General features: G+C 38.6%; 16 protein-coding genes and 1 non-coding gene across 22 annotated transcripts; 8 read left to right on the forward strand and 9 right to left on the reverse strand.

Moving 5' to 3' along the window:
* Nucleotides 1-5,236: 5,236 nt before the first annotated feature.
* LOC134651018 (lysophospholipid acyltransferase 6) lies at nt 5,237-22,106 on the reverse strand. Of its 2 annotated transcripts, XM_063505986.1 has the most exons (11): nt 21,940-22,104; nt 21,676-21,803; nt 19,903-20,042; nt 18,814-18,891; nt 17,286-17,377; nt 15,214-15,455; nt 14,338-14,464; nt 10,180-10,400; nt 8,366-8,566; nt 7,667-7,818; nt 5,238-5,695 (listed from the first exon to the last, which is right to left on the reverse strand). In XM_063505986.1, the coding sequence occupies exons 2-11, from the start codon at nt 21,757-21,759 to the stop codon at nt 5,527-5,529; spliced, it is 1,506 nt and encodes a 501-aa protein (XP_063362056.1). In that variant the 5' UTR covers nt 21,760-21,803; nt 21,940-22,104; the 3' UTR covers nt 5,238-5,526. The 2 variants fall into 2 exon arrangements, with proteins under 2 accessions (XP_063362057.1, XP_063362056.1); XM_063505987.1 differs by lacking the exon at nt 19,903-20,042 and having other exon boundaries at nt 5,237-5,695; nt 21,940-22,106.
* A 328-nt stretch (nt 22,107-22,434) lies between these two features.
* Nucleotides 22,435-23,774, forward strand: LOC134650681 (26S proteasome non-ATPase regulatory subunit 10-like). Its single transcript, XM_063505613.1, has 4 exons — nt 22,435-22,602; nt 22,699-22,944; nt 23,184-23,353; nt 23,615-23,774. Exons 1-4 carry the CDS (start codon nt 22,501-22,503, stop codon nt 23,763-23,765), a joined length of 669 nt encoding a protein of 222 aa, XP_063361683.1. The 5' UTR covers nt 22,435-22,500; the 3' UTR covers nt 23,766-23,774.
* A 1,682-nt stretch (nt 23,775-25,456) lies between these two features.
* On the forward strand, nt 25,457-35,848 carry LOC134650827 (diacylglycerol kinase epsilon). Its single transcript, XM_063505759.1, has 12 exons — nt 25,457-25,744; nt 25,834-25,996; nt 26,412-26,527; nt 27,166-27,289; nt 27,602-27,675; nt 31,017-31,151; nt 31,915-32,054; nt 32,691-32,862; nt 33,775-33,943; nt 34,525-34,580; nt 34,693-34,782; nt 35,726-35,848. Exons 1-12 carry the CDS (start codon nt 25,547-25,549, stop codon nt 35,846-35,848), a joined length of 1,560 nt encoding a protein of 519 aa, XP_063361829.1. The 5' UTR covers nt 25,457-25,546.
* A 4,676-nt stretch (nt 35,849-40,524) lies between these two features.
* Nucleotides 40,525-61,061, reverse strand: LOC134651023 (mitochondrial dicarboxylate carrier). Of its 3 annotated transcripts, none has more exons than XM_063505997.1 (6): nt 60,951-61,061; nt 43,350-43,522; nt 42,678-42,790; nt 41,860-41,999; nt 41,200-41,407; nt 40,525-40,859 (listed from the first exon to the last, which is right to left on the reverse strand). In XM_063505997.1, exons 1-6 carry the CDS (start codon nt 61,052-61,054, stop codon nt 40,620-40,622), a joined length of 978 nt encoding a protein of 325 aa, XP_063362067.1. In that variant the 5' UTR covers nt 61,055-61,061; the 3' UTR covers nt 40,525-40,619. The 3 variants fall into 3 exon arrangements, with proteins under 3 accessions (XP_063362067.1, XP_063362069.1, XP_063362068.1); XM_063505999.1 differs by lacking the exon at nt 60,951-61,061 and adding an exon at nt 46,847-46,980 and having other exon boundaries at nt 40,526-40,859; XM_063505998.1 differs by lacking the exon at nt 60,951-61,061 and adding an exon at nt 43,930-44,076 and having other exon boundaries at nt 40,527-40,859.
* LOC134651024 (uncharacterized) lies at nt 46,681-48,290 on the forward strand. The gene is made up of 2 exons (XM_063506000.1): nt 46,681-46,834; nt 47,391-48,290. The coding sequence occupies exon 2, from the start codon at nt 47,396-47,398 to the stop codon at nt 48,137-48,139; it is 744 nt and encodes a 247-aa protein (XP_063362070.1). The 5' UTR covers nt 46,681-46,834; nt 47,391-47,395; the 3' UTR covers nt 48,140-48,290.
* LOC134651025 (kinesin-like protein KIF19) lies at nt 49,444-88,058 on the forward strand. Its single transcript, XM_063506001.1, has 14 exons — nt 49,444-49,895; nt 54,760-54,828; nt 57,968-58,078; nt 58,415-58,600; nt 77,579-77,820; nt 78,236-78,409; nt 78,648-78,813; nt 81,016-81,131; nt 81,589-81,876; nt 83,638-83,824; nt 84,330-84,543; nt 86,113-86,242; nt 86,930-87,049; nt 87,959-88,058. The coding sequence occupies exons 1-14, from the start codon at nt 49,824-49,826 to the stop codon at nt 88,044-88,046; spliced, it is 2,163 nt and encodes a 720-aa protein (XP_063362071.1). The 5' UTR covers nt 49,444-49,823; the 3' UTR covers nt 88,047-88,058.
* A 4,562-nt stretch (nt 88,059-92,620) lies between these two features.
* Nucleotides 92,621-118,727, reverse strand: LOC134651026 (pH-sensitive chloride channel 2-like). Of its 2 annotated transcripts, none has more exons than XM_063506003.1 (8): nt 118,514-118,727; nt 98,778-98,976; nt 97,864-98,176; nt 97,453-97,608; nt 96,963-97,118; nt 96,234-96,399; nt 95,569-95,767; nt 92,621-92,854 (listed from the first exon to the last, which is right to left on the reverse strand). In XM_063506003.1, exons 1-8 carry the CDS (start codon nt 118,591-118,593, stop codon nt 92,630-92,632), a joined length of 1,494 nt encoding a protein of 497 aa, XP_063362073.1. In that variant the 5' UTR covers nt 118,594-118,727; the 3' UTR covers nt 92,621-92,629. The 2 variants fall into 2 exon arrangements, with proteins under 2 accessions (XP_063362073.1, XP_063362072.1); XM_063506002.1 differs by having other exon boundaries at nt 97,447-97,608.
* Nucleotides 118,728-119,525: 798 nt separating this feature from the next.
* LOC134651028 (transducin beta-like protein 3) lies at nt 119,526-122,147 on the reverse strand. The gene is made up of 2 exons (XM_063506004.1): nt 122,059-122,147; nt 119,526-121,898 (listed from the first exon to the last, which is right to left on the reverse strand). Exons 1-2 carry the CDS (start codon nt 122,079-122,081, stop codon nt 119,540-119,542), a joined length of 2,382 nt encoding a protein of 793 aa, XP_063362074.1. The 5' UTR covers nt 122,082-122,147; the 3' UTR covers nt 119,526-119,539.
* A 631-nt stretch (nt 122,148-122,778) lies between these two features.
* LOC134651029 (transmembrane protein 186) lies at nt 122,779-123,507 on the forward strand. Its single transcript, XM_063506005.1, has 2 exons — nt 122,779-123,085; nt 123,166-123,507. The coding sequence occupies exons 1-2, from the start codon at nt 122,779-122,781 to the stop codon at nt 123,459-123,461; spliced, it is 603 nt and encodes a 200-aa protein (XP_063362075.1). The 3' UTR covers nt 123,462-123,507.
* A 786-nt stretch (nt 123,508-124,293) lies between these two features.
* LOC134651030 (dual specificity mitogen-activated protein kinase kinase 4-like) lies at nt 124,294-136,995 on the reverse strand. Its single transcript, XM_063506006.1, has 8 exons — nt 136,746-136,995; nt 136,447-136,639; nt 135,261-135,413; nt 134,608-134,752; nt 134,225-134,394; nt 127,685-127,814; nt 125,677-125,897; nt 124,294-125,108 (listed from the first exon to the last, which is right to left on the reverse strand). The coding sequence occupies exons 1-8, from the start codon at nt 136,777-136,779 to the stop codon at nt 124,925-124,927; spliced, it is 1,230 nt and encodes a 409-aa protein (XP_063362076.1). The 5' UTR covers nt 136,780-136,995; the 3' UTR covers nt 124,294-124,924.
* A 1,082-nt stretch (nt 136,996-138,077) lies between these two features.
* On the reverse strand, nt 138,078-139,616 carry LOC134651031 (DNA-directed RNA polymerase I subunit RPA43). The gene is made up of 4 exons (XM_063506008.1): nt 139,305-139,616; nt 139,022-139,213; nt 138,558-138,710; nt 138,078-138,476 (listed from the first exon to the last, which is right to left on the reverse strand). Exons 1-4 carry the CDS (start codon nt 139,481-139,483, stop codon nt 138,140-138,142), a joined length of 861 nt encoding a protein of 286 aa, XP_063362078.1. The 5' UTR covers nt 139,484-139,616; the 3' UTR covers nt 138,078-138,139.
* A 359-nt stretch (nt 139,617-139,975) lies between these two features.
* On the forward strand, nt 139,976-141,691 carry LOC134650682 (small ribosomal subunit protein uS7m). The gene is made up of 4 exons (XM_063505615.1): nt 139,976-140,134; nt 140,225-140,419; nt 140,834-141,068; nt 141,419-141,691. The coding sequence occupies exons 1-4, from the start codon at nt 140,067-140,069 to the stop codon at nt 141,635-141,637; spliced, it is 717 nt and encodes a 238-aa protein (XP_063361685.1). The 5' UTR covers nt 139,976-140,066; the 3' UTR covers nt 141,638-141,691.
* A 6,070-nt stretch (nt 141,692-147,761) lies between these two features.
* On the forward strand, nt 147,762-168,073 carry LOC134651053 (phospholipid-transporting ATPase ABCA3-like). 2 transcript variants are annotated; one of them, XM_063506036.1, is made up of 32 exons: nt 147,766-148,097; nt 148,481-148,833; nt 148,948-149,121; nt 149,290-149,537; nt 151,858-151,968; nt 152,912-153,056; nt 153,433-153,606; nt 154,109-154,324; nt 154,409-154,494; nt 154,583-154,712; nt 155,222-155,451; nt 156,190-156,355; nt 156,506-156,739; nt 157,764-157,905; nt 158,185-158,291; nt 158,881-158,996; nt 159,172-159,275; nt 160,010-160,175; nt 160,736-160,951; nt 161,292-161,396; nt 161,802-161,973; nt 162,212-162,337; nt 162,507-162,630; nt 163,283-163,410; nt 163,683-163,807; nt 163,885-164,065; nt 164,186-164,347; nt 164,741-164,898; nt 165,425-165,547; nt 166,274-166,439; nt 167,244-167,364; nt 167,843-168,073. In XM_063506036.1, exons 1-32 carry the CDS (start codon nt 147,859-147,861, stop codon nt 168,030-168,032), a joined length of 5,238 nt encoding a protein of 1,745 aa, XP_063362106.1. In that variant the 5' UTR covers nt 147,766-147,858; the 3' UTR covers nt 168,033-168,073. The 2 variants fall into 2 exon arrangements, with proteins under 2 accessions (XP_063362105.1, XP_063362106.1); XM_063506035.1 differs by having other exon boundaries at nt 147,762-148,097; nt 154,109-154,494.
* An 8,211-nt stretch (nt 168,074-176,284) lies between these two features.
* Nucleotides 176,285-221,508, reverse strand: LOC134651054 (phospholipid-transporting ATPase ABCA1-like). The gene is made up of 31 exons (XM_063506037.1): nt 221,268-221,508; nt 220,737-220,966; nt 219,045-219,304; nt 217,850-218,023; nt 213,524-213,768; nt 212,091-212,201; nt 211,373-211,514; nt 203,165-203,344; nt 200,274-200,486; nt 199,516-199,610; nt 198,905-199,037; nt 193,483-193,712; nt 192,924-193,089; nt 192,158-192,391; nt 191,668-191,809; nt 191,038-191,135; nt 190,156-190,547; nt 189,811-190,020; nt 189,501-189,605; nt 189,182-189,357; nt 187,321-187,442; nt 186,429-186,552; nt 184,681-184,802; nt 183,928-184,052; nt 181,886-182,057; nt 180,827-180,988; nt 179,942-180,099; nt 178,581-178,677; nt 177,689-177,880; nt 177,139-177,241; nt 176,285-176,496 (listed from the first exon to the last, which is right to left on the reverse strand). Exons 2-31 carry the CDS (start codon nt 220,946-220,948, stop codon nt 176,304-176,306), a joined length of 5,088 nt encoding a protein of 1,695 aa, XP_063362107.1. The 5' UTR covers nt 220,949-220,966; nt 221,268-221,508; the 3' UTR covers nt 176,285-176,303.
* Nucleotides 221,509-227,769: 6,261 nt separating this feature from the next.
* Nucleotides 227,770-227,873, reverse strand: LOC134651274 (U6 spliceosomal RNA). Its single transcript, XR_010097094.1, has one exon. It is a non-coding gene; the product is annotated as a U6 spliceosomal RNA (small nuclear RNA).
* Nucleotides 227,874-228,823: 950 nt separating this feature from the next.
* Nucleotides 228,824-243,791, forward strand: LOC134651032 (ubiquitin carboxyl-terminal hydrolase 31). Its single transcript, XM_063506009.1, has 14 exons — nt 228,824-229,278; nt 229,359-229,550; nt 229,873-230,007; nt 231,178-231,312; nt 232,534-232,637; nt 233,385-233,505; nt 234,951-235,098; nt 236,319-236,465; nt 237,494-237,678; nt 239,597-239,703; nt 240,655-240,786; nt 241,265-241,360; nt 241,522-242,603; nt 243,562-243,791. Exons 1-14 carry the CDS (start codon nt 228,943-228,945, stop codon nt 243,600-243,602), a joined length of 2,961 nt encoding a protein of 986 aa, XP_063362079.1. The 5' UTR covers nt 228,824-228,942; the 3' UTR covers nt 243,603-243,791.
* Nucleotides 243,792-246,173: 2,382 nt separating this feature from the next.
* Nucleotides 246,174-253,727, reverse strand: LOC134650683 (uncharacterized). Its single transcript, XM_063505616.1, has 5 exons — nt 253,498-253,727; nt 251,762-251,909; nt 250,824-251,017; nt 247,713-247,936; nt 246,174-246,457 (listed from the first exon to the last, which is right to left on the reverse strand). The coding sequence occupies exons 1-5, from the start codon at nt 253,698-253,700 to the stop codon at nt 246,174-246,176; spliced, it is 1,053 nt and encodes a 350-aa protein (XP_063361686.1). The 5' UTR covers nt 253,701-253,727.
* Between the last annotated feature and the right edge of the window lie 6,140 nt (nt 253,728-259,867).

The following is a 259,867-nucleotide window of genomic DNA, read 5'->3' on the forward strand; positions in this document are numbered from 1 at the left end:
AAAGATGCACCTCGCCCTGGAGTCCCGAAAACAGCACTTTTACCCGAAATCATCGATAAAATCCATGATTTAGTTTTAGCCGACCGAAGATTGAAAATACGCGAATTAGCTGAAGCCACAAACATCTCTTCTGAGCGGGTGCATTTTATTTTACACAACAATTTGTACAAGAAAAAGCTTTGTGTAAGGTAAGTGCCGCGATTACTGACTCCAGAAGAAATGCGTATTCGCATGTGAACATCTGATGAAGATTTGCAGGTGTTTAAAAAAAATCCAACAGATTTTATTCGCCGTTTTGTTACTATGGATGGAACCTGGATCCATCACTACATCCCGGAGACGAAACATTCGTCGAAACAACGGGCTGGTCATGGTGAGCCAACTCCAAAGAAAGCCATATGCATTCCGTCTGCTGGAAAGGTGATGGCGTCTGTGTTTTGGGACGCAAAGGGATACTTTTAATTGCCTACCTGGCCAAGGGAAAAACTATAACTGGAGCATACTACGCATCACTTTTGGATCAGTTACAGGCGGCAATAGCTGAAAAAGTCCAGGTATGGCAAAAAATAATGTGATTTTTCACCATGACTACGCTCCGGTGCATTCAAGTCTTGTCGCTGCACAAAAATTGTCGGAGTTACGATTGGAACTTCTTCCACACCCTACTAATTCACCAGATTTGGCTTCGTCGGACTATCACCTCTTCCCGAAACTGAAAACATTTCTCTTAGGGCGAAATTTTAAGTCCGATGAGGAGGTTATATGGGAGGTCAATGCGTATTTCGAGGCCCTTGAAGAAACGCACTTCCGTGAAGGCATAGAGAAGTTGCAGACTCGTTGGGACAAGTGCGTAGAACTTCGGAGGGATTACGTAGAGAAATAAAATAAATACATTTGCAATATTATTATTTTTTGATATGAAACCAAGTTACTTCTCAAACAACCCTCGTAATTGAAAAATATTACTTTGTCATCTTTTCCACTCTAAGATATTCTGACTTGTAAATGGGCTTTTTCTAAAATAAATATCGAAAACCCGATTCTTTCAAATCTGGACATTTTTGGACTCATTCTACTCGAATCGACAGCACTCTCCATTCTACCATTAAAAAAAGATGTCCCAAAATGTCCATTACATTACGTCACGTTTTTAGTAGGAGAAAAATTTTCACTTGTATGCATCATTACGTAGTGGAATGTACAATTTTCATACAAAATTTTGAGACAATTTTTTTTATCATCAGGATTGAATATGCTAGTATTGCTAGTGATTCTGAGTTGAAAGAACCCAAAAACACCAGGATCTGGGAGAATCGGGTTTTCAATATTTATTTTAGAAAACGCCCAAATATGACTTATTAGCAGCAAATATTCACTTCTGTCCTTAGATTCAAGAAGTGTATAATGTATTATATCTATCTCTTGCCTAGACGACAACAGGTATAATTTGAAAATAATGCAAATAAGTTTATAAATTGAAAAATATTTATTTATTAGGTATCAACAAACATGAAGGGATAAAATAAATAATGATTCATATTTTTTAACTCAATTAGCTGCTGCTTGCTTTGTAACAGGGATGTTGCGGATGCCGATTTTTTGACATCCGCGGATGCGGATGCGGATGCGGATTTTTAAAGGCTCACATCCGCGGATGCGGATGCGGATGCGGATGTCAAGATAGTACCATAAAAAACGTCAAATATTACATTTTAGTAATTTCTATTTTAAAAAACCGGCCAAGTGCGAGTCGGTCTCTCGTTCCAAGGGTTCCGTACATTAAGTCCCACTCACGCTTGACTGCTCATTTCTAATAGGTTTTTTTGGTTAATGACTAAATTACCTAGCAGTCTAGCACTTACGCCGATGCTAAGACGTTCCTGTACCGACCTGTTCCACATCCGCATTAAATCCGCATCGATTTTATGCGGATGCGGATGCGGATGCGGATGTTGAAAATAGTGCGGAAGTTCCGCGGTTGCGGATGCGGATGCGGATATTCGCAACATCCCTGCTTTGTAACATTGTATGATATAATTAATATTCACTATTAATTCCTTAGATATAAGTGGAGTTTAAAAATAATAAGAGGGCACACTCCATGGAACCCCTCATGAAAGACAATACATCTTTGTTTTGCGACATGACATGAACTTGTGTGTTCAGTTTAAGCTATGGCACAGATACTATATTGTAATTCTTTAGCTATATTTTGTAAATAAATGAATACTTGCATATGAATATGTTTTACTTTTTTAACATTGAGATTTTTCCAACTGAAGTAGTATAAACATCTGAAAACATTTCAAGTCAAAGAATTTAAAATATTATTTCATATGGGTAACAATATTTGGCTCACATTTTAATTGCTAATTTGTGTCATCATATATGTGCCTTATTTACCATTCGACAGATAATCTGTTTAAATTAAGCCTTAGATCTAATATACTAAGCCCTAAGGCACTAAGCTATGAAAAATAATGAATATTGATTTAAACTGATAAATAAATACTGAGAGTGAAACCAGTTATACCGACATTTACGTTAATCATGTTTAAAAGCAAGTAGATGGGGATAATCTCATAATAAATACGTTTAATGGAATTATAATTACAGTTGGCCCCTATACAATACTGGTATAACAATGTATTTATAAGAAATTTGCACGATATAAATCTTTTAAAATTAAACCAAACGTATAATGGTCAAATAAATACTTTCGACCTAATACATCACCAGAATTTGCAAAACTTACATACACTCGAAACATTACCGTCTCTGTTAGTCAAATAAAAAAATATATATCTAATCTCTAATCTATGCAGTTTCAAATGACAACCCTCTGTACGTATTGATATTGACAAAACAAATAAACTTTCTTTACATATTCATGACACAACATACACACAAGACGATTCACATATGTAGTTTTATTTATATAAAAAGCTTTTTTAACTAACATAAATAGTGATTAATAAATTATTCTAGAATTTAGTCAAATTAACTAAGAGCTTACCTTACTAGTAACACCATGGTTAACTTTATGAAAAATCTAACCTGTCAGGCGGAATATAATGATGTGATGTGATTAGTTCAATGAATCACTTCATTTATAATGTATTCTTATTTCTACTAGATACAAAACAAGTTATCATTATCACAGGTAGTCAAGTCAATGAATTGGATTTGTTTTTGTAAAATTTTGTAGGTATTTTGAATTCAGAAATGATTAATTAAACATTGAGTTCAAATTAATATGCAAACAATATTTGAATTTCCTTTGTTGTATGTATATTATATTAACCTATGTCCATTGACTTATATTTTATTTTGTAAAGACGGGACTTACGAGCACTAAGAATGGTGTCACTGACAGTACAGCAGTGTCACGCACACGAATTCGAGCCAATCGTCTAACGCCACAACGCGATTGGTTGATGAGTTCGCATTACGCACGCGATTGGTCGCAACTAATAGGGATGATGACACATGTTGAATTTTATAACAAAATCTAGTAAATAAAATAGATAGCAAACGAGCAATTTATCACAATAATGTGGATATTAAAATAAAATATTGAAAAATTACAAAATTACAGAACCTGAAAGTTTCAAAATTTAAGTTTTTTTTAACTTCCAAAAACGATAAAAGTAAGGGTACCATTCGATTCCTTACATTTCATCCAAAACAATATTGTATAGCAACTATATACATAAACGCAATATTTCACCGACAAAAACGCAATTTTGACTACAATTTCTGACTTTTGTGTTACTTTAATGCAATGGGTCCCATATAGACATTTGATCCTAAAAACAAACCCGATCGATTGATACCATAAAAAAAATTAGTCATGTAGCCTATTGCGTTAGACTGCACGTTTGGCTCGAATTCGTGAGTGACACCGCTGACCTAGCACCATTCTTATGCTCTGGTTTCCTAGGACAGCGGTGCCGTCATATAGCGGCCGTCTTCATACAAATAATACGACTTCATATTTAGTCGTATTATTTAGAATGGAGACGGCCGCTATATGACGGCACCGCTATCCTAGGAAAACCGATCTTTAGTGCCCGTATCTTCTTTATGCCTATATCCCCTGACAGGTATAAATCGTATTTACGATCGTCATAAATATGAATAAAATATAGGTAGTAGAAAAAAATTCTAGACATACATTAGTACATTACTAGTTATTAAAACTTAATTACAATAAATGTTGTATAAAATATCAACGCGCATATTTTTAACAATGTAGCAACCTTTTGTTTGTTTTTATTACTACTTACTAGGAATGCAGTCTAAATAATGCTATTTTGTATTTAATTGAATCATTTGAACATAATACTGTTTAACCGGTTGAATGTTAATAATATCAAAAGCATAGCCAACAAGATCCGACATAATAACAAAGTCAAATAATAAAATAAAAGACATTAGTTTATCTCAGAGTAATTAGAAACTCACGCTCTAAGTTCAAAATAGTTCAAGTATAGGATGTATAATAATTAGTACTACATGTGATGCGAAATATAAATTATGTAAGTAACAAGAAAAAAAGTGATGTTGTGTGGTGGACTTAATAAAAAGAGTTTTATGAGAAACAATATTAACAGCAATTAAGTGTGCTTGATATTAATTATCAAACATAACATAACGTATTGAGGCTTGAATACTTTTGTGAAGAAGAGGGTACAGTACAAATAGTGTTTGGCGCTGTCAGGAGTAAAGGCCAACAATAAACCATAGCGCGTAGCCAAACAGAGTACAAAATATATTAAGCTTAGAATAAATTTAAAAGTGAAAACATTACTCTCTTGAGTTCAAGTCTCACCCAAGACAGTAATTTTTCCACTTTTAAATTTATTCTAAGCTTAATAGCATCGATCGCAGACGTTTCTGCTTGTTAAAAATTAAACAAAATATATCTCAACTTGCTGGCTGTACTTTAGTACTACTCGTAAAACAATATGTAAGTACCTATTTTTTTCCATATTTTGAGACGGTACAATATAATGGAAGCAAAACCATACTTTTGATGATAAAAATAATAAATGCAATATTTGAGTCAGAATGAACGTCTTATTAGTTAATACTTCAAATAAATATATAATTTAATGATACAAAAATAGGCAGAAGAAAAATGTCCTGTCATCATAAAGTTATACACAACAAACATAAACTTTTATCCTGCCAGCGTTCAAAATGACTATATATTATCAAAAATATATTTAACAGAATATTACCGGCTAAAAATTTCGGAGCTATCGCCTTATATAACTTTTATAAACAAATAGGTTCAGGTTAGGTAAGTGAAACAAGTGCCACATGATTATAATGTAAAACTGTCTCCCCAACTTCAGGCAATGTAAGTGGATGTTTCGCTTACCTGACCTTAAAAATAAAATATGTCATTAATAAGAGCAACTTTCATAAACTGGAAGCTATATTGTCAGTCAAAATATTGGGAGACTCTTTACAATTTTTAATTTTACCTTTATAAAAATAGACACCATTATTGTACGTTTAATTTATTTTCAGTTTACCATTAGTATCTCCATTAGGTTCGTGCGATTCTTTACTGGTGTTGGAACATTTTTGTGAAAGCTCGGAGTTGACAGGAGAGGCGCGTGATCGTCGTTCAGGGATAAGCAGTGCGCCAAGGGCAATGAAATGCAGGGAATAATACAGTTTCCTGAAACAAACAATATAAGAAGTGTAAGTACATACCAATCTTATAAAACACTATCAATTTTTCTCAAACTTGCAAGGAAATCATTAAATTATGCGTCTAGTCTACTTTTTATACTTTAAGGCATTGTAGGAAAAGTCGTATTGAAAATTTAAGAAGTTAGGTTATTTTGTTTTTTTTTTTTCAAAGGAATCAGATAGAAAGCTATAATTTTTTTCAACAATGGCCTTTAGTTCAATTAATATTTGAGCAAAATTGGGGATCGGTCCGTCTCATAGATTTGGAGGAAAAAAATAAAATAGTTTTCGGGTTTATCGGGTATTGTGGACCCCCAGGGGACCGGAGGGGGTTCAAATGTTGTGCAGAGTATTATCTTCTTAAAAGACATCGTTTAGTTATAGTTTCGAACCAAAAGCTCTGGGGGCAATTTTTCAAAGGCTATCCTGCTACACCCTTTTGGAGCGATAAATGTAACTAGTTATAGGCACGCGTGTCGGTTACGAACATTTACTAGTCGTAGAATATTTGGTAAATAGGTACCCGTAAAAAGCAATGTTCGGCACCAGATGCAGCAGCACAACTGGTACGGTTGCGTACGTCATCGCTACACGCGTTGTCGAACGTCAGCAAGTCGTAGAACTTGTACAGGTACATACCCATAGAAAGCCAAACTCGGCGCCAGGTTGTCGCGTTATTACTTAGAATAACGGATTAATTAAAACAACATAAACTTTAAACACTAGGTTTATTACCAATAAAATAAAATAAAAATTAACTACGGGTCGTGGGTTATGAACATCCTAATTTATAAACTTGGGAATCCGCTAATCGACACTTCCCTTAATGATCCGTTCGGCCGGCGGTGGCTGCTCTGAGCGCAGGTAGCGGCGCGGCGTAGACACGGAGATACAGATAAGCGTCGAAATGTCGTAGTCACTTCCCGTTGATCGGGAATTTGGCGAGATGTCCAATTGCTGGGAACGCCAGCCTCGGCCCGTACGGTGTTCCCAAAAGTGGGGAATTACACAAGCACGACAGTTACACAGTATTGCACCGATTTCTAAGCTAGGTATATATAACATCTGCATAAAAGAATGATCGGAATTCAATTTGTGGTGCGTGTTCGTACACAAGACACCGCGCAAAAGCGACGCGGGCAGAGGTCTATGCATAACATCGCAGAATGGCTGCTAGCGGTCGACGGAGGTCGCCCGACGAGTAACGGGCCTTTTTGCAGCCGCCAATCATGAACGTTTGCCTACAATATTACCATATATGGTGCGCGAGTCCGACTAATACCGGTTGCTAAGCGCTTCGGCCCTCGCGTTATTACTCGTGGACGAAGTTGGATGCCATTGCTAAAATTAATCATCATATATTATTAACAACAACGTTATTAGTGAATAAATAACGTTACAAGGTGCAGCAGCACGAACGGCACGGTCGCGTACGTCATCGCTACACGCGTTGTCGAACGTCAGCAAGTCGCAGAACTTGTTCAGGTACATACCCATAGAAAGCCAAACTCGGCGCCAGGTGCAGCAGCTCGAACGGCACGGTCGCCTACGTCATCGCTACATGCGTTGTCGAACGTCAGCAAGTCGCAGAACTTGTTCAGGTACATACCCATAGAAAGCCAAACTCGGCGCCAGGTGCAGCAGCACGAACGGCACGGTCGCGTACGTCATCGCTACACGCGTTGTCGAACGTCAGCAAGTCGCAGAACTTGTTCAGGTACATACCCATAGAAAGCCAAACTCGGCGCCAGGTGCAGCAGCTCGAACGGCACGGTCGCCTACGTCATCGCTACATGCGTTGTCGAACGTCAGCAAGTCGCAGAACTTGTTCAGGTACATACCCATAGAAAGCCAAACTCGGCGCCAGGTGCAGCAGCACGAACGGCACGGTTGCGTACGTCATCGCTACATGCGTTGTCGAACGTCAGCAAGTCGTAGAACTTGTACAGGTACATACCCATAGAAAGCCAAACTCGGCGCCAGGTGCAGCAGCACGAACGGCACGGTTGCGTACGTCATCGCTACACGCGTTGTAACGAACGTCAGCAAGTCGTAGAATAGTTTCTTCGGCCGGCTATCTATGAACAACGGACGCGCCACTGATCGAATCTGAAAGCACAAAAATATGAGTCTATGTATTAGGACGAGGCAAGTTTGTTTAGTACATGCAATAATATGTTACCCTTCGAAGGCCGCAAAAATATGTGACACGCTCTTATGGCTCTACGAATAAAATCGTGTCAGATATTTCTGCGGCCTTCGTTGTGTAACATGTTATTACTCTGTACATCCCTATATTGTATGTATTACGACTGGAGTTATAGTAACTTTAATGGGCAAGTATATGTTAAAGTCCTTTAAGACCTTGTTGGACCCTAATGTACAGCGTACATTTCTAATGTTACCTACATTACGCAGCTTACGATGTCAACCGTAGACAAATACCTAACCCGACGGAATACACGCTCGACGCTGAAGTCGGCAGTTTTACATTTGTTTTAACCAATGTATGGCGGTCGGCGTTCGTTGTGCTGCTACTTGCTAGAATCGTAGCATTTCATAAGTAAAATTGAACCTATGTGTAGTGACCTCGTGCTCTTTGTAAACACTTCATAATGCGGCGTCTGCGTAGTATGTGCCTTCGGGTAAGGCTTACCTTCCTAGCGGCCACGGTGAACAGGCCTCCCGCGAGGAAGGTGAGGTAGTAGCCGGGGTGGTAGCCGTGCCACACGGCCGACAGCGCGTACACGCGCGCCGTGCGCCACGCCGCGCCGCCGCGCGAGTACGCCACGCAGCGCAGCCACGCGTTCGTGTTCTTGTTCCAGCTTGCGATGGCGGTGCGGAAGTTTTGGGCGAACTAGAATAATTCAATATTGTTATTATTTTAACATCTTTCATTTGACGCGTTACGCAGGTTGGAGATGTCGTCTATTAACAATGCGATAATCCCATCTCTATCTCATATACATATAATATTGAAAGTAATAAAAGATCATGACAAAGGTTCCTACGACATGGAAAATTAATTCGTAACGACAGTCGGTAGAAGTCATCAATCATCATCATCATCTTTCTAGCGTTGTCCCGACCAACACTAAGGTATATCAACACCTTACACAAACAACAACCAATATCATACTCAGTTTCCCTTGGACGACGCATAAGTACCTAAGTAAATCTATTATATAAATATGGTTTTTTTCTGATTTTAAACTCAGGTGTATATACTTGAAGGGATGTTTACAAAAACAACATAACTGACTACACTGGTTGACACCTGAAACGATTAACAATAATGTTCTTAAAAAAGAGTCAACCGCTCTAAGCAGTTCTGTTGTTTTTGTAAACATCCCTTCATTTGTACAATAATAGAAACTATATTGAAATTTGAGGTTGTTAACTTCAGCATTCTTATGAGAATCGTCGTCCTTGGCGTCCAGTTAGAAATTTAAGAGGCAACAGGAGTGGTCATTTCTCCATACAAACGTACTCGACTGTTTCCTTCGTTGGTTTTGAAGCTAGAGCAATGATTTTTTCAACACAGATTAATATTGTCAATATCTGTGTCGGACCGTTTTGCTTATTATGATATTTTTGTTTTTTAAGGCGCTAGAGCCCTTCAAAAATGGCCTAATTGACTATGCCGCAATGAGAGGCGTGGTATTCAAAACTGATATCAATTAGCCAAAAACAGCAAAACGGTCCGACACAGATAATTTCATAATCATTTAGATTTCCAAATTTGGTTATGATTGGTTAAGTTTTGGAGGAGGAAACAGTCGAGTACGAAACCTCGATTTTTGAGATTTTTACGCAGGATTTTTCAGCTTGTCCTTATCGCACTAGTTTTAGGAGCCGCTTCCGTTAGCGAGACGGGTATATTTACATAAAATATTTAAATCTCAGCTCCTGTTTCGTCTTTAAAATGTCTGTAGATTGTTATTGTGTTATTTATACTTTAATGTAAACCTTTGACACCGCTGGTTTACGTACAGCATGATTTGCATTCATAAATACCTATGTATACATATTAAACATTTGAAGATATAAGTACCTTTTACATTATTACCATCAGTTTATTTGAGCATTATGTATTTATATAGAATTTGTTAAAATCTCCAATGTAAAGGCTAGGTGACCATTGCTGCCAATAAAAGTGACTGAAAAACTATTACTTATTATGTAAGTAGATTGTTTTCTTCAATATATACATACTTAAAAATAGACTCATGCGGCTCATGCCTAATTTGTGAACCGTATAACAACCAACTCGTAAATAGTCTTGTAATACTGAATTACACAAACTATTGTTTGATAATGAAACCCATTGATGCGTGCCGTCACTCCCATTGAAGCCTATCCCGCAATCATTACAGACGGAATTGGAGATGGTGATATTGGTGATACAATAAGCTTGTAAACCTTACTCCACTGTAATAAGGTCTATTATAAGCTAGAAACAAAGCTTACCTCAAATCCAAACACGTCTATGTTAGACATCTTGTCCCATTTAGGCGTGCCGTCGCTCTCGTAGCCATTGAAGCCCATTCCGCAATTATTGCAGATGGCCTCAGAGAGCAGCCACGCGTGGTAGTACTTGCAGCGGACCACGAGGGTCGAGAGGTACGCGTACCAGAGCAGGTACAGCGCCGACCAGGAGCGGGACACCTCGGATGTGGGGTCGGTGAGCTCTGATATAAAGATGCTTTAATGAGGTATGCGCTGGCGAGTGAAATGTGGCAGGTGTTGTATTTGACACGACGGTCCTGGTATAAGGAAAAAGCGGCCAAGTGCGAGTCGGACTCGCCCATGAAGGGTTCATTTTTGAAGACCTATCCCCACACGTATGGGTTTGATGAAAAATTTTTTTTTTAGTTTCAGTTCTAAGTATGGGGAACCCCCAAAATGTATTGTTTTTTTCTATTTTTGATCTTAATGCGGTTCACAGAATACATCTACTTACCAAGTTTCAACAGTATAGTTCTTATAGTTTCGGAAAAAAGTGGCTGTGACATACGGACGGACAGACAGACATGACCAATCCATAAGGGTTCCGTTTTTTGCCATTTGGCTACGGAACCCTAAAAATGCCAATAGGAACACTAATACAAACGTACGCACGAGTGGTATCTTATTCTAGCACAGCACACAGCCTCGCACAATTCTGGAGGATAGGTTAAAGTGCTATAGCTACCAAGGCTATCTTACTAAACCTTGCTAAGCTTTAGTGATTTCAGAAGAGGAAAATGAGCAGTAATCAAATTAATGGAATGACACTAAGGTAAAATAGTATGAATGAAGATAAAATCGATATTTAAAATGGTGCCGTTTGTTGCGGTAGTGTGACGTGTTGTATGCGTGTCTTCTTCTCACGGTGCGATATCTACACCACTGGCAACAAATTGTCGGGAATAATCGGGAAGCCGTATTATTCTTTAGCCGCCGTGTCCTAAAAAGGCCTTCAATTCCACTATATTTAGAGTTTTTTTAGGTAAATCAGAACTGCATTTATTCTGGTAAATTTTAATTTGTGGACAACGATATTATATAACCATAGATAGGTTATACTCATACTTGAGCACAAAAAATACTTCCATATTTATTTCTGTGCCTACGGAGAAATCTGGTATTTTTGATTAATTTTCTCATTCCATCCATCTTTGTCACACTCGTTGTTAGACATAAGGTCGTCTCTTTCTCTTTCGGTGTGCAGGAGCTCCTGTGAGATACGTAGTATAAAAACAAAGATCACACTTACATTATCACGAAATAGTCCACTTTTGCTAAGCTAATACGTATATCGAAATAATAAGTTAGAACTGCTGTTTAATTACACAACTACCCTCCATGTATATTTCTTGACCATAACTGTCAGAACATTAGTAACGTAAATAAAGTATCTTATAATAATAAGCCATGATATTAAATTCGTATTAATTTGCGATTAATTATTCTATAATAAATTAAATTAAAATGTAGCAAATACATTTGTTAAATTGAATTATTATGATAACCGGATGTACAGGAAACATCTTACTTGTTATTCCTACCAAGAAGTGGTGGAAGGGGTGAAGTCTGATCGAATATAAGCGGGTGTCTGACAGTTGTGGCTCACTTCTCAGTTGGAGAGCTAACAATGACAAACGAAGCTAAGTATCTATTTTATTGTGTTTTTATGACTTTTATGTTTTCTTTGTGTTATAGTCTGATGGTATGTACGTTACAACCTTTGATGACCTTTTGACAATTGCTATGTAACGTATATTCCAACTGATTACGGTGTAATACATCATGTAGCTTATTGCTAGATCTTTATTACTGTTTTAAATTATGTCAAGTGTGTACGGTAAGGTAGCCAGTACTAACTATAAGCCACCGATATCTATTACGCAGCGTACCTACTTGACTAATTAATTTAGCAATACAATTATTAAGATTTTTGTGAATTATGTGGTAATAAAGCCGATTAATTGTTCAGTAAATTTACAATATACTTTTACTTACAATTTGCTTATATAAATATATTACTTAAATAATGTTTGCCATTTTTATATTCTAAACCTTGTAGTTGTCCCTATAATAAATACATTACTTGAGCAATAACTAACTGATCTTAATTAAATACTGCATTACATCCTGATTTCCTATGTTATTAATGATTTTACTGGTGGTAAATCTGACATCAGAAGTGGGATAGTATTCAGCTACACTACATATATACTTATATGATTTCAGACGAATTTGGAAGCTGTGGATAGCCTTCTGATAGCGGTTACGAAAACCGTCTACGGTGCTCGCGGAAGAGACAAGGACATCGCTTTGCCCACCTTTGACCCCGCTACAAGCGACAGTGGAGCAGAGTCCTGGTGTACCATGAAGCTATCGTCACGTAATTAATATGTTGAAATGTGCAATGATTCGTCAGATTGGCCGAACGATATTTGGAAAGGTATTTTTTTTTTGTATTTTATACAAGATAATATCTGCTGTAGATTCGATATGTGATCGCTATGTCTGTGTATGATTTGGCATTTATGATACATGCTGCCGAGGCTGACGTGATGTGATAAGTGAAACAGTAGCATGGTGATTGTAACCAGGATTATTGCTGCCGAGCCAACGAGCTCTCGCTTGATGTAAGTGAAAAAGTAGCAATATAGGGACCTGCTGCAGAGCCTGTGTGCCCCACTTGATGTTATAAGTGGACCAGTAGCCAACTCAGGGCGATACATGCTACCGAGGCTGACTTGATGTGATAAGTGCCCGTAGCATGGTGATTGTAAGTAGGATAATTGCTGCCGAGCCTGCGAGCTCTCGCTTGATGTAAGTGAAAAAGTAGCAATATAGGGACTTGCTGCCGAGCCTGCGAGCTCTCATTTGATTAATGTGATATGTGATATAGTATCTGACTAATAAAAAATAGTAATTCATACACTAAGTTTAATATGATTGCGAAATAAGGTACTTCGAGAACGAAGCACCTGTCAGTATGGCCGTGTGAGATACGTAGTATAAAAACAAAGATCACACTTACATTATCACGAAATAGTCCACTTTTGCTAAACTAATAGGTATATCGAAATAATAAGTTAGAACTGCTGTTTAATTACACAACTACCCTCCATGTATATTTCTTGACCATAACTGTCAGAACATTAGTAACGTAAATAAAGTATCTTATAATAATAAGCCATGATATTAAATTCGTATTAATTTGCGATTAATTATTCTATAATAAATTAAATTAAAATGTAGCAAATACATTTGTTAAATTGAATTATTATGATAACCGGATGTACAGGAAACATCTTACTTGTTATTCCTACCAAGAAGTGGTGGAAGGGGTGAAGTCTGATCGAATATAAGCGGGTGTCTGACAGTTGTGGCTCACTTCTCAGTTGGAGAGCTAACAATGACAAACGAAGCTAAGTATCTATTTTATTGTGTTTTTATGACTTTTATGTTTTCTTTGTGTTATAGTCTGATGGTATGTACGTTACAACCTTTGATGACCTTTTGACAATTGCTATGTAACGTATATTCCAACTGATTACGGTGTAATACATCATGTAGCTTATTGCTAGATCTTTATTACTGTTTTAAATTATGTCAAGTGTGTACGGTAAGGTAGCCAGTACTAACTATAAGCCACCGATATCTATTACGCAGCGTACCTACTTGACTAATTAATTTAGCAATACAATTATTAAGATTTTTGTGAATTATGTGGTAATAAAGCCGATTAATTGTTCAGTAAATTTACAATATACTTTTACTTACAATTTGCTTATATAAATATATTACTTAAATAATGTTTGCCATTTTTATATTCTAAACCTTGTAGTTGTCCCTATAATAAATACATTACTTGAGCAATAACTAACTGATCTTAATTAAATACTGCATTACATCCTGATTTCCTATGTTATTAATGATTTTACTGGTGGTAAATCTGACAAGCTCGTTAGCACATGCACATTTCTCGCTTGTCCAGCCGCGACTAAAGGCAACTTGTCCAATTTGTCACAAGGTAAGCGCTTCAATTTTGGAACGCCTATAACCTATCTTGAGTTATAAATCATTGCTTGTGGGCTGTTAGTTTTTTTAATAATTTATCGTGGAACTAACCTTCGAGCACGGCTAATGGGTATTTCTTCGCCAAAGTCAAGTATAAGATCGCAGCCGCAATGGAGCCCATCAGCTTGTACATCACCGCTCTCCTAGGGGACGGTTCGCTTGCAGACGTGCTTTGTTTCTGAAAATTAATATGTAAAAACACATGTTACATTTAGTTCAATCTTGTGGCCAATTTACAAAAACCATTTTAGCTTATCAAATCAGAGGCATTTAATTTTTTATGCAATGTAGAAAGTACAAGCAAAATGCATTAAAATTTCTTTACAATATTGTGGGGCCAAAGACAAAGTGCAGGTTAAGTCGTAAAACTTATTTTTTCGCACTACCTGCATGTTGATTTTGGCCCTATAATATTCTTTTTTTTTTTTTTTTATACCACATAGTTGGCAAACAAGCATACGGGCCGCCTGATGGTAAGCAGTCACCGTAGCCTATGGACGCCTGCAACTCCAGAGGTGTTACATGCGCGTTGCCGACCTTTCTTTAAAAACCTGTACACTCCTTTTTTGAAGAACCCCATATCGTAGACCCTCGGGAAAACCTCGGAAGGGAGCTCATTCCACAGACGGAGCGTCCGCGGGAGGAAATTCCTCTTAAACCGCACAGTACGCGACCATTTAGGTTCTAGGGTGTGTGGATGAACACCCTGCCGATGGCGAGCGGTGCGGTGATAGAAAGCTGCCGTTGGCATCATGTCAAACAATTCTTCAGAGCACAGCCCATTGTACAAGCGGTAGAACACACATAAGGATATATAGGATTCTATAGGTAGATGACTCAAAAGTCGGAAAGTGACGTTTTTGACAGCTCCCGATTTGACTTCTAAACGGTGGGCATTTGGGCAACAACAATTAAAGTACCAAATACCTCGTCAATTCGAGCGCCTTCTATGAAGTTGATGTAATCGGTATAGAACACTACTGGCCCACACATCAGTGTCTGGAAGGCGAGTGTAAATGCGAAGTACTCGAGAGGAGACGGAGTTTTGTCGATTTTCTGTGCGAGTGAAAACTCGGGACTCGTGTTCGAGTTGATTTCCTTCTGGGTTAGGTTGTCTTGTAGCGAGTAGGCAAGGGAAGTAACTCTCTGTGTGATCACCATTAAAGGCCCTGTAAAAAATGTTTGCATTAAAATTTAGTTTTTGAAGATATTCAGCATAAAATAAATTGTGACAGCAGTAAAAGTGAACAGAAATAATGCAAGACACCTTTGTAACCATAGGAATAATAATGTGCTGCGAGTCTTTGCAATATAGGTACTTGACCCCAGAGTGTAACGAAATAATTCATACGAAAATAATGTATAATTTCATGTGTTCAGAATATTTTAACTAGATGCGTTTTCAACGTAAACCCTGAAAGCTAATATCCGACACCTACAGTCAGCAGCAATAGCTGCTAAGCGGGCCAGGTGTTCAAAATGATCTTGACGCGACTTTATTGTTAAGAGAATAAGAGCGCGTCAAGGTAATTTTGAACACCTCGCCCGCTTAGCAACTTCTGCTGCTGACTGTACCAACTATAACAAAGCAAAGCGACTTGGTTGAATTGATATCTAAATATAGCTGGACAACCAAATCTTGTCAGTAAAAAAAGGCGCGAAATTTAAATTTTCTATGGGACGATATCCCTTCGTGCCTACATTTTTCAAATTTGCCGCCTTTTTCTACTGTCAAGATCTGGTTGACCAAGTATAGGTATCATAAACTTTAGCATAACTTTAATAATATAATCATGAGAAATTATTTAGAAATGAGTAAAAAATGTATTTGATGTATTTTGTCTTGTGGAGTCAAAGGAGGAAGAGAACATATTTTTTATGAATCGATCCATATTTCTAATAAACAGAGCGCAGTTTATAAACTCTGTCATTAGTGACATCTTGCATTCTTCGCCCGCTTATCGTGCATTAATAGGTCTTTGTGTTATGTTTAACGGCGAGGGCCATAAGCGAGTTCAATGTCATTACAAGTCGTTGACAGGATACTCACGTTGTATATTAGTGGAGATTTGTGATACATGTCCAACTATACCAAGGTACCTATATGATAGATAGCTGTGTCTGCACCTATTATAGTCTGTTACTTGTAGACGCAGCCGAAGTGATACTGCAGATTAGTTATGATTAATAGTATTGTTGGGATGTCCATTTCCCTACTTAAGAGTAACTCGCTGCCAAAAAGTCGTTCCCATAAGGCACAGGGTAGGGGTACACCTCAACTCTAAATTGAAGCGTTCATACATGTATACAGTTCTGCTTCTGGTTAGAAGGCTAAATGGCATAGAAATTTGGATTGCAGGGGGAGTGGCAGGTCAGCTATCTTTGCAGCTGACTAGTGATCCAAAAGACTCGAGCCCTGTGAGCCTTTTTTTAGGGCTCGCCTCATTTCTTGACGCCTAAAAGGCTAAAAGCCTCTTTTATTTCATTAGTAAAATAGGCTTTTAGGGTAGGGAGATTATAACCTAACCTATGTTAGATTATAAACTAACGGGATCACAATCTTACGGTGACATATACAAGTATTACAAGAGCATGCAAATCAGACGACTGTACATGACTCCACTATCGTTTATAAAAAACATTCATACAACGCATACAAAAGAACAATGAAATTAATTATCTTCTTAGCCTCCTGTAGTAAGTACACTAAGTAGGTACCTATTTTAGGTATTTAATAAATATGATAGACCACTACTAGGTGATAGATTAAGTTATTGCTGTCTGTGTATGTTGTAAATCGCTTTCTGTTTTTGTTCCACTAACACTTAGTTTTTAATCTTAATTGTTACTAACCATTATGGGCCATTGTTGTCTTTTAAATAAATAAATTGAATTGATAGACATAAGACATAAATTGTCCTTTAACTAAATACGGAACTTTATTAATTTATCGAGGTGCGTTATTATATCATGGTATATATATGCGGCGTATTACTTACCTGTTATGTCCAGTGTGTAATCAGCCGAATGGTAAATCTGTCGATGTAAGTGTATACATGACAGATAAAATATCGACGCTGCCAGAATAGCACTGAAACAAAATTGTATTATGAAATATACTGAATAGCTGAATAGTAGTCATTTCATTCATCAATGTGCCGAAAAAGAACCTACATATCTGCCTATTATTTGTGACGTTATCTATGAAAAGGGACCTTATTGTCGATGGCGGTTTCGCCATTATTAACGATGCTCCGATATAAATGCAATGCCGCGCGACGCTGTGCGGCGTAAGCGCCATCGACAACAAGGTCCCTTTTCATAGATAATGCCCCATTTTATTCACCAATAGAACATCAAAAAAATATGGGTGCACTCATCAATCTCATCATACTCAAAAAAATGTCCTAATAGCTCGTATGTCAGTGACTTAAGGACTATAATGTGACATGTTTTTGAATAAGTGCACCCATATTTTAACACTTGACTGTACAGTCAGCATCAAACAAATATATAGGGACGGCCAAAGTGGCACACTGAACACGCCTCTATTGTCAAGGCATTAGAGTGCGTTTTCAGATATTTTTGAGCACCTTGGCTTAACTCTCCGGTAGGTATATATCTATATATCTGATGGCGACTGTACATAAGTACATACATTGGTGTGAGCGAGACGTGTTATGTAATTTGAAAAGTTGCAGTGCCTCTAGACAGTATAGCTGCTAATTGCGAAGTTGCATCGACGAGTGGGTGAATAACGTACCTAATGTACCTACCTAGGTATTAGTCATCGCTAGCCTCATCTTGTTTGTGTCTGGCGCAAGTACTTTATTGCCTGAGCTGATTACAGAGCGGTTTAGTTAGCAGTTCAGATTGTGCAAACCGTTCACAAGTCGACGGTATGCGATAACTTAAAGAAAGGGAAACTAATCTTGTTTTAGATAGTTTAGTTTCGTAGTTTGATGCGCCTCGTAACGAAATAAGATCTTACTTAGTTGGTTGATTTTTTTTTCATGCCACTCGTTGCCATGGTTACGCTCGACTGGGTCACTCTTTAAGTATTGGTTTTATAGCATTTAAATGAACCCATCCATTTTTGTGGTATTTATGCCTAAGGCCTTTCCACAACGGGTCATCTACCAAATACGAAAATATAACGCGGTACAAGAATTCTTCTATCAAATGTAGATATGTATTATATTACTGTTGTCGCTTGGCTGCCGGGACACAATAACAACAAAAAATTGTTGATTCACCCAGTTATTAAATAGACGGCCGGCATTTTCTATTCTGAATATAATAATAGTAATACATAGAAACATGACAAACCATGTAAATGGCGACGAATATGTTAGTAGGTATCTAAATCGTATATTTTTATTTCTGTACATTTGTACATTAATAATATAAATAATATGTTATTAAATAATATTTTTATTTCTGTACATTTGTACAGAAATAAAAATATTTGTTTAATGTTTTTTTTTGTTTTTTTTTTAATGTAAACATGTATAGGTAGGCACTTACTTTCCAACGAGACGATGTGGCATTGTCTTCAACAATGAGTAACTTAGCATCGCCAGAACCGATAAATGTATTGATTGCCTGAAAACATGTTCACCTATTATTTTCTAAAATTATACCAGACATGACTCAAAAGCTTTTAGAAATTACGGGAACAATTTGAAGCGTTATCTATAACTTTACTAGATAATCTAGTACTATAGTGATATTAAGCATACTTAGATAAGGGGCTCTTACAGTAAATAATAGACGCACAGACTCTAAATTACGAAGAAGCCAAACTCTCTTTCTTTTTTTCTAAATACTGGCAGATACGCCAGACACTCATATAAGGTAAATGCTCTATTACTTGACCCTGACCTATTAGTAAACATCTTATCTTAATTCACAGCAGTGAAGGTGAAAAACGGTTGGCAAAGTAAATAAAAATCGTAACATAAAACAAGTAAAGCGGAAATTATTTAAACCGGGTGAAACTAATGTAGCAGGCAAATTATTATCTCCTCGTCTTCAGGCAACCTACCTAAAAACTGACCAAGCCATGTGTGGAAATTGCTTTAACTGTCCCTAATACTACATTGTTTACAGCAGCGCTAAAGACCCGCTTGACCCGTCATTATACAACCAGTTACTTGCAAGCAACACGGGCCAGATACGGAGTTTCGCTTCTTTGTAATGAAGGCTCGCGGTTATGCAAGGACTTTTCAGTCAAAACAATAGTGTATGTTATGGCTATAATAGTTATAATAGGATGTAGTCTTTCAGATATTATACTAACATAAGTTGACTAATTATAAAACTATATTTACGTAAATTGTCTGTATTTTTCTAAAAGAAGAGCGATTAAGGTAAACCCTGAAAACTACGAGTGTAATTTTCCCATATTTTTTTTTAATAAAAGAAAAATGTGACCAAACCATTAAATATTGGAATAGATTATTAAAGGGTAAAGGGTGTTTGTGGAGCATGTGTGTGTGACCATTTTTCAGAATTTACCTTAATGTGGTTAAGTCAGGCAATGAAGATTGAAAAGCAAATAAGATGACTAATAACGTTATATTATTATCGTAGATCAAAAAATATGAAACTTACTTCCCAAAGCAAAAATATCCCATTATCAGACCTATAGTAAGGCACACAGAATGACGAAATTCTGGCGAAGCAAGCTTCAATGGTTTCCGAAACAGTCTGGCCAGGCATAGTGCAGCTATTTGTGCGATCAAAAAATTAACCTAATGGAAGGAAAATATGATGTTACTGAATATATGACGAAACTAATAAAGTGCTATTGTGAAATAATAAATAAAAGCTTAATATGGCTGTCACCTAAGGAGATGCGGAAAAAAACTCAACTCAATAGATCTATTCAAGCACCATAATATGATAAATTAAGTGTAGTATAATAGGCGTCTTGGCCGTACCAGAGTGCAAAACGTATTGTACACCAATTAGAGTTAATATAACCTTTGGCTGCAGCAAGAATGAAGTAGGATACAATAGCGCAACGCGGCATAGATATAAAACATAAGTACCTATTCTTTAGTAAAATTTATTGGCAAAAATAAAATCAGAGATGTGCTTCCATAACGCCAGTCACACGAATCAGTAATGTGTAAACATAAATGTACGAGATTGTATGCAATACTTCGATATTACCGTGGACGTGAAGGTCCCAGATTTTATGTGTACAAGAAATCAGAAACGATTAAGCAAAATTTAACCCCAAAAGGGGGTGGGTCATCATCATCATCTCCTAGCCGATTTCGGCCACAGTGACTGCATTCTAGTGATTCTACCGCTGAAAGGGTTGCTAGTGCGAAATTTCAGGTTTTTTGAAAACAAAATTCGCGTGAGGGGAATAAACAAAACGGGGTCGAAAGCTTGTACCAAGAACGATTTTTTTTAGGGAGGGACTTGAAACTTCGTAGAAAGACAATACTGGAATACAAGAATATTAATTTCTGGGTATTCTCCGTTAAAGAGGTTTAAAAACGGCCTATCAAGAGCATGTCAGGCCAAGCTGAATTTAGGATTCCATAGTTATCCATCCGTCACAATAGGCTGCCTTGAACGGGGGTTTTTAGTAAGTATTATGGACATAACAAGAAATAAACATAAGCAAAAAAATGGCTTCATTGAAAATCTTTATTGAGCTCTACTTTCACAATTGTTTTCTTATTTTTTGAACTTGTAAGTAGGTCAAAAGGTTTTTGAGCAATTATTTCCGCGCGAATTTTTCAAGACCCCTATTTGTTTTGAAATACCTATCCAGCAACACCTACCATGGGGAAAAAGTGATTCACCCCACCCATAGACTAGAAATCCTCTAGACGGAGTTTAGAGCAACTATTTCATGAAACCGATGCTGGCAAAAATACTGGGGTGCGGGTGTGGGGGACGAGGTGAGCGAGTCCCGTGTCGTGATTGGTCCGTTCAAAGACACGGACGTCACACAAAGACACGGACGTCACACAAAGACACTTGACTCGAAAATGGAGTAAAACTACCGTATATTTGTGGCAGAGGGGGTAGCTACTATGCTCAGTCTGGAGGATGTCTTGTCTGTGACCCCACCATAGGGATAAGATGCAATTTGGCATGAAAATATGCCAAATACCACTGTAATAGCATAGGGGGCTTTTTAAATTACTTGTGGTTTGTGGGTATATTGTGGCGATTGTGGGTAATATTGTAGGTTTTGCGAACTTTTATTATTAAAATTATTGGTGTATGGTGTTCCATGGATGTAGGCAATTATGCAAACAAAACACGGGTCAATGAATGAAACTTACTCTAATCTACCATTAAAAAATCAAGACGAATATCACTACATAACTGAACGTTTTACTATAACTTTATACTTACAAGATCCAACGGCAAGCCGATTTTACTAGCAAATCCCGTAAATAGTTTACTGCCGTCATAATAATCGAGATACAGCGAAGTCATCTTTGTAAACAGCTAAAATAAAACTATTACTTTCACTGTTGTACCTGAAATCAAACAAAACAATGATTCATTTATAGTGAAAACTGTGTCATCTACACCAAAATAATGCATTAATAATTTAGACAAACCTAACACAATATTTCTAAGCAATTGTTTTAAGACATTAAAAAGTATCCGTACCAGATTAACTTAAACGATATTACATATATAAAGTATATTCTTCAGCATTCACTTTTCATAACATTTCACATTCACAATAGTCGTCGATCGATCTCGACGACTATTACTAAACTCGGCCAAATATAAATTTAATAATGAAATACAACTTGAATTACGTCTATCTCGTCTTGCTCGATGCTTGTGTTGCTGTAGTGTTGACCGTCAAATTTTTTTTTTCTAATTTTGAGTGACAAAATACCATCAAAATACGGTCTTCAGCCAAGTACAAGCATATTTTGAACGTAATTCTCAGCTTCTAAATGAATAACTTAAACAGTTTCGTTTAATTTTGACACATAGAAGGTAGGATTCATGTTTTGACAACTTGACAATCATGACATGACTCACTTGACCTTACATGACTATCATTTATTTTAATTGAATAGAATAAACAAAACGATACTGTTACGAATAAACTATAACCATTAGTAATTATAATATCTATGCGAATAAGTAATTAAGTATTACTCAAAACCACCACCACTTTGTACACAACACTTGGGTAATACTAATATTGATACAATGTCGATTGGATCAGTGTACGAAACCGCTTACAAAGGAGACTTTAATCAAGTTAAAGTTAAAATTGATCAAGATGCAACCTTAATAACAACTGCGGATTCGGTAATTATAAAATAACTTTCAAATAAGTTACGTTAAATACCAATTTTGGTTATTGGATTAACTAAATGAGATTTCTGATAAGTATTTGTTTTATAGAATAATCGCCTCATCATTCATTGGGCAGCTCTGGGTGGAAATGAGAATTTGGTTGATTTTATAATCCGCTCAGGAAGTCCTATTGATCCAGTGGATGACACTAGTTCTACGCCTCTGATACTAGCAGCGTCGGCTGGAAAATTTGAGGTTGTTCAACTACTTATTGGTAAAAAAGCCAATGTCAATCATAAGACAGTCCGGGGTCAGACTTCATTGCACTATGCTTGTTCTAAGGGCCATAAAGATGTAAGTATATGATCTTAAGTAGCTTTAGAATATAAAAAACAATTAAATTGACACAAGGAAAAATTGAAAAAAACTTGACTGAAATAATATGATATGATCATCAATTCAGATTAAATGATAGAACCCAATAAAATCTATACAATAATAAATAATGTAGTACTAGCTAGCAAGTACCCACTGAAATATCAGGGGTTAGATTGACTTAGCTAAAGTGCTTAATTAAAGCATTATTTTTCCAGATAGCAAAGTTGCTGTTAGAGGCGGGAGCCAATGTAAATGAGGCAGATGTGTTGCATGCTACTCCCCTACATAGAGCAGCATCTCTGGGCAGAAACAACATAGTTGAGCTGCTGTTAATCCAACCAGAAATAAAAGTAGATCTTGAAGATTCTACAGGCTGCACACCTTTGTAAGTACTTTAATCAAAACAATACTGGCAAACTGAGAAACTTGCTTTTTGGAAGTTATTAAAAATGAATAATGCCTAAATTTTAATTTTAAAGTAACCAACATTTCGGTACACGGCGGGAAGAAGTTGATAACTCGAGATATTTTATTCAAGAAATTTGAACTTAAAATCAAATTGAATAAGGTTCAAATTCCTTCCATTTTTTCCCGCGAGTTATCAACTTCTTCCCGCCGTGTACAGATTTATTTTATCTTTTTTCAGACATTTAGCATGTGAAGAAGACAGAGAATCAGCTGCAATAATGTTGGTTAAGGCAGGAGCTGCTTTAGATATCATGAATAAGGAAAAGAAAACCCCACTTGATCTTTGTTCAATTAAGCTCAGACATAATTTAATGTCTCTTGTGGAATAATACTTTTTTTAAGATTCTTGTTTTTTTTCTGGACTATAAAAGCATTTACCCATCCACAATATTGATGACATATTACTAATTAATTATTGCATTCATTGCATTTGCAAATTACAAATACTTATACTAGTGGAAGTGAAAAACCCTACATCTTGAATTACTATGTATTCAAAATGGATTATTCATGTATTTTAAACCGATTATCATTCAACATGTTTCAATCCATTTCTAGGACTGTAAACGGAAACAACACCTGCAGTCAATACCTGGGTTGTAAATTGAATATGCAATGACATGGCGATTTTAAATATTTTTTCACCACACCAGCTGGTAAAGTCCCTTTTGATTGTTCAAAAACGAATGAGAAAGTTGCGTTTTATCCACAAGTTTAGGTTAATTAATGCAAATTTTGTGTAGTTTCCTTATGCTAGAGCTAGCATAAGGAAATGGAACTAGCAGCTAGCTGGTAGAATTCACTTTTAATGATCATTTTGAATGAAAAATATTTAATAAAATTCATGTATGTATAATTTGGTTTGATATTTTACAGTACCTAAGTATTTTCCTCGGGTTGGTGTGGTGAAAAACTTTGCGTTTCACTCGCTGGCATAATTTGTTTAACCCTCATGCCTTGATTCTTAACGCTCCAGATTACAATTTTAGAATCCCTCGCTACGCTCTTGATTCAATTTTGAAATCTTTCGTTTGCTCGGGTATCAATCACGAGCAGTTAAACAACTTTGTCCCCTTGTAAAACAAATAAGTAACTATTTATTTTAAGGTTTTTATTATTTGTTTTATTACCATTAGAATTTAATAAAATACATTTTTTTATCTTTGAATCTCAATTTATGCAAAATAATAAATTTAACACTTTAATTACAAACCCCTTACCTCGTGAGTTGATGACTGATGAGCTTATTTGACTACCACCTAGAATTTCATAACGCTCAAATATAAGACGTAAAACATCTATATGGTCACGCTTTAGACTCTTTAGAGCATCAATATCATAGTAGGTATCAATTATTTTAGTTTGATTCATTTTATTTTAATCGTTTTGTTAGAAAATTGACAAGCCACGTTCAACTTTCAAACTACGCGCCACCGTGGCGCCACCCAATAATCATCCAAAACTATTATCTAATATGACGGGAGTTTAAAAGCATATTTGGAACAGCGTTGCAGCTGTCAAGTTGAGATACGATCAGTAGCATGTAGTAACGTTATAATTTTTATACTTATGACTCATGAATTAATGAACACTGTCACGTAACTCAACTGCATAAGGTTTATATTCTAATACTTAAGTTTGTTAAAAACTAGCTAAAGCCCTTGCTACACGGTCGCCGACAAGCCTTCTAACCGTCTGACCTTGGTCAGTTTTGGTCAAATTTTGTTGGAAACAACTGTCTACACGGTCCGTCCAGACCAAGGCCACGCGGTCTGAGGGGCTTGTCGGCGACCGTGTAGCAAGGGCTTAAAGCCCTTGCTACACGGTCGCCGACAAGCCTTCTAACCGTCTGTCCTTGGTCTGACCTTGGTCAGTTTTGGTCAAATTTTGTTGGAAACAACTGTCTACACGGTCCGTCCAGACCAAGGCCACGCGGTCTGAGGGGCTTGTCGGCGACCGTGTAGCAAGGGCTTTAATGTGCAACGCGCAGCGACAAGAAACAATATTTTCATGTCGTTACTTTTGTGATTGATTGATTATCGGGCTTTCTCTCCCAAAATTTAATTATAAATATTTATTTATGTTCGTGTAAAAGTTAAAAAACGTTGTTATGGAAACGTTTCACATTTTAAATGACGTTATATTCAATCATTATTTTTTAATTGGCGGTTTATTCTTGACTTATTTGGTTTACCGAATACTTCACGCACTTTTCGGTGATAATAATTACTTACAAAGCAAATACAGGTCTCGAGGTCATACGTGGAGAAGCATACAATGTAACAAGTCCATTCCTTATAACATTTATGTAAGCGACATCTATTTCATACAATATTTTCGGCATGTTTTTTTGTTGAAGGCTCAAGTCTTACTTCACTTTATGTTTCGATGTTTTAGTGTACGGTATGTGGTAAGTTGATGCTGCCTCTAGTAGGACTGTTTTGCGAGTGCTGCGGCGTGAGCGCGTGCAAGAGATGTCGCCGCGTTGTTGATAAAAAGTTTAGGTGTAAACAATTTACTTGGCCAGTTGACAAACAGTTCCACCATCATTGGGTTCACAGTAAGTAATCCTACTTAAATAGTTCAAAATAGTTTTAGAGCATAAGTAACATAATATTATTGTGTTTAGTTTGGTATTGTAGTGGTAAGTAAATAATAATCTTTAAAACAAACAAATATCTTTAAAACTTAATTTTTTTTCCATTTGAAAAAAATGAAAAAATGAAAATGAAAATATTTATTTCAGACACCAGGTATCCATATTTTTGTCTACAAAACTATATTAGTAGGTAACAAAGAAAAGAAAAGAAAAATAAAATAAAACTAAAACTATAAACTATAAAAATAAACGTTAATGTTAGTAAAATATATAATGCTCATTCATTCATTTGGCATTGATTCCTTTATTTAAACATGAAATTATGTCAACAGTTCAAAACTCATTGACCTTTATTGAACATAAAGTTTTTTTGCAGTTGGTAATAGCAGAGCAGAACATTCCGACAACAATGATGACACCATCCGAAAATATTATTGCTGCTGGTGCCAAAGGACAAAGCTATGCCATGATAGTGCTTTCAACGACTCTGAGGTTTGAATGGTTTTATGCAATATATCCATAAATATTTTTGCCACATTCTCATGTAAGTTAGTTTACATCTGTAGGCCTAGGACAGGAGAGGCGCGACAGTATCTCGCCCAAGAGATAGACTACCTGCGTTTTTCTAACTGTATTAATTAAAAGGTCATGGGTAGTCTATATTACGGACAAGATACTGTTACGCCACTCCTGTTCGAGCACGGCTAGGCATGTCTATTAAAATCTACTCATTCTTGATGTGTGTAAGCTTGATAGATACTAATAGGCAGTATTACTGCAATGTTTTGCCACCAGTACAGCACCAGTGACTTAAGTATACCATAGACTTAGAATAACTTATACATACTGTACCTTAAACTGTTTTTTGACAAGTTTTCACAGACAATCAAATATGACATTGATACATCAAGGCGGTTTGTTTACAAATGGCCTACTGGGAAATGCAAAATCGAAACTCAGCTATCTGCCTCTTTATCGCTCGAATATGCAAGAGTGATAGAGAGGTTAGATAACAAAATTTCGACTCTTGTTTGCGGTAGACTCTTAGATTGTCACTTATTGTGGGAGTGGCGCCCCCTACGCAGACTTTCGCGTAATATTCCCTATTAACAAGATTTTATATGTTTCAGCAATGTGATTTCCAGAAGTATCGTAACATAATGATTCCACCAGCTTGTGTGCAAGTTGAGAACGGAGTAGTAACAGGCATAAAGCCGCCTACATTTCCAGATTGGGAGCCGCTCTTCATTTTTGGTACCTACTTTTTATTATCCTGTTATGTATCCTAGTTGAACGAATTACCCCCTGCCTAAATATTTTTCATATTTTAACTTAGGTGTTAAACTTTCTTTTCATTACATTTCTTATATGCTGACCTCAAATATTTTTTTGTTTTTCTATGTAAATAAAACAAATTCTATGGATTTAGAACTGTTTTTAAAGAGATTGTTACTTTCTCTGATTTACTATTCCTTTATTTCAGGAAGTTTATTGACCACATAATTATGTTCAAGGCAATACATATTTTTAATAGTGTGATTAAAACTGACTCTCAATTAATTACAGCTAATCGTAAATCTGGCAGCAATAGAAGTGATGAAGTGCTGTCACTTTTTAGAGGGCTGTTAAATCCCATTCAGGTAATTTTAAAGGGTATAGCCGGGTAAGCATGGCCAAACTGCCCTTAGCGAAAAAAACAATTTCCTTTTACTGGATTATTAACCTATGTATATGTAGTGCTTTCACCAAATATTAAGCCTGAAATGCTTCAGATTTAAAAAAAAAATGCAAAAAAAGAAAAATCATTTTTATTTTATTACAGCCAAAGTAATAATCCGATTTCTTTGTAATTTGGGTATGTTGTATATACAATTAAGGTCGCTTTCTGAAAAAAATAATATTGAATTATCTCTTAAAATAATAGTAAAAAGTTGAGATGAAAATTTTTAGAAAAATAAAAAAAATACGTGCGAGATAGCGACAGTTACCAAATTTACATATTTTATGTAGAATTTAATAATGTTTAACATAAATTTTTTTCAAAAATTAAAATCGGGATTAACAGTGTGAAAAACTCGAATTTGTAACATCCCATAATACTCTCTCTTCATACAAGCAAAGCTAAGTAGTCATAAACGAATGAAGTATATTGTGAACGCAGTCTTTACGAATTTGAATTTAGAATGTGACGTATTTTATTCATCAAAGGAACAGACATTTATCAATCGTTAACGCTCTGTATAAAATTCGTGCCTATTTTCCTGTTCCCGCGCTTTTTTTAGGGTTCCGTAGCCAAATGGCAAAAAACGGAACCCTTATAGATTCATCATGTCTGTCTGTCTGTCCGTCTGTCCGTCTGTCTGTCCGTCCGTATGTCACAGCCACTTTTCTCCGAAACTATAAGAACTATACTGTTGAAACTTGGTAAGTAGATGTATTCTGTGAACCGCATTAAGATTTTCACACAAAAATAGAAAAAAAACAATAAATTTTTGGGGTTCCCCATACTTCGAACTGAAACTCAAAAATTTTTTTTTTCATCAAACCCATACGTGTGGGGTATCTATGGATAGGTCCTCAAAAATGATATTGAGGTTTCTAATATCATTTTTTTCTAAACTGAATAGTTTGCGCGAGAGACACTTCCAAAGTGGTAAAATGTGTGTCCCCCCCCCCCTGTAACTTCTAAAATAAGAGAATGATAAAACTAAAAAAAATATATGATGTACATTACCATGTAAACTTCCACCGAAAATTGGTTTGAACGAGATCTAGTAAGTAGTTTTTTTTTATACGTCATAAATCGCCTAAATACGGAACCCTTCATGGGCGAGTCCGACTGGCACTTGGCCGCTTTTTAAATCTCTGAATGCCGTTCGCCCTAGCCGCATACAGCCACGGAGTTTGAGGTCCGCGCTCAGCGAAATAAGTCGCGTTCTAAATTCAAATTGCGTTGGGAATATAACTTTCTAGTATACCGTACAAGTTATTTTGTATGAAGAGAAGGGTATTATGGGATGTTACAAATTCGAGTTTTTAACACTGTTAATCCCGATTTTAATTTTTGAAAAAAATATATGTTAAACATTATTAAATTCTACATGAAATATGTAAATTTGATAACTGTCGCTATCTCGCATGTATTTTTTTTATTTTTCTGAAAATTTTCATCTAAATTTTTTACTATTATTTTAAGAGATAATTCAATATTATTTTTTTCAGAAAGCGACCTTAATTGTATATACAACATACCCAAATTACAAAGAAATCGGATTAGTACTTTGGCTGTAATAAAATAAAAATGATTTTTCTTTTTTTGCATTTTTTTTTTAAATCTGAAGCATTTGAGGCTTAATATTTGGTGAAAGCACTACATATACATAGGTTAATAATCCAGTAAAAGGAAATTATTTTTTTCGCTAAGGGCAGTTTGGCCATGCTTACCCGGCTATACCCTTTACATCAAAATGATGAATAGACATTTCACAACATTGAGGGCCTGTGATTGAAAAGTATTTTGATTTCAAATTAAAATACATGGAAGCATTTGTATAATGCAGATAAAGGAATGCAAATCATCTATTGTTCGAGTAGGTGAACTGATAGACAGGTATTGTACAGACCAAATAAACTGAGTTTGGCAAAGTCAAAGTCTTTATGGCATTAACACTGGGTTCAATTTTGCTTGGCCTATATGAGCAGTTTATTAAACTTACAGTATTTGTTACACCTATAGTATGACGTATGACTCGAGTACGCTAGATTATAACGGCTATTACTATCTTTAAAGGACACTAAGTACCTACAGCTTTAAGTCTATTAAGAGTCAACAATGGTGGCACCATCACTGTGCACATGCACTCTTGTGACGCTTGGTTGTAGGTACTGGATGCAGCTATGGCTCTCACCCCTTGATCGTCACTATCTGCTATAATAGAGTTACATACCTAGTATAGTAATCGTATGTGACGTCCCACGGGTAAAGGTACATTATGGCCGTTGGCGCTTACGCTATTATTAACGCCGCTCCGCCGCCGCGCGCTATTATTATTGCGGCGCTATGCGACGTAAGCGCCAAGTGCCATAAGGTACCTTTTGCCGTGGAACGTCACGTATTTCTAAATTTTCTAATAAAGTGTAGATACTATTCCGAGTTTTACAGGGTGTTTCGTCAAAATAGGGATCACTCTTACCAAAGAGAATATCAAAAACTATAAAAGCTTGCCAACCTCAGACCAGACCTCTGTCTGTCTGTTACCTCTTCACGCTCAAACCGCAGAACTGGCGTGGACAATATTTGAATTGGAGATAGTTTGGGCCCCGAGAAAGGATATAGGGTAGTTTCGATCAATCATCATCATCTAGTTAAGACGAAACAGGAGCTTAGATTTAAATATTTTAGGTAAATATACCCGTCTCGCTAACGGAAGCGGCTCCTAAAACTCGTGCGATAAGGACAAGGCGAAAAATCCTGCGTAAAAATCTCAAAAATCGAGGTTTCGTACTCGACTGTTTCCTCCTCCAAAACTTAACCAATCGTAACCAAATTTGGAAATCTAAATTATTATGAAATTATCTGAGGGCCTACCGCGAACCACGTTCGACGTGTTACCGCCCTGTCACACTTACGTATGAATTTACAAGTGCGACAGAGAGGCAACACGTCGAACGTGGTTCGCGGTAGGCGCTCTGTGTCGGACCGTTTTGCTTTTTTGGCTAATTGATATCAGTTTTGAATACCACGCCTCTCATTGTGGCATAGTCAATTAGGCCATTTTCGCCATTTTTTGAAGGGCTCTAGCGCCTTAATAAACAAAAAAAAAAAAAAAGCAAAACGGTCCGACACAGATATTGACAATATTAATCTGTGTTGAAAAAATCGTTCCTCTAGCTTCAAAACCCACGGAGGAGACAGTCGAGTACGTTTGTATGGAGAAATTAGCACTCCTGTTGCCTCTTAATAATGAATGTACCTAATCAGGTAGTGGACATGGCCGACACCGCGCCGGAGAGCGTGGTGCGGTGGATGCCGCCGCGGGCGCGAGTCCTCGTGGCCGGCGGCGACGGCACCGTCGCCTGGGCGCTCAACGTGCTACATGCGGCGCCGCATGTCAAGGTGAGTGAGTGAGATGTCAGTATCAGGGATGTTGCGAACATCCGCAACCGCGGAACTTCCGCATTATTTTCAACATCCGCATCCGCATAAAATCGATGCGGAGCTTATGCGGATGCGGATGTCGAACAAGTCGGTACAGAAACGTCTTAGCGGCGGCGTAAGTGCTAGGTAATTACGTCATTACCTATAACGAAATCGTCTAGATCCAGAAAAGTCGGCGAAGTTACTGTTTATTAAATATAACGCACCTATATTCTTGCTCAAATACTAAATACTATGTTTTTTTAAATAAAAAAATACTAAAAATGTAATATTTGACGTTTTCTAAGTACCTAATATTGACATCCGCATCCGCGGATGTGAGCCTTTAAATATCCGCATCCGCATCCGCGGATGTCAAAAAATCTGCATCCGCAACATCCCTGGTCAGTATAGCCGAACTAGTAGAAAATCAGACATGGCTGAGATGGCGGTGGAGGACTATTAGGCGCGGAAGAGGCAGAGGCCGACCCTTTTGTATTTATGTACTAATCTTGTTAGAGCCAAAGGAATATGATACTTCCAAACTCAAATTTTATTCCGAATGGGTGCGAGCACTCTTGAGCGCCCCACGACTGGGCGTACCACAATAGAAGGGGAGGTGGTCCAGACGGGATCAGTCCGGTGGTTGCCGGATTGCTCAGGCTCGCGTATTTTCGTGATTCTATAAACTTTGTGTTGTTCCTTCACCAATGTGTAAGTTTTTATAGTAATTTCCTTTCAGGCATCAGTGGCTATATTGCCAATGGGCACCGGTAATGACCTCTCCCGGGTGCTGGGTTGGGGCGCCGGGCTCGCCTCGCATTTAGACGCGCAGGCCATCATCAACGACGTACAACACGCTGAAGAACAGCTCTTAGACAGGTAACATTTGGAATAATTATATAGGTATGATATTAGCAAAGTTACTGTGACAATGCCGAAAATCCATCTGGTTAGATAAAATTTGCAAACATCAATTTATGGACCAACTTTGTTCAAAACATCAACATTACGGCCACTCTTGGACCGTCAGATGCCAATTGAACAATTGGGCGTTTTTTTTTTGTTGCCCCATACACTTTTTTTTCAAATTTGGGATTTTTTATGTTATTTCTACTCAGAATCACGAGCTCTTTCTATCCTAATAGGAGAAAAAAAGTGTCCTAAGGTTTTTATTTCCATTACGTCACCATTTTTCATAGACTTTGTATGGCGGTCGCGGAATGGAAAGATCGAAAAATGTATGGAAATTTAGGGACACTTTTTTTCTCCTATTAGGATAGAAAGAGCTCGTGATTCTGAGTAGAAATAACATAAAAAATTCCTAATTTGAAAAAAAAAGTGGAGGGACAGCAAAAAAAAAACGCCCAATTAGCCAGTAACAGAAAAAAAAACGCTTATGATTTTTTTATTTTGTTAATTATTCTATAATGTGATTTAGCTTTAAAAATGTGATTAGTAAAAATAAATAATATAAAATAGTGAAAGGAAAGCCAAATAAGTATTTTTCCTGCGCAGGTGGAAGATCACAATAAAACCCACACTCGGACGCTTACGCGGTCGAGGCCGCGAGCGCGTCATGTACGCATACAACTACGCGAGCATCGGTGTGGACGCGCAGGTCGCGCTGGACTTCCACCGCGCTCGCTCGCAGTTCCTCTACAGATACGGCAGCCGGATGCTCAACTACGTGAGTATTTCACACGATACCAAACATCAAACATCAACATTTATTCAGCAAATAGGCCACAAGCCACAAGGGCACTTTTACACGTCAACATGGAATTAACATACAGCAAAAAAAAAACATCAACAATTATAAAATACAACTAAGCCGCAAATATCAAATCAAACTAAAGTATTACATAGATATGTATAAAGTCTCTAAATGTCGAATTACAAAAACGCTATAACAATCGTATTAAAAAAAAACAAAGATACAAAAACTATAATCTATACCTGCGAACACGTTTCCTCCTTTATCCTTCATTCAAGCTTCAAGGATTAGCTCGTAGTGCTCGTACAAATCATTTTGAGCATTTCTTCCACATAGAAACTTCTGCTCCCAACTGCTTATGGCAGGGCCGCCATGTGATGTGGGAGTGTTCATAAAACGAGACAGCCATTTGGTTACGTACCTGTAGGCACGATTATCACGATACAAGGATGCGTCGCATATGTATCAGGGATGTTGCGGATGCCGATTTTTTGACATCCGCGGATGCGGATGCGGATGCGGATTTTTAAAGGCTCACATCCGCGGATGCGGATGCGGATGTCAAGATAGGTACATAAAAAACGTCAAATATTACATTTTAGTAATTTTTATTTCAAAAAAACCGGCCAAGTGCGAGTCGGACTCGCGTTCCAAGGGTTCCGTACATTAAGTCCTACTCACGCTTGACTGCTCATTTCTAATAGGTCTTTTTGGTTAATGACTAAATTACCTAGCAGTCTAGCACTTACGCCGATGCTAAGACGTTCCTGTACCGACCTGTTCCACATCCGCATCCGCATTAAATCCGCATCGATTTTATGCGAATGCGGATGCGGATATTCGCAACATCCCTGATATGTATCGCACGATGCTGTTGTTTTCCAGATGGCGTACGTGTTAATGGGCGCCGGGCGCGCGATAGACAGCAGATGCGACGGGCTGGAGCGGCGCCTGCGCGTGCGCGCGGACGCGCTTGAGCCGATCCCGCTGCCGCCCATACAGGCGCTCGTGCTGCTCAACATCCCCTCCTGGGGCGCCGGCGTGCAGCTCTGGAGTGAGACTAACAGACACATTAGCATTCGCTGGTTGCACCCTGGTTCACTCGAAACGATGAAGTACACGACTATCTCAATATGCCCACCATAAAGGAAGAGATCAAAAGATTCACTAAATTTACATTGAGCGCCTGGAAAGGCATCCTAATCCACTGGCAATGGCATCAAAATTACTGGACAAGACAGAAAGTAATAAAAAGACTTAGGAAGCACATTGTGCCATAAGAAAGCAGTGGTTAAGAGAGACGATGGTCTCCAAAACCCAAATTGTTTAATAACTATATACAGCAAAACTGATTATAGTCGTTACCGACTAATGGCAGTTCAAACCAGAAAAAAAAAGCATTCGCTTAGCTGTAACTTTATAAAACAACTCTTTCGAGAACTACGAATGAACAAAAACTTGACAAAATTGATTGAAGTATTGCTATTTTCACCGTATTCCGTTCCATTTACAGTAGCCAGCGATAAATAATTCTTTAGAAAGACACAATTGGCTACGACGATTATCGAACACTGAAGAGCTGTTTTTATTCTATATTCTGCTTCGGAATGTAATATTTTATAATTTTGTTTGCAGATATGGGAAATGAAGGAGATGTGGAAGAACAAAGTATTAGCGATGGAAAAATTGAGGTAAGTTTTTGGATTATATTTACACACAATAGCAGTTTTCATGATTTATTGCGAAATAAAATTCAAACTAAAATTCAAACTGAAATTAAAATTTAATCATGTACTTTCACAGGTTGTTGGCATATCGTCGTCATTCCACATAGCGAGGCTGCAGTGCGGGCTAGCGGAGCCCTATCGCTTTGCACAAGCTTCGCAAATAAAGGTAAGTAGACCATAGACAATTTCTTGTAAATAAGTAGGTAGGTACCCTGGCACATTCACAATAGGCTTACAGTTGGTAGCTTATAGTATACATTTGACAAATGTCACATAGTATGAAACTTTGAGCCCGTGTTAGTTTCCATTTTCGCCACGTCGAACGCGATCAGTTTCCCCTTAAGTTTGCACACATGCCTCCAGGCACAGAATAAGTAATAGTATTATCATACAGAACGGCCACGCACCGCCCCGCCCCGACTCGCATTACCTCGCCCCGCGACTGGCCGCGACATGAATCTGGCGGACTTCTGGCGTCCTCTCAGTACAGCGACTTACCCACACATACACAATGACGCGTGTACAGACGTGCCGCGCACACATATAAACGCAATAGTTATTTGTACAACAAGAGATCAAAGTTTGATATTTCTTCGAGTGCTTATTTTGAGTCCCGTGCAAGCGAAAGATTCTATAATAGATTCACGAGCGTAGCGAATGAATCTAATTTAGAATCTTGAGCGTAGTAAGGGACTCAAAAGCGCACGAGATGTAAATAACTTTGATCTCGTGTAGTACACAACATTTTTCACCTCAGCAGTGAGAACATATTAGAGAACCCGAAAAATGTATTCCTTCTTCATCACTTACCTCTATTCACTCATGTTTTCTTAAGATATACCAACAATTAAATTTTCACCTCAGCAGCTCGAACAAGGGTACTTTGCTACTTAAAAACAGTGAGTAAAATCGCATTTTGCTCATTTTGTCTCACTCAGTGAGCAAAATGCGATTTTGCTCACTGTTTTTAAGTAGCAAAGTACCCTTGTTCGAGCTCCTGAGGTGAAAATGATTTTTGATGTATGGCGTGTCCGCCCTGTGCTCCAGGAAACTTATTCGCGTTTGACCTATTTGGGCATGGCAATATGTATAATGAGGCATTGTTGCAGATCGAGTTGGAGGGGTGTTGCGCGATGCAGGTGGACGGGGAGCCCTGGGTGCAGCGCTCCGCCACCGTGCTCGTGGAGCCGGCCGGCCAGGGCCGCGTGCTGCGCAAGAACCAGCCCGAGTAGACAGCCCTATAGAGCTCGGCGAGAGGTAGAACCTCACTAGTTTCTCAAAACTTGACATGTAAACTATTTTTCTCAAAAATGGACGGCAAAGTCGACGTTGCCGGTTAAAAAATAGGTCGCGAAGTGCGTAGTTTATGGTCAGTCAAAAAATTAAAAAGTTAAAAACATTGCAGTCTCGATTTCGGGACTGCAATGTTGCATACAAATTCCATTATTTGTCGAGTTCCAAACTTTTTAAAATTTGAAATGGCCATATCAAATGAAGCCAAACAGATGATTAGTACTTATTATTATAATGTTGGTACCGCGACTATTTAGGTGTCTCAAAGAGGTTGGCGTATTTTCAGCAGAAAAATACACCTCTATTTTTTTTTAAAGGCGGCAAAGCAAATCTTTTTAATGGTTTTACTTTTTTCAGTGAAAATTAGAACGTTGCTTCCGTAAAATATTTCGATTTCTTGCACCATTTTTGAGAAAAGCACTATATATGACTCGGCTGGAAGGCTACTTGCTGGCTTCGGATTCAATTAAACGGACTCCCAAGGTCGTCCGTTTAAAACGAATCCTCAGCCAGCAAGTAGCTACTTCCGAACCTCGACAATAATGTACTATTAGACAGGTCATAGTCTAATAAAACATGGTCTTCTCTTCCCAGAGTGACACAAGCCTACGTCACAATAACATTGCCACTTTATATAGCGCTATTGCATATTATCATATAGCACTGTCGCATGATGACGTAGGCTTGTGTCAGTCACGTGGTCGGAAGAGAGTATCAGGCGGAGTACATATATTATTATACCATGACACAGGTCAAATTTTATGGCTCTTTGCTATTCCTGAAACGGGGTTTTACTGCGGCTGGCGCTTTATTTTTAAAGTGTTGCCGACCCCCGGTTGAGACGGTGGGTCACGGTCTGAGACTTGAAATTTCTCTTAAAAGTAAACTTAATGTCAAACAGTACCTAACTAATGATACTTTCAATATGTAAATTTAACTTATGATAAACGTAGCGAGTGTTAAGTGCTGGCAGCCAAATTATATAGGGTTCCACGGCAAAAATGGAAAAACTGAACCCTTTAAATGTCGTAATGTGCTCTCTGTCTATATGCTATAGGCATTTAATAACATTTATTTATACATATTTTATTGATAGATAACCAAAGGTTAGGAATTTTAAAACACTAGGTCGTTGATGTTAATTAGGTAAGGTGCCTTCGGAAAAAAAAGAGTGATCTTATTTTCGTGTACCTTAAGTACCAATGTAGATGCAGTCATTATACAGATACGCTTGAGGCTACCTGGGACTTATTATATAACAACTGGTCCCAATTTTTCAATGGTGTACTTATATATTTGGAATTGAAGCTTTTCACTCCTATAATTCCAAATACCCCACTCGACTGTATTACTATATTCTAAATGCACAACATATTTTATAGATAACTTAAACGTTTGATCTATTTATAGCATTAAAATTTAAGCAGCGCCTTGTAGTTAACATTCTGTTTCCATGGGATACATATGCAAGTGATTTGAACTTTTTATGTGATATGGTTTACTCACAAAACAGAGACGTAAGCTGACTTAATAAAGAGTATTACGGTAGTTGATTAGTGGTAATGGGCTACCAACGTGTGTTGGCTTTTTTACTATGTTATTATGTCTACTCACATTAGGTATATAATATTCTACATTGATGAATGATTGTTGTTAAAATATATTTCTAGAATATGAGTCTCGTTTTAAATATAATGTGATGTGTATAAAAAGGCTGTTTTATTGACATCAGCATTTCTACTGGTAATATCTCCATTTTTGAATAGTTTTACCAAAGCTTTGAGTAGTTTTGTAGGGCGCGCCATATCATGACGATGCAAAACGAAATTCAACCTTTATACCAATGCAGGTAGAAACATTGTTTTTATACTAAATTTTGCTGTTGACATAGCTGGGATTCTTCGGAAGCGTTGAAATGACTGTTGAAGAAATGAAATACTTTTATAATCATTACACATATATTTCAACATATATCAGCTAAACTTTTTAAGTTTTCGGTAACATCAACCATTAACAGACAATGGAATCAAAATATTCTTAGACTATATATATAAGTGTTTTTATAAAACAACTTCAAAGTAAATGTATAACATGTGACCAACATGATAACAAAAATAAATTAAAAACATTTGACATAAACATGATTAATAAAAATAAAAATATTTACTTAAAAGTATGAAATGACCTGCAGGAATGAACTTTAATTTATCACCATAACCCATATGTTTTGCGACAATTTGTTTATTATCTGATAAGATTGTAAGCCTGGGTCATTCGGTGCTGGTACATTATGTACCTATGTAACTTACTGCGTCACGTGGTGTTTAGTTTACCTACACTATACATATAAGATAATAATAAAAATTACGCAAATCATTTGAGTCTGTGCGGGAAGAGAAGAGTCGAGAAATATATGGGATCAAATACATTATACGACTCTTCTCTTTCCAAACAGTCTCTATGTGGTAACATGAGTATGAGTAAAGCTTTGGTTTCCTCCGAGAGCGGTGCCGTCATATAGCGGCCGTCTCCATACAAATACTACGACATCCATATTTAGCCGTATTATTTAGTATGGAGACGGCCGCTATATGACGGCACCGCTATCCTAGGAAAACCGATCTTAACTCAAAACTAACGTCAAACTAATAAAATGCCTAAGTGCATGTGCACGAAAATTAATCAAAATATATTAGTCACTGTGCACATAATTACATACCGTGACGATTGATTCTATAGATTATTTCCTTTTGCGACTACACACATTTTAATAAACTACCTAAATAAATAAAACACATAGTCGTTAGCACTAGTCTCTCACGCAAAATACCAAGGTGCAATCGTAGAGTTTCAGAAACCTGTCCGTGTTAACAATTGTCGTTAGCAAAGCAACTCTCATTATTTCATTTGTGGAAATTAGCCAAACGATAAACCCATACCCTAATCTAGAATCTAGGTACCTTATATTGGTAACGGAATTGAAGAAACGAGTCTATTCCTGAATTGTAATCCAACACAATATGTACGGTTAAACTGGCAGCAAGTCGTTATGCAACACAGACAGTGTATACTTACAATAGAAAATAAAAATATGGTTGTCTGTTTACGGGCGATAATTTTGCGTGATAACGTCATAAGAAAACATTGATGAAAAATTGCATACTTTTATACGTTACCATGGGGATCTGTCCACAACGTTACCATGGTCAGATCTGTCCACAACGTGACACTTTCGTGCATGCTACCGGTGTTCATCGATGACGTTATCACGTCAAAATTATCGTGTTCACGAGGGCCACTGTTAGAAAAGTGAATATGACATTCACAAGGCTTGGGGCAAATTGCAAATAAACGGTGTATACTGTAGTTTTTACCCCGTTTGACAGAGCTGTAGGTAACTCCGTGCGTTAGGTATAATTGGAACTAAGTAATACCCTAGTAAAGTGACGTTCTTAATTACCTATTATTTTTCACAAGGGCTTCCGTAAGTAATTTTATAACTGCTAACTAACATAATTAGGCAGGATATTTGCGACATAGATAGGCAGGTACAAATTGTTAACTGACAGTTAGCCTTATTCCAAAGACATAAGGTCTACTTATGGTCAGTTAACAGCACTGTTGTTGTTTGTTTATACATAATAAATATCTGGGAGACGCTCGGAAAACATCTAATGAGCGTTTACCCAGAGATAAGACCTAGCTAGATCGATTTTTCGCCCCCGAAAATTTTCATCGAAATCGTTAGAGCCGTTTCCGAGATCATTGAAATATATATATAAATAAATAAATATGCAAGAACTGCGTTTAAAGGTATTAGATTAATATAATTAGAGTTTGTATGGCTACTGGCAGGGTATATTAAACACTTGTATGTCTAATATAAAATAATAGATACAAAGTATCTGATCTAAATATTATATTATATGGAAGAAAGTAAACACGCGGGCATAACTCGTCCGTGTCTATTTAATGTAGTATGATTAAGTGTAGATATGCTCAAATAAAAAAAATAGAAACATTTGAATTATCCTTAAAGTACCTAATTGTACATTAGATTTATAGGTAAGTATGTTGTTACTTGGTACCTAAGCGTTATCATAAAGATAGAGTATTTGGTTCGATTTTGAGCAAATATGCGGACATCAGGAAGACTAGCCAAAGTTGTAAGGAAAAAACTAGGTAGGTTAGGTAATAAATAAATATGGATAAATTAATTAACTGGAAACAATAAACTGGCTACTTATTTTAGTTTGAACTTTAAAATACTATTTTCTCGATTCGTTCGTTCATAGTTACTGTTCCTATTTGCTATTGAAATTCGGATACAATGGTTTATCCTTACCCATGAATACTAAGTCTGTTATTTTATAATGTTCATATCACTAAATGCTTCTAAAATGTATCTACTAGATCTACGATTAACAGCCTGTAGTCTTAGAAGTTTTCGCGGTTTTCAGAAGAATAAAGACAACTGTAAATATTTTGAAATGCAGTTATCTTCGCCGTAATATTTCTAATTTTCAGTTCATATGTGCATTCGTACGTTCGGCAGCTGCCACACATACAATGTTTCATTGAAAATTCCGTAGCCTACCAAAATACCAATGCATTTCAACATATTCATCCACAGTCGATTCCATCAAAACCATAAGGATCTCCCGGACCAGACTGCAAAATTGTCTACGTCTCAGCATTGACTAATTAAGCCTAATTCCCTTTGACAAATCCAAAGTTTATTCTAAGCTGTTCTAAGAACACGAATGTGAGAATGGTGTGAGGTGCGAGTCGCGCAAACGCTGGAATGTACCCTTTATAGAACGCTATGGGTCCCTCCTTAGCCGTGCTGGCCACGAGGCTTAACAGACCTTTCACTTCTCCGTGTTTCGCGTTCATCGCCCTTGTTTTGAGCACGTCCACCGGCTGTGTTAGCGTCGTTGCTATACCACCCTGAAATGTAAACATCACACTTATGTAAGTTATGTAACTTGTTTATTTCAGATTGCAAGATTACGTTATCGTTTCTTATCTAAAATGTTTGCAAATGTAGGAGAGTATTGAAGAATATTACATTTGATGATGATTTAGAGTTTATAAAGACAATTTTTCATACAAGTTTAGACTATTAAAAAATCTCTTTCAGATACACTGCAAAATAAAAAAAGTAGCAGCGTTATTATAAATTAAATGTTAAAGTAGATCTACTTTGCGTGATCGAGTTGAATGACCACGAAGATTATGTAACTAGGTAGGTACGTATTATATAACGGAATAACGCGAATGTACTTACAGCGCAAAGACTGGACGTGACATGCGTGACGACATTGTCCCCGAAGTACGGGGTGGACAGAAGCAATTGTTTGATCTGATCGTAGAAGGAGAGCTGGCCGATGGTCATCAGAATTGCTCGGCTGCAGTTCATGCTAGCCCCGGCCCACAGCTGCATCACTCCCTCTTTCCGGACCACCGAATACATCCCGTGGAACACGTTTTTGTAACTGTAACAAAATTTATTGGATTGTAAAGGCCATACTACTGGTATCCAAACCGATGGTGCTTGCATACTGTTACAGACGATTTCTCGCGCAAGTTATATTAAAAGGGTCAGGTTATTGTACTTGCACACGGCGTCATATCGTACTCGTCACGGGGTTGCAATGAATTTGCCCTAGTTATTTGCACATGTATAAGCGACACTGGTCTATCAACATTAAGCCCACTGCTCAACAAATGGTCTATCACTATTACTTGCTCCAGCTACATGCGTCATGTGCAAATACAAAGAGTGCAAGTCATCTTAGCGCTTTTCCGGTGACTATTTAACTCTATTTAAAGAGGTTTGGGGTGTATAATATACCCGCGGTTATTTATTTCGAAGAATTGGCGTAGGCATTAATTATTGTGATAATTTAGAAGACAAACATATTATGTAAAAACTTTGATTAATTACTTTCGTCTATTGTCCTTAGGCAGTTTGACGTCATTTTGCATGCGTACATTGACTAAATCCGCGGGATTTCCTACAAGTCCTCCTGCCAATCCTCCCAGCCCAGCTAGGAATGCAGACATGTAGAAAGGTAATGCACTGCCCTGAAACATAAGCGTCATTCAATAATTATCAATTAAATACTACTTGCAAGCAATGACACACAGGAGGTGATCCTACAGGACTATTATTACGAGATATATTATAAGGTTTACAAATTCGGTAGGTAGTCATCTGCAATAATATATTTTACTATGAAGCGCGCATAAATATATGACACGCTTTTATGGCTCTACAAAAAAGTAGATGTCAGATATTTTGGAAAAATTTGACTGTCTTTTTTTATAAAAGAAAATTGTCTAGAATTTTCCAATAATAAATAACTTTGAGTAACAGTTAGGCAACTTTTTGACTTTAATTTTATGGACATAACTAAATTACTAAAACTATACTGTTTCTTCAATATCTTGTGATTACAGACCACTTATTGGTGGCTAAGCTGGTTTTACTTTTCATTCCTTTTATGTTTTATAATTCTTTTGGCAACAAAGGTATGGCAATATAGGTATTATTTCGAGAAAAAAAAAACAATATGTTACATTTCATTACTCAAAATCTTAGCATAAATACATATACATAATACCCTTTATGAATATTAATTATATATAGCTTTGTAATCATCATCTTCCTCATGTTGTTCTGGCATTTTGTTTTCTTGGCTAGTTTTTACGATTTTTTTAGCTTTTTTTAATAATCATTCATCAGATAATAAAATAACTTACATCTTTTGGTGCAAAGTACTGTTTAGAAACTTCATAGATTCCAAAACGGGCTGAGGAGTAACTAAGCTGGCGCGTGATTGAGGCTGATATGCCGGAGTATAGACCCATAATACCTGTTAAAAATTGAAATGGATTTGCAGCACAATTAATCAATTGATGCTTATTGATGTTTATGTCTCTGTGGTCAACATAAAGAATACTATCTACATTCAACATAGCTATAAAGACAGGCAAAGATTATGGGTATTTTACTGACATAAGTTAAAAGCCAAATTCACATGTCTGAATCTTCTAGTGCTTGAAAGTTTATCAGATACCTACCCATAGCTTGTTATAATTTTATCTTTGCTTTAATTAAAAAAATATATTATAGTACATATTACTACTTGCTACTCCGCACTAGTGCGTAAAATAGCACTTTTCGTGCGTATGTCGAAACTTAAGTGCCATATTTACTGTAAAACGTTGTTCGATACACGTGCGAATAGGTAATTCGCAACTCATGTCGATTTAAAGCACTCCCTTCGGTCGTGTTTTAATTTATAGTTTAGAATTTCCTCTTTTTCACACTTGTATCGAAAATAGCTATTTTGACATATTCAAAAGATTATTTTTTGGCTGATCTGATATCAAGCCATGGGATTAGTGGTTAAATAGACTAAAGCAACTTACCTTGTTTTTTTAAAACATTTCCAGTGAGTTTGAGTAAAGAATCCGATTTCCCTTTTTGTGTTTGCATCTGCACTTTGAGCAAGTCCAGCGGGTGAGTGATGCTGGCTGCCCCCGCGGAAGCCAAACCTCCGAAATACCATCGTGAAACTTTAACTGGGTCTGAAGACATTATTCTAAAAAATAATTATACGGTATCATGTTTAATATTCTCCGAGGTTATTATTAGGACAATAACTAAAAAAAATTGTGCACTTGCTAAGTTTACTATACTCGGTCAACCAGATCTAGACAATAGAAAAAGGCGGCAAATTTGAAAAATGTAGGCGCAAAGGGATATCGTCCCATAGAAAATTTGAATTTCGCGCCTTTTTTTACTGACAAGATTTGGTTGACCAGCTATATCTAAGGAATTAAATATTTGGGCCGCCGGCCGCTTGCTGGAGAATACGTGTTCGTGGCCTATGCTTCCTGGGCCGTGCTCATTCATCTCGGTGTATATTCAATTAAACCAAGTTAATTACCAACATAATTATTTAATTCAGGGCAAAACTGAAAGCGGCAAACGTGCTATTACACTTACATTTTAATTTCTTATCAGGAAAATAAATGCACGAGTATCATACGGATTTATGGCTGATGTTCCGATTCAGGGCAGTCTTGATGATGAGTTGTGTAATGTTATTTTTCTCACTTCCATATCTCTAGCACATAATAATTCAATAAAACCTATAACATGCTATAACTAAAATGCAGGAAAGCGAAAGCGTGCAGAGCGCTGAGTGGACAATCACATTATCAACTGACCTGACATTGACTTGACATTGACAGTGACATTTTGACAGTCACATGTCATGCGCACAGCTGTTCAAGGGTAGTAGGATGTCTACTTTCGTACTGTTCACGCTTACGTGATTGTCAGTAGTGCGATAGAGATACCACAGATCATGTGACCTTCATTGACCTAGGCTATGGCAATGGCTCGGCCAAAGGGCTCCATATACAGTACAATTTGTTCCAACAATTAAACTATAGCGGGTCAACCAAATCTTGTCAGTAAATAGGAACCAAAAAAACTATACTCATCCTTTTCTTTTGGGTGCTAGTACTAGTGTAAGACAAAGATAGTATGAATCTCTCTGTCTATGTTTGAAATGGAACAGTCCTTTGACACACTATAGCTGTACTTGAATAAATGCCAGTCCAGACGGGCGTCAATCTCAAATTCAAGATTTATACTTGGTCAACCAGATCTTGACAGTAGAAAAAAGCGGCAAATTTGAAAAATGTAGGCGCGAAGGGATAACTTCCCATAGAAAATTTGAATTTCGCGCCTTTTTCTACTGACAAGATTTGCTTGACCATCTATATGTTGATATTTGGCCGGTAGCGTCAAAAATTGGTATTCTTGCGTTCCATAGAAGGTAGGATCCTATAGAAGTGGTATACGCGTGCCTCCGTGAGGGACAAAACATACGCAATGCGACACTATGATTGGTCGAATTTATTTGTTGCCCACCATAATCCATACTAATTTATGGTGGGGAATAAATAAAATGTGATACTGTGACGAGGACAAACAATAATAGCGCTTTCGCTGCTACTCCTACTGAAAGATATAGATGAACCAGGATCTATTGAGGGTGCGCCATGTTGCGGAATTTCACTGGAACTAATTTTTTCATACTACACTGAATTGTCACCCGATACATGAGAATAACAGCGCCCTCTTGACAATTATCATATATTACTGGTCAGGCTATTCCCTTGTCTCTGGGCTATACATAAGACTATCCGGTCGGTCATTTCCCCCCACCCCTCATGCCTGGTCCAGTTAAAATACTAGGTTCATGTTGCGTTCGCACCTCAATAACCAATTACCTACCAAAAAGTAATATCGTTCGAAATTGGCGTTTGAGTCCACGCCACCTGATTTAATCAGATTGGCGAAAAATTTTTTTCGTCTAGACTGACCTTAATGAAATCGGCAATATGTCCCAAGCAAATCGCTGTAATTATCGGGTTGTTTGTAAAGCCCAAAGGTACGAGATACTCTTTGGAGTGAATCAAGCCATTTTTAGGGTTCCGTACCCTGGGTAAAAACGGGACCCTATTACTAAGACTCCGCTGTCCGTCCGTCCGTCCGTCTGTCACCAGGCTGTATCTCACGAACCGTGATAGCTAGACAGTTGAAATTTTCACAGATGATGTATTTCTGTTGCCGCTATACTATAACAACAAATACTAAAAACAGAATAAAATAAAGATTTAAGTGGGGCTCCCATATAACAAACGTGATTTTTGACCGAAGTTTAGCAACGTCGGGCGGGGTCAGTACTTGGATGGGTGACCGTTTTTTTGCTTGTTTTACTCTATTTTTTGTTGATGGTGCGGAACCCTCCGTGCTCGAGTCCGACTCGCACTTGGCCGGTTTTTAGGGTTCCGTAGCCAAATGGCAAAATTCGTCATGTCTGTCTGTCTGTCCGTCTGTCTGTCCGTCTGTCTGTCCGTCTGTCTGTCCGTCTGTCTGTCCGTCTGTCTGTCCGTCTGTCTGTCCGTCCGTATGTCACAGCCACTTTTCTCCGAAACTATAAGAACTATACTGTTGAAACTTGGTAAGTAGATGTATTCTGTGAACCGCATTAAGATTTTCACACAAAAATAGAAAAAAAAACAATACATTTTTGGGGTTCCCCATACTTCGAACTGAAACTCAAAAAATTTTTTTTCATCTAACCCATACGTGTGGGGTATCTATGGATAGGTCTTCAAAAATGATATAGAGGTTCCTAATATCATTTTTTTCTAAACTGAATAGTTTGCGCGAGAGACACTTCCAAAGTGGTAAAATGTGTGTCCCCCCCCCCTAACTTCTAAAATAAGAGAATGATAAAACTAAAAAATAATATATGATGTACATTACCATGTAAACTTCCACCGAAAATTGGTTTGAACGAGATCTAGCAAGTAGTTTTTTTTTAATACGTCATAAATCGTCTAAATACGGAACCCTTCATGGGCGAGTCCGACTCGCACTTGGCCGCTTTTTTTTTACGATATCTGTGGACCCACATCACATGACAGCATCATGACAGTACTGACTGACAGTTTATTTTCTAGTAATTTTGTTCAGAAACCATAAAATAAACATGTAAAAACGTATTTAAAAATAACATAGCCGGCGTTTCTATTTACAATTGTCTACGTGAAGTTCGATTAAACTTTTTTCAATTTAATTTGAATTAGTAATTATAACAAACAATTCATTTTAAACCTTTTTTTATAATACTTTCAATTACTATCATATTACCTTTGTTCTGAGTTTAACTTTTGAACATACCTAACCTAAAATATATTGACTAATATCAAAATAAGAGATTTAATTAGTTATTGTAGATTTTAGCTGAAAAGTAGAGCTTTATTAAGTTCTTTTATACATACCTAAAATTGCGACAGGCTCTTATTACTTATTTCCTGTTTTAATCATAGTAAGTACTCACAAGTGAAGTTAAACATCCAGTTTACGATTCCCAATTCAACACTATTCACATGCTATTGATATATACAATAATCCAATATCACAATTAATTATAAGTCACACTATTCACCTTATTTATCAATGTACGTTTATATATTTCCCGCAAGAAATCCCAGAATTTAGTTCTGTACTCTATGTCCAATTGGTAATTACTGAAATCTAATTAGGAGTCCAAACGCATATTTTCATGCACGTTTCCCTGGCATTTTAAATCATGAAACTAATGTTTACTATATCCCAATCGTCCGATATAAATGTATCGCAAACAATACACGTAGGAAACGAAACTTCAATTTCGCGACATTATGTTCCAGTACAAATTTAGAGACTGGTGTACACCGAGGTCGCGAGCGCGAGTAACGAATGAAATGAATAACATCCGCAGGCGCGTAGCTTATCGTCAATAGTAATAATTATGTGAAATATCTCTCTCTTTATTTATAAGAGTATCTCTATATTATATTATATACTCTTTATTTAATATTTTATTTGTATAATTGTTGCAGAAAGAATGGCATCAGATGTAATATCAAGCCTCCATCTGGATAATAATACGACCAGCAGAGTGATTGTTGCTAAGGAAATCAATGGGTGTGATAGTTCATTTATTACTAGCTGTATACTTGGTCACTGCATTAAAAGTAAGCAAGCTGTTCTGTTCATAGCTACTCATAATTCTCTTCTCCACTATCAAAATGTGGGTCTAAAAATGAATTATAATTTACAAAGGCATGTAGATGCTGGCCTTGTACATTTTTTTAAACTAGATGAAGAACTTGTTAACCTTTTGATGGCCAATGAAGAAAAATCACTAGAAAATATATTTTCTTCTATAATTAAAATTGTACAAACTTTGAAGTTGAATAACAATGTAGTTCATATTATTTTGGATGGTATTTCTCATTTGTTTGACATGCAGTACAGTCTCAGAGATGTCAATAAGTTTTGCAATAAATTAATTCAGTTAAATAGAGGCAACATAGGTTCATTTGTGTTATTTCACTGTAATGTAGCACATGAAGATGACGTGACTCATGTCATGGCAAACCTCCTTTGCCACACAGCTCATACAATTCTGGAAGTCAGGAACCTTTTGTCAGGCTTGAGTGCTGACGTGTCTGGACACTTAACCATTAAGTATCCAGGACATAAGTTTGAAGATGAACACATGAACACCATTGACATGAAACCTTCTCGGTATCTCTTCAAACTATTTGATAGAGGTGTTAAACTGTTCGCCCCGGGCACTGTATAACAAGTTGGTTAACCTCAAGTCTACCGCCCAAGGGAAAACAGGACAGAAGGTAATTGCTATCAATTATTATGTTAATCATCAGTAGATTGCTGGTTAATTAAGCTCAGACCATTCCAAAATAAATGTGTGGAAATTGTTTATGTCATGTTTATAAATAAATTCTGTATTATGTGATATATGTTTTTAATTCTAAACCACACACTGTTACGTAACCTGTCCTAAAAATCCTGTTAATATATAGATCCTTAGTATTCGAAATTATGAAGATATATGTTGGTTGGTAATAAAAGTAGCATATTCCGAAATAACATTATAATTTATTTGCTTTTAGTCAAATACAATATACAATGTTTCCAGTGCGTATGCAGCGTATGACCACGTATGACGCATGCTGAGCGCACGTAGCAGTAGGTTCCCCTACATGCGGCATTCACTTGCTACGGGTTACGGCGTAGCATTTCGTAGCGTAGCTGTCAGTGTCGTGGTGATTTCTAGCAATGGAGGGCATGGTTAAGCCATTCAGCGCATATTGCCGTTACGCCTCTACGATACATTTAAATACCGGAAAAATGTTCCATCAGGATACGTACGACACACTCGTAGCGTCATCGTCACCAGTGGAGCTTTTCAGTTGACGAGAAAATAATAAATTTGGTTAAAATTAAAACAAAAGACCTTTTATGATACGCTTAATCCTATTTTAGTTCTAGAACTACATATTAGTAGAATGAAACGTACATATAGGTAGTTATTTGGTCCGTAGACAAGAAAGGCCGACCCCAAGTTAATCGGAAAAGGTCAAGAAGGAAGAAGAAGAATAGTTATTTGGTCCGTATTTTTTACTATTTTCAAAACACGCCTACGAGATGTTTGTAATTGGTTTCTATTCTTATTTTATAACAGCTATAGTTACTTATTTGTCTGCTCCGCCCCCTACTTAAGACCTAAGGTCGAAGTGTGATTCATTATGGAACTTCTTGACTATGAAGTTTCTTCATCAGATCAATCCGCAACGTTCAAAAAAGGAACAAGGCATATGGTAATGGTAAACCATCTGGCCGTTCATATATGAGGAGTGAGCAAATGTTTGCTGGTATTCCCAGCGAAAGCGAGCTTTTCTCTCAAAAGAACCAGTATAAGTGTGTCTTCGCTTATGCATAGTTGTTTCGACTATATAGAGTTCATCGTATACTTGTTCAACGTAATACAAGCGTACCTATGCTGGCCACGGAACTGACAGTCCAAATTGGGGGTAGATAGACGAAATGTTCAGAAGCTGATAGTCAAGTCAGTAGTGGCGGAGATGAAGAAACCTACTGAAGCTAAACGCAGGATCAAAATCGGGAGGCAAAAAAAGAGGGCCATGGTGCGCATGAAATTTTTATTTGTGGTGTTAGCTGTTGCCCAGCGACCGCCCCAAACGAAGGCTATATTTTGAAGCACCGCCAGTCCACGTGAGGTCGCGGGGCGCAGACCGCGCGCCACAATTATCATGTCAAATTGTTTGATGCATTCAAATTTAATTCGTTACGTGTCAACGTAATTCGTTACCTTTGAATGATGATTGATGATGTCTTAATAAAATATTTTGAAAGGGTCATTAAGTGTGTGTAACTGTTAGTAGGAGAGTGCGAGTGTAGTGCAGTGGCTGGGAGTGACCAGGAGTGGAACAACAGGTGATGCCATGACGCAGACCAACGTGACGACGCCGGAGACCCGCGGCGGGGTGCCCACCGCCACTGAGGAGAAGCTGATGGTGAGACCAGTTTTAATCACTAAGGGTCGGTTGCACCAAACTGTTTGTCATTGTTAAAGAGTTCGCTTTTTATTGTATGGAAAGTTTCATAGTAAATGGCCGCGGCGCGCCGGGTGACGATGATCAGTCTGTCAAATAAGGATGGTGCAACTGGCTCTAAAACTACTTTTTGCATAAACAAATGCTAAGCCTACTTTACGCTGCCGAACGTCAAGCAGGTAAACAACAGCAATATTAAAATAAAAGGTAATACGCTGGAATTCGAAGATCGAACGGTTTTCCTTGGAGTCACTTTAGACGCAAAACTGCAGTGGCATGCACATATAGCCACTCTAGCCGGCAAACTTAGTTCTGCTGCCTATGCAGTGAGGCGAATCAGACAGCTGACAAACGTAGAGACGGCCAGGCTGGTATACTTTAGCTACTTCCACAGTGTTATGTCGTATGGAATCCTGTTGTGGGGAAAAGCGGCAGACATTCAGACAATATTTGTGCTGCAAAAACGAGCTGTACGTTCTATCTATGGACTGGGCGCTCGAGCATCCCTGAGAGAGAAATTCAAAGAAGTGAACATTCTTACCCTTGCATCTCAATACATACTTGAGAATATTATGTATGTTCGGAAAAACGTCCACGAATTTAAGCTTAACAGTGATATCCATAACTATAACACTAGAAACAAACATAAACTTTCTGTGCCCGCCCACCGCCTCCGTAAGGTTAGTACGTCTTTCGTCGGGAACTGTACACGTTTTTATAACAAAGTTCCCACTGATATAGCGAATTTACCACTTAACAAATTTAAGTCACACATTAAGCGCTCCTTGTTGAGTAAGGCGTACTACACTGTAAATGATTTTATAGATGATAGAGATGCCTTTAAGCCGGCAGCTTGATTTCGATAGTATAATAAGAGTTAATATGTATTGTTTTTCTTTTCTTTTTTTTTCTTTTCATTGTGAATTAATCATGCTAGTCTCCAGTAGAATTGACACATGAGACCATCATGTTCTCGATTAATTAGGTATATTGTTTATATTGCTTAATTTAATTTTAGTTTTTGACACTTGGAGACCTTATACATCTCTAAGTTTTAATTTTATTTTTAATTTGTTTGTACATATTTATATTTTTAATGATTCTGACACTTGAGAGACCTATACATCTCTTAGTCAATATAGGGCATTTTGCTTAGTAATTATGTGAAGATATACCGTTTTTCATGTAACATACAAGAACAAAATGTTGTGTCTCACAGCTATACATTATTACAATTTAAATATTAATATGGCCCGGCAGCTTGAATATGTCATGCTCGCTTAAAAGTCTTTGCTTACGGTGGCGTTGTTGATCGGGTCGCCACTTTCCCGAATGAAGGTTGAGAGAGGCGATGGCTGAGATACGCGTCATACTCGTGAACGGGTGCTGTTTGTGGAGACTGGTCTATTTAAGCTAACACGAGCTATTATATTTAGTAACTTTATTTTTGAGTATAATTACATGGACACACCTCATTCGGTTCTCGTATGCTATTTTATTTTTACTATCATTTTCTTTAATTTAATGAATGTTTTAATTAGGTATACAGGATTTTGACTCTTGGAGACCCTATACATCTCTAAGGATAATTTGATTAACTACTATATATTTTAATCTTTTAGTTATGATGACACTTAGAGACATTTACATCTCTAAATAATTTTAGATTATAGTTTTTGTATCTTTGTGTTTTTTTTTTTTTCAATACTATTGTTATTGCGTTTTCTGTAATTCGACATTTAGAGGCTTTATACATCTCTATGTTAGTTTGATTTGATATTTACGGCTTAGTTGTATTTTATAATTATTGATGTGTTTTTTTTTTTGCTGTATGTAAATTCCATATTGACGTGTAAAAGTGCCCTTGTGGCCTATTTGCTGAATAAATGTTGATATTTGATATTTGATATTTGCCTCGGGTGTTAGATTCCCGTAGAGCATCTACTAGGTTTATTGCTATGCCTACCTATTTGTTTAGGGTGGGCTAGGTTGGTATTTAAGTAGGTACTTACCTACCTACCTACACACTTAAGTTTACAAGTGATGCCAAGATTATCTGGATATCTGTTTAGAAAACATCTACTATGAAAATGTCCAAATATAATATAAATTAAGTACAAGCAAAAAATTATACTAGCTTACAACCGAATTAAGTGCTATTATATACCACAATATGTATATACATACAGGTAGAGTCTGTGCGGAAAGAGAAGAGTCGTGGAATGTATTGGGCCCCATACACGACTGTCCTCTTTCCGCACAGACTCTACCAGCCTAGTTTGCTTTAGCTTTCGCATTCTCGCTCGACTTCGCGTTTGCAGACCTCAGCAGCTCCAGGCTTAAGCGAAGTCCAATAGCCCAGTCGATGTGCCAGTCCCATCGGAATCCGGTCAAAGTCGGAGTCATTTTGTGTCACGCTCGCAGCAAAATCAAAATTTGCTTAATGTCTTTAGGTATCAAAGCACCCTTGTTCGAGCTGCTGTGAAATAGCATTTATTGTGGGGTAAAGTACCAAATGATTGGCACTGAAAAATGCCAGCCATTAGCAACTAATATTTTTTGTAGGAATGTCTACCGTGCCTTAAAATAAGGTTTAAGGCTACTCTATTAACAATGTGTGTACCTATACGATATTATATTATAATATCTATGCAAACACAGCTGTCATCGTTCCACGGGGTGACCGATCAACTCAATTGCACTGTTTAATAAAGACCTATATACCTAAATTAAAAGGCTCCGCAGATGGGCAGCTTGGAACGGTCAGAATGTGGTCCATTCATAGTGGTTTGAGTACCTACTTACATCTACCTAACATGTTTTTATGTAGACCGGTATAGCATGTTGACGGTAAAGATGTTAAAGCGGACACCATGTCGCGTAGACTACGCTCGACTAAAACTCAAAAGTTATCCATCTGCCCTAGCCCTAGGAAAAAATTGAAGCTGCCGATGTGCTATGCTAGTGGCAAGTCAATACCAATTTTTCACCTAAGTAATGTACACAACTGTAGAAAATTTAAGAATAGGTGCCTCTAATCTCTAATGATTTGAGTGAACAAGTTGCATCTATGTTCATATATGTAGAAGGGATGCTCTACTTATATTCTAGTAAGACAGAATGTTCGGTTAGGTTAGGCGGACGTTTTAAGTTAGTTAAAATGTCCGCCTTATTAGCTAGCTCTGGACAAATTTTGATGTGACAAAGTGTGGGTTGCCTCTATTGACGCTCAGGGTGGCACTGCCACACTCTGTCACCGCAAGTTCTGTGAACAATTAGACTGGTTAATATACTCTAGAAGTATAGAGTTAGAGTAGATTACTCAGTAGGTAGGTAGGAATATGCTTACCGTCATTTAACATACACCTGTGGCGCACCACAATACTGGCTGCCCACAACCCGTCTACAAGTCTACGTCAACGTGTCAGTCATGTCACTTCGACACAACTAAATTTTCCTTCTGCGATACGGAAGCCTAAATCTTATTTAATCCTATTGTAATATATTCGCTGTAAATATTCTCTCATTATATGTAAATATTCATCATCTCTATCTCCGCGTATTATTTCACATATAAATAGTGCTCTAGGCAAGGGCACCACCACCACCCACTGAAGCCTCAATAAACCCTTGGATATTCTGGTAAACATTCTATATTGGGAATATGTTTGATAAAAGCGGCAAAAGAGGTGATAAGTAAGTGATAACAGATAAAAATGAAATGAGCCAAATGACCTCATCATTAGCAAGTGTTGCAAAAGCAAGAGGTATTTTTCTATTATGAATTAAGTATAGGCTAGGTACCTAATACCTACTCTTTATACTTAATTCATGTACTTACCTATTTCAAATAAACGGGTAAAACCTACTCTCAAAGACGATGTGTGGGTGTTTAATACCTACTTCTTAGGTATACACCCATTCTTTATTTTCTGAACTAATTAATTGTCTATTCTAGATACATACTCGTACACATTACACAGACACATAATGTATGACTTCACTGTCAAGCTATCACGATAAGTATGGCCATGTTGTTTGATGTTACATAATAATAAAATAACATGAACATAACAATTATCAAGTATGAATACGTGGATATGAATATTATATACATATATATATGCCTATATATCTGCATGGTTTTGATGTAAATGATGTAAATAACGTCAACCGGGGTGAATAAAGGTGGCGGGGTGACTAGGTATAAAACCGGGAATAATATATTTACCTACTATTTTTTTTAACTACACTAGGCAGGCATAAGAAAATAATAGGTATGATACAATTTGTGTGAGTAGCTTTTCGTGGGTAGTTTTCACCTAGGTATAATTTATTATTAGCTCTGACCTTCCCGTTGCACTAAAACTTTGAGTGCCGCTACGCTACGCAAACACATTTTGCTGTTACAGTCCTCGACAAAGTTCGGTACCTACATTCAATAATACACAAACAACGGCAGCCGAACAGATGATCGTATACTGAAAACACTTATCAAACTTACAATCATTCCTGTCACTACGGATTAATATCTACCTACCATTGACGATACTGTACAGTCGCCATCATATATATATCGGAGCGGCCAAGGTGTTCACAATATCTGAACACGCACTCTAACGCCCTGACAATAGAGGCGTGTCCAGATATTTGTGAGCGCCTTAGCCACTCCCATATATCTGATGGCGACTGTACACTGAACATTTTTAATCCTTAATGCAACGACATAAGGTCTGCCAAAGATCTGTTTTTATCAATATCACTGCATTCTTGTAAGATTAAGTTCCGCCCTAGTTATCAGATAACTATCGACCTTGACCTGCAGGTGGCGGTACGCGTGCGACCGCTGCGCCCAGATGAAGGTCCCCGCATCGTTCACGTGGTCAGCGATAAGGTAACCTTAGTTCCTTTTATATTGACTTTGAACCTTACTATTACGGAGTTAAGACCCTTTTAGTAAATATTCGGTGGGCCATGACATTGTCAAGTGCTCGAAAATGCATTCATTTTACACCAAGACGAATGGAAATAATGTTGTACCTTTCCCGACCCCCGACCATGTCACTAATTCTATAATGTCGCATTAAACCCCATTAATAATAAAAACAAAAAACGAATGCATTCTGAAACATGCATCTATGTTTGTCTGTTTGACCATAAAGTAAGTATAGTAAAGTAAAGTAAAGTAAGTATATATGTAGTCTGTGGTTTGACTGATACTGATAGTTTACGGTATATAGCTCACGTCACGGCTTAACGTTATGTAAGAGGAGTTTCAAAGTCAAAACTATTTCGTATATATTATACCATTTACTGAATACATGTTTGAGCAAGCTAAATCTTTATAAAGTATGTACCTACCTATATCTACTAAAGAAAATGTACGCCAAGGCACTGCACTGAGTGCACTGGCAGCCAGCGTCACGCTCGCGCCATTAAAGGTAAATACCTAGCTACAGGTTTGGCCACAAGTAGTAGAATTAATGGCAATTACCTACTTATAAGCTATGAGTAACTAATAAGTGAGTACTTAGGTAGCATCTTATTTGTAAGAGCAATATAGGTGTAAGCCTTTATTTTCGCGTGCTAATTAGCATTGGCGTGTAGCTAATTGGCATGGTGGAAAAAGTAAATTGTGATTTTTAATAGTACCGTAAAATGGGGTGAGTAGGCGCAAAACTGACATTCAAACCTCGATAACATTATATTTTTACATATGCAAACTGAATGATGTATAATAAGTATTCCGGACGTTTGTATTTTAGTTTTTATTTTATTTTGGGTAGTTCCATTTCATAACTTTGACGATAAACAGGAAAACCCACCTCACCCCGTAGTCCTTCGTATTTGGGGTGAGTTGGGTTTTCATACAAAGGTGATTTTGGAAGATTGTTGGATCGCTTTTTTTTTATTATGAGTATTACTATAGCTCCATTTTAAATTGGAATACATTATTTTTGTAGCAGTAGCCTTAAAAATCCATCTCACCCCACTTTTAACCCTTCTCTCCCCATTCATAACCCAACTCTCCCCGCGAACCCTACTCACCCCATTTTACGGTACCTATAAAAAAGTATGACCAAGTAATTATTGTTTTTAGTAATAAGAGAAAACTCTATAAATAATAATTATAGGTACCACCTAACCTAATACTTAAACGTTAGGTAATTTATGTCTTAAAATTTACAGTAATCTACTTACTATAGATCACTGTTAAAATACGGACGGTATCTTTCTTTAAATTATCTCCAGAACAGATTGCCCGTGATTTTCTGGAAACGATCTGTGATACATTAACGATGGGTCTTAGATAGATTTTAACTTTACGCGTTAAATACGTCGCTAACAATTATAGTTTGACCCAATCCCGTAATTAATGTTGATAGTCAGAGACCAAGGCCGCATTTTTAACGCTAAAAGATATAATTTAGCTGTTCTTGGCCACAGAACATATTAAAGAGGTTATTACCTACTTGTTCTGTGTTCTTGACTCTCTTTCGAACAAATTTGGACCTTGTTGGGTTAGGTTAGTATATGATATAGTGATAGTAGTCAATGAAAGTACTGCAATATAAAAAAAAAACATGCACTAGGTATGTAACCTACCTACGTAAATAAATAACGAACCAAGACTTAATTTATTTAACTATATTTACATGAACATTTACATACAAAGACCCCTTGTTTGGAATTTCACGCTGATGACACTTTGTCTCTTGTCCACTTTCTGTTTTAAATTACTTATTATCATTTAATAAAGTCTTGTGGCATATTCATAATTCAAACAAAAAACGCTTTGAGATTGAAACGAATTTGTTTTAAAACCTATCAGTCAGACACCTTTTGCTCTAGCGTTTGAAATATCTATATGTATATAACCTGCCTACAAAAAGTAGTATTAAACATCATAAAACCTCTAGTTATTTAAGCCAACCGCCCGATACAGCAGAATTCCAATTAAACCTCAAATGGCATTTACTATTCTAGGACTGTATTCGATTTTTTACAACATTGTAACATGACGATCTCTTGGGGCCTATGCGATTAATTGTGGTGACAGTTTGTGACGTGGTCATCATATTTAGATAACGGCCAGTTCTTAATACTTTAACACGTGGGAATGTAGCCTGGTACGTGTAACTTAAACATGATTAAACGTTTCCGAACAAAAGTCACGGGATGTTCAGAAACGATAATTCGAGATCAATATAATATCAATTCGATATCTGTGACTTATTGTTTATGCTTCCACGTACGTTACTTAGAGCTGCTCGTAGCAATGCGTTTTAAATATAATTTTGGTACATCGAATTCTAGAATAAGGCCGCTGTAATGACTGCGGAATGGTAGAACATTAAAATTCCATTTGATTTAATCGCACCTACTGCACTGCACTGCGTGGTTCAATTTTACTTGAATGATGCTCGGGCCAACTGTTTATCTAGATCCCGATCAAGGGTGAATGTTGAATGTTAGAATATCAATGGCCATAACTAACAATTAGGTAGTTCAACAAATCAATACCTATTGATTATTTCATTTCCCATAAAAATGCCTAAGTATTTCCTTTTGTTTATCTTTTTTTCCTTTTCTATGGGGGCGGCTGGTTCTTGTTCCGAAACGTATAATTTATATAGAAATAAATAAATATTCGGGGACATTGTTAACATATAACCTAGCCTAGCCCAAAACTAAGCAAAGCTTGTTCCTACTATGGCGACGGCCGACGATATACATACGTATATAGATAATACATACTTAGTTATGTATACGTAGAAAACACCTATGACTCAGAAACAAATATCTGTGATCATCACACAAATAAATGCCCTTACCGGGTTTCGAACCCGGGACCATCGGCTTCATAGGCAGGGTCACTTATACCCACACATACCCACTAGGCCAGACTGGTCGTCAATCACAGTTTTGTTTTGTACCTATTAGTGACGTTATGTCCATCCATGTGTCTCTTAGGTCAATCCGCACCTATAGGTACCTATAGCATAAGTTAATCTTGGTCGTAATATGAACAGATGTTGGTGTTGGAAGAGGAGTCGGACAGCCGGCGAGATGTCCTCCGCCAACGACGAGTCAACGACAAGCATTACGTCTACGACAGGGTTTTCAGTGAAGACAGCACACAAGTAAGTCTCATAACTAATACAACATATAATAACTGAATTGTTAAACGTTAACTTTTGTCATTGATAATATACGCATAATGTACGGGGTATCGTACAGTGACATCTACTTCAGCTGTCAAATTATTCAGCACTACTTCGGCAGCAGGTACGTCAGTATATATCTACCGATGTATAAAGTACTCGTATAACTTGATAAATAATACGTATTGTATTTATCAAGTTATATATTTATTAAGTTATGAATAATCTGACAAATGGATTCATTTGTCAGATTATTCATCTAACTTCAAGTATTTGGATGGTTGTAAGTGGATTCTTACACATGGTTGCTTTCAGGAGGAAGTGTACGAGGCAGTATGCGCGCCCCTAGTAGGCGGCGCGTTGCAGGGTTTCGCGGGTGCAGTGTTCGCGTACGGCGCGACTGGCGCTGGCAAGACGCACACCATGACCGGGCTCATGTCGCGCGCGCTCTCGCACCTCTTCACCAGCATCGCGGAGAGCGACCAGCCCTCGGCCTACGAGGTTCGTACACTAGTTCACGAGCAGTGCTCGCGTACGGCGCGACCGGCGCTGGCAAGACGCACACCATGACCGGGCTCATGTCGCGCGCGCTCTCTCACCTCTTCACCAGCATCGCGGAGAGCGACCAGCCCTCGGCCTACGAGGTTCGTACACTAGTTCACGAGCAGTGCTCGCGTACGGCGCGACCGGTGCGGGCAAGACGCACACCATGACCGGGCTCATGTCGCGCGCGCTCTCTCACCTCTTCACCAGCATCGCGGAGAGCGACCAGCCCTCGGCCTACGAGGTTCGTACACTAGTTCACGAGCAGTGCTCGCGTACGGCGCGACCGGTGCGGGCAAGACGCACACCATGACCGGGCTCATGTCGCGCGCGCTCTCTCACCTCTTCACCAGCATCGCGGAGAGCGACCAGCCCTCGGCCTACGAGGTTCGTACACTAGTTCACGAGCGGTGCTCGCGTACGGCGCGACCGGTGCGGGCAAGACGCACACCATGACCGGGCTCATGTCGCGCGCGCTCTCTCACCTCTTCACCAGCATCGCGGAGAGCGACCAGCCCTCGGCCTACGAGGTTCGTACACTAGTTCACGAGCAGTGCTCGCGTACGGCGCGACCAGTGCGGGCAAGACGCACACCATGACCGGGCTCATGTCGCGCGCGCTCTCTCACCTCTTCACCAGCATCGCGGAGAGCGACCAGCCCTCGGCCTACGAGGTTCGTACACTAGTTCACGAGCAGTGCTCGCGTACGGCGCGACCGGTGCGGGCAAGACGCACACCATGACCGGGCTCATGTCGCGCGCGCTCTCTCACCTCTTCACCAGCATCGCGGAGAGCGACCAGCCCTCGGCCTACGAGGTTCGTACACTAGTTCACGAGCGGTGCTCGCGTACGGCGCGACCGGTGCGGGCAAGACGCACACCATGACCGGGCTCATGTCGCGCGCGCTCTCGCACCTCTTCACCAGCATCGCGGAGAGCGACCAGCCCTCGGCCTACGAGGTTCGTACACTAGTTCACGAGCGGTGCTCGCGTACGGCGCGACCGGTGCGGGCAAGACGCACACCATGACCGGGCTCATGTCGCGCGCGCTCTCGCACCTCTTCACCAGCATCGCGGAGAGCGACCAGCCCTCGGCCTACGAGGTTCGTACACTAGTTCACGAGCGGTGCTCGCGTACGGCGCGACCGGTGCGGGCAAGACGCACACCATGACCGGGCTCATGTCGCGCGCGCTCTCGCACCTCTTCACCAGCATCGCGGAGAGCGACCAGCCCTCGGCCTACGAGGTTCGTACACTAGTTCACGAGCAGTGCTCGCGTACGGCGCGACCGGTGCGGGCAAGACGCACACCATGACCGGGCTCATGTCGCGCGCGCTCTCTCACCTCTTCACCAGCATCGCGGAGAGCGACCAGCCCTCGGCCTACGAGGTTCGTACACTAGTTCACGAGCGGTGCTCGCGTACGGCGCGACCGGTGCGGGCAAGACGCACACCATGACCGGGCTCATGTCGCGCGCGCTCTCGCACCTCTTCACCAGCATCGCGGAGAGCGACCAGCCCTCGGCCTACGAGGTTCGTACACTAGTTCACGAGCGGTGCTCGCGTACGGCGCGACCGGTGCGGGCAAGACGCACACCATGACCGGGCTCATGTCGCGCGCGCTCTCGCACCTCTTCACCAGCATCGCGGAGAGCGACCAGCCCTCGGCCTACGAGGTTCGTACACTAGTTCACGAGCGGTGCTCGCGTACGGCGCGACCGGTGCGGGCAAGACGCACACCATGACCGGGCTCATGTCGCGCGCGCTCTCGCACCTCTTCACCAGCATCGCGGAGAGCGACCAGCCCTCGGCCTACGAGGTTCGTACACTAGTCCACGAGCGGTGCTCGCGTACGGCGCGACCAACGGCGCGGGCAAGACGCACACCATGAACACCGAACCAGCTTCGCGGAAAGCGACCAGCCCTCGGCCTATGAGGTGTTTATTCGTATTCGTACAGTACGGTAGTTCTCGGGGCTAGATTGTCTTTTTCTTCTATATAAAAAGCATTTCTATTGTATAGACATACAGGACCAAAAACGTATAAGTTTTAATATCTTTGTTGCAATTTGTAAATAGCTAATGCATCCTCTTTTTGCTATCCGCCTAAAATTGCAAATCAGCCTTTCGTTAAAAAAAAACCTTACCTTAACCTTAGTAGGTCATCACTCATCAGTTAAAACTATTAAAACCAATGATCAAAAGTTTCCGAGCATCTACAAATATTGTATATAATAGTTAGTAATGATTGCTAAGCATGCAATGGTGAATGTTGTTAATTATAGTGACATGCAAAATTGCAAGCACTTACCGGTCTTTCACATTGGCTGCATTAAACGTACCGACTTTGTTACACGATTTACCCAGGTACATGTTCGCATGTGACAATACATTACGCGACCGAACAATTTGCATTACTCATTTAGTCAGACCATAATTACTAAAACACACCACTGAAATACAGGGACAGCATTCCCATTGGTAACCGAGGTATACATATATTGCTCCGATTGGGCATTGGGCACATAGTTGTTACGAAACTCGAAGTCATAGTTAGACTGGTTCATTCTATAGGACACGTTGTGTACAGTGTGCATTGGAAATAGCATAAATCTGGTGTGACAAATAAAAAAGGACGTTAATGCTTAGGAAAGTGTGAATACATGTTCCTTTTCTACACAACGGCTTACCATAATAGTAATAATTAATAGTGTCTTATACCTACCAAACGCAGCGTTTGCCTCAAGTGTACCATTTTAAGTTTGAGCTCTGATAACGAATTGTTGTTATAGAACTGGAAGGTACTCTTATACTGGTTTCCTCGACGAACAGTGGCAGTGGCTGTTAAGCCAAGGTCTGCGTGACGGTGTCCTAATAATAGCGAGTTACCGCGTGCCGTGTCGTGCATAATGTATGATGATTTAGTGCGGTGTATATGATGCATCATTTTTACGATGCGAGCGAATGCAGTTGCAGTCACGATACTTTGTTATAATGGATATTTCGGGATTGAAAAATAATTTTAGCCGACTGTCGAGGAAAGAGCATTCTTTTTTGCTTTTTTTAAGGAAGTTTGGTTACACGTGTCGTCATGCATATTTTTATATATTTGGCACGCTGTGTAGCCAAAATGGCATGACGGATTTTCAGAAATGAGCTTCCGGGAGTTTATACGTTAGGTATCTTATACAGGGAGGAACGTCACGAAAGACCTTCCCGGAAATATTGCGTCGTTTAAGTGACATAGAATATATTAGTAAGGGCCAGAATCATGAATTAAATTATTAATTGTTATATATGTAACATATGTATGTGTTGTTTTCTGTAATGAGGTGTGCAATAAAGAGTATTTGTATTGTATTGTATATGTATAATCTACCCACCCACTTTGGAAATTACTTAAAATTTTCTTATTAGGTAAATACTAAATATAAATAGTTTTGTAGCATTTCGCTAACAATGAATTTGTAAAGTATCTTTGAGAGCCAAGCTCCAACACGACATAAACCATGTGAGTCAAACGCTCTGACAATGTAACTAATAACGAAGTTATCGTTATAAGGTGTATTCGGGTAATTTCGGGAATCGGGCAATCCCGAAAATCATGTAAAAATCACTCATATTCCGTTGTAATAAGAGTCCGTTTTCGAAATTATCTGCCACTATTTGTTTTCATTCGGAAATACCCGAATACACCTTAAATGTATAAAACCCGTTAAATTGAAAACCTTATTTTTAGGCTGTCGGATAAAGAACAAACAGCTATGTTAAATCAATATTAATTTGGTGCAAGGTGAATTAACCGTTAATGATGCGCCTCAGCCACAATCATAGTGGAACGACCTTGTATAAAAACGCCTATTCGCTCAAGAAGCTCCCATTGTACTGCTTTAATCCAACAATGTGTTCTTTAACAGGATATTAGATTAATATAAAAGGTTTTCTGCCGCCTTTCATTCTTGCGAACGGGATACTTCGCCGAGGCCGTTCACTGACAAGTGAAAAGCGAGGTTCTTTTATTCGCCTCGTAGGAACGTTATTACAATGGAATAAGCCCAAGTGACAAAGTCAAAACGTCGAATGTACTGTTTGCAAGAAAATTGTTGCTTTACCATTCATACTGAAATTGAATGTTAATTCATTTTAACAATTCGCCACTTAGGTACTGAAGTGGTAATGTAATGATAATAAATAAAATTCATAGCTTGGCGAGTGTATGGGCAAGTTTATTCAAAGATTAATAGGTACTGCTACTTTGACGGTTAGCTGTGCTTTATAAAACGGTTTGGCTTACTGTTGATAATATTTTGTAGGTACTTATCGACAGTTTTAATTTAGGAGAAAATAAGCGGCTAAATATGTAGGTATTTATTGTAATAATGAACCCATAAACCCATTAGTTAAATTAAGAAAAGTCGATATTTATATTTCGAATTACTCAATGTATTATTAGGTAACATCAAAACGCGAGTTTAGTGACCGCGCACATAATCTCATACTAGAGATTTTGCACACAGATGTATGTAGATTTAAGTACTTTTTTAGCGAAATAAATAGATTTTTTTTTAATAAGAGGTATATTAAAAGTTACAAGTTTAGTGTACCTAAACAAATTAAGTGATCTTAATTCGCTCAGGTTTTCGTTGTAAATTTATTTTTTTGATTATATTTAATAAAATACAATGATATTATAATTATAAGATATAATAAATATTTCCTATTAAGTAACTATAAAAGGCAAGAGTTTCTATTCAGTGATAGTCTCGTAAAAGTTTTGATTTAATAAACGTTTTATGTAAGAACGGTAGGTACTTGTACAAAAACAGGTCGGTTTACTTACACCTTGGAATCGTTGCCGTAAATTTTAGTGTATTAACACTGTGATATAATAAATTATTCGAAAACTAAGCGTGGCTTATGCTAATACAACGACGGACCTTGACCGACCGGATGTTATGCTAATACGCAATTTCTAGCATAAACGGGCCCAATACAGGCCGGTAATGAAAAATGCAGGCCAAATAAGGTGTTGCGATTATTTTATAGATATACGTATAATTTGCTTGTTTTTACTCCCGTTTAGCCTCACGGGCGCTCATTATAACTTTTCCACGTCAATTTAAGTCCACTTATGCAGTAATCATTTGTTACGGTGTAATGTTCTTGTAGGAATGTAAAAATGTTTTTGTTTGGTTTCGTGTTGTTTATGAGTCCCTACTTATATTATATATCATCTAACGGAATAGCTGTTTTTTAACTATACCTAAGAACTCTCAATATTAATGAAACAACAGATATTTTTTGGATCGACACTCTATATAGTTTTATACATAGGTAATGCTTCAATAGTATCGAGATCGCTTATCTAAAACTACGTAAATAGGAAGTGAGCTTTTAAAATGACGTCATTAAACTCAAACTATCCACACACAGCAACGCATTTAATTTTAAACGTGTCGTCGAGTCCTTATAATTTGGTGAGAGTGGCGTTAGAACGTATATGTAGATGGTTAAAAGGTGTCTGTGGTTTCGTGGGGGTGGTACTACCATTAGTGCCGGCATGCCATGCCCCCCCGCAAGGTCATTGCCGACGGCCCGGCTGATTGACATTGGGATAGCCATCAAACCCGTCTGAGGATTGCTGACGGTTTATAAACAAAAATGTCGATGTGGAAATATTATTTCAGAGGGGTTTCGTTTTGGTTAGCTGTTATTTTAATGAAATTTTCATGTAAGGAAAGGCCAATGTCAACATAGTGGAAGTGTGGCATTTACCTAAGGTAAAATAAGTAATCTTGGAGCAGTAGGTACCTACAAATTATGCGTAGGTGAGACAAACATTATTATTATTATTATTATTTGGAGCCCGTCGTGTCCCACTGCTGGCCAAAGGCCTCCCCCAAATTCTCCACAAATCTCTGTCTAGTGCTATGTCTGGCCACTCCAAACAAAATGCAAACATGACACAAAACAACATGATGGAGACAAACAAAATGGTGGAATTTCTTTTGTAATATGTACTTTCATTGACATGTTTCACGTGGTCGAGCAACTGTCGCGGCCGGTCGTCAACCCTGGTCAAAAACTTGCCGTCGGTGGGACCTCATCTACTTGTCCTCATCTGATTTGATTCTATATTCAGGGCACTTAAGATTAGAATGATAGTAGGTATTTGGAAAGCCTCTACCACTTAAGTAATTGACCTTATCGATGATTGAATAATATAAAAAGTAAACATAATGGTTTTGTTTTGTCATTTTCTTAATAGACTATCGCCTAATAGAATTTTAATCACCAGCCATACACTCTGCGTAGTTAGACAGGTGGAAATCGGCCTGTTTTGAGAAAAGTCGTCGACATCTCTTCTAAATACCTAAAACTGGTATGGATGTGTTCCTCGTGATCTCTAGAATACGAAATGACCGGTTTTAGTTTATGGAGTGGGGGACGGGTCGAAAAAAAGGGGGGCAAAGATGGCGGCCGACCATTATTGATATTTGTTCACATCTTGAGTCCTATGGGACCGATCGGTTCGTGTGAGGTGTCGTTTGAAAGAGTATTAAACGTGCTATTATTGTTTCATAATAACCGTAGTCATAACTGTAGTCGTTTACAAAATATTTTAAAATATTTGATTTTATACAGTGCATGGATGGCATAAGTACTGATTAAATATGCGCCTAACTCAATAAATTACAACAATACCGCAATTATTTTATTGCAAAATATACGAGACATTTCATTAGCTTACCAAAAACATAAGTTTTATTGGCGTATGATATTATATAACCAATTAATAACGAATTTTGTTCAGCATGGGTCACTACGCACCGTCACGTAAATGGCGGGCGACCGACGTAAACTTTTCATTATTTCTCGGGTTCTATTTTATTGATCAATTGCTGATAGGTACCATTTGAAAGGTTATTAAACGTACAATAAATGGTTTCTAATAGCCGTAGTCATAACTTTAGTAATTTACAAAATATTTTAAAATATTTGATTTTTTTACCGTGCATGGATGGCATAAGTACTGATAAAATATGCGTCTAACTCAATAAATTATAACTTTACTCCAATAATATTCTTACAAAATGTACGTGAAATTTCATTAGCTTTCCAAAAATATAAGTTTTATTGGTGTATGATATTATATAACCAAGTAATTACGAATTTTGTTCAGCATGGGTCACTAAGCGCCGTCACGTAAATGGCAGGCGATCGGCGTCAACTTTTCATTATTTCTCGGGTTTTATTTTATTGATCAGTTCGTGATAGATACCATTTGAAAGAATATTAAACGTACTATAATTGGTTTTCAATAACTGTAGTCATAACTTTAGTCATTTTCAAAATAATTGAAAACATGATTTTTTACCGTGCATGCACATAAGTACTGCTAAAACATGGTTCTAACTTAATAAATTATAACTTTATCGCAATTAATGTATTTACAAAATATACGAGACATTTCATTAGCTTTCCAAAAACATAAGATTTATTGGTGTAAGATATTATATAACCAAGTAATAATGAATTTTGTTCAGCATGGGTCACTGCGCACCGTCATATAAATCCCAACAAACAATTAGGCGACACTTAGCACCTATTTTCTTACCTAAAGACAGCCTGGCTCTAGAATAGCTACATCTATAGTCTTAGTTTACAGTTTACAGGCTCTGGTGAGATAAAAGTGTTTAAAAGGTTCATCTAAAGATTTAAGATCTACAGTAGCTGTTTTGGGAGCTATATTGCATGTTAAGCTGCTAGTATTATAGCTTATAGCTCAAAGTGAATTGAACAACCTTAACATCTATATGAGTAATAATCTGCAATTTGCACTTAAGGTTCTAAACGTGTGATAAAGTCTTCTACTTATAGCTTTTTATATCGCAATCGCTACTTAACTCTCTTGTATGACTTACAGTCGAACAGAGAAGTTATGAGTCGCTATTATAGATCTAAGATCATGTAGTTACAGACGAGCGTTATTTAAATACCGTAGTACATCTTATAACTGTCAATAGAGTCATACTTACAAGCTAAAACTACAATGCCAAACGCCAATGAATCAATAGGTAAGCAAAAACTATAAATTAGACCGTAAAATAAAATAGTAAATAAATATAATATAGATAGTTTACTCAATATTGACCTTATCTTACTATTACTATACTTAAAACCGGACTTCACGGATAGTTATTATGTGGACATACGCTGCTACTCAAATAGTAGTCACTTATTTTGCATCCTGGAGCGTGCGGCGACAAATATCTCTTTAACGCCACAAGCCTCAGATTTCACTAAAAAGGTGATTTTAAATTATTAACTACGGAGTGGGTTTGAAAACGTTTTACGTGTAGACGAGTGAGTCAAATAACAACACAGATATTAAGTACTTCATATGCAGTGGTTTTGCAATCATGAAAGCTACGAACTTAACGATGTTATGAACCTAGAACTGGGCTTTTGTCAAAAGAGTCAAAATATACTTAAGTTTCCTGTGATAAAAAAACAAAACAAACAAACCATCATTTATATCGATATTTTATCATTTTGGATACCTACATTATAAAATGTACTGTCAAACAATAATAGAATGCTGCTGGTCTACCAGGCGCTCGCCGCGCCGTGTGTTTGCTTGCTTGGCGAAATTGGTCCTGGCATACCTACATATATGTTTATAGTTGTACGGTAACTAAACAATATTTTTGGAAAGTTAATAAATAGTTTGCTGATTTTACTCTAAAAATTTCACGCTATATTTACTACATTATCTCTTTCTCAAATTATTTCAGTCACTAAGCAAACTTCTAAGGTAAAAATTAAACATTTTCTTTAATATTTTTAAAATGGTTATTTTGGGCCTCAGATTTCAAACAATCGAGTATTCACAGAAAATTTAATATGCTTGCAAATGGTATCCACCATGTATCAGAAAAATAGAACCCGAAATATAATGAAAACTCAACGATGGCCGGGCTCCATTTAAGTGACGGTGCACAGTACCCATGCTGAACAAAATTCATGATTACTTAGTTATACAACATTATAAAGCAATAAAACTTATATTTTTGGATAGCTCATAAAATTTCCCGTATATTTTGAAAATATTTATTGCGGTAATGTTATAATCTATTGAGTTAGAAGCATGTTTTACCAGTACTTATGTCCATGCACGGTAAAAATCATATATTTTCAATTATTTTGTAAATGACTACAGTTATGACTACGGTTATTAGAAACCAATTATTGTACATTTAACACTCTTTCTAATGGTATCCATCACCAATTGATCAGTAAAATAGAACCCGAGAAACAATGAACAGTTGAGGTCGGTCGCCCGCCATTTACGTGACGGTGCGTAGTGACCCATGCTGAACAAAATTCATCATTACATGGTTATATAATACCATACACCAATAAACCTTATGTTTTTAGAAAGCTAATGAAATTTCTCGTTTATTTTGTAATAACATTAATTGCGGTAAAGTTATAATTTATTGAGTTAGACGCATGTTTTGTCAGTACTTATGCCATCCATGCACGGTAAAAAATCATATATTTTAAAATATTTTCTAAACGACTACAGTTATGACTACAGTTATTATGAAGCAATAATAGCACGTTTAATACTCTTTCAAACGACACCTGAAAGGGCCCGGCCACATGTACGCGGTGCGGCGCCGCCGCCGCCGCGCGGCGCGGCACCGCAGAAATCTGCGGCGCCGCAAACCGCTCTGCGGCGACGCCCGCCGCAACGCAAAATTTTGCGGTGCCGCGCTGCGGCGCCGCAAAGCGGTGCGCGGCGCCGCGCGCGGTGCCGCAAAGCGGTGAGTTTCGCCGCGCGCGGTGCCGCCGAGCGGCGTGCGGCGCCGCAGATTTCTGCGGTGCCGCGCCCGTATTTTCTTTTGAAATGATTTGCATCTTCATTCATTATACGAAGATATGGGTTCAGCCAAAATTTTCTTTTCAATTGTTTTTTTATTTCTGCGCCTTCTTAATAGCGCTGGCAGTACACCGAGAAATTCAGTAAAATGCTGCAAATGATGTTAAAGGTATGAAAATCGGTACGATTGATCTTTAGGATATTTGAAACAATTTGACCCGAAGCACCATTAAAAAAAAATGAGATGAGTTATCTTTTTCGGATTCCGTAGCCAAATGGCAAAAAACGGAACCCTTATAGATTCGTCATGTCTGTCTGTCTGTCTGTCCGTCTGTCCGTCTGTCCGTCCGTATGTCACAGCCACTTTTCTCCGAAACTGTAAGAACTATACCTACTGTTGAAACTTGGTAAGTAGATGTATTCTGTGAACCGCATTAAGATTTTCACACAAAAATAGAAAAAAAAACAATAAATTTTTGGGGTTCCCCATACTTCGAAGGGAAACTCAAAATTTTTTTTTTCATCAAACCCATACGTGTGGGGTATATGGATAGGTCTTCAAAAATGATATTGAGGTTTCTAATATCATTTTTTTCTAAACTGAATAGTTTGCGCGAGAGACACTTCCAAAGTGGTAAAATGTGTGTCCCCCCCCCCCTGTAACTTCTAAAATAAGAGAATGATAAAACTAAAAAAAATAGATGATGCACATTACCATGTAAACTTCCACCGAAAATTGGTTTGAACGAGATCTAGTAAGTAGTTTTTTTTAATACGCCATAAATCGCCTAAATACGGAACCCTTCATGGGCGAGTCCGACTCGCACTTGGCCGCTTTTTTTTGTATGGAATTTAAAAAAAAGTGTTTTGAAACCTATCGTGTGTGGTATTAAACGAAAGGGCTTTCTGAGCCGATTCCAAAAATATCATATCATTACATTTCAGTCATTTTTTTTAGGGTTCCGTACCTCAAAAGGAAAAAACGGAACCCTTATAGGATCACTCGTGCGTCTGTCTGTCCGTCCGTCTGTCACAGCCTATTTTCTCCGAAACTACTGGACCAATAAAGTTGAAATTTGGCACACATATGTAAGTTTGTGACCCAAAGACGAACATGTAACGTAAATAAATGAATTTTAAATATGAAGGCCACTTTTGGGGGGTAAAAGAGAAATTTAAAAATAAAGTTTTTCAAACTATATCGTGTTACATATTAAATGAAAGAGCTCATTTTGAGAATCTCAAATATATATTTTTTTATAATTTTAAGATAAATAGCAGTTATTCAAGAAAATAGGCAAAAAATGGCCATTCCCCCCCCTTTATCTCTGAAACTACTAGGTCTAAAATAATGAAAAAAATACACTAAATAGTTCTTAACCTATAGATGACAGGAAAACCTATTAGAAATGTGCAGTCAAGCGTGAGTCGGACTTAAGTACTAGTTTTTGATCCGACCCCTACGGGTTTTTTAAAGACATTTTACTCACTTTTCAATAAGTTGAAATTTGGCACACATATGTAAGTTTGTGATCCAAAGACGGACATGTAACGTACACAAATGAATTTTAAATATGGAGGCCACTTTTGGGGGGTAAAATAGCAAATAAAAAAATAAAGTTATTCAAAATATATCGTGTTACATATCAAATGAAAGATCTCATTTTGAGAATCTCAAATATATTTTTTTTATAATTTTAAGGTAAATAGTTTAGCAGTTATTCAAGAAAATAGGCAAAAAATTACCATTCCTCCCCTTTATCTCTGAAACTACTGGACTAAAATTTTGAAAAAATTACACTAAATAGTTCTTTACCTATAGATGACAGGAAAACCTATTAGAAATGTGCAGTCAAGTGTGAGTCGGACTTAAGTACTTAGATTTTGATCCGACCCCTACGGGATTTTTAAAGACATTTTACTCACTTTTAATGAAGTTAAAATTTGGCACACATATGTAAGTTTGTGACCCAAAGACGGACATATATGTAACGTAAACAAATGAATTTTAAATATGTAGGCCACTTTTGGGGGGTAAAAAAGCAAATTAAAAAATAAAGTTTTTCAAACTAAGATATCGTGTTACATATCAAATGAAAGAGCTCATTTTGAGAAAAGTTTGTAAATTTCTGTACCTAAAAGTGTTTCAAAGTAAAGTTTATTAATTTAATTATTAATTAAAATTTGGAATGATCATTTTAAGATAAATAGTTTAGCAGTTATTCAAGAAAATAGAAAAAAAAATGACCCTTTCCCCCTCTTTATCTCTGAAACTAGGTACTGGGTCTAAAATATTGAAAAAATACACTAAATAGTTCTTTACCTATAAATGACAGGAAAACCTATTAGAAATATGCAGTCAAGCGTGAGTCGGACTTAAGTACTTAGTTTTTGATCCGACCCCTACGGGTTTTTTAAAGACATTTTACTGACTTTTCATTAAAAAAAACATATTGTTAAAAATTGTGTATTGTGTTGAACCCTTGGAACGCGAGTCCGACTCGCACTTGGCCGGTTTTTTTTAATTATAATAAAAATAATTTTCAAAACATACCAAGTTTGGGCTTCTCCAGATACAATACCGTTCAATATTTTTTTGTAAAATATACCTCAAATTATACCTAATATCCTATTATTCCTATTATCCTATTAGGATATTAGGTATCTAACCCTAAGAAAGCAATTTTGAAAATAATTTCATCAAGTACTTTTTTTTAAATTTTTCAATTTTACAAAGTGTGATCTATGAATCTCTCAATTAAATATTTAAATAGAAAGCATAAAATTAATATAAGTATAACGGTTTTTCCAGAAAGTCGCTTATATCTCGGAATCTATAAGTCGTAGTAAAAATTATTTATGTAAGAATTAACTGAAAAATCTCACCTTTAACCCCCCCCCCCCTTTCCCCGAGTTCTCCACCCCCCACTTATGAGAACTTTTTCTTACTTAAAGCTTAGATATTACCAAAGGAACATGTAAACCAAGTTTCAATACTCTTATTTTACCCGAATGACATTATGAGTATAATTCGGCAGGGGTATTATTACACTTTGTAAAATTGAAATAGTATTTTATGCAACCGTTGTTTAAGAGGGGTCAAAAAAGACGAGTGGCGTGAGTAACAATTTGAGGCGAAGCCGAAAATTGTTAATAAAGACGCCACGAGTATTTTTTGACTCAGTTAAACAACGTTGCATACAATACTTTTTCTACGACCAAGCACTTACTTACTTTGAAAAAAAAATTGTAAATTTAACAAATATTTTTCATTCAAAAAAAATAATACTTTAAACAAGTGGAAATTATATAGGACATATATGTAGGTAAACAAACCAAAAGTATACCTACAGCTAAGATACGCGACTCGGCCACCGCGCCCCGCGCCCCACGGCCGGATGGTCAGCGACACCTTCTAGTAACTCATGAGGCCCTGGTACTTGCTCTTAGTTAAATTACAATTTTGGATAGTTTTTTTTTCTCGATTTTGGCCACAGTAGCCTATGGAGACTAACAAGCAACGCTAAGCGGTGTTCGTAGTCTATGGATCTTGCTATATTACGGGTGTCACATGCGCGTTTCTGACTTCTGAAGGAATTTTATTGTTTCTACTATAGAACCTAACGAATATTTTGTAAATTGGCAGCAATGCACTTAGTACTCATCAGTCAATTAAAATTAGGTTTGCAACAATGTATTTCATACAATATTTTTTAAGTGGTGATTACACGAAGTATCGTAAAAGTACCAAAAAGATACTGCGTGTATGCACAAATACTTTTTTGGGGAATAGACTAAAGACTTGTCTTGACAACTATAACATAGGGGTTTAAAGGTGTGTGTATGATGACCTTTTAAATGACAAATAAAGATACGGGAGTAGAAAAAATTAAAACAAATATACTAAATGTAAATATTTTCAAAATTGCTTTATTAGAATTAGATATGAGGATATTAGGTATAATTTGAGGTATATTTAACAAAAAAAAAAATTTAACGGTATTGTATCTGGAGAAACCCAAACTTGGTATGTTTTGAAAAATATTTTTATTATAATTAAAAAAAAATGACTCAAATGTAATGATGTGATATATTTTTGGAATCGGCTCAGAAAGCCCTTTCGTTTAATACTACACACGATAGGTTTCTAAACAATTTTTTTTTAAATTTCATACAAAAAAAAAGATGACGTCATAACTCCTCTCGTTTTTTTTATTTGTTGGTGCTTCGGGTCAAATTGTTTCAAATGTCCTAAAGCTCAATCGTACCGATTTTCATACCTTTAACACCATTTGCAGCGTTTTTTGGCGAACCGCTATCGCTATAACAACAGCAAGAGCAGAACACGTGTGAAGGGATCCATGTCTGATTAAACAACTGGTAGTCGAATTTTATTCTTTACTATGCAGCTTGACATCGCACGCGGCGCCGCACGCCGCTTGGCGGCACCGCGCGCGGCGAAACTCACCGCTTTGCGGCACCGCGCGCGGCGAAACTCACCGCTTTGCGGCACCGCGCGCGGCGCCGCGCACCGCTTTGCGGCGCCGCAGCGCGGCACCGCAAAATTTTGCGTTGCGGCGGGCGTCGCCGCAGATTTCTGCGGTGCCGCGCCGCGCGGCGGCGGCGGCGCCGCACCGCTGACATGTGGCCGGGCCCAAACGAACCGATCGGTCCCATAGGACTCAAGATGTGAACAAATATCAATGCTGGTCGGCCGCCCACATTCCCCCCCTTTTTATCGACACGTCCCCCTCTCCATAAACTAAAACCGGTCAATTCGTATTCTAGAGACCACGAGGAACACATCCATACCAGTTTTAGGTATTTAGAAGAGATGTCTACGAAAATCGTGAAGGAGACGACTTGTATTTAATTTAACTCCAGACTAAGTGACTTTATAGGTCATACTGAACAACTTTGAATATGGGACCAATGCCGTAATCGCGATATTAAATTTGCCAGTCTCATATAGAAATCCAGCCACATCAGCCGAAATGTATGAAACAGCCAACATTTTTTTCGCGATTTCGGCATTGGTCCCGTTAATAAAAGTTGTTCAGTATGACCTTTATAGTCACTATTAGCGACCCGCCCTGGCTTCTCACGGGTTAAAAAATTATACATAAACCTTATTCCTCTTGAATCACTGTTTAAAAAAACCGCATCAAAATCCGTTGCGTAGTTTTAAAGATCTAAGCATACATACAGACAGACAGACAGCGGCAAGCGACTTTGTTTTATACTATGTAGTGATAGTGATATATAAGTATCACGCAGAGTATGGCTGGTGATTAAAATTTCATCCTGTATGTTGCGTCTAGGTAATTACCTCAATCTTTTCTAACGTTTTACAAGGAGTTGTTGTAGTTAGATTTTCAATGTGTAGGAATGACACACAAGCGGTGTCATGCGTCTACGTAGTAATAATAGTTCAAAATGATCTACGCACAATATTCACTCGGGGGAAAACAATGCTACGGGCTACGTCGTAGCACTATGGCACACGGAAAAATAGGTATCAAGTGATCCCATAATTTGTATTCTCAAAAAGCGGCCAAGTGCGAGTCGGACTCGCCCATGAAGGGTTCCGTATTTAGGCGATTTATGACGTATAAAAAAAAAACTACTTACTAGATCTCATTCAAACCAATTTTCGGTGGAAGTTTACATGGTAATGTACATCATATATTTTTTTTAGTTTTATCATTCTCTTATTTTAGAAGTTACAGGGGGGGGGGGACACACATTTTACCACTTTGGAAGTGTCTCTCGCGCAAACTATTCAGTTTAGAAAAAAATGATATTAGAAACCTCAATATCATTTTTGAAGACCTATCCATAGATACCCCACACGTATGGGTTTGATGAAAAAAAAATTTTTGAGTTTCAGTTCGAAGTATGGGGAACCCCAAAAATTTATTGTTTTTTTTTCTATTTTTGTGTGAAAATCTTAATGCGGTTCACAGAATACATCTACTTACCAAGTTTCAACAGTATAGTTCTTATAGTTTCGGAGAAAAGTGGCTGTGACATACGGACGGACAGACAGACGGACAGACAGACAGACAGACATGACGAATCTATAAGGGTTCCGTTTTTTGCCATTTGGCTACGGAACCCTAAAAACCGTAACTTACTTAGGTCGATTTGGATTTATTCATGTCAAATTATTTTAAACTAATTTATATAGTTTTTGGTATAGGCGCAAAGCTTTAAAGGAGTGGTAGCTGAGGAATTTTTTTACATTTTAGCCATAAATATCTTAGAAGAAATTTATATAGGTACACATTATAAAAATGTTCAAACATCAGCTAATAGCTGAGTAACTAAGTAAATAACTAAATAAATTGAGTTGTAATTAGTTGGTATCTCTTATTCACCCTGTTTATTGTACTGTTATGGTGTAAAGTAGCTTCGATAGCAGTTTATTTGCTGACGTCACGCCGTTGAAAGCTGAAAGCATGTTGTATAAAATATTCAGCGTTATCGCTGTAAGACGACGGCATTTATTAACCTTTAGCTCGCCTGACACGCCAACAGCACGAAGACATAATCACTGGCGCAGCTCAATTGGTTTCAAATTAGTAACATAGATAAAGTACCCGCCACGCCAATACGTTTTAAACACCATATAGCTGTTGGATCGATTTTTGTGTACCTAATCTCCTAAACCCCCTTTATCAAAGATGTAAGTCTTGGCAAAATATTTGGAGCTCGGTTGACATAAGTAACTATAAGTAAAAACTTATAGTAAAGCCTTGCGTGTAGTTGTTAACAGTTTACAAAATATAGGTACACATTAAATAAATTACTTGACATTGACAAATATCTTTGTTTAATCTTCATGAAAAATTAATTATTCGTGAACAGGGTTAAAATTTCTTAGCTCTCAGTAAATAATGAGTCTGTGAACCTTATATATGGGTCCCAAAAATGTAGGCGTAGACTCATCTGCTACGTCGTAGCCCTACTGTGCGTAGAGGACTCGTGTCTAGATGCTAAAATATTGCCAACATATTTAAACTACAAGGGTTTTTATATTATTTGATATTAGTTCCTTGGCCATTACTACCATCGGGGTCCATTTCTTTCCCATAAAGTTTTAAGTCATAATGTATTGTTTGTTATATTATCATTAGTCATAAAACTGAATCCGTTAACTTTTCAGGATTTTCGTCAAGTTATCCTATAGATGGTTTAGGTTAGGTTAGGTAGGTTTGTTTTATGGCAATCCTGAAAAGTGACGCGTTTCTGAACCAAATGAATTATGAATAACGAAAATGCGGGCAAACAATACATTGTGACTTAAAACTATTTGGGAAACAATAGAGACCCGTTACCATAATATCATGATTTATTAAAAACATAATATTGATGACTTTATCCATTAAAACTTCAAAATGGCTATGTAGAACTACAAAAACATGAGAATAAGTATAATACTTCCTGAATACTAACTAGATGACTTTATTTACCCATCGATTGTTTTGTTCCATTACTTCCATTTTAACTGAATATGAATGTGTCAAGCTAATTTATTAACGTAAGGAAAGGTCGAAGGTTCATTTACTTCTGTGTTTAAAACCGGAAGTAGGTGTAGGAGTAGAACTATAAAACCGATTTAATATTTACAAGAAAATACTCGTGGTAACAAGGTCAACGTACTCAATTTTGTTTCAACAAATACCAATAACGAGGACGTAATAAGGAAGAAAGTTCTACTTACGTTGACATGTTTTACTTAAAAGTTCATGTTTGGATTATTAAATTTATTAAATACTAGAAGTGCGTTTTAAACCGCCTATTATCGGAGTGCCCCTTTCAGCTCTCCTGACGTAGATATCTTTTTAATTAATGCCTGATTGGGCACTATAGATAGGAGATAGCGGAGGCAGTATGTTGTTTACGTGGCCCGTGGGTAGACTTTGTTATTGCCGTGTGCAAGCATTCCAGTTTAGTTTGAACTCCAAACCCGTAACAACTGTGCCCTAGTGAGCCCTCACTTATATTGGTTCCCTAAGACGAAAGCTCGGTAAAAAATGCTATTAGCAGCACAGGTACTTGCGGTGCGATAAGGCGACCTCGCGGTCCATCTGATTACAAATCGCTGCGCTGCACTATCAGCCGTCTTTTAGTATATATGTATTTACCTATTTAAAATTATGCCCTGCTGGTAAACTACTTTAAATTGTAAATTTTCTACACTAATAGGCTAAAATCACGATAGGTTTACTTTACTGGTTGGTTAATTTTAGGCTTAACGTTAGTTACGTTAACTGAGACCGCTAGAAACATTACAACTACGCACAATTAATCCAGTGTGATTCGACATGTCTGTGATTAGAATGACACCCAACCATAATAACGTTAATAACAACCTACGTCACAATCGCGTCAATTGTAGTCTAGTTACCTACCTATTCAGAATTTAGATATCGCCTAACTACTTATGACCTATGCCAAATTACGAATGACTCACGAATCTTGAATGCTAGGTCAACACCTACAAACACCTATGAGACTTTGAAGTAATAGTCAAAACAAACTGTAGAAAGTTCTTTCGCGAATATAAGGACGGTGAGTCATAGACGTCATAGTAAGTAATGGCTGTTTTTCGTTACCGATGGAACTCATTGAATATTCATGGATTCTGTTAACGTGTTTCAAATGGATGTGTACTTTGAGCTAAAAGCCGAATCAATATAGGGTGGCTGCTATGTACCTACACGTGTACTAAATTGCCGAGTAATGAATAATGGCCAGTTAATGACTTACCTATCGTTTTCAAATTAATCTTCTGGCCTTAACGAGTGTTTGCGGCAGTTCTTTAGCTTTCTATTGTTTGAAGTTCTTTTGAACCGCTTTGAGTTTCGAATTATCGAGTCATCCGTACTTTTTATTACTCTATGTATTTTCCCTATAGCTACTATGATTGCGTTTTTAGCCGGAAGCAATCCTAAGCAGGTGTAGTGTTCCTACGAACTTGATTCATTACGTGATGCAATTTTGCAGCTCGCTATGCCAGTTCCAACTGTATGAATCAATTACAGGTAAAGATGTCGTACATCGAGATTTACAACGAGAACATTCGTGACCTGCTGAACCCCGGGGCGGGGCCGCTCGAACTGCGCGACGAGGGCGGCAGTGGCGCGCCCGTAGTGGCGGGGCTGAGCGAGGTCCGCGCCACCAGCGCCGGACACGTCGCCGAGCTCCTGGCGCGCGGCGACCGGGCACGCACGGCTGAGGCCACGCATGCCAATGAACATTCTTCCCGAGGACACGCGCTCCTTAGGTAACTTTACATATTTTCTCATTGGATATCGTGGCGAAGGCAGCGGCGCGCCCGTCGTGGCGCTCTTTCATACTTCATTGGTACTGTTTACAGTGTTTACGTCATATTTAGAGCCCTTTCTAAAACGTAGCGCACATGACAGAAGCGTTTATTGTGGAATTTTGGTGACCAGATTTTACGACGATCTACAATACGTTTTCATTCAAGGTCTACAGGGTTTTAATCATAAACGTTACCCAACTAAAAAGCCAACAAAATTAGTGTTAGTTAACCCCTCGTATGCTTAGACACGGATCCGTGCGTGGGAATTTTAATCTATTGTTGTAAATGTCAAGGTCACTTTTTCAATGATCAAATTTGACAGGCCGCATACGAGGGGCTAAGAAAATTATTGATTTTATTTTTAATTTTCCAGTGTTACAGTCAGTAGTCCCGTGTCAGGCGGCGTGCAGCGCGGCCGCCTGTTCCTGATCGACCTGGCGGGCTCCGAGCGCGCTGGGTTGCGAGCGCGGCGTCTCGAAGGCGCGCATATCAACCGGTCGCTGCTGGCGCTTGCCAACTGTATCATGGCGCTATCGGGTGGAGCTAGGTACGTTTGAGGGTCTACCGATTGCCAACGCGAGTGCAATTATAAAACATACACCAAAGCTTTCCAGGGCGATCACTGTATCGTACATATGTGGTATGCAAATCTATATCAATCTCTATCTCTCTCGAAGGACCTCAAACTAAATATCGCGCCCGAAAAGTCTGAGGTACTTAGATAAAAATATACCCAAGTGTGTAAAGATACCACGTCGTTATGACCTTCACCGTTTTGTTTACAGATACGTGAACTACCGTGACTCGAAGCTGACGCGGCTGTTGCGCGAGGTGCTGGGCGGGCGTTGCCGCACCGCCATGGTGGCGCATGTTGCCCCCGGCGGCGCGCACCGCGAGACCACGCGATCAACACTGCACTACGCGCAGCGCGCCTCCTGCATCACCAACAGGGTACGTGTGAAGTACTGCCAGGTCACGCCAGGTGGCGCATGTCGCCCCCGGCGGCGCGCACCGCGAGACCACGCGATCAACACTACACTACGCGCAGCGCGCCTCCTGCATCACCAACAGGGTACGTGTGAAGTACTGCCAGGTCACGCCAGGTGGCGCATGTCGCCCCCGGCGGCGCGCACCGCGAGACCACGCGCTCAACACTACACTACGCGCAGCGCGCCTCCTGCATCACCAACAGGGTACGTGTGAAGTACTGCCAGGCCACGCCAGGTGGCGCATGTCACCCCCGGCGGCGCGCACCGCGAGACCACGCGCTTAATTAAAAATTAAAACCCTACCTTATAGTTGTCAAGATAAGTCTAGTCTATGCCCCAAAATAGTTATTTTCGATACAAGTGCGAAAATGAGGAAATTCGAAACGAGTGGCGATAAATTAAAACACGACCGAAGGGAGTGTTTTAAATCGACACGAGTTGCGAATTACCTATTCGCACGTGTATCGAACAACGTTTTACAGTAGGTACATATGGCACTTTAAAGTTTCGACATACGCACGAAAAGTGCTATTTTACGCACTAGTGCGGAAAAGTAGCCCCATATGTACTGTAAAATAATTTGTGCATACACGCAGTATCTTTTTGGCGATTTTACGATACTTCGTGTAATGACCACTTAAAAAATATTGAATGATAACAGTGTTGCCAACCTTATTTTAAATGTCATCCCTGACATATAAGTGAACCATAGACATGTTTTTTTTTATGATATAGGAGGCAAACGAGCAGACGGATCACCTGATGGTAAGCGATTACCGCCGCCCATGGACACCCGCAACACCAGAAGGGTTGCAAGCGCGTTGCCGGCCTTTAAGATGAGAGTACGCTCTTTTCTTGAAGGTTTGAAGGTCGTATCGGTCCGGAAATACCGCAGGCGACAGTTCATTCCACAGTTTGGCTGTGCGAGGCAGGAAGTTTCTGGAGAAACGCACAGTTGAGTACTGCCAACCATCTAAGTGGTGAAGATGGTAATGTTGTCGCGTAGGGCGATGGCGAAAAGAAGCGGCAGGGATTAATCCGAACAATTATGTTGTTTTTTTATTTCATTCATTCATTTATTCTTTTCCCGCCCGTACCCTGCATTTTTGCTATTTCTTGAATTAAAAATATTTTTTAAATTTACAATTTTATTTGAAAGTAAGTGCTTGGTCGTAGAAAAAGTATTGTGTGCAACGTTGTTTAACTGAGTCAAAAAATACTCGTGGCGTCTTTATTAACAATTTTCGGCTTCGCCTCAAATTGTTACTCACGCCACTCGACTTTTTTTGCCTCTCTTAAACAACGGTTGCATAAAATACTATTTTAAGCATTTTCTATCCTTCGCCAATTCCTTACCAGTATAATACGACTCGACACGAACCCTACGACTTAATACGTAGGTATCTTACCATTCTCTTATATTTTACTTTTAAATTGACATAATAATATATTGGTCTTGAAAATAGCACTTTACCAGTCACCCCCATTTCTGTTTTGTACTTTGATCCATTTTTGTGTCAATTTAAGTATCTATAGTTGTTTCAAGGTTTGTTAACCTTGTAAAATCCGAGTATACTATACCTATTCTATTGTGCCTGTACCACCGTATCCGTACTACAAGTGACTAAGTAAAAGCGACGTCGTGATAGTTATGCTGTTATAGGTAGTTATACCTACATGCAATTGAATAAGGCTATTGACCGCTCAGTTTTGGTAGGAAAGTACCTGTTTGGGCACTATATAGTCTAGTCAGAAGGAAGTCTTGGAGTTATTTAGTCTTGTGGTTAGCATTAGCATAACTTAATAGAGGATATTGCAGATATATAGATGTATCGCGGTCGTTAAATAGAATAGAAGGAAAATTTAACGGTGGCGTTGAATCAAGTTCAAATGTTGTGTTAAATTATCAAGGCAAAAAAAATACCTATTGAAAATCAATTATTGCATTCGTGCGTGTTAAAATTATTTTGTTTACGAATGTAAGTACAGTCTGCAGCAATAGTTGCTAAGCGGGCCAGGTGTGTATGAGAAAAAGAGCGCGTCAAGGTAATTTTGAACACCTCGCCCGCTTAGCAACTTCTGCTGCTGACTGTACAGAGACTGGTTGGTTTCTTTACGTGTTTTGAAATTTTCATGTGATTTTGAAGTTTAGTTTGTTTTGCAGGTTGAAAGAGAGTTGATAGCGACGCCGATGCACCTGTCCCAGTACCGGTCCGTCATCAACGACCTGCGCGATGAGATCGCCAGGCTGAAGCTCAAGATGAAAGATGACCGCTCAAGGTAAGTGCCACGGAATGGAACTACGTAACAATTATCTTATTTGCTACCTACTTGGAAAGTAAGGTTTACTTTTCCTGCCTAGGTTGGAATAGGCAGGCTAGGCAGGCTAGACAGGCAAAACAATTCGTCGGTTTATAAGGAGTTGCAGCAATTAGTGCAGTATCCCTGTGCTATACGTATTGTTTGTTTTATCAACGCCTGTAACAAATTAAATAGAAAGGATACAAAAGTCAAATCTCTATGAAAATATGTCGTTTATAAAAACATGTTGTTGAAGTCGGTGCAAAGTTGTCTTAAGGGGCCCACTGATTAACATTCCGCCGGACGATATCGGCCTGTCAGTTGTTCGGAACTGTCAACTTTTTGTTCTAACTGACAGGCCGATATCGTCCGGCAGACTGGTAATCAGTGGGCCTCTTTAGACGGACTCTATGCAATTGAATTTTCATTTAACCAGCACAAGAACAATAGAAGAGCAGCAGCAGATCGCAGCAGAAGTGTCGCAGCAGGAGACTGTAGAGAGCGCCGCCCACCTGAAGTCCCTCCGCGAAGCCATCGTCTCCACATTCAAGCAGCAGATGCGGCTGCGGCGGCGGCTCATGGAGCTGGACAGCCATCTGCTAGGGCTAGCGCTGGACGCGGAGAGACAGCATGCCGCGATATCGCACTGGGAGGCGCGGTTCAACCGACTCTACAAGCCCATCAACATGCCCACCTCAAGGCTCAGCACACATCAGAGCTACAGGTACATATCTAAGATTGTATACTGTCTAGTTCATATTCAAGCAGCAGATGCGGCTGCGGCGGCGGCTCATGGAGCTGGACAGCCATCTGCTAGGGCTAGCGCTGGATGCGGAGAGACAGCATGCCGCGATATCGCACTGGGAGGCGCGGTTCAACCGCCTCTACAAGCCCATCAACATGCCCACCTCGAGGCTCAGCACACATCAGAGCTACAGGTACATATCTAAGATTGTATACTGTCTAGTTCATATTCAAGCAGCAGATGCGGCTGCGGCGGCGGCTCATGGAGCTGGACAGCCATCTGCTAGGGCTAGCGCTGGATGCGGAGAGACAGCATGCCGCGATATCGCACTGGGAGGCGCGGTTCAACCGCCTCTACAAGCCCATCAACATGCCCACCTCGAGGCTCAGCACACATCAGAGCTACAGGTACATGTCTAAGATTGTATACTGTCTAGTTCATATTCTAGCAGCAGATGCGGCTGCGGCGGCGACTCATGGAGCTGGACAGCCATCTGCTAGGGCTAGCGCTGGACGCGGAGAGACAGCATGCCGCGATATCGCACTGGGAGGCGCGGTTCAACCGCCTCTACAAGCCCATCAACATGCCCACCTCGAGGCTCAGCACACATCAGAGCTACAGGTACATATCTAAGATTGTATACTGTCTAGTTCATATTCTAGCAGCAGATGCGGCTGCGGCGGCGGCTCATGGAGTTGGACAGTCATCTACGGAGGCTAGCGTTAAGTAGATGCAGTTTAACCGCCTCTATAAACCCATCATTATAGTATTGTACATTTTGAGGTTTTATGCAATGTAACCTTGAAACAATATTTCAATTACTTAAAGTATCTAAATTGACATGAAGCTGTATTGAAAGCCTGCATAAAGTTGTCAGGTAATTTTACGACCCCACATTTCCTATCCAGCCTAATGATAACCGAGGTATTTAATGTCTAACAAACCGGGGCAATAGGGTTGTTGACACAAGTTGAATTCTATAACTAAATCTAGTTAGATAGAAAATGAGCAATTTATCACAATACAATGGAAACTTGCGGTTTTGCGCGTTTTGTTAGAAGCGTTTCGTCAGTAAAGTGCGGGTGCCAGACATTAACCATCATTTGTGACTTTTGTATTGCTTTAAGACAATGGATCCCATACAGACATTTGATCCTCAAAATAAACCTGATCGACTGATACCATTCATAAAAAACCGGCCAAGTGCGAGTCGGACTCGCGCACGGAGGGTTCCGCACCATCAACAAAAAATAGAGCAAAACAAGCAAAAAAACGGTCACCCATCTAAGTACTGACCCCGCCCGACGTTGCTTATCTTCGGTCAAAAATCACGTTTGTTGTATGGGAGCCCCACTTAAATCTTTATTTTATTCTGTTTTTAGTATTTGCTGTTATAGCGGCAACAGAAATACATCATCTGTGAAAATTTCAACTGTCTAGCTATCACGGTTCGTGAGATACAGCCTGGTGACAGACGGACGGACGGACGGACGGACGGAAAGCGGAGTCTTAGTAATAGGGTCCTGTTTTTACCCTTTGGGTACGGAACCCTAAAACAATGTCAAATTCCCTATTATTTGTATATGTCACCGTAAAATTGTAAACACTCGTCATATTATAATCTCGCTAGTTACATTATAAACTGACGGTAGGGAGATTATAATCTAACCTAACCTAACCTACGTTAGATTATAAACTAACGGGTTCACAATCTTACGGTGTCATATATATCGTGTTCAGAGGCGGCACGGGGTCCAGTAGCAGCAGTACGTCGGGCAACGAGCGCGCGGAGGCCGAGGTGGCGGTGGAGCAGGCGTGGGCCGAGCTGGCCGCCGTGGAGCGCGAGCAGGAGACGGCGCGCACCGAGCGCGCGCGCGTCGAGCGCCAGCTGGAGCAGGTGCGCCTGCGCGGCGCGCAACTCGAACAGGTACACACTGTGTAGACTCGCTGTATGAACTGTGGAGAAGGCATGGAGGAATGGAGCGCGCACTAGGCGTGTGCGAGTCGGGCCTCATCGTCAGCTGGAATAAAGCGCCAATGCGCATGTGAGTTGCAGGAGCTGTAGTGGTTGGAGTAACGGGTTGTACGTTGGTTTGCCTCCGACGCGCCTCGTACGACCTACCATACAAAGTTTTCCTATTTTTAATTTGAACCTTGTTGTATAGTGAAGTATGATAAAATTTTGATTGTTTGAAAAAACATGAAACAAAAGAAATGCTTCTTTATTTGGCCGCAACTAGCGTGCAAAGGTGTGATGATTGTGATATATAGCCGGTCAAGTAAAAAAGGCGCGAAATTCCTTCCCTTCGATGATATCCCTTCGCGCCTACATTTTTCAAATTTGCCGCCTTTTTCTACTGACAAGATCTGCTTGACCAAGTATACCTACTTAAAGTGTCTTAAAATAATATACCTAAGCCTCTGTTTACCAGGAGCTGCCCGCGCGCATCAGCAGCGGGCCGGAGCGCGAGGTCCTGGCCCTGGTGTGCCGCGTGCACGAGCTGGAGGCCGACAAGCTGGCGCTGCAGGGCGAGCGCGCCGCCCGCGCGCACGAGCTCAGGAGGAGGGACCTCGCGCTGCAGCGGAGAGACGCGCAGCGGAGACTCTCCGACGAGATCATCACGCGCCAGCGACGGGCGCTTGAAGGTATCGTGTGATAGACAACCTCATGTTACAGCTGCAGGGCGAGCGCGCCGCCCGCGCGCACGAGCTCAGGAGGAGGGACCTCGCGCTGCAGCGGAGAGACGCGCAGCGGAGACTCTCCGACGAGATCATCACGCGCCAGCGACGGGCGCTTGAAGGTATCGTGTGATAGACAACCTCATGTTACAGCTGCAGGGCGAGCGCGCCGCCCGCGCGCACGAGCTCAGGAGGAGGGACCTCGCGCTGCAGCGGAGAGACGCGCAGCGGAGACTCTCCGACGAGATCATCACGCGCCAGCGACGGGCGCTTGAAGGTATCGTGTGATAGACAACCTCATGTTACAGCTGCAGGGCGAGCGCGCCGCCCGCGCGCACGAGCTCAGGAGGAGGGACCTCGCGCTGCAGCGGAGAGACGCGCAGCGGAGACTCTCCGACGAGATCATCACGCGCCAGCGACGGGCGCTTGAAGGTATCGTGTGATAGACAACATCATGTTACAGCTGCAGGGCGAGCGCGCCGCCCGGGCGCACGAGCTCAGGAGGAGGGACCTCGCGCTGCAGCGGAGAGACGCGCAGCGGAGACTCTCCGACGAGATCATCACGCGCCAGCGACGGGCGCTTGAAGGTATCGTGTGATAGACAACATCATGTTACAGCTGCAGGGCGAGCGCGCCGCCCGGGCGCACGAGCTCAGGAGGAGGGACCTCGCGCTGCAGCGGAGAGACGCGCAGCGGAGACTCTCCGACGAGATCATCACGCGCCAGCGACGGGCGCTTGAAGGTATCGTGTGATAGACAACATCATGTTACAGCTGCAGGGCGAGCGCGCCGCCCGGGCGCACGAGCTCAGGAGGAGGGACCTCGCGCTGCAGCGGAGACTCTCCGACGAGATCATCACGCGCCAGCGACGGGCGCTTGAAGGTATCGTGTGATAGACAACATCATGTTACAGCTGCAGGGCGAGCGCGCCGCCCGGGCGCACGAGCTCAGGAGGAGGGACCTGGCGCTGCAGCGGAGAGACGCGCAGCGGAGACTCTCCGACGAGATCATCACGCGCCAGCGACGAGCGCTTGAAGGTATCATGTGATAGACAACTTTGTTTTACAGGGCGAGCGAGCCGCACGTTCACAATAATTGAGGAGTGAGGAAGAGAGATCATTTGCTGCAGAGGAGATACGTGCCACGGAGACTGTCCGATGTCCGATCACACACCAGAGTTAAGCATTTAAATTACAGTGTGACCGGTAGGCATCTTGGGCTGCACGTGCCCATAGGTTGAGGAGGCGATAACTCACGTTACATCAACCAACAAGGACACGCAGCATCGGCGAGATCCACACGCACTATTAAATCATATTTGATTTATCTATAAATATTGAGCAGCGTGGTTTCCGTAAATCCTTAAACAGTAATTAAGATGAGAGATGACCACTTTTACTTTGTCCACCTAAGTACCTAAAGTAAACAAAAGTTACTAGTAAATTGACATTCAGTGTCAATTTTAGTATGGCGGTTTGTTTAGTTAGCAAGTTCTATTGAATGACAGTTTACACTTACCCTTCATATAATTTACAGAGATGAGTATAGCGGTCCCACCAGAGTTGGGGCAATTGTACGAGCTGTATCAGCAAGAAATCCACGCCTCCACCTACACGGAGAGCAACGATGTCTACGCGCAGCACCGGTTGCCGCCTATCTCTACTAGGTGAGTACTTTGTTCTGTAGTGGTTCAAACTGTACAGAGATGGATAAAGCAAGCCTCATACGGACCGTTGTCTGAGCTTTACCAGCTTCACCGATAGGCAGAGGGCTATTATTATTATTTTTTTTTTTTTATTTATCAAGAAATTAACAGTCTTAATAAACATATGAGTAACTTAGGTAATAGCTACAAATTGATTCCTTTATAGACCTATAGTTTCCTAATTTACAAATTGTATCGAGGTACAATCGAAAAATAATAAAATTGTAAATTTATAGTACCTACTAATATACATAACAAATGCTTAAGCAAGAGAAAATACTTAAATAACAAGTGCCTATTATCGGGTTGCTTGCAAGTCTTGCAACATTACACCCTCATTTTAATAGCGAATATATACAGTCCTCTTAAAGAGACTTAATGAACTGCCAAACAAATCTGCGTCCATACGTACATTTTTCATTGTACTGTTTACATGCGCGCCTAATACTTATATGAATGCTGTGCGTGTTTCGTTCTGCTGTTAGGAATGCTAAATAATGCCTTACTGCGACAACTACGTTCATTCTTACGGGGGACTCGGAAGCCAATTTTATGTAATAAGTCAGGGGCATCTACAACATTATTAATAATTTTGAATATTATTTTTTTATGTATGTATCTTGCTAGTAACCTGGTGTTTGTTTACAGCATGTCGGAGCTGGCGTGGTCGGAGAGCTCGTCGGGCTCGAGCTCGGGCTCGGGCGCGCCGGCGGCCGAGCCGCGCCTGCCGCGCCTGGTGCCCACGCCGCGCCCCAGGACCAGGTACAGGTACGTTGTGGCCCTTAGCCTGATCAAGTGATCATGCACATAGCTAGTTTAACTGTTAGTTTTTCCGAATGTCAAAGCTTTTTCCGAAGCTCAAGTCCGATCGTGTATGGAGTATTGCAGCCACCTGTGGGACGGCTCAGCTAAATACCAACTCGCCGCTTTAGACTCAGTGGAGCGCAGAGCCAGGAGGATGATTGGTGACAAGAAGCTAACGGGTAAGCTTCAGTCTTTGGCCCATCGGCGGAAAGTCGCCAGTCTGTCGGTGTTCTACAGATTGCACTTCGGGGAGTGTGCTCAAGAGCTACACGAGCTTATTCCACCGTCCCCATTCTACCATCGGACTTTTAGACGCACGGCCGGTTTCCATCCTTACTTGGTAGATATTCCACGAATCCGCACGAAGCGCTTTGCTTCCTCTTTCCTTATGCGCACTGCCAAGGAATGGAATTCCTTGCCGGCGTCTATATTTCCGAGCTCATATAACCCGGCAACCTTCAAATCAAGGGTGAACAGGCACCTTCTGGGCAGACTCGCTCCATCGTAGGCCACGTCTTCGCCCCGGCTAGTCTGTGGCCATGAGTAAGCCCATTTTTAATAAAAAAAAAATGTGTAACTTATATCGCCTTGTCGTTCTACTTTAAGCTACTCAAAAAAAAACCGGAAGATCCCTTTAAAGGGCTTATCCCTCGCTTCGCCTTCGGCTTCGCCTTTGCACTAGCTATATCCTCAAGATAATTGGATTTACACATGAATGCAATAAATAAATGATTACGATTATGTTGTGTACCCACAATAAAGTGTAAGTTTACACTGCTTACCTACTACATACAATTTTACTATATCGTGTATAGACACGATTTCTTTTGACTAGTGCCCCCACATGACCTGATTATGAGTGTGTGTCCGCAGCCAAGCGAGTGCGGCGACCATGAAGCGGTACTCTAGCGACGACAGTCTCGTGATGGTGGCTCCCCGCGCCGGAGACGCCGCGCCCTGACTCTTCGAGTAAGGGCTCATTTAGACGATGCGAGTACTCGCATGCGAGTTTCATTACATTGCGCATTTGATCGGTCGGTTGAATTGGACGTAACCAACAGTCCGCAATGTAACTAAAATCGCATGCGAGTTCGAACGCCGTCTAAATCAGCCCTAACTGCTGCGGATTTCAAACGGTGTTCGAGTTCCGAGCACCTTGCATGTGGTATGTCAAATAGTTCGATTGTATCGATCATTAATCGATTTTATCGATACCAATTGATTTTAGAAATCATTACGCCTCAACAAAAATATTAGGCGATTTTGGAAATGGTATTTTTTGAGATATGAATAAGTGAGCGAACGTGAATACCTATTGTATTTTTGGGCGATATCTGCCATTTGTAATGAGGGTTTTCCGACGGGATTTCTTGAACTAGGTGGCAAATGTCCGGTTATGAACCGACAGAGATCGTAATAATTTAGGCAGGCGGTTAAGTCCAGGGTTAAAACAACTGTAAAATCCGAAATTTAAAATTCGTTTAGGTACTTATGACTACCTGTTAATAAACGTATGTGCTTTATTAAGCTGGAAATATTGGAAATAAATAGATTTCGATACCTATCAAAGCTCCTGAAACCCTCGTTGTTTTCGATGTTTAGATCGAATTGTATTTTCCGTCCAGGTGTATCGTGAATGTGATATAAAGATTGACAGCATTCTTAAGTAAAGGCGTTAGTTAATGTTCTGTACGGATAAGATGATCGAACTTGTCTGAGTGACAGCGTGATCAGGGATCGGATACCGGTATTTTTTGTATGGGAACGGAAACGGTATTTTTTCGTTCTTTGCTAATTACTTCATTTCTAATTGGGCAATCTAATATTACGAAGTCGTAACCTAAAAACACAACTGAGTCCTACATTTTGAGTATAAAATAATTCGAAAAATATGGTTATTTCTAAGTTTTTGCAAAAAACCGGTTCCGATCCCTGAGCGTGATAGTGACAGTCAGTGTCTTGTCTTTCAATCACATGGGGTAAAAAGTCACGTTTATTTTATCACGTGGACAACGTCGTTTTAACTCATTTATCATACGCCTGCTGGTCGTATTACACTGTTAAATAATTTAAAATGATGTAAATATTTGATTACTACTTAACTTTGCAAACAGTCGTGCTGCTTGTTGGCAAATATTTAACTGCGTCAGCCGAAATGTGTCACTTAGTTAAATATTTTATTTTCTTAATCTGGATTCATTTCGTGGGAATTAATTTATATTTGTTGTATATGAGGCTAGTCATGCTATGAATCACTGTCTTCTTATTAAAAACATTTACGTCACCCTAGGCCCGTGACATTTTTTCCCCACTACGCTCACTTCCTGGCCAAGGCAAGACGTAAAACTTTAGACAAACCATACCGGTACCAAACCGGTAATTCGTAAAGCCCCAGATCGCATATTTATGGCCCTCACCTTCGGTTCGGTCTACAAACACCTGCGATCTGGAGCATTCACGAATTCACCTCCTTGAATGTAATATTACCTACTTAACCTGTCAGATCCCAAGGGCTCAAATTTGAGCCAGAACGCTTATGGTGACGTCACACACGTGGGAATTGATGGGTTTACCCTTGTTACACGTAATGAGTATAGAGTGGGACTTAAACTCGAGAGACCCCCACTTACTTAAAGGTTTTTACCTCCACCTTCCTTCCATGCATTACACATAAGCTGTAGTAGATATTTACGTTACAAAGTTATTCCTATTTATATGTTGAGTACGTAGGTAACAGTGTTTTGCAGGGTTTATTTAAATAAATGTGGTTTAAATGTATTTTGTAGTGTTTGTTTTTTATGTACTGATTAAACAACGACACATCCCGTAAGTAGATTAATTACTAAGACCTGGGACTAGGACTTGCGTCAACGCTGTAGGATTAATATTTTGTTACGTGTTTGATATAAATGATAATTTAGTTTTAGTATTTAGGCTGCTTGTTTTAAACAGATGCTATCAATATGATTAGGTATAAATGATAATAGCGAAGGCAACTGACACTCTCCATTGGATTTCTCGTGTTAAGTAATTATATTTTGTTTTTATGTCAGCGCTACATCTAGTTAGGTCTTACCACAGAATAACTAATAGTACTACCGTACAGAAAATTCACTCCTTCACAAAAGTCAGATTTAGGTATAAAATTACACCTATATCACCGCCTGCAAGCAAAATTTAAACATAAAACCGCGCACGAACCGTGAATCTCCTTTGCGCGCCGCAGTTTTATGACCGAGCTGTGAGTGTCGGCGCGGGGTTATCACTTGACAAGTTTTCATACCTAGTCTATATTCGTTAGACTAAAATTACATTTCATAGTATGAACATCATGTGTCATTTCATGATTTCATACTATGAAATGTCATTTTAGTCTACCGAATAAAAAAATAGACTTTATACTCACTGATTTATTATTTTTAAGATAAATATGTAGGAATTACAAACGTTGATTATGTAAACATACATTTTTTATCCGGAGATAGTATGTCTGATTCTCACGGAAGTAAGTTTCGAAGCCATTGTGTATTTTCAATTTTGCGCGAGCGCCACGACTATCGTGCGCGCCGAGCGGCAGCCCACTGCCATACGCCTGTCCGATGGGCGCGCCGGCCAAATGTACCTAAACTGCGGAGTGACACCCCCCTGGTCTTACTAAAATCACCTGGCGGTCCTACAATAATGAATAAACAAACCTGCGAGCCTATGAGGGTCGCGCTATAATCGTCTGAAACAAGTATTAATTGTAAAATGAGATAGCGACCCGTGACACGAAAGACGGTAAGCTAAACCATCATATCCCTTTATTGTTTTATAATAGGTCATAGGCCATGCAGGGTGTAATCGGTAGCAGTTCAAATATAATGAATAGTGTAATATATTAATAATTACTTTTATTAAAATAGCTTACGTCAACTATATTACAAATGACAAAATATTTTTGCTATAAATGACTATCTAAAGATCACAATATTAACAACTACTTACGCCTACGCCATTGACTGGGTTTTAAACAATAATCTCAATTAAATTTATAAATCGAACTTAGAACACCGTATACTATTAATAAATAACGTAGTAATATATTTAATGTCAGGGGACAGAGAAACGCTCTAAATATAAACGTGTAAATAGACACTGACAGTTACAAATACAGACAGGTAAGTGTTTATAGACTAGTCATTTCCATTTCTATTAAAATGCATTTTGTCCTCTGCTTAACTTGCCGGATATACCAGGGCAAGAGCACAATTGTAGGTAATGATTTCTGTGAACATTAATTAAAATGAAAATGTTAATGCAGTGACAAAAATTAGAAACTACGCTAGTGTTTCTCTTACCCCAGATAAATAAACTATGCTGCTCTTTGTTACCTTGACATTAAAATCACATTCAACTTTGTTTTATGTTAGGTACGTTAATGTGAGAACGTTTAAAATGTTACCGTTTTCGCAATATAATACAATCACAAATACCTGTTAGGTACGTTGTTAAATATAATTAACCTAATCTACTGGGCAAGGGTTCTAAATTTGTGAAACATAAGGAACAACAAATCTTTGGGTATACATTATATGGCCATAACATTATCATTTAACTCCTTTGATACTTTTTTCTTGTAGTATCTTTATTAAAATATATTCTATGATAAACAACCTCATAGTTAATAGCAGTGAATACAAAGTTGTAACTCTAATAACAGAGTCATAAGCCAATAGAATCGTTATAAGTAAGAATTTGCTTCACGACTTTGTTTATTTTATACAACAACTTAGGAACCAGTACAAAACTCTGCGTTTTGGGTGAAATGTTCTTGTTACATTTTAGGCTTATTAAGTTTACGTATTGATTATATTTACGAATAAATGATGCTTGTTTATATCACGATATCATATATCATGAACACAAAATATTCTTCCCGAAAATATTGATTACCTACGATTTACGTTAATTTAATTACCTATTAAACGGTACCGGGCTATTCCTGCGTTCATTCATAAATAGCTCTTTTGGGGTACTGCTGTGTGTCAAGACTAGATATAGATAGAACTATCGCGAGATAGCACTCATCGGTAGATATTTTGTCGTGTCTGGGCGTTTTCTAAAATAAATATCGAAAACCTGATTCTCGCAGATCCTGGTGTTTTTGGATTCTTTCAACTCGGAATCACTAGCATATTCAATTCTGATGATAAAATAAAATGTCCCAAAAATTTGTATGAAAAATGTACGTTCCACTACGTCACGCACATACAAGTGAAAAATTTTTTCATACTAAAACGTGACTGGAATGGACATTTTGGGACATCTTTTTTTAATGGCGGGATGGAGAATGCTGTCGATTCTGAGTAGAATGAGCTCAAGAACGTCCAGTTTTGAAAGAATCAGGTTTTCAATATTTATTTTAGAAAACGCCCGTCTATATTCGAGTTCTAACCCGTTTCTTATCTATTAAAAAACTGTGTCACCATCGTGTGACTCTCACATTAAATCTGTAAAGGCGAAAATCGCTTGTGCCAATAACAGGGCCCAAAATTACCAAATTCAAAGGCAATACACGAACGTCCAATAAAGAATATTGAACGCCAAGAAGAGCAAGGGGAAGAGGACCCTAGATCGCTTGTCGATCCACGTGGCGATCTGCTGCGGGGTCATGGTGGTCCAGGTGTGCTTGGGCTCGTCGGACCCGTCGCTCGGCGGCGCGCCGCCCGTCAGCTCGTCGTAGCTCTGCGTCGTGATCGTCGGCAAGTTCAGGGCGGAGGGGAAACTCTGGAAACGAGGGAAATGTTGAGTTAGATGTGCACACAGTTGGTACACCTAACCACAGTACAGGGTATTTGACTACTAATCAGATCAGTTTCTTTTTTCGAACTATCAAAACGATTTTGCTAGTATGAAATTTATATGAAACACTAGCATGTGACGTCACAATCAAATTACCTACACTTTATAGTTTTGTACGGGTTTTAAAATAGAAATTGTGTCTGAAAATAATTGCTGTCTACATTTCTCTATTAATCTTTTGGTTCTTTATTTCTTGCATGGTGTAATATATTTTTTTAACATAGGTATTTTATCGGGTCGATGTCGATGCGGTTATTTTTTAAGAGCACATTAACATTCTACGCTTTCTCTAAAAACCCTTTAACATAATCTGCCACCCAAAGGTTGTCTGGGAGAGATCGCGTTTTAGCGATAAGACTCCCTGTTGTCTGCCTCTATTCTATATTTATAGTCAATTGTGTTTCTCTGCAACCGTTTCTGTTTTGAAGAGTCCAATAAAGAGTAGGTATTCTATTTATCTATCTATATATTATCCAATAAGACATCGCCCATCAGCATCGTAGTTGATCATGGGAAAGATGTGCCGATACCTACACAAGTAGGCATATATCCTTTCCACTTTGTCTCATTTGACCATCCGATATCCAAATCAATAAAATCAGAAGCTCGTAAAATTCTTATTAATGCTGATGGGATTCGGGGTGTCGGGCCGGATATCGATAAAATGTTAGCTTAATCGTCTGTGGACAATTATCGGTACTTTGTATACTCCTTTAGACGCATATAACCACAAACGCGAAATACCAATCCCAGGTTTTTTGGTATTTTGCGGACTTCTAAAAAATATTACGCAAAACGCCAACTACGCATAATACCACAAACGCGAAATACCAACCTGACGTGTTGTGGTGTTTGGCGATTTTATTTATTACGCAATATACCAAACACTTACAATACCACAAACGCGAAATACCAACTGGAACTTGTAAAATATAATATTTACAATCGAAGTATAATACCTTTCATCAACAACAGCCATTCGTTATCTAAAGAGGTTTCATTTTATAAGGACCTACTTGTCTATAGTTTTAATACATAAGATTTCGAACCTATGGTTTCCAAAACGGCCGACTTATTTTGAAACTGTAGTCTACAGACGGCAAGGCGGACATGCATCTAGTTGGTATTTCGCGTATCGTGTTAGTTGGCATTTCGCGTACTGTGATAGGTGGTATTCCGCATACATGGTATTTAGCGTGATTTGTGTTTTGCGTAATTTCATGTTGGCGTTATGCGTAGTTGGTGTTTTGCGTAGTTGGTGTTTCGCTTAAGTGGTTTTTTGCGTAGAGTTGGTGATTCGCGTTTGTGGTTTTATGCGTCTAAAGGTGTATACTTACTGATTAGGTCTAAACGGCTTAAGCTATGCAGAGAAACATAAAGTTGCATATGTCCATTAACCCCCCCCCCCCCCCCCCCTGACCTTACGACTCTTACGAGTATGTTATTAAATTGTAGCTATTAGAACTTTCCTGTTCGGTTTTACCTATTGTAAAAAACGCCAAAAGGTGGAAACCTTGAACCACTACAACATTTACAATCAAGTACTTAGCCAAACTAATTAACGAAACTAAATCCATTTCTTTAAAAACTATTGCGTTTTTTATCTATCGTACTCGTTTTGTATGTATGGAATTGAAAAAGATGCAAATGTCTCAAGGACGAATTTCTTTGTGCATGCGACCAAATCTGCCATCGTATAAAGTATAGGGTACTTATGTTCTTACTTTAAGAGCGATTACTGGGTCAAACTAAATCTACAAATCTGAATGAAATGTACTTCACCTTGCTTAATCTTAACTCCAGTGACGCGTGAAAATGAACAAAAAATATGATTAGACTCAATTGATTCCGTACAATCAGTCAGCATTTATATATTTTAACTGATTATTTTCAAACAAATTTACCAAATTACTATTTCATCCCTAAGGTAAAATGGAGCCAGTGCACCCAAAGGAGTAGCTGCATCAACTCTAGATACAGTCGCCATAAGATATATCGGAGCGGCCAAGGTGCTCACAAATATCTGAGCACGTTTCTATTGTCAAGACGTTAGAGTGCTTGTTCAGATATTGTGTTGTGTACATGATGGCCGCTGTACGTATATCGATACGAGTATCTCGCCTCTATTATCAAAACGTTAGAGTGCTTGTTCAGATAGACGTTGTTGTTGTGAACATGATGGCCGCTCCGATATATCTGATGGCGACTGTACAATCGCAGGTAAATAAAAGGTTAGAGGTATTTCCACCGTGACCGCCCTTTTCCTTTGCTTACTGGGAAAACTGCGGTCACTGCGGAAAGACTAACATGAACAGTGACGTAGTTATTATATAGCTCGCAGGGTCGGCGCTGGTTTCCCCTGCTGCAGCGACAAATAAGAGCGTGACTTGATAATATGCTAATTGACTACAGGTAACATACACGCACACAGGTACAGGTACAGGTACGTACCTACAGGTATAGTGTCATTCTATGGAACTTGCTTACTATGTAAACAAAAGTCACTAGTAAATTGACATTCAGAGACAATTTTAATATGGCGGTTTGTTTACATAGTTAGCAATTAAGTCCCATAGAATGACACTTTTATAGGTCGATATCTGATGTAGATACATCTTATAATAGGTGTAGGTACTTACATGTACTGTGAGGTAGTTATTGAATCCAGGGCCGGCGGGGTCGGCGCTGGTCTCCCGCTGCAGCGACGACAAGGAGCGCGACTTGGTGAGCTGCGGCGAGCACTGCAGCTCCTTCTGGAGCTCCTTGCGAGCTAGGCGGGGCGTTAGCGTGCTCTTCAGAATGTATTTACTATTCACTTTCTTCAGGTTTACTACTTTCCTGTTAGACGAATATGATATTAAATAAAGGTAGGTAAGATTTACATAATTTACAAGCCTGACTAGATTCGTTTTGGCCCTGAGATACCTACTGTCGATACAAACGGCTAGTCAAATAAAATCCCGTAGAAAACATTACGTATATAATGTAAAAACTGTAAAAAGATGAAAGTCTCGCAACGCAGATCTTCTACTACAAAAAAGTTTTGAGATGTAATATTAAACCAAGTCGTTTATTTTAGGTAGCTCCGGAGGGTGTCCATATAGAAGTCGATACCTACCGACTTGCCTATTTTAAAACTATATCAATAACTATTAGATATCTTTATTTTTGTTGTAATTTTAAAAAGTTGAAAAACTAACAAAAAGCTGGTAAAAGCTTCATGTGCACAAGAGTGTTAACCTTCCAAAACAATAAGAAAATTGAAAATTTATTTAAAATTGTGTGGATTTTTAAGGCAACTTACTTTCTTCGCCAAATAGTGTTAACAAATGCAAACTCCACTAGGGCGGAGAATATGAAACCGATGCAGCCCAGGAACCAAATTTCACTGGCCTTGATGTAGGACACCTTTGGCAGCGTTTTGGCCTGCGAGGAGGCCAACGTGATGAACGACAGCATCGTGCTGGTGCCTGGAAATTATATAACAAAACCATTTTAACACATTCAGTGCCGAAAACCCGACTATCGGGTATTTTACGATTACGTTCCCAGGCCGGACGACCCGATAGTCGAGAGCGTGCTACTACAGCTTTATATGACGAAATTTTTGTGGCCTGGCGCGGATGTCTTGTTTGGCTGGGTGGCAATGAATGTGTTAAAGTTAAATGTACCTGAAGAGTTTATAAGAGAGACAAAAGAAAGACAAGATGAGTAATTAATTGTGTGTCTAGTGTAAGTGTAAATATGATTGGATAATAGGGTTTCCTTCGATCGGTGTGCGTCTGGATTAAAAGTACCTAGTCCGAGTTGTAAAAAGTTTCAGAGATGGTTGAGAGAAGTCAGATTTGTCCCCTGTCCAGGGGGATTGAGAAGCCGGGGGTTTAATGTAGTACACATAAGCTCATTCGCTGAAGGGACATGTTATTAACAGCAATGCTTTCATTGCAGCCTTAATTAGGTTTTCAATCACACTATTTATTTTATAATAATTCGAAAAGTTGTGCACCTATTTTTGAATTTTATGATACTTTACCTAATGTTATCCTAGGAGCCGAGGCGTCAGCCTGCAACCAGAAGGTGACCCATGACATAGCGACGATCATCATGGAGGGAATGAAATAGTCCATCAGGTAATAGCCCACTTCTCGACCCAGTTTAAACGTGAACTTCAGGGCACTGTAGTTTCCAGCTAAAATTGAAAAGACTGTTAGGAACAAGTTAAAGTATCAGGAGTAGGTATATTTATCATAAATAAGTTTATAAAATGCATATATATGTTAGTCTGTAAGGTATTTGTAATATGGGCCTTGTTGGCCGATTTAAAATTTTAAATAAAATAAATAAAAAGCTGAAGGTGTCGTTCATAACCTGTACGATTGATGATTATTCTGCCTACATTACACACTCCTGGGAAGGTACTCAAAACCCAACTACTCGTCATGGCATGTGTAGGCAGGTATCATCTAGGCGTAACAACACCCTGTAAAGACGCCACAAACGTAAATAAAGGACATTACATCTACCTCCCCCCAGCCGCATATTTACAATATCGCCTCGGACGACCGATTCATTGGTCCAGTAGTCAATGAGCGAGTACTCCGTGAGATGCAGTTCAGACGAGAGGTGCACGGGGTTGTCTCTTTCCCACATGATGCGCAAACTTGAGGCGTTGTATTTCCCTGAAAATATAATGGCAAGCATAATGCAAGTCACTACGTCCCTGCTACGTACTACGTAGGTACTTATACAGGTATACACCTACATAAAAAAATCAATCAAAAGTGGTCATTAAATACAAGTAAGATGTTACCTACGACTATACTGTATAGGGCCATACAAAAATGTTAAGTTTTATAATTAATTATTTATCTTTCCCGTAATTGAAGGACATCAACATGGACAAAGCATGAACTGTATAGGTACTCGATACTCACAGCTTTCGAGATTCATCGAACAAGTTTGGTCGTCAAACGGGAACTTCTGCAGGTTCATCCAGCAATAGAGTACGGCTTGCATGCGTCTGCTGAACAGCACCTCCCCATCAGGTGCTATGGAGATCAGCACATCCTTGCTGTCCGTCCCCATGAGGCTGGATGACTGCTCGTTGGACATGTACAGGTGGGGGACCCATATACGCTGCCGCAGGTCGTTTTCGCCGATGATTCTAGTGCGCTCAGGGGAGTAAAGAGCGTAGGCAAGCCGAGCATCGGTCCATCTTAGTTGCAGGAGGAAATGCAACTTGAAGTTCTGAAAAAAGATGTTTCGCTATTATATGTATACTAGCGATCCGCCCGTCTTCGCACGGGTTAACAAATTATACATAAACCTTCATTTTGAATCACTCTATTCATTTAAAAAAAACCGCATCAAAATCCGTTGCGTTAGTTTTAAAGATCTAAGCATACATAGGGACACTATGTATATTTTTTTATTCGGTAGACTAAAATGACATTTCATAGTATGAAATGACACATGATCTTCATACTATGAAATGTCATTTCAGTCTACCGAATAAAAAAATAGACTTTAGTGATAGTGATTAATAGGTAGGTATATGCATAGCTGGGCATTAACTCGATTATCAGTTAATCGTTAATTAACGTATATAGTATTTATTAACATTTCCATTAACGGATTCACTTTTAAGTTAACTTCAAAAAGTCTTAACGGACTCATTAACTTCCGTTAAATTTCCCTAAGTCCGTTAATAGGCGGTCGTAGCGGCACTCGTGCTCTTGCCGCAACTGGCATCACTAAAACTGCGAGTAACTTGTAGGTAGGCAGGAAATAATGGAAGGAACGGTTGTAAGGCTAAGTGTACGCTTAGCCTGACTCTGGCGCTACATACCAAATCATGCGCCTCCGCGGGCTGGATGAAGTAGACGTAGGCGCTGGCGTGCACGTACACCACGTCGGTAGGCGTCTGGTAAGTGGGCAGCAGCAGGCGGTCGTAGCGGCACTCGTGCGCTAGCCGTGACAGGAACTCTGACTGCGTGTAACTGTCGCCGTTCTCCAGCGATGGGCATTCCACCGGCGCCGGCGCCGGGCTGCTATAAGAAATATCAAGTTTTTAGTAAATAGTTTGGGTTGCCACCGAGTGAAACACAACATTTTTCACCACACCCAATACAAGGAAAATACTAACTGTAAAATATCAAACTAAGTCAAAGCAAATGGATTCAAAATGGAACTATTTATCATTCAAAATCATCATTTAAAAGTCAATTCTACCAGCAAACATAAAAAAAAAACAACTCAAACTGTGCATTTGATTCCTTTGCCTCACATGTGAATAAAATGCAACTTTGGTGTGGTGAAAAAAGATTTTCCATAATGTCAATATCCATGGAGGAAGATGGGGACTAGTTTGAATTTAGAAACGGTCGTTCACTTCTTAAGCAGCGTTTAATGTAACATGCATCATCTTTACCGCTTAGAATTGTGACTATGACTAAGGAAGACCCAGACCGCAGATAAGTACGGTGAAGCACTGTCTGAGAGACACAAAAAGGTAGGTACTTAGGTCTAAGTTTCCAGTTACCCAGTCGTAAGTCATTAATAAAATAAGCACTAAAAGCAAGTCATACATTATTAATTGTCTTGGGGGGTTAAATTTTCCACTGGACAATTATGACGAGTCATTGTAGGACCTACGAACAGCTGGAAGATTTCGTAATATTACTTAATTCTGTACTGAGATTGGCTGAAATAGCCTACATAATACCTTCGTGCGTTTCCGTGAACATACGATGATCCCTAAAGGATTCTATTCTATTTCTATTCTATACATAGATTTACCGCTCATGAGGTACCTAATAAAATAATATTTTCTACATGTGTAGAAATGAAATTAAGAAAATTCAAATTTAGGTAAACTCTCCCTGCAACTGTAATAACTGCATAATATACCTATGTAAAAGCTGGCCAAGTGCGAGTCGGACTCGCCCCTCAAGGGTTCTGTAATCAGGTAATAACACATTTTTGTTATTTTTCCTTAATAACGTACCTAAATGTCTCATCAGTGCATAAACTTTCCCAATAGTTGCCATCTTGAATATTATTTCCAAACAAAGAACTCGACAAACTAATATGCACTGGAATGAGGCAGTCAAACACTAAGACGTTTACCTTATACCGTTTACAGGTTAAAATAACATTGTGTTTGAATTAAGTAGTTGGTAGAGCGATTCGGATTTACACAGAAATCCCTGCGTGCATTATCATACTTGGTGTTACTCATATTTATTTATCTAAGTACGAGTATGCTTTATCACGAATGTACACGGTTGCAGAGATTTGACTAACAAATAGATACTTAGCATTTATAATATTACAGTAAGGTTTGCATGAACACGTTTTTCGCGCCTTAAACTTTAGTGTGATCATTTTAGTGTATCGCAATATTGCATTTTAAAGGATTAATATTCCCATACTCTTTCCATGTACCTAAGCTTAATTTACAGGTGTACCGAAAACTATCTAGACTATTAGATATGGATATACAGGTTATGGGGCCATAATTTTTCTTAACAATTTATTACCTATCACTAAGTTAAACAATTATTTAATTGCCATAAAGTTCTCAAATCGTGAGTGTTCCAGTGGGAGTTTGTCCCAATAGTTGCCAACTTCAAACATAATCCAAAGCTGTAGAGGTGACAACGGCCTGTCAACTATTGGAACTACGCTGTAAAACGCTAGGACATTTACCTTGAGAGGATAGGAGATTTTGACATTATAATAGGTAGTTTTACTAATGTAGTTCTATAAGTGTCTTGTTCTATGGATCTACGGAATCCGAAAATAAATAATTTAAATTTTTCATATTTGTTATGGGATTATTGGGAAATATTCTTACACTCTTTATTAAATATTAACCATAGCTATGCCCCTTAGTTACACTATCTCGATTTTTTTAAATTTTATAAGAGTTGGGAGCGAGGAACAATTTCCATAAAAAAATCGAAAAAAAAAACAACGAGCGGGCATGGTTCATATTGCGTTAAAATCTTTCAAGAGTGAGGAAGACCGTTTGTATGGAGAAGCGGTCGTCGAATCCCCTTTCATCTTAAAGTGAGGCCCCTTGAGCGAATATTGCAAATAGGTAGGTAGGTATCGGTGCTTCGCTATTGTGGTTAATAGGTATATGGATTCGTGGTACCCAAGGTCGCGGTGGGAGCCGCTGACGACAAAAATGCTAATATTTACTGTGGCTGATAATATTATGAACCAATTCGCTAAGATTTGTTTTAAGATTAAGCCTAAGCGGCCCGCTACGTACACATTAGAGAGGTGAAGTGTGCTGTACTTACACCATTGTACAAACTTACCTTCCCTGCTCTTACAAGCTCATATTTAATTTGTATTGCAATCAAGTAGGTCGCATGCTGGACACTTTACCAAGTGTAGTGGTTGAATTAAGTATAGCCACAGAATAAATAATAGTACTAAGTACAGAAGACTCACTCTCTAACAAAACGCGTCTGTTACGATCAGCACAGACTATATGGCCGCTAGGTGGCGACAGCGCCACGCGCGGCTTTCCCCAAAATTGGGGCCGAACGGATGTACTTTTAGCTACCTGTTGCAAAGCGACGAGATCGCGGATTATAGCCTGGTATAGCGAAGATAATATAAAGGATGTCCTTGTACAACACATAATTCTTTCAAATATCCCGTTCAAGCTCCAGAGTCCAGATGAATATAACAAATTCTTAAGGCGACCCAAATACTTACCTACTGAAAAAAACCGGCCAAGTGCGAGTCGGACTCGCGCACGGAGGGTTCCGCACCATCATCAAAAAATAGAGAAAACAAGCAAAAAAACGGTCACCCATCCAAGTACTGACTCCGCCCGACGTTGCTTAACTTCGGTCAAAAATCGCGTTTGTTGTATGGGAGCCCCACTTAAATCTTTATTTTATTCTGTTTTTAGTATTTGTTGTTATAGCGGCAACAGAAATACGTCATCTGTGAAAATTTCAACTGTCTAGCTATCACGGTTCGTGAGATACAGCCTGGTGACAGACGGACGGACGGACGGACGAACAGCGGAGTCTTAGTAATAGGGTCCCGTTTTTACCCTTTGGGTACGGAACCCTAAAAAGTAATATTATTTTTCTTCATTTGGTCAGAAAATTAAATTATTACCGATTAAAGTATCACATGACGTGTATTATAGCAAAAGCCATTTCAAATAAATACTATAATTAAGTTTATCGATAAGAGACGAGATTCAAAGAAAATAATAGTTGTGGTACCTACACGGTAGGTACAGGGCCGGATTAAGCATGTCGGGGCCCCTAGGCAGTGCAATGCTCGGGCCCCCTTACATTACAGTAAATTCTACATACATAATGTTCAGTTGTACAAGGATGTAAGTTTGCGATTTTAATTTCAACCTTCAGGTGTCAGTTGAGGCATCCGAACATGACGAGCGATGTCGTTTTCGCTCTTGCGTGGACATAAAGCTTTTTTCTATCAGTTTTTGCCAATTCCTTTTTGCGTCAAGTGTGGGGTGAGCCCTTTTTTTCTCAATCGGTAAATTAAATAATTAAATATTTTGCCAGGCTGAACAGCGATTGTCCGACCATAAGACCATACGCCGAGCCACATGATTAAAATTAACCTAATAATATAGACTTTCCATTTTTACATGACACTTCATTCACCAGTCAAACTAGCATGTAGGTTTTTGTGAAAGCGTGTTAAAAAGGCCGGTCCGGGCCTGAAAATCCGAAGTTCCCCAGTGAAGCGTGGCTTCATGCGAGGTCAAAGCCGTGTTTCAGGATAAGCTCAGCTAGAGCACAGACGCCAACCAATATCCATTGTATTAGAAAGCGAGGCCACAGGCCGAGCTTGGCGCAGCGAGGCCAAAGACTAAACTGAAGAAGAGGAAATTTGGAAGACAAACCAAAAATTGAGGTAAAAAGTGAGGCTGAAGGTCGAGCTCAGCAATCTCCACATTACTGACTTTCCATTGGTGAGGTTTTAGGCCCTCGAGAACCTGAAATTCGAGCTCGATCGACATTACAGACTTTAAAAGCTATAAAATAACATAATTTAGTTTCATAATCATGTAATATTTCTGTGTCTGAGAAACTGATATTGGACATTAGGTATGAGTAGGTATATACCTACCATATTTTTTTTAATGAATTTTGGCTATTTGGAACAAATATTTTTTTTACGAGCTCGGGGCCGCCGGGGCCTCCTACCCGAGGCGGGGCCCATAGGCAGTTGCCTACTCTGCCTTAGGGTTAATCCGGCCCTGGGTAGGTATACTTATTGCGTCATTATAATAACTCTGTCTTATTTAATGTCAACGAGTTGTATTATTTAATGAAGAAAACTGACGCATAGTTAATTTTATCTGCATCATGAATGATCACAAACCACTAATTACATATGTCTAATGAATCACTACATAGTATAAAACAAAGTCGCTTCCCGCTGGCTGTCTGTCTGTATGTATGCTTAGATCTTTAAAACTACGCAACGGATTTCGATGCGGTTTTTTTTAATAGATGAGTGATTCAAGAGGAATGTTTGTGTATAATTTGTTAACCCGTGCGAAGCCGGGGCGGGTCGCTAGTTTTATATTAAGCAATAATATTTGGCTACTTTCATAATCAATTAAAATACCATAGATCACAGATCCTCAATTTAAATTAAACCGATGTATTAAATTCGGATTAATAAACCTTTCTTAGCAATTCTCGTCACTTAACGAACGCAAAGCAAAGAAAAGATAAGGCTCGTGCTGAAAGTTTTAAGTTCAGTTTAAAGAACACCATTGTTTGCGGTCGCGTCGGCAAATACCACCACAAAGAGGTTTTATCATATCTGGGTAGACGATTAAACTCATACATAATATATTAGAAACAGTGTTTGGATTGGGATTGCTAAACCAGGGTTTATGCGAGGTTATCTAGCTTGTTTAGCTCCAGCTACTTACAGTGGAGGTAGATGGGGACAAAGGCCATTAGGTATCTAGGTAAAGTAACGCGAGTGTCACGGAGAAACAACCAAATTAACGGGAAACATCTTATTATTTGTTAAAAGTAATTCAGTAGGTTATAACTGTCCGTAACCATATAGACACGACTGATAAGAGTTTTAGGGTTTAAGCTGGTCAGAAACAAAAATAAAAACTTATGTAGCCGCGGTAATGCAGGGGGCTACTGTAAATGACAAATGGTTTCAAATCAACAAGTACGTAAAAAAAGTACCACGTTATTACAGATAATTGCCAAAATGTACAATGTTTACATGTTTGTGTAAACAATTCCGAAAACATAATGTGACACGATGTCACGTGCTTTTGTTGGTCAGGTAGGTAGGTAAGTTTCAGTAACTATTAATTACCTTCTCGCTAAGACCTCCAATCCAATACATAATTACTGATATAATGGGGAGCATTCCGGAAAACAATTTATATTTTTATTAAATTATTACCAATGCTAAATTAAAAACCTTGGAATATGTTTGGTAAGTGGGGAATGGACTTTAGTTATGGGTATTCACGTGATATACCTAAGTAGCTTTCTCTTCATGCACTTCCCTTGAAATTTATGTGAAAAATTTCAACCTCGCGCTTATTAGACAGCCATATAATTAAAAAATTATAAATATATATAAATATTCGAAAATGGAGCAGAAATACTTTGGTAAAAGTTCCGACTGAAAAGGAGCGGTGGACAGTGACAGGTGACAGTTCATACTCGTATATAATATGTGGTGTTGCTACGTATACATAATTAAAAATATATTCTGATTCTATCATGGTTTGTACACTTTGAATAACACGTACAGTCAAGTGTAAAAATATGGGTACACACATCATACTTAACCCTTAAATGCATGATTTTTTCTTTTTGCCCGAAATTAATATATGTATCACATAATTCATTCACACCGTGACAGTTCATATATATGTGGTGTTGCTACGTATACATAATTAAAAATATATTCTGATTCTATCATGGTTTGTACACTTTGAATAACACGTACAGTCAAGTGTAAAAATATGGGTGCACACATCTTACTTAAAAATATGTCCCATGGCCATAGCTCTTATGTCAGCGAATTAAGAACTATGGGACATAATTTTTGAGTAAGTTTTGCACTTGACTGTACAAGTTTGAAGCTGAATGCATGTTCTCTACGACGCTCCGGATTAACATAGGTAAACGACAGAAAATTCGGTGTGCCCTTCCTTCAATAAATCAACCACGGATAAGAGCGTGGTGCCTATATAACTACCTCCATCATCATTGTTTGGCAGAGATAGCTAGATTATCTTACTTACCGCTCCTACAAACCATGGTTATCATAAATATTGGTACTGTCGGCACGATTAATCACCTGCGCAGCCTCCGTGTCAGCACCTTGACACTATTCAATATCGTAGAGTGTGTCGTAGAGCCACACATTGAACGTGTTTAGTCCTGAAGATTTTGCATATCGATTCTGAGATCGGTTTATGAATGCAAAGACAAAGCCTGTCACGCCAAAACTGTCCTACAAAATCTTGTATAAGTAGGCACATTTTCTCCTGAGTTGTGCGCCCCGAGTATCTATTCTAGTATAGTACGGCTCTTCTGAGGTGAACTTTTCGCTTCGAACCTTAATCTTTCAAACAAAGGCCATTGTCTCTATTATCGCAAAACCGCTTGCTCCCGACTTAGCACGTGCCAGTACAACATTCATATTGAAAAACAACCGGTATCGTCATAGTATTAAGGTTCAAATTTAATGTCACTGATATTCTAGATATTACGTTTTGGTAGTGTAGGACGATAAACCGCCCGAAGCTATACGGCGCTCATATTATTTTGATACTTAGTGTGGTGTTAAAAATGAAACGTGGTTATTTATTATATTGTTTTATTTAAATTATTAGCTTGCGGTGGTAAATGTAATAATTTACAAAGGTGCAGCTGCAAGCATTGCTATTTTTTCTTATCTTTAAAATAACGATACTGTGAAATTAGCACCTCTGATGTGATGCCGACGCATAGTGACAATAAAAACACTGATAAGGCAAACGTGGAGCTTTGAAGCGTACAGCTTTTCTAACAAAACGTCACGTGTCAACGGTCAGAAGAAAGGTCGGTTATAATATAAGAAAGAAATTGATTATATCTGATTTTTAATGACACGATTTTATCTAGTAGTACGTATAACTGTTTATATACCTACACGAAAAAATGTTGATTATACCTAAAATTTACATTGTTACCTTAGATTTTGTTATATAACAAATATACAACGCTTTATCATAAATAACCGGGTTTCATTTTTAACACCACACTAAGTATCAAAATAATATGAGTGCCGTATCGCTTCGGGGCGGTCTATCGTCCTACACTACCAAAACGTAATATCTAGAATATCAGTGACATTAAATTTGAACCTTAATACTATGACGATACCGGTTGTTTTTCAATATGAATGTTGTACTGGCACGTGCTAAGTCGGGAGCAAGCGGTTTTGCGATAATAGAGACAATGGCCTTTGTTTGAAAGATTAAGGTTCGAAGCGAAAAGTTCACCTCAGAAGAGCCATACTATAAGTAGGTATTAACTTTTTGTCATACCTATTCGATATTCATAATTGGTCGTGTACAGTTAGAGTTAAATTTAGCCAGGAATATCACAACTTAAATCAAGTTTACTTATCGCTAATAAGCGATAATATAGATGATCCACAACACAACCAACACCGCAACGACAGTCACGCACGACTAGGTACACGCAGACAAACTCATTAACAGTCGCGAGTCGCTATTATAAATAAGTTTCAGGACATGTCTATTAAGTAATTATCGGTAACTAAACAGAGTTCTAATTCAGTATCCACGATAATCGTGAGATTCTTACAAGAACTCTGATACGATACACATAGGTAATTAAGTACCTATGCGACTGAAATAAATAGGTATAGGTGCGGTACCTAAATCCGTCGACTCCTCGTAGATCCCATCAAATCTTCACCAAATTGACCACGGCCAAGCCAAGGCACAGGCACAACACATTAGGCAAAGTAAGGCAGATCAAGGCAGACAAACAAAAATATTTTAGTAAATTGCATCTCGTACTACGAGTACTACGACCCTCAATACACAATACTAAAATCGCTTAAAAAAAGCTGAATATCGGTCTTGCAATACGTCAACTGCACCTAACATTAAAACAAAACAAAAGTTACATAAATACCGGTGTGCAGCGACAATTTCGCATATTTTATTTATTTACCTCCTCTGCAAGGTCTTGAGGATGTATGGTGAGGAAATCGGTTTGGAAATGAAGTGTTACTCGTAAGTTAGTTAAACATTCATGTAAATCATATGTATCCAGCCAGGGAAACGACTGTATAATAATTGAGCGTTGACGAACATAAATGGACTTTATTAAAAAAACATAAAGTGCGAGATAGATTGAGATTTGATATAGGTACTTAAAGGTCGATAAAACGGTGGTTCTTTCTCCTCATTGATAGAGTGCATCGTATGAGCTAGCCAGTATAATGAGGCCCGTGACGTAGTTAACAACATGTATTTAACCATTTTATTCACCATATAACAAGGTTACATTCGGATTGCGACTGCCGCAGGTATCTTGGGCGATGACGAGGCAGCTTTGTTATTGCCTATTGGAATGAGAGAGGTTTCATTTCAACTAAAGCATTATCTCTGGGGGTTGTGATAAATTGTTAGATGTTTAGATGTAGAACGCTTTAGTCTCAGATTAGGGTCACCACGTTAAAGTAGGTAGGTAATAGGGATACCTATATCCTTCCTATATTTGGAGCAGCCCTACTGGGGTGGCGTAGAGTTTACCTTACAAAAGCTGCAGCTATAATACTTAGCACTTCTATTTAATTAGGTGGTCAATTTGCGCTTATAGTTGCCATAAGAATATGTAGTGTCGTAACGTATTCTCATACTCCACAACCACTTTCATGCTGGAGTTGCTAGAACCCATAGGGTACGTCGTACGCTCAACACAAGACCAGCTAAAGGTTAGGTGCCAGTGAAAACGGTTAATTCTTAAATGGCCAGTTACTGCTAACATTTACCTACTATTTTTTAGGGTTCCGTAGCCAAATGGCAAAAAACGGAACCCTTATAGATTCGTCATGTCTGTCTGTCTGTCTGTCTGTCCGTCCGTATGTCACAGCCACTTTTCTCCGAAACTATAAGAACTATACTGTTGAAACTTGGTAAGTAGATGTATTCTGTGAACCGCATTAAGATTTTCACACAAAAATAGAAAAAAAAACAATAAATTTTTGGGGTTCCCCATACTTAGAACTGAAATTTTTTTTTTTCATCAAACCCATACGTGTGGGGTATCTATGGATAGGTCTTCAAAAATGATATTGAGGTTTCTAATATCATTTTTTTCTAAACTGAATAGTTTGCGCGAGAGACACTTTCAAAGTGGTAAAATGTGTCCCCCCCCCCTGTAACTTCTAAAATAAGAGAATGATAAAACTAAAAAAAATATATGATGTACATTACCATGCAAACTTCCACCGAAAATTGGTTTGAACGAGATCTAGTAAGTAGTTTTTTTTTAATACGTCATAAATCGCCTAAATACGGAACCCTTCATGGGCGAGTCCGACTCGCACTTGGCCGCTTTTTTTACTTATAAATCTGGGCAAAAATGAATACTTTTAAATCATACCTATGCGTCATTTAAAAGTAAAAACTAACGGATCCTGAGGACAAGTTATACTGAAAGACGTATAATAAGCTCGTAGTTAAGACATAAAACGTTTTGTGAATTGCACAGCTCGGCATAGTGCGCGCATCTATCTGCATCAGAATGGCCGCCACGACCGCCTGTCAATATTGCCACAATATTGTCTTCCGATCGACAAGCCTAATGATGCAGTTACTTCATAGTCATCACAACAATATCTAATAACCGTCAGCCACTATCATTGAAATTACATAGTTAAGTTTAGTGTTGAATATTCATACTTACTAATACCTAGTTATTTTTCCGTCCTCGTGGTAATATTTGCGAATTTTTGTTTCTAAGATTTAGCTTTTAATGGGCTTTTAAAATGACTTTGCTAAACATGCAATGCATAAACATTTCTATTTTTTTTTGGTTGAGTTAGATTGCAAAGCAAACTGTATGTATAGGTAATTAGGTACATAAGGTGTATACAGGGTGGTCCAAACCTCGACGTCCAAAAATTTTTTTTTTATTCCTCAGATCGTGGGCTATCAGAATATACCCCATGTATGTTACCCGAATTTTCGTAGTTTTCGAGCTATGAATTTTTAAACTTTTAAATTTGTTAAGAAATTCCGGGATGAACCAATTTATTTATTAAAAAAAAAACTATTTAAAGGATTATGTTACAAAAAGAAAAATTCAAAAAAGTTAAAATTTAAAAGTTCAAACATTCATAACTCGAAAACTACGAAAAATCGGCTAACATATATGGGGGTATATTCTGATAGCCCACGATGTAAGGAATCTAAAAAAAAATTTTTGGACGTCGAGGTTTGGACCACCCTGTATACCGAACCGGATACCGGATGACTTCAAATAGATAGTATGTAGATACATAGATTATTTAAAACAACTGTGTTTAGGTATACTAAAAGTGATAATTTCCTCTAAAACGCAATGGGGTCATGTTCTAAAAGGTGACTATGTAGCTAGGTAGGTACCTATTTTAAATTTTTTGCGTCTAATTAACTGAGCAAGATTAATGTGATTACCAAAGTGGCATTTGAACAAATTACTCGCTCATTGCGCAATTAAGTACTTACTCTGCCGATTTTATGGGAAACTTTCGAAACAAACATGTGCTCTGCAGCAATTGCAGCTGTTAGTTGACTTCATTAACAACTGATTTTATTGTCAATCTCAATGTCAATTACCTAACTAATCTATTCATTTCATAAACTTGTAGGTAATTGATTCGAGCGCTTTAAACCGGAGGCATTTTTGTAAGAACTTAAGATAGCGACACGAGATTATAAAATTAGTTAAGTAGGTAGTAAATGTAGCAAATTCTACTAAACACAGAACGTTCTGTCGCTATTTGATTTTTTGTATATATTTTTTAATATACTTACCTACTTTATTATTAAGGACATAAAGAGCAATTTTATAGAACCTTACAGGTAGATGGTGGTTAGGGAAGTAATGAATAGATTTCGTGGCATTAATTGCGATGCTGCAGCCTTCGGCGCGGTCGGTGTGATGTCATGTGACTTTGGCGCATGCGCCCGAGGGCTCGCGTCGCGGGTGTTGCAAGTGATATTAGCACGAGTCGCGCGTAGAACCATCATGCACCGTTTATACTCGAATTTAGCCCTCATCTCTTTTGATTCATACTATGTATTTCATGAATTTACTTCCAACAATATAATAAGGAGAATGTCCAAAAACAGATTTTGTTTTCATGTAATTTCAGTGGCCGCGTCAGTAGGTATGAAGAGTCGAATAGGCTCTCTGTCAGTTCAATCACTTGTGTTGGTACCATCAAATATAAAATGAATCCTGCGAGCATGTTCAGCGTCATCAATCACATTAGGTAGTTACATAAAATGTACAAATGGCGGACTTAATACCAAATAAGACTCCGTACCAGTCAACCAAAGGGCAACTTAACGTAAATATATGGTGCTAAGAAATAAGTGTAAAATATCCGTTTAGAACTTTAGAACATTAATTAGGTACATTGATATTTGAAAGAACGACACTATAGCGTTTGGCATTAGCGAGTCACATGCACCTTACGTGACCGTGCTCCGACCTACCACCTGTGTGATTTGGTTAAGGCTAGGTGGTATAATAGCCCATAATTACTGCTATTATAAAACGTATCGGCATTGCGTTAACGGGTAAGCTTACTTGGTAGGGGAGTTACAACAAAGTGTGCCTACACTGCCTAGGTTATATACGCATAAAAACAGAGAAAACGGGTAAATTTGTACGGACATTTCAATATAAAGTGTCCCATATTTATTACTCTTGTATGTACTAGATAATTACATAAGGCATTAACCATTTATATATTCTATATATTATTATTTTGTGCTTGCTAATAAGCAGGCGATGGTAAAATTATTGTTAGGCACGTAATAAACTAATATAATGGCGCTGTAGAGCTATAAGAGCAGCGTCAGGTATTTTCAATTTGTACCTAAATACTAAAAGCTAGTACGATGGTCAAACCGGATTGGCCGAAGGAACTTGAAGCGGTAAAAGACCGCTGCCAAATCTAGTTTGAGCTCACTTGAACCATCCCTAAAACTTTTAAACCATATATAAAGGAAGGAGCAGTCGGCAACAAGAACGTGTATTTTGTTAAAAATACTTGTTATAAGTGTATTGGGGAAGGCAACTGTCAAATTATTTGTCTGTAATATATAGGTATAGGTACGAGTACATGGACATAACATAATTGTAGAATTCCCTAAATAATAAATGAAACATTGTCGAGAGCGCCGGCTACAAGCTACAATAAGGTTTTACGGGACTCCCCCATTATGACCTACATACATTTTGTTGATTCAAGTAACTCACCGCTTCTATTATTTTTCTCAAATTATCCTCTAGTTGACCAAAGGCCTAAATAGGACCTTCCATTCCATAACATTGTATTTTAAATCTTTTTCAGACAATTCAAAATTGTATTTGTATTGGTATGTAGGAAGTACTTAAACAGAGTCAATAATATAGGTGTTGTAGTAGTCAGTGAGCTGTCTTCTTATCGCCGCTTTAGTTAGTTCCGATAAGGAAATACAGGGAAGTTCCTAGCACTAATCACCCCGTTAGGTAGATCACAAAACTCATGCACAGTACAGTATAACTTGACCACGCGATCCGTAACAACCGTGTGTAACCAGAGATCAAGTTTAAACTCACAGACTGAGTAGGTAACTGAATTCAGAGTTTGGAACACCCCAAGCATTTATCTTGAAGCATTGAAGAGCATGTCCGGAACTTGCGGCGGTCGCTAATATGCGGTCACGGCGAATTAGCAGACCGTGTCGTACCACACAAGCGGGGGGTTTTATCAGGACGGGTAATTGCTGAAAACTCGGATCATGACTTTACTTACGTAAAAATTACGTAAGCTGCGGCTAGACCACATGAAAGGCTCACTTGGGCTTTTTACTACTTGGTGAATCAAAATTACCCAAGCTAAGTCCCGATTCCCGTTTGCTACAAATAGCATAAACTTTTTTTTTTAATTATTGGACTAAATAGGTATAATGCAGGCCTGAAATACATTGGGGCACCACATTTAACAATGTAAAGAGTCAAAAACGACTCAGCCCTAATACCTATAAGTATATATGTGTTAGGCACAGTCCCAAGGTTTCGTATTGTAGCAACTTTTAGAAAATGATTGTTATATGTGACATTTTCAACCAAAACGTACCACATTGTCAGTTGTCAATAAAGTTGATTTCAAATTGAAGCTATAAGGAAATACTTAGTGCATTATTGACAACCGATAATAAGTGCCATTTTGGTTGAAAATGGCACATATTTATGATCTACAGACAACATCTAACTAACTTATCAGAATTCACATACTACATATAATCTCTAGCTTGATTAAATCCACTAGAAGCCGATGAAGCACAACGAAGAGCGGTTTATATTTATGTGTTAGTTTAAGGAAACCATGTCCAGCAGCCGACGTCACCGTATTGATAGGTAAGGTATAATCATTATGATATGAAAGTTCACGGCGATAACGACCACATTTTTGACATCGCCCATAGACACCACGACGCTTAAAACGTAATTAAGAGATTAGCTGACCTGACAAAAGATAATCTGTTGAGTCGGGTACGACTAGTACGAGTGTACGAATTAATCCTAGGATAAGATGCCTCAAATTGTACGTATGCATTACGTACTAGTGCTTGTGTTATATTTATCTTCGTGAGAGAGATGAAATGTTTTTTATATACATATTATAAAATAGCAAAATCTACGCAAATTCAGCAATGGTACCTTGAAACAAAAAAGTGGAGGTTTTTAATAAACGGACGTAAATTAATTAAAGTTAATAAGCTAGGGAAGTTAAGAGGTTTTTACGTGGACACACACGACATAAAACCCAAGATGTAAAAACGAACTATCTCGTAGAGTATTTAGGTATTGGTTTGGTATGATAGGTACTCATTTTGTTTTAGCGAAATACAAATTATATCTTACGGCGGTTGTTGCGAGTGGCTACTACAGAATAACGCGTTCAGTATGTACTTACCGATCAAACGAAGACCAGTGATAGAGGACCCTAACAGCTGCCGGTGCCAATTTGAATTGACCCACATGTTCAGCGAAATGGTTTCGGAGAAATCATCATCAAAGTTTGGCTCATACATTGATAACCATCAGAACAGAGTTTAGTCAAAGTCAGATCTGGTTAATATTTAATACAGGTAGATTTTAGTCTTCTGAACATTATTTTTTATAAAGGCATATTCGACTTACACTCGTACTTTATGTAATAATCATGCTGCAAAAGTTAGCACGTTTCAGTAAGAACATTTATCGATGATTTCTCTGAAACTATTAAATATTCGCTGAATATACATGAGGGTCAAATCACTCAAATCGGTAGCTCTAAAGGTCCTCTGTCATTGGCTTTCGTTTGTTTCAAACTGAAAGCGACACCGTGTATAATTAAGACGATGATATTGTAAACAGTGGATAATAAAGTGACGTTATGTTATCAATGATAATGAAATTGACGGTATCATACCTACATTGTACTTTATTACAAAATCTGGTGGTTTGATGGCCAAAATAACGTAGGTAAAACAAAACAAAACAAAATTGGTTTATTAAATATTTTGATTTGTGTTATTGGCTGTTGACTATTTGTCCCCATTGGCCTCGGACTGTCGTTTCCCATGACGCTTAATAGAATTTGGTTGAAAGGTAGCTTTAGTCAGAGCATCTGGTAAGCGGAGGTTCTCTTCTTATGCACTTCACATTGCAAGCCACGACCAATTTTTCTATCTAAAAGTCAATTTCATGAAATAAACCAACCGATGTCGACAGAAGGTAGACATATTGGAGGTTACATAAACTTGTGTTTTGACTATCAAACTCCAGTACCTACCTAACCCCCAAGTTCATCTAATAGGACAAACGTGTATTAAATGCCTAGCTGTAAAAGTATCGGCACATGCATGCTTCTTGGCCTTTAAGGTTAGCGTAATTTCAAAGGATTAAGACCCTTCCAGCGTCAAACTTGTCTGCACTCTTGTCTCTGTCTGGCAAATATTATCTACTTACATTAAAACTACGTATACTAGGGATGTACCGACTAGTCGGGAAAGCCGACTATCCGGCATCCGGCCACATTTGTAGTCGGCGATTAGTCGGCGACTAGTCGGCAAAAAAGGCCGATTAGTCGGTCTATTATTAATTACAGAAACCAGGACATAAATGAAATAAAAAGGCAATATTAATCAAATGTTACATGACCGTTCTATTCAAATACGTATTTAGGGTACAAAATGTGCTTGTGTTCATATTAAATTCATGTAAGTATAGGTAATTATGTAGGTGTATCGTCGCAGTAACAGGGAACATCTTTTAGTTGATATTGAAAGCGCGACGACGCAAGGAGCAAAAAAATTGTTTTAGTAATGCATCCGAACTTGATTAAAGCTACTACAGTTGCCATACGAATGTAATCTTTATCGTGAAGTAACGATCATGAACTTGGCCGACTAACCGACTAGTCGGCCGACTAATCGGCCACCCGAGCGCCAGCTAGTCGGCTAGTCGGCCAAAACCATAGTCGGTACATCACTAACGTATACCTATAATAATTCTCCAGTTGATTACGACCATTTCTCGTGACCATTCGACCACGCTCATGCTCATGCAATAGCAAGTACAATAGGATAGTACGGATAGTAAGTAGAATAAGATCGGTAGTGCGCGCGTCACGAATGGCTACTTTTCTTTAGTGCAGCGCAAAAAGCGCGACGCCCGCTCCGAAGGTTGTTGCTCACTTGATACAATTATTGACAGGCTGATTTATTCGAAACAAATGCGTTTAATGTAATAACGATGTACTTAATTAATTATAAATTATAATCAACAAAACCCGCCTTACTTTTATTAGCGACTAACTACACAAAATGCGCGAATGTACTACAATAAATAATTACCTACTTATATCATATCAATACAATTTGACAACTTTTGTGGTTTTCCTGAGCATCCCATTGCCATAACTACTAATATAAATTTGGACAAAGTTTTTAATATGTAAATAAATAGGTAAATTATGGGACAATATTTCACAAAACGTTAAAAAATATCGAAACAGAAATTATATGTAGGTAGGTATATCATATTGTTAGTTTAAGTCTCTACAACTAGGTATGCATATTTGAGGAGCTAAAGACGAAAATAGCAAAAGAGCTAATTCTAAGTAGGTATAGGTATTTCCATTATTCTCTGCTATCATTGCATAAATCACATAACATAAAATTACGCATTTTATTAAGATTTAAAGTATTTTCTTGTTTTCTAAAAAAAGGTTCAAATATTGAAGTTGGGATCAAAAGGGCTAGGTTATTTCTTCCATATACATTACATACGAGTACCTACACAGTGTTCCTTGGCCGATATTGCTATTGCACTTTTTAGGGTTCCGTACCCAAAGGGTAAAAACGGGACCCTATTACTCCGCTGTCCGTCCGTCCGTCTGTCACCAGGCTGTAACTCACGAACCGTGATAGCTAGACAGTTGAAATTTTCACAGATGATGTATTTCTGTTGCCGCTATAACAACAAATACTAAAAACAGAATAAAAAAAAGATTTAAGTGGGGCTCCCATACAACAAACGTGATTTTTGACCGAAGTTAAGCAACGTCGGGCGGGGTCAGTACTTGGATGGGTGACCATTTTTTTGCTTGTTTTGCTCTATTTTTTGTTGATGGTGCGGAACCCTCCGTGTGCGAGTCCGACTCGCACTTGGCCGGTTTTTATCTTCTGACTCAGTTAGTTTTATTTCAGAATAAAGATTTATCCTTTACAAAAAAGTTTATTCTGTACCTAATGTACAAATTTATGTTTTTCTCTATTTTCCGAAAAAAGTTCATAGAAAAAATAAGCCCTTTTGAAAAGACGCATCTCATACCCATATCAATGGTAAGTTTCTTGAGCATTGGATTATTTCATTAAATGAGATTATGGTAAGTTGAGAAGATTGCAACGTTTTGAGCAAATGCGTGCGAATCGAAGCTCTGTTTATAATATTTTTGCGTCCGCTTCTTATTTAATTTTAACGTAATTTATAATATCTTTATAATTAGTAGAGATTGTAATTTTATTATATTTTAACGTATTGCGTTAAAAGATGCAATTACTTAAAAGGAATCGCAAGGAGACCCAAGATTAAATGGTCAGACACCGCCCGACGGTCAAGTGTAAGCCTAGGTCACACGCATGCGCATAAAATGTTTCTTCTCCTACAAATACTTACTGTGTAACTTACATATTTGTCTATGTTTCAAATGGGTTTCTGTGAAAACTTTTTTTTGAGCAATATCATCAACCACTCATCTACTCTATGTACAGGATTCTAATTAGGCCAAGGTGAGTTCGCGGTCTTATTACCTACAGAATTATGTCCAGCCAGTGACTAACGGGATAGGAGACGATGCTAGGACATTGCACCAGTATGGCATTGTAACAAATTTGCATAAAATGACGGCATGTTACAAGATCACAAGTTCATAAGTTTCTTTTTTTTCAGCTAAATAACTGCGGACGGGTTGCCAATCAGCCTTGTTTGTAATGAATAAGTCAGTGAATAAGCTCAGTTAGCTGCAGAAGTGAGGCCTTATGAAACGCTGGATAGCGGAAAAACCGGAAAGCAGACCACGGGCATCGCATCATGAGGGCGCTAATATTAAATATGAACTTCTATGCAGAGTTGCCTACCGCACCAAAGTTACGTGCAGATCAGATCAGATACCGTCGAGTAGCTACTTCTACTACTGATTATACAATAAACCATTGATTTTATTGTCGCTACATGTAACAAAGTTTATTCTTGGTACCGCTCTGCATCACAAAGGCGAAATGTTATCTGCCGGCGCATGTAGTCTCCTGAGACAGTGATTAATTTTGATAAATAAGGATATTAGTCACGCTCGTAAATGTATTGAAGTTACGTTATTCTAATTGAAATAGATAGGTTTCTTCAACGCGCATTTACCTCGTGTGGGCTCACGGAGTAAGATACGGTATATTTCCTGGTAGGTACGATATAGAGGAAAAATGTAGCGCGAATATCACGTAAATTTGAAAATGAAAAGACTTCGTCCAAAAATATCAAAACCCATCTGTTTGGGAAAACCACGATGCTACATTTGTACCAATTATTTTTCTGGTCTGGATCTGGGATTATTCAAGTTCAAGTAGCGTAGCCCATTGCCGGGTTCTCAAGCTTAAGGTGCAGGACAACGAAAGTTATAATTGATTTACTGATTACTTTCGGTTCCCCTGATTACGAAACTGTATCCCAGAATCAGACGTTAAAACTAGATGTCCACAACTGAAAATCTAATATTATCTGCCTAAGTTTATTACGAGCGACGAAACCAACTTTTGAAAGCCGAATCGATTTTTAGTTCCTACTTAATTTGACATTAACCGGTATAATTGATGATCGGAAGTGAGAAATATAAAGCTCTAATCAGCAATGGAGTTAGAACATCTCTTCACAAATCGTTTTGTACTCATCTGCACCTATGCTGGTTCCTAGCCTAGTATAATTTGGTCCACAGGTCGCAACCACTACCTACTTATCCAAGAAGACCGACTTATACTGGTTAGCCTACAGTACCCGACTTATACTGGTTAGGTCTGTCAAATGAGCACAGGTAAGGGCGCCTATACTGCCCATTGTTGTACCGTCAATGGTTGACCCCCGTATCAATTAAATTTCGTGTCATGTTCCGCGGACGTGTGTAGTTTCTTAGTTTTATTACCGATACAGATGTTATTTTTATCTGCAGAATTTCTAAATTTACTTTGTGTAATTTGTACGTGATTTTAGACCATGATGAGATAAAATACGAGTAAGCCTTACACTAGAATATTGCCATCATAATACGACAATATTTATTTGAATTTTCCGTTAATCACTTGAATTTGCGGTAAAAACTATGTATATGCATACATTTTAAATTAGTAGAACAAGTGTATATATTATGCATACATAAATACTTATTAATATAATTCAATCCATTTCTTCATGTAATTGCGAAAGATTGTATAACTAATTCCAATGTTTAAATGTTATTAAATTATCAAAATACAGAATTTTGATTTTAAACGGTATCAATTTAGGTATCATTTATTTAATTGCACGGGATGCATGTCCTATGATTATGTGACGCTTATGAGTTACAGAATGCTTTAAAATATTAAGAAATAATTACATTTGTTAAGTAGCATTGAAATAAATCAAATAGGTAATGCTGTACTTACTCTGAAAACACATACGAAAAGCAAAGTTCAAAATACACGAAAAAGGAACTTACTTAGCCAGTTTCTGGGCATCAGCATGTTTACAAATAGTAATTAACAATATTAAAACAGTTCTTGCATTCATGTTGGACATGAGAGTGGAACGCGTCGCGCCTGCGCGAGCCGACTGCTGCGCGAGATTGTCTTGCCACTACTGTTTGGTCTGTTTGAATCTTAATCGATCGAACCTCCGCCGGTAAAGGCTGCGTTGCGCTCGCGCGCCTTTTGCCGCATACGAGCTTTTAGCGCTCGCTTTGAATGATAATTTCTAAAGCGCGATGAGCATGTGATCACGTGCTTCTGATAACTTGTTAGTGTTCATTTTGGAACGAAATTGGCCGCTTCCTTTGCCCGCAACGCATTTATATTTGCACAAATAACTGCTCCTTCACTTTCTTTTGGGAAATTAAGGAAAGATGAAAACGAATATTTGGAAAATTACGCTCAAGTGCGTTGCCGGTATAACAAGTAGGTAGCAGAAGTAGATCGCCAGAAAAAAACGCTAAAGAATGATACGGACACTGCACAGCTCTACGTATCCGCCTGACTTCCACCATGATCATGGACCATGTTTTAGTTTTGAATCTGGAATCTTCTAATCGGTACTCAACAAGTCTTAAATGTTGAAGGTGTACAATATACCTTATATACCTATTGTACACAGGGCCCCACAAGGCTATATTGAAGAAAAGAACTGCTGTGCAGGCAGTTTATCCCAATTCATCGTGAATTCCGTTCATTCTATTCTATACGAGGTGGAACTTTATTCATATATTTACAGATTTCACAAATCTAAATAACAAATGAAAAGTAGGTACATGGTTTACGTACCCGCTTCCGCCGCGGGATGCGCCTAGGCATACTGTACGTGCGAGTCGAATTTATTTCGTAAGCAAGGTTTCCGCGCTGTTCACGAACTTGAACTGGGCTACCTCACTTTCGACGTTTTAGTAACATTTCGTACTTGGAGCAGGTATTTAGTAGGGTTTTGAGGTTAATATTCCGAATTCGAATAAAAGTTTGAAGTAAGAATGATCAATTTAATTTTCTTTAATAGCATGTGGTTGCATACAATTGACAGTGTAGGTGATAAAGTTGAGGTCTTGTAATAAATTTGTTAATCGTTCAAAATGTCTTTCACTGTATGGTAATGCTCCTTCAATAAAGCTAGCCAGGGCAGGCATTTTCAAATTTCCGGATATTATCTCTGGGGCTAAAATGTTAAAGACCAACTGGGCTGCATGGCAGGTCTTGTTGTTAGTGTTCCACTCGGACGCAAATCTCAACAAAGTCTCTTTCTGGGTGTGGTTGATTTCCTTCAGTGTCTCATAAAGTTTGTCATTTCCGGTCTTCAAAACCTCATTTACAATTTTTAAGACTTGGAAAGGTCTTTCCATTCTTAATGCCAATTTCAAAGCCTTTATGAGCTTTTTGCTGTGGAGTAAATTGTCCAACTCCTGTTCTTGCAAAATCATTTCTTCTCTCTCTTTAGCCATCTTTTCTCTTCTTTCTAAAGTAACATCAAGGAATTTAATTAATTTCGAATCTGAGCCACCAGTGACTATTGTCGACTCATCTTTACTGAGAGCCATGGCCCAAATTTTGCCATCATGTATATCAGAGGACATCTTACATTCTGAAGATTTAATATTCCACAATTTCATGAGACCATCTGCTCCACTTGATATTATCTGTTGACCTTTAGACACAAACTCTACTTTTAGGACAGAGCTTTCATGGCCTTCAAATGTCTTCAAGCAACTCAAATCTGCTATAGACCACAGTTTTACAGTAGCATCAGCTGATGATGTGAGCACTACCTGGTCCACAGGAGAGAACCTGGTGCACCACACTCCTCTCCTGTGACCCTTCAAAACTCCCAATAGACTCAAATCAATGGTCCAAAGTTTAGCAGTTTTGTCTTGTGAACCTGTGGCTATCATTTTATCATTTGGTGAAACTGTGACACAGTTGATATCCATTTGATGAGCTAGCTCGGTGTGGCTTGACTTGAGTTTATGTCCTGCAGATTCTATGTCTTTAGGTACTGTCCAAACCTTCAGGCAATTATCTTGACCAACTGAGGAGAAAAAATCATTTGAAATTTGAGATGTGAACACAGATCCTACAGATGCTGTGTGCCTTGCTCCAACTCCTAGACATATGATTTCATTGTTTTCACTTTGGAGCCAAATTCTAACAGCATTGTCTTTTCCTGATGATACAAACATTTCAGGTTTGGTTGGAAATTTGGCTAAAGCTAAAACTATGTCTGTATGCCCTTTTACAATTTGGCAGTTCATTGAATCTAAATCATAGTATTTTAGATCAGGACTGTTTGTAGCAACAACTAGGTGCCCCTCATTTTTGCCAATCAATATCACGTCCAATATTTCATCAGTGAATCCAACCAACTGCTTCATGCAATCAAATGTTTCCAGTTCATGGAGAATGATGTTATGGTCCACTGTGACCACAGATAACATGTTTCTTGCCTGATTCAACAACAGATGAGTAATGGCCAAGCCACCCTCCTCTTGTGCAGGTGACACTAGGCTGTTAGTTTGTTCATACATGATGCGGCTTGTTTCCACATTCCAAACTTTCACAATGCCTTTTTCACCCGCACAAGCAATAAAAATGCCTTCAGTTTCCAGTTTCTTCTTAAAATTTGGCACCTTAAAGGTAGGCGGTAGCAGTACCATGGCTTCAATACTCTCATAAACTGGCACAGTCCTCAATGCCTTACTCTCATCTAAGTTCCAGAGGATTAAAACCCTGTCTCTACCAGCGCTGATCATATGCTGACCATCCGGTGTGAATTGTAGAGAAGTGATCTTACTAAAATGTCCGGAATAAACAACATGTTCCTTACCTGTCTTAGAGTTCCAAGATCTGATCTTAGTGTCATCAGCTGCACCAAAAATAAGTTGTTTGGATGTGTCTGGGTGATATTCCAGAACACTAAAGACACCCATGGCTCCTCTGAGGCTGCTTGTGCATGTGTGGTAATCTAGGTCCCATACTCTAATGTTGCCATCAGAGCCGCCTGAGGCGATGCTGGAATCAGTGGAATCAAAGGTGAGCCTGGCAACAGGACCTTTATGGCCTGATCTCCACATCTTCATTTGTTTACCAGTGTGCCTATCCCACAGTTTCATCAACCCGCTTTTATGTGCAGTAACAGCCACTTCATTGTTATGTGAAAGTTTAAATGTGTATATGGGGTCACCTTCTGTTTCCTCATTTGACTCTCCAATGAGCAGGACTTGTGAACATGTGTTGACATCGATCACCTGAATCGCGTCGCTGCATAAACAGAGTAGATGCGACCCATCAATGGTCCAAGAAATGTCTCCTCCAGTGTAGAAAGCTGTGTATTCAGCATTTTTCTCATACCTGCAATAGACATGAAACAATATACATTTATAATTATACCTAGTACTCACATGCAGTAACATTAAAGTTAAAAGTAAAACGTTTTATGTGTCCGGCTAAGGTTATGTTGATTCAACACAATGCGAGTGTTGATAGAAAGAAATAAGTCTGTAATACTTACACTTCTTTGAGTAAAAGCGACATTATGCGTTATGATGTAATACTCTGTTCACAAATTACCACGGTTTTTATTGAATACTTCAAAACAACACTGCATTCGACACCCGATCGACCCATGTGTGTTGTGGTGTTGAGTTGACATCATATGTCAATGCCAAGTTGACGTTTTGTGATTTTTTTTATTCGTCCTTCTAGCCATACAGTCCCATCCACACTCGTGGAGTCGATTTCAAAGATGCGTAAACTTGACTCCACACTCGCGTTCGCAGCTTCGCGCCGCGATTCGCGTACGAGTATGGAGTATGGAGGGGGCTCCAGATGTAGTGCATAATCCATTGCCATCGTGTTTTCTCGGAAACGTTCGTATTTGTCATGCTACTTCAGTCAGCCATGAGTCGGCCTCGATTTTCGCAGACAGCGAAGTTGACTCCACACTCGCGTTCGCGGCATCGCCCGCGATTCACGCACATATTCTGGAGGGGGCTAAAAGAAAAGGATGAGTATAGTTTTTTTTGTTCCTATTTACTGACAAATTGGTTTGACCATCTCTATGATCTTTTATTGCTATATGATGGGAAAACACAGCATTGTTTTGGACCGGGCCTCTCGGGCCTCTCAATACACTGACAGCAGTGACAGTGACAGCCGACATAATTTTTTAGGTTAAGTTGAGAATCTTATGTAAACATATGGTAATAAACATAGCTGAAATAACTTTAAAATGCGTATTATTTGTACATGTTTTGTAAAGAATATTTTTTCACATAACTCTACATGGACCGCGATCCGTAATCCTATTCGTAATAAGTGGCTAATGAGGTCTTCTTCCGCAAAAGTCAGCCATGACCATGACCGCACAGAAAAATTTGAAACCGTATTTTCATTTCCATTTGTACGGCATATAGCTACATTCAATAGGATGAAACTGTATCATTTAATTGGCACTTCTTTCGCCATACCAGGCTGTGGCTTATTGCAGACACTTAGTGTTTTACCTGAAAATTCTTTCCTTGCAGCTTCATACATAGGTAAGCAAATTTAATTTAAAATATTGGATGAAAGTCTAGTATCTACATTCAAAATTGTATAAACAATTGTCTGCTTATAGGTGTTACTGGCGGAATCCTATTTTCTTTGGCAAGTTTACTACTCAACAATGCAATTGGATTTCTGTACATCAGTGAAGATAATAAACTGATTAAAATATCATCAGTAGATTTCTGGGGCCGAAGAAGAGATCGAATAGTGTCTGCAGATGAATGGATACCCCTTCTTGACATGAACCAAAAGATAACGGATGCAATTTATCTTTCCCCCCAACTTACTGATGGTACTAAGTATAAGCTGTTTATAAAATTCGGAAACATCCTTAATTCCACAAAAATGGGACAGGTTATAGAATAAGCTTGGATTAAACTATATTAGAATTAAAAATAAAATTTGTAAAATACTAATTTATTTCATTAATTATCTATTCAATTCAATCTATACCATACATAATACAATAGTCATGAGACCCAAAAAAAATACATTTGAGATATTGTTTAAGTAGATTAGTGAAGTATTATTGCAGTTCATAATTGAAATGTTTTGCTGCCATAAATTAATGCATTGAAATGAATTACAAGCCATCACTCACTTTCATTATTATTATCGGTCTGTATATACAAATTTATAAAATTACCTACATATTGTATGCCCTAAGTCTAAAACCAGTATTTCATTTCATTAGCCAAAGAAACTAATTTCAAGCAATTCACACACACAGATACAACTTTTTACATCCATATTAAGGTATTAAACCAGGTTCTCAAGCCAAGTCGGCACTGTGTCTAGACACTAAGTTCATGAAGCTAACTGATAACAACTGATGATGATTTAAAACTTTAATATTATACAATGATTTACTATATAAAAGTACACATGTACATACACAAGACAGCATAGAATAGATAATAAATATTTACATGCCATTTGATAAAATATATAATAAAGTGGAGAACCCGGAGTGCAAATAGAGATTGGTTACAGAACCATACTAAATGTTCTTAAAAACATTTCTGTGAACTTCATGGTAAAGATTACATATTTAAGTTAAGAATTTTTACTACTTGAATTAACATAATTAGAACTATCCCATTCTCAAGAACATATTCAACTTTGTATGATAAACTACATTCATGACTAACAATGTTTTGAAGTGTTCGTCATGAATGTTTATCATACATTTGAAAATTTCCAAAGAACAGCACATCTCTAAACATAATTATTAATATACTATAGATCATTCCTCTCAGATGGAAAGATAATCAATGAAATGCAAATCTGCCCTAAGTGAGGACAACTCAAATATGGCCTTGAAAGGTAAGCCAGCCAGTCACTGAGAATCAATGACATTTAATATTAATTGGTGATAAAATGTGATCCACTCTGACTGCATAATTGTTTCAAACGTGTAAGGCTACTAACAGACGTGAAGGAGTAAGTTTGTAAGTGAGATATTGTGAACAATTGAGTGGGTGGGTTGCAACTGTTGCAAGCCTGGATCAACCAATTCTTAGGTTGTTTTCCTTGCAGTGTTCACTGTCAGCACTGGTGCAGCACATGTTCATGTTCTGATCAACGCCAACTAGAGCCACATTTAGTTTAGTAGTGACTTCTAGGTAAAGCAAATTTGGCCTAGGTCTCTATTTGGGACGTGACCCTTATGCACTGGCCCCATAGGCAGTTGCCTAATTAGGAAAGGGCATGAGTGTGACTGTTAAGCCTTTATAGATAAAGTGGTTCTTGCGGACTGTCAGCACATGCTTAGACATAGACATCATGTCTGACCATCAGCCCTGACCGTAGACACTGATATGAACACCTTAGTCTAGCCAGGCCTGTGCAGGCTGGTCGGTGGTAAAGGGGCTGACTCCGTTCCGCTCCATGGCGTCCAGCACCTCGCAGACATGCGCCGCCACGTCTGCCCGGCTCTGGTCTATGCCTTTGATGAAAGGATGTTCCAACAGCCTGTTGTATTTTGGACGCTGATTCTCTTCTTTGATGAGGCTGCAATTAAAAATAATGTTCAAATTTCTAATAATTGGATAAAATTTCCACAACACAAGCCTTTTTGAGCTTACTGAGCTTAGTCAATCTGTGCAAAGCCCTGTCTCCATATCGCGCGGCAAACCATCGAACATTGGCTGGCGCGGCAGCCGCGCGCAATGGATACCGGGCTGCCGCGCGAGCCAACTCGATGCGCCCGGTATCCATTGCGCGCGGCTGCCGTGCGAGCCAATATTCGATGGTTTGCCGCGAGATATGGAGACGGGGCTTAAGAATGTCCGATAATCTATCTAATCCCTTTAAACGAGCAATTCTTGTTTATTTATTTATATATATATTTCGGCGATCTCGGAAACGGCTCTAACGATTTCGATGAAATTTGCTATATGGGGGTTTTCGGGGGCGAAAAATCGACCTAGCTAGGTCTTATCTCTAGGAATACGTTCGAGTTTTTATATGTTTTCCGAGCGAAGCTCGGTCACCCAGATATTAATATTTAAAGATTTTAAAGTATGTAAGTAAATTATGGTAGTCAGGGCGTTTTACCGCAGTCAGGCAGATAACTCACCAAGTGTTGACGAAATTCACGAAGTTGTTAGAAAAGGCGTTGTTGGCGTTGGTGAGGCGCGGCGGGTCGCCCTGCACCACCTGCTGCAGCTGCTCGAACACGGAGCCCCAGCGCGGGTAGGGGAAGGCGCCGGTGGCGACCTCCATGAGCGTGATGCCGAGCGACCACACGTCCGAGCGCACGTCGTAGCCGCGCGCGCGCCCCGGGTCGATACGCTCCGGCTGCGATCACAGTACGCGTTATTCAATAGTTATTTGTACAACAAGAGATCAAAGTTTGATATTTCTTCGAGTGCTTATTTTGAGTCCCGTGCAAGCGAATGATTCTATACTAGATTCACGAGCGTAGCGAGTGAATCTAATTTAGAATCTTGAGCGTAGTAAGGGACTCAAAAGCGCACGAGATGTAAATAACTTTGATCTCGTGTAGTTCACAAAACTTTTCACCTCAGCAGTGAGAACATATTAAAGAACCCGAAAAATGTATTCCTTCTTCAGCACTTACCTCTATTCACTCATGTTTACCAACAATTAAGTTTTCACCTCAGCAGCTCGAACCCTACTTTGCTACTTAAAAACAGTGAGCAAAATCGCATTTTGCTCATTTTGTCTCACTCAGTGAACAAAATGCGATTTTGCTCACTGTTTTTAAGTAGCAAAGTACCCTTGTTCGAGCTGCTGAGGTGAAAACAATATTACTTATTTTTGTCATAAGTACAGACATTACCTGAACTAAAGGACCTGTTTGTTATGAGCAAGAATCATCGTCTAAGAGGCCACAGCTCAAACATTATTTGAGTTCCCAGTACAAGCAATCCTAGGAAGCACTTTCTATCGAACCGCGTCGTACGCGAGTGGAATAAGTTACCAGAAACAGTGATATATGCTCCTTCAGTGAACAGTTTTAAAAACAGACTTGACAAACACTTAAAACAACAAAAAAAAAATTAACATTAATCGTTAAAAAAAAACAAGTGCAGTGATATACACACATCAGCTTTCAGCTGCTAGTGTATTAAACATTATAATATAATAATAATAATAATATTTAGACTCTTTCAGGTAGTTCACTAGTTACTAGTGTCATGGTGTCCATAGAACTCGATTCCCACTGGCCGTACCTTATTGGCCTTTTACCTTATTGACTTTTCAGCGTGCCCAAAGAGTATGTTTGACGCCCCACCACTAACATCAAGCCACCTCATCCAAGAAACTAAAGTCTATTTTTTTATTCGGTAGACTGAAATGACAGTTAATAGTATGAAATGACATTTCATGTTCATACAATTAGCTGTCATTTCAGTCTACCGAATAAAAAAATAGACTTTAGATCGAAATCGTTTTATAACTTTGGACGATATCACGATACACAATTACACACGTTCATCAATTTTTTGTTAGGGTTCCGTACCCAAAGGGTAAAAACGGGACCCTATTACTAAGACTCCGCTGTCCGTCCGTCTGTCACCAGGCTGTATCTCACGAACCGTGATAGCTAGCCAGTTGAAATTTTCACAGATGATGTATTTCTGTTGCCGCTATAATAACAAATACTAAAAACAGAATGAAATAAAGATTTAAGTGGGGCTCCAATACAACAAACGTGATTTTTGACCGAAGTTAAGAATAGAATAGAATAGAAATAATTTTATTCGTGAGCACAAACACAAAATAGAAACAGATATAACAGATATAACAGAGATATAACAAGAGATGACAAGAGATATAACAGAGAATAAAAGGATAAAGTGCCACGAAATGGTCTCATCTCAGCATGTTGCTGGCGACTTCCAGCGCTGATCTTCCGATGAGACCAAGCGCTGATCTTCCGATGAGACCAACGCAATGAGACCGATAAGCAACGTCGGGCGGGGTCAGTACTTGGATGGGTGACCGTTTTTTGCTTGTTTTGCTCTATTTTTTGTTGATGGTGCGGAACCCTCCGTGCGCGAGTCCGACTCGCACTTGGCCGGTTTTATTAAATAAAAATACAATACAACGGTACTCACCGCCATGTACGGCCGGCACCCGGCGTCCCGAGTCCGGGCTATCGAGTCCACCAGCTTGCCCGAAATACCAAAGTCACATAACTTAATATTGCCCCTTCTGTCCAGCAGGATGTTTGATGGCTTTACATCCCTGTAACAAGTACTAAATGTATAAATATAAACATCACACAACACTATACCCCATATCACCACTTCTGTGCACATCACCTACACGATATCATCATGTGATACTATTAAAATGTGAACCGATAAAAAAACTACCAATTGAAATGGATTGGAACATTTTACCCAACTTCAGCAAAGCAAAAAACAGGGTTTTAATTTTAGCTGTCTATACATGTATGTGTGTGGTATATGTATTATTATGTATTCCACTAGCTTCATGACTACTGTACACACGCAGGGATGTTGCGAATATCCGCATCCGCATCAGCATAAAATCGATGCGGAGTTTAATGCGGATGCGGATGTGGAACAGGTCGGTACAGGAACGTCTTAGCATCGGCGTAAGTGCTAGACTGCTAGGTAATTTAGTCATTAGCCAAAAACCTATTAGAAATGAGCAGTCAAGCGTGAGTGGGACTTAATGTACGGAACTCTTGGAACGCGAGTGCGACTCGCACTTGGCCGGTTTTTTTAAATAAAAATTACAAAATGTAGTATTTGACGTTTTTTATATACCTATCTTGACATCCATAAAGATGCGATGCGATGGACCGACCCAGTTAAAAATCTCACCGGATCACCTTTAAATCTGTGCGTGCGGAATGCAGAAAATAGAGAAGCATGGCGGGAAATAACGAAAAAAGCCGTACAACGACCCCAATGACCACGACTGCTCTGACAAGAGTATCCGACTTAGAAGAAGATCTTGACATCCGCATCCGCGGATGTGAGCCTTTAAAAATCCGCATCATGTCAAAAAATCGACATCCGCAACATCCCTGGTACACAGTACTGTTACGTAGGGTAGACTTACAAGTATGTCGGTAGTTGCACATTTGGAAATAAACCAGTCTGCTATGGATCTCGATCTTTTATTCATCTAACATTGGCGCAGTCGAGTTAAAAATTAAATTTAAAGTACTTTACGCTTCGTTTTAACATGCCATACGGTAAAATAGAACCATTTTCGTTAGAATCTAATTGGGATAATTATGTGCGTCGCGTAAAACAGTTTATTAAGCTAAATGCCATAAGTGACGACCTAAAAGTGCCCACGTTGTTAACGGTGGTCGGTGGCGAGTGTTACGATTTACTTTGTGATTTGTGCTCCCCTGCCCATCCGGAGGACAAAGGTTTCGACGATTTGGTGGCCTTATTAAAGAAACACTTAGAACCGGAAAGATCCGAGATAGCCGAGAGACACGTTTTTCGGCAAAGGGTGCAACAGCAGGGTGAAAGCATCCGCGTTTACCTTCAAGGGTTAAAACATTTGGCTAAAACCTGCAACTTCGGAACCGGCCTCGAAGAAAATCTACGAGACCAATTCGTCTCGGGGTTATGCAGCGAGGATATGCGTTCTAGATTGTTCGCCGAGAAAGACATAGACTACAAGAGGGCCGTGGAGTTGGCCAGCGCGCTCGAGGCGGCGGAGCGGCACGCGCACACGGCGTGCGCCCCGGCCGGCGACGCGGGCGCCGGCCCCGGCCCCGGCGCGGCCGACGACGGCCTGCACCGCGTGAGCGCCGGCCGCGGGGCGCGCGCCCGCCCGGGCGGCGGCGCCGGCGGCGGCGGCAGCGGCGGCGGGCCACAGCGGGGCCCGTGTGCGCGATGTGGGAAATCCACTCATCCACCAAATAAGTGTCGGTACAAAAACTTTACGTGTGATTCGTGTGGCGTCAAGGGCCATTTAAAAGTTATGTGTGCGCGCAAAGGTGAGAGTGGCGATTTTTCCAATAAGAGGACGGCTAAAGGTCAGTACTTTTTAAATAAGAGTAGCGATTCGGACGATGACGATTGCCATTTCTATAATTTGGTCTCGAAGGGAGATAACGACGGACCGTATTTAGTGAAGCTATCCGTGAACGGTACTTTTTATAAATTTGAAGTTGATACGGGAAGTAAAGTATCTGCAGTTTCGAAATTGTTTTATGAAAAACATTTGTCACATTTACCTATTAACAAAAATGTGTTGTTGTTAAAATCTTATATTAGTGATCCTATCGAGGCGCTCGGTTATATTGATGTAGATGTGATTTGTGGACAAAATTCGGCTAAACTTAAATTACATGTTATTGAAAATGGTGGGCCCCCGCTTATGGGTCGCACTTGGATAAGAAAATTAAAATTGTTGGAATATATGGAATGTCACAATATAGCTGAGAGCGATTCGGTGGCACTACTGTTAAAAAAAGAGTATCCGGAGGTATTTGCGGAGGGTCTAGGTACTTTTAAATCGCGTATTAGTTTGCACCTAACGGATGATGTCCCCGTGTTCGTGAAGGCGCGCGCGCTGCCGCTGGCGCTGCGCGAGCGCGTGGAGCGCGAGCTCGGGCGCCTGCAGCGGGAGGGCGTCATTTACAAGGTCGAGCGGTCGGATTACGGAACACCTATCGTCCCGGTTATTAAATCGAATGGTGATATCCGTATTTGCGGTGATTATAAAATCACAATAAATCCTATTCTCAAAGACTTTCATTATCCACTCCCGCGAATAGAAGAGATATTTGCAACGTTAGGAGGCGGTGAACAGTACACAAAATTAGACTTATCAAATGCATTCCAACAGTGTCTGTTAGAACAAGAGTCTCAGCCGATGACGGCTATAACCACACATGTAGGAACGTTTGTTTATCAGAGAGTACCTTTTGGTATTAAATGTATACCAGAAAACTTCCAAAAAATTATGGAAGAGACTCTTAGCGGCCTGCCGTCGACCGCAGTATTTGCAGATGATATTTGCGTCACCGGAAAAGATAGGGCAACACATTTGGCTAATTTAAGGGCAGTTCTACAGAGACTTAAAGAAAATGGACTCCGTATCAATTTCGATAAATGTCAATTTTTTAGAGATAGTGTAACCTACTTAGGGTATAACATTGATAAGGACGGTTTGCATACAGATACAAAAAAAATTAACGCAATAGTTGCAGCCCCGCGTCCCACCAATGTCACACAATTGAAAAGCTTTATGGGCTTAGTAAATTTTTATTCCAAATTCTGTTCAAACATGAGTGACATACTTAAACCGTTGTATAATTTATTAAAAAAAGATGTTGATTGGGTGTGGAGCAACGATTGCGATATTGCGTTTACCAAAATCAAGAAGGTGTTATGTAGCGCACCCGTGCTGGCGCACTACGACCCGACGCTGCCGCTGGTGCTGTCGGTTGACAGCAGCGCGTACGGGCTTGGCTGCGTGCTGGCGCAGCGTGGCAAAGATGGCCGCGAGCGCCCGATCAGCTGCGCTTCGCGTACGCTCAGCGCTGCGGAGCAAAACTACTCGCAGCTGGACAAAGAAGCTTTAGCTATTGTTTTTGGGGTAACAAAACATCACCAGTTCCTGTATGGCAGGCGCTTTATACTTCGTAGTGATCATAAACCCCTCAGTTACATTTTTGGTAAAAATAAAGGCATTCCAGTCACAGCTGCGAGTAGATTACAGCGTTATGCTGTCACGTTGTCTGCTTACGATTTTAGCATTGAATTTGTAACGTCTGTACAGAACTGCCAAGCCGATGCGCTGTCTCGTCTTCCTTTGCCCTCGACTGGCAATCGAGCTGAAAGAGAGGACGAGGCAGGCAGTTATCTAAATTTCATTCAAAGAAGTTTCCCACTCAGTTTTAAAGATATTAAAACCGAGACCGCGCGAGACCCAGTTTTGAGTAAAGTTATAGGGTATGTCATGTTCGGTTGGCCGAAAACTGTAAGTGATGATATGCTAAAATCATTTTTCATTCGTAAAGACAGCATTCATATTGATCAAGGATGTTTATTATGGGGCTATAAAATTATAATACCCATGACCTTGCAAAATGACATTTTAAAGGAAATCCACGAGGGGCATCCGGGGATCATTAAAATGAAACAAATTGCTCGTAATTATGTTTGGTGGGGGACGCTTGACGCAGACATCGAGCGAACGGCGCGCGAGTGCGACGCTTGCCGCGCGGTGCGCCCGGCGCCGGCGCCGGCGCCGCTGCACTCGTGGCCGTGGCCCGAGGAACCCTGGTCGCGCTTAAATGTCGATTGGTTAGGGCCTTTTAACAATAAATATTATTTGATCGTTATTGACGCGCACTCTAAATGGATAGAGGCGGAAAAAGTCAACAATACTTCTGCGTCAACAGTTATATCTTGTTTTAGGAGAATGTTTGCGCGTTTCGGTCTGCCTAAACGGGTGGTATCCGACAACGGACCGCCCTTCAGTTCACTTGAACTGAGGACATATTTTGAGAAAAATGGTATAAAACAAGCAACGGGGCAGCCGAAAATGCTGTGCGATCCGTAAAACGAGCCTTAAAAAAGGCAAACGTTGAAAACGAAGACGCAGAAACAGCCTTGAGTAGATTTTTGTTCAGTTATCGTAACACGGAGCACAGTACTACCGGACGAGAACCGGCGGTCGCGCTACTGGGGCGGCGGCTACGTGGACGCCTAGACCTGCTGCGGCCTGACGCTGGTGAAGTAGTGCGCGAACACCAGGTCGCCAGTGAGCAACGCCGAGCCTCGCGCCCACGCCAAGCTACCGTTGGAGATCCGGTCCTTATCAGAGATTATACGAAGCAGAATAGAAAATGGACGGAAGGGGTTGTTATAGACCGCCAGAGCCCCGTATCATATTCTGTTAAAACAGGAGATGGCCTGGTACACAAACGGCATATTGACCAAATGTTGCAGGATAAACGCAAGTCTCGGTTTTCTCTTACTAAAGTCCAAGATCCTGTGGTGCCCGATGACGGGCAACGAGAAGTTATCGTAAAAGAGAGCATAGTGGATGAGTGGCAGCTTGCAGAAGAGGAACCGGAGTCACACTTGCCCGCTGTAAAAAGTCCAGTTCAAAACGCCGACTGTAAAGTGGGGCCCTCTTCGCCGCAGGTCGAAGGTCGAATTAAGCGACAGGCCGCTTTGCGTTGCATAGAAAAATTACAAAGAAAGTAGGTAAATGATCTAGTTACTTAAGTACTAAATTTAATATTCACTCCGCAAATAACTTCAATACCTAATATTTAGTACCTACCTATTTCATAATAATAAGTAAAGATAAGAATGATAGATTGCATAACTTGCATAAGTGTGTCAACACAACCTTGAACTTCATCCATATTATCGATAAGGAAAATCATGTAAAAAGCAATAACTTAGCACCTGTGAACCTTATGTCTTTGAAATAGGGTTTACTTATTGTCAGTTGACAATGGGGACGATGGTACAGTTAGCAAGATCTTTAAGTTAAGACTGAATTCCATTCTTTTTGTTAACTTACGCTAAACAAATATACCTATTGTATTTACAATATATTGTATAAGATACTATGGTGGACTTTATGTACCAGATAAATGATGATGATGTATATAGATATGTATAATAAGTACCTGCGTCCCGATATATATATGATATTGTTTATGTTTATTAGTAGTGCCATTTTAATAAGTTAAATTGAACATGGCCTTGGGTATATGAGCATGTAGCTTCTTGTAGTTACAAATCATAACTAGTTTAGGTATAATTGTGAAATGAGAGGGAAGTGTTACGTAGGGTAGACTTACAAGTATGTCGGTAGTTGCACATTTGGAAATAAACCAGTCTGCTATGGATCTCGATCTTTTATTCATCTAACAAGTACATGACTAGTTGATAAATGAGATATCAATTGATTACTGGGCTCAACTGACATGGGCTTGGAGGATACAACTAAACGGAGTAGCCATTAACGGCTTTCCCCTCTGTCGAAAATAGGCGGCCAACGGTCATACACAATGTATGGACTGACGTTTATCTGACATGGCTATTTTTACGTTACGCATACATTTGACGTTCCCCTCCCCCGCAAAAATCGGCAGACTGTTTTGTACAGAAAATTACAGACATGGCGTCTCCGTTTGATTATATCCTCCAAGGACATGGGCGAAGTTTTCAACTAAATTATAAAAAGTAAAAGGTTCTATATGAGAAAAAAAAATCTGTGTTATTTTTATTGCTTGGAGGATATAATCAAACGGAGACGCCATGTCTGTAATTTTCTGTACAAAACAGTCTGCCGATTTTTGCGGGGGAGGGGAACGTCAAATGTATGCGTAACGTAAAAATAGCCATGTCAGATAAACGTCAGTCCATACATTGTGTATGACCGTTGGCCGCCTATTTTCGACAGAGGGGAAAGCCGTTAATGGCTACTCCGTTTAGTTGTATCCTCCAAGTTTTATTGTGTCCTGGTTAATGAGCTAGGAAACTATGTAGTTATTTGCTTTTCTAAGAACAAAAAATTTTCTTACACATAAAAGTAAGGCAGTATCGTCAATCCCTATGTGCGAAGAAATATGTCGAACTAAAGATAATAACAAACATTTTAAGTCATATAATATGCGGTTTACTTACCTATGAATAATTTTTAGCTTCTCTTTTAAATAATTTAAAGCTTTCACGGTAGCTAGGGTTATCTTAGCTATGATTGTTTCTGGTATTCGAGTTTGCATCCGCTCACATATGAACTTATAATATTTATCTAAAGAGGTGTCCATCAGCTCCATACAAATCCAACAGTCACCCTGAAATTTTTGCAAAATGGTCAATAAAAAACATATGGTGTATTTCGGAATTCCGAAAATCGTCTTTAATATTAGGAAATACCCAAATACGCCTCATCATACATATCTCAGGGTACATAGGACATAGGATATAGGACATCTTGACAAGAAAATACTAACATTACTAACACACTGACCGAAAACGGTTTTAATAGTAATGAATAAGATAATCACCTCTTTGAACAGTGCTCCATAGAACTGCACGATATATACACAGTCATTGCTCTTCATGACTACCTCCAGGTCCATGAGCAGCTGCTTCTGCTCCTTCTCGTCCACGGTGGAGCGGATGCGTTTCACAGCCATCACACGGTTGGTTCTGTTTCAAATAATAGATTTGATTAACCAGTTGAAGATTTGGAAAACAAAAGTTCAGCTGCCATTTTGTCTAGTTGGCAATGTTACTGCTTAAGCTGGTGGTCCTGAGTTTGAATCCAAGTAAGAGCATTTATTCGTGCAATATATTCTTTAGTTTGGATATTTATTTTTTATTTATCTCAGTGCATAAATTCTAGTCCCTCGAGCCATGTGGTCCCACAGCCTTTGTCTTTGTCCTACCGGACCGACCGCATGAACTTTTTTTTTTCTGGTTGGTACGATTAATCAGAGTAGTAATAATTATAATTCCTCTTTGTCCTAGCTTTATGATCTAGAACCCGGCAGTAAAGGGGTGGACTGTTAAGATTCATTCAGCCCACTTACTGTATTTACTTTGACTTATGCAATATTTTTTTCTTCTGTGCAATGTAAATCATAAAATAGTAAAAAAAAAAATCAACAGATATTCACTGACATGAAACACATACATACATATAATTAGTACTCACTTCCTATGAACCATCTTATTTACAGCTCCAAAGGCACCTCGTCCTATTTCTCCCAGATCAATTAGGTCATCAGCGGTAAAATCATAAATTTCTGTCGCAGACAGCTGCAGCTTACCCGATGACTGCATGGACGGATAAATCCTGCATCTATCCCTGCATATAAAATCGCACATGATATATTATGAACTTATGAGTGCTAACTCGCTAATTTGGGGCACGAACATAAAAGTGATATTTATTATTAAAGTTTGTTATCATAAGAGGGTGGATATGATATGATACACCATTAGTTATTTATAGTTACATAGTTGTATAGAGTGCACTAAGTCTAAAATACTGTAGCATTCTATAACTATATATAAAACATATAATAGATAATGTTTTAGGAAGGAGCATGCTTCAGGTGACATGTAGGTAATTGTTTTCCATAAAAAATAATGTTTGTCTCTGGCACAGAACATAATTATACTGGGTCAACCAAATCTTGTCAGTAAATAGGAACAAAAAAAACTATACTCATCAGGGATCGGATACCGGTATTTTTTGTATGGGAACGGAAACGGTATTTTTTCGTTCTTTGCTAATTACTTCATTTCTAATTGGGCCATCTAATAATACGAAGTTGTTACCTAAAAACACAACTGAGTGCTACATTTCAAGTATAAAATAATTCGAAAAATATGGTTATTTCTATGTTTTTACAAAAAACCGGTTCCGATCCCTGATACTCATCCTTTTCTTTTGGGTGCTAGTACTAGTGCTAGACAAAGATAGTATGATTCTCTCTGTCTATGTTTGAAATCAAACAGACCTTTGACACACTATATAACAAATGGATTTAGGATAACTTTTACACAAGCTAATCTAATAAGAACTAACAGGTATTTTTGTCAGGTTTCTATTAGAAACTAACAACTACCTTTGTTGGCTGTATAAACTTGTAGGTAGTTTAGATAAAATGGATGAAAATGATTGGCATTCAATCTTTGTTTACAAATTGAATGCCAATCATTTTCAAAGATAAATCTATTGATTTTAATTATGAGGTACCCAAGTCTTGCAAAAAAGCTAAAATTGGAAAATCTGATTATTAGGGATAACATTCATACTAAAACTAGGAAACATTACAAGTACAGTATTTATGAGTATAATGAATTGCTAGTTGAGTGGGGCACAGCACAGTTACCTTGTGTTTTCAGGCAACACATCTCTGATGGTGCGCGCCGGTATGCGAGGTCTCGGTGCCGCGGCGGAGTTAGCGAAAGGCACGAAAGCCGCATCATCTCCCGAAGGCCCGCCGATTTGAAGATCCAAAATTTTGCGTTTTTCGGTACTGAATAGATTCAAATCAGGTTTCGGCATACTAGGTCTGCTGGGTCCTGAAATATTTACAGCTTGCACATTCTTACACAATTTAATAACAATATCGCTTGTAAACAATTGACCTAGAACATATGGGATTTGCCGGAATATCTTATTTTATACCTTGGTTTGATGACACTTCACCATTCTTCGACATTTTAATGGATGTGCTTGTAACGTTTTCACTATTCTTTGGTGTATGTAACGAATCCCCAACTCTCCATTTGAAGATATGAATATTGAAACGGGTCAAGTTTTCATAATGAACAACATGAATCTGTTTTGTTCAATTTATGCATCGTATTTATCGACAACAGCAAAGTGACACGGATAAACGTACTTTTGCCGTCGTTTGACAGGTATAGAGCTGTGTTACCAGCATGATAAGTATGCATGCTACGCAACTATTCAGTGTTGCTATGGTTAAGCTCTTCACACACCTTTGCTTGTTCATAAGCCCCCTCCACACTCGTGGGCCACGATTCACGCACATAGTCTGGAGGGGGCTTCAAGTTCGCAGATCTGCGAAATCGTCTCCACACAAACGTTCGCGGCTTCGCGCACGAGCATGGAGGGGGATATACATTTAATACCCTCCATTATAACAGTATTATAGTTGGTCAAACCAATTTGTCAGTCAGTAAGATCCAGTAAAACTATACTCATCCTTTTCTTTTGGGTGCTAGTACTAGTGTAAGACAAAGATAGTATGATTCACTCTTTCTATGTTTGAAATGAGACCGTCCTTTGACAAACTATAATTATCATATTCTTTGATTGTATATACTTGGTCAACCAGATCTTGACAGTAGAAAAAGGCGACAAATTTGAAAAATGTAGGCGCGAAGGGATATCGTCCCATATAAAATTTGAATTTCGCGCCTTTTTTTACTGACAAGATTTGGTTAACCAGCTATAGATGGTATGTTTGATTGTACCACAGTAAACCCCCTCTACACTCGTGCGCGAACAAGTGTGGTTTCGATTTTCGCAGACAGAGTAATTGACTCCACACTCGTGCGCGTATCGGGGCGCGAAGCCGCGAACGCCAGTGTGAAGCCCCCTCCACACTCATGCGCGAAGCCACGAACGCGAGTGTGGAATCGATTTTCACAGGCTTCTCCCGCGATTCACGCACAGTCTGGAGGGGGTTTTTAAGTTTTACTAGTCAGGGGGCCTAGCCAAAACGCATTTCGATAAAAGATAATCGCTAACGAATCGATAAAAAATGTATGGGAATGACAGGTATTTTGGCTACGTCTCCTGTTCGGAAAGATTGAGGTTGAGGTGCAATGTGTTCCAAAACATGAGGAAAAATTGATAGCGAAGGGTAGCTATATTGAACCTGTTACACATACTCAAGCAAACAAACTAGTAAATAAGTATTTTATTAAATTTACATTCAGTATTCCAATATACTTAAAATCAGCTGACATCTGTTAAAAAACAAGTCTAAGTAAATAATATAGTTAAAGTGTTGTACAATAAGTCAAAGTGTATAAATTGTTATTATTTATTCAAGATTCTCGCTTTTGTTTCTTTGATGGTCTTGTAGCAGAACTAGATGCATCAGGGTCTGATGTTTTGCTCAGTTTTTTTATGTTCTTTTTTGATGTACTGCCATTTACACAATTTAATTCTTTAGATACTTGAGCTGTACTTTTAGACAGGTTTCTGCTAACAGGACAAGATTGGTCACTTTTTGGCAGGTTCTTTGTTGGTGACTGTCTGCCATCTCCTTTTTTCTGATAGAATGGTTTGATTTTATCAAAGTTTACATAGTCCACAGTTACTGGTTCCACTTGACTTGTTTCAAACATCTCATCATCATCATCTGGACCAAGTTTGACCCACCTGAGGAAAATAATGCATTAGTCTAAAAGATCACTTTGCTCAGTCTGTGTATATCAAATGTAGACCAAAAGCTCTTATTACCTTGCATCTAGTTCTCCCCTAATGTATGGCAAAGCTCCATAGAGATCCAATACAACAACCCGGAACAAGACTACTTGCCCCTCTTGGACTACTGAACCAATCCATTCATTGCCAGGCTCCTCAGTCGGCCGGGGAATCACCACATTGAATACACTAAAAACCATAAATTTGTTAGTTGTTAGATAACAATAATTAACTCTGGAAATCTCAGTTTTTGGTCGAATTAAAATGTTTGTTAAGTGACAAGAAATCATTTCTTTTAAATTGTTTTATTTTAAGCCACAGACCACTGATGCTAAACAAATGGTTCTAATTTGTGTTTGCCTTGATTTTGGGTCATGGGCAGTGCAAGAATATAGGCTTTGTGATTTAGTAAATTAACAGTTCTGATCACAAGAGAATCGTCTGCAATGATATCCTTACTTTTAGCTGATTTAGTGACACAGTAGATTGTTAGAACTTACCGATGTACAAGAATGCCTAGATGGGTATTGCTCTTTTTGTTTACCAGTCCTTTTAAGGTGGCACCCACATATGGTTGAAATATGAAGTAGTCCGCTTGTACTTGAAACTGAATGTCTGAGCCATCGTTGCGTATTGCGCCCACATTGGTTAATACTCTTAAGTTTTTGTAGCTAAGTAAAATGCCGTTTAACCTGCAACAATACCAATATTCTATGTCTAGTGATTGGCTCAAGCCTAAAATAGTATTTCAAACATATTTCAAATAATATGTGTAATACATACTCTTTGTCAAATTTCCCGATTTTGTAATCCAACAGGTTTTTTATTGATTCCTGGAGGTTACCAAGACACCAAGGCTGCAGTGCAAGGTTTTGTGTAACTTTTTTTTCCACAACACAGGAGTTTTTATCATTGGCTAATTTTCTTAATTCCTTAAGGTTGAATTTTATAATAGTTGACATGTTGTAACCGCATAAGGTTTTTTTTGTAAATTAGTGGTTTATTACCTAAATAAATATCAGACAATTGTATAAAATGTGAAATTATCAATTTTCGACATTGCACGCGATCACATTTTGTTTTCATGTCAAATAATGTTTTTAAAATTTGGCGTCGTTTCACGAGACGTAGGAGCGATGGTAAACAGCCAACTGAAAAGGGCTCTGCATAAACTTGGCACTTGGCATCTACCTGACTACGAAACTAAATATACTTGGTCAACCAGATCTTGACAGTAGAAAAAGGCGGCAAATTTGAAAAATGTAGGCGCGAAGGGATATCGTCCCATAGAAAATTTGAATTTCGCGCCTTTTTTACTGACAAGATTTTGTTGACCAGCTATATGTACAACACTACACTAGACGTATATAAAAAAAATACATTTTAGTTTATGGCAGAAAATACAAAAAAAAACAACTGTCAATGTCACTTGGGTTGGGTTTAAATTAGGTTATGTTGTTTTATTAAAAAAGTAACCATAAAAATATCAATATATGCAAATAATCAAAACTTAAATAATAAAACTAGAAATCTTTTTTTGTAACTATGAATAACGTAACCAACAAGTTATTATTGATAAATAAATTCGTGACACATTCACCCTGTTTGCTACGGTAATATAGCAATAAATAACCATATCCAGATACATATAATTATTTTCATAAAACGTTAGTAATATATCGTCAATGTTTTTCGGGTTACAGAGGGAGCTTCGTGCTTCAAAACCGAAGTTATTCTCGGCCAACAAGTTTCCCAGACTACTTCCAAAATCCCATATTTAGGAAGGAAGATCAGGCAAGGCTTATAGAGAGTGGGGAGTTTGCCAAAATCACTGCAACACCTGTGAAACCACCAGGATCACATGAAACTTCATCGGTGTACCATGATCCACTAGTCAAGTATGAATTTGTTTGTACACAGGATGTATAATTTTGTCAGTCTCAGTTCATAAACTATATAATTATTTTCTAGCACAGATTATAAGTTATCGTTGAAAATCTGAAAGTATAATTTTGATTAATTGGCAAACTAGCAGCCAATTCTTATCCTGTTTTTTTTTTGTATTTATTTGTGATGTTCCACAAGTAAAGGTACCTTATTTAACAACACTTAAATAGTAATGTAGTCATGACGCATGCACCGGTCATCATTAATGTGATGTTCGGGATGTTCCATGGGAAATGGTGCCTGTTACCATGGAACATCACATTTATCATTTATCACCTTTCAATAGGTTTGGGTCTTTGACATAGTGTACTGTTCTGTTTTTAAATGGGTCAATTAATAATTATTGTGAATATTTAAAATTCCAGCAAAGTTATTAATCATGTAATGGAAATGGGCAAGAAGAAGCTGGCTCGCAGTCTAGTTGAACAAGCCTTTGAAAATATAAAGAGGATGCAAATTGAAAGATACCACCTCGCTACCACACCCGAAGCAAAAGCCAAAATTGAGTTGAGTCCAAAAGCAATCTTATACAAAGCCATTGAAAATGCAAAACCATTGTTGTTACTGTCACCAATCAAGAGAGGAGGCATTACTTATCAGGTAAACATTTGTAACAACATTATTATAATGATTAATATTTTTCACCTTAGCAGCTCGAACAAGGGTACTTTGCTACTTAAAAACACTACACTACATCTACATCTACATCTAATAGGTTTTCTTGTCATCTGGTAAAGAACTATTTTGTGTCTTATTTCCAAATTTTAGACCCAGTAGTTTCGGAGATAAAGGGGGTGGGGGGGGGGGGGGGCGAATAGTCGGAGAGACAGACAGACGCACGAGTGATCCTATAAGGGTTCCGTTTTTTCCTTTTTAGGTACGGAACCTTAAAAATCACGTAAAAAGAATTTTAAAAAGGCCCAAAATTAGATTTTTTTTGGGTATTTCAGGTTCCTGGTCCCATCACAGAGAAGAGATCCCTGTTCCTAGCAATAAAATGGCTGCTAGAAGCCACCAACGACAAAGAGAGAACTGTTCACTTCCCCCAGGCATTTGCTTGGGAGTTGCTGGATGCTGCTAACAACACAGGCAAGGTTGTGAAAAGGAAACAAGACTTGCACCGGCAGTGTGAGGCCAACCGCGCGTACGCTCACTACAGGTGGCAGTGAACCGTTTATGTTGTAGTTTAAACTTTGTATCAGTAATATATATATGTAGATAATTTAATATTTTTATTGCTTTAATTCCGTCTGGCACTTAAAACCTTATAATTCTTCTCTCTTCTCTTTTATCACTCTCTCTTTTTTAAGGATTCCAAATGCAATTTTACTGGTCTTTACCTAGCAAAAGTTTCTGATTTGATGACTCAACGTCATAGATAGGTACTTAATTAGTCTATCTCGTACCTATTCTTAGGCTTAAAAGATCTAACGTTTGCTGATTCATTCGAAAGAAAGATAAATTATCGGTGACTCACATATGTCCTTATTTAGACGTAGATGTATATCTGAATTATTTGGTAACAGTAACTATCTATACTCACACTTATATAGGTTATGATTGACACGTAGTTTTAGTAGAACAGAGTTTCAACCTTATATTAAACGCAATAAAGTCGTTATTTAAAACACGTCGCCCAAACATATGATAGTCGATCTAAGTATTAGGTCTAACATCTGTCACTACTAAAATATTAAGAAACAAAGGTTGTAATGTTGATTGCCTTACTTAGACAAATTAATAGCACTATACCTCTCGCGTCCTTATGACTTCCTCAATTCTCTGTTTGTTGGGCGTCATAAATAAATCCCCACTTTACGTGTAGGGGAGATACCCTAAAAATATTTTTAGATTTTATTATTATATAGGTACTTTATCCATGCCAAATTGCAGTTTTTTAATGATCACGCAAAGCCTCGGACAGACAGACATTGCGAAACTATAAGGGTTCCCAGTTGACTACGGACTACGGAGCCTTAAAAATGAACTGTCATTGGGACCAACCGACGCGAGAGTTACATTATTTATACATTAGTCAATATTTTCACTGGCTGACATAAGAGCCGCGTCGGATGTTGATAGTGCGATTCTGTACGACTTCCATGAGTTGACATTTCACGTTTACGCTAGCGACTGCGTGAACTCGATCGGAGTCCATCTCGCTCGCACTGATGTAGTCAGCTGCAGAGAAAAGGTACCACCTCTGCATACACACTTCTATGTAGCGGTGGTACCTTTTCTCTGCAGCTGACTGTACCTACGTATCGAGTTCACGCAGTCGCTAGCGTAAATGTCAAATACCAACTCTTGGTAGCCGTACTTGTCATATAAAATAACGTGATTTGACTTAATAGACCGCGAGCCACGAACAGGTTTCCATGACCAATCGCCTCCCAGGCGATAACTCCTATAATGGTTAACGGCTACGTATGATGAATCCTCGTGGACGTCAGCTGCCGCTCCGTTGGTGGGTTGAGGAATGGCAGCAACCGAAACACGTAAAAAAAAAATATTTTCAGTCATCGCCTCCCGTTTGATACTTTGCCAGATGATAGTTTAGGTACTATTGTTAATAAAAAAAATCGTCAGCCGGTTGTATCGCGGTGGAAACACCGTCAGCTGGTCACATGAACATGTAAAAAAAAATTTTTTTTTCAGTCATCGCCTCCCGCTTGATACTTTGTCAGATGATAGTTTAGGTGCTATTGTTAATAAAAAACATCGTCAGCCGGTTGTATCGCGGTGGAATCACCGTCAGCTGGTCACATGAACATGTAAAAAAAAAAAAAAAAAATTACGCGAATACTTACTAGAAACACAAAAACGAAGTGCTTAAACTAACCCCACCTCTCACACCATTACCTGCCGTTACCTGCCGTTACCTAATATCGCTGCCTGTCCACTTGCGTTCACATCATATAAATCTTATAATATTAAATTATTAACAAGTAAGTACTAACTTATGCGTCATACTTTGTTTGTACCCACACCGTTACGCGACACATATTATGTAAGTAAATTCTATTTTTTCAAATATTTATAGTATCTACAAATACAAATACATATAAATACATATATATAAATATATACGTATTTCATACATACATCGACTGGCGCTGCACTGGTCGTTCATTACTGTAGGTTTATTTAAGGTTCTGACGGAAGATCAGCGCTGCGGTCTCCGCAGTATCTATGCTGAGTCAGCGCCTATTCTTTACCACAACACATGACCCTCTACTTAGGTAAAATAAATATGTAAATTGCTATTACTGCTATTAGTGTCAAATTGTATGTTGCTTTCTTCTTTTTGTCTCTTGTCAACTTTCTTTTTGCCTCTTGTTATTTATTTATTGTGTCACAAAACATGTAAGTTGTGGTTGAATAAAGATTTTATCTATCTATCTATCTATCTATCTAAAAAAAAATTTTTTTTTCAGTCATCGCCTCCCGCTTGATACTTTGTTAGATGATAGTTTAGGTGCTATTGTTAATAAAAAAATCGTCAGCCGGTTGTATCGCGGTGGAATCACCGTCAGCTGGTCACATGAACATGTAAAAAAAATTTTTTTTTTCAGTCATCGCCTCCCGCTTGATACTTTGTCAGATGATAGTTTAGGTGCTATTGTTAATAAAAATAATCGTCAGCCGGTTGTATCGCGGTGGAATCACCGTCAGCTGGTCACATGAACATGTAAAAAAAATGTTCATGTGACCAGCTGACGGTGATTCCACCGCGATACAACCGGCTGACGATCTCTTTTATTAACAATAGCACCTAAACTATCATCCGACAAAGTATCAAGCGGGAGGCGATGACTGAAAAAATATTTTTTTTTTACATGTTCATGTGACCAGCTGACGGTGATTCCACCGCGATACAACCGGCTGACGATTCTTTTTATTAATAATAGCACCTAAACTATCATCTGACAAAGTATCAAGCGGGAGGCGATGACTGAAAAAATATTTTTTTTTTACATGTTCATGTGACCAGCTGACGGTGATTCCACCGCGATACAACCGGTTGACGATTTGTTTTATTAACAATAGCACCTAAACTATCATCTGACAAAGTATCAAGCGGGAGGCGATGACTGAAAAAAAAATTTTTTTTTACATGTTCATGTGACCAGCTGACGGTGATTCCACCGCGATACAACCGGCTGACGATTCTTTTTATTAATAATAGCACCTAAACTATCATCTGGCAAAGTATCAAACGGGAGGCGATGACTGAAACCAATTATTTTAAATTTTAGATTGTATTTATTTATTTGTTTTATAAATTCATGTGACCAGCTGACGGTGATTCCACCGCGATACAACCGGCTGACGATTTTTTTTATTAACAATATCACCTAAACTATCATCTGACAAAGTATCAAGCGGGAGGCGATGACTGAAAAAATATTTTTTTTTTACATGTTCATGTGACCAGCTGACGGTGATTCCACCGCGATACAACCGGCTGACGATTTGTTTTATTAACAATAGCACCTAAACTATCATCTGACAAAATATCAAGCGGGAGGCGATGACTGAAAAAAAAATTTTTTTTTACATGTTCATGTGACCAGCTGACGGTGATTCCACCGCGATACAACCGGCTGACGATTTGTTTTATTAACAATAGCACCTAAACTATCATCTGACAAAGTATCAAGCGGGAGGCGATGACTGAAAAAAAATTTTTTTTTTACATGTTCATGTGTACAGCTGACGGTGATTCCACCGCGATACAACCGGCTGACGATTGTTTTTATTAACAACAGCACCTAAACTTTCATCTGACTAAGTATCAAACGGGAGGCGATGACTGAAAAAAAATTTTTTTTTTACGTGTTTCGGTGGCTGCCATTCCTCAACCCACCAACGTAGCGGCAGCTGACGTCCACGAGGGTTCATCATATTTGGCCGTTAACCAGTATACGAGTTTTCACCCGGGAGGCGATGACTGACGAAATTTGCGCCTGGCTCGTGGACCATAACAAGCGTCGCGTTTTTCGGGTCGCATCACGTTTTAAAAATTTGTTTCCGCCTTAAGGGCAACGTAATCATATGAAAATGCAATGATTATAAACACGAATACTTTATTTAAACAATTTCATTATATTATTCGTATACATAAAATACAAGAGAACAGGCCAATTCCAACTTACAATGTGACATCAAAATTATATATGTCAGTCGCCCGTGCGTCTCGCTCGCGCCAATATACCGACAAGTACGAGCGAAGCGCACGCGTGACTGACATAATTTAGATGTCATTTTGATGTCACACTGTAAGTTTTAATTGGCCTTAAGTAATGGTTATACACTATTGCTCGTAAAGGTAAATAGTTCTGCTTACTTTAGAATTTGCAATGGAGTTGTTAGCTTAGGTAGGTAGGTACTTTATTAGTATTCAGTTCACAAAGGTGTCTTCTAGTATTTACATGTTTCATACTAAAGGGCATTCATTTGCGACGATGTTTAACCACAGGTAAGGTAAGGTAGATAACGTTATATTCACCATATTTGAAATAATCGTCATCGACACTAATCAGTGGCTTATCACTGCGGGAATTTATCAGCGAAGCTACGAATAGTCGTATCCTAGCCATTGTTCAACTCATGCTTATTGGCATACCATCATTAGTGTTATTTATTTATTTTAGGTACTAAAATTCCTGAAACCGAAGCAATTTGTTTCAAGTGTTTAATTTTATAGCGTATTCCAAAAGTGCAATCAAACAAAAATAGTGATATATTAGTCGTGTTCCCCATACCAGGTAAGACCTGTTTTTTAAAACGCTAAAGGAAAAACAGACAGGACATTAATCGATTCGGTTACATATATAAAAGTATATCATGCTATATGAGTATGTACTTAGTGATATTGTCTATTCACTACTATATATACTCTAGATACTTAGATTACTTCAACTACTAAAGTTGTAAATTATCCTAATATTTAGGCACAATGTCGAATAAACCCCTAATACTTAAAACATACTAAACAGTGGGTACTTTAATATGTAGTTAAGTAGGTATCAAATATGAACCACGAACCTAGAGATTTCATTTACTACAATCTGACCAGCGATTGACCCTAGTCTCATCTGAGGAAAAGTGACAAGCTAAGATGAACCATAATGGTTCATTGAAGCATAGGTAATAGGTATGCATCGCAGCTGATCGTATTTTTCAGTTGAACCGTCGTATTTTAAGATACAATCGCCATCAGATATAGCGGAGCTGCCAAGGTGCTCAAAAATATCTGACCATGGCCGTTCCGATAGGATTTAGTTTTAAAGATCTAAGCATACATTGTGACAGACAGCGGGAAGCGACTTTGTTTTAAACTACCTATGTAGTGATAGGTACCAACGTAATAATAGGCAAGTGTGAATGTACAGTCGACGTCAAAGATATATTTACACTTTTCACCTTACTACTAAGGAATAAGGTGCAAAAGTCTAAACTACTTGTAAACATATCTTTGTCGTCGACTGTACCCACCTCAAACGCATAAGATAATAGAGATAAGATCGAGAGTATTGATTTTTGATAATAAAACAATAGTTAGGGTAGCGGACAAAATCTAACATACTTACTGCTAATTATTACTGCAGGTATTAATTAGATTAGAAATTTAGACTGCGTCACGCAAACAAATATTGTGTCATCATGACCGACCACATACGCCTTATTTGCAGTCTAGTCCAGTCTCACACCGGGTTATATGCCTGCATACAAATGAATGCATATTATAAGTCCCTATTGAATATGTTGCTTGCTTTTTGCATGTCGTCTTCATACGCCCGAGTAAGTATTACAATTATTTGTGAAGTCATTTTTAAAGTTTGAAAAATAAACACGCTACTATACGTACTGTACAGTCGCCATCAGATATATCGGAGCGGCCAAGGTCCTCAACAATATCTGAACACGACTCTAACGCCTTGACAATAGAGGCTTGTTCAGATATTTGTGAGCACCTAACGGGTAACTCCGTCTAATACCTACTAATACTTCTTTTCGTGGTTCGCGAGTGAGTGACTGCTGACTGCGTGTTTAGCTCAATTTAACTGTGTGGTGATGGCATTAAACGTGAAACCTATTTTGCCACCTCAAATTGTGACAGTTAATTTTGAAAGTTATCAAGTGTCTAAATTACCTAGTAGTGGTCAAAGAGCATAATTATTTAATTATATAAATGTAGTGGTCGGTGCCTAATAAGTACCTAGATATAAAAAAAACCGAATAATAACAAATGGGGAGAAAAAACTACCTCATCTCTTTATTTGGGCGAAAATCACGTCACATAATAAGGGCTCCTGATGCGGCGCTGCTGCGCCTTGATTCATTCATAATCCATCATTTGCTGATGTTACCTGTTCAGTGAGCAATGAAGGGACGGAGCAAAGCGCGCGTCACCGGCGCCGGCACCAAGTTTCGCCTGCTGATGTGGAAGAACTTCCTGCAGCAGTGGCGGCACCGCGTCCAGACCTGCGTTGAGGTCTTACTGCCCGTGTTGACCCTGGCGCTGGTACTCATCCTGCGCTCGGAGATCGAACCCACCGTAGAAAGCGTTATGACCTACCCGGCATTACCTGCGCACACATTGAATTATTCGTTAAGTGTTCTGTAAGTCACTTTAATTTAATTGAAATATCTAATTATCTACTTAGAGTAAAATCAATCCTAAAATAAACGCACTCTTTCTCGAGCCGGTTTGCAATCCGGATCCAAATTGTATGGAATCTTCCAAAATTAATTATTTAGTTTAGGGATTCCATACTAGTTGGTTCTGGATTACAATTAAATCCTACTTTCCACTAGTAGGCACATACATAGTTACATAAGTATAGGTACCTAACCGATTGCCCAAGGGGCGTTCGAGAATTGATCGAGATTGTAATATATTGTTCAGTTGCAATCTGTGAATGCAATAATTTATATTACGTATCATTTAAGATCGGATACCAACTTCTCTAAACAAACATCACAACTACAAGTTTTATTTTCAGCGCAGGCATGAATTTCAGTCAGTTGTCCATCGCATACTCGCCTGAGAGCCCCGTCCTCGAAAGAGTGATGAGAAGGGCGACTACTAAATTAATAACTCGAAACCTACAAGGCCTGATACAGATTATACTAGATCAATATCCGGACTATGCTGACATGATACCACCCGATCTAGAATTACCAGATTTATCAGAAATTAATATTAATGGAACACTTATTACTGAGATTATTGATAGAATCGTTGGGTTAAGAGTGTATGCTTATAATAGCAGTGAGAGTTTGAGAAGCCTGTATTCGTCAGAAGAAGTAACAAGGCATGTTATAGCAGGGGTGGAGTTTGATGATGAGCTTACTGGTTCGTAAACTTTGTTCAAAAGATAGTTCTAATATTATATATTACTTTTTACCAAAGAATGAAATTAACATCTCTAGAAAATGTACTCATTCATCATCATTATATTTTCCGCAGGCGCCACCCAGCTCAGCAGTAACTTACGATATTCCTTGAGATTCCCGGAGAGACCGAGGCAGTTTGCGTTTTACTCGCGAGGGTCACAGTCGTGGCACACCGACATGACGTTTCCATCTTTTCAAATTCCCGGCCCGAGGAACCCGTATTCTTGGGAAGGTGGCAATAATCCAGGTGATGCACATCGTACCTATTTCATTTATCTCTAGGATAATGCCCTGGCTTCGCTAGTGATTGCAATTTTACAGTTCTTCATTAATTTGGTAGGTATAGGAAGAGCATTGATGGCATTGAACTAGCTATTTACGTATCTTATCTAACCATATTCTTCTTATCTTTTAGGATACGTCAACGAAATGTTCATAGCGATTCAGCATTTAATATCGATGGAGCTTGTAGCTGAAGTCACTCAACAGGACTTTTCCAACTTCAGCGTGGCTATACAGAGATATCCCCACCCTCCTTACGTGCTGGATTTGGCCGTAGAAGCTTTGCAGTTCCTGATGCCGATGTTCATAATGATCAGCTTTAGCTACACTGCAGTAAACATCGTTCGCGCCGTCACTGTTGAAAAGGAACTGCAACTTAAGGTAAAGCTTTAATTAAACCTTTACGCTGACATAGTTCCGTAAGGCCGTGAAATGTGTAAAACTTACAACGTAGGTACCCACATAAACGAGAAATTATCCCATCTTGTTTTTGTAGATGTAGATTTTCAGTCCAATTACTCGTACCATTATGTTTCATTATACCTACATTTATAAATATTTATTTACCTTACAAAGATAAATTCGTTGTTTATCTATCAAAGATAAATTCAAACACTAATCTACCTACTAAAACGATATATATTTATTATTTATACAGTGTAGGTATTAATCTAGAAATAGGCCTACAGATTGCTAGTTCAATACTTGTACGTATTATTTATGTCGTAGCCAAATTGTAAAGTGGCTATTCTTAATATATAAAGAAGAGAAGAAGGATCAGGTCCTTTGATCTGGCTGGCCATTTCACAAATTCATGAATTGCATTGAAAAGCATCGATCTGTAGGTGTAGGCAGTGCCGGCCCGAGCCCTTGATCAGGGTAGAGCGAAATCGGGTTTTAGCGCCCTTCGTTGAAGTTTTCAAGCGTATTTTCCACCCCCCCCCCACCCCTCGCCACACTCGTTTAAAAAAAAATTAAGACGAGGACGTTTAATCGTTAAATGAATTATTTTTGCGATTGTCGGCCACCAAGATTCTTATATTTTTATATAGTCACAGAATAAATAATAGTAGGTAAAATGTCATTCAATAGAACTTGCTAACTATGTAAACAAACTGCCATACTAAAATTGACACTGAATGTCAATTTACTAGTAACTTTTGTTTACATAGTTCGCAAGTTCTATTGAATGACACTTTACTAAGTACAGAAGACTCACTCTCTAACAAAACGCGTCTGTTACGATCAGCACAGATATGGCCGCTAGGTGGCGACAGCGCCACGCGCGGCTTATGGCTTTCCCCAAAATTGGAGCCAAACGGATGTACTTTTTAGCTACCTGTAGCAAAGCGACGAAATCGCGGAGTGAGACACGCCGATATACGAGGGCTGTTTGATAAGTACCCGTTTTCCAAATGTATTAATATCACGGGCCGAAAATATGTATACAATCGTTTTAAGCCATTTTTCAGAGGTGGGAAAATTTAAAAAAAAACAGCATTCTTTTGTTTTTTTCTCATTTGACAGCGATTCAGTGAAAGCGTGAACTTAAAATTGTGAAAATGGAGAAAGAGCAGTATCGGTCTGTAATTAGATTCTTGTTTTTGGAAGGAAAAACATGTGATGAAATAAAAGTAAGAATGCAAGCGGTTTACCATGAATGTGCTCCTTCTATGACAACCGTCAGATACTGGTTTAACGAGTTTAAGCGGGGGAGAACAACCGTCTTTGATGAGGATCGCCCAGGCCGCCCAATTGAGGTGACTACAGACGATATGGTTAAGAAAATTGAAAATATCGTTTTAGCCGACCGCCGAATTGAACTTCGAGAAATCGTTGATGCTGTAAATGTTCCAATCGAGCGGGTACAAAACATATTAGAAGAAAAATTGGGTATGAAGACAGTATCGGCGAGGTGGGTGCCGCGTTTACTCACGGAGGAGCAAAAACGGAACCGACTGACTACTTCGGAGCAGTGTTTGGCCGTGTTCAAACGTAACCCGAAGGAGTTTCTGCGTCGTTTCGTGACCGTAGACGAAACGTGGGTCACCACTACCCCCCGGAAATGAAAGGGCAGTCGAAGCAGTGGATTTTACCGGGTGAACCTGCGCGAAAGATAGCAAAAATCGTTCCATCGGCTGGAAAGGTCATGGCGACCGTTTATTGGGATTCGCAGGGTATTATACATATTGAGTTCTTAGAAAAGGGGAAAACGATAACAGGGCAGTACTATGCCAATTTATTGGATGAATTTGACGCTGGGTTGAAGGACTGGGTTAAAAAATAAAAAAGTACTGTCTCATCACGACAACGCACCAGCTCATTCGTCTAGAGTTGTGATGGCTAAATTAACACAATTACGCTACGCCCTATTGCCTTACCCCCCGTATTCTCCAGATTTGACCCCATGCGATTTATTTTTGTTTCCCAACCTGAAAAAATGGCTCGGTGGTAAGCGATTTGGATCAAATGACGAAGTCATTGCCGCCACAGAGGCCAATTTTAATGACTTTCCGAAATCATACTTTTTGGATGGTTTATTGAAGCTTGAATATAGGTGGAACAAGTGTATAGAGTTAAAAGGAGACTATGAAGAAAAATAAATGCATATAAACAAAAACAACTGATTATTTTTTTCATAAACGGGTACTTATCAAACAGCCCTCGTAGTATAAGTAATTGCAGCAATTTTGTATTTTAGGAAACGATGAAGATTATGGGGCTTCCCACTTGGTTACACTGGACAGCGTGGTTTTTTAAACAATTTATTTTTCTCCTGATCATAGCGATTCTAGTTGTGATTCTAGTTAAGGTGAGATAATGATAATTTTGTAAGATATGGCATAAAAAGAAATATGAATATACGTACTATATATTAGTGTAGCTTGCCAGGAGGCGTATTCAGATTGTTATAACAGGTTATGAATTTGATCCGGATAAATATCCTCTAATATTTATTTATATATAAATCTATATATAAATAAATATTAGAGGACATTTTACACAAATTGACTAAGCCCCACGGTAAGCTCTAGGCTTGTGTTGTGGGTACTTAGACAACGATATATAAAATATACAAATACTTAAATACATAGAAAACAACCATGACTCAGGAACAAATATCTGTGCTCATCGCACAAATAAATGCCCTTACTGGGATTCGAACCCAGGACCGCGGCTTCACAGGCAGGGTCACTACCCACTAGGCCAGACCGGTCGTCAAAATATATAAACGTGAAAGACCTGACTGACTGACTTAAATCAACGCACAGCCCAAACCGCTGGGACTAAAAAGTCCAGGCAAGTAGGTTCCTTATAAAGTCTAGGGGTCCACTAAGAAAGGATTTTTCAAATTTCATAAAAAAAAAAAACTCTCCTGCGCGTGCGAAGCAGCGGGCAAAAGCTAGTATGATCATATTCATAATACATCTAATTATTATAATTAGAATACGCCTTCTATTCTGTACGTGCTTAAATTGGTTTTTGGCGTAATAAGTATTAATTAACCCTTCGAAGACGTTACGTAGCTTTGCTACGAAGTGCTACGGCGTAGCCCGTAGCAGGTCAATCCCGTATGAACCGGAAAATTGTGCTGTATCCGTGAGTACCTACAGCATGATTAATATGCTAATGCTTTTGTGTCATTCGTTTGTAGTATTCCTAAGCATAATGGTCATCATGATTTTCAATATTATGCTATGGGATAAGTTTAGTCTGGCATTATTACCCTATATTAATATCCTAACATTTTATAGATAAACTGGTTTACGAACGAAGATGGTTTTAGCGATTATGCTGTGTTTACCAATACACCATGGTCAGTGCTTCTCTTCTTCTTACTGTTGTACTTTGCCTGCACGATATTCTTTTGTTTTATGATCAGCGGGTTCTTCTCTAAAGGTAAGTTTATTTGGACAGAACTACTTAGATTTGCTACTATTGCAAAAGTGTAGTAAGTGAAGCTTTCTTGTATTGTTTCGGCACTAATAAGTTTTTATTCGAAAATACTTCGAGTGTGTAAAGTTGCAAATGCACTTGTTTTTTATTTTATATCGTTATAATCGCATCTACCGACATATAATTCGCGTAATACCCGGATATAAAATAGGTTTTAAACACATTCAGTATTTTAATCTTTTAACAATATAATACTAATTCAATTGATATTACTCTACTCACAATGTGTGTCACCGAAATATTAAATTGGTACCTACTATACAAACGGTTGTATCAGGTAGGTACCTATAATTGATTTACGATACCTTTTGTATTTTAGGTAGCACAGCAGCCTTATTCTCTGGAGTGATCTGGTTCCTGACGTACATACCGGCTTTTGTGCTACTAATGGACGTTCAGGTCTCATCGGCTGTGCAAGCGGTCTTCTGCCTCAGCATCAACACCGCCATGGCGTTTGGATTCCAGCTTATACTTGCTAAAGAGAATGGTGGAGGTTTGTATTGATTTCTAAAGAAAACGTTGGAAATAGGGGGTGGTGCTTTTCATTAAATAAGGCCCTTAGATTGGCTGATTTTTATTAGGTATGTTAATTGTAAAAAAATGAAGTCACCTCGAAAGCCCAAATTAAGTTTTCGGATATTTTTGCATCTATTAGGCATCCGTAGAAAAAACTTAGTACAAACCTATTATTTTCTAACAACTTTAGAAGATAATGTATGTGCTTTACTTTACGATAAATCTCACATATTTCGATACTAAAGCAATGAATACGTTTTGTTATCATTTTGTCAACAATAACTATATATATTATTGAAGAAAGTATCAATAGGGTATATATTATTAAGTTTAGTTTTTAAAATCGATCGACAAATAACCCAGATAAAACGGAATGTCGATAATTATTACTTTACCTATCAATAACTGCGAATTATTAATTAGCTATAACTATTTCTATTACATTCCACCCTCCACGTTTATTTAACATTTTTTTCTAGGCATGCAATGGGGTCAATTCTGGGAAGTGACCGACCTGGATTCAAATCGTTTCATGTTCGGAACCGTGGTGGTCATGCTAGTGATCGATTGCGTGCTGTACATGCTGATTGCCCTGTACTTGGAGCAGGTGCTGCCCGGGCCACACTCAGCTCCTAAGCCCTGGTATTTTCTGTTCCAGAAAAGCTTTTGGTTGCCAAATAGAAAAATTATGGCAGGTGAGTTTTTAAGAAAATCTTGTCAACAGAGAGAGTTTCAGAACGTAGTGGCTTCATTAATCTTACTTCGATACTTCATTTCAGTTGACGCTTCAGTCGATTATAAAGATACTCCAGATATCATTATGGAAAAGGTTTGCAATGAGCACACCATCGGAGTTAAAATGACGGTAGGTATTTACATAAACACAATAATACAGATCTATACTTTTTTCTGTATACTTACCTATACAGATAATACTATTTGTTATTTTACAGAATTTAACGAAAGTTTACGCGAAAAACGTGGCTGTCAATGATTTGTGCCTAGACATATATGATGGACAAATCACCGTTTTACTTGGACACAATGGCGCCGGAAAATCAACTACCATTTCTATGCTAACGGGTTTGTATAGTATTTTTAATAGGTACCGTGCCATTATTTTGAACATAGTAGTTAGGTTAAGTACGATTGGACCGCGACGGTATCGGTATGCGCGCGAGGCTACCCGTCTACCTATTTCAAACTTTTAATTATAGAAAAGAACGGGTAATCCATCTCGCAATAGATACCTAATGTCGCGGCCTACTCGTGCTACACTAAGGATTAGAATTTTAATCAGACGCTGTAATTATTATTATCTACACTAATAAAATATTATTTCTTGATTATAAATAAGCTCAATGACTCATCGTTCCCATAATTGATAATGATGATTAAACGCTTTAGAGGTACGTCATACTCGTCTACGTTTAATTTCGGAAAGATACCTACAGGTTTAATTATTAGCCGAGCATTTTAGGTCACCGGATAAACAAATAAGTGAAATAAGTAATGTATTAGTTATTCACAATCGTAATAAAAATCAGAGATTGTTTTTGAAACCGTAAACTGACGATTTAACCAATGTTCAGGCAACACAGAAGTAACTAGCGGATCAGTGTGGGTGGCGGGGTACGACATCTCCCAGCAAACAGCGGCTGCCCGCGCCAACCTCGGCTTTTGTCCGCAGCATAACATACTGTTCAATGAACTGACGGTCAGGGAACACCTGGAATTCTTCGGCAGACTGAAGGGTTTCACGGGCCAAGACCTTCAGGAGGATATCGATACGTTGATTACAAAGTTAGAGCTGGATGAGAAGGTTGGTAATTTTATCTTACCCCTAAATGCGATATTAAACTGTGGCCATACTTCCAAACGTTTTCTTACAGTCAGCATCAATTAGCGAATGAAATAACGCGCCAAAAGTATCTGCCACCGTGGATAACTTATTCAAGTAGAGCTAAATCCTTAGGTGTTCTGTGGTTAAATCTCTACAGTTCGCGTACCCAAGTATCTATTGCAGTCTAATTGTTCTACATACCTATAGAGACATATATATCTCTTTTTGACAAGCTGTTAAAGGCGTTGTTTGCCGCGTAGTCTGATCCACTACTATTGATGCTGACTATACGAGACTGTGGCGCTTGTAAAAAAGTTCTTCAAAAAAAGATCAATGAATCAAATCAAACTTCTCATAAATGTATTAATGTATCACCACAAAGTTTCCTAGTCATCATTATCGTCGATTCGCAAATAATTAATAACAGTGCAAGACGTAGAATTTTAATTATAGCTTTCATAATCATAATCATAGTCTTATTATCTCTTAAATCAGCTTAGCTAATTCCGTGTGTGGACAACACGTTCTTTGGCATTTCATGTCACAAATAGCTGGCAAAATCAAATAATGCAGTGTTAGATTGAGATGCCCTGGGACGGAATTGAAAACAAATGCATTTTGAAAAATTCTGATAACAAAATTTTAACTGTCCTAATTTTACGATATCCGAAGATTTGTAATAACTGGCCATTAGTACCTTGTATGATTTTGTTACAGCGTGATTTCCAGTCGGCCGGACTCTCCGGAGGACAGAAGCGGAGACTATCGGTTGGTATAGCCCTCAGTGGAGCACCACGGGTGGTGCTGCTCGATGAGCCCACCTCCGGCATGGACCCAGCGTCTCGGCGTGCCCTCTGGGATCTACTACAAAAAGAGAAAATGGGTCAGTTCGCCAAAGTTACTAACTATGAGTAGTTAGCCACGACAAATAGTGGTCTTCTACTCTATAATCCTAAGTCTGACTATGTACCTACTGAGTAAAAAGAAAAAATCTATTACGATTATTAAATTAATTGAATGTTTCTTTCAAAAGGGCGGTCCATGATCCTCACAACTCATTTTATGGACGAGGCGGACATACTTGGAGATAGAGTCGCTATAATGTCGAGCGGGCGTCTACAATGCGTTGGCTCACCATACTTCCTCAAAAGTCACTATGGAGTGGGCTACACGCTGGTGGTTGTCAAAAGGGAAGGCTTCCAACTTGGATCTTGTACGGAGATCATTGGGCGACATATACCGGGAATAACGATCAAGGAAGATAGAGGTACATTTTCAATGTTAATGAGAGCTCTTGTGCACTAGGTAAGATAAAATATAGATGGTAATCAAGTTTTGTTTGGGCGCAAAAGAGTCGCTGTAATATTTGAGTTCATTCTTTTAGAGTTGTGGTCGATATATTCATTCGACAGCATAATAGCACGATCTGCTTATCAGGATGATTTTTCGTAACACACCTACCCAGGTGTCCAGGGTTTTTCTCTGGGAAGTTAATTTACGCTTAAATCGGTTCAGCCGCTTCAGCGGTTAAAGCTTGAAGAGGTAACAGGCATAATTAATTTCGCATTTAATTAAGTAGGTAACAGTTTCTGATAAAAATATGTATGTAAATGGCCCGAGCTCACTAACAACTGTTTGGTGCCATTGCACTTGTCTATAAAATTTATGATTGTACTTTAAATATTAAATAATAAATCTACTTTTATCTAATGTACTTACAACTAACATATATTATCTACTTAGGCGTGATCGACAACAAGTTTGTAGATAGGCCTGTTGTATAAATCAAACAACAACGCAATATGTTACACCTGTGCGTAAATCAATAAGTACTATTCTATACCACATCGGTGGCAAACAAGAATACGGGCCGCCTGCTGGTAAGCAGTAACCGTAGCCTAAGGACGCCTGCAACTCCAGAGGTGTTACATGCGCGTTGCCGACCTGTTAAAAACCTGTACACTCCTTCCTTCTGTTCACTATGTTTTTATATAACATGCTAACAAAATACGAGGTGTATTTTAACCTTTAGCTAAATTTATGGGCAAAGCCAATATGACTGTATGAGCTGGCTACATATATCCTATTATTAGGTAATATACATACTCAAATCCAAATTTTATGGATATGGGAGTCCCTAAAGTTTGTTGTTCTTCTTGCACAACATATTTTTTTCGGCGGCAGTTTTTAACGTGGGGTTTTAACTGTTGTTCTAACTGTTAAGTATTAAATACTTAAGGGTCCATTTGGAAACTCTCGGGTAGGTACCTTATAAACCAGTTTTGTTTCAGGGACCGAAGTGACATACGCTTTAACTAACGACCACTCGCATTTCTTTGAGGCAATGCTAAACGATTTGGAGGGGAACATCGATACCGTTAAATTTAAAAACTATGGTCTCACAGCTACTACCCTCGAAGATGTTTTTATGTCGTAAGTATAACTACGTACCTACTTTGTACTTGGTAAATTACAATTAAGGAAGTAAGGATGCATTGCCTTACTTAATTAACGCTGCAGAAATAAGCACACAAAACCTTCCCTTTCCAGTATGCCTTGATCAATTTCTGGGTAAGAACCTACCTGCCTAATTTATTTAATGTAGGACTTAATTATCAGTGTTTTAGTTTATTATCAGAAAACTACCTGAAAATTTACAGAGAAGGAATAATCCTATTACATCTTGAAAATAATATTTGCTTTACCTTACAGAGTCGGCTCCGATGTGGCTCCCACCGCTTTTGACGATGTGGAAACTAATACGTCTGGATTAACTGACGATCTAACAGCGGACATGGATATGTTATCAATGGATCAAAGTAAGAGTCAGATCAATTAATCCTTAATAATTAGGCTCGTGAAACATTGAAGACTTGGCTTCTGGCGCGACTAAGTCTCCGTAGAATTAGTACTTCTAAATCCCACTTCCATACTACTTATTCCATACCTACTTTTTACTCCTATAACCCCCTAAATTTCCGCGTACAATTTTTTGTACAGATCTGCAATAATATGTTACTCTTCGAAGGCCGCAAAAATATCTGACACGATCTTATTTGTAGTGCTATAAGAGCGTGTCACATATGTTTGCGGTCTTCGAAGAGTAACATATTATAAATTGCAAGTGACTGTACATGCGTTATTTCGCAATCTAAATTGGCTTCTAAATTCAAAATTAAATAATTGCTTCTGGGTCTCAGGAAGGATTATTTCTTTGATAATAACTAGTATAGCTAATAGTACTAGTATAGGTTCCCGGGACGCAAACTATCTCTATACCAAATTTAATAGAATTCGGTTCAGCTGTGTAAGCGCGAAGAAAGCGTGAAGCGTGAAGAACAGACTTCCACATATCTGCAATATTTGAATGGATATGTATATGTAGGACAAATCAACAATGTTTTTCAGTGGACAAGGAACAGGACATGCTGCGTGGGTGTCGGCTCTGGGTGCAACACGTCTGGGCCGTCTGGTTTAAGCTGTGGCTGGTGTGGTCGCGTTCGTGGATGCTGCTACTGATGCAGGTACGGACAAAACTAGACCTCGTTAACTTACACGAAAAGCAAACAGGTATTTTCCCCATTAGTCCAGGCTTGCTTCATGAACGACAGGAATTTTATGTGCTTTGTTGCAAACTCCGTGGGAACAATTTGAACTTTTCATAGCACGTTAATAAACGCATTATCTATCATTCTGCAGGTGCTAGTGCCATTGCTTATGATCAACATGACGCTTGGGATTCTCCAGTGGGTCATGTCGGTGCAGCCAACAGTTATACAGAGGGCGCTGACGCTTGAACAAGGGTAAGTCACGATTACTAGAATCATACTAGAATTGACTCTATCAGCCAGCCTATTATGGATAGCTTTATCCATCTTTATCCACGTGATAAAATAACTGTCACTGTTTAACACCGTGGGAAAGAAAGTGACGGACACCGTTTTATCACGCTGTCACGTAGACAAGAACGACCATCATATCCGTACTGGTAATGGTACTAATGGTAATCGAATGTAATCGACACAAACCAAATTTATAAACGTCGATGCTTATGTAAAGTAGGTAAATCTTTAAAGTTTTTAAGCAAATGGGCGCTTTTATGCTTTACCGTGGTCGTCCACGACATTGACACGATTTACCGTCTCGCGATAAAGCGAGCGATACCTAAATGTTTGAGATTGTATATGACACCATAAGATCGTAGGTTAGGTTAGTTTGTAATCGCCCTACCGACAGTTTATAATTTAACTAGCGAGATTATAAACTGACGAGTGTATACATTTTTAATATTGTGGCCGATATCGTTCACGTTATGCCGTTACCAATCACTATATTATAGTACTTTTAAGTGATCGTATACAATCTCAAAAGATTGAAGTCCCGCTCTATCGTGACAATTTATCGTGTCGTTGCCGTGGACGAAAACAGTAAAGTATATATAAAAGCACCCAATAATTATTTTATAACTTACTTGGTTTTACTCTTTTACTTAATGTGATAATTTATTTTACTTTTACTGACTTGTTAACATTTACAGCTTTGTAGAAACTGAAACAGTACTGTCTTACAATGGTACTTCGCAAAACTCGCTCGGTGCACTCGCCAAGGCCGCATACGAGTATATGTTCAGTTCGAGTGATATTGAAACTATGACGATTACAGTCGTGGAGAATGAAGCCGTCAATGACTACTACTTGTATAGGGTAAATTTTATGAACCATTTAATATTTATCGTCCCTGCTGGGTAAGCAAAAGAAAACTACCAAGTACCACTGATAACAAACTAAGTTCGGTAAGAACTTAGTCTAAACCTTCTTAAGACGTCGGTTGGCAAACTAATGACCCAATCCACTTCGGATGTTGTAATTATGTATATGCGAAAGAGCGAATTCAAGTCATCTTTTAGTTGCTAGTCGACATAACCTCCATTGACACCCACCCCTATGCTGATGCGTGCTATATCCATTGACGTAGAATATCTCAGGACGGGCTTTACGGGCACTAAAAATGGTACTAGTTCAGCGGTGTCACTCATGAATTCGAGCCAGTCGTGCAGTCTAACGCAACTAGTTGCGACCAATAGCGCACGTGATGCGAACTCATCAACCATTCGCGTTCTAGCGGTGTCACACCGCTGTACTGGCCCCATTCATGCCCCATTCTTAATTCTTATTGCCCGTAAGGCCAGTCCTGAGATATATGTCAATATTAATCCTCTCCTTCAAAGTATTACGATAAATATAAATTATTGAACATTTTGTAGACTAATGAGCCCTCGCAAATGGCGTTTCTACGAAGCCGAATGCTGATCGGAGCCACGTTCGACGAGGACTCTGCCACGGCTTGGTTTAGCAACTTCGGGTACCACGACGTGGCGATCTCGCTGAGCGCCGTGCACCAGGCTCTGCTGAAGGCCTGGGACCCGAACGCCACTCTCAGCGTGTTCAACTATCCTCTTGAAGTTAATTATGTGGATCAGGTAAACTCCTCCTTATCTTTTCAGCTCTATCTATGATGTTTTTTTGTTGCCTCCTTTCTATGTGTAAAGGGCAATTTGGGTGAAGTAAATTGTTAAAACAAAAACTAATTTGGGCGCCACACGTGCACCATGTACAAATCTTTGTTTGAATAACATCTTCTATTTTTCTCTCTCAGTTGCTTAAAGATTAGCTGGAAGAGATCCAAGGGATAAGTTCGCCTTTGTATACATTTTTGTATTCTCTTTTTGTTATGTACCTACTTGTTTTGTGTTTAAAAGTGATTTACTACTACTACTACATTTGAAAATTATGGGCAATTAAAAATATTTTTTTTTACAGAGCAACATGATGTCCTACGTTGCATATCTTTCCATGCAACTTTCGTCGGGCATAGCAAGCAGTCTTGGCATCGTGAGCGCAGTTTTTGTTATGTTCTATATCAAGGTAAGAGTCGGTATTTAGCAACAATAATATTAAAGCAATTTTCATTTATGAGCGCAGTTTTTGTTATGTTTCATATCAAGGTAGTTTATGTAAATAATATTACAGCAATTTTCATTTAGGTATATTATTTCAAAAGTAATCTAAAGAATAATCATCTAAGGGCTAATATCAAACAAATTCTTATGTAATGAAGCGTGGGCGGATCGATATACCTACCAACCTTTATTACTTGCGTGTCCTATCCATGCAGGATTTAAGTACGTTATTAACTATGCATAGGTAGACCAAAAGTCTGTGCGGAAATTACCTAACTGTACATTTTAAATGCCGGCCTATTGCCATTTATGTTATTATTTATCAGGCACACCAATACGTATAATTAAATGATAGTTTTTGCACTAACAGGAACGCATTCTTCGAGCTAAGCTCCTTCAAAAGGCCGCCGGCATCCAGCCGGTCGTCATGTGGGGCAGCGCCGCGGTGTTCGACTGGGCGTGGTTCTGCATCATCGCTGTGACAATCGTCATCTCTTGTGTAGCCTTCCAGGTTATTGGTCTCAGCACGGTTTCGGAATTAGGTAGGTGTTGGTTTATGTTAGTTGCAATAAGAAAACCAAGAGCATGGTCTGAACAAATTAATTTAGCATAAGATAAAAACACAAGAGACATAAGTACCTATACCCCCACTATGGCTTTCAATTGTGAAAGAGTTGAAATTCCAATGTTGGTCTTTGTAAAATAAACATTCAACATTGTACCCTTCGTAACTGTATTACGTCTAGCACCCAAATAATACTATTTGTTTAAAATTGTCAGGTCGCATGTACCTAGTTCTCATGGTGTACGGCGCCGCCATGCTGCCGCTGCACTATCTAATGTCGTTCCTGTTCAGCGGGCCTGCGATGGGCTTCGTCGCAGTGTTCTTCATTAACGTGTTATTGGGTTAGTGCAATTTGATATTGTTTGGACGCATGGTAGAAAACCTAATGCAGAGATACCATCTGACAAGCACAAACTAAAGATATGGTATTTGTTGTTTGTATTACAATTGGTATGCTATCTCTGCATTGCCTTTTTCTCGATGCAATACAGTTTTGGGGTTTCGTTTCAGGTCAAATGGGTCCACAAATCGTGGAAGCACTGCTCTCTCCGCAGCTGGACACGGAGCACGTGGCGGTGATCCTCGACTACGTACTGCAGATATTCCCGCTCTACAGTCTCGTCAGATCCATCTCGTGAGTATAACAGAATCATGTCCCAGGTCAGAATAGATGGGTCCACTGATTGTGGAGGCACTGCTCTCTGCGCAGTTACAAATTAGCGGAGATCCCGCCGGTTACCGCTCTTCAGTCTCGTTGATGATTGATGAGTTGGATCAGTTAGATGGGTCACATTCAGATCTTCGTGGTGGGTCGAAATTTATCCGTAAATGTCCTCTAAACATAAGGTACAGTCGGCCAAAAATGTGGTCTACCACCCTACGGTTGAGGTTCTTTTGAACGCCATGAGATAACAAGGTCGATTTACTTTAAACTCCGTTAGAAAAGTCAACCTTAGCGATCGTTAGATCTCGCAGAAACTTTTGTCAAAACTGGTAGACCACTTTAATTTTGTTGTAGAACACAGAGCATGGAGCGAGAAATCTTGACTACTCAATGGGCTCATGTCATGTGACATGACATGAGTATGAATGGAGTCTTAGTGACATAGTAAATAAAAGCGATATTCTCCTCTTGATTCTTTAGCTCGAATTTACACGGAGTTCGTGCGCCTCGCGCGTGCTCCTGTCCGTATAAGGTGCGAGCCAACCGCAGTAAATTTAGACGCATGAAGCATGTAATTTCTTGCAAAGGTAAACTATAGTTTAAACGATAAACATTGTTTCAGATTTCTGAGCCACGTAGGCTTGACGGAATGGTCGTGTTTGCAAGCGTGTGATTACCTATCAGCCGTTTTGCCCATCGGCGAGTGCTCCGTGCAGACCATGTGCGATTATAACTACACTACTTGCTGCGGTAAGTACTCGTACTCCTACTGTACTTACTAGCTACGCTTTGCAAGAATTGCAAGAAGCGAAATCCCCTGATCTGACACGAACTACTAGGTCAAGTCGATTTTAGATTTCGCACACTTCATGTGGTTTATTAATTCCACTCGGGCGCTGCTGTCAGTCATCAGTGCGGATTCCCATCAGTTGTGACGTCACTCACCTCTATATATAGTACTTAACCTGTAACATGTTTTGGCCAGCTACACGTTCAAATCCCTATGTATAAAATGATTGCAGTACGCGACGCCCCCTTTTTCGAGTGGGAAGAGCCCGGCATTCTGCGCTATGTGACTTGCATGTTGGTCTCCGGCGTGGTCTTTTGGACCGTGCTCATGTTTATTGAGTACGATGTATACCACAAGGTAAATAATCTCCGAATATGTGTTAATTGATGTTGAAAGTTATGTTTTACTAAACCTTGATAAATGATTTCCTGCAGATCTTTAACTGGACGAAAACCCCACCGCCTCTCGACGAAAGCTCCATGGACCCCGACGTTGTAGCCGAGATGAAACACGTCGAGCAAATCAGCAACTCTAACTTAGCACAGCAGAGCCTTGTGGCAAAGGGGCTATCGAAATATTACGGGAAGCATCTGGCTGTCAATCAGGTTTCGTTCAGTAAGTGGGACACCTATTCGGTTGATGTGCAGTAAACGCACATGTACCTAAGTAGGTACTTATAAATATATCACATAATCTTTCACGAAGCAATTATAAGTACTTACAATTTGTTTGCAGCGGTGGCAGATGGGGAAGTATTTGGTCTCCTGGGAGTGAACGGCGCTGGTAAGACGACTACCTTCAAAATGCTGATGGGCGACGAAATTATCTCCAGTGGAGACGCCTTCGTGAGTGGCTACTCTGTAAAAACAGATATCAATTCTGTACATGAGAATATAGGTGAGTTATGGACTGTATTTTTTATAAAAAAAGCATCTCTTGCGTTTAGTTACTTACCCAATTATTACAAACAGGTAGGTAACTATTGAAAATAGTTACCAATATTATGCCACCCTCTTAGATTCAACCAAGCAATCATCGATCGTCGTAGTACGACGATCTATAGAAAGACTACGGAGTTAAACTGACTAGATACGTATAGTATTTCAGTCACCTCATCAAACAGGACAAACTTACATCGGACAGGTCGATGAATGCAAAGTCTGTTGATCGGAATGGAATAGTCTAGCTAGAAAATTCAAACAATAAGTATTTATTGTAAATAGATCTGGACATCCAATGCGGTGATCCGAGTGCCTTCTTGTGCCATTAGTTGGTTATCGTTTGGTTTAGGGTACTGCCCGCAGTTTGACGCGGTTTTCGGCGAGATGACGGGCCGGGAGACCCTGCAACTGTTTACCATGCTACGCGGGCTGCCGACCCAGTACGCCTCTATGCGCGCAGATCTGCTCGCGGACTCGCTTGGCTTCACCAAACACCTGGATAAGCGGGTAAGGAACCTTTAGTCAATGTGAGCTCCTGTTCGACGACCACCAGTCAGCAGGCCGCAAGACACTACGACTGAAAAATCATATTTAGGGAAAATGAGGAGTTGCAAGTAGGGTTGCCAACCGTACTATATTATATAGTATTGTACTATATTTTGGCTCTCTGTACTATATACTTTTGGAAAAATATATACTACGCTAAAATATATTATAATATATTACACTTATGTTTAGTATTTTATCTAAAAGTACTATATTTTTTGAAATGTACTATATTTTTGATGCCTTATTCTGGAAAATACTATATTCCACTAAAAAATAGTTGGCAACCCTAGTTGCAAGTGACGCCTGTGGCTCAGACGTTCGACTTTCGATACGGAGGTGGTAGGTTCGAATTCAGACGCGCATGTAGAGCCCGATTCCTCTTATGTATAAGGGGAAGCTTGGGCCCAGCACTGGGAAGTAGGTATGTACGCTTCGTACGTACGATTTCGGAAACAATATCAAACATTAATGTACTTAATTACAGGTAGAGCAGTATTCGGGAGGCAATAAGCGGAAACTTAGCACGGCTATAGCGTTGCTTGGATTCACACGACTTGTATTCGTCGACGAGCCAACGACGGGAGTAGACCCTGCAGCTAAGCGACAGGTTCGTTAAAATATTTAAGTTCGGGTGAATTCACTTCACCAGCACATATTATATGCACGTAGTCCTAAGAACATAGCCGGCCGCGCCTAAAAACCGAATTTACGCTCTCATTTTAAAACGACATGAAAATATCATATCATGTCACTTGGCATGTACATTCAAGTAACTAGTTGCTAAGCGGGCGAGGAGTTCTAAATTACTTTGACACGCTCGATCTTAATCTCTTAACAATAAAGTCGCGTCAAGATCATTTTGAACCGCCCGCATTTTGGCCCGCATAACAACTACTGCTGCTGATTGTAATTGTGACTTAAGATTTTCACGTATAAGTATAGTTTGTAGCTTTCTAGTAGACCCCGAAGGCTTATCCTATTGTCTATTGTTCAGTAAAACCGCACGTGCTACTTACCTGCAAAAAAAGGGTCCTAATTATTCTATTTGGCACCTGAGCGCGGGCTAGTCCAACGCTCAAAAAACCAGTGTAGGTGCGCTCTCCGATAACGCGCCTTTGTTACGCATCTCGATGACACATTTTAGACTGGTTCTGTAGCGTTCGACTCGCCGGCACTCAGTAACCGAAGTACCGATTTTTTATGCAGGTGGTTGTGGCACGTGGCACGAGCGGTTTTTCTTAACTATAGACAATAGGATTAGCCTTCGGGGTCTATTAGAAAGCTACAAACTATACTTAGGTACTTATTTGATGTGGATTCTATGGTCGGACAGGTATGGCGTGCCATTCGCGGCGCGCGGCGCGCGGGGCGCGGCGTGGTGCTGACGTCACACAGCATGGAGGAGTGCGAGGCGCTCTGCTCGCGGCTCACCATCATGGTCAACGGCAACTTCCAGTGTCTCGGCACGCCGCAGCACTTGAAGAACAAGTTCTCGGAAGGTAAATGTTATTGGCTGGATCGAATGAGATATTCATTATATGTCGATATACAGTGTGTAAGTCCAATACGGGCAATAAATTAAACTAGATATAAGAATTTACCCGTCTAATCATTAATTAAGAAGTTTTTTAAAGTTACACTTAATATGACTCCGTAATGATTTTTTTTCACATGTACCAAGCAGCAATGTACTGCAAACATTAAGAAACAGAAGATGACATGACATTACGAGATACGAGCTTTTTATTGTAACTTCTAACAAACGTTGACAGTTACTTTAAAAAGCTCGTATCCCGTAACGTGTGGTGTATTACATTGCGGGCCGAATTATTTTGTATGGTTAAAATTTTCATTGCATTTCTAAGTAAAATGTATCTCAATATACTTTTTAGGTCCTATGCTAACCACCGTTTAAATATTCGCCCGTATTGGATTTACACACTGTATATACCTACACATTGACATAACAGCGCCATCTGTCAGTTAGAGATCAATGTTGTATTTTGCGTTAGTTTCTTGTAACCCACTAGGGAGCGCGCATGAACTGCAAGCGGCAGCATGAGCACAGGAGCCCCCTGTTTATTGGCGCGAAGTGTAAATGTCAAGTTTAAGCTTACAATGTAGCCCCCAAGATGATAGAACTGACAATGCACAAGAAAACGTACGTGAACTGTAGAGGGCAGCACTTGCTTTGGCGTGAAGTGTCAATGTACAGTTTCAGATTCAGGCCACAAGATGGCAGACCCTCCAACGCACGCGGCCCCTATATAATTGTATCCCTTAATTATTTGCCACTTTTACAGGATTCACATTAACGATAAAAATGAAAATGGACGAGGAAAGTACGGACTCGATAGCTGGTGCGCGCGGCATTGCTGCAGTAAAACGTTACGTAGAGACCAATTTCACCGCTCCCAAGCTAATGTAAGTATTGCAATTATTCCGCCATGCGACTGGAAATTTCTTATGGTTTTTTTGAAGTGAAAACTTCTTTAGCGGCGCTGTGCACTTTTTGTGATGGGGAAAAAATGTTAAACTCGCGAGAGGTGTCACGTGATCGTAAGACGGACACGTGACCTGATCGAAAAACTGTTACTTCAATGTCATTGAGTTTTTCTTTATTGATTTAAATGCCATCTAGTGAGTTTCGCTCTAACTGGTATTAATATAACTCGAGTACTAACAGTGATGTCCTTAGGGGTTTCAAGTAATGCGACTAAATAACGCTAGATGACGTTAACCTCAATTATACATAGTGCTGCAGACATTTTGCAATAGTGATTGAGTTTTCACTTCTGCCTGCACTCCCGGAGTGCAACCCATTGTTTTTTTTTAATTCAATATTCAATGTATTTTATTAAGCAAAAGGGATGAACTAAACTTTCATTCACCTGTTTTATAGGGAAGAGTACCAAGGCCTGCTAACTTACTACCTGCCCGACAGAAGCGTCGCCTGGTCCAAAATGTTCGGCACAATGGAACGCTGCCGGCAACACCACGACGTGGAGGACTACACCATCTCACAAACCACGTTGGAACAAATATTCCTGCAGTTTACAAAGTACCAGAGAGAAATGTCGGAAAGGTTATAGTATTCGTTCGACGATGAATTTGTGTAGGTACTTATCAATGCGGTAATAGAATATTTTCTCTTTTTTTTAACGTAAAGATAACTATACTGGGTCAACCAAATCTTGTCAGTAGAAAAAGGCGGCAAATTTGAAAAATGTAGGCACGAAGGGCTGTCGTCCCATAGAAAATTTGAATTTCGCGCCTTTTTTTACTGACAAGATTTGGTTGACCATCTATAGAGTCGGACCATGCTCAGTTTTCATACCAAGTTTTCCGTCAAGTATTTAGCTTCTATGGGATATGTTATGTTACAGGGCGGACACGCCATACATCAAAAATCATTTGCGTTTATATATATGTGTGCGCGGCACGTCTGTACACGCGTCATTGTGTATGTGTAGGTAAGTCGCTTTACTGAGAGGACGCCAGAAGTCCGCCAGATTCATGTCGCGGCCAGTCGCGGGGCGAGGTAATGCGAGTCGGGGCGGGGCGGTGCGTGGCCGTTCTGTATGATAATCAGGCCTCGGAGTTTTTTTAGCACGGTAAGACTAAGGAGAGCTATGGAGTCTTTGTTAACATTAAAATTAAGTTCATACTCATACTCATCCTCATTAATTAAGTACAAGTAAATTATGTACAGCTCTAGACCTAATAAATATCAGCGATCATCACAATAACGAAATACGTAACTATATATTCATGACATAATGTGACATCTGATTTACTCATACACATATTTAGAACTTTCACACACAGTGCAGTATATAACTGCTTGATCGGTATTATACTCTAACTCTTCATAGGGTTCTATCCAGCGCTGTATAAACGAAGAACGTTGGCGAGATTTTGTATTGTGTAGAATGCTGTTGACATGCTTTAATATAAAAGTGTGTCTTAATTGCGTGAGATGTACGTCACAAGACACACACATTACTACACATTTTTCGTGATCGTATATAAGATCTTTGTACGGTTCAATCCAGTGCAAAATTTCAGATATTTGTGGATCCGTCATAATGAAATCAGCAATTTATTCCGAAATTTGCCTTAAATGAATATATTGAAGTAACAAATCATACGTCTTAATATGTTGATACATGACATATGATGTCATTAAGTGCATTATCTAAAGCGGCCAGTGACAACGTATAGTTCCTTATCTTAACAGTAATTATAGTATGTAGGTACGTTAAGTACTTAAATAAAATATTGGAGCGATGACACTGCAATATGGGTAATATAATAATATTAACATACACATATACATATTATTACTTTTTTATAATATAACATTTAATTAAATATATGTAAACAGAATTAATTACATATAAGTAGTCTAAGTATTTATAAAACGATTCGGACGAACTTAATTAATGAGGATGAGTATGAGTATGAATTTAATTTTAATGTTAACAAAGACTCCATAGCTCTCCTTAGTCTTACCGTGCTAAAAATACTCCGAGGCCTGATGATAATACTATTACTTATTCTGTGGTTATGTATGCATTGTAACTATCAAATCGGTGCAAACTTAGCGTGGTCAGAGTCTAAATTTTCGGGTTTCGTTAAGATATTTGGTACTATACTCCAGTGTTTCTCATGGACACCGGCCGTCCCGAAGTGAAAATATAGTGGTATTAGACTTTCCCCTGTACCTCTATCAGAGAGAGGTTCAATTCCTGCATTAAGTATACGAAAGCCTAGTTAATAAATTGTGTTCATAGATTACTCTAGCAACTTTTAGCCAAATGTTATGTAAATATTTTATAGAAGCCAATTTTAGAAAATTGAATTGCTAGAATTCATGAGTCATGTAAATGTAAATAATAGTAGCATATATTATATGCTAATATTTAGAAGTAATTAGTCAATGCTGCTAAAGTAAGGACAATAAGCACACATGCATTGACCCACTTGTTCCTATCTCTATCGCACGCGCACATTTATATTGCTGTCCCGTTCCCAGAGTGGCATTGACCGCCGACAATAGGGAATATTACCCGCAACTCTGCGTAGGTGGCGCCACTCCCATAACAAGTCACAATTTAAGGGTCTACCGCAAACTAGAGAGTCGAAATTTTGTTATCTAACCTCTCTCTCTCTTGCATATTCGAGCGATTAAGAGGTAGATTGCTGAATTTCGATTTCGCGTTTCCCGGTAGGCCCTTTGTAAACAAACCGCCTTAATGTATTGTCTGTGAAAACTTGTCAAAAAACAGTTTAAGGTACAGTATGTGTAAGTTAGTCTATGGTACACTTACGTCGCTAGTACTGCACTCTGGCGGAAAAACTTTGCAGTAATACTCCCTATAATGCGCGTGCGAGAGAATAGAGATAGGTACAGGGGGGTCAATATACATACAAGATTCTTCGTGTGTGTCCTTACTTTAACAGTAACACATGTGTAACCGTGGCAAGTTGACGTGTGGCTAACAACATTTTGTTGTTTATACTAGAGTAGAGTATTTTGGCCAAAATATATTGGATAATAATTTATAATGTTAGGTAGATTTTACATGTTATATCATGACACATGACATTTATACATACATAAGATTATGGTATCTTTCTATTCATGCAATAAAAGAATATTGTATTAAAATATAAATATTTTATTTTACATCTATCACTACACACAAAGATAATACAAAATACATTCACGACGGTTTACATAAAGCTACCACTGAGAATACTAGGTTGTACAACTTGTACATAGACTAACAGGCGGCGGGGCGCGAGTGCAAACTTATATGTTAAGAGTGGAGATGTTTTTTAATATCTCTGTCTAACATATATGTAGCTGCATTCCCGTCGCTCCGTCGGAACGTCTGGTCGTCGGTAGTACTAGTAGAACACGTTAAAGCTACGTCAAAAGATCGAAAAAGTAATGAATACTGTAATGTAATGTCTTTAACACACTGTATTGCCTATCGTTATAGACTTACGTCTACTATATAATACTATATTTTAAAAAAGATCCAAGTGCAAATATATGTGTAATATTCAGGCTTAAGGTATATTGTCTGCTGTAGAAAAGTAATAACCGATATAATAAATAATAACTGTAAAGTCGGTTAATAATAGCCGACATCGACAATACCTTTTTGGTTGAAAACAGCACATATTTTAACCGGGAAAGTGTGATAAAAAAACTGTTGACAAAGACAACGGGAAATTAAGTCTATTCCATCGAGTCTGGTATATCGTAACATGATCGTAACGTAACTTTAGAATTTCGTTATTGAGTTTGATATAGTCTACACAGCTATGTCACCTGTCACCATTTTTATCTACTAAACCGCCAGCGCAATTGGCAACGTTTGGAAAAGCAAGCTAACTAAAAGAGTTTAGCGCATCTATAAGGCCAGCTCATAAACTGTGGTAACAAGAATCTATCATCCGTTTGTTTCGTTCTTACTTAAGACATTTAGGTATAGAGATAGAGCACTTACGCCGTTCTAAAAGAATAGTTTTCGATTTTTGTCGTTTTTATCTGGTCGTAAGATCAATTATTTCATTATAATTTTATCATGTGTTAATTTTAAGATTGTGATGTTTTTAAATAAATTATTTTCATTTAATTTCATAATTTTATCGTAATATGATAAATTTATCTAATTAACAAATGTAAATTGATACAACTAGCGATATTTTTCCGCTAAATAAATAATTTATACCTAGGTATACATGGTTAAATAAATATTAAAGGAACCAATTATAAATATTAAGGAACATTGGTTAATGGCTTATTATTAACCGGGCAACTAAAATATTAAACAGGAACTTTCATTGGGCATATAATAATATAATTTGGCTGTGCATTAATAACTTAGCGCCAAAAAAAAATTTTAGCCTCAAATATAAGCATCATATTATTAAAAAAACTTGCAGCAAAATCAATCCACCCAAAAAAAATATACGGAACTTAAAGTGATAGGTTGGCGTCTAAAATAATAAATTGGCAAATAATATTGTAAAGCGATCATAAAATTTACTTGTCATATAGTTGTTCACACCTAAGTAATCAACTAATCATAAGTAATCATAACTGAGCATATCGTTTCAGCTAGGTAGTATTTTAACACGAAAGCAGTTAAATTTAATGAATATTGGTCACTTTTTACACAAAACACTTCAAATTAATTTACCAATACGCAATGGTCAGTATACTTATAGTCGAAATTTCTAATCATGAAATGCGTAATGGCCATTATACCATTAGATCTTTAAATTTTTAATTACTAATGTCAATAGTTACCACTGTGTTCTGCTAGAGCCAACAGATAGGTGCGACGACGAGCGAAGCGAGGAGGAGCGTGTTAGGTTGACCGTGTAATGACCAAACAAAATATTTTAAAAGAACTTAATTTTTTTAATTAATCCCGTTTTCTTTTTAAAATGTGCTTCATAAATGGTGTCCAATATTCAGTATGTAGTTTGGTATTCAGTTGCCAAATAAATACTTGGTAGGTACCTGCCTAAAAATAATCAAAAGCTGTAACGGCATTAAAATACAACTCATGTTGATATACTTTAAGGCTCCGTTTTTGTTGCCAAACTATTAATTTTAGTAGCCATTTCTAAACTACCCAAATTCGATTAATTAGTTGACCGGTTAAATACGTGCCTTGGTTAATTATGGCTAGAACATGGCATTACCTACAACAAAATTTCCTAATTCATTTTCACAGATCAAATTGTACTTAAATCACATTATGTATTATTTATTTCGTATAAAGAATTACAACTGGATATTAGATTTCAAATAAGATAAGTGACGTCGTTACTTTTCTTAAATATTTAAGAAAATACACGGTGAGAATATGTCTATAAGTTTCTGCATTAATAAATTTAAATTTGGTAATCAGGTAGTTTACATCAAAAAAGGTCGTAATAATAAGTAAGTACCAATTTTAAATATAAATTATTTCACATTTATTATAGGTAATTTATATCTAAAACTATTATCTACATTTTAAGTACATGGTGAAGTACTGTAACGTCTGTAACAAGCATATTTAGGTAAACGCTTAGAATAAAATATCACATTTATTACAAAAAGTTCTGCTAGAAAGGTCAGACTTAAAATTTGTTTACATACCCTAATGATATTTTTAATGTAGAAAAAACCCATGCGCCATTTTTTTTCTCGGTCCCTTTCGAGGTCATACAGACATAGGAATCCGTGTGGCAAATTTTCTTGACAGGTAGGGACTTCCTATATCGATAAACTCAACTATCGATGCTCGTTCTATATACTAGTGATCACTCAATGGTTTGCTTGTAAACATGTTTTTAATAAAAGTGTAAAAACCAAATAAAATAATAACTCAATTCGCTTTGATTGGTAATCAATCAATAAAGAGGTTGAGATAATATTGACTATTTCATAGTGCATAAGTATTACGCCCTACCTTTATATAACCTAGAGATTATTTAAAATATGCTATGTGTGAATTTCATACTTGTCTTCAAAACACTAGTTACAAAAAACACACAATGTAGGGGGCAATCACTGGTATATAGAACGAGCATTGATAATTGAGTTTATCGATATAGGAAGTCCCTACCTGTCAAAATTTGCCCCACGGATTCCTATGACTCATAAAATAAATAACAAATTATAAATAGTAAAAACCGAACACAACTCCAATATGGCTAAAAGACACATTCTCGTCTATTCTTGTGAGGAAGGGATGCGTCCACTTTTAGTTAATGCACCTCTATCTCACTAATGGAATCTTTGGTACTCAATGAAGTTTGTGCTCAGGCCGTAGTATATTTGTAGGACATAATTATATTATGTATTTGGACATCAAAAATATTTCTTAATGTAAGTAATTGTAAAATATAATAATCAAAATTTTAATCACAATAAATCACACGTGTACTCGTAGTTGAAGTGAATCTTATAATTTAAAAAGTAAGATCACGAGAGATTCTTAAATTAAGTTCTAAGCAAAGAGAAGGATTAAATAATAAAGTCTGCTAATCAATTTAAAAACTTTGCCACCCCTTCTAAATAAAGTTTATTTAGAAATGTCTCAATCTCACACATACTTTGTGTAGATAGCGTTTTGCTTTCCACTTTTATTATGACGACATGTAACGAGGGTTTAACACATTCACTGCCACCGACGCACATGTGCATCGACCGTCATACAAGTTTGTTCCTAGGCCACGCCTTCTGGTAGTGAATGCGTTAAGGATTTGCACTGTGGCGCCGCTCTGTCGAGTAAGGGAAACTTAACACTGACATTTTGCAGCTGAAAAACAGTATGTAGATGTCATCTCATAAAGTTTTTCATTTTTTCCATTCCATTTTCCAAAGGGTTAACAAAATTAAAGTGGCGCCATCTACATATAAGATGAACGCAACTTTGACTAGATTGGCAGTGTTTATTATCCATCGTCTCTAGTATGTTTTAAGAATACTGGTAAGGCATTATAAAACACAGCAACGATAACGGTACGATCCTCTAAACACTCACAAACATTAATACACGTATGTATATAATTATGTCACCGTAAAAACTGGTTTTCCGTAAACCCCTCAATGAAAACAAAACTATAATTTGCCAAGGCACGTTGCGAAAACTAGTTTTGACTGAAAAATCCCAGTTAAAACTAGTTTTCACAGATCCCTTACGGAAAGTATTCACTAAAAACGGGTTATTACGGTAACATGAATACTGAATAAGTACCCATGTAAAGTTTTAATCCTAGCTTGTACCTATAAGGCGAGATGAGATTCACTAAGGTCGATTTGTGGTATTTTCGACCGATTGTTTACTGAGCGATATTTACGAGGATGTTTTCATATACCTAACCATTAAGGCAACTAGTAAAGTCTACACCAAAAAGGTATGCTCGATTCTATAAACTCATCAACGTCATCTTAAGTAGCAATTTCAAATCTAAGTACATTTAATAGTTACCCCAAAACTTTATTAATATATATCGTTCCTTTATATAATATCTTAATACTTAATACTTATGTTTGTATGTAATATTATAATCACTTAGAAAACCAACATTGTATTCCACTTTGCATGCAAAAGTTGGTCATATAATTTAGTATTATAAAATTATACCCACATTTTTCGGCAAGATTTGTGGTTTTACCCGTAACGTACATTAATCAGTATAAATATGTAGGCATCGCAAGTCAAACTTAGTAGGTAAGTAAAATATAGTACAACAAACTGCAGGCGAGCAGCTAGAGATTCATTCACAGAATTTTGACATTTATATAAGAAGAAATGATATAAGATTTTATATAAGAAGCTGAGATAGCAGGTACTGTTCGACGCTATAACTCAAGTGAGACCTTATGTTATATGTTGACATCTTTAACCGCGAAATGTACGTTTGTGTACGCCATAAAATTCTGATATAGCCAGGCCAACGCTATTATGCTTCATTTCATGCATTTTATTTTTCCGTACGGTCGTAATATAATTTTCTCCAATATGCTCGGAAATGTTCACCTTATTGTAACAAAAATAGTACGGGAAGTTCTACGTTATTGTCAAACTCTAATTTAAAAAAATCAAACTATCGCTGTCCTGTTCTAGCGGACGGTAATGAAAAAAACACTACAGTAATAACTTATTACTGTAGTGTTTTTACTTTTTAAAAATAAAAAACGCAAACAGCCAATTATAGCCGCGAGCCGCGTCTACACGACCCGATCAGCTATCATTTCAAGCTATAGGATAGAGTGAGATAGTAAGATAAACGACCTTACTTGTCTCGTTCTTACAAGACCGTTGTGCTCGTGTATGATCGTGAGAATACTGCTTAATAAAATCAAAGATTATTTTTATATTTTTTTAAGGATCTCATCCGTGTACATAAAGTTTATATAGTTTGTCAAAGGACTTTCTCATTTCAAACATGGACAGAGAGCATCATACTATATTTGTCTTACACTAGTACTAGCACCCAAAAGAAAAGGATGGGTATTTCGTAATTCCGGCGGTAATTCGTAAAGCCTCAGATCGCATATTTATGGCCCTCACCTTCGGTTCGGGCCACAAACACCTGCCATCTGGAGCATTCACGAATTCACCTCCCTAGGTATGTAATGTACTATTCTTAACCCTTAAATTAAACCATTTGACATCCCTTTCTAGTCATTTGACTTCGAACCGTAATTCTTATTATAGAGATGCGTTTTTGTTTTAAGTATGATGGCAAGTACGTTGCCTCTGGACTATGGACTTAAAATCATTTCATTTGCCTGTCATACTCAAAAAATGGCTTACCTTCAAATACATAGGCTGTCCTTACCCGGCCTTGTATTTAGGATTGGAGTCTGCCCTAGTGAACTTAAGGAAGACCTGTTCGAGAGAGGTCTGCGTGACGGAGTAGTCCTCCATGGGGAGCTGCGAGCGCAGCCCTTCCATTACGTGGAACACTTGCCACCACGGCAGGCCCGGGTCTTTGATGTAGTACGTGTTGATGCCCAGGTACGATTCTCTGCGAAATTCACAAAAAAATCAGGATCCGATTTTTGAAGTGAAAACTTCTTTAGCGGCGCTGTGCACTTTTTGAGGTGGGTAAAAAATGTTAAACTCGAGACAGATCACGTGACCGTAAGACGGACACGTGACCTGATCGAAAAACTGTTACATGTAATGTCATTGAGTTTTTCTTTATTGATTTAAATGCCATCTAGTGAGTTTCGCTCTAACTGGTATTAATATAACTCGAGTACTAACTGTGATGTGCTTAGGGGTTTCAAGTAATTAACGCTAACGCTAGGTGGCGTTAACCTCAATTATACATAGTACATTTTGCACTAGTCATTGAGTTTTCACTTCAGCCGGCACTCCCTGAGTGCAACCCGTTGTTTTTTATAATGGTTTTTAAAGTTACTCTTATTTTGAAAGTAGAACCTTGGAAATAAGAAACGCGTACCTACTCACTATGTAAGTCGGATAACAAATATAACCGAGTTTACAAATGCAAGAAGGCATATGAGTAGTGTTCACTGAGAAATGCACTGAAAATGTGCAGAATACTGTTGGAAAATAATGCCCACGGATATTTGGTCAAATAAGGCCAAGCGAGGCTTAAAAAACATCGTTTTAATTTCAAGGACTAGAAAACAATACTTACACAAGAGTTATATCGTTGAAACGTTCTAAAATGACGGTATTGATATTTTCCAAGTCGGCATTCCTTTGTTGGCCAGCTTGACACTTCACCACCAGTGTGTACCCTGGTAACAAAAAGTTATATGTAATTATTATACATCATGATTCTTAGAGAATTAATCAATGATTTACGGACACATGATATAAGACAAAATAGGCTGATAGGACACTTTGTTATTAATTCATCAGTGTAGCTTCCATAGCAGTCATTGGAAAAGTAATTGGAAATTAGAATTTAAGACGTGAGAATACAGTAAACGATCGAAAAAATTATCCAATAGCTGTTAACAGCTGTCGTGCGTATTGAAGTTGGCAGTCGTCGCACATGTATTAGCTGATATGCCGATCATCTAAAACTGAAGCTTAACAACAAAGGTTAGGGTCTATTATTCATTGTGATAACTCCATTTTTGTTATATCTGCGTCCGGCTTCCACCATTTACTTTATAGAAAAATCGTCAGAGATACAACAAATCTAAACCTTAACGACAACTCAACAAAGTCTACTATACCTTGCGAAAACTTGCTCTTAAGGTGCTGTAGTGATCCCAAGCAATGCAGAACGCCGTTGACCATGACAGTGAGCCGCGAACACAGAGCCTCGCACTCCTCCATACTGTGCGATGTGAGCACCACGCTGTGCCCGGACCCCACCGCAGAGCTGATGGACGACCATACTAGGCGTTTGGACGCTGGGTCCATGCCTAGAAATAACAGGAATGACAAAAATCTCAATCCCAACGGATCTAAATTTGACAGTCAAAATACGATCTTAGTGTAAGGCCTGAGTGGACGCTCGAAGCGGAGCGTTCGGCGGGGCGTGCAGCGTGGCGTCGGGCTCACAAGTGATTTAAGCAGCGTGCACTAAGGCCGCTCCTATACGCTTGCATTTGTTTAACATGCACGCCGCACGCCCCGCCCCGCTGCACGCCCAACTCGAGCGTCCACCCAGGCCTTACACTTAAAGTTTTAAATTTAGAATTGAATTTTGATTTTCTTTACCGACCCGATAGCAAGCCAGCAAAAGCGGTGTTCTACACATCTTGTCGTTGTATGAATTGATACATTCAAAATGCCGTGGCATTTTACGCATTACAGTGTCACTACGCATTACTATTAACTAGCGACCCGCCCCGGCTTCGCACGGGTTAACAAATTATACATAAACCCTCCTCTTGAATCACTCTATCTATTAAAACAAACCGCATCAAAATCCGTTGCGTAGTTTTAAATATCTAAGCACAGACAGACAGACAGAGAAGCGACTTTGTTTTATACTATGTAGTGATTTATAAGATGACTTGAGAAAAAACGCGTATTAATCACATTTCTGGATTACATTTTAAAGGAATACATGAACGAATACTTTTTACTAATATTGAGATAAAATACTATCGAGCTTACCTGTTGTTGGTTCGTCTAAGAAAAGAAGCTGTGAATCGCCCAGAAGTGCCACTGCTGTGCTGATCTTTCGTTTTGTGCCTCCACTGCACTGATACACCTGATAAAGTAAAATTCCGGGTTATTATCATGACGCAGAGAATTAGAGATTCATAAACAAGCACACAAATACAATGATTAAAGTTGATTGCATCACCATATGGGAAGGAAATTACATTAAGTGTAACTTCAGAAAATCGGTTAATCGGTTTCCTCCGATAGCGGTGCCGTCATATAGCGGCCGTCTCCATACAAATACTACGACATCCATATTTAGACGTATTATCTAGTATGGAGACGGCCGCTATATGACGGCACCGCTATCCTAGGAAAACCGATCTTAAAATAGATACTTGCGATTTCAAAAACGCCGGTTTCTAAGTTACTTTAATACATGTTTAAACTAAAACAATTATATTCTAAGTTAAATATTATTAGTTAGTTATTTCTAAGTTTAATAGGTACATCCTGAGACCTATCTAGAGAGATCGGTTCTCAGAAGATCCGAAATAATTATAATCAATCATTTGGAAGAAATGCACGGGAACGGGACAGGTTTTGGCCAAGATCCGTTTTCGAACACCGAGCCACTATAATTATGGAGTTATTCATAAATAAGCATCTGTCAAATCTAACAAACCTAAACCTTTTGTCCCTGTCCGTCATTTTGACATTCCCGTTTGTTAGAAACAAACAAAATTTAAAAGAGCTATATAAGATGTTGCTGCTAAGTTTAGAATACATTTAAAAGTGAAAACTACTGTCTTTGGTGCGACTTGAACTCACGGTCTCTGGATCTGGATTTGCTGGCTATGGATGAGGTCTTGGTGGCTCAGATGGCAGAGCGCGTGAGTATCGATCCAGAGGCCGTGAGTTCAAGTCTCACCCAAGACAGTAATTTTTGCACTTTTCAATTTATTCTAAGCTTAATAGCATCGGTCGCAGACGTTTCTGCTTGTTAAAAATTAAAATATGTTGCTGTTAGTCTTTAAGTTAATGGGCGTATTTTTTTGTTGTCCCCTACACTTTTTTTTCAAATTTGGGATTTTTTATGTTATTTCTACTCAGAATCACGAGCTCTTTCTATCCTAATAGGAGAAAAAAAGTGTCCTAAGGTTTTTATTTCCATTACGTCACCATTTTTCATAGACTTTGTATGGCGGTCGCGGAATGAAAAGATCGAAAAATGTATGGAAATTTTGGGACACTTTTTTTCTCCTATTAGGATAGAAAGAGCTCGTGATTCTGAGTAGAAATAACATAAAAAATCCCAAATTTGAAAAAAAAAGTGTAGGGGACAACAAAAAAAACGCCCAAATACAAACCTGTTTATCGTAATGTTTGGCGAACCCTAGCGCGTTGGCGAGCTGCCAGGCGCGCTCGGAGCCCAGCCTCGTGGGGATCCCGCGGAGGAGACAGAATATTTTCATGTTTTCGCGCGCGGTCAGGTTGTCTAGCAGCGCGTCGAACTGAGGGCAGTATGCTGGGAAATAAAACATTGTGTTAGGAAGGGAGTAAACTGAAAACCTCGAAAATGACTCCTATGACGATAAATAGAAAAAACATATTATAAATTAATAATTGAAAGTAAGTAATAAGGAATATTATATATTACTTTATAATACACTATAATAAAAACCTAATTTAAAAATGCGATGTTTCGCCGGCGAAAATTAGTCGGACATCGCGGGTGATCATTTAGTTACCAAAATGTGAAGACTGTTGCTATCATGATTATCATATCAAACCTTTCTTCTGAGCACTATCCAATATCTACCTTACTGCACACAGCTGTATAGTGCACACCTATGGATTATGTTGGTCCGAAAAAAAAAACTTTTTTTATTGTAACATCGACAAGACAAACCTATCTGCCTGTAGACTGGCTGCAACTGCGTCTTAATGGATAGCCCGAGTACGAAGGCGTCCCCGCTGGAGATCCTGACGTCGCTGGTCAGCATTCGGAACGTGGTGGTTTGGCCAACCTACAACCCACTGTCATCTCACTACACAGCTGTATAGTAACATCGACAAGTACCTATCTGCCTGTAGACTTGCTGCAACTGCGTTTTGATGGATAGCCCCAGTACGAAGGCGTCCCCGCTGGAGATCTTGACGTCGCCGGTCAGCATGCGGAACGTGGTGGTTTTACCAACCTACAACCCACTGCCTCCCTCACTATACAACTGTATAGTAACATCGACAAGTACCTATCTGCCTGTAGACTTGCTGCAACTGCGTCTTGATGGATAGCCCCAGTACGAAGGCGTCCCCGCTGGAGATCCTGACGTCACCGGTGAGCATTCGGAACGTGGTGGTTTTACCAGCACCGTTGTTCCCGAGCAGCCCGAAGCATTCTGCTTTGTGTACGGCTGAAAACGAGAAACAGAAAAAGTTATATTATTAAAATATAGATGACATAAAATGGAATCCCTATTTTCAATAGGGAGTATTACTGCAATGATTTGCCGCCAGAGTGCAGCACTAGCGCCTTTCGTAAACCATAGAGTAACTTATACATACTGTGCCTTAAACTGGTTTTTGACAAGTTTTCACAGACAATAAAATATGACATTGATACATCAAGGCGGTTTGTTTACAAAGGGCCTGCCGGGAAACGCGAAATCGAAACTCAGCTATCTGCCTCTTTATCGCTCGAATATGCAAGTGATAGAGAGGATAGATAACAAAATTTCGACTCTCTCGTTTGTGGTAGACCCTTAGATTGTTACTGATTGTGGAAGTGACGCCCCCTACGCAGAGTTTCGCATAATATTCCCTGTTGTGCAATGCGAATGTACCTATATTACATCAAAATAATGATTTATTTCTTGAAAGTGGATCGAATCGGCTGATTTCTTAGAGATTACTTTCTTAGAGATCTTAAATTGTCAATCGCATCTGACAGAAAACTGTGACCATAGACAAGAACAATCTATATTTCAAGTATTTTTGTGATGGATCGTGGTATATATGTAGGGTTGTCAGATGGTCGGGATTTGGCCGGATTCTCTCGATTTTTAGCATGTGTTCCCGATTCCCGACAAAGTGAAAATTGTCCCGAAAAACAGCTTCACGTTATAAAACAATAATTTCAAATTCCGAACTGTCGTCAAGCGAGCGCGCGGGGCTCGCGTGGTGAGAGACTGTGCAGTGAGCGATGTTTTTTTTCCTGACTTAAGTCCCAAAATCCCGAAAAATGTATATATTTTCCCAATAATAGCGCCTTTCGATCTGGGAACCCTATATATATGTATTCAGTTACTCACAAAGGCAAAGCCTACTGACGGCGAGAAAATCCCCGTAATATTTAGTGAGATCTCTGCAGATGAGACTGTCCCGGCCCGAGACGGGCGAGTGGACGTACGCCCGCTCGCGCTTGACGTCCGCGTCCTCATGGTCATCGGGCGGCGGCGGCGGCGGGCTCGTCTTGTAGAATACCTACAATAAATGGAATAATGTCTGTAATGTATTAGAACAAATTAAACTAGTGGCTCTGTGAGCTGTAGACCTCGCGAGCATAGCTTATTGGGACCGTGCACGATGACAGCGCCACACAGCGGTTTGATCAATCAACAATACAAAGATTTTAATTTATTAAAAAAAAACATACGAAGTGAAAGAAAAAATACAAAAAGTTATGTCTTACTGGGGATCGAACCCAGACTTTCTGTGTGCAAACAAAAAAAGCAATTGATTACAAAATGCGCCATAATAGTTCTTAGCTAAGCTGACGAAATTCGGCTACTCATTCTCGAGTACAAACTAAATATCTAAATACCGCCTAAACCAGCAATACAATTTTTCTGCATTTTTTGCCATTTACTATGTAAACATGTCCCAAAAAGAAAATACTCTTATGATATCGATACGACTATTTGTTTAAGCACGAGGTATCAAAACTCCTCCATTTTTGAAAATTTCCAAAAACGGGATCGACAAAAAAAAAATTTACTCATAGAATCTGGTCACAAAATTTCACAAGAATCGGTTGAGAATTGTGACCTGTAGAGGAGAACATCCGGACATACAAAAGCAAAATGCCCGAGTCAAAACGTAGCCCTTCGCTACGCTTCGGTCAATTATTTTGAGAAAATATTTTAATTTGTTTTTATTTCAAGTAGACACACTACTATATAAATTATAAACTTTTAAAAAATGATAAACATTTAAATAAATGTCATATACTAAGAAAAAGTGACCAAGGCCTCCAGTGCCCCAGGCTGGAATCGAACCAGCGTCCTCTGCTATCGCACACGCATCTACAGGCACCTGCCGCGATAGCAGAGGACGCTGGTTCGATTCTAGCCTGGGGCACTGGAGGCCTTGGTCACTTTTTCTTAGTATATGACATTTATATAAAAGTTTATAATGTCTGTTTGTCTGTAACTGGAATGTATAACATTCATTAGTTGGTGCCATAGACTGGTGAATATCATTTGATATTCACCAGTCGCTTTTCGGTGAAGGAAAACATCGTGAGGAAACCGGAATAATCCCAACAAGGCCTAGTTTACCCTCTGGGTTGGAAGGTCAGATGGCAGTCGCTTTCGTAAAAACTAGTGTCCACGCCAATTCCTGGGATTAGTTGCCAAGCGGACCCCAGGCTCCCATGAGCCGTGGCAAAATGCCGCGACAACGCGAGGAAGAAGAAGTTGGTGCCATATACCAGACACCGCATTATGAAGTGTCTACGAATAGTCTCGCGCACTTAAAACTTTGCTGCAGGGACTTTCTTTATGTTAAGTATTTTGCCGCGAAGTACGTCACCGTCATCTTAATACTACAATCATCGTTGTATATATAAATTTGAATAGCTGTTTTTCATTAATATTATCAGCATTGGATAAATCATGATATCGTCGACAATCTCCAGCACGGTCGCATTTTTATCACCTGTCACGCAGTGCCGGCCCGAGCCCTTGATCAGGGTAGAGCGAAATCTGGTTTTGGCGCCCTTCCTTGAAGTTTTCAAGCGTATTTTCCACCAAATTATATTTCCCATCCGGCGCCTAGAGCGGCCGGCCGCTCCACTCGCTCTACCCTAGATCCGGCCCTGAGGGCCTACCGCGAACCACGTTCGACGTGTTGCCTCTCTGTCGCACTTGTGAATTCGTACGTAAGTGTGACAGGGAGGCAACACGTCGAACGTGGTTCGCGGTAGGCCCTCTGCTGTCACGCTCTAACAAGTATGTAAGTGCGAAAGTGACAGGCGATAAAAATGGAACCATGCTGCCACCGCAGCTTGGATGTCTGTGGGCGATTCCCCCGAAAGGGTTAAACAGCTATTCTGAGAGGACAATGCTCTGACCTTGTTCATAACTTCGTATTCCTTGAGAAGCATTATGGTGAAGACGAGCACTCCCACGAAGGCCATCATGAACAGATATCGACCGACTCCGGGCTCGGCCCAGTTCAAAAATGGGTAGTCTTCAACTGAAAACAAGCAATATATTTATACTAAGACGGTAGTAGAAAAAACTGAAGCGCTGGTGGCCTAGCGGTAAGAGCTACTTGCAATTCGGAGGTCGCGGGTTCGAACTCCGGCTCGTACCAATGAGTTTTTCGGAACTTATGTACGAAGTATCATTTGATATTTACCAGTCGCTTTTCGGTGAAGGAAGACATCGTGAGGAAACCGGACTAATCCCAATACGGGCCTAGTTTACCCTCTGGGTTGGAAGGTCAGATGGCAGTCGCTTTCGTAAAAACTAGTGCCCACGCCAATTACTGGGATTAGTTGCCAAGCGGACCCCAGGCTCCCATGAGCCGTGGCAAAATGCCGGGACAACGCGAGGAAGATGATGATGTAGTAGAAAAAACTAATCCTTTTACACTATACTGACACATTATTTATAGCTGGTCAAGCAAATCTTGTCAGTAAAAAAAGGCACGAAATTCAAATTTTATATGGGACGACATCCCTTCGCGCCTACATTTATCAATTTTGCCGCCTTTTACTACTGACAAGATCTGCTTGACCAGCTATAGCACTATTTTCAGAAGCTCAAAGGGCAAAGGTATCCTAGGGAAGGGCTCGTTCAAAAGGAACATTATAACTTACTGCAACACACGCTGATGTTCAACTTGCTGCATAAGGTATGTCTCGTGCAGTTGTCTATGTTCACGAATTGGTCGCAGAGCGCATCGCACGCCGCCAGCGCGAACCCCGACTCGCTCATGTCTCTGGAAATGACACATACTTTAATGCTAGGTATATATATATGGCGGTACATATTCATCCATCCTAGCCATACATGATACCGAACAACGTAGTGAATGAGGGCTACCGCGTGTTATTTTAACTTATTTTGCCGCTAGGGGCGCTAGTGTAGTTACAGGTCTTTCAAAATGTCAAATGCATAGTAGTAGTAGAAGTTTTGGGGGTTTTCGTGTGGTCGTTGTGTGGATATCACAACGTATTGATTTAATAAAAATAAGCATAGAAAAAAATTGAGATCTGTTTTTCTGGACCACCATCAACAGTGGCGTCAACTGGTGAGCAAAAAACGCTAGCCCTCATTGCAGGCATAAAGAACGGGACCCTAGTTCATTTCATAATAATTATTTGATTTTGTTATAATGAAGATACTTCTTGTAGTTGCAAGTATGAGCAAAGCAAATAAAAAACCTCAAGTGAATGCATGGAGCAATATGGGTCCCCTAGGTGTAAATAGTCGTAAGGATTTAGATCCAAATCTAAAAAAGTGGAATGGACAGACACATCTTACTGGTTGGCTATCACCAGACAGGAATCCGTGGGGCAAATTTTCTTGACAGGTAGGGACTTCCTATATCGATAAACTCAATTATCGATGCTCGTGCTATACACGGTGTAACATGACGAAACCGAATAATTTTAACAGCGTATTCCTGATCATATTTAGAGACAAAAATGTCCTATAAACTTTTTTGAAAATCGCCAGTTTCGGAGTTAATACCAATTTAAAAAAAAACTAGTTTTTATTGTTACATAGTTCAAAACGCCTTTTTGATGGCGATGTTGCTACTATGGGACGTAGTCTGAATATCCTTATTGACAAGTAACACTTTGCAAAAACTAAGTTTTACGAAAAAAAAGTAAAAATCCATTTTAAGTGAAATTTTAACCAAGAATATTTACTTTTTATGTACAAATACATCCAAAAAATTAAAAAAAAAAAACAAACAAAAAAATTTTTAGTTGGCGAAATTGACCTAAACTCATATTAAATTTTTTCCTTCTTTAGACCTCAGAAATTCGTGGTTAAAATCTTTCGCATTCCTCGTTAAGACCATGTATACTAGTGATCACTCAATGGTTTGCTTGTAAAAATATGTTTTTATTAAAAGTGTAAAAATCAAATAAAATAATAACTCAATTCGCTTTGATTGATAATCAATCTATAAAGAGGTTGAGATAATATTGACTATTTCATAGTGCAATAAGTATTACGCCCTACCTTTATATAACCTAGCGATTATTTAAAAAATGCTATGTGTGAATTTCATACTTGTCTTCAAAACAATAGTTACAAAAAACACACAATGTTGGGGGTGATCACTAGTATATAGAACGAGCATCGATAATTGAGTTTATCGATATAGGAAGTCCCTACCTGTCAAGAAAATTTGCCCCACGGATTCCTATGTCTGGCTATCACTAACTTACTAGAGACCGCCATTTTAAATATTGTCGCTAATGATGGGATTGCGTGCGGTCTCTAAATACTAACCCATTATTGGAAATAAAAAATAACCAACTAGTGCAAAATCTTAACGCCCTATTTTTTCAGTTTAAAAATTATCAAACACCGGAAACCAGATGTTTACCTTAAGCTTCTGCATAAGCAGTAAAGTGGCAGCACGGAGAATATCCAATCGAACAAGTTGGCATAGAAGGGGCTTCCCACTTCCGGTAGTCTCAGCACCTCCGTTATGAGGAAAGGCATGCATCCTGAAATACGTGTTTTGATTAAGCATAAGGCCTCCTACTAACGAGCAATGATATTATATAACCATAGATAGGTTATACTCATACTTGAAGTGCACAAAAAATACTTCCATATTTATTTCTGTGCCTACGAAGAAATCTGTTATTTTTGATTAATTTTCTCATTCCATCCATCTTTGTCACACTCGTTGTTAAACATAAGGTCGTCTCTTTCTCTTTCGGTGTGCGGGAGCTCGTTAGCACGTGCACATTTCTCGCTTGTCCAGCCGCGACTAAAGGCAACTTGTCCAATTTGTCACAAGGTAAGCGCTTCAATTTTGGAACGCCTATAACCTATCTTGAGTTATAAATCATTGCTAACGAGCGCTTTTTCAACGCGCGTTAAAAAAGCGCTTGAATCTGTCCGCACTCCAAATTCGATTTAACGATCAAGGCTTAAAGTAGAAAATCCAACAACGCTTGATAAAAAGCGCCACCGCTGTCGTGTGAATAAATACACATGTATCCATTTGTCATTCAAACGCTTTGAAAAAGCTGCCGTGCGAATGGGGGCTAAAGGTTTGACTAGGGTGGGAGAGGGCGTTTATAGCAGATAAGGCGATAAAATATGGCTAATTTTTAATTTAATTTGTCTCTTCAATGCAGTCGGTCGCCCGCCACTGCTTCTTTGATATAAGTCAAACATCATTTAAAGGAAACAAAATTATGGATGCTGCCAAAAACTTATTTATGTTGAAAATAAAGTACGGAGTAAAAAAAAATAACATTTACCCGTGAATACATTAAAGAAGCACATTTTTGAAAACCCTGTAGCGGCCGCGTCGAAGCAGAAAGACGCTGCATAGTGTAGAGGTATAATTCCTAGCGAAAATACCACGAGAACTAACAGCACTCTTCCTGCAAATAGACAAAAAATAAATCAATAAAAACAATTGCTTGTATACAACATTTTTAACATAGGCTTTTAAAGCAACATTTCCAATTATACCGCAAACTTTTATTCTAAGTTTAGATTGTCGAAACACATGTTGTTCCACACATAACTTGTTCTGCCCTAGTAGCACGGTCGCATTTTTATCATTTATTACCATGCCTGTCACGTTCTAACAAGTATGTAAGTGCGAAAGTGACGGGCTTAGTGATAGTCGATAAAAATGGAACCGTGCTGAGCCCGCAGATATGGAATTTATATGACAACGTGTGTAGTGATGTCACGGTCAACTCACCTACTTTTTATATTTCAATCCAATAGAAATAGTATTTAAAAATAACTGCTATATATTTATTTATTTATTGATCAAAAGATCAAATAAGTAACACAGCATTACAGTATAAAACCAAGGCACTGTGAAACTACAAAATATAAAGATACAAAGAAAAACAATATACATAAAAATGAAATTAACTAAATATTCGATTTGGGCGACGACGTAACAGCGTGGCTCCGTAGCGTCGTCAGAGGGCCTACCGCGAACCACGTTCGACCTCCCTGTCACACTTACGTACGAATTTACAAGTGCGACAGAGAGGCAACACGTCGAACGTGGTTCGCGGTAGGCGCTCTGACTCGGCGTGGGGTTCGGCAGGTTGCCCCGGAACCGTCGAAACACCACACCCTTCGGCCAGAAGTCCGCGCTTGCGATGGTCTCCTGCAGCGGCCGCGGCACGCGCACCACAAATGAACTGAAGTATATATTTTTCTAATAATTATCTGGTGCTTTATTTCGTGCACGGTGTGAATTAATTATTTTTTAAGCAGAGGAAAGTACCTAATTATATGAAGAAGTAGGTAATGTTGACTTATTCTGGGTAACTATTTGATAAAACTTGGTACCTATTGGCATTTTACTAGCTTTCCTCAGTGCAGCTTAGGGCTTAGGTAGATATTGACTTAGCGAAGTGCGGATTAGAAGCAGAAGTACAAACTGGTGAAGCTACACACCATTTATGCGTTCCTCGTTCCTGCAATTTCAAAACACTACCTATCACTTGCCTAGTTCATCTGGTGCGGAAAGCATAACCTCCTGGAAGGACGCCAGGTCATGATTTTGAGATGGATGGTTAGTAGCCATATCCACTCCCTGACCAAAGCGCAGATTATTAATAAGTATATATTTTTTTATACCACATCGGTGGCAAACAAGCATACGGGCCGCCCGATGGTAAGCAGTCACCGTATCCTATGGACGCCTGCAACTCCAGAGGTGTTACATGCGCGTCGCCGACCTTTTTAAAAACCTGTACACTCCTTTTTTGAAGAACCCCATACTGTAGACCCTCGGGAAAACCTCGGAAGGGAGCTCATTCCACAGCCGGAGAGTCCGCGGGAGGAAATTCCTCTTAAACCGCACAGTACGCGACCATTTAGGTTCTAGGGTGTGTGGATGAACACCCTGCCGATGGCGAGCGGTGCGGTGGTACAAAGCTACCGTTGGCATCATGTCAAACAATTCTTCAGAGCACAGCCCATTGTACAAGCGGAAAACACATAAGGAGGCAAGGTCTCTCCTCATACTTAAAGGTTCAATACCGCTTAATTAGATTATTAATATCACGGCAGACTGCACCCCCGGAAAAAGCTTCACGATGCTCAGACCCTCTCGGTATTCCGAAAGACTACTACCCACAGAACTTGCCTAATTCATCTGGCGTGGACAGCGTAACCTCCTGGAAGCACGCCAGGGTGATGATAATGGTGAGATGGATGGTCAGCAGCCAAATCCACTCCCATACTAAAGCGCAGACCCACAGCACGGCAGGCCGCACGCCCGAGACGCGCTGGAGCAGCTTCGCGCCGCTTATGCGCTCCTGGTATTTCAAAATTATATTTAATAAGTGTTTCTATCAGCAAAAATTGGCTATTTAATGTGGTCGCATATATCACGTGATGAAAACTAGATAAAACACATAATTTTACTGATTTTGCTCGATTTAGGAGGTAGGTGACTTACTTTAATCACAAAGAGCACCAGAAACGATGCAACGAACGCCATACAAAATCCCATGTTGAATGCAAATTGAAAACCCATAGTCCCACCAGTGGCCATCACTCTCAGCTGCAACAATAAAAAATTGGGAACCTTAAAACGCAATCGGAACACGAACTCTAAGTTTTACAAAGCTTAGGGTCAATCGGTCGGTTATAGAAAGTTTCATAGTTGCCTGCTGACTGACGGTGATCAGTCCGTCAATTGTAGTTTGTGCAACAGGCTAGTTCGATTGTATTTAGAAAATATGTCCCTAAATGTATGCAATGCTTACAAGATTCTCAATGCTATATGGTAACGGATGGTTGACGATTTTCAAAGAGCTCCCGGGTAGAGCAGCACGCATCATGGCATCATCCACGTGTGCGAGCGAGATGGCCGAGTCGTGGTACCCGTAGTTGCTGAACCAGCACGTGATGGAGTCGGGCTCGAACGTTGCGCCTATGACGTTCTCGTAGTGAACGCGCTCGGGGTCCTCTCTACTCTGAAAAACGGTAACCCTTAAACTTTTTACAATTTTATTAACGGGTTAAATATACATGTAGAAAAATAAAAGTTGTCTCTTTTGTTTTACGCGTGCATTTGAAGAATCGTTTAAAATAACGACAAGAAGACATACCAGCTTCAGATAGTAACGTCCCATATCCATCGTAGCGATGTCATTATACGACATGCCAGGGTACTTCGATTGCTTGAAGTAATCCTTATATGCGTTCAGAAACTTCTGGCCCATACTACCAGCTTCTATTTTAGGACTGGACGATATCAGAGTCTGCGTTTTCTTAAACCCACTTTCCAAACTAAGCGTCAAAGGAGGCAGCGAACGAATAAAGTTCCAGGACCTCGCTATAATCACTGATAAACATATGTTGATGATTGGTGATATAATTTGTATTAACATTACAAGTTTATTCCTGGACGAATTGTATGCTAGCTTAAGAAACATAGCCTTTATGTGGTTTTTGAGCAATTTGAATCCTCTTTCTTTCTGTATCGGTTCTAGTTCTAAATCTGAAATAATTAATCACAGTTCAAGTTATTTCACCCACTAAAGCCCCATTTCAGACAGTTCAAGAACTTGCATGCAATTTTCGTTACATTGCGGTATTTGGTCAATCGACTGAATTCACTGTAAAGTGTCATTCAATAGAACTTGCTAATTATGTAAACAAAAGTTACTAGTAAATTGACATAAAGTGTCAATTTTAGTATGGTGGTTTGTTTACATAGTTAGCAAGTTCTATTGAATGACACTTTAGTTAGCAATGTATCGAACACAAATTTAGGATTAACTAATAGATACCGCCAGTACAAGATTTGCGCGAGTTTTTAGGTCGTGCAGTGCACCACTTCTCGCTCAGTGGTGGTCATGACATCCCAAGTGTCAGACGTGGTTTCGAATATTGCATGCAAGTTGCTGAACCGTCTGAATGGGGCTTAATAATGGTAATTAAAAGTACGTGCCGATAAGTAAAAGCAGTGAATGGTTTTGCAGACTTACTGTTTTGATAGTGTTTGTCCATAGGTACTATAGCGTGGTCATTATGCATATTCTTCAGATCAATAGATGAACTTCCGTCTGTTTTTTCCGCTCCCACTCTGAAGTTATTTTAATAAATTTGAATTAGAAATAATGGAAAAGTGGAATAGCTCAATGTCTCGCAAGCGAGAGTAAGTTTTTCCAGTTTCCCTTTATTCTAAGAATTGTGATATCAAGATTCTTTTGATAAGTAATACAAAGTTGCACATTGGAACTACATATCTACGGATTTAACGTTTTTATATACTTACCTATAAATAATACATTATGTTGAATGACTTCAATCTAGATTTGGTAACCGGTCAAAAAGTTTAGTTAGACTGAGAACTCCCCCTCCCCCGTCGCGCGTTAAAACCAGGGATTTTCACTAAAAGAAATACTAATCTGCACGCAATAAAATATACATTCGAACCAGTTGTCAAATTGATTCCGGTTACGCGTGATAGGACGGAAAAGCCCCGAAACCATTGGTTGAAGTTGTATTGACTCTTTTATTAGGTACGGTATGACAACAGAGCGTGTCGAGTCCTGTTTTACGTTGTGATAAACTAGTAAGTACAAAGAATCGGATCGGTAATTTTTACAACTTACTTCATAAAAACTTCTTCAAGGCTGGTGACTGAAAGACCGTAGCTTGAAATATGCAAAACTTCCCTTCTTTCCTCAAATTGTTTTAGCATTTCAGGGAACTTGCTTACGTTTTCGTTTGGTAGGATATACGTTAACTCGGAACCTGAAATGTTTACATGATTCAATAAAAAATATTAATAGAAATCGGTCGGTGGTTAAAATTTTTACAGGTCTGTTTTGAAATTAATATTGATCTTTATTATGGACCCGAAACGCAAAAATCTGTATTTTTATGTCTAATTTTGATAACAATAAAAATAAAAATCTTAGGTAAATTAAATAACATGATTACGCATTCTACAGGAAAAAAATGTATAGTCACTATGATAGCTGAGTCAGTATACCGGCACTTGATCTCAAGGCTGCACGTGTAAGTTAGAGAAGTCCATAAAACGAAGGTATTTCACATGTTACTGAGTACAGCAAATAAATAGATAAATGTATTACCTACCTATGTTAGAGTTTTCCTTAATATCCGGTATATACTGCTTGAAGAAACTCGTCACATTGTCGACGTCGCAGTTTTCGGCCTTTACAATAGTCAGTTTGTAACCGATCCCGTAATGTTTCTTCAGGAAGTATGGCGTCCCGTTGCACTGTAGTTTACCACCGGCCATGATGGCGATGCGGTCGCCGAGGACGTCCGCCTCGTCCATGAAATGTGTTGTGAGGATTATGGTCCGACCTTTTAGAAGATTATATAATTTAGTTGATTAAAACGCATACAGTACATACGTACTGGAGTTTTGTATAAGTAGGGTTAAGGGTTATATGGAACAAGTCTAAAAATAGAAATGGGGGTAAATCCTCTAGGTGTGTGTTTTAAGAGTATGCTTTATGTGGCTAGGACTTAAATATTGACTAGTTTCTAGTCACTAGGATATAGGTATTTGAGGGTGAAAGTTCCTTTCTGACTATAGTGAACAATCGAAAATAGACATCATTTAGTGTAAACAAAGCCATATATGTCAGTTAACCTCCTAAGTCCCTGCGTACAAATTTTTGTACATATTCCAAAAAATATTTTGAACATTCTTTGAGTAACTAAGGGTACCAAATTCAAAAACAAAACAAATGCTTCTGGGTCTCAGGAGGTTAAAATATTCAACTCTATATTGACTCCCATTAAAGTTCAAATTTAAACAAATCATTGTAGATGATTACAGTAACAAATAACCGTTTTGCATTTCCCAAATCACCGGCAGTAAAATACTGACCTTTCTTTTCTTTGAGCAAGAGGTCCCATAATCCCCGCCTGGCGGCCGGGTCGAGGCCCGAAGTGGGCTCATCTAGTAGGACAACCCGGGACTTCCCGCACATTGCGGCCCCGACTGAGAGGCGACGTTTCTGTCCGCCTGATAGATTACTTGACAGTGCGTCTTTCTGTTGAAAATAGTTGGTTACAGACATTTTTGTTAAGAAACAACTATGTGTCAAGAGCCCAAATGTACATCGTAGTCGTAGTCGTTTTTGGCACATCGTAGCTCCGTAGTTGCGTTACAGAAACGGACTTATTTCACGTTATTTTGCACGCGATAATATTTAACCGCTATTTGCTTATATTTTAGAATATATTGAGAATTGAGTAATTTTAGTCCTCAGACTAGACAGCTAGGGTTTGGTTTCATTTTTCCAGTTTAATTAAACAATTAATTTAGTTTGAATTTCCAGTTTATGAGACAAATTCATTGAGTAACAGTCATTCGCTTACTACTAGCTTTGTATTAGTTTCGAGAACGCAACTTTTCCACTTACAAATCTAACGTTTAAACCTACCTTGTCTTCCAGCTCCAACAGCTTAACAAAATGATTAACTTCGCTATCTAACTGACTAGGCGACACTCCTTTTAGCCGGGAGTAGAATATGAGGTGTTCCTCGACCGTTAGGTCCGGGAAGAGCACGTTGTGTTGCGGACAGATGCCGAGCGACTTGCGCGCCTGCTCAGTCTCTGTTACTATGTTGAAGCCGCTTACTGTGGCCGTTCCTGATGTTGGTGGCACGGTACCTGTTTAGATTTAGAGATTAAATTAAAATGCGTCTGGATCTGGCGTATGTAATCAAGGGTGAACAGGCACCTTCTGGGCAGGCTGGCCATGAATAAGCCCATTTATAATTTAAAAAAAAAGCGCTATACAAATCCAACACAGGGGCCTTATCATGATGTCCTTAATTGTTAAATGTTTATTTTAAATTTCGAATTTCGCGCCTTATTTGAATCCGTCTCACACTTGACGGTTCTCATGTCAATGTCACTTCATATTCTTGTACTCCGTGGCACATGTATTTTACAATAGTTTTTTTCTAAAATTAAAGCAATCTCTACTAGATTCCTGTTAATTTTCGTTTCATTTATCAGGTTAAGTGCCCAGTAAAGCCTAGAAAAGAAGGCAGTGCAAAACTCTCAGTGCAAAAGAATAAAAACGTGTACATTGAACTGACAAGAAAATTTCGTGACTTGCAATTGTTTCTTCGTAAAAAGTGTTTGAAAAATGGCATCAAATAATCAAATGGCATTAATTGAAAAACTAACCGGCCGTGAGAATTATGCTACATGGCGATTTGCGGTAAAAACTTACCTTCAACACGAAGAGTTGTGGGATTGTGTTGAACCGGCGGCAGACGCTGTAATACCTACAAAACGAGACACAAAAGCAAAAACGAAGATAATCCTTCTAGTTGATCCTACAAACTATGTACATATTCAAGAGGCCGGCACCGCCAAAGAAGTATGGGAGAACTTGTCAAAAGTGTTCGACGACTCTGGGCTGACACGCAAAGTCGGCTTACTGCGTGATCTCTGCAATACCTCGTTAACCGGATGTCAAAATGTAGAAGAATATGTGAGCAAAATAATGAATACTGCCCATAAGCTCCGGAACATAGGCTTCAAGGTAGATGACGAGTGGCTCGGAACATTGCTACTCTCTGGTCTACCTGAGTCATACCAGCCTATGATCATAGCTATTGAAAGCTCCGGCGTGAAAATAACCTCAGATTCTGTAAAAGCAAAATTATTGCAAGATGTTAGATGTATGGAGACCGACTCCTCAGCTTCAGTATTTGTCGCAAGCAAGAAGCTGCACAGAGGCCACAAGAAGCAGTCTAAAGGGCCAAGATGCTATTCCTGTAATAAATACGGCCATAAAAGCCCCGAATGCAAGGAAAAGCCCAAGGATACACAGCGTCATAAGCAGAGCAGTGCATCATATGCTGCTGTGTTTATAGCTACATCAAGTCAAGATGATGTGTGGTATGTAGACTCAGGAGCAGCTTATCATCTTACAAAGCACAGAAATTTGCTACAGAATGTAGTTGCTCCTCCGATAAATAATATAAAGGTTGCCAACAAGGAAGTGTTATCCGTGCAGGGCGCAGGGCAATTAACTTTAGACACATATGATGATAAAGGTAAAGCAAACAAGGTGCTTTTTACAAATGTGCTCTATACTCCTGATCTTGCTAACAATCTCCTGTCAGTGAGTGAAATTGCAAAAACTGGTGGCAAAGTAAATTTTGATAACAACGGGTGTACTATTATAAACAATAGAGGTCAGATAGTAGCAACAGGCACCCATATCAACAACATGTACAGGCTAGATATGCCTGGAAAAGGCTATGCATGCATGTCTGACGTTGCAGAACAAGAAGATACTTACTTGTGGCACCAGAGAATGGGGCACCTCAACTTTCAGAGTCTAAAGAAAATGACAGAAAATACTGATCATGTAATTTTCTCGGCGAAAACAGAAAATGTGACATGCATAACATGCCAAGAAGGTAAACAGACTCGATTACCTTTTAAAAGTGAAGGGCCAAAAGCTAAAAGTTTGCTTGAAGTGGTTCACTCTGATCTATGTGGACCTATGGAAACTCAGACGCTTGGCGGAGCAAAATATTTTATTACATTTATTGATGACTACTCAAAGAAAGTGTACGTGTACTTTCTCAGGAACAAGTCAGAAGCTCTAGAAAAATTTAAAGAATTTAGAAACGAAGTTGAGAACCAGCTCAATGTCAGGATCAAGGTGATTCGTACCGATGGTGGAACCGAATATGTTAACAAAAACTTCTCTGACTACTTAAAAGGTGCAGGTATCATCTTACAAAGCACAGAAATTTGCTACAGAATGTAGTTGCTCCTCCGATAAATAATATAAAGGTTGCCAACAAGGAAGTGTTATCCGTGCAGGGCGCAGGGCAATTAACTTTAGACACATATGATGATAAAGGTAAAGCAAACAAGGTGCTTTTTACAAATGTGCTCTATACTCCTGATCTTGCTAACAATTTCACTCACTGACAGGAGATTGTTAGCAAGATCAGGAGTATAGAGCACATTTGTAAAAAGCACCTTGTTTGCTTTACCTTTATCATCATATGTGTGTATCATACACCAAACAACCACACCGTATAGCCCACAAAGCAATGGATTATCAGAGAGGATGAATAGAAGCCTTGTGGAACGAGCAAGATGTATGCTTCAGAATGCCAATTTACCAAAGAAATATTGGGCTGATGCAGTACACACCGCTGCTTATGTGATCAACCGCTCTCCAACTAAGTCTTTATCATTCAAAACTCCTGAAGAAATGTGGTCTGGACAAAAGCCGAATGTGAAATACTTGCGCATATTTGGCTGTGAAGCTATGGTCCACCTGCCCAAGGAGAAACGTAAGAAGTGGGACCCCAAAGCACTCAAGATGATCTTTATTGGATATTGTGATCATACCAAGGGCTACCGATTTATAGTACCAGATACCACTACAGTAATAAAGAGCAGAGATGCTATATTTCTAGAATCTACTGTGAAAAGAGATTACGTTCTTTTAGAACTATCTTCAAGTGACCTGACAGAAAATAATAATATCCAGGAAGAATCAAATGAAAGTGTCAGTGACACCGATGTCACAAGTCTAGACAGCTCATATGATACAGTATGTGAGAACAGGTCTACCTCAGAAAGTGATTATGCACCTGATACAACTCTGGATATAACTGCAGTCAATAAGATGGAGCTGAGACCTAGAAAGAATGTGGGTACAAACAAGTTAGAAGAAAATACTTACCTGTGCTATGACGAAGAACCTACGGAAAATGTTCCTGAAACATATAAACAAGCAATTAAATCACTTGCTGCAGAAAAGTGGAGAAAATCTATAAAAGAAGAATTAGATTCCCATGATGAACACAATACCTGGACATTGGTAGAAAAACCCCCAAATGCAAAAGTTATAGGATGCAAATGGGTGTTCCGCATCAAAGAAGAACCAACTGGTCAGCGTTACAAATCACGCTTGTGCGCGAAAGGATTTTCACAGACAGCAGGTATTGATTACCAAGAAACCTTCGCACCAACTGTAAGGTATGATTCAATTCGGTTATTACTCTCTCTAGCCGTTCAACAAAATCTCAAGATGGTCCAACTAGATGTCGAGACAGCTTTTCTCTATGGCGAGCTTGAAGAGACCATATACATGGCTCCACCAGAAGGACTTCCTCATGGAGAAAATATGGTATGTAAACTTAACAAATCATTATATGGTTTAAAACAAGCGCCACGATGTTGGAACAGCAAATTTGATTCGGTGTTGAAAAAGTTTGGCTTTGTCAGTAGTAAAGCTGACCAAAGTGTTTACATTGGTCAAGTTCATAACAAGAAATGTTATCTATGTCTGTATGTTGATGATGGACTATTATTCTCAACTGATGAATTAGCTTTAAAAACAGTAACTAAGGAACTGAATAAAGTATTTCGAATTAAAGTTATGGATAAGCCTAGCAATTTTGTTGGGATGCAAATTGAAAGGTGTAATGACTATATATTTATTCACCAGACAAAATACATAGAGCAAATGTTGAATAAATTTAATATGCATGATGCTAATCCCAACAGTGTTCCTGTCGACCCTCACATGAAATTGCAAAAGGGAGAAGAAGAGCCTGAGAGGAATCTGCCATACAGAGAAGCAGTGGGATCTCTCATGCACCTGGCAACTGTGAGTCGACCAGATATAACGTTTGCGGTCAACCTGGTGAGTCGATTTCTTAATTGTTACAACCAAACACATTGGAATGCAGTGAAAAGAATTTTCAAATATTTAAAAGAAACGAAAGACTATGGTTTATATTACAAAAACACTAATCAGTCCTCAGAAGTGACTGGTTACAGTGATGCTGACTATGCCAATGACCCAGACTCACGTCGTTCTGTGACCGGTTATGTTTTCCTAAAGAGTGGAGCAGCAATAACTTGGTCCAGTCAAAGACAGCAAACCGTGGCTCTCTCGACAACTGAGGCCGAATTTATGGCTGCATGCGCAGCTACTAAGGAAGCAATGTGGATTAAACAATTTCTCACCGACATTGGTGAATATCAACAAGACACTTTGTGCCTTCACTTAGACAATCAAAGTGCCATTAGTGTTATTAAAAATGTGAACTTTCATAAAAGATGTAAACATATTGAAGTGAAATACTTCTTTATTAAAGAAAAGTATCAGCAAAAGATTATCTCTTTAAAATTTGTTACCAGTGAAAATCAATATGCTGATATTTTTACCAAAGCTTTGTCAAAAGATAAATTCAATTCTCTTAGATTCAAACTTGGAATGTGTTCACTTGGATCTATATGATTGTTATTTCTTTGAAATGTGCCTTATGTTGCATTTCTGTTAAGCAACTATATTGTGCTATTGTTATCTTATTTTGTTATTTTGAAAAGGCTCGAATTCAAAGGGAGTGTTAAATGTTTATTTTAAATTTCGAATTTCGCGCCTTATTTGAATCCGTCTCACACTTGACGGTTCTCATGTCAATGTCACTTCATATTCTTGTACTCCGTGGCACATGTATTTTACAATAGTTTTTTCCTAAAATTAAAGCAATCTCTACTAGATTCCTGTTAATTTTCGTTTCATTTATCATTAATGCGATTCAGTTTAGGTCCTAAACAAAATCGTAATAAGGACATCATGGTAAGGCCCCTGTTTTTAAAGAATTGGGAGACCTGATGATCAGTTAAATTTGTCGACGATGACAAATTATGGTAGGCGACTAAAAAGACGTTTGTTTAGCAATGACCTACCCAGGTTCTGGTTAAATAAATAATAAGTCCATCTTATACTTTGTTTCTTGCTGTTTGTTGTTAGTATACTTGAATTCTTTGTATTGTGTGAAGAGATTTTATTATTTACCTACCTGTCAGCATAGATATCGTTGTTGTTTTCCCAGCTCCATTATGTCCTAATAATACCGTGATTTCATTTTCGTATATTCGCAAATTTAAATTGTCTACTGCTTTTTTGCGACCTCTAAAAATTTTTGTAAGGTTCTGAAAGTAAAAAAAAACTTGAATAAATTGACTCTTTGATTCTCTGATGTTTCATTTGAATTGCATAGAAAATAATTTATTTTTTATAAAGAAGATTCCTCGTAAAATGTAATAGCATTTAAACTCTATTATTTATAGTCCAGTTACATTTCTAAGTGTTTACCTATTATTCAAACAAATTCTAACTCTCATGATATATTTCGATTAGTACAATACGATCGGCTGGCAATAAAACAGTGAATCATATTGTATAATGGTTTTCTACTATAATGCTTTACCTACTTAATGCTAAAAACTCTGAGTATCTTGAAGTCTTGATCATTAGAAAACGCTTAATATTTAGATGTTCTCTATACAAAGGTATAAAAACATCGGTTTCATTACCTATATAAAATATTCCTACGCTAATGTTTCAAACGTATCTTAAAGTATCTTTGTAAGTAACGATTACTAAAAAAGCAACAATTGGATCACTTACCTTAATATTAACTGTGGGTACCGCATCAGGTTCTTCGTCATGAACCACTTTCAACAACGCATTTTTATATTCCGCGTCTGAATTATTAGCAAGATCTGAAAAGTTAATATTTATTTTCATAACATATTTGTTTCAGAAGATAATTAATCATACAAGCGTATTATTAAATCATTATTAATGCTAAGCGATTTTTATAAAGCATGTTGGACTTTATATGTTGTATTTATGAGATACATGAGACAAAATCATACAATTTTACTACGACTTATTATGTATAGGTACCTAAGCAATTCTTAACTTTGCAGATCGCCATTACCACTATGTTCCGAAAATGAACACATCAATGTTTTCACACATCTTACGCAATTTATGAATAACACTTGACACACGCTTCTGTATTCAATGTCACGCCACCAAATTGATATCCGATTTATTATTGAAACGATAATTCATGAATTTGAAGAGTGCTATTTTTGTATATAAGTTAAGTCTGTCCTTTCCAATAGCCAGGCACTCAGAGGTTTAAAGAAAATGTGCCTGTTTTATGGGTACCAATAAATCTCGTAGGTGGATTCCTCTCTTAATGATCCAGATGGAAGTGCTTTCTAGCCATATTTCCATTTCTCCACGGGGGTCAAAGACGAGAATGGATCGACCCTATTTCCATTTGGCCCCTTCTCGGTTACGTCCCATCGATTTTATTAGCTAAGTATGTAAAACAATAAAACTTTACACACATGGTACAAAAATGCTCTTACCTGCAACTTTGATTTTATTTGGCACCCAAAAACTTTTCGTAAAAGGAAAATACCACGGCAGGGGCACTCCATATCGCCCCGGTATTATTTTCTCCACATACATAGCTATCAGCATGTACAATATTGTGTCCAGGACCAGCATTATGGCCACATGACCAGGCATGAAATTGTCCTGGTAAGATATAGGCTTGAAGAATTCGCCCCACTGTAAACCTGGATAATTAAATTAGAAGATGTTAATATTATGTACACAATAAAATAGACGGAAAAAGAAATTAAACAAAAAAGGCCTAGATAACTGAAATAAGTAATTAAATTTACCTATTTCAGATACCTACTTATTTTTATCGATTTGTATGAAATAGAATAGAATAGAATATAATTTATTCGTAAATCGATAAAAATAAGTAGGTATCTGAAATGTCGCGTAAATTCCATCATCTCCGCACACAGATGGACAGAGAGGTACATTCATATACCTACAAGTAGAACTATAGGTATGTAGGTACCGTATCTAAATGTATATCTATGCAAACGCGTCATAATTAATTACCTTCATCCTTAGTTACTGACCGCGGTCAATTAAATACGTTAAATACCTGTTAAATATTACAACAACCTACTTATTCGTAAAAGTTATGTATTGTATATTCTATGATACAATAGTACAATACAATACAAATATTCTTTATTGCTCACCAATATGACAAAAACAAAACAATATGACAATATGATCACATTTTATCGAATAGCGATCGAATAGGTAATTATTTCTAAAACCTATCTTATGATGTGTCCCATGATCAAGTTTGTCTATAATACATTTCTGACAACATATACAATTATACATTGAAGTTGCTTTCTCAGAAAATTGTGACAAACGGACCCACCGACATGACGAAACTATAAAGGCTTCGTCACACAAGCGCGTTTTCCGGGCGGGGCGTGAGCATTTTATATGTAAAAGCGGCGCGCCCCGCTCACGCCGCGCCCGGAAAACGCGCCTGTATGACGAAGCCTTAAGGGTTCCGTATTTGCCATTTTAGCTACGCATTCCGAAAAACGATAACAACCTAAGCTTTGGTCATGTCTTGGTTGTAGTAATTTGCGTCTTCATATTATGATTCTTAGTAAATAATCGTAATATTACTCCTCAACACACCAATTTACATAGTTGCTAAGTAACAAGGCAACAACAAAAACGTGAAGCAAGGTCGCTCAGTATTTAGAAAATAAAACGTTGCCCTGAAGAAGATCCGACTGTGAGGTCAATTCGAACGCATACACTGACATCTACATGTCATAATCCGCTGTTACTTGTCTTGTCCTTAATACATAGATGTATTGGTGGCGCAAGCGAGACGCACGATAACTAAATAACATAATTCAGATATCATTCTGATGTCAGTGGAAGTTCGAATTGGCCTGTGTGTCTTTTCTATATGTGACGCGTGTCACAATTAATAGGCTCACTCGATTGAATTAAAAACTAAAATAGAATAGATGTCATAGACATAGAGAAAAAGTGTAAAGCACTCCATTGGTATGTCGCACATACGTACGCAAGCATGCCTAATACTGTTACTTGAAGTCAATTATTGGGCGAAAACTGTAATTTTATATTTTGTTGTTTTGCGAATTCTTTAACAGGCATTGTTTTTTTTATTATGTTTATATACATTTTCTGTCTGAACTTGCATCGAAATTAACTTTAAAAAGAACAAACCAACATTATATCATTCCCCATACTTGGCCCCTGAATTGAAATAGTTATTTATAATATTTATTCATTTCCGATTCACGGAATGTGGGTGTATCAAATAATGACACGACAGATTAGAGCTATCAACTGACAACTCATCCTTATTGAGCGGTTCGCAGGCCGAGAGTTTCTGACTGTAGAAGAGATACCTATACAGTCTAAGAAAAAATCGTGCCACCTAGTTTGACAGCTGAAGTAGATGACGGTGTACTACGGCACGCCATGTTTGGTGCTCACTGGATTATCAAACGTCAACTTTTGACAAACACAGTTACCGCATAAGTATGGAGACGAATAGCGCTATCTACATCAGCTGTCGAATTCGGAGGCTGTGGGTGGTTCAACTTTTTATATTGCCACCGTGTGTTAGGCTCTTAGCACACTGGATCCGATTTCGCACGTCACTCCGATGTGCGAGCGAGATGTCGCTATAATACACGCATAGCGTTGTCTCACTCAAACATCGGAGCGACGTGCGATACGCACGCATCGGAGCGAAGTGTGATAACCGCCATGCAAGGAGAGTCGAGTGAAACGCTCGTCCGCGCTTAGTAGCCATGAGAATTCAGGCCAGATGGACTTCGGTCATAGAATAATTATGCTTATTAATGACTACACGTTCAAATTAGACCTTATTGCAATACCATAAGGTTGATTGTTGCTAAGTCTGTACATACGCATCACATAATGTTAGGGCATATTTATTATGAAGGATACCTTCACCTATTTGACTTATTTATGTGAGCGAATTATATTTAAAATTCGATAATTTCATAGATCTAAATTTAATGTAGACAGCCTAAACTTACAGCGTTATATAGGCGTCTGCGATGACGTGTACCTACCTATGATATGCAGTATAGAGGAGTAATAATAAGTATATATATGCATGTAAGAGGCCAAGGGAGTTCAAGAATAATTTACAAATATCATGGACAATAATCAAATGTTAACTTCTATATAACCAACGAAAATTAAAAAAATAGATAAGTAATATTAAGGTAGAGTCATCAGCAGAAACAACTAAGAGCAAATATGTACATGCTCTTACTTCTGTTGCTATTATGAGGTTCTGCTGCTGACTGTACTACGTATATAAAGGTCGGTTTTACATAAAGCGATACATTACCTCTTGAAGTGCCCTCACAAGTAACAAGCATCTGAAAGGCGAACCCCATCGCCGCATTCGAAATTAAACTTAGCATCATCTTTTTAAACCAGTGAACATCTTCGTAAATGATTTGCGTGAGCATATACACCGAGTATGTGGTAAACCAGGCCAGCCCCATGAATGACGCGGCGGTATTAGCTGCAACAGAATGACTTGTATAATTCATGGCAATGACTAATGAGCGGGTATAACCTCTAGCCGCCCATACGTCAAACCTTGCCAAGCAAAATGAAATTTTATTTTGTCAACACAAAGTTCAAATTAGAATGGAACAGGAGACCTTTTTATAGGTCTCTGGGTGGCTAGAGGATAAAGAAAAGTACAAGGTCCATCGATTTAGTAATTAATCTACGAACACCTGGGAGTTGAGGCATTTCTAGGTGTCTGTGTTTTAAGTTTGCAGGTTGGAATACCTGGAATGGCTATGATCTGTACGGATATGATGGTCGTTCTTGTCTACGTGACAGCGTGATAAAACGGTGTCCGTCACTTTCTTTCCCACGGTGTTAAACAGTGACAGTTATTTTATCACGTGGATAAAGATGGATAAAGCTATCCATAATAGGCTGGCTGGTCTACAATGTGACGAACAAAATGAATTTTAGAAAATGTCTGCTTAGGTGTATCATACATGTCTAATTAAATCGCGTTTCAAAATTAGACGGAATGTAGGCTAGCTATCATAAAAATATGGAATCATTTATAAAAATACTAGCTGTTGCCCGCGACTTCGTACGCGTGGATTTGTATATTGGTGGTTATATATTCTATATTAGCTTAGAACATTATGCAGAAAACGATAGCAGTAGGGACTGCAGTTAATCATTTGTTAATTATTATACACAACCTGGCTACGAAGTTTCAAGCCCCTAACTGAATAAAATTGTTCTCGATATAATCCCTCTCAACCCCCAGCATATTTTCAAGTCCACTATTTAGTAAAACCTACTACCTAACTACCTATTTACGAAGTTTGAAGTTCCTAGCTTTAAATAAAATTTGAACTCTCTACCAACTTTCAACCCCTTCTTAAACCTTTTAGGGGATGAATTTTTAAAAAAGCTGAAATTACTTATTATGTATTATAATAATATGCCTTTATACAACGATTCAAGCCCCGCACTCAAAAAAATGTTTGACCTCCATACAAATTTTCAACCCCTTTTTTACCAACTTGAGGGAAGAATTTTCAAAAATGCCGAAATTACTTTTCTTGTATTCTAATAATATGTCTTTATACAAAGATTCAAGTCCCGCACACAAAAATGTTTGATCTCCATACAAATTTCAATCCCTTTTTCACCACCTTGGGGGATGAATTTTCAAAAACGCTGAAATTACTTTTCTTGTATTCTTATAATATGCCCTTATACGAAGATTCAAATCCCGCACTCAATAAAATATTTGATGTGCATACAAACTTTCAACCCCTTTTTCACCACCTTGGGGGATGAATTTTCAAAAACGCTGAAATTGCTTTTCTTGTATTCTAATAATATGCCTTTATACAAAGATTCAAGTCCCGCACTAAAAAAAAATGTTTGAGATCCATACAAACTTTCAACCCCTATTTAACCCTTTCAAGGGATGAATTTTTAAAAACGCTGAAATTACTTTTCTTGTATTCTTATAGTATGCCTTTGTACAAAGATTCAAGTCCCGCACTCAAAATAATATTTGATGTGCATACAAACTTTCAACCCCTTTTTCACCACCTTGAGGGATGAATTTTCCAAAATTTTGAAATTAGTTTTCTTCTCTTTTATTATAATACCTTTTTACGAAGTTTCAAGTTCCTAGCTTACAATAAAATTTGAACCCCAAGACAAACTTTCATCCCCTTTTTAACCCCCTTAGGGGTTGAATTTCCAAAAAACGTCCCATAGCTTTTTTTTGTAATCGGCTATTATGCTTTTCTAAGAAGTTTCAAAGCATTTGTAATGGATTCAAACTTTCAACCCCTTTTTATCCCTTTTAGGGGATGAATTTTCAAAAACGCTGAAATTACTTTTCTTGTATTCTAATAATATCTCCATATACGAAGTTTCAAGTCCCGCAATCAAAAAAATTTTTCTTCTCCATACAAACTTTCAACCCCTTTTTCACCACCTTAGGGGATGAATTTTCAAAAACGCTGAAATTAGTTTTCTTGTTTTTTAATATTATACCTTTTGATAAAGTTTCTAATTCCTAGTTCAAAATAAAACTTGAACCCCGTACAAACTTTCATCACCTTTTTAACCCCCTTAGGGGTAGAATTTCTCAAAATCGCTTCTTAGCTCTTATACATTTTATAAATGCAACCTCGTGTCCAAATTTCAACTTTCTAGCATTTGTAGTTTCGCGACTTCGTACGCGTGGATTTGTATATTGGTGGTTATATATTCTACATTAGCTTAGAACTTTATGCAGCAAAATATTGCAGTAGGGCGGTTAATCATTTGTTAATTATTAATATTATACAACGCATGAGATTTGTCTTTCACAACCCACGAAGTTTCTAGCCCCTAACTAAATAAAATTGTTCTCGACATAATCCCTCTCAAGCCCCTTAGAAGATTTTCATGTCCTCTATTTAATAAGACCTACTACCTAACTACCTATTTACGTAGTTTGAAGTAAATAAAATTTGAACCCTATATAAACTTTCAACCCCTTTTTAACCATTTTAGGGGATGAATTTTTAAAAACGCTGAAATCACTTTTCTTGTATTCTAATAATATGCCTCTGTACAAAGATTCAAGCCCGTTCTCACAAAAATGTTTGAACTCCATACAAAATTTCAACCCCTTTTTCACCACCTTGAGATATAAATTTTCAAAAACGCTGAAATTATTATTTTTTTCGTTTTAATATAATACCTTTTTATGAAGTTTCAAGTTCCTAGTTTAAAATAAAATTTGTACCCTGTACAAACTTTCAACCCCTTTTTAAACCTGTTAGGGGATGAATTTTACAAAACGCTGAAATTACTTGTATTATCTTCTAATAATATCCTCAAATACAAAGATTCAAGTCCCGCGCTCGAAAAAGTTTTTGATATCCATACAAACTTTCAACCCCTTTTTCGTCACCTTAGGGGATGAATTTTCAAAAACACTGAAATTAGTTTTCTTGTGTTTAAATTTAATATCTTTTTGCAAATTTTCAAGTTCCTACGAGGGGCGTTCAAAATATTCTCGGTATTGATATCTTACGACCTCTTCTAAAATTTCTTTCGTTACTGGCCGCTAAGGTTTATTCATTGACATTAAAAAAAAGTATAATTCAAACCGAGATAGTCTTTTGTTTTTCTGCAATTGCTGAACAAACATGAACATCCTGTGCGAATTGACAATGTTAACTAAATTAGAACATCGATGCGTGATAAAATTCTTGACAAAACAGGGTAAAAATCAAAAAACCATAAAAGAGGAAATGGATTGTGTTTACCGTGAGTCTGCTCCTTCTTTATCTACCATTCAAAAGTGGTCAAGCGAGTTTAAACGCGGAAGGGAGAGTATTGAAGATGACCCTAGACCTGGCCGGCCTGTAGTAGCTACTTCACAAGAAAATATTGATAAAGTGGAAAAACTTATATTGGAAGATGGTCGAGTGAAGGTAAAATCTATAGCACAAGTAACCAATCTCTCTATTGGTACCGTACATGATATTATACATGACCATCTTAATATGTCAAAAGTAAGTGCAAGATGGGTTCCGCGAATGCTGACTCGGCTTCAAAAAGACATGCGTGTAGCTTGTTGTTCCGATTTTATTGACCTGTGCGGTGAAAATCTTGATGAGGTGCTGCAAAGAATAGTTACTGGAGATGAAACCTGGGTTCATCATTATGACCCAGAGAGTAAACAAGAGTCCATGCAGTGGCACATTAAGGGTTCAGCTCATCCCAAGAAGTTGAAGGTCATCCCTTCAGCTGGCAAGGTCTTGGCCACGATATTTTGGGATTGTGAAGGAGTATTACTAATCGATTATAAAGAAAAAGGTGTAAATATCACAGGACAGTACTACGCTAACATTCTACGTCAATTAAAGGATGTAATTAAAGAAAAGAGGCGAGGAAAGTTAACCAAAGGTATTCTGCTTCTGCATGACAACGCCCCCGTCCATACTGCTCATATTGCCAAGGCAGCTATTGTTGAACGTGGGTTTAAAACTGTTACTCACCCACCGTATAGTCCGGACTTAGCCCCCAGCGACTTCTTTTTGCTCCCCAATCTTAAAAAGGATCTGCGTGGAAATAAATTTTCTGACGATGAAGCATTGAAGGCGGCAGTGGAGGAGCATTTTTACACGAAAGATAAAAAATATTTTTACGAGGGATTAAAAATAATAATTGATCGATCTTTTAAGTGTATGAACATAGGGGGGGAGTATATTGAAAAATAAAAATATCAAACTTTTCGTACTTGTTTGTTTTCATTCTCATACCGAGAATATTTTGAATACCCCTCGTACCTTAAAATAAAATTTGCACCCCAAGACGAACTTTCATCCCCTTTTTAAATCCCTTAGGGGTTTGAACTTCAAAAAACGTTGCAATTACTTTATTTTGTAATCGGCTATCATGCCTTTCTAAGAAGTTTCAAAGCATTTGTTATGGATTCAAACTTTTAACCCCTTTTTTACCACTTTACGGGATGAATTTTCAAAAACGCAGAAATTTGTTTTCTTGTATTTTAATAATATATCTTTTTACGAACTTTCAAGTACCTAGCTTAAAATAAAATTTGAACCACATACAAACTTTCAACCTCTTTTTAACCCTGTTAGGGGATGAATTTTACAAAAGGCTGAAATTACTTTTCTTGTCTTTTAATAATATCCCCAAATACAAAGATTCAAGTCCCGCGCTCGAAAAAATGTTTGAGATCCATACAAACTTTCAACCCTTTTTTCACCACCATAGGGGATGAATTATCAAAAACGCTGAAATTAGTTTTCTTGTATTTAAATTTAATATCTATTTGCAAAGTTTCAAGTTCCTAGCTTAAAATGAAATTTGCACCCCAAGACGAACTTTCATCCCCTTTTTAACCCCCTTAGGGGTTGAATTTCCAAAAACGTCGCAATTACTTTATTTTGTAATCGGCTATTATGCCTTTCTAAGAAGTTTCAAAGCATTTGTAATGGATTCAATCTTTCAACCCCTTTTTAACCCTGTTAGGGGATGAATTTTCAAAAACGCTGAAATTACTTTTCTTGTCTTATAATAATGTCCCCATATACAAAGTTTCAAGTCCCACACTCACAAAAATATTTGATCTCCATACAAACTTTCAACCCCTTTTTCACCACCTTGGGGGATGAACTTTCAAAAACGCTGAAATTAGTTTTCTTGCATTTTAATAATATATCTTTTTACGAACTTTCAAGTACCTAGCTTAGAATAAAATTTGAACCACATACAAATTTTCAACCTCTTTTTAACCCTGTTAGGGGATGAATTTTACAAAACGCTGAAATTACTTTTCCTGTCTTTTAATAATATCCCCAAATACAAAGATTCCAGTCCCGCGCTCGAAAAAATGTTTGATATCCATACAAACTTTCAACCCTTTTTTCACCACCTTAGGGGATGAATTTTCAAAAACGCTGAAATTATTATTTTTGTATTTTAATTATATATTTTTTTACGAACTTTCAAGTACCTAGCTTAAAATAAAATTTGAACCACATACAAACTTTCAACCTCTTTTTAACCCTGTTAGGGGATAATTTTACAAAAGGCTGAAATTACTTTTCTTGTCTTTTAATAATATCCCCAAATACAAAGATTCAAGTCCCGCGCTCGAAAAAATGTTTGATATCCATACAAACTTTCAACCCTTTTTTCTCCACCTTAGGGGATGAATTTTCAAAAACGCTGAAATTAGTTTTCTTGTATTTAAATTTAATATCTATTTGCAAAGTTTCAAGTTCCTAGCTTAAAATGAAATTTGCACCCCAAGACGAACTTTCATCCCCTTTTTAACCCCCTTAGGGGTTGAATTTCCAAAAACGTCGCAATTACTTTATTTTGTAATCGGCTATTATGCCTTTCTAAGAAGTTTTAAAGCATTTGTAATGGATTCAATCTTTCAACCCCTTTTTAACCCTGTTAGGGGATGAATTTTCAAAAACGCTGAAATTACTTTTCTTGTCTTATAATAATATCCCCATATACAAACTTTCAAGTCCCACACTCACAAAAATATTTGATCTCCATACAAACTTTCAACCCCTTTTTCACCACCTTGGGGGATGAATTTTCAAAAACGCTGAAATTAGTTTTCTTGTTTTTTTAATATAATACATTTTTACAAAGTTTTAAATTCCTAGCTTAAAATAAAACTTGTATCCCATACAACCTTTCATCCCATTTTTAACCCCCTTAGGGGTTGAATTTTTCAAAATCGCTTCTTATCTCTTGTACACTTTATAAATGCAACCTAGTGTGCAAATTTCAACTTTCTAGCTTTTGTAGTTTCGGCTCTGCGTTGATGAATCAGTCAGTCAGTCAGTCAGTCAGTCAGTCAGTCAGGACACTTGCATTTATATATATATATATAATATATAATATATATATATATATATATATATATATATATATATATATATATATAGATAATTCCAGTGTCTCAGGACATCGCAACTACTTGTAAAATAAGTACTATGAAAGTAAACACGGTACATACGACACGAAAGTGTTTTTAGGGTTCCGTAGCCAAATGGCAAAAAACGGAACCCTTATAGATTCGTCATGTCTGTCTGTCTGTCCGTCTGTCTGTCCGTCCGTATGTCACAGCCACTTTTCTCCGAAACTATAAGAACTATACTGTTGAAACTTGGTAAGTAGATGTATTCTGTGAACCGCATTAAGATTTTCACACAAAAATAGAAAAAAAAACAATAAATTTTTGGGGTTCCCCATACTTAGAACTGAAACTCAAAAATTTTTTTTTCATCAAACCCATACGTGTGGGGTATCTATGGATAGGTCTTCAAAAATGATATTGAGGTTTCTAATATCATTTTTTTCTAAACTGAATAGTTTGCGCGAGAGACACTTCCAAAGTGGTAAAATGTGTGTCCCCCCCCCTCCTGTAACTTCTAAAACAAGAGAATGATAAAACTAAAAAAATATATGATGTACATTACCATGTAAACTTCCACCGAAAATTGGTTTGAACGAGATCTAGTAAGTAGTTTTTTTTTATACGTCATAAATCGCCTAAATACGGAACCCTTCATGGGCGAGTCCGACTCGCACTTGGCCGCTTTTTAGGGTTCCGTAGCCAAATGGCAAAAAACGGAACCCTTATAGATTCGTCATGTCTGTCTGTCTGTCTGTCTGTCTGTCTGTCTGTCCGTCTGTCCGTCTGTCCGTCTGTCTGTCCGTCCGTATGTCACAGCCACTTTTCTCCGAAACTATAAGAACTATACTGTTGAAACTTGGTAAGTAGATGTATTCTGTGAACCGCATTAAGATTTTCACACAAAAATAGAAAAAAAACAATAAATTTTTGGGGTTCCCCATACTTCGAACTGAAACTCAAAAATTTTTTTTTCATCAAACCCATACGTGTGGGGTATCTATGGATAGGTCTTCAAAAATGATATTGAGGTTTCTAATATCATTTTTTTCTAAACTGAATAGTTTGCGCGAGAGACACTTCCAAAGTGGTAAAATGTGTGTCCCCCCCCCCCCCCGTAACTTCTAAAATAAGAGAATGATAAAACTAAAAAAAATATATGATGTACATTACCATGTAAACTTCCACCGAAAATTGGTTTGAACGAGATCTAGTAAGTAGTTTTTTTTTTATACGTCATAAATCGCCTAAATACGGAACCCTTCATGGGCGAGTCCGACTCGCACTTGGCCGCTTTTTTTCTTCTAACAGTCCCCGTTCTATCCCGAATAATTAACTATACTCAAAAGAAAAAAATGTTTTCGTTCGTTTCGGGTCGACTTCAGTCATTCTTACATGTATGTTTTGCTTAGGTATACCTCATATGTGTAAATACTTACTTACTTACTAGTTTGGCACGTTGAACCAAAATGAGTCTTGGCCTTATACAAGAGCACGCCATTTTACCCGGTCCTGCACGGATTCACGCCAGTTTTCACTGTAGCATATGTTTAGGTGTAAATAGGAAAATTAAAATAAAGTGCATTTTACCTCTAGTGAAGAACACGCTGATCATAAAAGAAAATGCTAATGAAGCGATGACGAATAGCACCATGAAAAAGAAAAGCACCGACCAAGGCGTGAACGTGAGCACCGAGTATCGGACCCCAGTCTCGGTGGAGTTAAATGGTATCTAGAAACAAAACATAATTGTAATATTACAAAATATTTAAATGAATTTATTGTGCATAATGTTGGCATCAGTGCGACGCGGATATCTTTGACAAACGTAGAAAAAGTATAAAGCTAAAAAAAATGTGCGAGCTTTTACGAGTAACTGTGCATTAAATTCGCACCGTCTGCAAGCACTTGCTTTGCTTGTAGCTATAGGTAACCTGCAAGTAACTGGCGCAAATAAAAGAGCGTGATTGATAATGCACCTGATGCGTTGTAAGGGACACTCTGGTAGACTGCTCACAGATTTTAAGTTTTAACACAATTACCGCTTAGCTACGGTCGTGGCCGATAACGGTTTCCCGTTATGTAGCGAAAATGCTTCGTAAAGGCAAAACGGCAACGTGCAGTGATTAGCGCTGAATGGGTTAACAAATGTAATTTTAACGGCCTTTTGGCTTGTCTACTAAACCCTCATTTCTTAGTCTGTTTGGAATATTAAAAGCTTAAACTACCTTGGACACCGTAAATTTATTTCGTGAATACTTATTTTACCGCAATATCCGAGTCGCACTGAAGTAACTCTAGAATTTACCTTTAATAATATCACCATAAGAATAACGGAAATGAGAACGAATGAGAATTGCTTGATGAACCATGCCAGCCAATGCAGCCAAGACGGCAAGCCCATTATTGTCATTGTTTCCTGAATCAAAAACATATTAAAAGTTTAAAATGTATTACTACCAAGTTTAGCTACTTTAATATTTTTATAAAAAAAAATGGTAAAAATATCATAGCACTAAAGCAGTAGGTAGTCTTTACATTAAAATGGTTATAGCAATACTTACCAAGCTCGCGTTTCAAATCGCGTGCAAGAAAAGTCTCACCTTTTTAATTATCAGAAAATTGCAAGATAAGTTGAATCAATAAAGGCCAGCGCACACCAGCTGCGTGCGCGCAGACATGCCCATGCGCGTGTGCTAAAATGTTAGAGCCGTGCACGCAAACGTCACGCAATAGGATCTGAGAGCCTGCCGCGATCCACGTTCGACGTGTTGCCTCTCTCTCGCACTTATAAATTCGTACGTAAGTGTGACAGGGAGGCAACACGTCGAACTTTGTTCGCAGTAGGCCCTCTGTACATTACCAACAACGCGCATGTGCACGTCTACGCACCAGAGATGTGAAAAATACTTTATAAAAAGTATTTAAATACAAAATACAAATACTTTCTTGATATACTATTTCAAATGCAAAATACAAAATAGTTTTTGAATTTGTATTTAAAATACAAAATACGAAATAGGTATTTTCAAAATACTTTTTAAAAATACAAATACTTTGCGATAAAAGGTACTCTGAATAGTGAATACCTAGTCTGAATTAAAAAGTAGGTATTACTCAGAATATCCGAATTGAAAAGACTCTCTTTATTCTTTGAAAACAGTGTGTCAATCAGTCCTCTATCTAAAGTGCAAATTTCTAGTTGTTTGCTCATATTAACCGGAAGGATGGATGGATGATGGTTTATAACGAACAATTTTTAAAAGCATTAATTTAGATTTGTAATGTTTTACAGCTAGTATAATGCCTCTCGTTAGTGTGATGAAAACGTCTCGTTTGTGTTTCATCAGGGCAGAAAAGTTTGTTCTCCTCTCGTACCTTGAAACCCTCGCAACACTTAAGATTCCACTTTTTTAATGATGAGCGACGTTACTAAACAGATACAACAGTTCCATGTTAAAAGAATGAGAGAGTTGCCAGGATTGTAACATCAGAAGAGATTGTAACTCCTACCAACATTACCTACTATAAAGTATTTTGTATTTTGAAAATAGAAAATAGGTCTCAAAAACTATTTCAAATAAAATACAAAATAGTTTTCTTCAAAAGGTATTTAAATACAAAATACAAAATAGGTATTTTGCATTTTGTATTTGCATTTTAAATACAAGTATTTCAAATAAGTCACATCTCTGCTACGCACACGCATCCGTTGTGCATAACCTTAAAGCTGCGACTTACCTTTAATTGCAGCTCCTTTTCCGAAGTCACAACCCTCACAGTATTTACAAATGTATACGCGAAGCACAGCATTATTATCATGGAGATAAACTTCTCGAGTGCGATCAACAGCTGGTCATCTCTGTAGGCTAACTGAGGGAATCGCTGCAGTAATACTTTAGTGTCCAAGGGCTTTCCTAACTTTTCTTTTATCACGGCCTGTGATACTGCGTGTTGGACTGCTAAGAACATCTCTAGGGAATAGCCTGTTGAAAAGTTTATATGGTTTAGTTGTTGACTTAAACAAACACGCGACTGTAAGGACTTTAGGTATTCAAATGTGAACTTTATGGTTATACATATAAGTGTGGACTGACATATCAATTAGGTTCACAGTTCACATTATTACTATATGTACTTCGGATTATAGACTCTGACAACGCTATGTTTTCCTGCCAAGTGCTACGTCAAGTATGGCGCTCCTATGGGATATGTATGCATTGTCACTACCAAGTCAGTGTAAACTTAGAGAGTGGTCGTAATCGTAATCTATCTATGATTTTTTTTCCAAATTGTCCAACTATAGCAAGGTGACATTAGATAACGTAGTTGAAGGTATATAACAGTAAACAACCTTGAAACTAATAGGGGAGAGTGGGGTATTTCGGAACAATAAGATACTATATTATATGATGTACTTTTACAAGTTTATTAAAATAGGATAGTAAAAGGAGTAAGCAATATATTTTCGTTATTATCTTCTTTATACAATCTGTTTAGGCCCTATGTGATCCCAAGTTAATAACAGAATAGGAAAAGTGATAGGTACTCATTTTTATTATTACCTAATCACTACTTCAGGTAGTTACGAGTAAGGAAAATTAGGTATCTAAAGTCCGTCAACCAAATCTTGTCAGTAGTAAAAGGCGGCAAATTTGAAAAATCGCGGGTTAGCAACACTGTGTTCAAATAATTCCAAAACGCGTGTCATCTGTGTTTTATCTGTGGAATGTGAATCGTGAATGACAGCCGTCACCTTATTTGTTTTCATTTGGTTTTCATTCTGAATCGTTTCTGTTTCAAGAGATATTTCTGCTGTCACCATTAAATACCAAATACCAATACATTAAATAAGAATAAGCAAAGCTAAGGGGCCTACAATGTACAATCATGCTCGTTGATGGTAAACATTACTAAAAATTGAGGTTATGACAAGTATTGGAAGAACTCTTTCGAACTTTTAAGATTATGTTCAGTTTTTTGTTTTAGGGTTAAAAGGCATAAATAAAATTAAAACGTATACCTAAATCTATCCAACAAGACCATAAATTGTGTCCTGACACCGTCTATAGGCCCACATGTCTAATATTTTCAGCAATCAGTTGTGACTATTTACAAAGGTAAACCTTTTAAACACTATTAAGAGCCTTGATTATATCGCCGTTCTTTCGCAATATCTACCTAATCCATACATGTTTGTTGCAGGATTAAATCTTGCCCAATATAAGGCGTTCGTAGTAGGTAGTATCTTTTCAGACAATACTTACCTATGGCGGTTTATGTACGTGTACAACGCAACCAAGTCAAAAAGTGACCCTTATCTTATTTACCTTTAAATTAAATAAACACCCAAATATCAGTTGTTTTATTTTTAATATGTATATTGTACAATATATACCAATCAAAAAAATTACACAGGTATGTCATATAGTGATGGGTAGGACGTCAATTTAAAATGAGTTTGTATGAGTACCTCATTTTCTAAAATGAGGTGTTACAATGTCTTACTTCAAATGAGGTGTGGTACTAGCATATTTTCAGCGTCGACTATTCCATTAATTCCAACGGCGACAAAAATATTTAATGTATATACATATTTATGTATTCATAACTTCCTTTATAAATAAATAAATAATAACATTTAATTGGAGTGCAATTCTGGAGGTTAAGAATAGAACTTTTAGGAGAAAGATAATTTTAGAATCAAGTAAAATGAATAGAGGAGTGAAGTAAGACATTTTTGCGGTACGAAGTACTGCGACAAATTAATAAAATGAGTGGTACAAATGAGGTGCCTCACGAGTGAGCGACTCAACACTAATGTCATATTCATCCAGAACAGTACACTAATTTACATTAACAAGTGGCATATTATATTGTAAATAACAAATATATGCACTATCTAATTATCTGCATTTTGATATGATTTTATTTTAGTAAACTTAGAAGACATAGATAGGGAACAAAGAGAATATAAGCAGTTGTTTTTGATATCTTCAAATTTGTTCATCATTTTGATTAACATTGTTTTAACATCGCTTTTAAATTGTCCGTCCATGTTTCAATTTTTTTCAATAAACCGCGAGTGACAATTTGAATTGACGTACGCAGGGCGCGCTCAGCGGAAAAAAAAATCTGTTGGTTCGATGTACATTGCTGCTTTTCTTAGCACAATACTGCTCTTTGAGTGTTGCCCTACTTTAGTTTGCTTTACATTGCTACTGACAAGATTTGGTTGACGGACTATATCTATTATTATTTTGTCTCCTAATTTTATCCCTTGTATCACTAATTGAACATGTAAAAGAAAAACAGTGAAAAGTAAAAAGGAATGATAGGGTTTTCGTTTTTAATTAAATCTTATGTGAAAACGTTTATTTTCAAGTTTTTTTTACAAATACTAAATTGGTATGCAAATAACCACAGAAACGGCGGCAAAATGATTCAATTTGTGACATCTGTTTGTAATTACAATTACCCCACTTTCCCCTAAGCGTAACTTGATCGCTTTAATAAGATACAGGTATTTAGGACGGCGCTAGACAGGAAGGTTATATGTTAAAGGTATTTTAATATCCAGTAGATGCGTGAATAATCCCAACCTATATTTAATTCATAACATAGCATAAAAAGCGGCCAAGTGCGAGTCGGACTCGCCCATGAAGGGTTCCGTATTTAGGCGATTTATGACGTATAAAAAAAAAACTACTTACTAGATCTCGTTCAAACCAATTTTCGGTGGAAGTTTACATGGTAATGTACATCATATATTTTTTTTAGTTTTATCATTCTCTTATTTTAGAAGTTACAGGGGGGGACACACACATTTTACCACTTTGGAAGTGTCTCTCGCGCAAACTATTCAGTTTAGAAAAAAATGATATTAGAAACCTCAATATCATTTTTGAAGACCTATCCATAGATACCCCACACGTATGGGTTTAATGAAAAAAAAATTTTTGAGTTTCAGTTCGAAGTATGGGGAACCCCAAAAATTTATTGTTTTTTTTCTATTTTTGTGTGAAAATCTTAATGCGGTTCACAGAATACATCTACTTACCAAGTTTCAACAGTATAGTTCTTATAGTTTCGGAGAAAAGTGGCTGTGACATACGGACGGACAGACAGACGGACAGACAGACAGACAGACATGACGAATCTATAAGGGTTCCGTTTTTTGCCATTTGGCTACGGAACCCTAAAAAAGGGACAAAAACAAGAAGAAAAATTCTATTATAACACGGAATGGTACACGTTAATAATAAAAATTGTTGCACATTTGCTGCGAATGCTTCGATATTACTAGACCAATCAAAAAAGAGAAAAAAATCAAAAGAGAGTCAAAAGAGTGTATTTAGCAGGTTAGCCTTGGAAAAATTGCCCCCAAAGCTTAGAATTTAATAATAAAGAAGCACTTGTTCGGATAAGTACTAATACCGTACCGGTATTGTAAGTATACCGTAAACCGGTTGATGGTGACACTCACCAATCTAATAATTTTGTAAAATCTGTAAACTGACATGCACAATCTGACAATAAATGATTACTTACTTACTAATATTTAGCACCGCCTTTGCAAATTGAAATGGTAAACGGTGAAATTTGTAGAAAATGTGATTACCTACTGAACCCTTGGCGTGATGGGGTGTGAGTCCGACTCGGTTTTCATCTACATAAATATTACAGCGTAGTTCTTCATCAAGCAGGTATCACGAAGCCTCATAATTCATAATTAATTTAAAATGGTTCGCAACACTCATATTCGACTTTAGTAGGTAAGATAATTTTTTTAAATAATACCTATTGTCCACGTAGTAGGTATCCATACTGTCCATGTCTCAGTTGATATTTAAAATTAGTAAACCTGTTTTCTAATTATACTCATGATGCGTGACTATATAAATCAGACTCTATTATCGTGCGAGTAAGGCTTTCTTTTTCATTAAACTTGCATACATCAAACCGCAGATGCCGCGGATCGCGGATTTGATAGTTGTAACGGACTTCGCATCTTAAGTCCTGACCTGATTAAAAAAAAAGAAAAATCTGTGATGTAAAACCAAATACCTGGTGTTTTTCCGCCATATTTGTCGTCAGGGTCTCGCGGGCCAGGTTTTGTGATCAAAGGGAACAAGAGATTCGTCCTCCAACTGAGCCTAATAGGGTTGTCGACCATCGGCGTCCTCATCGTGGCGGGGAATCGAATCGTGATCACGACATTCTCGGGCCATTTAGTGGCGTCTGAAAGATACAGTTTAATTAATGCTGGTTTGTGAATGATTGTGAATGCACCACATCAGTGGAATACTTACACAATAAAATGGAATTGAAATGAATAACTATTGTTTTTGACATAAGGTCTATAATTTAATGACAAATGGTTGTGGGTTGGAACGTTTGTGCATAACTCCGTCCAATTTCTTTATGAGGTCGTATTGTCTGAGACTAATGACCGTTCTGATGCTTTATGCTATGCTAGAACAAAAAGTCGAAAATGGTTGTCATTACGGCAGTTCCGTTTTGTATTCGAAGTGTAGAGCGACCGAGTGAAGCGTAGCGTTTCTTGCAAACTTGTAATATCTGCATGTCAACTCGCAAGTCTCGTAAAGCTGAGTCCACATATTTGTATCATTTTACCTTATCGGGTCGCGTTTCGTGATCGCTATACTAGTTGTAGTGTACCTAGACCCAAAATCACGCAGCATGATCACGATTTTTTTGCGTCTGCAATAACGATCACGATACGCGTCGGAGATACGATACGGCAGAATGATACAAATGTGGGCTAGATAGCAAATTCCTTCTCATTCGCACAGTAAGTACTACTTGATGTGGGTAGTTTTTCTCGACAACGATTCCAGGCGCGTAGACAGGTGTGTTACAGGTTTTAGGATAAAGCATCAAAACGTTTTTGGTTACCAGAAAATTAGGCAAATTTGTGCCAACTTGTTTGGCCAGACCGCCATAAAATAAAAGAAGAAGAAGAAGAATTAAAAGTGGAAAAATTCAGTCTCGGGTGAGCCTCGAAATCGCAACACTCGATCACTAGCCCGTGCTCTGCCAACTGAGCTACCGAGACTACACCCGAGGACAACGAATATTTTCACCATATGCGTCTTATTGGATTTGGGTTTTTTATTACATTATTTCGATCTTGAGAAATGGATTAATTCCAACCCATTTGGGAAAACTATGTTGTAAAATACCTACTGAGCATATAAGTGAATAAAAAAAATACGAAAGCAAATATGTGTATACTTACTGGCCATTTTATCCTCAAATTGTACTCCAGTAAGAATAGATTTCATGGCATTTGGCTGGGTTAGAGCTATCTCCATACTTTTAGCATCCTTAAATCCCTTGGGTTCTGGCAGCATTTTAGGATCAAAGAGAAGGGCCAGTAGACCACTAAGGTTCTCCATTGCTACAAATTCTAGGGCATCCTTTAGGGCTTTCCTGGGTAATGCACCTTCAGGTGAAAATGCTAGGGTGCCTTGTTGTTTTACTGTTGTGATATTACCACTGGGGAAAAATATTTGAACTGTAACTTTGAAAAAAGCATGTACATGGGGGTTTTCAGAAAAAATGGTACTTACCATTTACTTTTTTCCAAAAAAACCATCAACTTTTGGGTTTTTAGACTCAGAATCACGGGTACTATTGAGTGACCAAAAAAATAGTGTCCCCAGTTTTTCATACAAATTTTGGGTGTCAGTTTTGTAACGGTCCATACAAAATGTATGTAAAAAAGTAAAAAGGCGTTACATAACTGAATTTTTTTGGGTCACGTTTTTTTTCTTTATAAATCGATACTCCTCGTGATTCTGAGTAGAAATAACCCAACAGTTGATGAATTTTCGAAAATTTGTACACTTTTAAGTGAAAATGTCCACATAGGTATATATCTTGTTTCTACTACTAGCAAATTACATGTGAAAAGGTAAGAGATTGTTCAGAGTAACTATGATTTTATATTAAGTAAGAGTTCAGAGATTGTACAGATGATGATTATATACAGGGTGTTTAAAAAGAGTAACCCTCTCAGTTAATAATAAACAAATTCAAGATAATTTCTACTAATTTTATTTTAAATTTTTAATGTTATTGGAAATACTCCAATAACATAAATACTAGAGTTATTGCTTTTTAAAGTAGGAAAGCATTGAAACCATCTGCCAATTCTCAACTACTAATATTAACCTAGATTGCTATACAAATGGTTTGTTTATTATCTGGTTAAAAATGTATTATATGTGGCTTTCCAGATTAAAAGGTGCCTTATGCAGTTACCTTAAGGTTTCTTTTAAAATGGAAAGCCATAAATAAGAACCTTTCAAACTATAGGAAAATAATCAGTCACTAAGAGAGTATACTATATATGAATAGGTACTTTTTTGTTATCATTATTGAATATCCTTTTAATGCTAAAATAGAAAAAAATACTCCTGTTTTTACACAGTAATCAGTATTTCCTAGTACAGCCATACTCAAAGTGTGTCCCGCGGAACCCTAGGGTTCCGCGACAACCCTGCAGGGGTTCCACAAGAATTTCGAATTATGCTTATTAATAAAAAAATACACTTCTAAAAACTATTGTTTTAGTGTAGGGTTCCATCAAGTATTTTGCTTTCCAAAAGGGTTCCGTCAAAAAAAAGATTGAGAACCGCTGTCCTAGTATTAAGCAATATATAGCTGGTCAACCAAATCTTGTCAGTAAAAAAAGGCGCGAAATTCAAATGTTCTATAGAACGATATCCCTTCGCGCCTACATTTTTCAAATTTGCCGCCTTTTTCTACTGTCAAGATCTGGTTGACCAAGTATAAATAGGTATTTTTTTGTTATTATTATTGAATATCCTTTCAATGCAAAAATATAAAAAAATACTCATGTTTTTACACAGTAATTAGTATTTCCTAGTATTAAGCAATATATTATTTTTCTCAGAATACTTACATGTCTCTTCCACTAGCATTATAATACATTGGTTGAAATGGTGGATAAGGTATTTCCGGTTTTTCTTTTGGATCCACGAGACATCTTATTAAAATTAAAAATAGTGAAAATATCACAGGTGAAGCAATTTCAAACAATGTTTGAAATTTATGTCTCTTCTGGAGCAGGAAGTTCTTCCATACCAAAAGTTTTAATTTTTGAAATGCCCCCATTACCTCCAATTTCTGTGCCTTAAATAAAGTGGAATAAATTAAAAAAATAACAAGTACTAGTCATTTGTTTCAATTAGAAAAATATTGCTAGGCTATGTGCACTCATGTAAAAGTAAAAATATAATTAATCTAATTCTATAGGGCTAATAAAAAGTAAATTAGACCTAAAGAAATATATGCAGTAAGCAATAAATAAAACATAGTACTAAGTTATTTTTCAATTGGCTGAATGAACTCTTATTATTGGATTTTATTACTTGAAATTTGTGCCTGAAATAATAATAGACAATAGCAATACCCCAATATTATATTCACTTACCTCTCAAATTAATAAATAGAAATTCATACTGAGATTTTCCTACACTACGGTTTCTGTAAGAAAATCTTTTATTTGCGGAAAATACATTTTTAATAAGTTAAATGCACGCATTTAATCATCGCAACCACACAATATAACCGCACTACGCGTGTACCTCACTGCACTTACGTACTAAACTAATCTAGCAATTTTCCGCAGTTTTAATTTTCCTTCTCATGTTTCACTTCCGCCACTCCCATGACATCACACAACTAGCTGCGTTTGACGTTTGACATTGAAACAATTGACAGTGACAGTGACACTGTCATTTGCAGATGAAAGATGAAAGCCTAGTGATGACCTAGGGTTTGATGAGGCGAAATGTTGTTATTTATCTCTCTGTCGCTCAAACTCGCAAGAGTGATAGAGAGACAGATAAAAAAAAATATCGATTTCGAGTTTTACGGTAGGCCCTCTGTTTCTACCAATTTCAACTATCTATATAAGGGCTGCACACATAGCCGGATTAGGTGCTACTATAGCCCGACAAGAAATTGTAGAAATTATAAAGTGGCAATATTGTAGTGTCGTGTCGTCCCATTTTTATTAGATTGATTTGAAAGGGACGGCACTACAGTGTTGCTGCACTTTTTAATTTCTACAATTTCTTGTCGGACTGTACATCTACCCTTTATAGTAATAACACGCTATCGTACCGTATGATAGTATGTAATCACTTTTAAGGCTGGGCATAGACGCACGGAAAATGCACTGTACTTATCGAAAGTAGGTGCAAATCGCATGCAATTTTTTAAAATGTCTATGGAGCCCTGAAATAAAAACACAGTCCTATCCCAAGGGCTCAAATATGAGCCGTAAATAAATTTTCCAGATTTCCCACGAATTTCAAAACCTCCCACTTCAACTCCCACGGCTCATATGTGAGCCATACTGGGAGACAACGACAAAATTAGTTTTCGGGTCGTGGGATCGGACGGGTTACAAAGGGCCTACCGGTAAAATCGAAGCACGATTGCGTTATATGACTCTCTATCGCTCTTGCGAGTTTGAGCAATACGATAATAAACTTTCGATTGTCGATTTTATTTTTGCGGTATAAAGTAGAGTCCAGACGAGCTGGGCAAATCGACCGATTTGATCAGGAAAATAATTGGCGCCAATCTCATCTATCGTCCACACGTACACAATATAATCACCAATTTGCATTCCATAGATACTAACTTGGAAAATTGGCATTTTTGGGTCCGCACCTGGGGGGCTACCGCAAAAACCGAAATTCGCAAATTGCGGGGATCTTTCTCTTTTACTCCAATGAAGGCGTAATTAGAGTAACAGAGACAGATGCCCGCAGTTTGCGAACTTCGATTTTCGCGGTTATAGCCCTGTTGATTTGGTCGGGGAATCAAATTGGCGTTTGCGTCCGCACGGCCTGATTCGATCGGAAAATTTCATTAGATTGGTGTAAAATGGTCTCGTCTGGACTCCACTTTAGAAGCCGGGGTTTTAAAATTGGTGATTAAATTGTGTACGTGTGGACGCTATACTTGGTCAAACAGATCTTGACAGTAGAAAAAGGCTGCAAATTTGAAAAATGTAGGCGCGAAGGGATATCGTCCCATAGAAAATTTGAATTTCGGGCCTTTTTTTACTGACATGATTTGGTTGACCAGCTATAGATGAGATTAAAGTGGTATCCAGACGAGACAATTTTTCGCCAATCTGATGAAATTCTCCGATCGAATCAGTAGGTGCGGACACATAAATGCCAATTTTCATAGTAATTATCTATGGAATGCAAATTGACCAATTATTTTCCTGATCAAATCGACTGACTTGATCAGTTTCGTCTGGATACCACTTAATATTTTCTTGATCAAATCGGTCATTTTGCAAAGCTCGTCTGGACACGGCTTTATTTTCCTGCTTTATTTACTGACAGCGTTTTACACAAAAATAAAACGCTAATTAAATAACTTACCATATTCGGAACCTAAAGTAATATATTGAGAGTGGCAACACTGTAGTTAGTCGTATTGTCCTTTTCTAGCATATACGTCCATCTCTCTCCCACACCCCCACCACTTCAGGCAGTTGCGTTTGACAATTTTTACAGTTAGAAACAAACGCAAATTACCTCATTGTCTCAAAATTATACATATTTACACCAGGCAGGATTAAAACTTTAGGTTCCGAATATGGTAAGTTATTTAATTAGCGTTTTATTTTTGTGTAAAACGCTGTCATTAAACAACTGTACCGATATTCGGAACCTAAAGTAATATATTGAGACGTGTTTGTTATCGCCTGGTGGTGGGAAGACGCCAAGCCAATGTGATTATACATGTACTTACATATTATGTATATGTAATATTATTATATTAGGAGTGTTTAATTAATTAATTAATTATGTAGTACACCCTTTATTTTAATACATGTGAGGAGAGAGGTATTTAGTAAAGCATACAATTTTATATACCATTATATTATGATACTAACTTTCCATTTTATATACGTATTTAATGTAGGTACTTATACATTTTCAACGAAAATAAGTGAGTCACCACAAGGGTGCTATAGTACTTAATTATATGTATGTGAGACTATGTAAAAGAAGATAAGTCAGTCTACTCTTCAGGGAGCATACAACATCTGTGATATGGAGTGATGTAATTAAAATATGAAAAGATAAAAATCATAAAGTACTCGAGTAGTTTTTATTTATAACTCCCAATTATTGACAAATTTGATAATAATTATCTAGTAAGGTAAGCAGTTGCAGGATATAACAAGGACAAGACCTTTCTTATTTCCAGAATCCCTCAGGATTAAGTAGACGAATATTTTAAATATTCGTTATATCACTATCACTACCCACAAAGTTGATGTCTGACTGTGAGCCAGTGTGAGCTATTTATTTGGTTATAGCTATAAAATGCATTTAATCGTTTGTACGCTTTACTAACGCGAACGCGAGCTAATGGACCTAAACAAACCTTACTTAAAATTGTGAAGGTTACTTTGAGAGCTTAAGCCATATCATAATACTCATGTGGGCACTAGTTACGACGCTTTTTGGTGCTCTTGGCGTTCAAATGGTAAATGTAGAATTGCCACAGAGCTTTATCAATGATATTTGTATAGGTGCAGCTCATTCTGCTTATGTTCATGTTTAGCTATCATCAAGTGACCTTAATTGTACTCATTATTGTCTATATATGCAGTATGAGTAGTTTACCTTATCTGGTGCCTACTAGTAGACATAAACTTGATTGTTTCTGAACGCTAAAGTGGCTTAATTTATGTAAACCATTCATAGACATAGCTTAATTCTGAATATTCAGTCTTCTCTTTCCAGATTAAGAATAAGGTACTTAATTCGAAACCTTAGCTCATCGCATATGTGTTTTTAACCAAAATGAAAATTTGTGTTTATTTTGTGATTTTACATTATTTGCAATAACTGTGCGGAACCATGGGGTCCCCGACCTTTTGCCGGGCACCCGTGGGCCCAAAGCCAACAGCGCAGATGCCGTTTAAGAGGAACCTCTATTTTATCCAATGCTAGGGTCAACACTTTGTCGAATATATTTGATATTTATGTATATTTATCCTCCTTATGACCTAAGAGTAGGTAGTTGTAACTTTTTGATATCAAATATACGCAGAATAGTCAATTATTTTGTATTCTGAAGTGCATATAATATTACTGGATTTGGGCCAGTGTGCTTTTGTATACTATATCTCTGGCCTACTATATAGGCTAGTCTATTAACATCCCGCCTCCTGGAAGGCAGTATACAGACTTCTTAGATATATTCACGGTAGTGCTAAGAGTGTGGACCTGGTTTTCCGACACTTGACTGCATGAGATTATTTTTTCAGGTCTCGAGCAAGAAGGGTGCCTAGATAGGTTGAGGTCCTCAACTTGTGGATTTGGTAGGAGCAAGACACAGACGGGGTGTAAATTAGTTAATCCACCATGTTTCAAGAGATTCATGTGCATTCATGCCTTCAGGTTACACTGTAGAGACAGACTAACACTTTGGCAGAGTTTTGCTAACATATAATAAATGATTGCATTTGTTTGGGTGTACAATTACATGTTCCACACCAAAAACATAATTATTTATATATTTCAATCTATTTTTGAAAGGTTTGCGTTTCAAAATAGCTTCGCCTTTTCGCAAGGCGTGCTCCTGTTCCCCTATTTTATTGTGCAAAGCGAACAGTATCACAATGCTATAATTTTGTATAAATTGAGAACTAGAGGGTCATGCCCTAGACGTGACCGCCCAGAAACTGTGCTAGAACCGTTCGTGCAAACCATTCAGTCACTATTTTTAAAAACCTTTTGTAGTGGGTACATTCCACGGTCTTAAATTTATTAAACGTGTAGTATCAAACTATGACAAGTCATGATAAGTGAAATAAGTGACAACAGTATCTGGTCCGTGCATAGAAGCACTTGCCCTTGAGGTTAGGGCATGGGTAGTTTATTATAAACTTAATCCGTGCATAGGAGCACTTACGATACAGGTGGTTTAAAACTTCCAGGGTCACAATACAGACACAAGGGTGTAAAATACATAATTCATAAACGCCCGTTAGGCCAGTTTTGTATATTTTATTTCAAACATGCTTGTGCAGCACCGCCAGCACATGATAATTTTCCTAATATACCATGGCAGTCAGGGATATAATAATTATGTAAAAAGGTAGGTAACCTTGGTCATGTCGTGTACATAGGTAGGTACTCGTAAACATGTTAACTGAAAGACAAGTGCTCTCCAGCCAAATATAATTTATGCAACTGTGAGCTGCTCTTACATTGGGATCATATGTATTTATTTCTAGTCTGTCATATTGTAGCAGGCCTAGACTTCAAAGGTTTGTAGATGTTTATAGGGCCGTTAAACGGACCCTTTGTACACCTTGAGCAGGCTGTTTGTTTCACACCATGGGTAATATATATTGTAAACATAGCTTATTTCAGAATGGAATCGTAAGCTCTGTCGTGTCGTGAGCTTACCGAGCCTGATTTAATTAGAGTCCACAGATTGTATGGACCTTGGAGGATTGACCACTCCTTATTCTAATTATCAATATTCTGCCTGGGCTTATAGTCGAAATTAGGTGACTAAATCTCTTAGTATTATCTATGCCACCCAAGTTATGAGGCTTAGCGTCTCCAGACCACAATTTTATATTAGGGTGCAAAGATTTTTTCCATCTTTAAAATAAAAATGAGTCGAGATAGGCCTGGAATCTTAGGTTTTTATTTTACCTATTATAATTTTAGAAATGTTATGTAAATGGAAAGCAGTTTTCACTTTTACCACAGTTAATTAGCCCAATTTCGGGTTTAGCCAATAGGGTGTTCGGGACCCTTGAAATAGATTGGTAAACAAAAATGAAAACTCTAATAACGAAGCCTTGCCTATTTCGACTGATTTTTACCCAAAACATTATTTTAAACCATTTTTACATTCTCTAAAAAGAGATATTTACAACTTAATCTTTGTAATATTTTTGTGATTGTGGTCTACTCGCACGCCTGTGTTATGACCATATCATTTATATTTCTGTGAATATGTCTGACGTGCCTTGCGCAGGCTTACATAGGTTATAATATCATCATCAATAACTTGACGTCAGTTTGTGAACGAATCAAAGATTCTTTTGGCACACCTTACGCAGGTGTAAACATGGCAGCCTTGCGCAGGTTTAGATAGGTACATAATATATTGGTTTCATCACAAATAACTTGACGTTAGTTTGTGAACGAATCAAAGATTCTTTTGGCACACCTTACGCAGGTGTAAACATGGCAGCCTTGCGCAGGTTTAGATAGGTACATAATATATTGGTTTCATCACAAATAACTTGACGTTAGTTTGTGAACGAATAAAAGATTCTCTTAGGCGCACCTTAGCAGGTGGAACCATAACAAACGTAAGTTTAAGAATAAGTATCATTCAAATCAAATACCCTGAGTTTATGGGTAATATTCCCTAAGTTGCGGGTTCCTTGCTCGACAAGGTGAAAGGCTTTACGCCGGCTTTAACAGGCACTTTTAGAAAGTGTCATTCACGGTGACGCGCAGATTTGCCAAAACTAAACTTTAACTCTACAGTTAACTAATATAATTTGACAATATGAACCAAACCATGCGTCTTCGTCAATGAATCAATCTAAAGATTCCCGTATCGTTAATGCCCTTCCATGTCACAGGCTTCCGATTTTATTTGAAACGTTTAATTTAAGTGTACTATTTATGTAGGTAGGTAAGTAGGCTTAAGAATTGACCCTCTTGTATGTAGTTACGTATAGAATTAATAATCAAGTTATTCAAATTCAAAATAACACAAGCACATATAGCACCTACATGCAAGAGTTCTTTTCCTTAACCTTTAAAGCTGTAAGTACCTGCTAAGTTATATATTTAAGTAGGTACCTACCTACATAAATCAAAGATCTAGTTGGAGAGATATAAGTTGATAGATACAGAGTGAAATACTTCACGAATTCGCATGTCATTCTTGCGCAGAGCCATGCTAATCTCTCTCTATGTCTAGTCAGATTTAAGTTTATGTACTGCCGAAGTACTCACTTTCCACAAAAATAAATGCAATGTTTGCGATGTAGGTTTGTTCGTTACCTTGTGTCCCTTAGAGCGAAAATATCGTCGACTCCTATTCGGGTACACGTTATTTATCAGCAAGTTTATTACCAAAAAATTAATTTTGAAATATTATATTAACCCGGAACGGGATAAAAAGATAAATTGCTGATAGATACTTGGACAGATAAAAAACCTACACGTCTATAAGCTTCTACCTTAATACGTAGGTTCTACGTAATATTAACTATCCGATCCATTCGTATTCGAAAACACAAATCACTTGAAAGGGTATACCTCCACACATCACCATTTAAGTATTATATAATTTCAACCGTTATTATACACACACAAAGATTTAAACTAACAAGACTCGGAAGAGACTTAATAAAATTAAATTATAATGGTGACACGTGCACGCTTTACCAGCTCGATGTGTTTTCTACCATGTGTTTTAGTATTTTCATTGGCATAGCCACGGTGCGCGCAGGCAGCCTTTGAAAACACTTGCACATCACTATTCCGGATCATTTTTATTTGCTAGATAGTTTAACGGACAACTAAATTTAAATATTTATTTCGAACGGCAAAAGCCGTTAGAAACTGTTTTTCAATATAGTCAGCTAAACTGGGGTACAAATTCAAAAACTCACCAGCAGTTTAGCTTCACGACCTTCCAGATGGAAAAACAGCAAGCCAATGAGGTAATTTGCGTTTGTTTCTAACTGTAAAAATTGTCAAACGCAACTGCCTGAAGTGGTGGGGGTGTGGGAGAGAGATGGACGTATATGCTAGAAAAGGACAATACGACTAACTACAGTGTTGCCACTCTCAATATATTACTTTAGGTTCCGAATATCGGTACAGTTGTTTAATCTTGATATTAATCTGTGGAATATACTCATCCATTCACTCATCCGTTCCTTTACATTACATTCGAGCGAATCAAAATGGCGCTTATGTCAGTGACATATCTATTGCAATGCAATGTTTTATAATCAGATTTCTTTTTATTATAGCCCTTTTCAAGTATAATTATAGAATAAAACAGTGATTATGTCGACTAATAATTTGTCGTCAGTTCTAAAATCATGTTCGGAGAGTGAATTAATAAACGAAGTTGCGGATAATAACATGACACCAAAACAGGTGGAAGGATCCCGACTAAAGAGGACCTTTACGTTGCCTCGCAATCCCTTTAGTACCATTAAACCAGGTTCCAGCAAAAGTAAGAGCAACGATAGCGACAATAAGCAAGTCAGTGCCAGCTCCACAACCGCAGAATCCACGAAGGACGACGGTGTAATCGAGAGGAAGTTGTTTAGAAGGCCATCATGGAAACGATTTCTGAACAAAATAGCGCAACACATGAGCACTGTTAATGTGTCCGGGGTAAGAAGTTCTAATGAGTTATTGAGCGTTATTGCGAATTCATTATTTATTGACTAAAATATTGATATGATTGCTAACAGGTAAAATCAGCTCCGGCAGTCTTCAATGGTGAGAGAGTTCCGTGCAGCGGTGACCCTCCATGGCCCCCAGGCTTTACTCCAGCTGCTACAGGCATCAAAAATCATGGCAACACTTGTTATATGAATGCAGTATTGCAGTGCCTTTCACATACTGATGTTATTGCAGAGTATTTTGTGCTAGATCATTACAAGGTAACTTACAATTGTGTTTATTGATCTCTATGAGAAATGTTGCAGATTTGGTATAGCTCAGCAAAGATTTTATTCAATTCATAACGTTAGGACCTCATATTCTTATTAGAATGTTATTAGACCATCTATTGCGGGTTAGGGTTCAGTGAAGCATTAAATCATCGGGTGACAAGTAAAAGTCACTAACTAACATCATTGATGTAATTTCGTATAGATTAGTCTAGAATTATTAATTTATAATGTTATTTTCTATTATGATTTAAATCTTCTATCTTGACTATTTTTGATTCTTAATATTGATGTTTTTATTTCTTGTTTTCAGGTAGACTTACAAAAAAGGAATAAAATTAACTCAAAGAAATATGGCACAAGAGGAGAAGTAACGGAACAACTAGCAACTCTTCTTAAAGCTCTCTGGGCTTGTAGATACACGCCTGACATGAGTACTGCATTTAAGGTGAGTTGTCAGCCATGTCCAGCACGAGGAGATTGACCTGCTTGTGGCCGTACACATGTGAAATGCGCTCTGACTTCGCCCTTTCTTTTGGAATTGTACTATAATGTCATTAAAACACATCTTACTAATTAATGTATATGTGGCAGCTTTGCACAGTGCAACCGGATATTTAAAACGAAGTTCGGTTTTGCGAGCCATATACATGCTCATCAGAGAAAATTGTAGGGGTCGCCTTTGTCGGATATGACATGGAGGACTATATACATATATTATATTCTAATCTATGTGTATTAGCAAATGACTTGCCTGTTTGGCTCCTTATAGAATCATATAATACTATGTCAACCTTAAAGGACAAACTGAGCCCATGTACAAATGCAATGTCGTATCATACAAGGTCACACTGGAATTTATGTTGATAAGTAAATGCTAATGGTGATCTAGTTAAATCAAATGATGGCATTTAAATTCCTATTAATTACCTTAACAGTAATATACAGTTTGCCAAACAATGAGTTATTGTGGTAAATGACACTATCAGAGATAGCAGTCATGTTGTCATGGCAAATGAACATACATATTACAAATAATAAAGTTTTTAATTGTGTTTGGCCATGGATATTTTTAATTAACAACTACAATGGCAAATGATGATGTCGACAATCATTAAAATTCAGCCTCCTGGCCCATAAAATATTATTGTGTTGTGTATGTGGAAAACGAAAATACATATGTAACAAAACACTCAACGGACAATACAGACACTAGAACCGGAAAAAAATCAGTACATCAATATTTACAAAACAAAGTAGCTCCATCTGTCTGTATGATTAAAACCTGAATATGCAACGGATTTTAATATGATAGTGGAGTGAGTGGTAGTTTCATAAAGGTTTTGTGTATAATTAAATTGATTGATGATAAATTGGTTGAAATATGATATGACACAATGTTTTTTTTCCTTATTTGACACATTTATGTACATCACCCTCGTCTAAAGCTGGGGCGGGTTGCTAGTGTAAAAAACATTGATTTTATACATATATAGGGTCTGTGCGGAAAGAGAAGAGTGGTGGAATGTATGGGACTCAATACATTCCACAACTCTTCTCTTTCCGAACAGACTATGTATTTAAATAAAAATGTTTTATTTTTTTCCTTATTTGACAGGGTGCAGTGGAGAGGCATGGCATACAGTACAGAGGGAACAGCCAGCATGATGCACAAGAGTTTCTTTTTTGGTTGCTAGATAAGGTTCATGAAGATTTAAACACTGCCACTAAAAAGAAATATAAAACCATTAAGGTAATAACACTAACCATATTACTTTTGTATTATTTTAATAACATTTTCACTAACATACATGATTAAAACTTGACATACATGCATACGCTCGAAACACATTAAGTTCCTGATGCAATCGGGTAAAAAAAAACCGGCCAAGAGCGAGTCGGACTCGCGCACGGAGGGTTCCGCACCATCAACAAAAAATAGAGCAAAACAAGCAAAAAAACGGTCACCCATCCAAGTACTGACCCCGCCCGACGTTGCTTAATTTCGGTCAAAAATCACGTTTGTTGTATGGGAGCCCCACTTAAATCTTTATTTTATTCTGTTTTTAGTATTTGTTGTTATAGCGGCAAGAGAAATGCATCATCTGTGAAAATTTCAAATGTCTAGCTATCACGGTTCGTGAGATACAGCCTGGTGACTGACGGACGGACGGACGGACAGCGGAGTCTTAGTAATAGGGTCCCGTTTTTACCCTTTGGGTACGGAAACCTAAAAATAGTAGAGTTTTTTGCAGGAGGGTAGAGTCAGCATCAATAGTAGCATATGAAACAACGCGCCATAAGTACCTGCCATGAATACTTCTCCAATTACACATATTTCGACAGTTTGCGTTCAAATGTTAATCTGCAATGCAACAGTTTGTTCCATAAATAGAGAAATTTCTCTTTTTGTTAAGCTATCAGTGAATGGTTTTGACGTCATACTTTTGACGCATAGTCTGATATTTCAAATTTTATATTAAAGGAAAAAATGGAAAAATTACGCTTCCGGCAGGACTTGAACCCGCAACCTCCGCAATCCGTGCGTTAGCTCTGCCAATTGAGCTACGGAAGCCTACCAGAATCTTGCGAAAAAAAAAATTAAAAAATTGGCATAGTCTGATACACTAATTATGTTGACCTGCACTGCTGCACCATCCATACAATTGAGTAACAAATAGTAAAGTAGTCCTATGATGATCAGAATACATTTACTGCCAACGTTTTCGTAGCGCGACGCTCGTAGCCGATCCCAGCGTTTTCCCGCTTTGTGCAGGAAAGCGACTGCGAACAGAGAACACGCCGAGCAAGTTCCCGGCATTCTTCAGTGCTGCTGTTATATATAGTACTCCTTATAAAACCAAAAACTCAGATTGAAGTACAAAATTGAAATTCCAGTCCTGTCAACTGCTTGGCATAATTGACATTGGGATTTTTATAACTTGTCTTTTAAAATTTTTGTTGTATGTTCCAGAACACATGCGGTAAACCTGACGAGGTGGTTGCTGCGGAAACCTTAGCTAATCACGCTAGAAGAAATAGTTCATTTGTTCAGGCAGTATTTCAAGCTCAATACCGGTAATATTCCTATTTTACATTATGGTGAATATGCTACATTCTATTTAGGCACTGTTATCCCATGATATGACGTCATCCATAAGCGTTCTGGCTCATATATGAGCCACTGGGAGCTGACAGATTAATATAAAAATTAAATCGTTATTCTCGATAATATTTAATAACCATCAATGTGGCACCTTTCGCTTGAAAATGACATGTACAGCTGAAAAGCCAGTAAAAATCGAGTTCTTTGGATGGCCAACAACTACGTACATATTAAAAAGTTAAATAAAAGTCAGCCATGTGATGCCCGCATGCTATGTAACTATAAATAGTATATGTGAGATAAAGATCAAGGCCACAACAATCTGACACAGATGAGTCATAGCAATAATTTGCAAACATAGATTTAACCTACAACGGATACGGTATATTAGGGTGAATGACTTTTTGTAAGTTTGTATTATTTGACTTGTGCAAATATCTCCGAAAGGGTTGGCAGTTTAGAATACGGATTTTATAATCCCGTCATTTGGATGCGATGTGTCTAATGCATTGTAATCAATCCTTTTTCCTTCGTTAAATCAGTAATATCTGGGAGACCGAGCAAAACTCGGAAAGCATATAAAAACTCGATAATGCGCGTTTTTCTAGAGATAAGACCAAGCTAGATCGATTTTTCTTTTTCGAGCTGTGTATAACAGTGAAGCCTTACTTATGTGATATGTGATGTTTTCGTATTATTATCGTGAAATGTGTTGACAGGTCGGCATTGACGTGCGCGAAGTGTGAGCGGACATCTTGTACATTCGACCCTTTCCATTGCGTGAGCGTACAGCTACCGCCCAGGCCGGCCGCTGCACAGATCTCTCCCTTACCTGTTAATGTGAGTATATGACAACATCAGTATCTCATTTTCACCCACGATGGATTGAAGATGGTGTGCGTACCTCTCACCTATTTCTTTGTTGATGCACTGCAGTGCTCTGATTTTTTTCAGCGGTTTTAAAATTTTTCTCAAACATGCAATGAAATGTCGTCGCTCCGGGCGTTATATGAGGCTTAGAAGTATCACGTTTAGGGCGGAGCAACTCCAGAGAACTGTAAAGGAATTTCATACGAAATTGAAGGCCTAGGCCGGGAAGTAATTTTTTTAAAAAATTCTAATGTAAACATGGGGGTGTCCATGAACAGACTAAACAGCCGAATTATATTTTTTTTTTATATTTTTGGTGAATGAATGGTTATCGGACCAAAATATCCGTGTTAACGCCTGTTATACACGAACGTACTGATATTAAGAATACGAATCTGTATGATTCAATGTGTTGATGAATAAATTTAAAATTTTGTCTATACGTCAGTCACCAGAGACCATAGACAATATTTAAAATCCTCTGTATTTATTTTATTTATAGAAATTGAGATTCTTATTATCAGATTGTGTGTAATGGCCCTAATAAGGTCTATTCGAACACTACACACGCGAAATACGGACGACTTCCGTAAAAAAAAAACAATTATGGCGGGATTGGAAGAAAAATTAAAAAACCTATGTTGTGAAGTTGGATTTTTATTATAAAGATTATAAATTTGTTTTTTTGAGTGGTGTATTTTTTTATTTCATTGCATGTTTGAGAAAAGCACTATACATGCCTAGCCGTGAAAAGGTCTTGCCGGCTTCGTATCACTATCCGGCCTCCCTACGGTCGGCCGGCTATACCTACTCACCCGGCAAGCCCTTCTTTCCCGGCGTCTGCAGTAATGTACTATTAATATGATATACATACCTACACATTTCTTAACATAAAATGCAACTATGTATGTAGCTTATTTTATTTTATATCTTGATGTTTACATTTTGTGAAGTGGTGTTCAAAATTAACCTAGTAATGTATACTCTTTTCCAGACCCGAAAAATCTAGTTTTTTTCCAAGAAATCTAAATATATTCCAAATAGTTAAGTTTTGCTGATTAATTTGAAGACAAGTAACATTTCCCTAAAATACCCAATCTAATTTGAACCTTTTTTTTGTTGGTGTGGGAATGCTGTTACGCATCATCCCTGGCCTGAGGTAAACCCATTTTGGTGAGGTATGTGGGACTCCTACCTCCCGGCAATTTCCACTGAGAAGCCTACCAACTAAACCCACGATGGCGGTTCCCACAACATGCTGTTTGGGGAGGCATCCTGGGATAATATTCTACCGCGACAAACTAATTTGAACCTTAAATCAGAGTGCTAAGGTGAAATTCAATTGAATATTTATCGGTTGATAAGTCCTACTATGGCTGGGAAAAGTTAAATAATTTGTATGAATTTGTTATCAGGTTGTATATGTGAACCAACAACCCCGCCAAGTCCGCATCGGCGTGGAGCTGAAGGCCAACTCCACCATGGAAGACCTGCGAACGACCCTACACACGGATACTGGCATCGAACGCGACAACATCATTCTGGCCGAAATCAATGAAACTGGTATGGATATTCATTCTTTCCAAGTCGCGCTGGCACTACCGACATTACGTTTAATCTCAGTCACAGACAAGACATCCTCTAGACTGAGTTTAGTGACGCTACGCCCTCTGCCACTATATACGGTAGTTTTACTCCATCTTCGAGTCAAAGTGTCAGAATCCCGTGCCGTGATTGGTCCGTGTCTTTGAACGGACCAATCACGGCACGGGATTCGCTCACCTCGTCCCCCCGCACCTCCGTATTTTTGGCAGCATCGGTTTCATGAAATAATTGCTCTAAACTCCGTCTAGAGGATTCCTAGTCTATGAGGTGCGCTCTCCGATAACGCGCCTTTGTTACGCATCCCGATGACACATTTTAGACTGGTTTTGTAGCGTCCGACTCGCCGGCACTCAGTAACCGTAGTACTGAGTGCCGGCGAGTCAAATGGACCACACACAGCCTAGAAAAATATTTTTCCATTAGTTCATTTTGAACCTTATTGCAATCTCCATAGAGTGGTAATTCAATAACCGGTAAAAACGGCCCAACCATTTTTTTATGGCAGGTAGAAGCACGTGCGGTTTAACATAACAATAGACAAAGGATAAGCCGTACCGGGTCTGCTAGAAATCGACAAACTATACTATTTAACATTTGTAAATCAGCCGTTCTGTATAAGTGTAAGGCCTGAGTGGACGCTCGAGTTGGGCGTGCAGCGAGGCGGGGCGCAAATGCATACGTATAGGAGCGGCCTTAGTGCACGCTGCTCAAATTACTTGTGAGCCCGACGCCACGCTGCACGCCCCGCCGAATGCTCCGCTTCGAGCGTCCACTCAGGCCTTACACTAAGTCTCTCATGTTAGGTATAGTTTGTAGCTTTCTAGTAGACCCCGAAGGCTTATCCTATTGTCTATTGTTCAGTAAAACCGCACGTGCTACTTACCTGCAAAAAAGGGTCCTAATTATTCTATTTGGCACCTGAGCGCGGGCTAGTGCAACGCTCAAAAAACCAGTGTAGGTGCGCTCTCCGATAACGCGCCTTTGTTACGCATCTCGATGACACATTTTAGAGTGGTTCTGTAGCGTTCGACTCGCCGGCACTCAGTAACCGAAGTACCGATTTTTTATGCAGGTGGTTGTGGCACGTGGCACGAGCGGTTTTTCTTAACAATAGACAATAGGATTAGCCTTCGGGGTCTATTAAAAAGCTACAAACTATACATTGTGTGTTCCCGCAGGCTGGTGCGTGGCTCGCGCCGGGTGGGAGCCGGCGGGGCTGGACTTCGGCGCGCTGTACTGCATGGAGGCGCCGCCGCTGCTGCAGACGCCGACCACGCCCTATCTCCTCATCCTCTGGGTCAACTTACTCGACGGGGAGCGTTTTGGTAAGGGATCACATTTGTCTAGAGGGCTGTATCGCTTTAGTTCATAGAAGGTAGCATCCTATAGAAGTGATCTATGCGTGCCTCCGTGAGGGACAAAACATACGCAATGCGACGCTATGATTGGTCGAATTTATTTGTTATGGTGGGCAACAAATAAATTCGGCCAATCATCCATACTAATTTATGGTGGGGAATAAAAAAAAAAGTGAGACTGTGACAAGGACAAACAATAATAGCGCTTTCGCTGCTACTCCTACTGAAAGATACATAAGACTATCCCGTTCTGTCAGTTATCCCCACCACTCATGCCCAATCCAGTTTAATACTAGATTCATGCTTTAGTTATAATAGTTTAGTTGATGCCGTTTGTATTGAATATGTTTGCTATACTATAGCTTCCAATGTATTATGGACAGCGACGAGTACTTCGTTAGCGCGTAAGCGCTTAATTATCACTCAAAGTTTCTATTTATTTAGGGGTTTATATTTCATAACTCGAGTAATCGATGTGAACTTGGGCGATCACGATCACGGGCGTTGGAACCGCCGAATTTTCAGAAAACTCTATCCTAAAGCTTTGGTTTCCTCCGAGAGCGGTGCCGTCATATAGCGGCCGTCTCCATACTAAATAATACGGCTAAATATGGATGTCATAGTATTTGTATGGAGACGGCCGCTATATGACGGCACCGCTCTCGGAGGAAACCAAAGCTTAACACTCTAACCGCCCAAAAGGTCTCCCATTCCATTCTAATTTAAATCTTTATTTTGACAAATAAAAATTGCATTTGTCTTGGTAAGTTTTGATGTCTGGGCGGCTAGAGGCTATAATAACAGAGACTTTTACTGGTTAACACATTCACTACCAGGAACCCACCTGCTGGGCGCTCGTGAACTTTGCTCAGATGCCGGACAACCCGCTGGGCGGGTTGTTTTATACGCAGCTTTCGACGATTTCTGGGGTAGTGCGTCGTTTTTTGTCTGGTAGTGAATGTGTCAAATACGCTACAGTTAGGTGTCGTTCGCAGGATCGCCGTACGCGATGCAGGTGCCCCGCGAGACGTCGTACGAGGACCTGCAGAAGCTGCTGCTGAAGGAGATGAGCGCGGTGGTGGCGGAGCTGGTGCTGGAGGGCGCGCAGGGCGCCGACATCTTCCGCGCGCGCATCGCCGAGGCGCACCGCCCGCGCGACCCCGCCTACCTGCAGCCCGAGGTACGGGCATAAAATAGATACAGTACAGAAGTCAATCACATGTATGTACTTCACTTTTCATACCTACGCTCGGCGGTCGCTCTAGGGTTGTCAACTATGATTTATGCACAAAAAACTATCGTGGTAGTGGCACTCGTATCTAGTAGGGGCCGGGGCGGGGTGCTTACCTACCTACCTAACTGTTCTGTTTAACGTTAAAACAAACCATCGAAATACAAGCAGACACCTACTTACCTCTCTGAAACCACTGGTAGTTTAAAAAACGACAATTCACCGTTTATTGTTGAATTTAAACAACCGTCCATTGAACAGTTATAATAACATCTTTTTTGTTTCTCCATTATTGCACAAAAAAGTTCACAGGCGCGTGTCTCAAGCGGTTGACACTCGCGCTCGTACTGGTCCCAACCGGTCCGAGATATCGTGTCTGTGAGCAGTGTCTATGTGTGCGTTGCTCGAGCGCACTTTGTATGTAGATTGATTTCTGTACTGTATCTGTTTTGTGGTACGGGGTAGTGGGTATAGTTTGTAGCTTTCTAATAGACCCCGAATGCTAATCCTATTGTCTATTGTTAAGAAAAACCGCTCGTGCCACGTGCCACAACCACCTGCATAAAAAATCGGTACTTCGGTTACCGAGTGCCGGCGAGTCGAACGCTACAGAACCAGTCTAAAATGTGTCATCGAGATGCGTAACAAAGCGCGTTATCGAAGAGCGCACCTACACTGGTTTTTTGAGCGTTGGACTAGAACGCGCTCAGGTGCCAAATAGAATAATTAGGACCCTTTTTTTCAGGTAAGTAGCACGTGCGGTTTTACTGAACAATACACAATAGGATAAGCCTTCGGGCTCTACTAGAAAGCTACAAACTATACTGTTTGCACAGGACCGTTCATATAATGACGAGCGAACATGTGCACAAAGACAAACGCGATTTGCACACCTTCGAACTAGCCCACTTCGTAGTGCCCGTAAGGCCCGTCTTTGCGAAGTATATAAGTCACAGACAAGACATCCTCTAGACTGAGCGTAGTAACGCTACCCCCTCTGCCACTTATACGGTAGTTTTACTCCATCTTCGAGTCAATCCCGTGCCGTGATTGGTCCGTGTCTTTGAACGGCCCAATCACGGCACGGGATTCGCTCACCTCGTCCCCCCGCACCCCCGTATTTTTGGCAGCATCGGTTTCATGAAATAATTGCTCTAAACGCAGTCTAGAGGATTCCTAGTCTATGATATAAGTCAATGTCGATCAGTCGAACATGTCTCGGCTAAAAAACGTTTTCTTGCGCGGCAATATCGACTGCGAGACAATGATGCCCAACGTACGCGATGATGGCTTTAGGCGGCCTCGGAACGACTATTCGTGCATCCTGAAGCCAGTTCATAATTGCCACCACGGACATACATGTTAAATAGATTGAGCGGCAATTAGACAAACATTCTTCAAAGAGGCCGTTAGCTAAGTGAGTTTAATCACTACATAGTATAAAACAAATTCGCTATCTGTCTGTCTGTATGTATGCTTAGATCTTTAAAACTACGCAACGGATTTTAATGCGGTTTTTTTTAATAGATAGAGTGATTCAAGAGGAAGGTTTATGTATAATTTGTTAACCCGTGCGAAGCCGGGGCGGGTCGCTATACTTCGTTTTTTTAGCATTAGAAATAAGGTAAACAATCTTGATGTGTCTTTTAATTGAAAAACACATTTTAAAAATAAGTTACGGTAAATATGTAACAATTATGAATCTAATACGATCTTTTATAGTCTTCTGCTTTCATAAGTAATAGTTATTGATTTTTAAAAAATGTTTTTCAATTAAAAGACATGTCAAAATTAACTTCTTTCAAGTTCTTTCTAATGCAAAAAAAAACGAACTATAGTAGAGTCTAAAACGAATGTGTTGTTTCAGCTTCCCCACCCTTTGTTTGCCCTGGACGTGGAGCAGGCGCTATGCGCGCACGACAAGCACCCGCACCTCCGACTCGAGCTGCTGTGGGACCCGGCGCACAGAGACAGGTTCACAGTTTGTTTATACTTCAATTAAGAATCCATTTACATGCGTAAAACAACGCGAAATGAGACTCGAATGTCTATCCTTTACGAACGAAACGCTGGCGCCTCTAGTCGTGTATTTAACGACGAAAAAAAAACGCTCCAAACAAATTCACTCATCACCGACGCGTAACCGAGGGCGACGAAAACTCGTACTGCAATTTGCAGCGAAATTTTTCACTTTCATATAACCGGAGCTTTTATCTTTATATTTAGCGGCAATTACACTGCGTCGTTCACCTAATGCGGTCGCCGAATTCATTTTAAACTACTTAGGCCAACAAACGTCGTCTTCACATTAGTCTGTCCGCCTAATACTACGGCGACCGCATGACTCTTGAATGAATTCGTTCAACGAACGTCGTCTTTACACTAGTCTGTCCGCCTAATGCGGTGGCCGAATGCGGCGGCTGAACTACAAAGTCATCCATCAGATCTCTGAGAGCTATCGCGATATCAAAGCTTGTGCTTAGGAAAGCTAGTTTATTAGTTTGCTTAATAATACATAAAAATCTTCACATAAAAATAATCATGAGAAACTGCTACCGACAGACACCCGAATTTTATTGTGTCATGCACGTCTGACGTTTGTTATTTGTGACAACTTCAAATATAAGTGGCCAATGCCAACGATATAATGAGTACATTTGCATAGAGGTTTTACTTTATCAAATGATCTGCGGTCGCCGCTGTCGGTGACCTAATAAGGCGGATGTCGTATTTACACTGCTTCGGTCACCTTATAAGCGTTGGCAGCTGTCGATCGCCGAATGCGACCGACTAACGTGTTCTTTACAATTTTGCGGTCGCCGCATGCAGCATGCGGCGAACGACGAAGTGTATTTGCCGCTTTTGATTGGTGCATACTCCGAAAGTAAATGTTCGTGAGTTAACCTAAAGTTGTTTTTCCCACAGTATAATCCGCGACCCGCTGGAGGCGTGCGAGGTGCACGTGTCGGCGCACGGGTCGGCGGCGCCGCTCACGCTGCACGCGTGCCTCGCGCACTACACGCGCGCCGAGCACCTGGCCCAGGAGGACGCTTGGCGGTGAGTTACATGGTGACTTCTTAAATCCATCTTTAGGTTCTAAAGACCAATCCCAATTAATCTTTCTATGCACCGAAGAAAATGGCGTGCCGTCGTGATCGTTTAAAGTGACATTTCAAAATAATTTAAATGTGAACAAGTTTCTTTTAGCGGTGGAATGTTATTCTATTGCTTTTATTATGTTTCTTGGTATTATTCGAATCAGTTTTCACCGCTCACGAAGGCGTTTTTAATAAAAAAAAAGTTACAGTTACAGATACATGTGTGGGACATTGTCAAAAGTCGCAATAGTACTGAACGCGTTGAAATGCCGGCAGTTCATTGACTGAAGTGTTTTCTTAGAGAGGCCCTCTCATGTTCTTCAATGTGTACGATCCAGGGTTCGAATCCACGACGTGTAACTAGAAGTCCATACCGCTTTACTGCTACGTTACCGGCGTTTCTTCTTAACCCATTATAATCCCTTTGTTTGTTGCAGGTGCCCCCAGTGCCAGAGGTATATGCCGGTCGTTAAAACGCTCGGCCTGTGGTCGCTGCCCGACATCTTGGTCATCCATCTCAAACGGTTTCGGCAGTAAGTATAGACAATTTATTTGATAAGAATCTGTTTTGCGAATGCTCTTTTAAGTGGTTCACTAGCTAGACTGATAATAATTATTACTGATTATAATTATGTTAGGGCAAACTTGTTTTTGTTTCCCGAATTGGCACTGAATGTTGAATCGTTTGTCGCAGGCAAGCCAAGTGTCGAACAAGTACAAAGTTGACGACCATGGTGGAGTTTCCCCTGAGCGAGCTGGACATGACGCCGCACCTGGCCGTGCGTGGAGCTCACGGCGACGCCCCGGGGCACGTGCACGGGCACGGCGGCGGGCACGGGCACGGCGGCGGGCACGTGCACGGGCACGCGGCCGGGCACTCGCGCTCGCCGCGCCGGCGCGCCTCGCGGCCCGGCGCGCCGCCCGACAACACCTACGACCTGTACGCCGTGTGCTACCACCACGGCGACGACCTCGAGACCGGCCACTACACCGCCGCCTGCCGCAACCCCTACGACGGCCGCTGGTACAAGTTCGACGACTCGCGCGTCACGCCCGTCGACACAGACAACGCCTCCGGCGAGCTCGTCAACAACACCGCCTACATGCTCTTCTACAAACGGAAGAGACCCACCGTCGCTTCCCCGTGCGCCGCGGACGACGGGGGCCACTGGGCGCTCCGAATGCCGAAATACGTTAAACGACCGAGCGAAACTCTGAACGAGATCGTCGAGGTCAAGGACGAGGTCGCCGAGGACGCTAAGATCGAGGCTCCCGGCGACGAGCCCGAGTCCGAGTCGGAGCTCACCCCGCCGACGCGCAGCCCTTCGGCGCGAAGCATCGCGAGCCTGCCCGACGACAGCGCCGCGGAGCCCCGCCCCGCCGACCCGGCGCCCGTCGTACACAACACCACTATTATCCAATCCCCGACTCTGCAGCGGCCGCTAATAGTCGAGGTGAACGGCAACCGACCGACCGGCGGCCCGAGCGAGTGCGAGGACGAATCTAGCGCATCCCCCGAGCCGTACATCCACAAAGACGTGCACATAAATCCGAAGATGACGCCCGTCGACACGCGGCGGCCGCGCTCCGTGGACTACCCGCCGCGCGGCGCCGCGCGCGACGCCAACCGCAACTACGACAGCTCGCCGCTCGTGGCCAGCATCAACGGCGTGGAGTACCACCCCACCACCGAGGACCTAGTGCTCACCATGTTCCAGGACTCCAAGTACATCGTTCCGCGCCACGCCAACATCGCGGGGGAATCTCATAGAACAGGTTAGTATTCAGAAATTAAAGCTGATATTATGTGCCTTTCTGAAATTTGCGATCTCGTGAAAAGTTATAGCTGGTCAACCAAATCTTGTCAGTAAAAAAAGGCGCGAAATTCAAATTTTCTATGGGACGATATCCCTTCGCGCCTACATTTTTCAAATTTGCCGCCTTTTTCTACTGTCAAGATCTGGTTGACCAAGTATATATGGTGATATCCCCATTGTGACCAAAGCTGAAAGCGATAAATAACAGTTTCGTAGATCTGTAAAATCATAGAAATTGGTAATCAAGTGGTATGATGTGAGATGTCCAATATTTGTGTCATATTGACACCATATGAATGAATGAATAATGTTTTTATTTTAGACTTTTATAATCCATGTTCTGGTTAGTAAACATGTGAAAACAATAGTTAGTAAACAGTCGCAATCACTATTGTGTAGAAAAATAATCCTACAAGACAACACAATAGTATTAAAATATTTTGAAAAGTGTAATCACTAATCTGTGATCGTAAAATAGGTACAACTGATTGTTTGAAAATACGTGTAGCCTGTAGAATAGAACATTTAATTTTGGTAAGACGACCAATTAAGAATTTAGTACTGTTTAGAATAGGGTATTTTCCTACTAGTCAAATCAGTTACTTTTTTAGAACTGTCAAAAGTGTCAAAACGATTTGCTAATGTGTTTAAAAATAACTCCTATCTGTGTTTTTCTAATAATTATCTGGTGCTTTATTTCATGCATGGTGTAAAATCATTTATTTTAATTACAGTATAATACCCTATTGTTACTGATTTATTAATTAAGTATCGTTCATATAAATATACACCTCTCCTCCTCCACCTCCGTTGTTTAAGTAAATACTTAAACAATATTTATACCTGAATACGTGAATACCCGTGGTGTACATAATTTCATTACTCGATTTTGAACTGTAATTTTGGCATTCTTCCAGGTGAAAAGTCTTCCGTTTGGAAAACTCGAATATCCACATGAGAGCAACAGGTACCATTGAAGGGTCAAATGCGGTCCTACCCATTATTTATTTCCTATTTAACCATAGATCTGATTGTTTTTGGTAGTTGACAGTTAATTTATTATGTTTTATAGAGTTTGCAGTGAGAATATGTAACGCGACTGTCAGAATTTTGATTATTTACGAATTACTCTGCAGCAAAGTTTGTACATTAACACATTCATTGCCACCCAGCCGAACAAGGCATCCGCGCCAGCCACAAAAAATTCTTCATATATAAAGGTGTAGTACCACGATCCCGACTGTCGGGTCGTCCGGCCTGGGAACGAAATCATAAAGATAAGATAAGATAAAATTTATTAATTGAAATATAAAAAATACCCGATAGTCGGGTATTCGGCACTGAATGTGTTTATAAAATCAAGTTATGCTCATATTTTGCCAAATAACACATTTTGCTGCGGAGTGCTTTGTGGTCCATTTAACGAAACTACAATTTGACTAGAATAACCTGTTTAAACTAGAGATGCCACGAATATTCGGCAACTATTCGGTATCGGCCTATTCGGCCACTTTGCCGAATATTCGGTATTCGGCCGAATGTTGCCTACTATTCGGCTGAATACCGAATATCTGTTGCACCTACTTAAAAAGAAAAATTGCACAATAAAAATAACCAAAAACTATGTACGTATACCTATTTAGAATGTGTTCTTGGAAAGTTGTTAAATAAGAAGAACCTTTTTTGAGCATTTGTTGATTAAAAAACATTTTATTTTTATCATGAGTCTGTTTTGTTTGACTCTATTCATTAATGCTGTTCAACAAAAATATATATTATCTTAGCTAACGTCATCTAACGTTGAGCTTTGTTAGCGATCAGTTTTCATAATAATTGTGACTTAAAATGTTCGCATGTCATGCCGAATTCGGTATTCGGCCGAGAGAGGGGTCGAATATTCGGTATTCGGCCAAAACCACTATTCGGGGCATCTCTAGTTTAAACCCCTGATGTTGGTCAAACGGCCACTTGTTTTTTTTTCTAAGTGTGTGTTATACGCTTTAGTGTCGCCAATTGAGGCTAGAAAGATCATGTAGATTCGTGAAACGGACCAATGAACTTTTATATTTAATTTTTGAACATGGATTTTACTAACATTTGGAAACTTTAATTCGTTGATTGATTACACATGCCAAAGATTGGTTACTGAGAACCGCATAATATTGGACCAGTTTCGTTAGATAACGTAAAGCATTGTTGTGGTGTAGTGTCGTGTATAGACTGTAGTTAACAGTAAAAATACCGTAGTTAGCGGGCGATATTATCAAATTTTCATAACAAATACCACACTAGTGCCTTGGCCCTTGGGATGTTGTGATTTTAAAAATATAAAACACCATATTTGCTGATTTACAATAGGTATGTACGTAGTAAGAGTTATATTTGTATAACGGCCGTTGCACACGGCTCGTAAATACTATCCAAGTGATATAATACTGGAATTGCAGAAGGTTTCGGTTGGGTAATGGGAATATTATTTGGGCAGCAGCCTCCACCGGGAACGACTTGCAAGGTATCATGTGATTTTATGAATAATTATAATTTATTTACGAAATATTGTATATATTGGCTTTTATACTTTGTTTCTACAGATCACAAATTTCTTACCGAGTTTAAAAAATGTAAATACTGAAAATAATATTTTCATATTTGCACATAGGTTAGAATTATGTAAGCTGCACTTGATTGTGAAGGTTTTGTTTATAATTTATGTTGAAATTGATTTATTTAAAAGACATTGTTATAAGCGTAAAAGTATCAGACTAAATGGCCTAAACGGTACCTGTGATTATTTTGTCAGGGATGCATCATACTTCATTAAAAAATAAACCTATTATTGTATGTATTTTGTCCCAATACTCTGGAAAGTGACTCTTGCTGTGTAAGGCTGGCTCTCATTATTAAATATTATAGTTTAATTTTTAATCAATTCGAAGATAGACGACCAGTGTCATAAACATAAATATTTAAGGTTTGTTACCTATACAATAGCAGCTATTGACATTAGGAATTGTTTGATCGGATCTGCATTATAAATAAATTCGAGGTAAATATAAAAACATCATATACTAACTATAAAACTAGAAAATTCTTTAATTCTCAATCCATGCGATGGTCGTACAATCTCCGAATGTGTATTGTGTTATTTGTTTTAATTTGAAGATGTTTATTTTACTTTCACAACGTTATTTAAAATATAAGTGTTATGTACCTACACGAATATCTGGTTTCGTTATTTCCATATCCCCTCCGAATAAATAGAAACCAAAACTAGTTATTTTAATCGATATTAGTTAGTGAGAGACCATTAACTTTACGGTCAACTATATAAAATCAACCTTACGCAATCTACACATCACAGATTCTACACATGTACCCGAAGTAGGTACGCAATGGGACATGTACAGTAAGCTGCAGAGTTAAGTGACACCCCATCTACAAATTTCTATGCATCATAACTTTCAAAAAATAAAACTATGTGCAGCGACTATAATTCATTTACTTATGATCAATGGTACAAATAATATCGTCACAGTTGACCTATAAAAGAAATCCTTTGATATACCGGTGAATTACTATTAATGACATCACCGTAGTTAGAGTCTAGTATTAGGAGCGAGTGTTTCAAAGGGTCCGCAAAGACCGAGGTAGGTACGAGCCTGGGCCCAGGAGAGTGGATGCTGATGAGTTGGGACATGTTGTAGCCATCACGGACGTCCCACGAGAGCACATCGGAGTCGTCGGCGTGGCGGAGGTAGATGTGATGTGTGTCGGAACCGAGAAGGAATACTGGTCGAGTTTGCTCGCCGAATGCTGGAATGAAAGGAGTACAGGTACACTATGGTTCTTTCAGTTTCTCCATGGACGAATAAACAAGACCGACGTCTATAAAAAATCGTGACTCCAATTTTCAGCTTGGTCTCAGGTCTATTCATTATGTTCGGCGCTCAATTGTTAAAATAACTTCCGTTTAATAAGTAGGTAGGTAGTTGATGCTGAATATTAGAGGAAAGCGAATTTGTGTATATGTCACTATCGTCAAAACATTACACAGGAACATTACGATCTGCCTGATCTTACGATCGGCCGCCGACATATATATATTGTCAGTCTTGTTTTATTCGTCCATGGGTTCGTTAACCCTTTACCAGGCTGACAGTTTCAAAATTACAATCGAATGTCAGTCTTACTCGTCGAAAATAGAACCCATGTTTGAAGTGCCGTACCTATGTGGGAAACGTATAGCCCTGAAGGCCCCTGTACACAATGGGCCAGCGCCGGCCACTCCAAGGGACGCAGCCAGCCATGCGGTAGAATGAGATAGCAATATCACTTGGGAGCAAGTAAGTCTAACGCATAAATGCGTCCCTTGGAGTCAGTGCCGGCCCGGGTCCTTGATCAGGGTAGAGCGAAATCGGATTTCCGCGCCATTCGTTGAAGTTTTCAAGCGTATTTTAAACCCTCCCCCCCTCCCCACACTCGCGTCTTTTAAACTTTTTTTTTTCTCATTTTCCATTTTGGCGCCCCCCTTGCCATCCGGCGCCTAGAGCGGCCGCTCCACTCGCTCTACCCTAGATCCAGCCCTGCTTGGAGTGGCCGGCGCTGGCCCATTGTGTACAGGGGCCTTTAGCCTGGTAAATTCGTCAGGCAAGTAAGACCTGATTGGATTCACACATCAACTTATTGTGGCAACTTATAGGTACCTACATAATTATCGTGATAGCTATACATAGTTATAATGAGGCAATCATTCACGTCACATAGCTGCTTAGAGTGAGTCATTGTAAGCCTACTGATTGCAAGGTAAAGTTAGTGGTAACTGCGTTGCCTCTGTTAGTACTAGCTGTCTATATTAAATTAGTGTTGCCTGTTTGTATCATAATTCGATACCGGAGGTCAGGCATGTACCTAATTGGCGTGCTAACCGCACAACTTTATCAGAATTACCTAAGGTTACGATTATGACGGAAATCCAGTGTGTTTACAAGAATGAGTGGACCCGCGTTATAAAAATATTGTAACCGTGCTTTTGAGTTGTTTTCCACTTGGGTAACTTGACCCCACTTACCTCGAAGTGGTAAAGCAGAATTTCGTCTGCGTAACGCAGCACATTCAATTTCTATTAACCCCGGCTGGTGTGCCCTCACTGCCATGAGCACGTTGTGGGCGGGACCGCGCTTCCCCAGCGTAATCTGTAACCCAGAGCTCGGGGAACAAAACAAGACGGTCCACTCGGTGTTGGATGTGGCGTCGCGAACGAGAATCGCTCCTCGAGATGCGTCAGAAATGTATCTGTAAGCAAAACAATTAAGCCTCACATCTCATCTTTAGCACTTGTTAATATATGACACAATTATGTTATTAACAAAAAAAAATTGAGATGGCCGTATTATTCTTAATTTATCTAGCAGTATGGACCAATTGATTTACTGTGTCTAGCTGAAAAAACATTTGACACATGAACCCCCCGTGCCAAGATGACTCACCTCGTTACCTAGCCTCCAATTACATTAAGTGTACTTGTAGAGCTATAGATTTATTACTTTTAATTGATACACAAATTTAAACATTTTGCAATATTACTTATAGTGTAAGACCAATTTGTCTTGCGACCTTAGCAAGTTTATTCGTATGTAAATTGCATAAAACCAGTTAATGGTCATGTCTATATTTAACTGTACAGCGATATCGATCTGCAGTGAATGAATAGATATCTATTGACTTTGCGAATGCTTGCAATTTGAAATGTGCATATAAATTCTGCAGACATGCCCTTGTTTTTTGCCTAGGTACATTTTATTGATTACTTGTCCGCCTTTAGTGACATTTTTTTTTTAGTAATAATTCACATTTTACTTTTTAGCGATGTGCACTTGTGGAGGTATAGAAAACTAGTAAGTAGAATAGGAGAGCTATTATACTCGTGATGTAGCAGGTGGGATGCGGCCACCATTAAAGCTACTTCAATAGTTATTTGTACAACAAGAGATCAAAGTTTGATATTTCTTCGAGTGCTTATTTTGAGTCCCGTGCAAGCGAAAGACTCTATAATAGATTTAGAATCTAAATTCTAATCTAATTTAGAATCTTGAGCGTAGTAAGGGACTCAAAAGCGCACGAGATGTAAATAACTTTGATCTCGTGTAGTACACAACATTTTTCACCTCAGCAGTGAGAACATATTAGAGAACCCGAAAAATGTATTCCTTCTTCATCACTTATGTTTTCTTAAGATATACCAACAATTAAATTTTCACCTTAGCAGCTCGAACAAGGGTAATTTGCTACTTAAAAACAGTGTCGCATTTTGCTCATTTTGTCTCACTCAGTGAGCAAAATGCGATTTTGCTCACGGTTTTTAAGTAGCAAAGTACCCTTGTTCGAGCTGCTGAGGTGAAAAATAAATTTATAAGAAAAGTGGACATATGGTGCGCGCTAAGCATTTACCTACCTATTCATTTAAAACGGAGTGAACTAAAAGTAGGTATATAGAGGGCATATTCAGGTAATAATAAAGTACCTAAATTATTCCATATGCTTACAACTTGCTTAAAATAACAGTGCAGTTTCCAGGAAGGAGGTTGTGTAATATATATTATATAGTATGGTAAGTTTATTGGGCAAGTATTAAACATATCACATGGTGTAGGTACACAACCAGTCTCGATTACGCAAAGTAATCATTATCGGCTCCTCCGTCCGTACGTCTTTGGTAATGTTTCCTTCGCATAATTGATGCGCCTAATGTGTAGTTTTTACAGTATTCAAATTCTAGCATAAATTATAATGAAACATTATATGTAACTAGTATACGAGTAATTTAAGTGTAGATAGTTCGGTAACTCCGTTTTATGACAAGATAAAATATATGTATAATTATCGTCTAACTAGGATATTCCTTGACAATAGGCAGATCTTGATTTCTTCATAGCAAGACTGAATAGGTTACCTACTAATGAACCAGTTAACCATAGGTATTATATACTAGCGACCCGCCCCGGCTTCGCACGGGTTAACAAATTATATACATAAACCTTCCTCTTGAATCACTCTATCTATTAAAAAAACCGCATCGAAATCCGTTGCGTAGTTTTAAAGATCTAAGCATACATACAGACAGACAGCGGGAAGCGACTTTTTAGGGTTCCGTAGCCAAATGGCAAAAAACGGAACCCTTATAGATTCGTCATGTCTGTCTGTCTGTCTGTCTGTCCGTCTGTCTGTCCGTCCGTATGTCACAGCCACTTTTCTCCGAAACTATAAGAACTATACTGTTGAAACTTGGTAAGTAGATGTATTCTGTAAACCGCATTAAGATTTTCACACAAAAATAGAAAAAAAACAATAAATTTTTGGGGTTCCCCATACTTCGAACTGAAACTCAAAAATTTTTTTTTCATCAAACCCATACGTGCGGGGTATCTATGGATAGGTCTTCAAAAATGATATTGAGGTTTCTAATATCATTTTTTTCTAAACTGAATAGTTTGCGCGAGAGACACTTCCAAAGTGGTAAAATGTGTGTCCCCCCCCCTGTAACTTCTAAAATAAGAGAATGATAAAACTAAGAAAAATATATGATGTACATTACCATGTAAACTTCCACCGAAAATTGGTTTGAACGAGATCTAGTAAGTAGTTTTTTTTTTATACGTCATAAATCGCCTAAATACGGAACCCTTCATGGGCGAGTCCGACTCGCACTTGGCCGCTTTTTTTATACTAAGTAGTGATGATATTTGGCCGTTTTGCCATCGTTTCTTCCCATAAGGTGAGACTGAGGGCCCGATTCGAATTTTGTAATAGACATCTATTAGATATCTTTTAGACATCGCCAAGATACGATAACGATATGTTTAAGATCTAACCTGTCAAATTTGACATTTCCGTGATTCTGGAGATACTCTTGAACGATTTCCACAAGATATTACTTAGAGATCTAATTCACATCTAATATATATCTAACACGATCTATCGTAAAAGTGACATTGGTTGCCCGAATTGCGCTGCAAAAGAGAACTAGTTGAAATCTAAACTATAACGTATCTAGAATGGATCTAGTACGTGTCGTCTCTTGTGAATATCTTGAAGTTCGAATACGGCAGTTAGTCCAAACGCTCGTCGGTGTTATAAAAATAAATAAAATCTTGTAAAAAGGTACATGATTTTTAATACTCACACAAAAGGTTTCCCACCTAACCCATAATCTACGGCCACGTTCTGTAGCAGCGAGGAGGGTTCTGCGGTTGTCAGGTCGAGGAGTTTGGTCACCGTACGAAGCAGCGTGCTTACCACCACCACCTTGGGCTTGCACGTGCAGCGCGGCGCTTCGAGCGTGTCAATAATGCCACTGTCCAGTATCCAGAGATTACCCTGCAATATTATTAACACCATTTAACACTTTAAACTCTCGCGTTTTGTACACATATTTAATTACACAAACGGGTCTACCGCTATATAATTTCATTGTTTTTACCTTTACAATACAAGCAATGAAATTATATCGCGGTAGACCCGTTTGTGTAATTAAATATTATTAACACCATTTTAAAGAAATTCTATATTATATTAAGGTACAGAAAGTTTGCATAGTATGTGTAAAAATTCTAGAAAGAGATCATCTGCAAAACTATCTTGTTATTTAGTCGCTAGAAATCCTGCTACGAAGCTGGAGGTCGTGGGTTCGAATCCCGATTAGGGCATTTGTAGCGCGCTAGCGCGCGTAGCCAAACGTGCCAATCGTTAACGTTCCGTAGCGTATTCGTAGTCATCTCTCTATCACTATTCCGTACTAGTGCGGCAGTGACAGTTGCATTTCGTTGATTTCGTTCGCTTACTGAGCGTTAACGATTGCACGTTGGCTACGCACGCTGTTCGTAAAACATCAAGCCAATACTTATGATTGAGAGTATTAATAAAACAGTAAATTCTGCCTTTTGTTTTTTGTGGTTAAGTCCTAACTAAAACTCGGTTCCCTACCCGAGGTGTAGGTAAAAAGGGTATGTAAGTATGATTTTACTTATAAGTAAAATATTTAGCTAATACAGTATACAGGTGTTTGATGATAGGGTTAAAAAACAACGTATAGTATAGTATGATGGTATATTGTTGTCTTACAATATAGTCCAGATGGAAGTCGACAGCGTTCTGTATGCTGCCGCAGTCAGCTACGGTGTGCGCTGGTAGGCTAGGGAAAGGCTCTAATGCTGGACCCTGGCGCCCAGTAACCAACAGCCATACCGTGGCGAGCACACCGCGCTTCATTCTGTTAGGAAAGTAGGTAAGTTAATTTCTTAGATCTGAACCCTTGATACCCTAGCGTTAAGGCATGCGAATTTGAACCTTAAGATTGCGGGTTCGAACCTCGGCTAGTACCTATCTCATGCGGTCTAGCATGAGTTGTGTTCTCACGCGCGACTCCATACATCTTGCGCGACTTCAAGTATGGAGTTGCGCGCGAGAACGCAACTCATGCTAGACCGCCAGTTTCTTGGAACTTATGCCCGACATATTGTTTGATACTTATGTCGGATTTCTAGTCATAGCAATTCATAGGATGCCTAAGCAAAAAATCTGACAATTTTTAAGCACACTGCCTGCAGCCTTGTCTGCACTTCAATCTAACCAGCCTTGTCGAACTTGTTTCAGTACAACTGGTCTTATGCATTATTGTGTACCTAAGGCTTGATTTTATGGTTCATTTTAAGATTATAAAATAAATTTAAACTTTTGGTTGAACTATTAGTAAAACTAACTGTCACCAGGGAGAAAATAAACTACGAGGTGAATGTATAGGGCATATCTACTGAACAAGTGTGGCTGGCCCTTTTTTGTACTGTAATAATATATTTGTTATGTATGACATGGTAAGATATATTTAAACATTGAAAAAAAAAAACAGCCTGTATGACTTAAATTGTCTTTCACCAGCTAACCTCAAGCTGCTCAACCAATATTGGAGTAAGTATACATTTTCATAGTAACTTATTTCTTGAGGGTATACTTTCAATTAACAATTTAGCCAAAAGTATCGTTAGGTATTTATAGAATGGGGAGTTTAATATCAAAATGGCAATTGTGAAACAAATTCACATAAACCCAAATTTCAATTGATTATCGTAAAAAAAGTTAAAAAATCGTACTTGGAACGTAAAATGCTCTAGTGCAAAAACGTATCATTTTCTGTACACCTTTTAGAACAACACTGACCCTCTTTCAGAGATGAGAAATGAAAATGATATTTTTGGCAATAACTTATTTCAGTTTATAATTTCTTACGGAACCTTTGTGAGTTTATGTTCAGCATAATAATACCTAAATCTAGTTTCGTATAATCACGTTTCAGCATTATGCATCAAGTGCATGTAGGTAGGTATAATGATTTATGACCTGCCAATCTAGACTAGACTACATTTCACTTTGTCTATTTAATTAAAGACTAATAATTGCCGTGGCACAATTATTATTACTTTATGGTAACATATGCGTTAGACCCTATGTTGATACTATTTCATATGATCTTGGCAAATATTGTTACTAAAGTTTACTGTGCTGTAGGTCCCCAGGATTGTTCAAGCCTTTGCTTTTAAAAATAACCAACTTGTATTTAATCTAGAAAAAATGTTCCTATTTAAAGTTACTAAGAATTGATTAAATACATCAAACCATTTTGATATCTTGAGGTATCATGTGTCAGCTGTCACCTGTAACCCCCTGTCACCTGTATAATATGTCGCAAAAATAACTGACCCGAACTTATTTGTAGAACCATACTTAAGAGCATGTCATATATTTTTGCGGCCTTCGAAGAGTAACATATTATTGCAGGTGATTGTATAAAATATATCACTTACCTAGGCGTCATTACGTATACGTCATCGTTAAACGAGACGGCTTTTGTTGCAATCACATTTTCTTTTACATACTGTCCACTTCCGGTGAAAAGGTTCAATGCATGTTCACATTCTACGTGCATAGGACCCCCGTACCATGCCACATTGTTAGGATGCGCAAGAGCATAACAGAAAAATGGTATATTGATCAGTAATTGATACATTGTGTTCGCTTTTAACACAATGGTGGTAATGTACCTAATTGGAAATAAAATTTGGTGTAACAGTTAATTCTAAAAATTAACACTAAGCGCGATCATACTTAGAAATATTGCACTGCATAATGCTAATACCCACTCGTATACAGTGTGTGGCCTACAACACGGGCAAATAATTAAAACGTAAATTCTACTCCTCAAACAATAAAACTTTTGTTCAACAGCTTTTTGAAATTATGTAGTCTTAAAATTGTCCCTTTTTCAAACAAACTAAATAATATTTTCAATGTACTTTAAATTCTGTCTAATTGACATTGCCCGTCAGTCTTGTCACCGTACAGGCATAATCAATTTCGTAATACATTGCGTGTTCGAATAAATTTTAAAGTGTTTTAAAATACAAACCACAAGTTATTTTTAAAAGTCGCTGAACAAACATTGTCTAGTTTGAGGAGTAGAATCTACGTTTTAATTTTTCGCCCGTGTTGTAGGCCACACACTGTATATACAAGGTGTTATTTGTAGTAACGAAACGGCCAAACATATTTTAATTACGGTGTGTAGAGGTTGTGAAATTAGGGTTTGTAGAGTTAGGGCGTGTAGAGTTAAAAGCTTGGCTCTATGCGCGATCTCATAACTTTTTGACAGCGCGAGACATACAGCGAGCATAGCTAATGTTGTCAGGCGTGTCTCACTCCGCGATTTCGTCGCTTTGCTACAGGTAGCTAAAAGTACATCCGTTCGGCCCCAATTTTGGGGAAAGCCATAAGCCGCGCGTGGCGCTGTCGCCACCTAGCGGCCATATCTGTGCTGATCGTAACAGACGCGTTTTGTTAGAGAGTGAGTCTTCTGTACTTAGTACTATTATTTATTCTGTGATGTTGTGCACAATTCCGATCCATACAATTGCAAATCAATAAAAATCATTCGAAAAATGTTTTAGAATCCCTGACGAAATACTTATATCGTCCAGGCAAGCTGAGGGCCTACCACGAACACCGAAGTTCGCAAAATGCAGGTTCTTTCTCTATCACTTTAATTAAGCCTTACTTAATTGGAGTAAAAGAGAAAGATGCCCGCAATTTGAGAACTTCGGTGTTCGCGGTGGGCAATCTAGGCTTAAGTATTTTGCATTGTATTACTTGTAATTGACATTGTTTTATTTAATACGCAATGTAATTTTGTAATGAGTAACATTATACCATTGCAAGTTGGCAAGTAAATGGATCGGTGTACGAAATAAAGGATCAGAATACCGTTTCGGTCTGATTGTTTCAGGAACACGAGCTCTTCCGACATTCGGGGCTCGGCTCACATTTCCTCTCGGCGGGTCCCACCATTCATTAACATTGAGGACAAAAACCGATCATTGTGAATGGCTGGGAATGGCATCTGATAATTTACAAACGCTCAAGTGCCGTATCAATCCAGCACGGCTAGCACATGATGGGCGCGACAGTCGACAGGCGAGAAAATGCCGCGACATAGAGCTCTCTCGCGAATCGGTAGCATAAGAGCCGCGCGACAACCCGCTGTCTCGCGGACAAATGTCAAAGCGACATAATTTTGTCGTTTGACAGTTCCACGCGGGATACTCTCGAAAATCGTAGCACGAGTGTACTATGGGAGACAAAATGTCCCGCGTTTGAACGTCAAAATGAGAGAAATTGTCTTCGAGGCTAGAGGGTCGCGACAAGCGCATTTGGTCGAAGTTTTGTTGACTTTGTTGACTAAAAGAAAGATAATTTTCCATATTTTATATTTATTTCATACTACAACACTTTTTTGTTTAAGTATAATTTGAATCTTGAGTTTCATGATCATGCCATTAATATCAAAATGATTATATTTTTTCACAATAACTTGTTTGTTCTCTTAAGTTAAACGAAAATCCGATAGAAAAAAATCTAAGCCTAAGATTGTACGATCACGACCTCATCAACAAAGCAAACCGTTGGTGGCGAATTGACTGGGGGATAATTAATAGAAACATAAATAATTGATACAAAAATATTACATTGCTAATCCGCGAAACAATTACGTGCTATCAATCAGTGCTAACTCGTTATATTTACTTACACGCGTATTTTTACATGCAATTATTGTTGACAACCTATATTATGTCGCTCCTTAGGTGTTTCCATTCATTGTGGGATGTAAACAACACAATCCCGTCCTGAATATTGCATCAACCTTACTTATAATAAGTAATTGAAAAAGTGAATCTGTACCTAAGTACAGTCAGCAGCAATAGTTGCTAAGCGGGCGAGGTGTTCAAAATGATCTTGACGCGACTTTATTGTTAAGAGAATAAGAGCGCGTCAAGGTAATTTTGAACACCTCGCCCGCTTAGCAACTATTGCTGCTGACTATATGTTACCTCTTGACGCTTAATCCGCCGAACCGATTTAGACGAAATTTTGTGAAACATCATTCCACAAAAAATGCAAATAATGAATCTGGCAGCTCAACTCAACCTCCACCTCACAGAAGACCACAGCCGTAATACTTACTTTGAAGTGTACAAGTTGGTACTAGCCTAATCCTTAAGTTACGATTCCCACCGACCGGCTGGAGTTGGGCCGCGCCGGAGTGCTTTTTCAGTGTACCTATTTACATAATGTGTGGCAGAAGCGATAGAATCCGTCCGGAGCCATCCGATCCGCAAGCAGCCGACCGGCTTTGGGCATACAAATGTGAAATGCGCTCCGACTCCGACGAATCGTACTTAAATCTAAGTACCTATCTCAAAAAGGTCAAAGTAAATAAAATCATTTAAAGTTTTTGGTAGTATTTATTTAAAAGTCACATTATTTGAGAAGTGTGCTCAACACTCGACTGTCCTTGCACGGAGTAGGTTCCCAACTTGAGCCCTTATGTCCTCCGTGATGGCAGGAGGGCTGCGGTTAGCAGCAGCATGCTTAGGTGTAGAGAATACCTCCGTGTTTGATGACAGGCTTGTGCATGATTGTCATTCAATCTATCTTCGAAGCCAGCAATGCAGTGGCTAGCCAGCCATAACGGAGATATGTCGGGGATTAGCATAAGATATTTAGTCTGTAAATAAGATTTAAAAGGAATGTAATTTTTTTGCAAAAGACAACGGAAAAGAGCTTTATGAAGATTGAATTGTGTACTACTTACAACTTGACTTCTTCGTAAAGATGGTATTTTGTTAGCCAAAACTTTTAACAAAACGCCAATTATTCGTAAGGAGTTGTATTTTAATAAATAGGTAGGTAATCTTTAGATAATTATAATAATATATTCCAACTTGTAACGACAAAGCGAATCAAATTTTGATTGACATTATTGACACTGACATTTTCGACTTAAAAATAATATTTGCTATTTCTTACTCTTCATACTGCGAGAAAGAGACAAAGTTATCGTGACTAGGGACGCTCCGTTTCTAAGGCTGACTATTCATTATTTATCCGATTATTATTTTACCGATTCAGTGTTGCCACGAATGAAAAGTTTGTTCCATGTATAAATGGCCACATTGGCTAAGTCGCGCGCGGGATGGCTCTCTCTCGTGGAACGTTCCACGGAAAGTTCCACGAGAGAGAGCCATCCCGCGCGCGACTTAGCCAATGTGGCCATTTATACATGGAACAAACTTTTCATTCGTGGCAACACTGAATCGGTAAAATAATAATCGGATAAGTAATGAATAGTCAGCCTTAGAAACGGAGCGTCCCTAGTCACGATAACTTTGTCTCTTTCTCGCAGTATGAAGAATAAGAAATAGCAAATATTATTTTTAAGTCGAAAATGTCAGTGTCAATACTGTCAATCAAAATTTGATTCGCTTTGTCGTTACAAGTTGGAATATATTATTATAATTATCTAAAGATTACCTACCTAATCATTAAAATACAACTCCTTACGAATAATTGGCGTTTTGTTAAAAGTTTTGGCTAACAAAATACCATCTTTACGAAGAAGTCAAGTTGTAAGTACTTACGTACACAATTCAATCTTCATAAAGCTCTTTTCCGTTGTATTTTGCAAAAAAATTACATTCCTTTTAAATCTTATTTACAGACTAAATATCTTATGCTAATCCCCGACATATCTCCCTTATGGCTGGCTAGCCGCTGCATTGCTGGCTTCGAAGATAGATTGAATGACAACCATGCACAAGCCTATCATCAAACACGGAGGTATTCTCTACACCTAAGCATGCTGCTGCTAACCGCAGCCCTCCTGCCATCACGGAGGACATAGAAGGGCTCAAGTTGGGAACCTACTCCGTGCAAGGACAGTCGAGTGTTGATAACACTTCTCAAATAATGTGACTTTTAAATAAATACTACCAAAAACTTTAAATGATTTTATTTACTTTGACCTTTTTGAGATAGGTACTCAGATTTAAGTACGATTCGTCGGAGTCGGAGCGCATTTCACATTTGTATGCCCAAAGCCGGTCGGCTGCTTGCGGATCGGATGACTCCGGACGGATTCTATCGCTTCTGCCACACATTATGTAAATAGGTACACTGAAAAAGCATTCCGGCGCGGCCCAACTCCAGCCGGTCGGTGGGAATCGTAACTTAAGGATTAGGCTAGTACCAACTCGTACACTACAAAGTAAGTATTACGGCTGTGGTCTTCTGTGAGGTGGAGTTTGAGTTGAGCTGCCAGATTCATTATTTGCATTCTTTGTGGAATGTTGTTTCACAAAATTTCGTCTAAATCGGTTCGGCGGATTAAGCGTCAAGAGGTAACATATAGTCAGCAGCAATAGTTGCTAAGCGGGCGTGGTGTTCAAAATTACCTAGACGCGCTCTTATTCTCTTAACAATAAAGTCGCGTCAAGATCATTTTGAACACCTCGCCCGCTTAGCAACTATTGCTGCTGACTGTACATAGGTACAGATTTACTTTTGCATTTACTTATTATAAGTGAGGTTGATCGCAATATTCAGGTCGGGATTGTGTTGTTTATAGGTATCCCACAATGAATGGAAACACCTAAGGAGCGACATAATATAGGTTGTCAACAATAATTGCATGTAAAAATACGCGTGTAAATATAACGGGTTAGCACTGATTGATAGCACGTAACTGTTTCCCGGATTAGCAATGTAATATTTTTGTATCAATTATTTATGTTTCTATTAATTATCCCCCAGTCAATTCGCCACCAAAGGTTTGCTTTGTTGATGTGGTCGTGATCGTACAATCTTAGGCTTAGATTTTTTTCTGTCGGATTTTCGTTTAACTTAAGAGAACAAACAAGTCATTGTGAAAAATATAATAATTTTGATATTAATGGCATGATCATGAAACTCAAGATTCAAATTATACTTAAACAAAAAAGTGTTGTAGTATGAAATAAATATAAAATATGGAAAATTATCTTTCTTTTAGAACAAAAGTCAACAAAACTTCGACCAAATGCGCTTGTCGCCAAACTCAGTACCGGGAGCAAACCCTAGTCGCGACCCTCTAGCCTCGAAGACAATTTCTCTCATTTTGACGTTCAAACGCGGGACATTTTGTCTCCCATAGTACACTCGTGCTACGATTTTCGAGAGTATCCCGCGTGGAACTGTCAAACGACAAAATTATGTCGCTTTGACATTTGTCCGCGAGACAGCGGGTTGTCGCGCGGCTCTTATGCTACCGATTCGCGAGAGAGCTCTATGTCGCGGCATTTTCTCGCCTGTCGACTGTCGCGCCCATCATGTGCTAGCCGTGCAGTATAGGTATATGTAAACCATATACACTATACAGGTAAACCATAAGTGTCATCTCTCATTGATAATGGTTTTGAGGTAGAGTTATACTATAGTTCGTTTTTTTTAGCATTAGAAAGAAGTTGAAAGAAGGTAAGCGATTTTGACATGTCTTTTAATTGAAAAACACTTTTTAAAAATCAATAACTATTACTTATGAAAGCAGAAAACTATAAGAGATGGTATAAGTTTCATAATTGTTACATATTTACCGTAACGTATTTTTAAAATGTGTTTTTCAATTAAAAGACATGAAGATTGTTTACCTTATTTCTAATGCTAAAAAAACGAACTATAGGGACAATCTCATTAATTGATTTACAATGGTTTGTGAATTATACCTATAGCTGATCGAGTGGCCTAGCGCCTGGGTAAATTATGGCGTCGCTGTGAACTAGGTAGGTACCTATAATGCAAAAAGCTGTG

Source organism: Cydia amplana, chromosome 9 (genome assembly GCF_948474715.1).
Source record: "Cydia amplana chromosome 9, ilCydAmpl1.1, whole genome shotgun sequence".
Classification (NCBI taxonomy): domain Eukaryota; kingdom Metazoa; phylum Arthropoda; class Insecta; order Lepidoptera; family Tortricidae; genus Cydia; species Cydia amplana.

Bases quoted from the DNA above. Each gene is read 5' to 3' on its own strand.
- LOC134651018 (XM_063505986.1), bottom strand. From the start codon at position 21,759: ATGACTTCGCTGTATCTCGATTATTATGACGGCAGTAAACTATTTACG. The intron at 14,465-15,213 runs GTATTTGGTACT...ATTAATTTTCAG, and splicing joins AAGGCGCTCGAATTGACGAG to AAACAAAGCACGTCTGCAAG. The intron at 8,567-10,179 runs GTAAGCTTTGTT...GAATTATTCTAG, and splicing joins TAGACGTGTTTGGATTTGAG to TTCGCCCAAAACTTCCGCAC.
- LOC134650681 (XM_063505613.1), top strand. From the start codon at position 22,501: ATGTCGATTGGATCAGTGTACGAAACCGCTTACAAAGGAGACTTTAAT. The intron at 22,603-22,698 runs GTAATTATAAAA...TTTGTTTTATAG, and splicing joins TAATAACAACTGCGGATTCG to AATAATCGCCTCATCATTCA. The intron at 22,945-23,183 runs GTAAGTATATGA...TTATTTTTCCAG, and splicing joins GTTCTAAGGGCCATAAAGAT to ATAGCAAAGTTGCTGTTAGA.
- LOC134650827 (XM_063505759.1), top strand. From the start codon at position 25,547: ATGGAAACGTTTCACATTTTAAATGACGTTATATTCAATCATTATTTT. The intron at 26,528-27,165 runs GTTTGAATGGTT...TATATGTTTCAG, and splicing joins GTGCTTTCAACGACTCTGAG to CAATGTGATTTCCAGAAGTA. The intron at 31,152-31,914 runs GTGAGTGAGTGA...ATTTCCTTTCAG, and splicing joins ATGCGGCGCCGCATGTCAAG to GCATCAGTGGCTATATTGCC.
- LOC134651024 (XM_063506000.1), top strand. From the start codon at position 47,396: ATGGCATCAGATGTAATATCAAGCCTCCATCTGGATAATAATACGACC.
- LOC134651025 (XM_063506001.1), top strand. From the start codon at position 49,824: ATGACGCAGACCAACGTGACGACGCCGGAGACCCGCGGCGGGGTGCCC. The intron at 81,132-81,588 runs GTAAGTGCCACG...TCATTTAACCAG, and splicing joins ATGAAAGATGACCGCTCAAG to CACAAGAACAATAGAAGAGC. The intron at 87,050-87,958 runs GTACGTTGTGGC...GTGTGTCCGCAG, and splicing joins CGCCCCAGGACCAGGTACAG to CCAAGCGAGTGCGGCGACCA.
- LOC134651023 (XM_063505997.1), bottom strand. From the start codon at position 61,054: ATGCAAATTGTTCGGTCGCGTAATGTATTGTCACATGCGAACATGTAC. The intron at 42,791-43,349 runs GTAAGTTGCTTT...AATTTTTAACAG, and splicing joins AAATGTTTTAAAAAAACAAG to GTATTATGGGTCTATACTCC. The intron at 41,408-41,859 runs GTAATTAATCAA...ATTTTGTTACAG, and splicing joins CCTAAGGACAATAGACGAAA to TTACAAAAACGTGTTCCACG.
- LOC134651026 (XM_063506002.1), bottom strand. From the start codon at position 118,593: ATGTCCAACATGAATGCAAGAACTGTTTTAATATTGTTAATTACTATT. The intron at 98,977-118,513 runs GTAAGTTCCTTT...TTCTTATAGCAG, and splicing joins GATGCCCAGAAACTGGCTAA to CCCGGCGCCGGCGCCGGTGG. The intron at 98,177-98,777 runs GTATGTAGCGCC...ATCTTTTTTCAG, and splicing joins CCGCGGAGGCGCATGATTTG to AACTTCAAGTTGCATTTCCT.
- LOC134651028 (XM_063506004.1), bottom strand. From the start codon at position 122,081: ATGTCGCTTTTACTCAAAGAAGT. The intron at 121,899-122,058 runs GTAAGTATTACA...TGTCTATTGCAG, and splicing joins TCGCTTTTACTCAAAGAAGT to GTATGAGAAAAATGCTGAAT.
- LOC134651029 (XM_063506005.1), top strand. From the start codon at position 122,779: ATGCGTATTATTTGTACATGTTTTGTAAAGAATATTTTTTCACATAAC. The intron at 123,086-123,165 runs GTAAGCAAATTT...GTCTGCTTATAG, and splicing joins CCTTGCAGCTTCATACATAG to GTGTTACTGGCGGAATCCTA.
- LOC134651030 (XM_063506006.1), bottom strand. From the start codon at position 136,779: ATGTCGAAGAATGGTGAAGTGTCATCAAACCAAG. The intron at 136,640-136,745 runs GTATAAAATAAG...TAAATATTTCAG, and splicing joins TGAAGTGTCATCAAACCAAG to GACCCAGCAGACCTAGTATG. The intron at 125,109-125,676 runs GTGAGTTATCTG...TTTTAATTGCAG, and splicing joins GTGAATTTCGTCAACACTTG to CCTCATCAAAGAAGAGAATC.
- LOC134651031 (XM_063506008.1), bottom strand. From the start codon at position 139,483: ATGTCAACTATTATAAAATTCAACCTTAAGGAATTAAGAAAATTAGCC. The intron at 138,711-139,021 runs GTAAGTTCTAAC...TATGGTTTTTAG, and splicing joins CTAGGCATTCTTGTACATCG to TGTATTCAATGTGGTGATTC. The intron at 138,477-138,557 runs GTAATAAGAGCT...TATTTTCCTCAG, and splicing joins AGGGGAGAACTAGATGCAAG to GTGGGTCAAACTTGGTCCAG.
- LOC134650682 (XM_063505615.1), top strand. From the start codon at position 140,067: ATGAATAACGTAACCAACAAGTTATTATTGATAAATAAATTCGTGACA. The intron at 140,420-140,833 runs GTATGAATTTGT...TTAAAATTCCAG, and splicing joins TACCATGATCCACTAGTCAA to CAAAGTTATTAATCATGTAA. The intron at 141,069-141,418 runs GTAAACATTTGT...TGGGTATTTCAG, and splicing joins GAGGAGGCATTACTTATCAG to GTTCCTGGTCCCATCACAGA.
- LOC134651053 (XM_063506035.1), top strand. From the start codon at position 147,859: ATGAAGGGACGGAGCAAAGCGCGCGTCACCGGCGCCGGCACCAAGTTT. The intron at 154,495-154,582 runs GTAGGTATTTAC...GTTATTTTACAG, and splicing joins CCATCGGAGTTAAAATGACG to AATTTAACGAAAGTTTACGC. The intron at 159,276-160,009 runs GTAAGTCACGAT...TAACATTTACAG, and splicing joins GCGCTGACGCTTGAACAAGG to CTTTGTAGAAACTGAAACAG.
- LOC134651054 (XM_063506037.1), bottom strand. From the start codon at position 220,948: ATGGGGGCATTTCAAAAATTAAAACTTTTGGTATGGAAGAACTTCCTG. The intron at 184,803-186,428 runs GTAAACATCTGG...TGTCATTTCCAG, and splicing joins TGCTTATGCAGAAGCTTAAG to AGACATGAGCGAGTCGGGGT. The intron at 180,100-180,826 runs GTACTTGTCGAT...TTTATTTCCCAG, and splicing joins GCAAGTCTACAGGCAGATAG to CATACTGCCCTCAGTTCGAC.
- LOC134651032 (XM_063506009.1), top strand. From the start codon at position 228,943: ATGTCGACTAATAATTTGTCGTCAGTTCTAAAATCATGTTCGGAGAGT. The intron at 232,638-233,384 runs GTAATATTCCTA...ATGTGTTGACAG, and splicing joins GTATTTCAAGCTCAATACCG to GTCGGCATTGACGTGCGCGA. The intron at 237,679-239,596 runs GTACGGGCATAA...GTGTTGTTTCAG, and splicing joins CCGCCTACCTGCAGCCCGAG to CTTCCCCACCCTTTGTTTGC.
- LOC134650683 (XM_063505616.1), bottom strand. From the start codon at position 253,700: ATGTATCAATTACTGATCAATATACCATTTTTCTGTTATGCTCTTGCG. The intron at 251,910-253,497 runs GTAAGTGATATA...CTTTCCTAACAG, and splicing joins GTATACGTAATGACGCCTAG to AATGAAGCGCGGTGTGCTCG. The intron at 251,018-251,761 runs GTAAGACAACAA...ATAATATTGCAG, and splicing joins ACTTCCATCTGGACTATATT to GGTAATCTCTGGATACTGGA.